Here is a 288358-nt window from a genome sequence, read left to right on the forward strand (position 1 = left end):
CCAGTAATTCTTCGGAACCCAGTTGGCAACATTGGATTTTCCACCAAGGATGTTTGCTTATTTTAATAGGCCAAGTATGAAAAGCAGATATTCATTCTGGAAACTGCAAACTGTTGACTCAATTGCAAACTGCAAACTCATTCTCTTTGAGGATAAGTGATTTCACATATTACTTTATTTGGGGGGTAATTAGAGTCCACATTAAGACAGCTTTTGAAAACACTTAAAATGCATGATTTACCTATGTGTTTTCTACAATAACTTATAATTTTAAAATTCTTGGAAAATATCCTATCATCCTTTTGATGATCCTTTGTGGAAGTTATATAATGCTACTCTTTAGCAATGCAGAAAAGCTACTTACTTTCAATAAATGCTAAGATTCACCAATTTTCTCCACTAGTCCTCCAGAAGTGGTAGGGGAAAACTCATTAATTTGATTATTTGAGAGTAGCTGATATGAAATAAAAATTAATATAAAACTCATTAATTTGATTATGTGAGAGTAGCTGATACGAAATAAAAATTAATTAATGGGCCGCCATGGTGCACTCGCCTGCAATCCCAGCACTTGGGAGGCCGAAACAGGAGGATCACAGGTTTCAGAACAGCCTCAGCAACATAGCTAGACTCAGCAACTTAGCAAGAGCTTGTTTCAAAATTAAAAAAAAAAAAAAGAAAATCTAAATTGAGCTGAGAGTGCAGCTCTGAGGTATAATGCCTCTGAATTCAATTCCCAGTACTACAAGGAAAAAAAAAATCATGATATTTACCAGTTAGCAAAATCTTTCCATTTGTCAACACTCCCACACCTTGACACACTATTAGAAGCTTAGCTTATACCTAAACTTTAAACCTTAATAATATTTGGCATGGGGGAGGGGTACATTTCAAGTCAAATAAAGGATGTATTTCCAAAGCTGCCCTTGCAAAGGTTAACCTGTGTATAGGCTACAGGGGGAAAGTGCAGTGCCCCTAAGAGCGATCCAAGACCCCCTTTCCGTTTTGTTTTTCCTAGTTAATCAACCACTGGGAGAGATAATTTTTAAACTTATTTTGCTGAAATGGTAATTTACTAACGTCTGGAAAAAAATTTCCCCCAGATTTGAGGTTTTTTTTTTTTTTTTTTTTTTTTTTTCTTGGCACGAGGGATAGAACCCAGAGACATTCTACCTCCAAGCTACACTCCCAGCCCGATTTTATTTCTTATTTGGAAACAGGGTCTCCCTATGTTGCTGAGAGCTCTGCTAAATTGCAGAGGCTGGCTTTGAACCTGTGGTCCTCCAGTCTCAACCTTTCTAGTACTGGATTTACACTCGTGTGTACGCCACCACACGGCTGGAGAATTTTTGACAAATTGGTTTCACATTCAAAAGGAAAGTTCTCTTCTACACAAAGGATAAAAGATCCCTGTCTACTTGGTACGTGCAGGGAGACCATCTGCAGAACACCAGACAGCTGAGAGCCCTGGGCGCCCGCCCCAAGCCGCGGTAGGTGGAGCTCGCAGCCTTCCAGGACACAGACTCCGGGCCTAACCTCTTTAACCCAACACCAAAGCTCGGGCTGCACCAGACAGCGTGAAGGTCAGAGTCCGCAGACTAATCTCTGCAGTGCACAGGCTCTGCGGAGCCTCCTATCCGAGGGAGTTTTAAATGTGGTTCAGGAAAGGGCATTTCTGAGCTTTTAGTCCAAGGACACCTTCCAACCCAAAGGTGAAGAAAAGCACTTCAAGAAGAAACAGCGCAGTTTCTTGGAGGCTGGCGGGGAACTAAGTAGGCAGGCAGTAACTGGCGGGGGGGCGGGGTAAGGCTAATAAAAGCAAAGTCTACAGTGGCCGGGAGACCCCACACACACTCAAAAGCAGTGGAGTCTAAAGGTGGGCTGTGCTCTAGAGCTGCTAAGAGAGGCGCCTCCGCGGGGAGCCCCTCGCACCCCGCTTTGCACAGCCTCCGGGTCCGCTGCGCGGCCGGGCCCCTCCCTCCCCCGTGGCCCCCGAGCCCGGGCTTCCCGGCGGCGGCTCCCCGCGCCTCCAGGCTGCGGCTCCGGGCGGCGCATCCCCGGGATCCGGCGCCTCCCGCCCCCTCCTCCCGCTCACTCCATCCAGCTGGGGAGGCGGGGAAGCAGCCGGAGCGCGACCGCGGCAGCCAGCCTGCAGCCGCCGCTCGAGGTGCCGTCCTAGGCCCTGGAGCCCCGCCCGGCCCTGGGCAAGAAGCCGGCGCCGCGCCCGGAGCCGCCAGGCTCGCCCTTGCCCCGCGCGGAGGGCGCCGAGGTGAGCGGGTTGGGAAAGACCAGACCCGAGGCGGCGGCGGCGGCGGCGGAGTTGAGGGCAAGCTGCAGTGAGCGCCGCGCGCGGCAACATCTCCTGGATCCCGCGCCCTCTGCGGGCTCCCGCGGGCTCTGGGTGTGCGGGCACCTGGAGGTGGGCAGTGGGAGGGGCGGGCCAGGGCGTGCGGTCCACCGATTTCGCCTCCTGCTGCTCTTGGTCTTCCCAGAGCTCCCAGGAAGTCCCGAGGCTGGGCCCACGAGAAAGGAGGCCAGGAGAGACCACGTCCCAGGTAGGATGTGCAGCAGAGGACAGACAGGTTACTCTGGTCTACCTGCCACCTGGGGTTGGTGCAGCGCATTTGATGCGTGATCAGGCAGCGCTGCTTTGCGACTCGGTGGTTCTAGTAGTCGTTTTATCACCCAGGAATGTAATCGTGGTGTGTTTAGGCCATTTTTGTGTTAGGAAGTAATTGATCTCTTTTTGAGTGCACTCAGTCTTTGGGTCTTGTGTTCAGACTCAGCCAAAACTTGTTGAAAATTATGCCCTAAAAATCTTGCTCTTAAAATAGAGCAGAGAGATAAAGAGAGTTTTTGTGGGGGCTTTCCATTTGCTTTCTCCCCCACCCGGTGGAGAAGAATTGGTGTCAGTTTTTACCTCTTGGGCAGATAGTTTTTTAGATGGAAAAAAACTTATTTCAGGCCATGTTTAATTATTGTTCATCACAGTAGGAGAAAAAGAATTCAGACTCCTTCTTTCACCCTACCCTCCTGACTTAGATGAGATTCTAGTCCTGCTAGCAGGACTGCCTGGAACATTTCTTGTTCTTTCCAAAATACCTCCCTATTATTCTCATCCCTCTTTCCCTTTATTTTGTTGTTTATTTTTTCTTCCTCTGATGCTATATGGCATGTTTGTTTCTGTTGATTCAAATCTTGGAGAGACACTATTTGAAGAAGAAAAATGCCCATGTTGGATATTTAGAAACAAGAGCAACCGCACAGGCTACCATTGCTATAGCTGCACTAGTCAGCCTCTTGGTGGGAGGGGGATGAGTGGGACAAGGTCAGAAAGATCCACTGAGCTCATGGTGGAGTATGGAAATTTCAAGCTTCATCCAAATCACTTTTTAGTGTACTGGTGCTATGGAAAATGTACTTGTGATAAATGAGCATAATTGTATTTTCATACCGAAAAACAGCACGAATGAAGGCAATTTTTTAAAGAAAATATAAGTGATGCAGAAAAGTGCGAAAGCAATGTATCAGGTTTTCAAGGCTAAGCCTGTAAGTGTGATAAAAGATACAGTCAGACAATCCGGAGATGCCTTTACTTTTCTGCTCAGCCAGTAACCATGACATTAAGGTAACCAAGATTTTGACATAACCATGACACTGACATATCAATTACTTTGTCTGGGCCACCTCTTATATTTCTATGGCTTTGACATTTTTGATGAAATCAGTAACAAAGAATGTTTATTACATGATTAGTTACTGTGTGCCAGACAGTGTAGAGGCAGTGGTGGACAAGACATTGTTGTGTCCTTGGGGAGCTTATTGTTTGGTGGGAGAGATAGTAAAATAATTACATAAATTAAATAATTGTAAAGGAAATTTAACAAGAGCTGGGAGGAAAGGGGAAGGGGAACTCTGCAGTGACACATTCTTCTAAAGAGACAGTTCAGCATATGCAAAGTTCTCCAGGTGGGAAAGTGGTCTTTTCTACTTTTGCAAGAGGATGCTGCTGTGGGGTAATAGGGAGTCAAGGTCATTCAGATAAGCTTAGAGAGGTGGGCAGCCACTAGCTCATTCAAGGCCTTTTAGGTTATGAGCAGGAAGGTGACTATGTTCTAAGTACAAGAAGCCATTAATTTTAAGGAAGGGAAATACATTTTATGATGATTTACATTTTATTTTATTTTATTTTATTTTATTTTTTGGTGGTACTGGGGTTCCTGGAAGCCCTTCTACCTCCGGGCTACACTCCCAGACCTATTTTATATTTTTGAAACAGGGTCTCTTACGCCAGCGCGGCTGGCCTCGAACCTGCGCGATCCTCCTGTTTCCGCCTCCCAAGCGCGGGGGGTTACAAGCGTGCGTGCGCCACCACGCCAGGCGCGATGATTTACATTTTAAAATGATCTTATCTGCTATGTGAAGAAGGGTTTGGAAAGGAATGTTTGCAAGCTGGTGTAGTTAGTTGCCCATACCTTCCCACCCACCATCAAGTTTAAGATCAGCCTGGAGCAACACAGCAGAATCTGTCTCAAAAGAGAAAAAAGAAAGAAAGAAAGAGAAATGATAATACATCTGGACTAGGCTGGTCGTGTCCGTGGAGAGGGATTTAAGAAATATTTTGAAAACCAGATGTTGGTGTGGGATTTTATGTCAAGAATTAAAAAAAAAAAAAAAAAAGGACTAGAGAATGACTCCTAGATTTCGAACTTGAGGGATTGGTTGGTGATGGAACTATTCACCGAGATGAGCAAATTTGGGGTGAATAGGCCAGGTCTAGATGGGGAAAGAGTTCAGTTTTGATTGAGAGGTCAGCTCCTACTTCTTGGAAGGCAAATTGGAGAGGTCCCCAGGGCAGAAATGGATAGACTGTTCTTTGGCAGGTGAAGTTGATGATCAGGAGTTTAAGGTGAAAATAATGAGCTCAGCTGCATGCTTTTTTCCTTAGCAACCTTCACCAACATGGGTACAGATAGCCAACCGAGATATGATGGAGAGTAAGAGCTGAGGATCTTTTTTGAGAGAGTGACTCATGATATACTGTGAAATCTAGGCAGGGTTTAAAGAGAAGCCAGGAGCAGAAGGATGGAGGAGTAAAGAAGGAATGTGAGGTCCATGGGTCAGATTTATTTTGCTGTCTTGGTTTATCCGTGTGGTTATTTCAGATTATTGGAAGGCTGGGGGCAGTGCTTGGAGAGATCAAGAAGTGAATGGCGGAAGCGAAGTAGGGCAAAGATTCATCACTGTGGATGAGTAAGTCAGGAAAGGAGAGGCCTGAGGTCAAATGGTTGGTGCTCTGGAATGATAACATCTAAGGAAGGCTGACAGCTGTTGGTGTACAAGGAATGACTGTGTGTGTGCTAGGGGCCAAGGTCTCTTGTGATGAGGACTAAGCTAGAGGTCGGTAAACAACAGCAGCGAGGCTGGGGGAGGGGATCCTGAGATGCCATGAGCCTCCAAGGAACAAGACATTTCCGCAGAGACAAAGAAGTAAAGTCCACATGTGAGCTTGCAAGGACTGGACCTACCTCATCCCCAGGGACCTGGAAGATTACATTTCCTGATAACCTATCCAAATCAGCAGGCTGTAAATGTCATCAAAATCTCAGAGGACAGCTCTCTCTGAGTTACTGTCATGAAATAATTAATGCCGTAGATGTGTCTATGTAAAACAAATTAGGCTCTATTTTTTAACATTAACATATAGCATAACATTTGTTCATCAAGAGGAATGTCAAGAAATCCTTCTAAACTGAAAACCTTGGGGGTGCATAGAGCTATCATTGAACGCTCCTCCCTTGATAATGCACTCTCAAGTAGTAAGTGCATACAGCAAGTCAAACACCCATGCAAGAAAACTGTGACCTTGAAATTTCAAGGAGCCTCTGTGCTACTTAAAATACTTTTAGCTCCAGTTTCTGAACTCGAAATGTTAAACATAAGGTGGCAATATGCCATAATTATGCAGCTTCAAGAATCAGAAGCAAAGGAATCTTAATGTTAAAATAGGAATCAAGTAAAACCTTTGTTTTCTATTTAACAAAGGAAACAGACTAAGAGAAAATAAAGGTGATTTCAGAAATTTCCACCTGTCCTTTTGCCTGGACACCACAAAAACAAAACTTTCTATAAACAACATAGTGATATCAATGATTTAATTTAGATTTCCTGTAAATCACATCAAATGAAAAGGTAGAAAGATTCTAGAATTTTGCTTTTCAAAGTGTAGCACATGGACCAGCACCAGGGACATCACTTGGGAACTTGGGAAACCACAGATCCCAGCCTCGGCCCAGACGTGGACAACCTCTGAGGGTGCGTTTTCACAAGCTCTCCCCACCCAACCGGCAGTGGTCATATTTGCATTAAGATTTGAGAAGACCTGGCCTAGAGCAAATCAGGCCATTTGAAAGGTGTGGGCTGTTCAGGTCAGAGGACCTGTGATGCCTGCAGAACTGAGGAGCCCCTCGCAGGAGAGAGAAGAGAGATACTGTGGGTAGAACATTCTGAATTTTGAATGTTATGAAACAACAGGAACAAAGTGTGCTATGTGGTGGGATGACACATTTTAGGGAATTGGATTGCCTTTTCCAGAAAGCGAAGAGAAGAAATTGTAAAATATGGAGTGGATCTTCTGATGCTGTTTCTGCTGAGCAGAAAAGGGGGAAAGGACCACATGCATATTCCTTGCCTTCCTGTATTCAAGGGCACCTGCTAGGTTCTCACTAGCATTATGTTCCCTTATTATAAATAGTAATGTAAAAATGGACTTGAGTGAAAGAGTCAAAAGGCCGGATCTGCTGTCTCCAAAAAACAAAATCAGATTTAGGTTGAATTCTGAGTCTTTTGTTTTCGGTCTTTGGAGCCATGTTCATCACATCTGTTGACCTTTTAAAAAATCCTGACGTCCAGGCTGAACCCCAGGCTGATTAAACAAGAATCAGGATGGACGGACAATCACTGTTTTTAATCTCTAGCTCATTGCAGGGTGCAGCTAAGGTGGAGAACTGTTGCTTTGGTTGCTCATGGGAGACTGTGAGCAGAGGCAGCTCTGAATTACTGTTCTGCCTTTCAATTACTACTGTAGCACCAAGTCCAGGCAATGAAAGATGGGGTTTTCAGAACATGGAGATTTTTTAAAAGAGGAAATTACTCTTGGCCCATTTACTTAAGATTGGAGTTGCTGGACATGGTAGTGCATGCTTGTAATCCCAACATTTGGGAGGCTGAGACGGGAGGATCATGGTTTGTGGACAGCCTCAACTACAACTTAGTGAGACCCTTTGCAACTCAGTGAGACCTGTTTCAAAAAATAAAGAATAAAAAATAGGGCTGAGGTATAGCTTTGAGGTAGAATGCCCCTGGGTGTCATTCCCAGTACTGCAAAAGAAAAAAAGAAAAAAGAAACGTTGTAGTAATACCAGTTAACTATAGATGGAAATAGTTGTATAACCTTGTAAACTTACTGAGAATCATGAATTTGTATACTTATAATGGATATATTTTATTTGTAAATGATACCTCAATAAAGTTTTTTTAAGTTGCTGTATAAGTTTCAACATTTATAATTCTATCACCTTAATCAGATAGCCAGGAAGAGTCAAATGTTTTGTGGTCGCTGGAGTATCAGGACCTAGCTGAATGCCTGGATGGGCCTTAATAAGATGTTGGACAGGTGAATGGATGTGAATCGATGGGTAGGTAGATGGACGGATGAGTATTATTATAATCTTTAGTGGTGGACTGATACCTAATTGGATGTCAGTCACTAAAGATACGTACAGTCGATGGCACTCAGAGGGTAGGTACTTTTGCCATTTGTAACCAAAAATGTATGTAGCCTCTTATGCAGTAAGGTATTGAAGTTAGGGACATGGACCTGCAGAGAGGCAAGGATACTAAATGGTTTATTTGCAAATGAATTATTGCATTAAAGAAAATCTCATATACGCTAGCCATAAACATGGGTATCCTTACCTCAACATACTATCTATAAGAGATTATCAGATGGGGAAGTTACTTTAGTTATCCTGAGACATGTTATGCTCGGGTTCATTTTAACATACTTCATAGCCATGGGAATTGCAGTGTTGTGAAAGCCCATATGAACACAGGACACAGGGTTCTGCCCGAAGCAGCAGGTTATTATACTTGTGGGTTGGAGGGATGTATATAGCATTCTTTTCTGCCCCACACATAAGAGAAAAAAATGGATGAAGAGGCACTGGGGGATGCTCTTTTAATTTGTTAAAGAGGATCTAAAATTTTATGAACTGAATCCCTGGGGGGAATTTTCTAACTAAATTTCTAGACTAACCTAGATTCAACCAGAAAGCTTTTATTGTTGTTGTTGAAAATCTTCCTAACATGAATTGGACTGCTTTCCTGCCCTGGTAATTGCTAGGTAATAAGTACAAAATTTAGTTTTGGTGATTTAAGACCTAGAAATGTCATAAAATCACACCCGTAAAAAGGTATATTGAACACGTATTAAACCTAAGAATACTTGGGAAATCATTTATTGTTTTGAATTCATCTGTTAAACTTCCAGTTGAGGATCCTGGGAAGTTTGGAGTTAGTCATATTTAGCTATGTTATTATAATTTCTGAAAATTATTTAGTTTTTCCTATAAAATGTGAACATGAAGCACTAGATCTGAATTTGAACTATTAATAAGTCATTTGCAACTGCAATAGTTTATAAAGGATTTCAAAAAGAACAAACCTATGCAATTTTAATAAAGTTACTATTTCACTCATAATTTTTGGAAAGTGAGTTTTAGTTAAGGGAAAGAGTTCAATAATATGACTGAACTCAGTAACACACACACCTATAATTCTAGTCCTTGGGAGGCTGAGACGAAGATTACAGGTTCAAGGCCAGCCTCAGCAATTTAGCAAGACGGTGCTTCAAAATAAAAAAATAAAAAGGTCTGGGGGTGTAGATCAGAGGTAGAACACTCCTAGGTTTAATCTCTAGTACCAAACAATACAAATAATCTGAGTTAAGTGGATTTCAGTATTAAAACAAACAGCAGATAGTGGTTGGACTGAGTTACATCAGGATAGTTGTTCTGAAACTTCAACATATATGCAAATCATGTAGAGAGCTTGTTAAAATACAGATTGCTGGGTTCCACTCCCAGGGTTTCTGATTGAGGAAGTTTGGGCTGAGAAATGAGAATTCATATTTCTAATAAGCTCCCAGGACTGGGGACCTTTCTGGGATAACCACATAACCACTGTATTTGGAAATCACTCGTGTGTGTGTGTGTGTGTGTGTGTGTGTGTGTGTGTGTGTGTGTGTGTGTGACTAGGGATTAAACTCAGGGATGTTCTACCTCTGAGCTACATACCCAGCTCTATTTTATTTTTATTTTGAAACAGGATCTCATCTCCCTAGGTTGATGAAAGTCTCACTGTTTGCTGAGGGAGTCCTCAAACCTGCAATCCTCCTGTCTCAGCCTACCAAGTAGTGAGATTACAAGTGTGAGCCACCATTCCTGTCAAGAAATCACATTCTTATTTCAATTAGAATTATAGTTTAGGCCGGGCGTGGTGGCGCACGCTTATAATCCCCGCGCTTGGGAGGCGGAGACAGGAGGATCGCGCAGGTTCGAAGCCAGCCGCGCGCACTGGTTTAGGAGACCCTGTTTCCAAATAAAAAAAGTATAAAAAATAGGTCTGGGGGTGTAGCCCGGAGGTAGAAGGGCTTCCAGGAACCCCAGTACCACCAAAAAAATAAATAAATAAATAAAATAAAATAAAAAATTATAGCATTGCCTTGAGAACTAACAAAAATAAAAACCTCAAACAAAACCACTCATGCTCCCTTCCACAGACTTGTTATTGTCTGAGATAAACAATTGATCACCGCTTATTTAAATACCAAGAAAATTTAGGCATTATCATAATGTGACCCAAAGGTCGCGGTAGTAAAAATCACCATCTAGTTATAGAAGACTTGACTGTGCAATTGATGTTTCATCTCCAGAATGATCCCGCCCCTACTCTCTGTGTATTATTGAGCAGATAAATGCAGTTGTAGGGGCTCACTCCAGGGTGCCTGCCTTTTCCCCTAGAGGTTTTCTCTCCAGCAGGCGGAAGGAGCATTTACACAGATAGCATCTTACGTCTATGAAAATAGCAGCCCTCAGACCTACAAAATAAAAAAAGGAGGGGGAAGGCAATGTATAGAATTGACAACTCAGACAACTACTAGAACCATCCTTTTATGAAAAAGACATTTGGACCCCAATAAGTAGTAAAAACACGCTCTCAAAATAACAGACAATTCTTGAATACATTTTATGAAAAAAATCCTTACTCTCTCCCTATATTTTTAAATTGCTATTTGGAAATCAGCATGCTAGCACTGAAAATAAGGTCACAAGAAGCCAAATTTACTTGTAGGTTTACCTCTAATTTTAAGTGCACTCATATGAAATTGAGGCATGGAAGCTTTGTCTGAATTAGAGTTTGTAAACACAATTTTATTACTTTTACATACACACAACAAACAAGAAAGAATGGCTTGAAAAGAACAAACACCATGTAATATTCTCTTCTCTAATTTTCTAGAGTACACTCTGATCATACATGGTGGTTTTAAATGATGTGCTTAGAAGAGGTTTTTTTTAATTATGCTTTTTATTACAAGTCCCTTCCTAAGAAAATGTAAATTTCTTGAGTGTGAGCACTGTGTCTTCTTTTGCCCTTTATCTCTTATGTACGAAGCACACCGTGTCCTGGATAAATTCATGCTGGCCTGCAGCATGTTAGATCTGCCTTGAGATTATAGTTGCATCATTCTTTGTCAAGGGAAATATATAAACATATAAACCTTCTTCACATGTTGACTTTTTTTTTGTGTGTGTGTGTGTGTGTGATACTGGGGTTCCTGGAAACCCTTATACCTCTGGGCTACACTCCCAGACCTATTTTTTATATTTTTATTTGGAAACAGGGTCTCTTAAGCCAGCACGGCTGGCTTCGAACCTGTGCGATCCTCCTGTCTCCGCCTCCCAAGCGCGGGGATTACAAGCGTGTGCCACCATGCCCGGCGACATGTTATTTTTTATAACCTTATTTTTCACAGATAATCCAAAGGTTACCTTCAGCTCAGTCATTAACTAAATGATCCAAAACATTCAGCAAGCCAGGCACAGTGGCACACACTTATAATCCCAGCACTTGGGAAACCGAGACAGGAGGATCCCACAGGTTCGAAGCCAGCCTCAGCTCTTAGTGAGGCTCTTAGCAACTTAGTGAGACCCTATTTCCAAATAAAGTATAAAATTGGTCTGGGAGTATAGCCCAGTAGAAAAGCCCCTAGGTTCCACCCCTAGTACCCCCCCTACACACACACATTCAGCAAATTATAAATTAATAAGACTTAATAAATTAATAAATTAATGAGTTGCTCTTAGGTCTGAGTAAGGGTGAGTCCAACAGGATATGAACATATTGCTTAGCCCTTCCTTCTGTCCTCCCCTTTGAAAGCAGAGTACACCTTAGTGGTATCTGCAGAGTCCCCAGAAGATCTGTGGGTTGCAATGTGGGGCTCTTCAAAAGTTATACAGCAACGAATTATGTTTTGTTTTATTGTATCAATAAATTTTGAACCGCAAATTAGAATTATTTCAAACACATTTTACCTGTTTTGTAGTTAGCATTTCTAAGCTTATAGCTTTGGATTTATCTGAAACTGGCCCACAATTCGTGTTTTATTAAAGCTAGTATTGTTTTCAGAAATCATAGTCATGGCTGACATTTGGAGATGCTACAGTTTCAAAATTCTCCACATAATGTGTGTGCTGTCATTTTAGAATGAGCATAGGTTAGAAGACTTGTTATTTGAATCCTCACTGCGTCACCACACATGGCATTCTCTTAGACACATTGCTAAAGCTCTCTAGCCTCTGTTTCCCCATCTTTAAGGTAATCATAATATATATTCTACAGCCATCTTGGAGTTAAATAAAATACTATTGTATATTTAAAAACTATAAACTGAAATATTTCACACAAACATACGGTATTAAATGCTGCCAGAAATAAACAGTTCATCTCTCAGAGCCATTAAAGATTTTGTTTGTTTTTTCTCTCTTGAATGCATGCACACTTTTACATTCCCTTAAAACTATAATAAAAGAGTCTCATTTATTAGACCAATTTCTGTTCCTAGCCACAGCCATAGTATTAAAGGGTCCAGTTAAAACTTGCCATTAGGAATTCAATATGAACAAAGTCCAAACATGTTAGACCAGGCTCACCCACTAATATGTATAAAATATGTGGTTTAATGAGGGGCCCAAAGGTGATGTTTTAGGTTCTAATCTTTTTTACCCACTCACATTCTGAAGGGGATTTTGTACTTGCTTTGTAAAAATAATCAGATAGATAATATTATTTTGTTTGGTTTTACCATGAAAACAAATTGATCATCATAATCTTTAGATTGAAATATTTTATAAGTCTTACATCTTGGGATATGCTATTATATACATCTAGAAGAACTCAGGACTAAGGTATAGGGAACTTAGATTTCTATGTATGTATGTAGTAACCCTTCTCATCCTTTAGCAAATAGACATGACTAAAGGCAGGTAAGTTGATCATTTTGCCTATAATTTCCAGGTGAAAGGAACATTATTTTCATAACTTTTGGTTCCTTTATCTGCTTCTGATTCCCAAGATACTTCCCTACTTCCCTAGTGCCTCTGATCATGAGACCTTCTTCATGGTAAAGCAGATAATGACCACCCTTCTGTCTTGAAAGATGTGAAAGGAAATATAGAACAGATTTTAAAGTAGTGTTTTCTCCTTTCCCAGGATCTAAGTCAGACATTAAGATTACTAAGTAAGGCTGAGAGGCAACAAAATGGTAAAAGAAGCAACAATAAAAAACACCCTTTCTTAAGTTCCTTACATCCATTCAACACATGTATTAGTTGCCTGTGTTCTAATCTCGGCTCCCCTACTTCTGTCTCTGTCTCTGTCTTTCTCTCTGTCTCTCATACTGGGGATGGAACCCAAGGGCATTCTACCTCCTGAGCTCCGCCCCTATTTTTTAGTCTTATTTTGAAACAGGGTATTACCCAGTTGCAAAGGGCCTCGCTAAGTAGCTGAGGCTGACCTCAAACAGCGATACTCCTTTCTCATTGTCTCAAAATGCTGAGATTACAAGTGTATACCACCATGCCTTGCTCCCTACTTTCTCTCTTAATGACCCTGGACAAATGGAGTATCTTCTGCATGTCTCAGTTTCCTCATGGGCAAAATGGGCTTGACAAAGGCACCTGCCCTACAGGGTGGTTGTGTAGATTCAGTCGATGTAAAGCACAAACCAGAGCTGAAATAGAGAGCTATATAAATTTTAAGTGATACTACTACTAGTAGTATACTTCTAAAGTTCAATTTACTGATGTATTTGGACTTACTGTATCTGACCTATTTTTAGGATAAAAAGTTGAATTGTCCTAACTCTGATAATTCCAAATTTCATTTAGTAATCCCCCCTTCCAAAAAAACCTCCATGTTTTATGAAACATTCCACCTGTGCCAGTAAAATCCATTAAATCCTCTGAAGTAATCTATATCTGTGCCAGCTTGAGAGAAATTGTGCAGCAGAGATGGAATAGAATATTGCTTTCCTTCAAACACAACAGGGACATCGATTCACAGCAATCTGATTGGTATTCTTGGACAAGTTATTACAAATATGGTCATTTAGGGTGTTATTCACTTAAATAAAAATAACAATCTTTACAGCAAGAATAACTGCATCATAGCCTTTGCAACCAATGAGTAAAAAAAGAAAAAGAGTTCATAAGTAATTTAAGACCATAAGCATATTAATATTTCTTTTTCATAGATAAGCAATTTTTCTTAATGATGCGTTAGAGAATATAGATAGTATAAAGGATAGAAGCCAATGATATTTAATTGATCTTTTATTATACTTTGGTGCATATTTTTCTTCAAGTAGTGTCATGTCAAGGGCTTCCTTTGCTTTCAGTGCTAGGAATCAAACCCAGGGCCTTATGTATGCTAGGCAAGTTCTCTACCATTGAGCTATATCACCAGTTCCAGGATTTGCTTGTTCATTGGCTGATTTATCTTGCTCTTATTCAATGATATAACTACCAGCTACTTGGGTCTAAAAGGCAGCTTATACTCTCTACCCTGCATGATTGGAGGCAGTTTTGGTTTAAAGGTTGTTTGTTTGTTTTATGGTTTTTCTGTCTTCTGCTGTCTTGTGAGCTGTCACTTGGTGTCAGGTCTATTTCTCCATTTCTAGAAGCATTTCTTATTTGCTCTCTGATCTGCTGAGAACCTGGGTAATCATGCTTGCTAGAAATGTTTTCTTGTGTTTGTCTTGGGTACTGAGTATGGAATACAGGGATATTTTAACTCTAAGCTACCCCCACAGTCCTTTTTATTTTTAGTTGTTTTGAAACACGGCCTGGCTGGGTTGCTGAGGGTCTTGCTAAATTACTGAGATTGGTTTCAAGCCTGCAGTCTTCCTGCCTCAGCCTCCCACACTACATGGTGTGGGCCACCATAACTGGCAAGAACTGTTTTTGTTTTTGTTTTTTTGGTGGTACTGGGGATGAAACCCAGGGGCTTTTCTACCTCTGGGCTATACTCCCAGACCTATTTTATATTTTATTTGGAAACAGGGTCTCACTAAGTTGCCAAGAGCCTCACTAAGTAGCTGAGGCTGGCTTTGAACGTGTGTGATCCTCCTGTCTCAGCCTCCCAAGCGCGAGGATTACAAGCATGCACCACCACGCCTGGCTAAAAACTGTGTTTTTAAAACTGTGTTCTGAGTGAACACTTCATTCTCTTTCCCGTTGTGTTCCAGTGCCTTGCTGTGCAAAGAAGGGTAGGTAGACTCAGCAGCACTGGCATCGCCTCTGTTAGAAATGCAGACGACTACTGAATTAGAGTCTAAAATTTAACAAGATCCCCCTGGTGATTTTGTGCACATTAAAACCCAAGAAGCCCCACTTTAGCAAATCGCCCGTGTTGTGGCAGTTAATTTTCCTATTTAGAGATTCTTTCTTAGCATATAAATTGTGTCTTGCTGTATTCTAGGTTACATAGCATGCCAAAATATTTTACTTCTAGAAATGCAAAACATTATTAGAATGTCTGGAAGTGTTCTAAGTTTGGTCATAGGTAACTGGTAACTGGTAACTGGTAACTGGTATATATTTTATTTCCTCTCTCCTAGGACATTCCTGGTGACCTTGGAAGAGTCCATACCATGGAATCCATCTCTATGATGGGAAGCCCCAAGAGCCTTAGTGAAACATTTTTACCCAATGGCATAAATGGCATCAAAGACGCAAGGAAAGTCACTGTGGGTGTAATTGGAAGTGGGGATTTTGCCAAATCCCTGACCATTCGGCTTATTAGATGCGGTTATCATGTGGTCATTGGAAGCAGAAATCCCAAGTTCGCATCTGAATTTTTCCCTCACGTGGTAGATGTCACCCATCATGAAGATGCTCTAACGAAAACAAATATAATATTTGTTGCTATACATCGGGAACATTACACCTCCCTATGGGACCTGAGACATCTGCTTGTGGGTAAAATCCTGATTGATGTGAGCAATAACATGAGGATAAACCAGTACCCAGAGTCCAATGCTGAGTATCTGGCTTCGTTATTCCCGGATTCCTTGATAGTCAAAGGATTTAACGTTATCTCCGCTTGGGCACTTCAGTTAGGACCTAAAGATGCCAGCCGTCAGGTATGTAATTTTAACTTTCATTTTTTACCTAACTGGTATTTTGTAGTTAAGCAGGTACGAGATGTTTAAAAACCAAAATCTGATTATTATTTTGAAAACTCTGTATAAGCACCAGAAGATTAATGTTTTGACCTTGTCAAGGGGACACTTCTATTTCCAAAATGATATGGAAGCTGAGAAAATAGCTCAGTAGTGGCCTTTTCTGTCATGACCAATTAATTAAAGGAAAGGCGAGGTTGGCTGTTGAATAATGTGGCACCATGTGTTGAGTTTTTCCTGGCTTCCTCAAAAACAGAAACGATAGCAAATAGGTCTTTTTCTTTCTTTCCTTCTCTCCTTCCCTCCTTCTTCCTTTTCCCATTTGTCCTTCCTTGCAGCTATTTGGTAACACAGTATTCCATCTGTGAATGAAATCCTATTTAATATGATCCTTAAAAACAATGTTTCGCAAGAACCTTTTTATTTTACAAAGTTTCTTCATAGGATATAAAACAGTAGGTTTGTTTTAAGCATAGATCTTAACACGTATGGGAGAGGTAGAGGTAGACTGTACTTCTTTGGTTTACTTACATACAAGTCTTGGCTAGTTCTTCATCGAGTTCAACTTGAGGATAAAGAAAATGGCAATTTTGTCATTTTCTCTGGAATGAGAGCTTCTATAAGTAAACACATAAAATTGTGTATTTTTAAAAGTCTTTAAAAGTTTTGTTTATGCATTAAAATTAAACATGATAGGCCGGGCGCGGTGGCGCACACTTGTAATCCCCGTGCTTGGGAGGCGGAGACAGGAGGGTTGCGCTGGTTCAGAGCCAGCTGCGCTGGCTTAAGAGACCCTGTTTCCAAATAAAAAAATATAAAAAATAGGTCTGGGAGTGTAGCCTGGAGGTAGAAGGGCTTCCAGGAACCCCAGTACCACCAAAAAAAAAAAAAAATTAAACATGATAATAAAATAATTTTAGTCCCTAAAGATAGGTGACTAGATGCCTTAAAAAATAAAGTATTATATCATTACATGCTGTGTATCATGGGCATGATAATCATTTCCTTTCAAATCTTTATTTTAAAGACTAGTAAAATAATATATATTTTCCTAAAGGTTATTTCTTTTTCTCTTTCGTAATGCTGGGGGTCAAACCAGCAAGGCTAGTGCTTTACCACTGAGATAAATGCCCAGCCTCTCAAAGCTATTTCTGAATCCTTTTACCCTCCCTCTGCTCATATCCACCAGAGTTTTGCAATGGACATAGACCAGTCAAATTAGAGTCAGAGCTGAGTGTGGTGGCACAATCCTGTAATCCTAGTACTTGACAGGCTGAGACAAGAATATTGCGTGTTGAAGGCCAACCTCAGCAATTTAGTGAGGCTCTCAGCAACTTAGCAAGACTGTTCTAAAATAAAAGTAGTGCTTAGAGAGTAGCTCAGAGGTAGATTGCTCCTGGGGTTCAATCCCCAGTACCACACACACACACACCACACACACACACACACACACACACACACACACACACTCCTGAATTTAATCTTTTACTGATACTTGTGATAATTTTAAATTTTAATGGGAATAATATAGAACAGTGATTAAATTCAAAATGAACTACAGGAATAGTTTAATCTGTAATTTTGAGTGCTCATAACAGTGTTCATAATCTTATTTTGAATGTTTTATTTAATACATTTAGACTTATAATATTTAATCACTTAGACTTTTTTCAGACAAATAAACAAGTTTACTTCAACATTGTCACAACTGTAATAAATTAATTTATAATGCTTTGCCTTATTTCTTAAGTATAAAAGGATCGCCATTTTAGAAGTTCATTAATATTGATATAATAGTATAAGGGGTGTGTGTGTGTGTGTGTGTGTGTGTGTGTGTGTGTGTTATACTCAGATGGAATTCAGGGGCATTTAACCTCTGATCTATACCCCTAAACCTATTTTGTTATTTTATTTTGAAACAGGGTCTCATAAGTTGAGAAAGGCTTCACTAAATTGCTGAGGCTGGCTGGGAACCTGTGATCCTCCTGTCTCAACCTCCCAAGTACTGGAATTAGAAGCGTGTGCCACCATGCCTGACTGGGATTTGTTATTCATTTGGCTAATGTTAGTAAATTTATAATCCAAAGACCTCTATGTTGTCACCATTATGTAAATAGGCTTAGCACACAAATAATTCAGTGTGGTCTCTTTCGGACCCCTTACACATCTTTAGGGATATATTAAAAAATATGTTTTTTTCTAAATATTACCGGAGACTTTATGCATTACTGGAGACTTTATACCAGTATTTTTCTGGCCCTAAGTGAGATGGCCTACCCATTTGTAATAGTAGTAATAGTTTACTCCAGCAATGAACTTGGCAGTCCACAAATATTTGTTGATTTTCAACTCTATCTCAGTATTAACAAGTTTTTGGCAGTATGAATGCCCATCCTGCACCTATAACCTTGCAACTCCTATAGTGATAATAGTCTTAAAATATGTCTGTTGCTTTTCTATTTAAATTAAGCCTTATAATACATTTTTTACTTGCTAGGAATATCACCACTACTTAAAGATGAAAAAAATTCCATATACTTTATCCGTGAAATAATACACCTAAAATTATTCATGGTTTTTTGGACATACTTGGTGAATTGGTTTCTAAATCTAAAGATATACTTTATAAATAGTACAGCATTATGACATAGGAGATTTTAGTTGAAAACATCACCATCCACGATCCGTGCCCATCCTCACTCTTACTGAATATCTCTATAAAGGGTAGTGCTTACAGTCACTCTACTAGGCAGAATCACTACAGTCCTAGAACTAAATATTTTCTAAGAAAACAGGAAGTGCCAGCCCCACCCTGTTCCCTGTGGGAGCTAAAGAGCTGGGGGTGGGGAGAATCGCCAATAGCTAAAACCACCTAGAGGGGACACCTTACCTTGCTGCTGCCGCCCTAGAAAAGGACACTTTTCTTTCCACCTGCCTCCTTCCCCTTGAAAACTCCCCTCTGAAGATTCCAGGCTGCAGCTAGATTTTCTTGCATTTTAATTTCATGTCATCATGGGTGACAAGGGCTTTTTTGTTTTTATGATGCTATTTTAAATCTATTAATACTAGGTTAATAAATTAATGAATGCTTCAGCTCCTTAACTTTAATCCCTTGTGCCACTCGAGGCTTTTACAAGAGACACATCACCAGTAAGCACAGCATGTGATCATTGCCTTTTGTATAAACAACAATAGGAATGATGAGTCTATTTGTTTTTCCTGCAGGTTTATATATGCAGCAACAATATCCAAGCTCGACAACAAGTTATTGAACTGGCCCGGCAGTTGAATTTCATTCCTGTTGACTTGGGAACATTATCATCAGCCAGAGAGATTGAAAATTTACCCCTGCGACTCTTTACTCTCTGGAGAGGCCCGGTGGTGGTAGCCATAAGCTTGGCCATATTTTTCTTTATTTATTCCTTTGTCAGAGATGTGGTGCATCCGTATGCAAAAAACCAGCAGAGTGACTTTTATAAGATTCCTATCGAAATTGTGAACAAAACCTTGCCTATAGTGGCCATTACGTTATTGTCTCTGGTATACCTAGCAGGTCTCCTGGCAGCTGCTTATCAGCTTTATTATGGTACCAAGTATAGGAGATTTCCACCGTGGCTGGAGACCTGGTTACAGTGTAGGAAGCAGCTGGGATTATTAAGCTTCTTCTTCACTGTTGTCCACGTGGCCTACAGCCTCTGCTTACCAATGAGAAGGTCAGAAAGATACTTGTTTCTCAACATGGCCTATCAGCAGGTACTGACCATGCTTTTTATTTGACTTAAGTAAGATACTTCATCAATATGAATTATAAGATGTAAGATTTAAAGTAGTGTAAAATTTTATATACCTCATAATGGAAATTTTCCGTTCACCTATGCAAAGAAGGGGAATAATTGTTCTTTAAACAGTCTGTGTGCATGAGAATTATGTAGCTAATTTAAAATCATTTATCATAAAAACGGTTTCCATCTCCTTTTTTTGCAGAAAACAAATAAAAAACTTGTTTGGGGACTTTTTTTAAGTTTATGATTGCAGTGACTTTTGTTTGTTTGTTTTTGTTGTTTGTTTGTGGTACTGAGGATTGAGTCCACAGGCATTCTACCTTGGAGCTATACCCCCAGCCCAATTTTATTTCTTTTTGGAAACAGAGTCTCACTAGGTTGATGAGAGTTTCACTACTTGCTGAGGCTGTTCTCAAATCTGCAATCCTCCTGTCTCAGTCTCCCAAGTATTAGGATTACAAGCATGCACCACCACACCTGGCTGCAGTGACTGTTTTTACCATCAAACAATAACATTGTCAATGTTGTGATAACATAGTTATTTTAATTTTTTTTTTTTTTTGCGGTACTGGGGTTCCTGGAAACCCTTCTACTTCCAGGCTACACTCCCAGACATATATATATATATATATATATATATATATATATATATATATATATAATTTTTTTTTTTTTTTAAATTTGGAAACAGGGTCTCTTAAGCCAGCAAGGCTGGCTTCGAACCTGAATGATCCTCCTGTCTCCGCCTCCCAAGAGCGGGAATTACAAGCGTGTGCCACCACGCCCGGCCTATTTTAATGTTTTATAATTACCCATGGTCCACAAAATGAGGCACATCAGTAAAAATATACAATAAAATAGAACCAGTGAAAATATAAAACCAAAATAAGATATCAAGATGAAAAAAGAGAATACACCATTGCTAGTAGTGTTTACACAACTTCTATTTTTACTTTGAGATTTCTGATACAGTACACAAGGACACACTGTTATAAGGCTTTTGTTACTAAAGAAAAATAAATAAATACTCATTCTTTCATGGAAGGGGATTGCTATTGAGGTAGAGTGTGGTTTATCTTATTAGTTCCCATTCCCCAAATATAAAATAAGGGCTTTACTAAAGCTGTTTGGTATAGAATTTATCAGTGAAAGCCAAGGACATTGCACCAAAACAAAATGTAAAAGTATTTGCACTTTATAAGAATGCAAGGTATCCTATTCCAAGTGCACAGTATCTAGTACTTATGCTTGTTTCAACAGTAAAACCTAAATTTTTAAAAATATTAATAGATTGTTGTCCTTTAATCCACACATTCTCTGAAAATACCACTTCTTTTAGCTGACGACTAAGGCTTCGTTATCTACTCATCCAGCTCCCTCACCTCCCTCCAGCTGTTGGCTCAGAGCTCACCTCAATGAAGCCTGCATTGCACAATTTTTTTTTTAAGTTCTCCCACCCGCTTCCAACCCAACCACAGTACTCACAGGTCCTCTCAAATACCCTGTTCAACATCTTTTTTCAGTAGCACTTACCATTCCCTCACCCACTTTACATTTTCCTTGTTTATTATATTTACTGTTCTCTACCTCCTTCTTTGAGAACATAAATTCATAGGAAGAGGGATCTCTTTCCTTGTTGTTTACTGATATATGTCCAACACCCAGAATTGGGCCTGGACATAGTAGCACTCAAAGAGCATATTTGTGGAACAAATGAATGAACTGGGAGGGCAGGTAGGTATAGGTGTTGGTCTCCGGGCATGCTCTTACTCTGTACTGATGTCCAGACTTCAGATGAGAAGACAGTAGGAGGAGCTCTGTGGGCTCTTTTAGAATGTTGGTATGGTTGCTTTATACCAGCATTCTTAGATGTCTAAGAATGTAGCTTCGTGTCTAAGAAGCAGCTTTTTTCCCCTCTTTTTTTAATTGCAACTTGTTAACTGAAACTGGACAAAGATAGTGTTAAGTAAGAATAAATTTTCCATAAATAGATACTTAAAACTTCAGCTGATCTTTCCACCCTTGATTTATGCTTTAATTACATTGTTTGTGAATGAACAAACATAATTCTAAAAGTAGTTGTTTCTATGCAGATTACCATAAATTTAATTACGTCTAACTTGATTATATATCAATGTAAGGGAAACATGTTTGGGAAAATACTCCATATAAATGAGCTATTTGGAGTTTGGAAAGTATATTAGTAAAATAGTCTCATTGAATAAATATTTCAGCCCCATGGAACTATATCCTTAGGAAATCCCAGTTTCCTAGGAAAAAGAATGTAAGAGGAGAGATCAACACAGATATGTTATACATGTGGGTGGAAATACAGAGTAGTTTAGAAGTTCCCTGCTTGGATTCTATGTTAAACTAAGGCCAGCGTGTTTCCAAAATATTCTACTAACTTTAAACTAACTTGTGAGAACTTCAGAACTAATCCTAACTGCCAGTACTTCTTTTCTGTTGCCTGGGAACCAACCACTCAGCATTTCCTGGTCTTGGAGTCCTGAGCCCCAGTAACAGTGATGCACAAGACGATGGCATAGGTTTGCCCTCCTCCCCTCTCCTAGCACAAATGCAAGGAAGGAGAGAATCTTAGAATTGTTTTTGTTTAACATCTCCTTCCCTTTTCCTTGTTACTGGAATGATATCAAACAGTAATAGGTGCTCTACTGTAAAGGTTTGTTAAATACAACTTAAATATGTCTATATATGACCCTATTCTTTTTATGCCAAGAGTGAACTATGTACTGAATCAGTTAATGTTGTACCAAATAAAAGGAATTCACACTGTTTTCTTGTTAGGTTCATGCAAATATTGAAAACTCTTGGAATGAGGAAGAGGTCTGGAGAATTGAAATGTATATCTCCTTTGGCATAATGAGCCTCGGCTTACTTTCCCTCCTTGCGGTCACCTCCATCCCTTCAGTGAGCAATGCTTTAAATTGGAGGGAATTCAGCTTTATTCAGGTAGGTGAGGTTTCATTTGGTGAGGGACTGGACAGCATATAATTTCATTGAGTAAAATTGAATTTCACCTATGTACCTTATAAAAAAGAGTGCCTTTGGGTCCATATTTACGCATCTAGCTCAGAAAACACACATATTGCTGGAGGCCAGCTTAGGACCATTCAGGGTTAGTAAATGAAAGACGGGTACTAGAATTCTGATAGCACTATCCACCACGTTAAGGATAAAGGTTATTTTAACAAGAAAGAAAGAAAGTAAAGTGGAGAAGGAGTGAACTGGGGTCAAATTTAGTGCTGGAAGTCAATTTATTATTAGCCAAATGAATGAAAAATTATTTTATATTTTGAGTCATCATGATCTTTCCAGAAAAAAAAAATCTTATTAGTTTGAATTTAAATGAGGAGAAGAAAAGTCTTAATATTTTATTTTATTTTTTGGTGGTACTGGGGTTCCTGGAAGGCCTTCTACCTCCGGGCTACACTCCCAGACCTATTTTTATACTTTTTATTTGGAAACAGGGTCTCTTAAACCAGCACAGCTGGCTTCGAACCCGTGTGATCCTCCTGTCTCCGCCTCCCTAGCGCGGGGATTACAAGCGTGCGCCACCACGCCTGGCGAAAGTCTGAATATTTTAAAGAAATGTGTGAATATACAAATGCACACACACACACACACTGTTGTGTGTCTGATGAGGATTATGACAAGCAATGAGCCTTGTGCATCTTCTTAAGATTATGCATTTAATATATCAGTTGTAGCCCGGCGCTTGAAAGGCAGAGAAAGGAGGATCGCTCAGGTTTGAAGCTAGCCTCTCTGGCTTAAGAGACCCTGTTTCCAAATAAAAATATAAAAATAGGTCTGGGAGTGTAGCCCGGAGGTAGAAGGGTTTCCAGGAACCCCAGTATCATACACACACACACACACACACACACACACACACACAAATATATATATTGTCAGTTTCTGTAAAGGGATTTCAAAACATCATTATGCTATGTAAGAAGTTAAATATTTACCCTCTCCAGTAATATTTACATTAAGTTTGCATATTTTTAAAACATGTACCTCAAATTTAAAATATTCATATATGATCACAAAATTTGTATTTGTTGTGATCGAATAGTTTATAGACCAATATGTGGATTACTGGTATCATTTAGTGGTACAAGTGTTTTTGTTACTCTGCATATTTTGAGCTTTTTTTTTTTAAAAAAAAAACATGTAAAAATCTTATTCAAATTAAGGACATAAACCTTGTCTAAATTAATATTTTTGTGTGTGTGGTACTGAGGACAGAACCTAGGGGCATTCTACTTCCAAGCTACACCCCAGCCCTACTTTTTATTCTTTACTTTGAAACAGGGTCTCACTGAACTGCAAAGGGCCTCACTAAGTAGCTGAGGCTGTCCGCAAACCACAATCCTTCTGTCTTAGCTTCCCAAATGCTAGGATTACAAGCTTGCACTACCACACATGGCTGGACTGCTAGTTTTTAAAAGAACTATTTGACCATTAAACTGCATGCATGAATAGCTCAATAAAACTGCAACCAAACTAAATGAGTAAATAAAGTGGAGGGGGCTGGAGATAGAGCTCAGTAGTAGAGCACTTGCCTAGTATGCAGGGAGCCCTGAGTTCAATCCCCAATGCCACAAAAAAATAGTTTATTAAATGCTGGGATCAGAAGCATGTGTCACCATGCCTGGCCAAGTCTTAATTTTTTTCTTTTTGAAGAAAAGAGAATGTGAATGCTTTTCCCAACTGCTAATCACACCTGAAAAGAATTAGAAGTTTCTCTGATAAAAGTTTGCCTCTCCCTGCCAGACAGGTGCATATTATCATTTTGAATTTAGACGAGTAACTGCAAACATTTTGGCTGCTAGTCAATTAAAATGTTCCTAGTGAAGTCAGATGTTGTCATTATACTGTTTAATATTACTTTTATGCAACACAGACCATTAATCAGGCAGTACTAAACTTAATAATTTAGGATTCTGAAGAGTGCTGACCTTTTAAAATTTAACCTGTAAACTGCCTAAATGAAGTGTTTCTAATAATTGCGTTAATTGTGACCAGTAAAGTCACATATTTGTATTTCTATTTATATTGCATACTAATACTGTAAGAATTTTTATATTTTTCTATTAACTAATATGTTTATGGGTATTATATATGTATGTTCATGCATATATTCCAGCATTTAATGTTATAATATATGTGTTCATATATATATATATCTATAGGTACACACTTATTCTATATACAACTTGTAGGAATGTGAATAACCTTTATTAAGAAGAGTTTAGCAGTGTATATTACTCTCCTAAAGAAAATCTAGATGTTTTGAACAATAATCATATTAAGAGAAATCAGTCCTAAGGAAATAAACCTAAACATAGACAAGGGCCTTAAAGTAACATTATTTATAGTTGAAGAAAGAAAGTTAGAGTAAATAAGCAACAAAAAGGAATGATTAAATAAACTATGTACATCATCCAATAAAATATTATACAATATTAATGTCTTATTTTCATTTTTAATTGCATGAAATCATTCTTGATATAAAGAAATTAAATGGACTTCAGAAGTAATTTATGCAATATGTCTCCACTTGTATAAAATAAGGTTTGCATGTAAAGAATAAGAAAACACATATGAATATATTAAATATATGAAAATTGCAAAAGATATTTAATTAAGTAGAGGGCAATGAGTAGGTCAAGAACTTAAGACCGTAGTTTTATTAAAATATAAACATGGGCCAGGCATGGTGGCTTATGCTTGTAAACGCCACGCTTGGGAGGCTGAGACAGGAGGATGACACAGGTTCAAAGCCAGCCTCAGCTACTGAATGAGGCTCTTAACAACTTAGTGAGACCCTTTTTCCAAATAAAATATAAAATAGGTTTGGGAGTACAGCCCGGAGGTAGAAAGCCCCTGGGTTCCACCCCCAGTACCACACACACACACACACACAAAAAAAAATAATAATAATAAAAAATATAAACATGGTATCTTTGGATAGGTCAGTTTATGAGTTTGAGTAATTTATTTCGTATCGTTTCTTTTTCTTCTTCCTCTGCCTCAAGTCTACACTTGGATATGTTGCGCTGCTCATAAGTACTTTCCATGTTTTAATTTATGGATGGAAACGAGCTTTTGAAGAAGAGTACTACAGGTTTTATACACCACCAAACTTTGTTCTTGCTCTTGTTTTGCCCTCAATTGTAATTCTGGGTAAGACCATTTTACTTATTCCCTGTATAAGCCGAAAGCTAAAACGAATTAAAAAGGGCTGGGAAAAGAGCCAATTTCTAGAAGAAGGCATTGGAGGAACAATTCCTCATCTTTCTCCGGAGAGAGTCACAGTAATGTGATGATGGATGGTGCTCACGGATGCCATCTAGGCTCTGCTTGTCCCCTGGTTATTATGACTTCCTCTGTGCTCAGTTGTAAGTGTGCTGTCAGATCACTACAGTTTGAAACACACTAATAGAGACTTCAAGTAAACCAGTGATAGGATTTTCTTCAAATTAGTTTTCACAAATGTCTTATTTTTGCCACTATGAATTTTTGTAGTCAACATATTGTTGCAATTTAGGTGTGTTCTGTTATGTTTTGCACAACCTCTAACACCATTGTTATTATAACTGTATTTCATAGTCAGGCAAAAATGTTTATAGTTATAATGTTAAAACCATTTGGAAACCAACAGAGTCTGAATTTTTTACTATAAATCAGTGGATAGTTTTTTTTTCCCTAAAGCTTGAGTAAGGTTTCAATTCTTATCCAAATTAAAAAATAGAAATATGTAATAATACACTATTAAGCAAGGGCAATTATAAAGCCGGGTGTGGTGGCACACTCTTGGCAGGCTAAGACAGAAGGACCACAGGCTTGAGGCCAGCTTTAGCTATTTAGTGAGGCCCTCTGCAACTTAGTGAGACCCTGTTTCCAAATAAAGGATAAAATATAGGGCTGGGGATGTAACTTGGAGGTAGGATGCCCTTGGTTCAATCCCAGTACCACACATAAAAAAAGAAAAGAAAAGGCAATTACATTAGCATATAGGTAAGTAATTAATTGTATGAAATAGTGTGTTTATGTGAACAAACACAAATTAAAAAGACAAGCCTGAAATTATATTAAAAAAGAATTGGAGACATGAAATACATACCAATAATACACAACTCATGATTTTATCATATCATAGAGCAGTTTCATTTTCATATTAGTATGTTGATCAGGGAAAGGACTCAGTAAGACTTGTCCTCCTAAACTGATACCTCTAATATGGTACCAATCTCGGGAACTGTCTTACTATTCTTAGAGCAAAACTCAAGTAGTTATCTGCCAGCTGATCTTGTTGTTGCACCTTAGCCGGTCACCACCATATGCTATGGGATGTTACTAATAATGGGGGATTCTGATGTGCCGGCCATAGTTTTAGGCACTTTACCCTAAATGTACTGTCCTATTTAATACTAAACCCCATGAGAGAGGAGCTAATTATTTTCATTTTGCATAAAAGGAACTGAAGGATGGAAAAGTGTTTGCCTGATGTCACTGAGTGAGCACTTGAGTCCAGCAGACATATTCTAGAAGCCATAATTTTAACCCCAAGACTATACAGCCCTTTTCCACCCCCATGCATTAGGCTCATGATACCCGTCTAAGATTGCTTCCTCTTTTGTATAAAGGCACTGGCTTTTCTTTAGAGTAGGTTGTGTGCATCAAAAGCTATATGAAAATATCCCAATTGTAAATTTACTGCTGCTTTTGGAGCCATCCATAGTTGCTTCTCCTGGTCTGGCCTGGAACAGGATCCTGGAGACCAGTGCAGTCCATACATTCCCCCCTTGGGCAAAGGACTCAAGCAGAGAAAGAAACAGAGTAGTGTTAATGAAGTGCTGAGATCCTGCAGGTCTTAAAAAAAAAAAAAGAAGATCCCTGTAAATCTGGACCTCTTCTCTTCCTGAGAAACCTTCCTGCCTGCACAACCATTCATTAAGGAGTAATTTATAAGCAAGAAGGATATTAAGATAAGTGGTTAATTATAAATCTACTCTAGAGACATATAATCATAGATTATTCATAAAATTGCTCAGTGCTGACACTCCACATGGAAATTGCATTTTGTTCAAACTTTAGAATGTTCTACATTTCCCCCCATTTTTCTCTGTCCTTATTAAAATAGAAAGTTGCACACAAGATGAAATTACATATGTTCCTCTTCCTGAAATTATATTATTGCTAAATTTACCCAATGACTTGAATCCAGCTGACAAAAATAAAAAGACTTTTATTTTGTTATTTTGTGGAGTCTACTTTTCCTATCAATAGCTTCTTTTCGACCCCTTCATTGTCAGTCTGGGAAACCATTTCTGGTTCCCTTCTTGGTGAATCTTAATATCTTGTGCTTTCTAATGAGAAAGTACAAGATTTAACATTTTCTTCATATTAACCACATTTCTCCCCTCTTGAGAATCACTTGTTAGTTCTTAATAGGAATTGAGTTGGGTGATGACATTTAAGAATAAATACCTAACCCTGCTATTATCATGGACTGTGAAAACATGTATTTTTAAAGCTTTCCTTGTTCCTTGCATTTTTACTCTCTTAAGACCATGCTTTATCCATTTAACTTGAAAATACAATGATATATTTCCAAAATCTAGATGACTAATTAAAGTATATTGCTGTGGTTGTATATATATACATATATATATATATATATATATATATATATATATACACACACACACACACATATATATATACATATATATATATATATATACATCAGTAAAATTACCACTATTACAGATAATTTGGACCTTTGAAAACATAAAAAATGTTTATGAAAACACATAAAAGCTGGCAAATGTTATTAAAATGGCAATATTTCCTTTCTAGTGCTACAAAATAGAAACATTTTGAAATTTTAGAATAAGTATTTTTATAATCCTAAATCTTTAAAAGCCTTTCTAAAGGTACAAATCTATTTACTTTTAATTGCTTTATTTTACTAATGATTATTTTTATTTTTGTTACTATTCACAATTGTTGTTAATTTTTTGAGTCATGTTTCTGGCCTGAGAAGTAGGGCTAAATTTTGCTATTGCCAGATGTGAGAAAGTGGTGGTGGACACTTTAGAAGAGTGGAGATTTGTTTCCTGGTTTGTTTAGAGAAGTGCCCCTGAGAGAATGATAAGAATGTAGAAAACATCCCCAGTCTTAATCCTATGCAATGAAAGTCACTTAATTTTTTCCTGTGAGGAAAATAACCATGAGCTGTATCATGCTACTTAGCTTTTGTGTACAGATTTCATATATCTCCTTTATTCAGAATATTTAATATTGCATTTAGATATAAATATATTCATGCTAACATTTATTTTTCAAAGCACATGAAATTTAGCCCAGATTACCTACACGTGAGATTTTTATTTACATTTAAAATATTTAGAAATATGAATAAATTATATTTATAGATATTTATCAGAGAATTATTTTGTGCTACATTTAGGATGGACAATGAGCTTTAGTGTTAAACTATTTAATTACTTTCTTCTAAATCTGCATAACGTTGAGTTGACTTAAGAATTTTACTTTCAAAATTAATTTGATGTTAATAACTTAAGGTATATTCTTACCTAACATTATAGTCAAATTATAAAACTTATTTGTGTGAAAGGGCTTCAAGAATGTATCACATCCAATTTTTGTATTATTTACCTCTTATATAGTATAAAACCTTTTTAATTGCCTTTTGCCATTAAACCATTTCATAATAAACTCTGTGCAGAAACTTATTTCCCCAGAAGTTTATTTATGAAGCTTAAGATTTTATAGGTGGTAGTATTTAAATAAGTACCACAAATGTAATTCATAAATATGTTTTAGAAATACTGCAAACACTAAGCTGTGTCAGTCTGTAAAATCCCCATTTTGAAATAAGTATTTAAACAGACTATAATGTTGTGTTGAAATTATTTTGTAAGTTTGTGACTTAAAGCAGTGCTGCTCATATTATAACACACCTAAGTCTAGTGTTAAGGTTTTTATTTGTGATGTGATGTGTTTCATGAAAACGAGATGTTCAACTCTCCATTGTACATAGTAAAACAGATTCTGGCATATATTCAGTATATTGTAATTAACTCTAAATGAAACTGTAGTCATTTTTGTGGAAACACAATTTGTTATTGCCCTTAAAGAGTGAATTTTACAGGAATAAACAAGTTCTTCAGCTTTTTGTAGTGTGGGAAAATAATAAAGTGCTTAATTTTCAGAGATTCTGTCCATATGATACTAAAAAATGGTTATTTTCAACCTCGTATATATACAGTTTTTCCCTGAATTTTAAATTCACTGAATTTTCATTGCACATTCAGCCATAACTAAGGCAAATGGTACGGATTCTCCCAGTACCTACATGGGCTAAATTAACTCACAAAAGTACGATTTCCGAATCGCCAACTCCAAGGAAGTATTCTCTGAGAGCTTTTCTTTAAAAGTCATTGGGTGATATGTGCATGTATGCCTCCACCATCTTGTACCCCATTAAGATGTATGACTACAATGCACCAATAAAAATTTTTAAAAATTCAAAAAGAGAAAGTCTTTCATAGCTTCGCACATGTCCAGCATGAACAGAGACTAGAAATTGTCTACCCATGTCTTTTTACCAGGCTTTTATTACAGCTGGTGCCCATCGTGGTCCTCAACCACCCTAGCAGCTAGCTTTTTATGTGACTGAGTGCTGACCAGTGAGATGAAGTCCTCTCCATTGAAAGTAGCAAATGTTCTTTACCATCCCTCCCTCTTTCTGCTGGGGTTGTGACTACAACAGGAGCCTGGGTGCTGTCCCTAGCAGGTCAAGGCTACACTCAAAGGAAGACATTAGAGATTACTAGACCAACTATGACAACTTCACTTTCACGGCTTTTTCCTGCATTTAAGCCATTATAAATTTGGGATCTTTGTTACATGAAGTCAAAAGGAATCCTTTCTGGCCTTCAGTCGTTTGTCATGATGCTGTTTAATACTTGTTGAGTAAGGTATACCGCAATAATTCTTACTTTAAAAGCCTTGAAAGGATAATTTTTTGATTCATATTGCAATTGATTTTCTGTTGTTAACTAATTATACTCATTTTTTTTGGCCTTGATTTTCATGAAGTGTTTTGTATGTGCTTGGAAAATACTGTTTTCTTTGTAACTGCACAATTCACATTTGCTAAAATTCTGTAAACTCCAGGATATTGTTATCAAATTACATGCCATGTTTTTATATCATTCTTATAGATCTGCCTTATAAACATTTAAATAAAAAGTACTATTTAGTGTTTTAATCTCTTTTTTGAAATATTATATATGAATGGATTTTTATCTTAATAATAATTTCAGTATTTGATGGAGGCTATCTAATACTTTTCTGTTCTTTTTAGGAACATCTAGAGAGCAATCCATGTGATAGTTTTGTGTTTTTAGAAAAACTTCCATACTTAATGAGGTGGTATTCTTTCTTTTCATGCTTTTATTGGTATGCTGTAATTGTATATCATAGTGAGATTCAGAGTGATACAAATGTACACACATATCACTTGGTGTGTTTCTCTTCACACCCCGCTCCCCTTCCTCTCTCCTCACCCCCATGCATGTTAGTGAGATTGGCAATGATTCCTTCTTCTAGGAACATAACATTATTTAAACTGTTTTCTTCCTCAGTCCTCCTTTTCTCCCTGCCCACCTCATTCCCTGGTCCCCTTCCACTATTCTACTGGTCTTTCTTCTCATTTGTTTAAAGTCCCTTCTGTTTCCTATTTTCTCTCTAGCTTCTACATATTGGGGGAGTGACAACCCTTTACTTTCTGAGACTGGCTGATCTCGCTGTATTCTTTGTTCCATACATTTTTTTTTTCAATTGGCATTATTTTGTTCTTGTTCATGGCTGAGTAAAATTCTGTTGTGTGGACTTTTTGCATTTTCCCCAAAGAATTAAAGTTAAATTACTATTGTGATAAAATTCACAATGGCAAAACGACGAGACCAACCTAGGTGTCCATCAACAGATAAAAAGATAAAAAATGTGGGAATATTCTTGAAATTATTTCATTGAACACCTCAGGGGAGTACTTGGGACTGAACGAGGCGCAGTCTACTTTCAAGCTACATCTCCAACTCTTTTAAAATGTGAAACAGGGCCTAGCTAAGTTGTCGGTCTTGCTAAGTTGCTGAGGCTGGCCTAGAACCTACTAAATCTGGCAAATCTACTTGAGGAGTGACTTGGCCCAAAGAGAAGTAGCACAAGATGAGCCTTCCTTTCTGCCAGATAGGCCATTCCAAGGTACGATCCATAAGACCTTCATGAACATATCCTAAAAGACCTGCCAAATAATTGCACTTGTTCCTAAGCTATGAGTATATCTGTAGCACCTATATACCTGTGCTCTTCTCTACTACCTCACTTCTATTTTCTTCTTCCCAGAGACGGCATTCCCCAATAAAGTCAGCACATGAGTAGAGCTTGTATGTTTATGGCAGGCTCAGGGAACCTAGACTAGCACAGGTGGATTCTTTACAGAATGAATATATAGGTCTGTGCACAGTTATCGCGTCCCTAAGGCTCTGACCAGCAGAGCCTAGGGAAGAAACAAACGAATGCCGACTCTGTTGATGAAGCTACTTCCTCTTTTAATGCTCCTTCTCAATAATAATAATGCTGCTGCTGCTGCCGCCAATGCGCACAGCAGGCAAATATATATCAGTCTCATAACCCCTCCCTCATCACTCCAACCCCAAGCTTCCCACAGCTAGGGCATGCGCATTTCTAACCCTCTCATAGGCGGGCTGGTGGTAGCACGAGGCGCTGCGTCACTGATCATCCATAGGGCGCCTGATAGGGCACACTGCGCAGGCTCAGGGCACTGCCAGCCTCGTGAGCCTCGTGACTTGGCTGCAAGCCTAAGCGCCATCTTGAGTCCACGCTGGCAACAAGCCTGGGTGCCATCTCGGTCCAGCCGAGTGGGCCCCAACACACAGTTGGTGACACAGAATATCCATTGCTCATTAGGCAAGTGTTTTTAGTTGGGCCCAGTAAAGAACATCTGACTCTCCAGGGTAGTTGAAGTTTAAGGACCCTAATCAGTTTTAGCTTGTTGCTGTAACACAGAAGTCAGCTGATGTCTCCTAGACAAACTCTGTTTTAAGTGGAAATCTTCCCATGATCTCTCCTGTTAATCTTTATTTACCTTGAGATGCCAGGATGATCACCCACAGATAAGCAACATCTGGTTGTCAGCCAGATGTTAAACATCTTTGTTTAAACTGCCAGTCTTACAGGATTCTACTGTATGGTTTCAATCTCTTTTTCAATGGTATACTTTGGACTGTTGAACACCCAGCAATTTAACATGTGAACAATGACACACTCTTTGCTCTTTTCCTGAGTGATAGAAACCTCATACTTACTGGACTGGCCTCTAGGTACAAGACCTTGAGGGCATCTCTAAACATTCCAATGAAGATGAAGAACAAAAAGCTGGGCACTGAGACAGGAGGATGGAAGGTTTGTGGCCAGTCTTAGCAATTTAGGCCCTTCACAATTTAGTGAGACCCTGTTACAAAATAAAATATAAAACAGGGCTGGGGGTGTAGCCTAGGTAGAATGCCCATGGGTTCAATCCCTAGTACTACAAAAACAAAAACAATGTGGAGGCCTAGGCAAGGGAGTTTGAAAATAACAAGTGTAAGCCAAGCATGGTGGCATACACCAGTTAACCCCATACATGGGAGGCTGAGACTGGAGAATTGCCAGTTCAAGGTCAGCCTTTGCAATTTAGAGAGACCTTCGGCAATTTAGTGATTTCCTGTTTCAAAATAAAAATATAAAGAGTCAGATGTAGTGGCTCATGCTCGTAATCCCAGCATTTGGGAGGCTGAGACTGGAGGATCGCAGTTTGCAGACAGCCTCAGCTACTTAGTGAGGCCCTCTGCAACTCAGTGAGACCTTGTCTCAAAATAAAGAATAAAAAATAGGGCAGGAGGTGTAGCTCGGAGGTCAAATGCCCCTGGGTTCCATCTCCAGACCTGCAAATAAATAAATAAATTAAAATAAATTAAAATATAAAAAAGTCTAGGGCTGTAGTTTGGAAGTAGAATAATACCCATCGGTTCAGTCTCTAGTACTCTCCCCCCCCCCCAAAAAAAAGGGGAAGAGTCGTCAACAATTTGAAATACGAAGTCTGCTTACAGACTTCAACAAGTGTTGGTGATCTCAGAGCAGTTCCAAGGACTGAAAGAAAGTAGAGGGGTAGATTGTGGGTATAGGGACTGGAAGTTCTCAGTACTCCTTCAAAGAACCCTGTTTTCTTTGGGTGTGATTCACATCATGTGCTTTCAGGTCCAACCTAGTATTTTCATTTAATTTTGGGGTCAGAAATAGCATCCAGTGTTTGAGCTGGAACCTTACTTAGAAAACATTGATCGACTTGTTCATTCTAAACATGAGGAGATCCCCAGAGAAATGAAGTGGCATTTATTTTCATTGAGTTTGTTGTGGGTACATTCTATGGAAGATTTTTTTTAAAAAAGATTAAATCTTGAAGACATTCTGGAAATTAAAAGAATGGATTAATCTGGGCGTGATGGGTAAAGCGCACTTGTAATCCCAGTACTTGGGAAGCTGAGACAAGAGAATCGTAGCCAGCCTCAGCAACTTCACTAGGCTCCCTGCAACTTAGTGAGACCTTGTTTCAAAATAAAAAATAAAATAGGGCTAGAATATAGCTCATAGAATGCCCCTGGGTTCAATCCCCAGTAAAACACACACACACACACACACACACACACACACACACACACACACACAGAGTCCAAAGTTGTTTTTTTTTTTTTAAGTTTTCAAAGCCTTTGTATTTGAGATTATACTGATGATTATCATGAGAAGGTTCCCCTTCAGTCTCACCCTTCAGGCTCCAATAGATAACAGTAGTAAAGATAATGATAATCTTGAGTATACTGGCTGTTTATTGCCTCAACTCCACAAAACAATTCTATTTTACAGATGAAAACGGTGGGGACTACAAAGGGTTAACTTACTCTAGAGTCAGTAAGAAATGTAGGTGAGACTGGTTGCATTTTATGGGGTAAGGAAAACCTTCTGTTTTCAACATCATCCATCCATCCTATTACTCGTAATGCATCTGGTTCCCAGCTCCCACCCCTCCACCCACACGCGCTTGTTTCAAGCCAGGCTCAGCGCGACTGACACGCTGGGCGCTGGGTGCCACTTCCCGCACCTGTCACACACCCCATCCTACCCCAGCACTGAGGCACCGATTAGGCTTTGGAGTAGTTTGGGTCTCCGGCTCTCCGTAGAAGCCACGCCTCCGCCCTCTGGCACCGCCCTGACCCCGCCCCTAGCAACGCGTGGCTTGTCTTAACAACCGGCGAGTTAAGGAGCTCCTAGCTCTCCGGTGGGCGACCGCGGCGCTATGCCCGGTGTAGCGCCGCGACCCAGGCCACGGCCGGCCTCCGGGGGCCTTGGGTGACGACCGCAGTTCTCAGGCTGCCTCCTCAAAGCCGTACCGGGGCCCCTTTGGGCTCCGCAGCTGCGGCCGGAGCGTGGGACCGGAGGACCCTCAGCCCCTAGACCTAGAGCGCCGCTCTCAGCCATGCTCACAGCGGAGGCTGCGGCGACCGCCCAGGACCCCGGAGGCAAGAACAAGTCCAGCAGTCCTCGCCAGATCCCGGTGATTGGGGTAGTGGCTGAAGATGAGGAGTCGCAGGTATGAGCAGGTCTGGAGGTGGAGAGGAGGGACGGGGCCCCGGGACTGCAAGCGCAGAAAAGAAGACCCTGGGGGAGAGAGGGAGAGCCCGAGGGACTGAGGTTCCAGCCTCAGGGGAGCCGGTGGCTGTCGTCAACCCACCTTGTCTGGGGACTTCTGCCGTCTTGTTCTTCTGGAGCATCCCAATAAACAGGGGAGGTTTTGCTGCTCTTTGAAAAAATGTGGCCACTAAGTACCTAAGAGGAAATGGACCATTCTTAAGATTGGACTTCAGAGGTAATACTTACACTGGGGATTTATCTGTAGATCCCTGTTATCAAGTGATATTCTTGATATAAATTATCTTATGCTTAATTTTGCTGCTACGAAAACCTGCACTCGGTGGGGAGGAAAATGCTGTTGAAATTAGAAACGAAGCGTTATTTTTATAAGAAATTAGAATGCGGTTGTTATAGGGTGGGTTGGATAGAATTTAGGGAGCAAATTGATTTTTTTGTTGTTGTTTATACTTTTATTGGTGCGTTGTAATTAGAAATACAATGAGGTATACAGTGATAGGAATATACTTGCACACAACATTTGGGTGTGTTTTTCTCCAGACCCCACCTCGCGCAGTTCTCTTCCTTGTACATGTCATAGAGATTGGAATTTCATATATGAAAATATATGAACATAGCATTATTTTTTTTTTGCGGGTCTGGGAATGGAACCCAGGGGTATTTGACCTCCGAGCTACACCCCCTGCCCTATTTTTTTATTCTTTATTTTGAAACCGGGTCTCACTGAGTTGCGAAGGACCTCACTAAGTAGCTGAGGCTGTCCGCGAACCGCGATCCTCCAGGTCTCAGCCTCCCGAATGCTGGGATTACAAGCGTGTGCCACCACGCCCGGCCTTAAGCTCTTCATATATTCTAGATATTAGTTCTCTATTAGAAGAGTAGCTGACAAAAAAAATGTCGCATTCAGGAGACTCTCTTTAAACTCTTGATGATTTCCTTTGCTTCACAAAATTTTAATTTAATGTCATACATACCATTTATTAATTCTCATTTTAATTTCCTGAACTTTGGGGATCTTCTTGAGGAAGTTTCTACCAGTGTCTCTATGTTGGAGTGTTTATATGTCCTCTTCTAGTAATTGCAAAGTTTCTGATCTAATTTCTAGATCTTTGATTAATCTTGAGTTGACAGCTTATACAGGCTGTCAACTCAAGATTAATCAAGCTTATACAGGCTGAGATGTTGGGGTTTAATTCTTCTACAAATGGGTAACCAGTTGAAAGAACTTCTTTTAGTGTGCTTGTATTTGGTTTGGGGTTTGTTCTTGTTGTGAATACAAAATTAATTCTCTCAAATCGCATTGAGAAATTTCTCTTTGGATCCCTGCTTAGGTCTACACTTATAGCTGGAGTGTTTAGAAACCCCATGTTTTGTGTTTCATACTTAGATTCCATTATACCCCCTCCCACAGAAAAACCGTGGTTGTGGAGAAAACCATGAATCCAAGGGAGGAGTCCATCCCTACCTCACTCTAGTAGCGTGGGGCCACTATGGGAATTCCTGTTGTGGCTTCACAAGTCTCAGGCTACGTCAGGAACCCTGTCTCCTGAGTTCACATCCTACAGCCTTGGAGGGTTTCTTGGGGGTGGCTAGTTGACTGGGGACCTCTTCTGTGGGAATAGGGTTGAGCTCTCTGAGGACAGTCAGACATTTACACAGTAGCCTGCAGAGCAACAACACTTTTGTGTGAGGAGATGTCAGGGGAATTTTACTAATGGGTTTAATGGAAGTATTCCAATCCAGGTGTGGAGAAGAACTTTGATCAAGGAAAGCTCTCCACTCCCAAGGCTGCAAGGAAGCTCAACACTACTGCTATACTCCTAGGTTCCAAGAAAAACCAAGAAGCAGGTGAATTGTTAACTGTTAATTCTCATTCTTCCTTTATTTGGTGTAAGAAAAATTGGGCAAGGTTATAGGATGCAGGCAAGCATAGGTTAAAAAAAGAATGGATACTCTTAACAGGCCATTGCCGGAGTACTCCGTAACACACAAAGTACAACAATAACAACAACAACAACAACAAAAGTATACCTGTGTAATTTTTCCTTTTCTTTTTCCTTTGTTTTTTTTTTTCTTCTTTTCTTTCATTACTACAATCTACTTCCATGGCCTAGGGTTCCTTTTCAAGAAGAAATCACTCTGCATCAATTCATCTTCCTGCCTCTACTTCTAGGAATATTAATATTTTTAAAATAATGAGTAAAAGAGTTGTTTTCATCTAAAGAATTGAAATAGAATAGAAATTTATTAAAGGTGGGAGAAGTCTTAGTGATCACTCAGCCTTCTTGATACATTGTTTGTAGTTGCCCTTCCTTCCTTCCTTCCTTCCTTTCCTTTTTTGGAGTACTGGGGATAGAACCCAGGGCCATTCTACCTTCGATCTATACCCCCAACCCTATTTTTTATTCTTTATTTTGAAACAGGGTGTCACTGGGTCGCAGATGGCCTCACTAAGCATGTAGTTGCTTTTTATAAATGAGGACTCTAAGACCATAACTGAGAGTTAGTTTCTTTACTCAGAGCAGTGTCCACTGTCCCTAAAACATAGTTAGCATAGCTTTTCGTATTTTCTCCCTCTCCCTCTCACTCTCTCTGTTCTACTGATGGGACCCAGAGCCTCCTGCATGCTAGGCAAGCACTCTTACTGAGCTAGACCCCCAATTCTAAATAACCTTTGACTTCTGCCTTAGGCCAGTGGAGGAAAGAATTTTGGGATTCTAAGTGTTTCTAATCCTTTCAAACCATCCCACCTTTGTAATCTTGTCCTCTACCTGTGCTTGAGACACAATTTTCAGTGGCTAAAAGTGGGGTGAAGTCTACTTCAGTTTTCTAAGCCAACTCCATCACCTACTAGTTGACCAAAGGCAAGTATCCTAAATCAGTAGAGATAAGAATGGAGGTAATAATGTACTGATGTCTGTTGTAAACATTAAATGAAATACTGCACATAGAAAACAAATACCCTGTTATTTTACCCTGTGTGCTAAAATATACAATTCTGTATATGATTGTCGTCATTCTTCTTTATCTGGGGAGCTAGATAGAGCTCCTAAAATTATTTTTACCCTTAAAGTTAATGAATTCTCTGGAATTCTATAATGGCAGTTAAAGATTTCTGAAAAGAGAGGTGCCACTTTGGCTACCTGCCCTTTTGATAGCTTGTTGTATTATTTTCCTGAATATAGGCCAGAATTTAAACCATTTCATTACTCTTAATTTTATTGTTAAAGGAATAGACTTGAGTGTTGTTACTTGAAAATGGATAAATATGCAGGTTACCTTGTACATGTTCATGTGTGCCTCACGTCTACCTTAAGTAATATTAAAATGTTTTAGATTTTTCAACCTTTGTAGCAGGCAATAGCTACTATAAATGCTATCTGAGCCATCACAAATGGTATTTGCATAATATTTTATTTTTCTAACTTTATATACCTTGAAACGTTTATAGATGTAATTATGGAAAATACATATATATGTTATGAGTTTGAAACTGATAGTAAGTAGGAAAAACAATAGGATTATGGTGTGTGTGTGTGTGTGTGTGTGTGTGTGTGTGTTTGTGTGTGTGTGTGTACATACATGTGCATGGCACTGGGACTTGAACCCAGGGGCATTCTACCTCCGAGCTAAACTTCCAGCCCTATTTTATGTTTTTTTTTTTTTTATAGTACTAGGATGGAACTCAGGGACATTTTACCTCTGAGCTACACTCCCAGCCCTATTTTGTTTTTAGGCTTTTTATTTTTGCAACAGGGTCTCACTGAGTTGCGAAGGGCTTCGCTAAGTAGCTGAGGCTGTCCATGAACTGTGATCCTCTGGTCTCTGCCTCCCAAATTCTGGGATTACAAGTGTGTGCCACCACGCCTGGCCTTATGTTTAATTTTGAAACAGGGTCGCACTAGGTTGATAAAAGTCTCACTACTTGCTGAGGCTGTCCTGGAACCTGCAATCTTCCTGTTTTCGCCTCCCAAGTTCTGGGATTACAGGCATGGGCCACCACACTAGGCTAGGAATCTAGGATTTTGTGTTGTATTTGTGGTTGACAGGAGTCAGTAACAGGGGATTGAACTAAAGGCCTTGTGCATGCTAGGAAGGTGTTCTACCACCAAGCTAAATTTCCAACCTTTTCTTAAAAATTATTTCATTTTGAGACAGGGTCTAAGTTGCCCAGGCTGGCCTCAAACTTGAAATCATCTTGTATCAGCTTCCTAAATAGCTTGAATTATGGTTGTGTGTTGAATTTTATTATTTTGTTCTACACTGTGATTTTCACAGAAAGATATTCTACTTAACACTACAAATTTTCTCTTCATAAAAATTTTGATAATGCTTGCTGTAATAGATCCTAATATAAAAAATTTGATAGTACTTATTATAATAGATCCTATCATATTTTTTTAGGTTTCAAAACAAAAAGATGGTACAAGAATTTTGGCAATCACTTTTTAATTGTTTACTTGGAGCAAATTACTTACTTTTTCTTAGTCTGTGTTTCTTTATCTGTAAAAGATTTTTAGGAATTCCTCAGTCATAATATTATTGTAGAAATTAAAGTTTAAAGTATTTGTAAGACATTTCACATAGAGCTCAGTACACATATTAAAGCACCTCATAAATGATAAGTATTTTAGCTATTATTGATGACTAATCATGACAGATTTTATTATTTATTTATTAAGTTCAAATGATACTTTCAGTGTATATGAAACTTTATGAGGTTTACTACTAGAGAGAATCCAACAGAAATAGAGTTCTTGAGACTGTTTTTCAAGGACAAGTCCCATTGTCTATATGGCTTTGACTTTCTACTGGAAGGTAGGGGTAATAGAGATGAAAGGTAGGGTGCTCCTCTCTTGGAAGGATGATAGGAGTGGCCCTGAAGTTTGCCTTCATCATATAATGCAATAAAAAGTATCAACCAACTGATTACTCCTTATCCATTTTCTACTTATTTGAATATTGTAACCTCCCCCCCCCTTTTGAAAGAATTACAAAGCCCTTTAGAACAATGCATATGGGGCACATGGAGATCATAAAATGTGAATCGGGATTCTGCAGGTCTGGGTGTTCCCTCAGGCTCTGCTTCTCTAACAGGTTTGCAGGTGATGGGTGTGTTGCGGGTTGGAGGACCTGTTTCCCACTTTGAAAAGCTATGCTTAGTGTAGGATGGATACATCATACAGGATGGTATGAACTGTTCTACAGAGTTTGACAATTCCTGAAAAGCTGGAGGAGATAGTTTCATGTAGTTTTAAAGCATAAAACAATAAACAACTAAACAAAATTCCAACACTAGGTCAGATAAGGTTGTAAAAAAATATAAGACAGCCAGGAGTGGTGGCGCATGCTTGTAATCCCCGTGCTTGGGAGGCCAAGACAGGAAGATTGCACAGATTGGAAGCCAGCCTCGCTGGCTTAAGAGACCCTGTTTCCAAATAAAAATATAAAAATAGGTATGGGAGTGTAGCCCGGAAGTAGAAGGGTTTCCAGGAACTCCAGTACCAACAAAAAATTAATAATAATAATAATAATAATAGCCACCAAATAAGGCTTTAAAAGAATGACTTCCTCTCCTCTCTTGTCACCACAGTGCCTCAGTCGATCCTGGATTATTCTCATGTCCTTCTAGATAGCCCTTTGGTTCATGTCTCTGCCCCATCCAGTTTCTTTAAACACAACTCCATCACTTTACCGTCCTCCTTCCTTCCTCTGAACCCCATCCCCTACTCTGTTTCAGGATTCTGTGGCTTAACTAGTTTAATGAAATTACCTTGACTGAATTACATAACTTCTCTAGAGCTATTCCCTTTTCCATAAAACCAGCCTATTATAGGCAAGTGTTCCCCAAACCTGGATGACAGCCACAGTCTGCTGAGGAGCCTTTGGGAAAGAACTAGGCATAGCTGGACCCCACTGCAATTTAGTCAGTCGTAATCACCAGTGTGGAGCCTGGGCCTCTTTAATGTGCTCCTGTAAGTGATTTTTTTAGCCCTAGAATCACTGAACTACATGATGTTTGAGGTCTCTGCCAACCTTAAATTGCCTCTGTTCCACTTCTGTGCCCTATTTTCCAAGTTTTCTAACATTGGATCTAGACTTCATCCGTACTATAAGTTTACTTAATGCTACTCCATGAGGATCGAAATCTTACTCTTACGCTTTCTATAGAATTTCTCAGGGTAGCACCAGCACAATAACTGGTCCCTAGGAAGTGATACTAAATATTTATTAAATGAATATCAATATCCTCTTTTCTGAATTTCACTAAATCTTACCCTGCCTTTAAGTCCTGTTTAAGGGTTGGGTTTGGAATGTCTCCAAAAGGCTCATGTGTTAAAAGCATGTTCACAATGCAAGAATATTTAGAGGAGAAATAATTGAATATGAGCTCTAATCTCATTAGTGAATAAATCCACTGAAGGCTTAATAATTTGAATTGATTATTGGGTGGTAATTTAGGCAGTTGTGGGGCTGGAGAAGGTGGGTTGCTGGAGGTGCAGTCGTGGGGACTATATCTGTCTCTGGTCGCTTCCTCTCTGACTTTCTTCTGGGCACCATGATCTGAGAGCAGCTCTTCTTCACACATGCCCTACTGGGCATTTTCTGCCTCAGAGCCAGCTGACTATGGGCCGAAACCTCTGAAACAAAGAGCCACAGTAAACCTTTCCTCCTGTCCTATAAGTTATGCATTTCCAGTATTTTGATCACAACAAAAAAGCTGACTAAAACACTCTTGATGGGAACTATTCCTCCAATAGGAAGAGCTTTCCATTTATTGTCAGCCTCTTAGATTTCTTCATAGATGGGTATAGTTCTAGCTTGGAATCACAGAACCTTGTGCCTACTTATTTCTTATTTTATATTGGTCATCATTTCATTTGTATAAATTGTGTTTCACTAGAATACGTGTTCTTTGAGAATAATAAATATATCTTCATAATTTTATGTCCTTCCCAGAACTCCTTTACTCTGTGCTCAGAATAGAAGTTTAAGTCGTAGCTTACAGGGTCTTCTGCAGCTACCCTGTCCACTTGGCTTCCCCTCAAGCCCGCCACATGGCCCAGCCTAAGGGCCTTTGCTTTTGCTATACCCACTGCCTGGCAGTTCTCCTTTTGATTGCCACAGCTTGTTCCTTTACCTCTCTCAAGACGTTGCTGAAATATTAGCCTCTACATGAGTTCTTTACTGACTAGTGGGTGTAAAATTATACTCCTCAAGCCTGCCAACATTCCCGTTTATTTTCTCCAGAGTCTTATCATATTGTACAATAACATCCAACTTATTGACTTTGTCTCCCCACAAACTACATTGATTCTTTACAAAAGCAGGAGATTTTGTGGTTTTCACTGCTGTTATCACTAGCACCTAGAACACTGTCTGACATAGTGTAGGTATTCAGAAAATATTTGTAGAACTAGGTGAGGTGGCACATGCCTGTAATCCCAGCTTTCCAGTGTTTTTAATCCATTCACTGTTGTCTGTACCAGTTGACAAAACCTTATCAGAGCTCAAAGTTACAGACTGTTCTACCTCCAGGCTGGTCTCCACACTGAAGACAAAATGATCTTTATATTTTTACCTTCTTCTAATTAAATCTGTAGAAATAAATAAAGACCATCCTAAAAGGAACAGAAACTGTTTGTTCAAAACTTGCTACAGGGACAGGGTCATCCACCATCACTTGCAGACTCTAAGGCAGGGAAGCTTTATAGGGTGTGTGTGTGGTGTGTGTGTGTGTGTGTGTGTGTGTGTGTGTGTGTGTGTGTGTTGGGGGGCAGGTGGGGGGGCAGGTAGGGGGTTGGTCTTGCTCTGATTGAAGGTTGCTGTCAGAGGGAAACTGAAGGTGGACTAGTTAGAAGGGGACCATCTTATGTGACTGACTTAGGAAGCATAATTATTATATGTCTTATGTTGGCTTTTTATGCCAACACTAGTGTTTCTTTATGCGGCCTATATTTGGCTTTCTCTGGTTGGTCTTGATTTAGAAGCATGGGGTACAAACTATGAGGAAGCTGGCAGTCACTGACCAGATCTTGACTTTTCTGGGCCAGTTGCTGTAGAGGCTGTAGCCTTGCTTCCCAGCCTAGTTGCTGCAGAGATTGTGGGCCAGAGTTCTTTTGTCATATATAGTGTGGCTGTTGTCCTTTTATGTAGTCAGTCTCTCAAATGATCCAGTGGCTTATGATCTTTAGTATTACATAGAAAACCTTCTGTAAAATTCTGTGTACTGATGACTAATCTGAGGTCAGGGTAATGTGTTTCCCATACCTAGGGCAGTTCCTCAAAGGGAACCTGATACTAAGTATTCGTGAAAGCAGGAAGAGGCTAAGGAAGATAGGGTGGCAGGAAGAAATCTTTAAAAATATGCCATGCGATGCCGGGCGTGGTGGCGCACATTTGTAATCCCTGCCATGCGATGCAGGGCGTGGTGGTGCACACTTGTAATCCCAGCACTTGGGAAGTGGAGACAAGAGGATCGCACAGGTTCGAAGCCAGCCTCGCTGGCTTAAGAGATCCTATTTCCAAATAAAAATATAAAATAGGCCTGGGAATGTAGCCCAGAAGTAGAAGGGTTTCCAGGAACCCCAGTACCACCAAAAAATAAAATAAATAAATGCCAGCAGGTAGGACAGAGCAACATGAAGTGATAACGCAAGGTAAATCCAAAAGGAGTCTATGCTCTTATCTTGACTACTACCTGTTTCTTCCTATTTTATTTATTTATTTGCAGTACTGGGGTTGGAACCCAGGGGCATTCTATTTCTGAGCTATACCCCCAGCCTTATTTTTTTATTCTTTATTTTAAAGCAGGTTCTCACTGAGTTGCATAGGGCCTCTCTAAGTAGCTGAGGCTGTCCACCAACCAAGATCCTCCTGTCTCAGCCTCCCAAATGCTGGGATTACGAGCATGTGCCACTATGCCCAGCTCTATTTTATTTTTATTAGTGCATTGCAATTATATATGATAGTAACATTGATATATGCACATAATATGATTTGGTCTGTTTCCTTCTCCATACCTCCCTTTTTCTTTCCATTCTCTCTTCCCCAATCCCTTCCCTGTTTGGTTTTTTTTTTGTATTTTTTTTTATAAAAAGTTATACTTAGTCAAGCATGGTGGCGCACGCTTGTAATCCCAGCATTCGGCAGGCTGAGATCTGAGGATCACGGTTGGGGACAGCCTCAGCTACTTAGTGAGGCCCTCTGCAACTCAGTGAGACCTGGTTTCAAAATAAAGAATAAAAAAATTAGGGCAGGGGGTGTAGCTTGGAGGCCAAATGCCCCTGGGTTCTATCCCCAGACCCACACACACAAAAAAAGTTATGTGTGCTTATTAGGAAAAATCAGATAATATATACATATATTAAAAATAAAATATGCATTGCCTTTTTTTTTTGGCGATACTGGGATTGGATCCCAGGGGCCTGCTACCTCCGGGCTATACTACCAGACCTATTTTATGTTTTATTTGGAACAGGGTCTCTTAAGCCAGCAGAGGCTGGCTTCGAACCTTCATGATACTCCTGTTTCAGCCTCCCAAGCATGGGGATTACAAGTATGCACCACCATGCCAGGTTGCATTACCTTTTTATTTCAATATTTTGTGTAACTTTTAAAGCAAATATAGAAAATCATATGCCACTCTATATACATATATATATACATACATACATGTATGCATACATACGTACTCTGAGAACACAGAAGGAAAAGCAAAGAGACAGAGAAGGTAGTGACAGATGGTACTGTTGACTCTCCAAATCTTAAAAGACAAAATTTGAGCTGGGCCTGGTGGTGCACATTTGGGAGGCTGAGAAGGAAGATCGAAGGTTCGAGGCCAGCCTCAGCTACTTAGTAAGGCCCTCTGCAACTTAGTGTGACCCTGTTTCAAAATAAAGAATGAAAATAAGCCTGGGGGTATAACTCAGAGGTAGAATGCCCCTGGGCTCAATCCCCAGTACCACAAAAAATAAAATAAAAATTCCATAGTAATAATTTAAATCTTAATGGTAATTAAAATGCCAAGTATAGATAAGTACTTAATAAAGCCTTTTGTTTTTATTTGTTAAACCATTTTCAGTAAATAACCTTATTCAGATATTTACTCTTCATATTTAAAGTCATGTTTAGTTGAAAGAAATTTCTTGAGATGAGACTATAGGAATAGGTAATTGTGAAAGGCAAGGAAATTCTAAACTTGAGATTCCATGTAATATTGACTATGTAGAAACATGGAAATGTATGCTTTATAGATTTAAAAATAAAAATGTGATTTAACAGTGAGTGAAATTACATATTTATGAATGCAAAGAACTCAGAAAACATAAAAAGATAAATATATCTGTTTTGATAACTGGAGTAAGAAGGGATTTTCTTTGTTGTCGTTACATCATCTCTTTGGTCATTTTAAAGTAGAAGTAGGCATGGAAGAGGGTGGAGGGGCTGGCATAGCTTAACTCCTACAATGGGATTAAGCAATATTGATATAACATTTGAATTAAAAAGAAAATGCCACTCAAAAAAAGCATTAATCTTCCAAATGAACATGGCTAAAAGCACACTTAAGATTTATATCATAAGTACTTAAGTTTGTATAAGATTGAAACAGGAACGGCCATGAAAGTCAGCACCCATAAGGTTAAGGAGTAAAATCTCTGAGGCAGGGGAGGAGACAGTCAGGGAATACCACAAGGACAAAGAGCAGGTGCACTCCTGGGCTTTAACTCGCAGCTTGTTAGCTATTAGAATCTCGGTGTGTGCCGGGCGTGGTGGCGCACGCTTGTAATCCCTGCACTTGGGAGGCGGAGACAGGAGGATGGCGCTGGTTCGGAGCCAACCTCGCTGGCTTAAGAGACTCTGTTTCCACATAAAAATGTTAAAAAATAGGTCTGGGAGTGTAGCCCGTGGGAGTGTATACCAGAGGTAGAAGGGCTTCCAGGAACCCCAGTACCACCAAAAAAAAAAAAAAAAGAATCTCGGTGTGTGCCTTACCTGTTCCTTCAGCCAGTCTTACCAGCTTCTGAGACCCAGGAGCATTGTTATGGCTCAGATGGTCTTGTCATGACTCCGGAGGACAGACAATAATAAAGGATAAAAACTGTTGAGGAGCCACCAAAACAGCAAATTCCCAGGGCCTGTATCTCATTACTTGGCCATGATTTGTGTTTCTTCCACTCCCTACCTATGGTTCGTAGCAACACATCCTTATCCCAAGACAGAGATGTTTATACAGGATACAACATCCAATAAGAAAGATGACCAGCTAACTACTCCATCTCAGAGTTAAAAAGTACCAGGAAAACAAAAACACACCTCTGAAATGTACCTAGAACCAACTGACATTCCTAAATTCTAGCCCACCCTATCACCCTTTCATTTGGCTAAAACTAGTGGTCTCCTTTGTCCTGGAAGCCAACCTGACACCCTGTTGATCAGTGCTGTGTCTCCCTTTTACTTTTAAAAGGCAAAAGACAAAAAGTCCTAATAGTCTTATAGTCTTCATAGTTGTGCCCCTCTTCACTTGGTTGATGAATCTCTCACTATTTGCCAAGGCTGTTCTTGAGACTGCAAACTTATTGTCTCAGCCTCCCAAGTACTGGGATTACAGGTGTGGTCTGCTACGCCCAGCTCAGATTTGAGTTTTACTCTTCTGTCCACAGAGGACAATGTTGAAGGATGCAAGTGTGGAAGCAGGGAGAATAGCAGTTAGTCTAAACAATTGAGTGAAAATGAGAACTCAATAAATAACTGAAATAGGCTCAGGAAATATTTAAGCCATAAAATCTGCAGAACTTCAAGGTTCTTTCTTACTTTCTAATGTGGATGGCTGGAAGATGAGAGTACCAACACAGAGGGGAGTACCTAGTTGAGGGAGGTGATCTCCTGCTTAGTGTAATGCGGATGCATGCATGGTGTGATTTAATTTTCCACAGAGGGTAGAGGCTATTATGCCACATGCTCTCTTGGACCTTTTAGGGCTAATTAAACACATTAAGATCATAAGATAATATTAGGATACTGGAGGGTTTTTTAACTTCATAATTTATTAATTTTAATAAGGTAGCAAGAGGAGAATGAAAAACAGATGAGACCCTAAAAAAAAGCACTCATTCTTCCCTTGCTATCTTATTGTCATCAATATTTATAAGTTACCAAGAGAAAATATCAGATAAAATTGTATGCTTGATATAGAATACTAAGAGCTGTATGTTTTTTAGGGTGTTTTCAAGCCTATGGACCTTAACCATATCATCAAACTCCTTGAAGAGAACGTTAAAGTAAGTAAGCTTTGAGAGAAAGCACTCTGCTACATCACTTACAAACTTATTTCCCAGGACAGTAACATATATAATCCCAAATAGAAGTTTCATTTATCTCCTTTTGTTGGAAACATTTCAGACAGTATATGTTTGAAGACTATTTAAATGTAATATGAATAAATTGAACCAGGTAAGGTGACAGAAACTGAATAAATTTGCTTTTATGGGATAGAGAAACTCAAGGTTGCTGTTAACAGACGGATTCATCAGAATAGAGAACGGATCATCTAGCTTTTGTTCTTTACTTCTTATGGAGCAGGGTTGGAGGAAGAAAGTGGCATAAAGAAGGGTATCACAATGTATCAATAAAATATTTTTTGTTACGAAATTAGGGTAAATATACACACTCATACATATGCATAGATAATATATTTCTAGAAAATCTTATCTAGAATGTAATGGAAGTAAAATTATTTCAGACACCAGACTCAAAATCAAGAGTTTAGGTATGGGGAAAAAGTATAATAAATGTGTTTGCACACAAAGTCCCACACACTCCTGATTTTTACCAAGAATTAACTATTTAAAAGCCAACAAACGCCACAGAGGAGAAATCCCAGTATTGTGCCTCCTGGGACTTGACCCAGTGAGGGAGTGGTGGTGGCAGAGATATCACACCATAGGAGAACTTGCAACCTGGCACCCCCCATAGTTTAAAGCAGCCTCTATCGACTCCCTGGGTCGGAGACTCTGTGATACAACCCAGTAAAGGAGTAGTGGGGTCTGAGATAATACAGACTCGAGATCCAGAGCACCTTAAGTGAAGCCATAGTGACCCAAGGGAAGAACCCAGAGAAAGCACAAACCTCCGAAATCATGGGAAAGAGGAATAACACTGGAGTAATGAATGTGCACAACCCCACAACATCAGAACCTGATAAAACAGAAAATCAGAGATTTCTAGAAGATCAAATCAGGAAAATAACTGTAGAAATAATAGAGGTGCTTCGAAAAGAACTCAGAGAGAGCCAAAAAGAGATAAAGGATGCAATTAATGAAGTAAAGGCCTCAATTCAAAGCACGAACAACCGATTAGACCACATGGAGAACAGAATCTCGCTCTTAGAAGATGAGCAATCCAAAAATGAATGCATAGTTTCTAATCTAGAAAAAGATATCCAACAGCAGGAATCTGACATTGAAGAAATATGGGCCCATTTTAAGAGAGCTAACCTAAGAATAATTGGAATAGAGGAGGGAAAAGAAAGTGATACCAAAGGGATCAACAATCTCTTCAAGGAAGTAATAGCAGAAAATTTTCCAAATATAGAGCAAGAGGTTGATACACAGATCCAGGAAACTTATAGAACTCCCTTTAGACAGGATCGGAGAAGAGGATCCCCACGCCACATAATTGTCAAAATGACCAATGTGGAAGGCAAGCAGAGAATCTTAAAGGCAACAAAAACAAAGGGCCAACTGACATTCAGAGGCAAACCAATTAGAATCACTCCAGATTTCCCAAACCAAGTCATGAGAGCCAGAAGGGCTTGGAGTAACATATTCCAAACTCTGAAAGAAAACAACTTCCAGCCAAAAATTTCCTACCCAGAAAAACTTTCTATCAAATTAGATGGAAAAATAAGAAGCTTCCATGACAAACAGAAACTGAAGGAATTTATGTCTTCAAAACCAGCACTAGAGAAAATACTCAAAGAGATTAACTACAAAGAAGAAATAGGTAACACTCATCAGAACCAGAGAAACAAGAGTTTCCATCCAACAGACAACTAAGATTGGTTATCTGTGGAGATTCATTATTTATGTTAGTCTTTTACCTATCTCTAAATTGTATTGTTTGCCTTTATTGTTGTTAATTTTTAGGATTTCTAGTTGGAATATTAATATACCTTCAAATATAGCATCTGGAAATATTTTATCCAATTCTATTAGTAACTTTTAACTCTGTTTACATTGTCTTTGGATATACAATATTTTCTTTTATTTTTTAGGGAGTTTGTATATTCTTCTGTTGCCTGTGCCATTGAAATCATATCCAAGAAATCACTGCCAATTTCAATGTTGTGAGGTTTTATGACCCAGATTTTCTCCTAAAAGTTTATAGTCTTAAGATTTATATTTAGGTCTTTTATCTATTTTGAGTTAATACTTGTATGTGGGATTAGGTAAGGGTCCAATTTTATTCTTTTCCATGTAATTATTATTTTTCAACAATATTTAGTTAAAAGATTATTATTTCCACCACCAAATGTTCGTGGAAACCTTGTCAAAAATAACTTGACAATATAGGGAAGAAGTTAGCTCTAGGCTTGTATTTAACTCCAATGGTCTATATATCTGCCTTTAGAACAGTACTAACACTGTTTCAATTATTGTAGCTTTATATGGTTTGAAATCAGAAAATATATATCTGCTAGCTTTGTTCTTTTTCAAGATCGTTTTGGGTATCTAGAATCCATATTCCATATTAGGATAGATTTTTTTTCTGAAAAATAAATATATAAATATATGATAGTTTCACCTAAAAAAACAGAAAAAAATATGCTCTGGTAAGAAAGAAAGCAAAAAGAAATATTGAAATGTTATCTTTAAATCATCAAACGCTTGGTATCAGACAAATGAAACTGTTATGTGAGATTATCATTTTTAATTTTGGATAAATTGCTATAATACTAGATGTCAACCACTAAGCCAAGCATGGGAAGGAGGGATGGGGAGAGAATGGGGTGGGGATCGGGTGGGGGCTGACTGGGCGAGGTGTGCATGTATGTCTACAAAAGTTTGTATCCCACTATGATGTATGAATACAGTGCACCAATAAAATAAAATTAAAAAAAAAAAATAAATAAATAAATAAATAAATAAAAGCCAACAAACACTGTAAAATTATATGTGGCCTTTTCCAAAGAAGATTGCACATCATAAGATGTAGAAAATGGGTTGACCATGGCATAGCCATCAAAACAAAACAATGTCCTATTGATTAGTAAATACAAAAATATCTTGTTTTAGCATTTTTTGTTGTTTTTTGTTTCGTTTTGTTTTGTTTTGCTTGTTTTTGTTTTTGGTGGTACTGGGTTCCTGGAAACCCTTCTACCTCCGGGCTACACTCCCAGACATATATATATATATATGTGTGTGTGTGTGTGTGTGTGTGTGTGTGTGTGTGTGTGTGTTTTAAACAGGGTCTCTTAAGCCACCGAGGCTGGCTTCAAACCTGCATGATCCTCCTGTCTCTGCCTCCCAAGCGCAGGGATTACAAGCGTGCACCATCATGCCCGGCTCTGTTTTAGCATTTTTTAGTGTCTAATTTTTACATGGAAGAAAAAATAATGACCAAGATTAATTCATCTTTTGTTGACAAAAACTTTTGTGAAAAGTTATCTTAAAATTGTGATTGTATCTACATTTCTTTAACAAAGAAAAACCAAGTATGGAGAGCATAGAGATTAGCTGTTAAATAAGTCTGGGGAGGGGGCAGTATAGACAATGCCACAGCTTTTTACAAACAGTTTAAGATTAAAATGGCCAGAGTTCTAACCTTGAAAACACATTATTAAGTTTCTTGTTTTGTTTGATTTGGTTTACATAGTACACTGGGCTGTTTTTTTGTTTTTTTGTTTTTGGTGGTACTGGGGTTTCTGGAAACCCTTCTACCTCCGGGCTACACTCCCAGACCTCTTTTATATTTTTATTTGGAAACAGGGTCTCTTAAACCAGAATGGCTGGCTTTGAACCTGCACGATCCTCCTGTCTCTGCCTCCCAAGCGCAGGGATTACAAGCATGTGCCACCACATCCGCCTACACTGGGCATATTTTAAAGGTTAAAAATATAATTTCTGGAGTCAGTTTGCAAAATTTGACTCCTGACATCACCACGTTTTAGCTGTATGTGTTTGGATAAATAAAGTACTTAAGTTTGTGTTTTCTTCTCTGAAAAATAGTGATATCCTGGTAATATACATGTTTTCAAGTTTTAATGAAGTGATGTATATGTGTGTATAAAAATATATATACATATATATGCATATATACATACATACACAGAGAAGCACACACATACATACAGTGCTGTATCTATGTGGTTCATGATAGAAAAAAATATTCAACATACTTCAGCTTTTGTTAGTATTATTTCTAGAAATAACTATGACTTTTATTTTAACCTAATTTTAATTTCCAATTTCCTAGTCATACGTAAATGTTAATTTATTTTTACCATCAGTGTGTCAGGAAACATAATATTTAAGAATTGCTTGATTGTGTGTGTGTGTGTGTGTGTGTGTGTGTGTGTGTGTGGTACTATCACTGGAACCCAGGGGTATTCAATCTTTGAGCTACACCACCAGCCCTATTTTTTATTCTTTATTTTTGTTTTTTTGGTTTTTTTTATTTATTTTTTATTGGTGCACTGTATTCATACATCATAGTGGGATACAAACTTTTGTAGACATATATGCACACATCGCCCAGTCAGCCCCCACCCAATCCCCACCCCATTCTCTCCCCATCTCTCCTTCCCATGCTTGGCTTAGTGGTTGACATGTAGTATTATAGCAATTTATCCAAAATTAAAAATGATAATCTCACATAACAGTTTCATTTGTCTGATACCAAGCTTTTGATAACTAAAAGATAACATTTCAATATTTCTTTTTGCTTTCTTTCTTACCAGAGAATATTTTTTTCTATTTTTTTTAGGTGAAACTATCATATATTTATATATTTATTTTTCAGAAAAAAAAATCTATCCTAATATGGAATATGGACTCTAGATACCCAAAACGATCTTGTAAAAGAACAAAGCTAGAAGATATATATTTTCTGATTTCAAACCATATAAAGCTACAATAATTGAAACAGTGTAGTACTGTTCTAAAGGCAGATATATAAACCATTGGAGTTAAATAAAAGCCTAGAGCTAAATTCTTCCCTATATTGTCAAGTTATTTTTGACAAGGTTTCCACGAACATTTGGTGGTGGAAATAATAATCTTTTAACTAAATATTGTTGAAAAATAGTAATTACATGGAAAAGAATAAAATTGGACCCTTACCTATTAACTCAAAATAGATAAAAGACCTAAATATAAATCTTAAGACTATAAACTTTTAGAAGAAAATCTGGGGCATAAAACCTCACAACATTGAAATTGGCAGTGATTTCTTGGATATGATTTCTATGGCACAGGCCACAGAAGAGTATAGAAACTCCCTAAAAAATAAAAAAAGAATATTGTATATCCAAAGACAATGTAAACAGAGTTAAAATTTACTAATAGAATGGGATAAAACATTTCCAAATGCTATATCTGAAGGTATATTAATATTCCAACTAGACATCTTAAAAATTAACAACAATAAAGGCAAACAATACAATTTAGAGATAGGTAAAAGACTAACATAAATAATGAATCTCCACAGATAACCAATCTTAGTTGTCTGTTGGATGGAAAATCTTATTTCTCTGGTTCTGATGTGTGTTACCTATTTCTTCTTTGTAGTTAATCTCTTTGAGTATTTTCTCTAGTGCTGGTTTTGAAGACATAAATTCCTTCAGTTTCTGTTTGTCATGGAAGCTTCTTATTTTTCCATCTAATTTGATAGAAAGTTTTTCTGGGTAGGAAATTTTTGGCTGGAAGTTGTTTTCTTTCAGAGTTTGGAATATGTTACTCCAAGCCCTTCTGGCTCTCATGACTTGGTTTGGGAAGTCTGGAGTGATTCTAATTGGTTTGCCTCTGAATGTCAGTTGGCCCTTTGTTTTTGTTGCCTTTAAGATTCTCTGCTTGGCTTCCACATTGGTCATTTTGACAATTATGTGGCGTGGGGATCCTCTTCTCCAATCCTGTCTAAAAGGAGTTCTATAAGTTTCCTGGACCTGTGTATCAACCTCTTGCTCTATGTTTGGAAATTTTTCTGCTATTATTTCCTTGAAGAGATTATTGATCCCTTTGGTTTCACTTTCTTTTCCCTCCTCTATTCCAATTATTCTTAGGTTAGCTCTCTTAAAATGGGCCCATATTTCTTCAATATCAGATTCCTGCTGTTGGATATTTTTTTCTAGATTAGAAACTATGCGTTCATTTTTGGATTGCTCATCTTCTAAGAGCGAGATTCTATTCTCCATGTGGTCTAATCGGTTGTTTGTGCTTTGAATTGAGGCCTTTACTTCATTAATTGCATCCTTTATCTCTTTTTGGCTCTCTCTGAGTTCTTTTCGAAGCACCTCTATTATTTCTACAGTTATTTTCCTGATTTGATCTTCTAGAAATCTCTGATTTTCTGTTTTATTGGGTTCTGATGTTGTGGGGTTGTGGGCATTCATTGCTCCAGTATTATTCCTCTTTCCCATGATTTCCGATGTTTGTGCCTTCTCTGGGTTCTTCCCTTGGGTCACTATGACTTCCCTTAAGGTGTTCTGGATCTCGAGTCAGTAGTATCTCAGACCCCACTACTCCTTTACTGGGTTTTATCACAGAGTCTCCGACCCAGAGAGTCGATAGAGGCTGCTTTAGACTGTGGGGGGTGCCAGGTTGCACGTTCTCCTATGGTGTGATATCTCTGCCACCGCCCCTCTCCCACTGGGTCAAGTACTGGGATTTCTCCTCTGTGGCCCGCAATTTGACTCACTGTTCTTGAGTACACAGATGTAGCTGTACTAGACTTGGTGAATTCGCTGCTGCTGCCGCCAGTGGCAATATGGCGCCGCTGCTACGCCCTCGGCCGTGAGGCTGGCATATTTTTTCTTGGTTTTGAGTTCCACTCTGAGTCCCTGCAGCATGTGCTGAGCTAAGCCACTGGGAGCTTTAGATGCTTCCTGCACCAAAAGATCCCGCCTGGCTGTTCCGCAGCGGCTCACCTCGGCTTGCTGTAGCCTTCTGGTGAATTCGCCGCTGCCGCCGGCAGTATGGCACTGCTGCCGCGTCCTCGGGCGTGAGGTCGGTGTATCTTCTCTGTGGCTCTGAGCTCTGTTCTCAGTCTGCTTTCTCTCTGGAGCCTGCTAATTTTTTTTGTTTCACTGGTGATGGTGTTTTCTGGCTATGAAAGGCGCTGATTTTGTGGTAATGGAGATTGGTTGTTAGCGGGGCTCTTAAGCCCCGCTTTTCTCGGTCGCCATCTTCCCGGAAGTCCTCTTATTCTTTATTTTTGAAAGAGGATCTCACTAAGTTGTGGAGGACCTCACTAAGTGGCCACGAACCGCAATCTTCCTGTCTCAGCCTCCCAAATGCTGGGATTACAAGCATGCACTACCACATCCAGCATTGCTTAATAATTTTAATGTGTCTACTTTCTATTTATATTAAAGAAATTTTAAAAATCCCAACTGATCTAATAGCATAAAAGAACTAAGACTGAACATTTGTCCTAGGATGATTTAGAAGAGAAGCAACTGAAATCTGTCAAGAAGCTGATGCAGTGTTATCAGAATGGATTTGTATCCTTTACATATGTTTGTGTGTTTATTTCTTTTATTTTGAAGCAAAGACGTTCTACTCAAAATTATATTTCCTTCCTATTGCTGCAGTAGCAAGTTATTAAAAATCTAGTGGCTTAAAACAATATAGAAGTATTATCACATGGCTCTGGAGGTCAGAAATCTAGAATCAGTCTTATTTGGCCAACATCAAGATTCTAGGGAGACTCCATTCCTTGGCTTCCACCTTCCAGGTCTCCCTGTGTATCCTGACTCGTGATCTTCCTCCTAGTGTCCTTGCCCTCACCTTTGCTTTGCTTGTTATATCTCCTCCTCATCTCAAGTGCTATAAAAAAAAAAAACAGGATAATAAGGAAATTAATGCTAAATGTATTTCTTAACCAAAACATCAAAGCCATTAAGGGACCTAGCACAGATATTTAAAATTCTGAACCTATGTGCAAGAAAAATTAAAAGCAGTCCCCATTTTATAGAACCTGCTTATGATATCTTGAAATTATGTGGGTAAGTTGTTTTCTTTATTTTGTACTAGCATAATGTATTTTGTTATGTTTTAGTTTGTATCACAGAGATATTAGACATGTGGTGTAGCAGAGTGATACAGAACTCAAAAAACTTGAGTTGCTCACCTGATGCTAGCAGTTGGCATTTCAAATGTCAATCTTATTGTAGTCTGAGATTGTTATCCACAACATATTAAACTGTAGTTATATAAGATATTTTTGTAATTAGTTTTTCTTAAATGATTTATAGATAAGTCTCAAAGTTTCAGTCTAGTTTTTCTCCTTCCCTCTATAGAAAAATTGGCTCTCAAAGAAACACTAGGTTCCATGTCATATTTTATTTGATTTTTCAGTTTTGAATGGAGAATGTCACCAATTCTCTTTGGTGTATGTTTTAAGTATAATATTAAAATATCTTCTCTACCGTTGTTTCTGCAACCAGTTATGGAAACTACATATACAATGCGTCTTTGCTGCCACATAGTGGCTAACCGAGACATACATTAAAATAGCTATTTTTAGTTGTTCAATATAATATAGTAAGGAACTCCTAAAAATAAACCTTTCTGATAATTGTCCCTTCTAAACCTTTCTACAACTTAGCTTTTTAAATAGCTTGTTTCTTTCAATATACAAATAATAAGTACATGGTAGATTCTAACTCTCACTTATGATTTAGCAGGAACAATATTTAAAAATTTTTAAACACCTGCATTTAATTGTTTCACTATCTCAGTAAAAAATAAAAAATAATTTATTGAATGCCTGCACCATTGCTTTTTAATAGGGTCCATGGAAAAGAGAGAAATAGATGCTTGTGCTGGTGCTTTCAAGAAACTAATTGAAGTTTTTGTTTTCTTAATGAGATTATATTATGTACAACACTTTCAAATTTCAAGGCTGTGCAAGTCCTAGAACACCAGGTACATAGGATTACTCTCAACATCAGTGCTCCTTTAGGACTCTGCCCAGAGTTGGTTCTCTGTGAAAGCTTGGGACTGAATGTTTCTTTACATATTATGAAAGATCTTTTGAACTGTACTCTTTACTTTTCCTCATTTAGAAATTAGTCATTGTATTAATTTCTTCTATTTACTAATTTCTGCTTATGTCCTACATTTTTCTACACCTCATCCTTCTCTTTTCAAGACATTTTTGAGTTATACAAACATTGAAAATAAATGAAATCGAGCCTTTCAGATTTTACCTCGCCTATGTTTTTCTCATTACATCAAAAATATATGGTCTTTTTTATAATGCTGTCGGATGAACACCCTTCTGGTGCTTTATTATATAGTATGTCTTCTTTAGCAGAAAATGAAAGAAGTTGGAAAATAAGGACCACTAGTTTTAAAGTTCTTTGTTTTTGAGATCCAACCATCATCTCTATAACAAGTAATAAGTTATTTGTCTCAAATGACATGACAATTCTAGTTATAGAAATGAACCTCTCTGGAATTTATGAAATTGTTTTTTCCATTGCTTACCCTAAAGTCTTTAAATTCAAATGTAAATATATATTTTACATTCACATATGATAGTTCTCAATGCCATTTTCAGCCACTTGGTTTTTATTTCTTGAAAAACATGAATCAAACTCCTGAATATAGGATATATTATAATTTTGGGGGCATTCTACCTCCAAGTTACACCCCTGTATGTTTTAGTTTTTATCTTAAAGCAGAGTCTTGCTAGTTGTTGAAACTGGCCTTAAAACTGCTATTCTCTTGTCTTGGTCTGTGCCACCATATCTGGCCTATGTTATGCTTTAAACAGCATAGGAAGTTCAAATTTTGAATTTTTTTTTTTGTGTGTGTGGTACTAGGAATGGAACCCAGGGGATTTTCTGCCTCTGGGCTATACTCCCAGACCTATTTTACATTTTATTTGGAAACAGGGTCTCACTAAGTTGCTGAAAGCCTCACTCAGTAGCTGAGGCTGGCTTTGAACCTGCACGATCCTCCTGTCTCAGCCTCCCAAGCACAGGGATTACAAGCGTGTGCCACCATGCCTGGCTCAAATTTTGAATTTATGAAATAGCTTATTTTTTTCTGAAATTTAGACTAATGACCTAATCTTGTATGATTTGTAAATACGTTGTTTTCTATATTCAAATAACTTTGTTTATAGTAGCTGTGAAGTACAGTTCTAATATAATTAATATTCATTCACCGGAATTTCTTAATGTCCCCAAAAAAGCATTCTGTTCTTTTGTGGATAGTACTTAATTCAGTTAAATAGAAAGGCACTGGCCTTTGCAGACAGAAAGCCCATTGATCTATTAACTAGAGTTTCAAAACTTCATCAAAAGCATTAAATAGTTTTTAAGTTACTCATGAGCCTAGGTCTATGGTTTATATTAGATTGTTTAAGGGTTTTTTAATGTTGGTAGAATTATAATTATAATTCAGTATTATCTTGCCCTCAGAGAGAAAGAGCTTTTTATTCACACTGTAATACAAAATGATGTTATTAGATCAAAACATTATATCTACCTCCCTTTGTTTCTTTTTCATTCTTTTTTTCTTGTGATACTAAGGATTGAACCAGGGGTGTTATACCCCTAGCCCTATTTTCTTTTATATTTTGAAATATAGAAGATCTCAGTAAATTGCAGAGGGCATGGCTAAATTGCTGAGTCTGGTGGAGAACCTGAGATCCTCATGTCTCAACTTCCCAAGTACTGAGATTATAGGTGTGTGACATCATGCCCACTCTCTTCATTATTTTATAAACCTAATTTTCTTTCTGGTAAGTTAGTTGGAAATACTTCCCTCCCCACCCCCATAGTTGTCAATTCACTAGGGCTAAAGAATGACTACCCTCATTTTATTCTTTAGAAAAAAATTTTCTCTACTTTAAAGGTGATGCTTCATTGAAAGATTTCATTAAACATTACTCTGACATTCTTTGTTCCTATTGAAGCTTGCCGTTTTTGAAAAAGAAAGTATCGGATGAAATAACTTATGCTGAAGATACTGCAAATTCAATTGCGCTTCTGGGTAAGTCCAGATTTTTTAAGCTAGAGGGATGTCATGTATTGCAGGCCCTCCTAACAAAGGGAAATGTCTGTGTTCACTAAGTTTCACTGGAAGTACTCCTTCCCTGTACATTTTTCTTCTTTTCTGGTTTGGAATTAAACATAGTGTGCTTGGTGATAACTCTGAGACTGTTTTCTGCTTAAGTGTTTTATGATACAAACATGATTCTATGTTCTTCAAGTACCAAGAGTGGCAGAGACTTCCTTGTACTTATTGACTTGATATTATTTAATCGATAAGATTTTTTTAAACTTTTTTTAAGGAGAAAGCACATGTTTCCTTTTTTCAGTCGTCATAAAAATAATTTTCACTTTGAACTCTTACTGAATTGCTAAGATAATTGAGCTCCTCATTTTCCCTAAATGATCTAAAGTTCTAAATAAATCTTAAAATGGTGGAACATTAAAAACTTTAACACCATGCACATAAAGATACAGAAAACCTATTTTAGTATCACAAAAGAGTAGACATTTATACTTGAGTTATTTTTTTTATTTTTTGAGGTACTGGGGATGGAACCCTGGGGCATTCTACCTCTGAGATACACCTCCAGCCCTATTTTTTATTCTTTATTATGACACAGGGTCTCACTGAGTTGCAAAGGGCCTAAGTAGCTGAGGCTGTCTTTGAACCACAGTGCTCCTGTCTCAGCTTCTCAAATGCTGGAATTTCAAGCCTGTGCCACCACACCTGGTTGTACTTGAGCGATTACATGATTTTCTAGAGAAAGAAAATTATTTCCTAGGAAATGACATCAGCTCTTTGAGTCAATTTCCAAGACATGACAACATGTTCCAAAACAAATTCTACCATAAAATTGTACATATTAATTTAGGTCTTTATTTGTAATGGAAAAATAAAAGATACACAGTTGATGCAGCAAAGTTTTTAAAAAGCATTTGCTGAATAGTTCTGTTCCAGCATCATACTCTATAACAGCTTCATACATTCAACTGCAATAAGTAAAAAACATTTTTATTTTTACCATGTTTGTTTTCATTTTGACATTTTAGCATAGCATTTTTATTTATAATTCTTTTTTGTCTACATAAGTTTCAAAGTCTTCAACTGTACTTATATGAGATAACTACTTAGAATTCACTTACTCTGTGGCATAAAAACTTGTTGTAGGGATTAAACATGAGGAGTTGAAGAAGACCTTTAGAAGTCAGGCTGAGGAATAATAGGAGATTTTTAAGTCTGTGAATCTCTGTCATCACTGGGAGTTTCACAGTGGGAAGCCAGCCAAAAAGAGGAGATGGTGGTATTAGATAAAAAAGTATAGACTTTGTTAGTAACATGTGTATGGGGGGAATTGAACATAAGAGTATTTTACCTCTGAGCTATTCCTCTCCAGTCCTATTTTATTTTTATTTTGAAACAAGATTGATGAGAGTTTCACCATTTTCCAAGGCTGTCCTTGAACCTGGTATCCTCCCATCTTAACCTCCCAAGTACTGGGATTTCAAGTGTGTGCACCACACCCTCGTAGTACACACTTTAGTAACATTATTTTCAAAATGTTCCTGTTGCCTCTATTATTTTAGAGAGGAAGAGCGAACAAGGAAGGGAAGGAGGAGGGAGAGAGAAGTAGAGGGAGAAGGAGAGGGGGAGAGAGAGAGAGAGAGAAAGAGTGTGTGTGTGTGTGTGTGTGTGTGTGTGTGTGTGTGTGTGTGTGTTTTACTGGTGATTGAACCCAGGGGCCTTTTTTATTTTTTATTTTGAAATAAAAAATTAAGCCTCACTGAGTTGCTGAGGCTGTTCTCAAACCTGTGGTCCTCGGCCTCCTAACTCCTGGGATTGTAGGCATGCGCCACGGTGCCTGGCTTGCCCCTGTTGTTTACAGTGATGCCTCCAAAAGTGACGGCAGAATAGCAGGAAGAGTACATGGCCCGTTTCTTACTGAGTGTCAGCCTACTCTTTGCTACATGATGGCCTGCTAGCCAATAGAACCCATGTCTGTTTCCTTTGAGGGCAGTATGAATTCTTAGCTTTTGGTGAACTTCCTTCACTGATTACTTCCTATAAGTACTGCTGTTCTATTGCCCCATCCCTACTTTTTAAATTTCTGGTAAGGTAAGATTAACTAAAATAATTGTATACAGTATGAAGTACTCAAAAAAGGCTAATCGTGACTGTTACTAATAACTTACAGCTTCTACTATGTGCTAGTAAGTTATATTACATTTTCTTCCAAATGATACAGCTTTCTGATTTAGGAGCAGCATTCTCCTAATGGATAAGGGAAGAAGTTGGTACTCAATGATGATGAATCAGGAAGCTGTGAGACATTATCTAAATTTACAAGAATTAAAAGGGTAGAGAAGCAAATGATTCTAATATTCCCCATAAATTTGCACATTTGGGTAGTTTTGTTGGAAAACTTTAGTTGTTCCTGTCATCTAAAGCTTTTTTTAAAAAAATAATGATTTTAACTGTCAACGAAGTGTCCAAAAAACAAAATTGAGGGAAAGTCCTGGCATTTTTAAAGTGGTTTCTTTTGCAGAGTCTCCTAAAGCAAGTGTGTGGGTGTCCCCCACCCCTCCTTTTGCTTCTCACCCTTTGACCTCTTCCTCTAGGGGCAACACAGCAAGTCCAAGTTTCACAGAAATATCTTTTTCTTTTTCTTTTTCTTTTTTTTTTTTTTTTTTTGCAGTATTGGGGATGGAACCCAGTGTTATTCTACCTCCATGCTACACCCAGCCCTATTTTTTTCTTTATTTGGAAACAGGGTCTCACTGAGTAGCAAAGACCCTTACTAAGTAGCTGAGGCTGTCTGCAAACCGCGATCCTCCTGTTTCAGCTTCCCAAATGCCAGGATTACAAGCGTTGAGCCACCACGCCTGGCTTCACAGAAATACCTTATGATTCATTTACCCTTAGAGAACCCAGCCAAATCTGGTTTAATTCTAAAGATGATTCTACTGACTCCAGGCATTCTCAAGCATCCAGAGGACACAGGTCATTTCCAGCGTCACACAGATTTTCTGCAGAGTCCCTTAGGATCATATTTGTATGACTTAACAGAGTAAATACAATCTACCTTGAATAATTATAAAGGCTAAAGCCAGTTCAATAGTTGTTTAGATGTGCCTGAAAGGAAGCCCTCTCTATTCTCCAACCCTACCCAGATCATCTGAGCATAACCTGTTACCTGCAGGGCAGTGACTGTTGAGTAACCTTCCATTCTATCAGCAAATTGAGCAAAGCTCACCCGGAGCTGATTTGTTATATTACTAAAGTCAACAAATTGCTGACACTCTAGGAAGCAAAATGCTAACCTACATCTCGCCAAAGTAGAAGCTAACACAAGTAATGCTATATGCCAGAAACGGTTCTTAGCTCATTTTTTCATATTAATTCACTTAATCTTCACAACACAGGAATGTAATAACTTAAATGTAATACTATTAATACAGTACTTAAATGTAATAACTATGGTCATACTTAGATGAAAAAAAGAAGACACAAGTTTGCACAGTTAATAAGGAGCAGAGCCAGAATTTTTAATCATGTGTGTGTGTGTGTGTGCATGCGCATGCAAAATTATGTACCCTATCACTATATTTTGGTCAACAGACTACATATAAGATGATGGTTCCATAAAATTATAAGTAACTAAAAACTTCTATCCCTAGTGATGGTGTAACATCATAGCATAAATTATTACTCACACATTTGTGATCATACTGGATAAACAAACCTCTGGCACTTCTAGCTGTGTAAATATGTAGCACATACAATTGTATAAAGTACATACTTCTTGATAACAATAAATGACTGTTACTAGTTTATAGGTTTACAATATTTATCATTTACAGTATATTCTTTCTACTTATTTTTTTAAGTTAACGTAAGCCAGGCAAGGTGGCACATTCTGTAATCACAGTACTTGGGAGGCAGAGATGGGAGAATCGCAAGTTCAAGGCCAGCCTCAGCAATGTAGAGAGATTCTCAGCAATATAATGAGACTGTTTTGAAACAAAAAAATAAAAGACTGGAGTGTAGCTTGGAGGTATAATGCCTCTGGATTCAATCTTCAGTACAACACCAAAATAAAATTAAATTAAATTAAATTAAAAAATTAACGTATAGCTTGGCATGATGGTACACACCTATAATCTCAGTACTTGGGAGGTTGAGGCAGGAGGATTGTGAGTGTGAGGCCAGCCTCTGCAATGTAGAGGATTATCAAAAACCTAGTAAGATCCTGTTCTGAAAGAAAAAATTAAAAAAAGGTTGAGGGTGTAGCTTGAAGGTAGAAAGCCCTTGGGTTCAATCTTCAGTATTACAAACACACACAAAAGTTAACCACATCATAATAGTTTATGCCTGTAATCTCAGTACTTAGGAGGCGGAGACAAGAGGATCACAGGCTCAAGCCCAGCCTCAGCAGTTCAGCAAGATTTTCAGCAACTTAGTGAGATCCTGTTTCAAAATAAAAAAATAAAAAAGGGATGGGGGTGTAGCTAGGAAGTAAAATTCCCTGGGTTTCAATCTCTAATGCCAGAAAATAAACCCAATTCACTGTGTTATGCTGGCAGCAACCTTTGACAGCTCATATTTACCAGGTCGCTTGATTGCAACACTTTGCCTTGCACTCTGCGCAGCAGCAGAATTGTCCAGTGATACATACAGTCCCCAAAATGCACCCATGCTCACGGTAAAAGTGATACAGTCCCCAAAATGCACCCCGCGCGTGACTGTAAAAGTGTGTGTATACAATTCCAGAGCCCAGTTTGGATCTTTGGTGATTTTAATAATTTAAATAATATTAGCATTTTTACTTAAATTTATACAGAAACGTATAACAATATTATTACATCGCATTTGTTTATCCTGGCAGGTGACTTAATGGAAATTCCAAGTTCTGAATTGAGGATACAAATTTGTAAGTGTATTGTTGACTTTTATCATGCAGAACCACCAAAGAAGCATATTCCAGGTGAAATTTTCAGTGGTGTTTTAGTAATAATTTGTGTCTTTAAAATTGGATTTTTTTTCTCACTTCTCTCTGAACTTCAGAGATACATGTAGATTTACAAATGCCGTATGTTAGAAACAAAGTTCTTTTTTTTGTAGTCTTGACCTCTTCAGTCATCTTAAAAAATTGTGTGTGTGTATAGTTTTAATGAGGTTTTATTTTCATTATAAATATAAATATTTATAAATATTTACAAAAGTCATATCCAAATAAGGCAAAATATTACTATTAACATTGCTTATTAATGCTATTAAAACAATCATTATTTTTTCACATATTTTAAGTTAATCATAATATCTATCTACCCACTTAAATGTTACATCTTCTCATTATGTTTGAGGAGAGTTCTGTATGTAACAGTTAAAGGATCTTAACGGTAAAATGAACCACTAACACAGATAGTATCAAGTCAGAGGGCATATGCATGTGAGGATATAATGTTACTTAAGACATACTTACCTTCATAGGTTGTACAATTTATTATGCATCTAGGAAGGGAGAGAAGATATAAAGATTTTTAAATTATATATTCTTTAATATGAGTGAAAGTACGGGTGTGTGGTAGTTCAAAGAAGATGGTTAGTAAAAAATAGGAAGGCATCTAAACTAGAGAGTTAAGTAAGGAGATAATTGACTATCAAATTTGAAATATTAATGATATAGACAGGACCATTTGGTAGACCCAGAAATAAAGGTTTAGAATTCATCCACATAGAGATAAAAACTGAAGCCATTAAAATGGGTAAGTTTGCCAGGAGATAACGCAGCAAGGGACCAAGAATGACATCGTAGAGACTGTCCATCTTGAGGTCTGGGAAAAAATGACCCAAAGAAGTTGGCAGCGAAAGGTTCCGAAAGGAGGAAGAAAGTCTGAAGATTGGCATGCCCGAGTGCCAGTGAACAAACGCTCAGTGAAGAAGGGCGGCTTCGGCGTCAAGCCTACGAAAGCTTTGGCAATGGCAGATGGGAAGACAAAGTTAGTGTGCTATCTGAAAAGTCGTAGTTAGTCTTGAGAAGTCTGATGACATAAAGTGGTCATGACAGACCCCATATTAAAGAATGAGAAGATTGTGAGAGGCAGTTTATGTGTACACACTTTTAAGTTCAAATAGTGAAGAGAGAAAAGATAGAGAACAGCTCACCTGGTAGAAAAGCCAAAGACTGTTTGGGTTTTGTTGTTTTTCAGCTTGGTGGAAATAAAGTTTGTTTAAGGAGAGAAGCTAGAAACTAGCAAGTGGGAAGTGAGAAGGCAAAACTTCCACAGTAAGCATAAGAAGATGGAATTAGAGCACAGGCTTAGAATTAGTATCAGCCTTAGCAAAATGCAGATACCTTGAAGAAAAGAAATACAATGGTGTCTCAATTAAGACAGAGGAGTGTTGAGGTGCAGAGATGTGGGGTTAACCTTAATTTGACCAAGATCTGGAAACTGAAAGTTGTAGACAGTACTCTAACTGTCACAGTTGGTTTCAAGTGCTGGGTGTGGCTGAACATCTAGGACCACAGCTAGAAAGTCTCCAGTAGAGCAGTTAAAAGAGACATAGCTATGGAGATAGGAGTCAACTCCATGAGCATTAATTGTATTATATATTTCTATAGATATACAAATTTAACAAAAATGCACAGTGAATATAAAGTATATTTGGGGACATCCACATGACAGGCTGTTAGGCAAATAAAAATCATGATTTTGGAAAACATTTTACATCTTAGGAAGAAGCTTCCAGTAAACATTTTAGTGGACTACACTAGGATATAAAATTCTATATACAGTATGATGTTAAAAGTATATGAGTACATTAGCTGATTGTGATGATACATGCCTATAATCCCTAGTAGTTGGGAGGCTGAGACAGGAGGATCACTGAGGTTTGAGGACAGCCTCGGTAACCTAGAGAGACCATGTATCAAAACAAAAAACGGGGCTAAGGGTGTCACTCAAAAGTAGAATACCCCTGGGTTCAATCCCAGTACCACATACACGCAAAAAAAATTATATACATACATTAAAAATCAGCATTAAATATTTCAAATTGTTAATGCTATTATATTTTAAATGAGGAAACTGTAGGCAACTTTTGTTTTCCCTTTTGAACTTTTAAAATGCTTGTTAAAATTTTTACAGAGAATAACTAAGAGCATACCATAGAGAACTCACACAGGAATGGGCAGGTCATGGCCGGAGATCAAATTCAGAAAACCAGGGCAAATTGATGGATATCTCAGTACTATGGCAAAGTTAAGGAATCTAGTTGATGTCTCTTTGACATCATCAAAATCATGATATCAGGGAATTAGATAAGATTGATACGAGAAAAACAGCCTCATCTCAGGTGAGCAGGTGCCCTCTGGTCTTTATTTAATCCCCTAATTAAATGTAATTAGGCAAGCACCTGTGCAATGCCGAAGTGCTTCTTACAGGAGTGTTTCTCACAGGACCTATGACAGGAGGAAATCCTTGTGAGACATCAGCAAAAATCCAGCTTCACTAAAATACCATTACATTCACAAGGGTTTACAGAACAGTATTAACATTTTCTCCTCTTTATTGCTGACACCATGTAATGGTTATCCCTTGAAAGCACCAAAGTCATGCATTGTCACAAATAATAGAAACATTCAATGTTTATAATCATGCCATTTTCCTTTATAGAAAGTTATATCTACTGGAAAATAAAAATTGTTTTTTAAGAATTTAACATATGCTTCTAAAGTTTGTGGTCTTACTTCAAATGCAACATCAGGGAGCAACCCAGTCTGAAAGTAGCCCCCTACAAACAAAATGTTTTTGGAACACAACCATGCCTATTTAGTTTGAATTGTTCGTGGCTGTCTTCTTGCTATAATATTACTCTATAACATACTAGACTTAGTTCGTTGAGACATAAACCTTATAACTTGCAAAGCCCAAAATGTGCACTATCTGTCCCTTTACAGAAAAAGTACGCCCATCCTTATGTTATACAATTTTTAAATACTACAGGGATGTTTAAAAAAGTTTATTGTTGCTGACAGTGTTGAATGATACATTATGCATTCCTTTGTTATAATGATCATATGTACAATAACCATACATATTTACCAACCGTGTTAGGTTACCAGCAAGCTAGCTCATCATACAAGATTAAAATGGCTGAGGTTGGAGGATTGGCAAAAACCATGGTCCAGTCAATGATCTTGCTGGAAAATCAACTTGTTGAGAAACTTTGGGTACTTAAAGTTCTGCAGCATCTCTCAACTTCTGGTTTGTATAGTTTGCTAAATTGGAACACTTCACTGTCAACTACTTTTGTTTCCATCCAACAGTGTCAAGACTGTACAACATAAATCTTTCAAGTATTTTTTGAATTTTATTTTCAGAAGTGAACTGTACTTTAATGGTGAAGGCACAAGCAGCCAGTGGAATCTGTGCTCATCTCAATGACCCGGATCCCTCAGGGCAGCTACTGTTTCGCTCATCAGAAATACTTTGGAACTTACTGGAAAAGTCTTCAAAAGAGGAAATCATACAGCAGCTTAGTAACTTGGAATGTTTGCTGTAAGTATAGATGACTAGATAGGAATGGTTTTAACTGTAAATCTGTAGCCAATCATATGACTGACATCTTTGCTTGAATCTGTATTCAGTTAAGTTTTTGTAATGACTGTGTTTCTGGACATTGTTGGTGTGCCACTGTATAAATTAATCTTAATAATAAAAAGCCATTATTTTCTTTGTGGAAGGTCTTAACGGTAGCTTATTAAGGCTAACTCATACCTTAGCATAGGCATAAAATAAAACAGAACATTCAAAACTATTTCATTTATTCTGTAAATCCTTTATTGAGGGCTTAATATTTTCCAGATACTACAAGAAATAATTAGCAATAAAATGTGAGTAAGCCTTCAGGGTGCTTATTCATTTATTCAACAAATGATTATATCTGCTTGGTGCAAGTGTTAGCACTAGGCAATAAAAATACACCTGGAAACAATATATACATGGTGTCTAGTTTTGTAGAATTCACATTATTCTTAAAGAGAAGGTCAAATAAATTAAAAATAAGCAACTAAAAGAGTGTGAAATGTTACATAAGATCTAGATGTAGTGATACATACCTGTAATCCCAGTACTTGGGAAGCTAAGACAGGAGATCTCAGGTTTGTGAGGCCAGCCTCAGCAACTTAGGGAGGCCCGGTTTCAAAATTTTAAAAATGAAAAGGGCTGGGATGTCGTTCAGAGGTAGGACACCACTGAGTTTGATCCCCAATACAAAAAAACAAAAATAAATTATGAAAGAAGATATCACAAGATGCTACATATTTTCCAAAATAATTCATTTTTGTCTGCAAGTGACCAAAATCCCCATTCAGTCATATTAAGTAATATAGAATTTTTTTTTCTGAAGTTCTGGGGATGAAACCCAGGGACATTCTACCTCCAAACTACACCCCCAGCCCTGTTTTTTATTCTTAATTTTGAAACAGGGTCTCACTGAGTTGCAAAGGGCCTCACTAAGTAGCTGAGGCTGTCTGTGAACCATGGTCCTCCTGTTTCAGACTCCCAAATGCTGGGATTACAAGCATGTACCACCATGCCCAGCTGTAATATAGAATATACATGGCTCATGTAACTACAAAATGAAGGAGCAGATTTATTCAAGGCTTGGCAAATATCAGGACTGGATCCCTCTTTATCTCCCTGTACTATCTCCCACTGTATTGGTTTCATCCCCAGGCTCCACATGATGAGACCTACAAAGTGAAGGCTCATATCATCTCAAACCCAAATCAAGCAGAAGGGAAGGCTCACTACCTTGAATGCTCAACGGAAAGCTTCAGATTGAGTCCTTGTTGGCACTGGATGGCCTAAAGTTGGCCAGTGCCCCTTACAGAGTGAATTACCAGTACCAGAGAGAAGAAATGCTCTGACTGGCTAAAGGCAGCTGAAGGCAGCTTCTCAAGGCCAAAAGTTGGGAATGAGTGAATGCCTAAAAAAATACATAAATAAAGATACTATTGTTATAAAAAGTACAAGTGAGTCCCAAGAGTTGAAACAACAAATGTCTATTGGACAGAGAAGCTGACCCAGTCTTGAAGAGTTAATAAGTACTTCCTAATAAGCCATTATCTGATATCAGGATGATAAATAGGAATTGACAGTTCAGAAAAGTGTGCATGCAGAGAGCACACTTTCCCCTATATAGGGGAAACGAGTGAAAACAGACTTTAGGAAAATCAAAAAAGCTGAAAGAAATTTCATATGGTGAGAGCAGAAAGAACAGGTAAGAGATAAGGCTAATAATGTTAGCAGAGGCTATAACACTAGATGCCTGATGCGCTTTGTTAAAAAGGATAGGAGTTTATCCTAAGAGAAGCCTTTAAATAATTTTAAAAAGACTTTCAATGGTTTTAACGTGGTATGATTGAATCCTTTGATACTTTGATACTCTATATAGATTGGATTAGTGGGTTCTTATCTGGTACACAGTGAAGTAGAAGCAGATTGGGAAGTGTGACAAGGATTCTAATTTTTTTTTTAATGAATAGTATAATATAAAAAGGGAGAGATAGACAGTTGAGTAGAATTTCCACATAAATACCTATCTTAGTTTAGGCCACTGTAACAGGGATGGCATATAAATAACAGTAATTTATTTCTCACTCTCATGGAAACTAGGTGTCTGAGATCAGGGTGCCAGCATGGTTCAGTTCTGGGGAAGGGGTGCTTCTAGACTGTGGAGTACTGACTTCTCATCTCCTCAAACGGAAGAAAAACAGAGAGAGCTCTGTGAAGTCCGCTCACGGCCCACTGACCTCGCAGAGGCCCCCGCTCCTACTGCTGTCTCACTGGGGTTAGGATTTTGTCATGAAATTGGAGGGACACAAATGTTTAGATTATAACAATGTTGTTTTTAAAATAAGTTTTTGTTTTCCAGGGCTTTGAAGGAAGTATTTAAAAATCTGTTTATGAGCGGCTTCAGTCATTACGATCGCCAACTTAGAAATGATATATTAGTAATCACTACCATTATAGCTCAAAACCCTGGAGCACCAATGATTGTAAGTTTTAATTGTGAAAGTAATGGGCATTGACATAAAAACATTCTAAATTATGTGTTTGTGGTAATGCCAAGTTATATTGTGTCATGATGATCAACATTATATTTTCACTCTGGATCCTTTGCAAACCTTTGAAATGTTGAGATCCTCCTCCTGTTTTATCATTCTTACCTGGTACACAGTGAAGTAGAGGCAGATTGGGAAGTGTGATAAGGATTTTTATCATTTACACACATATTTACCACTTATGAATCTTTTTTTTTCTTTCCTGTCCTGACAATATGCTCCTATCTGGCATCATTTCTCTCTTACTGGAAAAACTTTCCTTACCATTTGTTATGGTACAAGTAGATTGTACCATAAGAAATGACATCAACAGAGTCTTTTAGTTTTTTTTTATTTCCTTTTTTGTTGTTGTTTTGTTTTGTTTTTAAACAGGGTGTCACTAAGCTGCCGAGACTGGCCTTGACCCTTCAATTCTCCTGTCTTAGCCTCCCAAGTACTAGCATTATAGATATGTGCCACCATGACCCGCTTTCTTAGTCTTCTTTTATCTGACAATATCTTTAGTGGATGGAGGTATAGCTTAGTAGTAGGGCACTTGCCTAACATGCAGGAGGTCCTGGATTCAAGCCTCAACACCAAAATAAATAAATAATATGTATGTGTGTATGTAATTTATCCTTCAGTACTTTATTTTTTTATTTTTTGTAGTACTGGGGGTGGAACACAGAGGCTTTCTACCTCCGGGCTATACTCCCAGACCTATTCTATAGTTTATTTGGAAACAGGGTCTCACTAAGTTGCTGAGAGCCTCACTAAGTAGCTGAGGCTGGCTTCGAACCTGCGCGATCCTCCTGTCTCAGCCTCCCAAGTGCGGGGATTACAAGCGTGCGCCACCACGCCCGGCTCTTTCAGTACTTTAAATAGAATTGTTCCACTCTCTTCTGGCCTCCATTGTTTCTGATGAGAAGTATTTGTTTCATCAAATTGCTATTTCCTGATGTATAATATATTATTTTTTTCTTCTGGCTGTTTTTAAGATTTTTGCTCTAGTTTTCTGCAGTTTCACTATGATGTGTCGGGGTGTTATCTCCATTGTATTTATCCTGTTCGGGATTTATAGAATATCCTGGATATGTAAATTTAAGTCTTTAACCAAGTTTGGATGATTTTTGGTGATTATTTCTTCAAGTGTTTCTTTAGCCCATTCTCTTAAATTTAGTCTGGGATTCCAATTATTTGTATGTTTGACTTTTTTATATTTTCCCTGCAAGTTTGTAAGGCTCTCTTTACTTTTTCAATCATTTTTCTCTCTCATTCTTTAGATTGGATAATTTTATTAATCTGTATATTTAAATTCACTGACTCCTTTTCTTCTTTTATCTCCATTCTGCTGCAAATTCTATCCAGGATATTTTTATTTCAAATGTTACACTTTTCAGTTTTAAAATTCCTCTGTATTTCCTTTTTTTATAGTTTGTATTCCTCTGCAAGAGTTCCTATACTTTCATTCATTATGAGCATCCTTGCTGTGGATTCTGATGGACTTCTCAGAAAAGTATTTTTTTCTTTTTATCATGAATAGGCATTTAACTAGTCTAGACTCCTCCCTGTGGTGGACGAAGTTCAAATCCCAATTTAATTCTTCTGCCCATTGAGTCTTTGTACTTATGTGATTTGAAGATTTCTCTCTCTCTGGCTCTTTCCTTTATGGGGTTTACCCTTGGCTCTCCAGCATCACCTCTGATTTGATTCTTCAGGCCACTAAGACCACAGTGAATTCTTCTCTGAGTTGTAGAATCCCCACAAGGTGTAGAAGAGGGCCTGCTCTCAGGATAAAAGCCAATTAGAAGGGGGGCTGGGGGGGAATTCACAAAGCCCCTTTCCCTCTTTCCATGTTCTAACTTCATCTTATGTCTGCTTACTCTTGCCCACAGGTAGTCTTTTTTAAATTATTATTATTTTGTTCAAAGTTTAATTGTTGACTGCAGGAGGTTTTTCTTATAGGAATCAATCAGCCATTGCAGAAGCTGAGCCTCCACATTTTTTGTAATGTAAAAAAAAAAAAAAAAACCATTGAGCCAGGCATGGTTGTAATCCCCATGCTTGGGAGGCTGAGACAGGAGGATCGCACAGGTTCAAAGCCAGCCTTAGCTCCTTAGTGAGGCTTCTAGCAACTTAGTGAGACCCTGTTTGCAAATGAAATAGAAAATAGGTCTGGGAGTATATCCCAGAGGTAGAAAGCCTCTGGGTTCCACCCCTAGTACCACCAAAACACACACACACACACACACACACACACACACACACACACACACACAACCATTGAGCCAGGCATGGTGGTGCATGCTTGTAATCCCAGCATTTGGGAGGCTGAGACAGGAGGATCACAGTTTGAGGACAGCCTCAGCTATTTAGTGAGACCCCTTTGCAACTCAGTGAGACCCTGTTTCAAAATAAAAAATAAGGCGCACGCTTGTAATCCCCACGCTTGGGAGGCAGAGACAGGAGGATCGCGCTGGTTCAAAGCCAGCTTTGCTGGCTTAAGAGACCCTGTTTCCAAATAAAAATATATAAAAATAGGTCTGGGAGTGTATAACCTGCAGGTGGAAGGGTTTCCAGGAACTTCAGTACCACCAAAAAAATAAAAAATAAAATAAAATAAAGAATAAGAAAAATAGGACTGGGGGTATAACTCGGAGGTAGAATGCCCCTGGATTCCATCCCCAGTACCACAAAACAATAACAACAACAAAACCATTGATTGGTTGAGTCTTAGAATAGATTTCAATATTCACACATCAGCCATGTACTTTCTTAATTGTACTTCAAGGAACTGGCTGTGGAAGCTTCAGTCCCCTATCAGTGGACATCAAGTGCTCCCAGTGTTAGAGTCATGGAATTCATACTGTACAGATGAGAAAGCAGTCCTACATAGCCTTCTAGTTAGTGCTGCATTGTATAGGTAGACTTGCTTTTTTATTTGGAAGGCACTGGTCAGTCAGTGCTTTCTCATTACTTCTGGTGCAAACATCCAGATATTATGAACATGAATCACAGGAATAGCATCCTCACATTTTAAAGAATTCTTATGATTCACGCATGGTAGCAAATGCCTGTAATCCAAGGACTTGGGAGGCTGAGACAGGAGAATCACAGGTTCAAATCCCGCCTCAGCAACTTATCAAGACCTTGTTTCCAAATTTAAAAAAAAAAAAAATAATAATAATAATAATAATAATAATAATAATAATAATGCTGGTAGTATAGCTCGGAAGTAGCACCACCACTACTGCCACCACAACCAAAAAGAAGCCATATGGATCTTAAAGTAGTAGAAATATAAAGCTGTAAGGTCAAAGGTCCAGGATTTGCTACATAAGCTTTCTCTAATAGACAACATCCCTTGGGAAGCTGCTGTCAGGAGTGAGTTCTCTCATGCTCAGGTGTTTGCAATTCTGTTCAGTCTTTAGGAACTTTTATGTTAACTACAACTATTTTGTTAAGCCTCAATCAAACATTTGATATAATGAGAGTGGTTGGGATAGGGGCAGAGGTTAAGAAGAAAAACTATAGAAAATAACTGGATTATCTTTTCTTAATTATCTTTTACTTTATTATCTTTTTAATCTTAATTATTATTTACTTAATTATCTTTTACTTACTCAGTACTTACAAATTTAAATAAATTATAGTAGTAGGATTTGTTAAAGGCAAATAATAGGTAAATATGGGCATCTGTATCTTAACTTCCATCCTAATTCCTCTTTCTTCTTGTTTTGTGTATTAGGAATGTGGCTTTACCAGGGATTTGATACTATTTGCAACCTTTAATGAAGGTAAAAATCATAAAATAATAACCTTATAATTTTCTTGATGAGCTTTTTATACTATTTTAGCTTTCATTTTACTCTTTTTTTCTTCTTACAGTTAAAAGTCAAAATCCTCTGGTAAAAGGTCTTAAGCTTTCTAATTCCTCTGAAGATTTTGAGTTGAAGAAATTGCTATTCAATATAATTGTCATCTTGTGTAAAGATTTACCTACTGTACAGGTAAAGATTAATCATGTAGGAAAATGAATAAAAATCATCTCACTTTATAGTATAATAGTTTTAAAATCATGACTACAGATCTTTCATCCACTTATATCTTTATCATAAACAGCAGAATCAAACTCTTACTGGCCTGAATTCTAGGGTGTTTTTTGTTTGTTTTTGTTTTGTGTGTATGTGTCTGTGTGTGTCTGTGTGTGTTACTGGGAATGAACTCAAGGGTATTGTACCTCTGAGCTATACCCCCAGCCCTATTTTTTGCTTATTTTTATTTTAAAAAAGGATATCACTAGGTTTCTAGATTCTCAGTACTTGCTGAGGCTGTCCTTAAACCTGCAGTCCTCCAGTTTCAGCTTCCCAAGGACTGGGATTATAGGCATTGCAGCACCATGTCTGACTTCTGAATTTTAGTTTTTAAATATTTTCTTTCGTTATCTGTGAAGTACCTAAACTTAAATCTTATAAACCAAAAAAAAAAAAAAGCTAGAAAATCATATAAACCAAAAAAAAAAAAAATGCTAGAAGCTAAGAGATATACTAATATATTTAGAACTCATGAATAAGAGAACACAAAATGAAAGAAATTCATACAGTCCCATCCAGTCTAGTAGTCTATCTCTGACCAAATAACAAGGGTAGATTGATACTGAAGGAAATCATTAACCTCTGCGATCCCAGTCTCAAACCTTGGTTATCTCCATCTGCTTTCATCCTCCCAGACTAAACATTTAACTTTTGTTACCATTTACGAATTTATCTCAACATTTTATTTTGTTTGTAATAACACGATACAATTTGAAAAGCACTGAAATTGAATTTTCCTTGAAGCTTATCACCTACTACTTTGTGGCTTTGGCAAAATCACCTAGACCTCCTGGAATTGTTTTACGTCTGTAAAAGAAAGAGCATAATCCTTCTCACAGGGCTCTTGTGAGGTTGAAACAAAAGCTTTATAAATTAAAATGATAGAAAAACACATTACTGACAGTTTAATTCATTTAGTTTCCCTTTTAATCTTAAAACACTTTTCACCTTTTCTCTTTTCATGGAAAAAGAAGTAGGAATTTGAATGCATGTTTAATTTAATATAGTGGTTAAGGCTTTAGTCAGGTGGAATTTCAGACTTTAGTCAGGTGGAATCCCAGCTATCTGGGATTTAGGGAAACTAAATAATTACATTATTGGGTGGGCTATTTGGTTTATCTAAATTCCAGGTAGCTAAACTTAAGCATGGAGATAACACCTACCCCAAGGAATTACTAAGAGGATTTACAGGAACCTCAGCATTTTATTGGTAATACTATATATATATATATATATATATAATCTCAGAAAAAGAAATTTTATAGTTTCAACTTAATTATTTGTCTTGATATATATACATGTATAGAACCTAAATATATTTTTGAAATGTCAAATAGGAAATCATTTAATAAAATATGGTTTATTGTTAGAGGCTTATATAACTTAACATGATAGATATAAGACAATACAATTGACACTACAACTTATAAACCAGTTTTAGTTGATCAAACACCATTTTACAGACAACAGAATCATAGAGCATAATGGTTATGGTGAGCACTTTGTGAGCAATAAAATCAGCTGTTTTTTGTTATATTTTTGTGGCCCACTAATAGTGGTGTTAATGAATATGTACAGTATCATTTGCAGTTCACAAAATATTTCAAAAACATTATTCACTTAATTCTGACAGTAATGCTAGAACTAATAGTTGTTCTTGTTTTCTCAACTGTAAAACTTGAACTCTGCATATGTAAACTAGAAAATAGACAAGTTAAGAGAATTTAGAATAGTTCATAATTGTTATTTTGAAAAAGTTTTGATAGAATGCCAAAATAATATAAAATTAAGTAAAATTGAGTATCATGTTTTATACTCTTGTAAAATGTAAATATGTATGTCAAAATGTTACAGTAGCTAAGCATTTTTTTTTAATTAAAAGTTTAGATTCAGGCCAGGCATAGTGATAAGGCCTGTAATCCCAGCACTTGGGAGGCTGAGACAGGAGGATCACAGGTTCAAGAACAGCCTCAGCAAGTAGTGAGACTCTAATCAATCTAGCAAGACCCCATTTCAAAATAAAAATTTTAAAATGGGACTATGGATGTAGCTTAGAAGTAGAAATGCCCCTGGCTTGAATCTCCAGTACCACAAAAAAAGTTAAAAATAAAATGTTAGAGTCAATAAAATCTTAAAATCCTAGACATGTAATTAAGCATGGTTTCTCACTGACTGACGTTCATTTGGTAGGATGTTTGTATTAGTTCTGTTGTGTGTTTAAATATTAGACATAGCTATTATTTCAGACAAAATTGTTTTTTATGTACACAACTAAGCCTGAGATGTTTTCTTTGAGGGCTGGGAGTGTAGCTCACTGTTAGCGCACTTGCCTAAGGCCCCAGGTCTCTTCCTCAGCACTACAAAAACAAACAAAACAAGCAACAAAAAATGTTTACTTTGAAAAAAAGAGGTGAGGAAAGATGTGCCAGCAGCTTATTTGCCCCAGTTTTTCTACTTGTATGGTTTTATAACCATGAGCTGAAGTCCAAATATGAGGAGCATAGACAAAAAATCAATACATACTTGAATTGTCAGCTAAAAAGTTCCAGCCTCAGAGAAGATCATCCTGACTGCTATGTTACTCTTGTTTGGTTTTGTCTTTTTAGTTTTTCTGTGTTTCTGACATAGATGTGATATTCCAAAAGAAAATATTTTGGAATGACCATCAATAAGATATCAAATATGAATTCTTTTATCTACTCTTCTTAGATTATTGATATTTTAACTACACTCTAACAAAGCATCTTTTCTCCTTTCTCTCAGCTATTAATTGAAGGCCGAGTTATTTTGGCTTTGTTTACCTATTTAAAAAAGCCCGAGAAACACAAAATAATTGAATGGTCCGCAGCACAGCATGAAGAATTACAGCTGCATGCAGTTGCCACTCTGTCGTCCGTGGCTCCCCTACTAATAGAAGAGTACATGTCATGCCAGGGAAATGCTCGCGTCCTGGCATTTCTGGAATGGTGTGAGAGTGAAGGTGGGTGGCCTTTCAAGAGTCCTGTCAAGATTTAAATCTACACATCCAGTTAAACTCTCAATACATTCATAGAAAAAAATTAAGGTGAAGAGAAATAAAATCATACATAAAATTTAACTAAAATTTTTGTATTTATTAGGCTTATCTAAAAACTGTGTATAGGAAGGAAACAATTCGGACAATATTTTAATGTTTTCTTCTAACAAATATTTATTGACTGTCTACTAGATACCACATACTATTTTAGCTGCTAAAACATATTTATGATCAAAATAAATTCTTTACCTTCATTTAATTTAAAAGATATTTTTTCTTTTTCTTTTATTTTTATTTTTTATTTTTTGGTGGTGGTACTGGGGTTCCTGGAAGCCCTTCTTCTACCTCCGGGCTACACTCCCAGACCTATTTTATATTTTTGAAACAGGGTCTCTTACGCCAGCACAGCTGGCTTCGAACCTGCGCAATCCTCCTGTTTCCGCCTCCCAAGCACGGGGATTACAAGCGTGCGCCACCACGCCCAGCTATTTTTTTTTCTTTTTAAAAATAATTTGTTATTTTTCTTTTTTTAATTTTTATTTTTATGTGGATCAAATTGAAAATGGTATACATTCAGACAGTGCTTTGTGCTCCTCCCCTGCTTCACTCCCCCCTTAACAAATGAATATCCAGGTTGACTATGCTACATTCATACTTTTACACATACTCGAATGTAGCTCCTCTATTAATCAACCTCAGCCTTCTTCCTCTCCTACCCTTCCTTTCTGGCTTTGCTGAGGTTTCCCCTCAATTATCTGGAGGCCCTCTGGTGTCACCAATAATCCCTAGTTTGGGCATATTAGAGAAAACATATGTCCCTTTTCTTTCATTGGTTGTGGTGTACCACATATTTCTTGATATGGTTTTGAATACGTATAGCTAGTATTTTGTTTAGAATTTTTGCATCTACATTCATCAAGGATATTGGTCTGTAATTTTCTTTTCTTGAGGTATCTTTATTTGGTTTTGGTATTAATGTGATATTGGCCTCATAGAAGGAATTTGGGAAAATTCCATCTTTTTCAATTTCCTAAAACAAGTTGTGAAGTATTGGGATTAGTTCTTTACTGAAGGTTTTGTAGAATTCAGCTAGAAACCCATCAGGGTCTGGCCTTTTCTTTGATGGCAGAATTTTTATTGCTGTTTCAATTTCTTTGCTTGCTATTGGTTGGTTTAAGCTTGCTATGTCCTCTTGGTTCAGTTTAGGTAGGTTATATGTGCTTAGAAATCTATCGATTTCTTCCATGTTTTCCAATCTATTGGAGTATAAATTTTCAAAATAGTTTCTGATAATCCTTTTAATTTCTCCACTGTGTGTGCTGATTGTCTCCTTTTTCATCTCTGATTTTAATGATTTGAGTTGATTCTCTATTTCTTTTGGTTAGGTTGGGCAGGGATTTTTCAATCTTATTAATCTTTTCAAAGAACCATCTTTCTGTTTTGTTGATTCTTTGAATTGTTTTTTATTCTCTATTTCATTTATTTCTGCTCTAATTTTAATTATTTCCTGCCTTCTGCTGGCTTTGGGATTAGACTGTTGCAGTTTTTCTAGGTCCTTGAGATGCATCGTTAGGTTGTTTACTTGGCGACTGTTCTTCTTATGTGGACACTCAATGCTATAAACTTAATAGCACCTTCAAAGTGTCCCATAGATTTTGGTAAATTGTGTCTCTATTTTCATTTAATTCCAGAAATTTCTTTATTTCTCCCCTTATTTCTGATCTTACCCACTTATCATTCAGTAGTATATCATTCAATCTCCATGTGTTTAAATAGTTTCTTTTAGTCTTCCTGTTGCTGATTTCTCCTTTCATTTCATTGTGATCTGAAAAATGCAGGGAAATACATTACATCTTTTGAACTTGCTGATGATGCTTGCTTTGTGGCACAGGATGTGATCTATTTTGGAGAAGGTGCCATGGGCTGTGGAATATGTATGCTGTTTCTGATTGAAATATTCTGTATTTGTCTATTAGGTCCATTTGGTTTATAGTTTTCTTTAGTTCCTTAGTTTCTTTACTCATCTTTTGCTTTGAAGATCGATCTAGTGGAACGAGAGGTATGTTGAAGTTCCCCAATATTATTTTATTTGGGTCTATTTGAGATCTGATGTACTGAAAGGTTTGTTTTACAAAAGTGGGTGAACCCACATTTGGGGCATAAACATTTACTTTCATTATATCTTCTTGATGGATTGTTCCTTTTTATAAAAGTGCCCTGCTTTGTCTCTTCTGATGTGTTTTAGCTTAAAATCTCTTTTGTTGTATATTAGCATTGCTACCCCAGCCCATCTTTGGTCTCCATTAGCATGATATATCTTCTTCCATCCTTTCACTTTCAATCTATGAGTGTCGTTGGCTGTAAGGTGAGTTTCTTACAAGCAGCATGTATTTGGATGAGTTGAATTCTTTGATGTTCAGGGTTATTATTGAAATATGAATTTTGTTTCCTGTCATTTTGTGTTCTATCTTCTGTTTGGTATAATGTTATTTCTTCTTTACTTAGTTGCCCTGCTGATCATCTTCATATCTTCTCTGGTTCTGAAATTTGCTTCTGTTTTTTTCTTTATGGTTTATTTCTTTTAAGTATTTTCTCTAGTGTTGGCTTTGTATTCATGAATTTTTTGAGATTTTGCTTATCTTGAAACGTTTCTGTTTCTTTATCAATTTTAAATTACAATCTTGCTGGATATAGCAGTTTTGGTTGGAAGTTTTTATCTTCCAGGGTCTGAATTACATCATACCTGTCTCTCCTAGCATTCATGACTTGGGTTGTAAAGTCTGGGGTGATTTTTATTGTTTTGCTCCTATATGTCACCCATTCTTTTGTTCTTATTGCTTTTAAGATTCTTTCCTTAGACTCTATGTTGGTCATTTTGATTATTACAGGGTGCGGAGAGGTTCTTCTGTGATCTTAACAATGTTCTCTATGTCTCCTGAACATGTATGTCCAAGTCTCTTTCCATGTTTGGAAAACTCTCTGAAATTATTTCTCTCAAGAGATTACAAATACCCTTAGTCTGTACCTCTATCCCTTCTTCAATACCTTTCATCCGTAGGTTAGGATGTTTCATGTTGTCCCATGTTTGTTGAATGCTTAAGTTTTGTTGCTATAATGACTTCTGTATGCTGCTGACTGTGATTTGGGCTTTGAATATACTGTCTTCTAAGAGTGATACTCTATTTTCCATTTCATCTTATCTTCCAGGAAAGCCTCAGCAAGTAGTGAGACTCTCATCAACCTATTGAGACCCTGTTTCAAACTAAACATAAAACAGGGCTGGAAGTAGCTTGAAGTAGAATGCCCCTGGGCTCAATCCCCAGGAACACACACACACACACACACACACACACACACACACACACACACTTGAAAATACTCAACCCTGTTGGTAATCAGAGAAATATGAATTAAGTTAAAAATTAACTACCCCAGATCTGGGGGAAAATCAAACTTATACACTGAATTTATACCTCAACTTTGGGAAACAATTTAGCTCTGTGTGTGTTACTGGGGACTGAATACAGGGGTGTTCTGTCACTGAGCTACACCCCAGCCCTTTTTTATTTTTTTATTTTGTACAGGTTCTTACTAAGTTAGTGCAGTGTTGGCCTCGAACTTACGATCCTTCTGTCTCAATCTTCCAAGTAGTCACATTACAGTATGTGTCACTGTTCCTGGCATACATTAGCAATTTTTCCAAAATACAGTATACCTTCTATGATTCTGGTGTCACCCAGAGAAGCCCTTCTCAGTGGAAAGAAGAGGACATGAACCAGAATGTTCATTGTGGTTGTTTGTACTAGTGAATGAGTGAACTGTACTTAATTCATTTTTAAAATGAATACTGAAAACAATTAAAATGGATCATCCAGATCTAGTTATGACCATGTGAATAATAATATTGAGTAACAGAAGAAAGTTGCAAAACAATGAGATATATTTGAGTAAAATTTTAAAGTACATATTTTAAGATTAGAAGGAAAAGGGAAAGGATAGTACTTTTCTAAAAAGAATGAAAGTAAATATGAAAAAAAATTTAACATCTGTTTATACTTGCAGATATGTTATATTATTTTGCTCATTTGAAATGTTTTGTGTTTTAATTTTCTTGATATAAATTAAATTGCCAACTTTTCTCCTCAGATTCATTCTTTAGCCATGGCAACAGTTTTCATGGTGCAGGTGGCCGTGGCAACAAGTTTGCCCAGATGCGTTATAGTTTAAGACTCCTGAGAGCCATGGTCTACCTTGAAGATGAGACGATAAATATTGATCTATGTGAAAAGAAGGCAATTCAGCAGCTAATAAGTAAGATATAACATGAGAGTTTACTTAAGAAATTAGATGATTTTTAACACTAGAGGTTTTGTTTGAATATTTTTCTACAAATTTGTCTTTCTGGCTGAGAAACTCCTGGGTATTTTCTTGATTATTGCTCATATTATTCCTATAAACTAGTTTTTCTTTTTAGTGAAATATCATAATTCTTAATCCTTTAAACATTTTTTTTTGTCAATTCAGAGACCATTTCATTTTTAGGATTATCTTTTTTTTTAAATGGACTACTGTTCTATTTCATTCTTTCAGTAATAAGATTATCACTTATGCCAAGCCTTTTGGAACCATTTTAAAGGAGGATAAAATTACATTTTCCAATTCATTTGGCCTGCCAGAACACTGGTATATTGTATTTGCAGAAAGATATATAGGAGTTTCTTTTCTGAAATGAAATATCAGAATATCCTTGATTTTTCAACTTATAGTTGATTATACTAAGTCAGCTTGTCACTGAAATCATGTATATGTGAGTCTACTATAAAATTCAGACCTAAACAAAAGCAGTTTTGTCTGTTGTCACTTAAAATTAGTTCTCAAGCCCTTGCCTTTCTTGACTTTGAAAAGTTTATCAGTCATTCATATTCAATGATTGTTCATGTAAGTTATATGCAGTGGACTCTCCATATCCTTGGGTTCTGCATCCATGGATTTAACCAACTATAGATTAAAAATATTTGAAAAAAAAATTATGTCTGTACTGAGCATGAACAGAACCTTTTTCTTGTTATCCCTCCCTAAACAATATGGTTTAACAACTATTTATATAGCATTTACATTATATTGGGTATTACAAGTAGTTGATTATTTCAACTATACAATAAGATATGCATAAGTTATATGCACTATTACACCATTTTATACATGGATTTTGGTATGCAAGAGGTTTCTGAAACCACTCAAAATACAAAGGGACAGCCATCATCTGCTTGTGTTAATTTTCTTTTACTGTGACGAATATCTGAGATAAATAAATTTATAAGGAGTAAAAGTTTAGTATGGCTCATAGTTTCAGAGGCTTCAGTCCATGGTCACTTGGTCTGTTGCTTTCAGGCCTGTGGCAGAACATTGCATCATGGGAGAAGTTAACAGAGGAAGCTTCTCACCTCATGAAGGCCAGGAAGTGAAAGATAAGAAATAGGAAGAAGCCTGTATCCCCTTAGGTTAGGTTGCTGGACCTTCCCCCCAGCAACCTAACTTTCTTCCATTACGCACCACCTTCCAAAGGGACCATTGACCAGGATCAAGTCTTCAACACATGGACCTTTAGGGGTATTCAGGATCCAAACCATAGCATTGCTGGATGTCAACTAATTACAAATGCTTCTACTCATTAAAGTAGCTTCTTATCCATCATACATGGAGAGGGATGAAGCCCTGCAATCATAATGCTAGTAAGGAAAAAAGAAGTATATCAAAAAAGGAGCTAAGCACCCACAGTTACCTTCTTGCCAAATTTCTTTAAATGATCAAATCTGGAAGTACATCTTCTTACACCCAAGTACATTATACTGTATAAAATTCTGTATTAAGGCCCCACCCTAACTGGAAATATAACCTTCCTGGAGTAAGGAATGGATTAGTGAAGAGAAAACAAAAATCAAGAGTTTTTCTGCCTTTAATTGGAAAGAAGTTTATTTCTATCATGTGAGTTATAGTAATATGCTTAAAATAGTCATTACATTGTAATGACTAAATTGCATTGTAATTTTTATCAAAGCCACTTTCTGTATAGATACAGAGATTAAAAACAGGTATGTATAGATCAGGACACTGAGGTTCCTGCCCCTGATAAGAAGAAAAGAAAATAAGTATATGATAATATACTTAATAGGAGCCTATGAGGGCAAAGATTGTTTCAAGAGAAAAGTGATTAGTCTTTCAAACAAAGAGATAGCAAGATAGCATGAGCAGAGATAATGATGCTGAAGTGTGTGTGTGATGATGTGTTCCGAGACAGTTTAAGTGGAGGTATGGTTTTATGAAGACAAATGTGATGAGATAAGGTTAATTGTATAGTCAAGACCCAAACTGGAAAGAGTTTTGAGTGGTAAACAACAGAGTCTGAACTTCTTCCTTTGTGGGGAGACCTTAGAGGTTTAGATCATTGAAGCCATGTGTACAATGCTACATTGTAGGAAGAAAAATCTTGACAAAATAGAATGATTTAGAATTGAAATAAGGAAAGGGCAGAAAGTTAAAGGGTACTTAAGTATGAAGAAAGTAATTTAGTATTAACGAACTCTGTTACAGATTAATGGACTCTGTTACAGTCTCTGAGAAGACTTACAGGCCTGCACTCAGATAGAAAGGAAACTAAAATTATCTAGAAAAGGGAAGCAGACCTGTGGCCAGCCGGTGACAAGATTTCTTAAAGATGCTCCTGATGAAGGAACATAGGCCCCTCTCTCCATGGCATATCCGTTCACTGGCTCTCCAGCAGGTGCAGCTGTCCTCAGTAGGGTCTGATCCCCCATCTGTAATTCTTCCTCACAGGACCAAGAATACTTTCTTAGGGACAGCTATGGAGATAGGATGTAATTTCTTTGGAAAAAATAGCACTGTAATGTCTTGCTAAGTACAGTGACCCCTTTAACAGAGAGGGGAAAATGACTTTTAATCAATATTTAAAGCATAAAGCATATTCCTTTTTGAGGGAAAAATTTGTTATGAACATCATTTCAAGCCAGGCATGATGTCTCATTCTTGTAATCCCAGTACTTGGGAGGCTGAGACAGGAGGATTTGGGTTTGCGGCCAGCCTCAGCTACTTAGGCCTTTGCAACTTAGTGAGACCCTGTTTCAAAATAAAGAATAAAAAGAGAGCTGGGGGTATAGCTCAGAGGTAGAATGCCCCTGGGTTCCATCCTCAGTACTGCAAGCAAAAAAAAAAAGAATAAAAAATCAGGCTGGGGGTGTAGCTCAGAGGTAGAATGCCTCTAGGTTCAGTCCCCAGCAACACACACACACACACACACACACACACACACACACACACACACACACATCTTTTCATTGCAACTGCCCATTGCAGTTTTGATTAGATAGAAAAGATTTTTAAAAAGACGTAGATTTCTGTTACCTAAAGTTGTTGAAGACACCTCCAGATAGACATGAGGAGATAATGCAGAAAGAAAGAATAGAAATGGAAAATATACTTAGGTCTTTCACATTTGTTAGAAATGAGAAGAAGAGATGAGATGAACTATAATCAGACCTTTGGGGCATGTATTTACAAAGGTATTAATTTCTTCCTAATTAAATAATATATATATGTATATGTTTAATTGGAATTTATTGGGCAAAGTATCAAGTTGTTAGGGTATCCTTTAATGATATTAATTCAATACTAGAATTTTTCTCTATATTATTTCAAGACATTTTATGTTTGCAGGGGTACCAGTTGATTATATGGAGAACTAAAAGTGTCTATTTACCATACTCTGTCCACAATTTCTGTTACTATGCAGTGAAAATAGTCCCCCCACAATAGTTTCTCTAGCTGAAGAAGCTTGTTGCCAGGGATTTCCAAGCAGTAACAGATCAAAATGGAAATACAGTATCTATTAACATTATATTCTTTAATTTTTTCATACCAGGAATCTTTAAAAATATTATAAGCAACTCTAATGAAAAGGAAGAGGCCATTGTTTTAGAAATCCAGTCTGATATATTACTTATCTTATCTGGTCTTTGTGAGCATCATATTCAAAGAAAGGTATGTATACCTATAAATTCAAATTTATTCAGATCTTCAAATCACCTAGCATTATGAATTTTTAAAAGTGTTTATTAGCTGGACATAGTGGCACATGCTTATAATCCTAGTATTGGGGAGACTGAAACAGGAGGATCTCAGGTTTGAGGCCAGCCTCAGCAATTTAGCCAGGCCCTCAGCTACTAAATGAGAAGCTGTTTCAAAATAAAAAATAATATAGGGCTGAGGGTCCAGCTCAGAGGTAGAATGCCCCTGGGTTCAATCCCCAGTACAAAGGAAAGGAAGGAAAAGGATAGGAAGAGAGGGAGAAAGAAAAAGGAGGAAGTGAGGGAAGAAGGAAGGAAGGAAGAAAAAGAGGGAGGAAGGAAGGGAGGAAGGAAAGAAACTGCCAAACACCTGCCCCAAGAAGACTGTACTGTTACAAATGTGTGGGGTTTTAGTTGAGTTCATACCTAAAACTGAAAGTAAGAATAAGAGCTTACTTCCCTTTGTTCTTTCTTAGCTCCATGGTAAACTCTGAGTCTCAGAAATTGGTAATTTAAGTAAAAGAAAGATGAAAATAAAAACATAAAAATAAAACATTATTAATGTTTAGGTAGTTAGATTTTTAGGGTAGGGTAACAGAAATAGTGAATGTAGGTTTCACACCATGCCATGATGCAACTTCTTTTATATTCTACTACTCCGTGCTGTTTTCTTCTGGAAAAATAATCATAATCTTGTTTACTATGAACCAGAAAGAACAACAAGGCAATGACAAAAGTAATTGTCAAGGGAAAAATATGAAATGTTAATAATTTCATGTAAATTATTAAAGGTTTAATGACCATTTATATACTTATTCTCCCGAGAGCATTATAAAATCTTTAATAGTAACTATTACTATTATTTGTCTGACATTCACTTTAACATGGAAGAAAATAAGGTGGTAAGTTTTATTGTTTTTATTTTTTAAAAAGAATGAAAGAAATATAAGCCAGGCATGATAGCACACACTTGTAATCCCAGCATTTGGAAGGCTGAGACAGGAGGATCGTGATTCACGGACAGCCTCAGCTACTTAGTGAGGACCTTTGCAACTCAGTGGGACTCTGTTTCAAAATATAGAGTGGTATCTTTCCAAAAGCGTTGAAATCAGAGAACTACAGTAACATGCATACCCATGTTCATAGAAGCACAATTCGTAATAGCCAAAATATGGAACCACCCTTGGTCTCCATCAACAGATGAATGGATTGCAAAATTATGGGAAATATACACAGTGGAATTCTACTCAGCTATAAAGAAGAACAAAATCATGTCATTCACAAGAAGATGGAAAGACCTGGAGAACATTGTTAAGTAAGATTAGTCAAGCACAGAAAGAAAAGGGACAAATGTTTTCTCTAATATGTCCAAACTAGGGAGTATTAGAAATACGAGTGGGACTCCAGATAATGGAGGCAAAACCTCAGCAAAGCTAGAAAGGAAGGGTAGGAGAGGAAGAAGGCTGAGGTTGATTAATGGAGGAGCTACATTTGAATATGTGTAAAACTATGAGTGTAGCATGGTCAACCTGGACACTCATTGTTGGAGGGAAAGGGGAAGTGGGGCGTGGGAGAGGGTAGCAAGCACAGTCTGAATGTATGCCATTTTCAATATGATCCACATTAAAAAAAATTTAAAAATTCATTAAAAAAAAACCAAGAGTTAAAAATAGGGCTAAGGGTGTAGCTCAGAGGTAGAGTAGAATGCCCTGGGTTCTACCCGCAGTTCCTCAAAAAAGAAAGAAAGAAAAACAAAAATTGTAAAGAGACATTAAGTTGGCATGTTGACTGATGGCCTCTCTTAAAATAATTACTTTTAAAATAATTTATCTTAAATTCCTGATGTGTGTGTGTGTGTGTGTGTGTGTGAGAGAGAGAGAGAGAGACAGACAGACAGACAGACAGACAGACAGACAGACAGACAAGGGATGGAATCCAGTGACATTCTACCTCCAAGTTATACCCTCAGCCCTATTTTTTATTCTTTATTTTGAAACAGGGTCTCACTGAGTTTCAAAGATCCTCACTAAGTAGCTGAGGCTGTCCAGGAACTCAGATCCTCCTGTCTCAGCCTCCCAAATGCTGGGATTACAAGTGTGCACCACCATGCCCGGCTCACGATTTTTAAAAATTATATTAAAATTATTTTTCCTAAGAGTTTGATAACAATATATTTCTGGTATGAAAATTGTTTTGGGTGACTGGATGAAGTGGGGAGGAATGGATTACATATTTATTTCAAGAAGTAAGTTTAAACAAATCTCTTAAACAGGAGATTTTTGGAACTGAAGGAGTAGATATAATTCTTCATGTAATGAAAACTGACCCCAAGAAGATACAGAGTGGCTTGGGCTATAATGTACTTCTATTTAGCACATTGGACAGCATTTGGTAAGTATCACTGTAACCAGACTAGGTAGAATCACAGAAAGAGAAAATTAACTCTACAGTATACGCACCAATTTTCTTCCCTCAAAACCACACTGGTGAGATAACTTTATGTCTTTTATTTTAGGTTACTCCAAAAATGACACTCACCAGTGTCAAGTAATCTTGCCCATCACTCAAATAGTAAAGTTCTATCTAAATTCAAATCCTTGCTTTTGTGATTTAAGTCCATTCCACATTGGCCTAGTCTAGAAAAACACAAGTATCCACTGTTACTCATACAGCAGTGTCCTTATATTTCAGTTCTGTCGTGGGGCTCCCTTCTCTGTTTTCATGGTCACTTGTGTGTCCCTCTGGAATGCCATACTACTTTAATATTTATGTCACTTAGTCTGAGTATCTGGTAGAGTAAGTCTTCCAACTTTTTTCTTCTCTACCAATATTGTCTTGTTTTTATTTTTAACTCTTTGCTCTTAGATATTGTCAAAGTTGTCCAGAGAAGCAACCGATAGGAGTTATATAGAAATAGAGGTTTATTCTAAGGAATTTGCTCACAGAAGTGTGAAGGCTGAAAGTCCCATGTTAGGAAAAAAAAAGTCATCAAGCTGGAGATCCAGGAGAGCTGATGGTGTAGTTCCTAGCTCTAAGGACCAAGAGAGCCATTGTTCCAAGTTTAGTTCCTAGCTCCGAGGACCACGAGAGCCATTGGTCCAAGTTTTAGTCTGAAAACTTGATATGCTTGAGACTCAAGAAGAGCTAGTTTTTTAGTTCGAGTCTGAAAGTTTCCATTTCAGCTCTGCAGCCAGGCAGAGGAGTTGCCATTTACTCAGCCTGTTTGTTCTGCTCAGCATTTCAACTCTTTGGGTAAAGTTCATAGACATTAGGAGGGACATGTGCTTTATTTGGTCTGTAATTTACTTTCTCATCCACATATACTAACTTTCTAAATGTCTGGCCACCCTAGAAGTGGTAAAACCTAGGACCACTAGTACTGGACCACCTGAACTGGAGAGGCTAAGTTCTTGGCATTTGGGGCACCAAGTTTGCCCGTGTCCCAACCCCAGTGCCCCTAAAGCCATCATAAAACAAGCAGTAGAATGCTCAAGAGGGAGCCATATTGAGGAACGAGACATGGGGAGGTGGTCCCAGCCAGTTTGCAGTGCTGGGAAGAACATAGTTTATTCTCTGTTACTACTAACTACCACTACCACCAGCAATAGCTTGTTCTGCCCATAGCCCTACTGGCACAAATAGTAAAAGTACCCCTGGGCCAGACATGGTGGCGCACGCTTATAATCCCAGCACTTGGGAGGCCGAGACAGATGGATCCCACAGGTTTGAAGCCAGCCTCAGCTACTTAGTGAGGCTCTCAGCAACTTAATGAGACCCTGTTTCCAAATAAAACATAAAATAGATCTGGAAGAGGTAGAAAGCCTCTGGGTTCTATCCCCAGTACCACACACACAAAAAGAAAGTAGCCCTGGAAGCAGCATCAGCCCCTCACTCCTTGTGATCTGTACAGACTTAAGCAGCAAACTCTTTAGCAAATAATTTCAACTGCAAAAAAGATGTAATCAGGAATTGCCAAATGAAATATACCAACACTGTGAAAGACAATAAATAGATAAACCCTGAAAAAATAGTTATTAGAGCAACTGAAGGAGATATGTATGAATCATTAATATCATGAAATCAAAGGAGAATGTTGTACTTACAGGAAATAAATAGGCAGTTTGAATAATTTATTGGTATAGATTAAAATAGTTGAAATTAAACTACTGGTAAAATTTCTTCAAAGTTCTATTTTAAAACATAAAACAACTACTTGTTTTAAAGGAATGCTTTGATAGAAAGTTTGATCGATTAAATTTAATATTAAATGTTTATCAAATGAGTATATATTTTTAAATTTTTAAGGTGCTGTGTTTTGGGGTGTTATTCCTCAGAAGATTGCTTTCTTGAAAAGGAAGGCATTTTTCTTCTTTTGGATATATTGGCAGTAAGTATGATTGTAATTGTAAAACAAGAAATATGTCTTTATTAACCTTTTCCAAACCAAGTGTCACAGAGCACTATTTTGTGAATAAATGTGTCCCTTAATTATGTTCACGTGTATTGTTTTAAACAAAATTCCTCTTGGAGATTCATCAAGCACTAGCATATTAAGGGTTCTGAAAATTCCTCCAGTCAAGAAATCAGTTTACTCAGGTTACTGTTCCCAAATACAGGTAAGCAGAGAATTTGTTTTTCTTTTATTTTCCTTATACACTATTGGCCTGCTAAAAATCAATTTTTGAAGAGCAAGACTGTATGAAATCTTATACTCCATTTATCAAAAGCTTCTAACTTTACCCACAGTATTAAGATAGACCTGAGTTTTGGGGGGCTTTATATAGGGTGTGGGTGGGGGAAGGGATGCTGGAGATCAAATGCAGGGCGTTGCCCTCACAAGGCAACCGCTGTGTATAGTTTGTGTGTAATGGGAAGAAGTCTGGTGAGTCAGACAAGCAGCATTTGGCAGGATGAGCAGGAGGGAGCAAGCCAGGCCTTCTAGCAGTCGCCACATAGCAGCTGTGAAGAATATAAACCTCAGTTCTAGCCTCAGTGCTATGTGGGGTTGGTAGTCAGAATGATATGGAAGTGATGAAAATTATAATTTTTGTCTCAATGAAAATTTGAAAAACATTTTCATGGAGAGTTCTAGCCATAGCTACTGTCTATGATTATCACCATTCTTAGTTTTATTAACAAAATAATAAACCAACTTCACTTTAATAAACATGATAAAAATTAATTATGTCTCTTCACATCTCTGAAAGAAAACTGATTAATAGCTCTTTTTATAATGACCTCATCTATAAAACAGGGTTAACAACAGTATTTACCTCATCACACTGTTGGACGGGTTAAATGATGATACTGTGTGTGAGTGTGTGTGTGTGAGTGTGTGTGTGTGTGTGTGTGTGTGTATTATGTGCATGCTTGTGCTGATGAGTCTAAACATAAATACATCAAATATATTATGTCTAAACATAAATACATCAATTATAATAGTGCCTGACACATGTTAATGCTTTGTAGTTGCTACTAATGAATATTCTTACTAGTGTTTGATGTGGGTTGAACCAGTAAGGTTCATTACAAATTGATATTTTTTCAGTTTTATATCAGCTTCAACCTTTGATACTTGCTCTTACTCCTAAAAGTGAAGTAGAGGAATAAAATAAAAACGTGATTGAGAGTTCTGCTTGATAGAATTCTGCTAAGATATTTATTTAGTGTGCAATATTAATTGCTAATGATGGTTGAGTATTATTGAGAGCTTACTAGTGCCACAAGTCTTACATAGCTCATAATAACACCCTTTAGATAGTATTATCTGTTAGAAGCAGAAACTGCCATTCAAACAAAAGGCTGCATGTTTCCTTTGCTTTGTTCTATTAGCAGGATACGATGAAAGTTAACAAGAATATTCCACATAGAAAAATTACTGCAGAGAGGTCATTGTTAGGGGTAAAATTTTCTAATCAAAATTTTGGTTTATTATAAAATAAATAAAATAGGGCTGGGATGTAGCTCAGTGGCAAAACGCTTGCCTGGCAAGTACACCGCCCTGGGTTTGATCCCCAGTCCAAAAAGACAAAAAGAAAGACCCCCTTTCAAATAAATAAGTCCGTGCGTGGTGGCACATGCTTGTAATCCCAGCATTCAGGAGGCAGAGACAGGAGGATCGTGATTTGCGGACAGCCTCAGCTACTTAGGCCCTTCACAGCTCAGTGAGACCCTGTTTCAAAATAAGGAATGAAAAATAGGGTTGGGGGTGTAGCTCAGATGTAGAATGCCCCTGGGTTCCATCCCCAGTACTGCAATAAATAAATAAATGAATAAATAAAATATACTTGATGACAAGGGAGGTTTTTGTAAATGCTTGTATACTACTTATGGATACTGATTTACTAAACTGCAAAACCATGTCTCATGTTTATTTTTTATATTTGACTTTAACACCAGTTATTCTCTTGATAACAAGTAAATTGTAACTAATATGAATCTTTTCAAACCTTAAAAAAACAAATAAACTAGAAAGATCAGGTAATTGCAGTGAACCATGTTGTGGCTGAACTAGTTCCTCTTAAAATTAACATTTTAGCCGGGCGTGGTGGCGCACGCTTGTAATCCCCGCGCTTGGGAGGCAGAGACAGGAGGATCGCGCAGGTTCAAAGCCAGCCGCGCGCGCTGGCTTAGGAGACCCTGTTTCCAAATAAAAAAGTATAAAAAATAGGTCTGGGAGTGTAGCCCGGAGGTAGAAGGGCTTCCAGGAACCCCAGTACCACCAAAAAAAAAAAAAAAAAAAAAAAAAATTAACATTTTCACTTGTATATCAAATTTCCCTTCCCAACTCAACCAAATGCATCCATTTTTGGCCATGACATAATGACTACTTCACAGTTATACTGAATCTCTTCTTCTTCTTCTTCTTCTTCTTCTTCTTCTTCTTCTTCTTCTTCTTCTTCTTCCTCCTCCTCCTCCTCCTCCTCCTCCTCCTCCTCCTCCTCCTCTTCTTCTCCTCCTCCTCCTTCTCCTTCTCCTCTTCCTCCTCCTCCTCCTCCCCTCCCTCCCTTTCTTTCCTTCTTTCTTTTCTTTTCTTTCTTTCTTTCTTTTTCTGCAGTACTGGGAATGGAACCCAGGGGCATTCTACCTCCAGACTATACCCCCAGCCTTATTTTTTATTCTTTTTTATTCTTTATTTTGAAACAGGGTTTCACTAAGTTGTGAAGGGCCTTACTAAGTAGCTGAGGTTTGCCATAAGCCTATGATCCTCCTGTCTCAGCCTCCCAAGTACTAGGATTACAAGCGTGCACCACCATGCCCAGCCTTTTTAATTTCTAATATGTGAAAGTATTTAACAGAGTATTGAATATTGTATCTATCAACATTCTTGTAGCTATAATCTAAAGATGAGCCACATAATTTAGAAGAAAGATTTTCTTATGGTTTTGGGTTCAGATCATGTGAGGCTGAGGACTTTGAATCTCAGGGCAAGGCGGTGGGGGGGGTGTGAAAAGAGAGCACATGGTATGCACTTTACATCAGGAAGCAAGAGAAATAACAGGAATGGGGAGGGACCTTTCTGTAATCCCCAAAGCCACACACCCCCAGGGACCACCTCCAACCACACCCAAGAGGTACCCCCCAGGGAAGTCCATTACAATGGATTTATCCACTTCTGGGATTACAACCCTTACGATGCATTATATCAACCCTGAATATTAACAAATGAGCTCTTTGGGGGACATTTTATATCTAACTGTAACAACTGTAGAAGGAACTTACTGACATTACAAGTGTTTTTCTCTATTTTTAACTAAGTCAATCATTCTTAATATTTGTTGCAACTTTTTTTCTTTTCTCTTTCCTTGCTGAAGCTGAACCAAAAAAAGTTCTGCAATCTAATACTTGGAATAATGGTTGAATTTTGTGATAATCCCAAAACTGCAGCTCATGTCAATGCCTGGAGAGGGAAGAAAGATCAGACAGCTGCTAGTCTCTTAATTAAATTATGGCGAAAGGAAGAAAAAGAACTGGGAGTGAAACGTGATAAACATGGCAAGATTGTTGGTAAGTGTATTTTTATTTATTTATTTATTTATTTATTTATTTATTTATTTATTGTGTGTATGTGTGTGTGTGTGGGGGGGGGGGGATGGAACCTAGGGGCTGCCGGAGCCAGCCGGCAAAAGTACGGGTTCCGAAGAGAGGCGTGAGGATGAAATAATATAACTCTTAAGAATTAAATTCCAAATATGATTTATTCCTAAGCATGGAAGGATCGCCAGTCAACTCCCGGGTTGACATCTCTACTGGGTCGACATCTCTACTGGCCGATACTGGGGCTTCTTCTCTAGTGGTATTTATAGTTTTTTGCTTTAGGTTACCCTGGAGGGAAAATTCCAATGGCCGGGCAGGTCAAACAATACCCTGATGCAACACAAACCTAGTCTTAGCTGAGACAGAACAATATCATCATTAGCATTAGTAACCTTGAAGCTTTCAAGGCCCCAAACCTTGTGGACTCTGGGCATGGTCAGTCAGAAGTATGTTTTTAGTAAAGATAAGGGGAAAACCTTAATGGCTCGCCACAAGGGGCATTCTACCTCCAAGCTATACCCCCCAGACTAAATTTTTATTCTGTATTTTGAAATAGGGTCTCACTGAGTTGCAAAGGGCCTCGCTAAGTAGTTGAGGCTGTCCTTAAACCATGATCCTTCTCTCTCAGCCTTTGGTAATTGTATTTATAATTGTTAGTAGAAGAATATTTTTAAAAGAGATCATTAAAGGTATTAAGAGAATATATGAACTTTTGCTCCATTTTCTAAAGTTCTTTTCAAAATAGTTGAAGAGCCGGGCGTGGTGGTGCACGCTTGTAATCCCCGTGCTTGAGAGGCAGAGACAGGAGGATTGTGCAGTTTTGAAGCCAGCCACACTGGCTTAAGAGACCCTGTTTCCAAATAAAAATATAAAATAGGTCTGGGAGTGTAGCACGGAGGTAGAAGGGCTTTCAGGAACCCCAGCACCACCAAAAAAAAAAAAAAAAGAAAGAAAAAGAAGAAGAAGAAGAGGAGGAGGGGGAGGGGCGAAGGGAGGAGGGGGGAAGAAGGGAAGATCTTGCTTTTATGAATTCTGGTGGTGCATGCTTGTAATACCAGTATTTGAAAGGCAGAGACAGGAGGATGGCAGGTTTGTGGCCAGCCTCAGCTACTTAGTGAGGTCCTCCACAACTCAGACTTTGTTTCAAAATAAAGAATAAAAAATAGGGCTGGTGATGTAGCTCAGAGGTATAATGCCCCAGGTTTCAATACCCAGTACCACAAAAATAAATAGATAAATAAATTCTGAATCATTGGAAGAAAAGTAAGTAAATTTGTATCAGGGTCATATTTTTATAGAGTTTTTTGTGTGTATGTGGTTTGAACCCATGGGCATTCTACCTTAGAGCTATAATCCCAGCCCTATTTTCTATTCTTTATTTTGAGACAATGTCTCACTAAATTGCTAAGGGCCTCACTAAGTAGCTGAAGCTAGCTGTGAACCTATGATCCTCCTGTCTCAGTCTCCCAAGTACTGGGACTACAAGCCTGTGCTTATACAATATTTTTAAAAAATAGTATTTGAGCCGGGCATGGTGGTGCACGCTTGTAATCCCAGCACTTGGGAGGCTGAGACAGAAGGATCGCACAGGTTTAAAGCAAGCCTCAGCTATTTAGTGAGGGTCTTAGCAACTTAGTGAGACGCTGTTTCCAAATAAATTATAAAATCGGGCTTGGGGTGTAGCCCAGAGGTAGAATGCCTCTGGGTTCCATTCCCAGTACTGCAAATAGGTAGAATTTTGCTATATTCTTTAACTCAAAAATTAACAATACTTTCTAAAGTTTGAGTTCCCTGCTTTTACAAATAGGTTCACTAATGTTTTGTTTGCCAAAAAATTGGGGATATAAATAGAGTGCGTGAAAACAGTTTTATAGTATTTTGTACAGTTAAATTTATAAAATTTACTTTTTAAGCATAGGAAAATTGTTTTACCAATAAATCAAATGTTTATAAATTTGATTGCTATAATAAGGTTTATAGTATCAGAATTTACAGTTCACTTATATATTCTGTAATGCTACATCACAACTTTTTTTTTTTTTAATTAATTTATTTTTTAAATTGGTGCATTGTAGTCATATATCAATCACATTGGAGTACAAGACTTGAGAGGATATACAAGCACACATCATCCAATTAGCCCTCCTCCAGCCCCCATCCCATTCCCTCCCCCTCCCTCCATCCCACACTTCTTTGGTAATTTACTTTGATACATTTGTTTATGTACCTCCTGCGTTTTAAAGAGGCTCCGTCCTCCAGTATTACGTACCCTCTGATTGGTCACATTAGTTGCTTCACTATAGGGCCCTTTCTATAGCTCAACCTCTTCCTGTTGCCCTTTTCCTCCTAGTTATTGCAGATTAAGAGAAGAGTCTGATTTATATTTTCTGCGATATTTCTCTGTGCATGCTGTGTTGCAAGTACCAATCCCACTCTTGATGGTCCCAGTAGTGGCCTGGCTACTCAGTGGACTGATCCAGATCTCGCTGGCTCAAGCAGCGGCCTTGCCTCATGGGAGGCCCCAGTTCTGGTCTCGCTGGCCCCTGAACCGGTCTAACCCCTAAGCTGGCTTTGGTCCCGACCTTGGAGGCCGCAGGAGTGAACTTGCCTCACGCCAGACTCCGATGCTGGCCATTGGCCCCTGCACCGGTCTAACCCCTTGGCAGGATTCCAATCCCGGCCTCGGAGGCCCCAGCACCGGCCTAGCCTCATGGCAGGCTCCAATGCCGGCCTCGTTGGCCCCAGCACCAGCCTAACCCCTCGGCAGGCTCCGATCCCGGCCTCGGAGGCCCCCGCACTGGTCCTGCCTCAAGGCAGGCTCCGATGCCGGCCTCGCTGGCCCCAGCACCGGCCTAACCCCTCGGCAGGCTCTTATCCTGGCCTCAGAGCCCCAGTACCGGCCTTGCCTCACGACAGGCTCCGATGCCAGCCTCGCTGGCCCCAGCACCGGCCTAACCCCTTGGCAGGCTCCGATCACGGATTTGGAGGCCCCAGTACCGGCCTTGCCTCAAGGAAGGCTCCGATGCCGGCCTCGCTGGCCCCAGCACCGGCCTAACCCCTCGGCATGTTCCGATCCCGGCCTCAGAGGCCCCAGCACTGGTCATGCCTCAAGGCAGGCTCCGATGCCGGCCTCGTTGGCCCCAGCACCGGCCTAACCCCTCGGCAGGCTCTTATCCTGGCCTCGGAGGCCCCGGTACTGGCCTTGCCTCACGGCAGGCTCCGATGCCGGCCTCGCTGGCCCCAGCACCGGCCTAACCCCTCGGCATGCTCCGATCCCGGCCTCGGAGGGCCCAGCACTGGTCATGCCTCAAGGCAGGCTCCGATGCCGGTCTCGTTGGCCCCAGCACCGGCCTAACCCCTCGGCAGGCTCTTATCCTGGCCTCAGAGGCCCCAGTACCGGCCTTGCCTCACGGCAGGCTCCGTTGCCGGCCTCACTGGCCCCAGCAGCGGCCTAACCCCTCGGCAGGCTCTTATCCTGGCCTCAGAGGCCCCAGTACCGGCCTTGCCTCACGGCAGGCTCCGATGCCGGCCTCGCTGGCCCCAGCACCGGCCTAACCCCTCGGCAGGCTCTTATCCTGGCCTCGAGGCCCCAGTACCGGCCTTGCCTCATGGCAGGCTCCGATGCCGGCCTCGCTGGCCCCAGCACCGGCCTAACCCCTCGGCAGGCTCTTATCCTGGCCTCAGAGGCCCCAGTACCGGCCTTGCCTCACGGCAGGCTCCGTTGCCGGCCTCACTGGCCCCAGCAGCGGCCTAACCCCTCAGCAGGCTCCGATCCCGGCCTCAGAGGCCCCAGTAGCGGCCGTGCCTCAAGGCAGGCTCCGATGCCGGCCTCACTGGCCCCAGCACCGGCCTAACCCCTTGACAGGATCCGATCCCGGATTTGGAGGCCCCAGCACTGGTCATGCATCAAGGCAGGCTCCGATGCCGGCCTCGCTGGCCCCAGCACCGGCCTAACCCCTCAGCAGGCTCTTATCCTGGCCTCGGAGGCCCCAGTACCGGCCTTGCCTCAGGCAGGCTCCGATGCCGGCCTCGCTGGCCCCAGCACTGGCCTAACCCCTCGGCAGGCTCTTGTCCTGGCCTCGGAGGCCCCCGTACCGGCCTTGCCTCACGGCAGGCTCCGATGCCGGCCTCGCTGGCCCCAGCACCGGCCTAAGCCCTCGGCAGGCTCCGATCCTGACCTCGGAGGCCCCAGCACTGGTCATGCCTCACGGCAGGCTCCGATGCCGGCCTCGCTGGCCCCAGCACCGGCCTAACCCCTCGGCAGGCTCTTATCCTGGCCTCGGAGGCCCCAGTACCGGCCTTGCCTCAGGCAGGCTCCGATGCCGGCCTCGCTGGCCCCAGCACCGGCCTAACCCCTCGGCAGGCTCTTATCCTGGCCTCGGAGGCCCCAGTACCGGCCTTGCCTCATGGCAGGCTCCGATGCCGGCCTCACTGGCCCCAGCAGCGGCCTAACCCCTCAGCAGGCTCCGATCCCGGCCTCAGAGGCCCCAGTACCGGCCTTGCCTCAGGCAGGCTCCGATGCCGGCCTCGCTGGCCCCAGCACCGGCCTAACCCCTCGGCAGGCTCTTATCCTGGCCTCGGAGGCCCCAGTACCGGCCTTGCCTCATGGCAGGCTCCGATGCCGGCCTCACTGGCCCCAGCAGCGGCCTAACCCCTCAGCAGGCTCTTATCCTGGCCTCGGAGGCCCCCGTACCGGCCTTGCCTCAGGCAGGCTCCGATGCCGGCCTCGCTGGCCCCAGCACCGGCCTAACCCCTCGGCAGGCTCTTGTCCTGGCCTCGGAGGCCCCCGTACCAGCCTTGCCTCATGGCAGGCTCCGATGCCGGCCTCGCTGGCCCCAGCACCGGCCTAACCCCTCGGCAGGCTCCGATCCTGGCCTCGAAGGCCGCAGCACTGGTCATGCCTCACGGCAGGCTCCGATGCCGGCCTTGCTGGCCCCAGCACCGGCCTAACCCCTCGGCAGGCTCTTATCCTGGCCTCGAGGCCCCAGTACCGGCCTTGCCTCAAGGCAGGCTCCGATGCAGGCCTCGCTGGCCCCAGCACCGGCCTAACCCCTCGGCAGGCTCTTATCCTGGCCTCGGAGGCCCCAGTACCGGCCTTGCCTCAGGCAGGCTCCGATGCCGGCCTCGCTGGCCCCAGCACTGGCCTAACCCCTCGGCAGGCTCTTATTCTGGCCTCGGAGGCCCCAGTACCGGACTTGCCTCACGGCAGGCTCCGATGCTGGCCTCACTGGCCCCAGCACTAGCCTAAGCCCTCGGCAGGCTCCGATCCCGGCCTCGGAGGCCCCAGCACTGGTCATGACTCAAGGCAGGCTCCGATGCCGGCCTCGCCAGCCCCAGCACCGGCCTAACCCCTAGGCAGGCTCTTATCCTGGCCTCGGAGGCCCAAGTACCGGCCTTGCCTCATGGCAGGCTCTGATGCCGGCCTCGCTGGCCCCAGCACCGGCCTAACCCCTCAGCAGGCTCCGGTCCCGTCCTCGGGGGCCCCAACACTGGCCTTGCCTCACGGCAGGCTCCGATGCCAGCCTCGCTGACCCCAGCACCGGCCTAACCCCTCAGCAAGTTCCGGACCCGACCTCGGAGGCCCTAGCACAAGCCTTGTATCATGGCAGGCTCCAATGCCGGCCTCGCTGGCCCCAGCATCGGTCTAACCCCTCTGCAGGTTCCAATCCTGGCCGCGGAGGCCTCAGTAGTGGCCTTGCCTCACAGCAAGCTCCGATGTCGGCCACTGGCCCCGGCGCCCGCCTGACCCCTCAGCAGGTTCCGATCACTGTCTCTGTGTTTATTATTTCAAAGGTTCCAGTTGTAATGTATCAGATCTCTGCCTCCCCCGAATATTGACCACTGGCATTGCCACTGCCTCCACCGTTTCAAATCCTTCCCAGGCTCTTTTTCCACTCTGAATGTTGTCCAGTGTTCCTAAGCATGCGTGATGGTAGCATTCGACATTTGGTGTAATTTCTCCAAAAAAATAAAGTTGGTAAGATCCGGTTTCTGCTTCTCCTGAATACAAGTCTCCACCACCATCGCAGAGAACTCTTTCAACACCGCATTTCTCCTTGGTCTCCGCTAAACTCTCTCCTTATATGTGATGTCTGAGATTCTTACCAATATAGAGAAATAGCAGTCCTCTTTCACGGCGAATTTTTCCATAAGTTCCAGTGCATTTAGATAAGTTTTGTCTGCATCTCCAGTGTCCTGGCATCCATAACGGCTTTCTTACCACCTCTCCGATATTTTTCTTTATCTTTTTCTGTTCTGGGCCCGGTTTCTCCAGGGGTCTGGCGTGCTACTCGCAGTTCGGCCCGGGGCACAGAGTCCCGCGACCCGGGCCCCAGCTGGCGTGCCCCACGCGCGACCCCTGCCCAGAACCCAGCGTCTTACTGGGTCCGGTTTCTCCAGGGGTCTGGCGTGCTACGCGCAGTTTGGCCGGGGCCCAGAGTCCCGCGACCTGGGCCCCAGCTGGCGTGCCCTGTGCTCGGCCCCCGCCCAGAACCCAGCGTCTTACTGGGCCTGGTTTCTCCAGGGGTCTGGCGTGCTACTCGCAGTTCGGCCTGGGGCCCAGAGTCCCGCAACCCGGGCCCCATCTGGCGTGCCCAGCCCGCGACCCCCGCCCAGATCCCAGCGTCTTACTGGGCCTGGTTTCTCCAGGGGTCAACATCACAACTTCTAAAACTACGGTTCTAAGGTTAATTATAAATTTACCAAAACTGTTAGAATTGTTTATTTTATTTTATTTTATTTTGTGGAACTAGGGATTGAACCCAGGGGCATTCTACCTCTGAACTACAGAATTGTTTATTTTTAAATGAAAATATTTCCAAATCTGATAATTTATATCTTTAGTTTACTTTTGTTATTTGAGTTTTTATCTATAACATCATAAAAGTTTTCCTACTTGTAGCATAGTATGTAGAAATCAAAGCAAAAGAATTTACATCATTGTTAATCTGACATTAGTTTCTGTATTTCAAAGTTGTATAAACTATTTACAAAAAATTTTCACTTTTTACATGTTATGAAATTTTAATACTTTACATAAATAATAAAAAAATAAAGCTTTAACTTTTGCCTCAAAGCAGGGAAGAAACTGTTGATTATGATTTCAAAACAGTAACTGTGCATAAGGCACTATTTGACTATTGCATTATTTTTATATATTTTATGTTATATAGACTAACATCTCATTTGCAATGTTTTTATATATTTTGTTAGCTAGACTAGTATCTCAAAATTAAATATTTATTTACTATGGTTTTAAACTGTTTCTTTATATGTTCATGATCTCCAATGATTAGATACAAAGAAGCCTCTATTTACTAGTTTTCAAGGAGAGCAAAAAGTCATGCCACTGCCTGCTAACTGCCCATCAATTGCAGTTATGGATGTTGCTGAGAACATCAGAGCAAAAATTTACGCTGTGTTAGGCAAACTAGGTAAGAAGCTGCTCCACAAATTCACAAGAGCGTCTCTGTTATGCTAAGTGTATGCTAAATGTGCAGTGATTTTGTTTTAGAAACCATTTTTCAAATGTGAGTGAAAGTTCTTTTATTTCAGATATATGGGTGATCCATTCTTACCTCAGTGACCAGGCGGCAGTGCTGACCAAATAATTCAGAATTTCTGCAGGAGGGACCCCAGCATCAGTATTTTTAAAAGTTTTCTGGGCAGTTCCACTGTGCAGTCAGGATTGAGGGCAGTTGGTTTAGATGACTAGGCTAAAACATTAGCATTCTGAATCACCAGAGTTTAAGTCTTTGCTGCCTATTAAGGAAAAGTCTTTGTTTGCTCTTCAACTTTGGTAAGTTAGATATCAGTGATCATAAACAGAAAGAATGGTTTCTCTGCTTATGACTGGGTATGGATGACCTGGCAGAGATTTTTTTATAGGAGGAGCTGATACATGAACACCTGTTTCAGAAATGCACCTGAAATAAAAAGTAACTTGGCGTTTGTGTTTATGATAGATATATGGATCTTGTAGCCACTTGATCTGTTAAAGTAATTCTCTTTTTTTAAACTTTTGTTTAGATTTTGAAAATTTACCTGGTTTATCTGCTGAAGATTTTGTCACCCTTTGTATCATACATAGATATCTAGATTTCAAAGTAAGTATTGTTTTAATAACTTTGTTATTAAAAGCGTTAAGGCAAAAACAAATTAACAAGTAAACTTATTCATAGCTGGAAGCAGTTATTCACAACATGCTGTATTGTTTTTATTTCCTACTTTGCATTAGATACTGTTGAGAAACATACCATTAATTAACTGGGTATTTTTCATGGGATAAAATTTCATCCAACTATTATAAAAGAAGGTGGATATTACTGACATGGACTTATTCAGAAGCCTAACAGAATTTTTTTTTTTTTTTTTTTTTTTTTTTTTTTGCGTTTCTGGGGATGGAACCCAGGGTCATTTGACCTCCGAGCTATACCCCCTGCCCTATTTTTTATTACTCATTTTGAAACAGGGTCTCACTGAGTTGCAGAGGCCTCACTAAGTAGCTGAGGCTGTCCACGAACCGCGATCCTCCGGTCTCAGCCTCCCGAATGCTGGGATTACAAGCGTGCGCCACCACGCCCTGCTCTAACAGAATTTTTAAAACACAATTTTTACTTTTTAGAGAGCATTAGGATAGAGAAGTTATTACTAAACTCACTTAATTCTATGTACAAAGGTACATAGTAGGTACATAGTTAATACATACCTAATCTAATATGTGCAAAGGTACTTATTCGATACATAGTTCTTTTCAATTTTTTTTTTCCAGTACCAGGCTCTGGAACCCAGGGGCATTCTACCTCCCAGCTCCACCCCCAGCCCTATTTATTTATTTATTTATTTATTTATTCTTTTTGTACCAGGAATGGAACCCAGGGGCTTTCTACCTCTGGGCTATACTCCCAGACCTATTTTATATTTTATTTGGAAACAGAGTCTCACTAAGTTGCTGATAGCCTCGCTCAGTAGCTGAGGCTGGCTTCGAACTTGTGCAATCCTCCTGTCTCAGCCTCCCAAATGCTGGGATTACAAGTGTGCGCCACCACTCCCAGATCTTCAAATTTTAAATATTCCCAAGCACTTTGATTTCCAAACAATATAAGATGGTGTGATATAGCATGAATTTTAAAGCTTGAGATTCAATTATAATTTTTCTTAGCTAGAAAGTAAGGGGCAGGGCCCTAACTCTCAGAGTAACTATGTTTCCAGGAATTCCTTCGTTCATTCTTCTGTAAGTTCAACTTAACTGAGCCTTCAGGACAGGGCTTCAGGGAGGAAAGCAGCAGTAGTTCAGATAGATGAAAATAAATCATAGGTTTCTGCAGCTGTGAAAACAGAGTAACTCTAAACCATAGGTTTGTGGAGCTTCATCTTGGAACACATTGAATTATTGAAAAACATTTAGTAAATTACTTCTGAATACTCAAATGTAACCGTTGACCTAAATCATTCCCAAAGCATTAACTCATTCTCAAGAAGTAAGTTAGGAAAAGCTGACATGATAGCCTAACAGGAGTGACCACCCACATAAATAATTGCCTACAGTTGTTATTTATTTTTGGTTAACTTAATTTTATTATAACAGATAGGAGAAATATGGAATGAAATATATGAAGAAATAAAATTGGAAAAGTTAAGACCAGTTACTTCAGATAAGAAAATTTTGGAAGCTATTACAACAGCATCAGAAAATATTGGAAAGATGGTTGCTTCTCTGCAAAGTGAGATGATTGAAAGCCAAGCACGGCAAGATGCTCAAAATGAACAAAAAGTCTACACAAAGGTAAGCCACAAATACTGCTGAGGTGCGATTGAGACAATAATTGCAGTGTGCAAACTAGATGGAGTTATACGGAAGATACTTGTGAATTTTTCAGCCTTAAATTATTTCTTCTAATAGTTATTTTTATATTTTTGTGCAATTTTAAAAGATACCATGGAGTTAAGAATTTGAGATTCTATTACCATTTTTAATGTTGGTTTACAGAAATATAATTTGATTTCTATATACTTACTTATTTTTTGTGGTACTATGGATTGAACCCGGGGGCATTCTTCCTCTGAGATACACCCCCAGCCTTATTTTTTTATTCCTTATTTTGAAACAGGGTCTCACTAAGCTGCAGAGGCCCTCACTAAGTAGCTAAGGCTGGCTGGCCACAAACCTGTGATCCTCCTGTCTCAGCCTCCCACATACTGGGATTACAATAGTGCACCACCATGCTTGGCTTTATAGTCTTACACTTTTAAAAGGTATAGAGATACCTGAGACTTCCATTTTCTGAAATGCCAAAAAAGATTCCAAAAGTTGTGGTGTATTGAGATGTATACATTTATTCTGTCAGTTTATCTGTAACTCTATGTGTAACTTCATAGAGAGATAAAAGAACTCTATTCTTTATTCTATGATAGGCCCTTACTGGTATGCCCACTACAGGCTTATCAACCAGTCACCTTCATGGTTTCCACAGTGCAAAGCACTTATTAATGAGTATTCATGCTAATACCCAGAAGAAAATGACTAACTTATAAGGAAAAAGACATTTTTTTCTCACTTGGCACAGGTGGGAAACTGAACATAGAATGTGGCATGTGTTTTTAGGCAAATAGGATAAGTGGCTATTTAAATTGTCCACAAACACAAAGATGATATAGATTCCCCACTTCTGCTTTGTGATCTTTTATGACTACTTTTAAATGTTTAAAACTCTGTAAGGTGATTTCCTAAGTGTTTCCTATTGCCTGGTCTTTTCACACAGATTATCAGCTTAGTAGGAACTCTTTGTACATCCACGTATGAATTCTACCCCATCCTATAAATATAAATGCTTGAAAGTTTTGCTTGCTAAGATTTTTTATTACACGAATGCTACCACTTATCTGCTCTGAAGTGGGGCAGCAGAATTTGAATTGATACTACTTCCTTATCATTAGTTCTTTTGAATAACATAATATTTGCTGTTTTAACTATTATTGAGTTGTGGATTATTATTGATTTAGTATCATAGCTCTGATCCCACTATTTCAGCAGTTGTTTAATTAAACATTCTTAAGTTGATAACTTAAGCTTAATGGTATAATATACATCAACCAGGAGCACGTGTCCTCTGATGATATGTTGAATGGATAGCCTGTTGAAAACCCTAGACTTTGCAGCTAGTAGTTACTTCTCTAGACTCCAACACCACAACAGACTCAGCTCTTCCTCACAAAATTGCTTATCTTATTGCAGTCATAAGTTAAAAGTAGTTTAATCACTATAATTTACTTAAACTAATTATCAGTACCCAGCAGGAATCTCTTTATTTTCTCCTATGAATTTGCTATTAAATTGTGTATTTAGTTTGCTCTGAATTATAATCTATCTTCACAAATGGTAATCATGTAAAATAATCTTGCTGAGAATGATTATTGCTTTTAAAACAATTTTGCATCACCTTTCATGGAAAGCAGGTTCAAGTCTTAACCACGCAGTGAGTGAAGGATATTGTTTTCATTTTAAAGACTTTCTTTTTTCAGTTACCTTCTAGGAATATGCTAATCCTCTTATTAATGGGCCTTAAAAATTTACGTTAACAGGTGGGCATGGTGGCTCATGCTTGAAATCCCAGTATATGGGAGGCTGAGAAAGGAGGAGTGTAGGTTTGCGGCCAGCCTCAGCTACTTAGTGAGGCCCTTTGCAACTTTGTGAGACCCTGTTTCAAAATAAAATAAAATAGGGCTGGGAATGTAGCTCGCTGGTAGGATGCCCCTGGGTTCAATCTGCAATATATATATATATATATATATATATATATATATATATATATATATATATACACATAACCATAGCAAGGAGTAGGTGCTTTCTTCAAAAGAGGGGTTTTCAAGCCTTTTGGTATTCTTTCATAGAAGATAAAATGCTTCTCTTTCTTATTTTAGATACAAGCCACACACAAGCAAAGAGAACTGGCTAATAAATCATGGGAAAATTTCTTGGCTAGAACATCAAATGCTAAAACACTAAAGGTAAGATTTTTTCAAATAAACAACAAATAGCCAAGTCTTCAGAACATATTTTTCAGAAATGAGCATTCATTTTTTTCTGGTTACCTTTATACAGGTCCTCATATGCAATTTAGGTTGACAACTGAAACCACCTTTTCACAGTTATAGGAGGTGCTAATTTGAGTTTTATTTGGTTAAGCAGGAGGAAGCCTAGTAAAGAAAGATGATAGCCAGGAATGAACAGGATAAATGTCTCTGCTTTCTATTCAGAACCTTCTTATTCATTTTTTTTTCCTAAAAAGTATAATGAAGAATAGAAAAAGCAATTATTCTGTATTACCCTGTACCTCAAGAGCTTTTGCCCCTCTGTTTTTACAGAAAGAAATATTATTGCACCTTAAATGGTAATTTGAGATAAATATTCCTTTGGAAAAATGTAATAAGCTGCTTCAGCTAGAAGCTAGAAACCAATCTGCAAAGTTTATAAAGCTAGTTGTTCATCTGAAATTTGTGAAGTGTACTATGGATATCCAAAATATCTTCACATTTTCCATTAATGCCTTCAGTATGCTTTTATCTGATACTATAGTTCTTTCTATAGATCTGAAATTGGCAAATGTTAAAACTAGTTCATTAAAATAGAGGAGCCATATTAAGATAGAAAAACCTAAGTTAAAAACAAGCTTACTCAAGGTACTGAGTAAAATCTCTTTCAATGAAAGTTCTTTCCAACTTTGAAAAATATCCTCATAACTGCCTATACTTTGAAACAACGGTTAAGGAGAAGAAGCCCCTTTTAAAGTTATACAAACATAAAAAAGGCTGTATGCAACAAATCTAAAGCCAACATCATATTTAATAGGGAAAAACTGAAAGCTTCTTCTCTCAAATCAGAAACAAGATGAGAATATTCACTCTCATCACTCAAAATTTTACCCAGAGAAATTAGGCAAGAGAAGAAAATAAAAGGTATACAAATAGGAAAGGAAGAAAGCAAGTAATTTATCATGGTTGGCAGATGATATCATCCTATACTTAGAAGATTCAGAAAGTTTCACCAGAAAACTTACAGAGCTAATATATTCAGCTAAGTAGCAGGATACAAAATCAACATACAAAAATCATTAGCATTCCTATACACCAGTAATTAATCGATTGAAAAAGAAATCAGAAAAACATCTCCATTCATAGTAGTCACCAAAAAGTAAAATACTTAGAAATAAATCTAACTAAGGAAATGAAGGATCTCTATAATGAAAATTGTAGAACAATAAAGAAGAAATTAAAATCACTAGAAGATAGAAGAAATCTCATATTTATGGATAGGCAGAAATAATATTGTTAAAATGACCAAAAGCAAATTATATATTCAATACAAATTCTATCAAAATGCCAATGACATTCTTCACAGAACTAGGGGAAAAAAACAGTCCAAAAATTTATATGGAGTACTTGGGAGGCTGAGGCAGGAGGATAGCAGGTATGAGGCCAGCTTGTGCTAACTTAGCCAAACCCCATTTCCAAATAAAAAGGGTAAAGGTGTAAATCAAAGATAGAATAGTCCTGAGTTTAATCCCTAATACCAAAAAATAAAAAACAAAAATTTCTGTGTAACAACAAAAGACCCAGAATAGCCAAACCGATTCTGAATAATAAGAACTATGGTGGAGACACCATTACACCTAATTTTATTTTTATTTTATTTATTTATTTATTTATTTATTTATTTATTTATTTATTTATTTATTGGTGGTACTGGGGTTCCTGGAAGCCCTTCTACTTCCGGGCTACACTCCCAGACCTATTTTATACTTTTGAAACAGGGTCTCTTATGCCAGCGCAGCTGGCTTCGAACCTGCGCGATCCTCCTGTCTCCGCCTCCCAAGCGCGGGGATTATAAGCGTGCACCACCACGCCCGGCCATAGCACCTAATTTTAAATTGTACTGTAGAGGCATAAAAACAGACACATAGACCAATGGAATGGAATAGGAGACACAAAGACAACATATGCAATCATCTGATCCTTGACAAGGCACCAAAAATATATGTTGGTGAAAAGACACTTTTAAATAAATGGTGCTGGGAAAACTGAATATCCATATGTAGAAGAATGGAACTGTACTCAACCTGCACTAAAGTTAACTCAGAATGGATCAAAAACCTAGAAACTAGATCAAGAACTTTGCAACTGCTAAAGGAAAATCCTGGGTCAGCACTCCAACGTATAAGTACAGACAGATTTCCTCAATAGGACCTTTAAAGCTCAGGACATAATTATATTAAAAATGGGATGTCAAGTTACAAAGCTTCTATACACCAAAGGAAACAGGAGTTCAAAGAGAAATTACAAAAGAGAAGAAAACATTTGCCAGGTATTCGTCTGATAAAGGATTAACATTCAGTTTATGTCAATAACTCAAAAATCTTACCACTAAAACAAGAAATAATCCAGTCAGTTAATGAGCAAATAACTAAGCAGATGCTTCCAAACAAACAAATACAAATGGACAGTAAATAGAAATGTCTAACATATTTAGCAATCAAAGGAATATAAATCAAAACTGCACTGAGATTTTCTCTTATTCCAATTAGAATGGCAGTCATCAAGAATACAAATAATAAAATAATAAATGCTGGCAAGGATGTGGGGGGGGAACACTTAAATACTATTATACTGTGTGCATGTACATCACTGTCACCATGAACTAGATTAAGATGTGAAACTATAATGCACCAATAAAGTTATTTAAAATAAGTATTATAAACTGGGTGTGGTGGCACATGCCCATAATCTCATTACTTGGGAAGCTGGTACAGAAGGATCACAGGTTAAAGGACAGCCTCAGCAAGTAATGAGACTCCCAGCAACCTAGTGAGATGCTGTTTCAAAACAAAAAATAAAATTAGTGCCCAGCATGGTGGCGCACACTTACAATCCCAGCATTTGAGAGGCGGAGACCAGAGGATCATGGTCCGCGGTCAGCCTCAGCTACTTAGCGAGGTCCCTCACAAATCAGTGAGACCCTGTTTCACAAGTGAAAAGACTATAAACTGGGCGTGGTGGCACATGCTTGTAATCCCAGCATTTGGGAGGCTGAGACAGGAGGATTGCACAGGTTTGAAGCCAGCCTCAGCTACTCAGTGAGGCTCTCAGCAACCTAGTGAGACCCTGTTTCCAAATAAAGTCCAAAATAGGTCTGGGAGGATAGCCCAGAAGTAGAAAAGACCCTGAGTTTCACACCCAGTGCCACACACACACAAAAAAAAATTTAAATGACTAAAAAATAGGGCTGGGGGTATAGCTCAGAGGTACAGTGCCCCTGGGTTCTATCCTCAGTACCGCAAAAAATATATAAATAAATAAATAAATAAATAAATAAATAAATAATAAGTAAATAAATAAAATTGGACTGGGGGATGTAGCTCGGAGTAGAATGCCCCCGGGTTCAATCCCCAGTACCACAAAAAGAAGGGGTTATAAAAATTAGTACAACCACTATGGAGATCGATGTGGAGGTTTCTCAAAAGACGAGGAATGGGATCATCATATGGCCCAGCTATACCACGCCTCAGTACTTTCCAAAAGAATTAAAGTCAGAGCACTATAGTGATATAGCAGCACAATTCACAACAGCTAAATTATGAAACCAGCCTCAGTGTCCATCAACAAGTGAATGAATGAATAAAATGTGGTATACATACAGTGGAGTCTTACTCAGCCCAAACAAGCAAAATTATGTCATTTGCAAGAAAATGAGTGAAACTGAGGAATGCTAACTGAGATCAGCCACACTCAGAAAAATCAAATGTGTTTTCTCTCAAATGTGCAAAATAGGAAAAAAGAAAGAAAGAAAGATGGCCAAATGAAAATTAATGGGGGGGGGCGCTAGAGTACAAGAAGAGGATCAGGGGAGGGAGGGGAGGGAGGAAAGGAGAAGTATGAGAGAGGAAACACACCAAATACTGTTATATCCACATATGAATGTATCTCTATGAACCTCACCATCATATACAATTACAGTATAACAATAAAAGAAGCCCCTTTCCTATAGATCATTTAACTATCTCTCATTTCACCTGTTCAGTGCCTAAAATATTAAGCTTGAATGTAACTTCAGTGAATTATATAATTTATATTATTCTTAACATTTGAAATTACAATATACTGAATTATATCAATTTATGCAACATAATTTGGAACATGAATATTCTGATATAAATTTAGCAGCTTATTAGATTATGTGCTAAAAACCAAATCTGATTTCTTCAAGACCTGTGTTACTTTTTAATTATATATAGCCCGCAACCCTAGAAATAACTGTAATTTTTTAAGTGTCTAGTATATTCTTTATTTCACAAGGGATCTAATTTATATTGGTCTTCTTAGTCTAAATGAGTAAATGCAGATTCCAGGGCAGCCTAATAAAAAACTAAGTATGATTAAATGTATCATTATATGGACAAGAGTTAACATTTTAATATCAGTTACTCTTATTTTCTTTCCAATTTAAAAATCTTCAGAAAGCAAAAAGGCTTCAGGAAAAGGCTATAGAATCATCTAAATACAAGGAGCGACCACAAAATGCAATATTTCATCATACAGTAATTAAAGGCCTTAACACAACGGTAAGATGATTTTTTCTTATACCTCTCTTTCTTCCCCTCCTCTCCCTTCCTCTCTGTTGCGCCCCCTTCTTCCCTTCCTTTTCCCTCTCTCCTTCCCTCCCTCCTTTCCTTCTCTCCATTTTTTTTTTTGTTTTGAAGCAGGGTCTCATGGGTTGCTGAGGATCTTTGGAGACAGGCCCTAAACCCGTGATCCTCCTGTCTCAGCCTCCCAAGGCATTCACCACCATGCCCAGCTCCACTTCTTTTTCTTAATAGATGCATAAGTTTAGGTCTCTAAAAGGGTTATGTCTATGGGATTTTTACCTCATATATTTTTTTCTTGTTCAAATTTCACATTAATTCCAAAATACATCCACCCTCACTCAGTGTTGGTTCAGAATAAACCAGCCCTCCAGGTTTCTAGGAAGTTGCTACCAACACTAATCAGTGTATATCTCTAGGTGTCTCTGACAGGAACTGTTCAGTGTCTCTTTTGCCTGGCAAACATATCCATGCTACATGCCAGGGTTCCTGCTGGCCTCTGCTAGACATAATTAGTTCCCAGTTACAAAGCTGATAAGCCACAGCAGTAGAATTCAAACCTACTTTTTCTGGCTCCAAAGCCCTTATCACTCCATTATGGCATGGTATCTCCTAATTATTTATATTTTCACTTTGTGTCTTTTCCAAAAAATGTGGAAGGATGAGTGGAATTTTGTCTTACCAAAAGACTTATAAACTGACTCTTAGACATTTACCTTTTACTTTTTTAGGTGCCTTCCGGTCCAGTAGTAACAGTAGAAAGCACTCCTGCCCGGTTAGTGGGAGGACCTCTGGCTGAGACAGATATTGCCCTTAAAAAGCTGCCTATTCGAGGAGGATCCTTGCAAAGGGTGAAAGTTCGTAAAACTGTCGATGAACCAAAAAAGAGTATTCCTAGCTAACATACTCTAGAAATTTTATGAAATACAATCTGCTTAATACTTTTTTAGCCAAATATAACTTTATATTTAAATGTAAAGCAAATATTTTAGAATAAATATTTTAGCAAATACTATGAAAAATGACATATAACTTATTTTTATAGAAAACACCAATACAATAATATCAGAAAAGGTGTCATCAATTTCTTTGTAAAGACTGAAAATTCTTTTAACTGAAATTGTAAGCATAGGATACCTGTTAGGACTCCTTTGGTTGCATGTGAACAATTCCAAATAGTTCAGCCTAAAACAAAACAGAACCATAGAGGCTCTAAATCTGTCAGATCTAGGACTTAATTTTTGGTTGGCTCTAGAGACTAAAACTATATTAGTGGGACCTTCTTCCTCCAGCAGCTCTTGGCTTACATTCACTCAGGTTCATGTCCAGGGAGGTAGAGTTATTTGCCTATTTCCACAACTGCCTCTGCATCTTGAGACTCTTTACTGGCCACACGTTCACTCCTGAGCATTTCACCATGACTTTGGCCAGATATGAGTACTGCCTATTCCTGGAGCCAGAAGCAGATGAATATTTGCCAAAACATATGGATGGATTAAGGAATCAAGATACTGTTATCAGAAGTATGTATGAATACTGGGCAGCAACAAATATGTTGATCAAAGTAAAATAAGTCTTATCTGCTTTATAAAAGCAAATAAAATGTTAATTGTGAACTCAACAGTAAAATCAAATGCAGATGGTTTTAATCCTCATGTATAAATATGCCAAGCAAAGTCTAGCTATACTTCTCTTTTATAATGGGGAAGGAAAAGATAAGAGTTGGGGGTTTGGTTTTCTTCCTGTGGTGGAGTCATCTTGTCAAAGACTGAAAGATGTCATACTGCTGGGTGTAAACATGTCCATGTCCCTGGTTGTCGTTATGAGATTTCCATCTCTTGTCTGACCAGAATTTAGTCAGGGTGTAGAAATAAAATTGATCTGTCTTGGCTGAGTATCATTTGTTGTACATAATACCTCCTGATATCTCCAGATTGACTAGGACTGAGTGTCATCACTATAACCTGTGGGCCATTCCACTGCCACATAGCTCTTACCCATTAGGAATGGGGGAAGTGAAAGAGAATGGGTTATTATCTAGCCATTGTTTAACAGCTGAAGAAATGTAGACTGATGCAGAGCAGGTGATGATGCTTAATGCAGACACTTGCGCTTGGTACACAGATTTCACCCATGCTTGTATTTCACAATTCCAGCCACTACACAGTGAGCGACTGAATCACGCATCCATCAGACAGTGTCACAAACTGTATTTTGCTTCTTGTTGCTCATCATGTTCTATACACTCTACTCTTGAGCCCTAGGGCATATGCTATCTTATACCTCATCCTGCTGAGCTTAAGAGAGGGACAGTATATTTTTTCCAAGAGTCAGTTAAGAAAATCACAAGCTGAAACTTTCATTAATCATCTAAATAAGGAAGAAAAAATGATGAAGTTTGGTGACCACAGATATAAATGGTTTCAAAACACTTAGTAATAAGCTTGATGTGGTGAGTTAGTCTTGTAATCCCAGCACTTGGGAGGCGGAGACAGGATTGCAGGTTCAAAACCAGCCTCAGCAACCTAGTGAAACTCTGTTTCCAAATAGTAAAATAGATCTGGAGGTGTAGCCTGGAGGTAGAAAACCCCTGGGTTCCATCTTCAGTACCACACACAAAAAACAACAACAACAAAACACCAATGAGATTTTTACCATGAGAGAGCTCATTCCATGGTTAAACTCTGTTCCTTCTTGTATGTGATGAAAACCAGTGAGCAACCAGGTAAATAACTTTCACTCATTTGGCCCTTAGTCTGCCTTCTGGAGCAAATGAGTACATTTTATATAACAGGAAATCACTGACATTTGTCCACCCAAAGTCTTTTCAGACCTCATATACAGTTTCTTCAATCATTTTTCTGATTAAATTCTGTTAATACAGTTTCCAAATACTATGAATATGGCCAACTCCATCCAAAGTACTACAGTTTGCTAATATTTCTCTAAACTATAACCCACCAAACTGAACAAATATTTCCAGGTGTAGCAGGACACACTAGAGTATAAGGATCCCAGCCCCTCTCATTTTTACACAGTTGCTCCAAGTATATAAAAATTACGTTAGTTTCACTACCAGATATGTTTTATTATTGTTTGTACTTAACTGATAGTCAAACAAAATGTCGAAGATGTTTTCTGACATCCGGAACTTGCCTGGCTGCTATCAGGTCAAAAGTCAACAGGTAGATCCACCATCCAGATTTTGCTTTTTAATATCATTTTTCAATAAAAGGAACTAGGAATCCTTAGAGAAATGACTGATTCTAAGGCAGGAGCAGAAATAGAAAAGATGAATCTCTCATAAAACTCTCCAGTGGCCAAACTGGAATAATATGAGCAACAAAACAATATGTTACCTTGTAATACAGAGTATAAAAAAATGTCCCTAAATCCATACTGATGATAGGAGTGGCTGGGGAAAAGGAAAGAATTTTTTTGAACTCTAGATAAATTATGTTGCTATAGATTATCTACTTGACAAGTTACTCTAGTGATCATCAATTATTGCCTGTTGTATCCCTTATGAAGAAATATTTTGGAGCCGGGCATGGTGGTACTTGCCTGCAATCCCAGTACTTGGGAGGCTGAGACAGGAGGATCTCAGGTATGAGGCCAGCCTCAGCAATCTAACAAGGCCCTGTTTCAAAACAAAAAATAAACTAGGGCTGGGGTTCTATCTCAGAGATAAGATTTTCCTGGGTTTAATCCTCAGTACCACAAAGGAAAAAAAAAAAAGAAAAGGATAGAAAAATTTGGGAATCCATATTAGATATTTGCTACCTTTTGTTTCTTCCATAGCTTTAAGCTCTCTGGAAAATAACTGGTTAAGAATTGATCTAAATAAACTCAGCAGAAACCCAAAGGTGTGGAAATAATTGAGTCTTCACTGTAGTACAATTACAGAAATGGGTGGAGTTTTTTCTTAAGATCTTTTGACAACTTATACAGTCACATGATTTCCAATAGGGCAAAAGAGAAACAGGTGGGATCCCCACTCAACACCTCTTTAGCCACTTTTTTAAACTTACATTTTGGTACTATAAAACTGCTTTTAAATTATTTCACTCTATCCCCAACTTTGTTCCACTGCAACGACAGTATCACAAATAGTGTCTCAGTTGATCATCAGTTTCCTCAGGCTCGGAAGTTTGGGTGAATAAAAGAAGTATAAACAGAGTAATCTTTTCTATATACAGATGAGATGATTTGTTCCAGAAACTGGAAAGAATTTTAACATGATATAGCTGATCACCAGCACAAAGGTTTGAGGTGTAGTCTAAAAACAGAATGCCCATTTAAGTAAATGTCCTTATTTTTTATTAACAATCCAGTGGTGGCAGCATATAAATTATATTAGAACAAGTAAACAATTTGTAAATTAAGTTTGCTTGGATGGCTAAATACTAAATTTTATTGATTAAAGCTAAAATGTTTATCACTGGGATAAATAAAAATTTTTTGACAACTACGAGTGATTAATAATAACCAGTTAAACACTTTTTAGGCAAAAGTTTTATTGTTTTGCTTTACGGCACTGAACTTCTGAGCTTTAATTTCTCACTGTTAATAAATAAAAGACATAAAACTATTTTCGAAGGAAAGCCATGGCATGCCCTCTCTGGATACCACTTCAGCCTCTCTCAGCAGAAAATGAATTTTAAACATCTTGTTGGGTATTTTGTCATTTTCATGAAAGCATTATTCCTACCCTCCAGCCAGGTGATTTTCAGATCTTAGGGATCTATTGTTAATTGGCAAAATAAAATATTTTCAACCTGAGAATTGATTGCACACATAATCTCATATTATTTGGCGCCCATTTGTTATAAAAAAAAAAACTTAGTTATATAACATCATACTTGTAGCTTTCAGCTACAGTGTCCATTTTTTTTAACATTCAAGATTGTAACCTGGGGTTCATATACCCTCCTGAAGGGTGTGTGTGTGTGTGTGTGTGTGTGTGTGTGTATACCCCTAGTATAGCTGCATAAGAATTTTTTATTTATTGGTACTTGGGATTAGATAGAGGGGCATTGTACCTCTGAGCTTCACTCCCAGCCCTATTTTATTTTTAATTTTGAAACAGGATCTTGCTAAGTTACCATGCACTGGCCTTGAGCCTGAGATCTTCTTGTCTCAGCCTTCCAAGTACAGGGATTACAGGCATGCAACACCACACCTGGAGAAAATTGCTTATGTCCAGTTGAGTTTTGGATGTGCCTATTACATCACCTTGTATAGAAAAGAGATCTGTCATTATAAGGATATTTGAAAACAGTACTCTATACCATAGTAGCCATTATGAAAACATGTAGGTCAGAACCTGTAAGTTCTTAGTCCTGGGAAAGGTTTTGATTTTTCCTGTAAGCGTGTGAATCTTAAAATTTCTCATGAGTCCCAGTTCACTTTGAAAAGTAGGAAACTTGAACCAATTTTACAGGTACCCTTTATCAAAGTTACTGGCTTTTATGACATTCAATCAAAAGTATTAACCTAAATTATAACTGCATTTCATTAACTTGTCATTTCTCATCATTCCAATTTTCTCATCTACTTGTTATCTCATTGGCATATTTCTTTAAAGCTTCATATCCTTTTTGGAATAAGATATAAGAAATAAGTAGAAAACAAAACAATGACGGAGCTAACATCTAGACAAAAGTTCTATTAAACTGCACTTTACTAAAACCCCAGTACCACCACCAAAAAAAAAAAAAAAAAAAAAAAGCCACAGTACATTAGATCAGGATTAAATATTATTTTAGGACAATTTTGGCATTGGTTTGGCACAGTTTTAAAATCAACATTAAGGCATAAGATACCCTATGAAACTGGTTACAATATTACTCTATTGACTATTAAAATATGTCACATTTGCATTTTATTGATATTTACTTTAAAACAGACACTTTACAAAGATGTTTATAAACAAAAAAATTATTGACAAAGTACCTGGAAGATAGAAATGATAACTCAGTATCAATAAATACTGTGTGTTTATCGGTTTTCCTTGAAGTTGCTGACTCTCAGACCTTCTTTCAACATTAAGGAATTAGAAATGATAATTTTTATTACTACAGGAAATATTTGACCTCATAAATACTGAAATAATTAAGCTTTCATTTGGTAGCATCTTGCTTTGAGGTATTTTCGGCATTTTCCCATTTAAATGTAAAAGTCACATTTTATAAAAATCCAGACCCATAAGATTAGGGGGAAGAAATTAGTATTTATTGTATAATGATTCATAATATTTAATTCTTTTATACAACTCTTGAAAAAATAATTTTGAAAGACTAAAATGTCTGTTTAAAAATTCTTCAATAAATGTATTCATAATAATACAGTGTTAAATGAACATATTATGAGATAATCATGGGAAAACAAATAATTTTAATGATTTACCAAAATGTATTATATTCCAAGATCATTTAGTACCAAGTTTCTGTACATCCCAGTTCTCATGATTTCTAAAGAATATAAAATGAAAAATAAGGACTGACAGGAAGAAAATTAAATATGAAAAATTTTTCTAGCTTGTTTGATACACTTGAAAAAAACAAGAGGATTAAATATTGAATTTTTAATAAAACTAAATTGCTACTGTCTTAAGTACACATTTAAATTACCTCCTGTTATTTTTGGTGGAAAATTATACTTGGAAGGCATCACCTGTCTTCTGCCCATCCCATGAGACCTTGAAAGCAAGCAGTCTATGTACATATCCCAGAAATCCTGGGCTATGCTTAAGAAGACATTATAATGTCCAGGCCGCTGGGATTTTTGCAAGAACAACATGAAATTCCAGAAAGAATCCACGTTGTGCTCTATCTTGAGTTCCTTGAGATCTATCAGCGTCAAAGAGCAAGTATTCCAACACTGGAGATCAATGTCTTCTGTGATCCCCGGGCTGATGCTGGCTAGCACTCCTTTCTGAAACTGGAAATCAGCATGAACCAGATTGATGAGGATAACGCAGCCCAGTGGGAGGTAGAACCATCTTCTTGTGGCAGAACCCATATCCTATACAGAGACAAAAATAAGGGACATTTTCAACTTAAAGGAAAATTACTCCGCGATCGATTTAAACTTAGAAAAGCATAAGTACATAGGTATTTAGTTTTGGTGAAGCCAAATATTGTATGTTTATCGGGTTTCCTTGAAGTTGCTGACTCTCAGACCTCCTTTCAAGAGGACATTCCAATTCCAATACAATTTCCAACATTTTAATAAACAGTCTTTAGAAATCGCTGGACTCCAACACATAAAGATGTGGCAGGTTCATTTTCCCACAGACCTTTACAGCTGGAAGAAAACTTAGAGCACACTCCAATCTTCTATCTACACAGAATAGAAAAACTCTCAGTGATGTGGCTCAGCAAATTCTCAGGTCTCCTGTCTCCCTGGTCCAAGACTCCAATTACAACATATTTAAACCAAGTACAAAATGTAGCCCATTCTGTGTGCAAAAAAGAATTTTGTTTTTAATTGAATTTTTACAAATCTCCTAACCAAAATAGTATTGGATCTCTCAAGCATGGTTTTAGATTTCAGAGTTAATATTGCTTCCATTTCTCATTGAAAAAATGTTAAGTACTCATGTCTGGTGGATCTCTGGCTTCGGTTTGGTTATTCGGTAGCTGGATAGAGATTACCATTAGTGCATGAAGGGACACAAAAACCAGAGAGGATGTTAGCTTATATGAGATGGTACAGAGCCACTCACGTTCAGCAGAATCTTGACATTTTCTAATGTTTCTCAAGTTTCCCCTGCCAGCTGATTGCAGGGTAAATCGACTTAAGCACAGAGGTGGAAGACAGGGACTGAATTGGCAATGCACTGCTACAGAGTTACTATTGCAGGCTGGCTTCAGAGATGCCCCTGGGCTTGATACAACCTTGACTCCGGCGAGGGGCCGGTGCAGAACACCACACCTGTGCACGTCTTCCACCACCTCCTCCGGAAAGTTAGGCTACAGAGAGAAATCAAATGTACAAATAGAACCAGGTCGTTTTACCTGTCGAAAAGTAAGCAGACTTTTCAAACCGAGAGGACAGTTTGTAAGATACGACTTCTAAAGAGAGGCGGGTGGGGCTGGCGGATTTTCTTCCGTCTCAATGTCAGGTCGGCCGCCTGAGCAGGACCCCGGCCCCGCTGGCCCCCGCGCCCGGGCTGCGGAAGAGCGAACCTGGGGATGGAGAGCCGCTGGGCGGCGGCGGCGGCGGCGCGGGGCGCTCGAGGAGCTCGGGCTGCGGGGCCCAACCGCGCGGCTTTTCTAGGGCCAGAGTGATGGGCGGCGGTGGGCGGCCCCCAGCCCGCCCTCAGACGCCGCGCCGCCTCCCGGACCGTCGCTCGCGCTCTTTCTTTCGTCCGTCCTTCCTTCCTTCCTTCCTTTTCTCTTTTTCCTTTTCTTTTTCTTTCTTCCTTTCTTCCTCTTGTTTTCTCTTTTCCTTCTTTTCTTTTTTTCTTTTTCTCGTTTTCTATTCCTTTTCTTTCTTCTCTTCCTCCTTTTTTCTTTTCTATATCTTTTCATTCTCTTCTGTTCTTTCTCTTTCCTTTCCTTCCTCACTTTCCTTCCTTCCTTCTTTTCTTCTCTCCTTTCTTCCTTCCTTCCTCTTTCACTGAGAATACTTATCTGGACAGTAGCCAGTCAACATACCAAAGCAGTTTTCTCCTTCTATTTACCCAGCCGCCACTTTGTTCTAACCAGAGAAAAAAATTTCTGAGGTTGAGGACCTATTAAAATCCTAAACCTTCAGGACGGTTTCTAATCTCAAGGCACCATTTAAATTACTAATACAGTGCCAGGCGTGGTGGTGCACGCTTGTAATTCCCGAGTTTGGGAAGCAGAGACAGGCCCAGGTTCGAAGCCAGCAAGGCGGCTTAAGAGACCCTGTTTCCAAGTTAAAATATAAAATAGGTCTGGGAGTGTGGCCCGGAGGTAGAAGGACCCCACTACCACCAATAAATAAATAAATAAATAAATAAATAAATAAATAAATAAATAATATGGTGCACACTTGTAACCCCAGTACTTGGGAGGCTGTTACAGAAGGGTAGTAGTTTCGAGGACAGCTTCAGCAAATAGTGAACTTACTGAGGCCTTGTTTCAAAATAAAGGATAAAAAATAGGGCCAGGGGCATAGCTCAGAGGTAGTATGCCCCGGGGTTCAATCCCCAGTACTGCAAAATAAATTAATAAATAGGTTGCTAACACTAACACATACACTTCGATTCTAGCTAAAATACACAGGTTAAACTGGGTGTGGCGGCGCACACCTAGTAATCCCAGCATTTGGGAGGCTGAGACAGGAAGATCGTGGGTCACGGCCAACCACAGCTTAGTAAGGCCCTTTGCAACTCAGTGAGACCCTGTTCCAAAACAAAGAATAAAAAATAGGGCTGGGAGTGTAGCTCAAAGGTAGAATGCCCCTGGATTCCATCCCCAGTATCGCAAAAAAAAGAATTAAAAAATAAAATACACACTTTAACTCTGGGAAGAAAGTTTTCTCTATCCTTCAATAGAAGGAAGACTTTGGACAAACACCTTAAATATCTTATCTGCACATTGTTCAGCAATTCCAACCTCGATTTATCATTCGGATTATCTTTGTCTTTAAGTCTGTCCCTAAATCTGAACCCCAATAGCAATGATCAAGTGGGGCTAGAAGGGAAGCAACCCAAAACCAGTTGCTTTAGTCTCTTTCCCTTAAGCAGCTCCTCCTCTTCACAGGTTCTTGAGCTGGGATGCTGAGACTCCAGGTGAGATGAATGCCTAACTCAACAGCCCAACCTCATTCACTGTCTCCCCTAACACAGACTTCTCCCAGCACCTACCACTACTACTCACATCTCTACCCTGTTCTCACCATATTAGTGGAGGTGAGATGGTTGAGATTAGTCCTGCCATGGCAGTACCATTCTGGGACCCTTCCATGCCCAGGATCAGCTCCTCAACAAAACAAAACTGTGACAAAGAACAAATTCATTTACTCAGATTGAGCAAGATGCATACAAATCTATCCCACACCACTTTTTTTTCTAAAGTTCCACTTGTATCAGTTTGCATTTAATCATAGACTCTGAAAGCAGAGAAACTGAAATTTACTTAACTTAATATCCCACCTAAAATATCCACCCTTCCTAGGAAGTCTCCCATCCACTACATCTGTTGTTCAATTTACCTTGACCTTGAATACACACACACACACACACACACACACACACACACACACACACACACACTTCACACTTTAAGGAAGCAAGTCCTTCCATCTTTGAATTGACATTGGCCATTCAACAGTTTCTTCTAAAATGAATCAGTTTCATTTCTCTGTTGAATAATAACCACAGAGTTCCTATAAAGGTCTTTTTGTGGAAGCATGTGTTATTTCATAAATCATGTATCTGTATACAAGTGCTGCAAAGCCTTTATAGAAAGTTGAAAAATATAGAAAAATGTGAACATGCAGGAATCGTTGGTGAATTTCTTTCCAGACTTTCTCCCCCAATATTTTAGTCCCTTTGTGTTGCTACAAAAAATACCTAAGAGAGGGTAATTTATAAAGAACAACTTTTATCTCTTAAAGTTCTAGAGGCTGGAAAGTCCAAGACCGGGATATAGACTTCTTCACATGGTGAAAGACAAATGGGTAAAAAAAAAAAAAAAAAAAAAAAAAAAGAAAAGAAAAGCTATGTGAAGCTTCCTTTCTAAGGGGTTAATCCCATTCTCAAGGGAGGAGAACTCATGACCTAATGATCTCTTAAATTACCACTTAATACTATTATATGAGATTAAGTTGAATTGGGGGGGATTTTGTGGTACTGGAGGTAGAACCCAGAGGCTTTCTACCTCCAGACTATGCTCCCAGACCTATTTTAAATTTTATTTGTAAACAGGGTTTCACTAAGTTGCTGAGAGCCTCGCTAAGTAGCTGAGGGGTGGCTTCAAACCTGGGCGATCCTCCTGTCTTGGCCTCCCAAGTACTGGGATTACAAGCATGCGCCACCACGCCCGGCTAAGATTAAGTTGAATTTTGGAGGAACAGACACATTCCATGGCACCAGTGCTGGTTAAAATAAAATTAAAGGGCTAGGGCTATAGCTCACTGATAGGGCCCTTACTTACTAAGCACAAGCAGGAGGCCCTGGGTTCAATCCCAAGTACAACAAACACCCACAACAACAAAAAACAAAAATCCACACACAACTAATATACCATAATTGTAATTTTATATACTGTTTTGAATTAATATTTTCTCATGTCATTAAGATACATTTGTAAGAATATGAGATGACAAAACAACTACTGAATACCCAATTGTGTATTATTATTGTCTCACACACACACACACATGCAATATCCTGAATACTTTCCATAAATCAATAAGAAAAATAGCCTAATAGAAAACACTTAGCATAGAACAAATTAGCAATTCACAAAAGAGTAATCCCTAATATCCTATAAATGAAAGATGATTTCAAGGAAATGATATATTTCCTTAATTAAAACTTAGCAAATAATAGCCGGGCGTGGTGACGCAGGCTTGTAATCCTCGCGCTTGGGAGGCGGAGACAGGAGGATCACACGGGTTCCAAGCCAGACTCGCTAGCTTAAGAGACCCTATTTCCAAATAAAAATATAAAAAATGGGTCTGGGAGTGTAACCCAGAGGTATAAGGGTGTCCAGGAACCCCAGTACCACCACAAAAAGAAACTTAGTAAATATTAAAATATTCAGTAATATTTAGTGTTATCAAATTGTTTAGCAAATGAACCCATCAGATAATTTTTTTTTTTTTTTTTTTTTGCGGGTCTGGAGATAGAACCCAGAGGCATTTGACCTCTGAGCTACAACCCCTGCCCAATTTTTTTATTCTTTATTTTGAAACCAGGTCTCACTGAGTTGTAGAGGGCCTCACTAAGTAGCTGAGGCTGTCTGCGAACCACGATACTCCAGTCTCAGCCTCCCGAATGCTGGGATTACAAGCGTGCGCCACCACGCCCGGCATCAGATAATTTTGAAAAGACCATGAGTTGGTGTAAGAAACAAAGAAAACTGAAAAATTGCCATGGAAGAAAACTGGCATAATTGCTTTAATCTTTGTATAACCCAGAAATTCCCCTCTTGGACTCTAGTCTCAAGTCATTGACAAAAAATATCCTTATGTGACTGAATTTCTGAATGGCCAACCCTGCATTACAAATAGAACCCAGATAGGCCGGGCGTGGTGGCGCACGTTTATAATCCCTGCGCTTGGGAGGCAGAGACAGGAGGATTGCGCAGGTTCAAAGCCAGCACGCACGCTGGCTTAGGAGACCCTGTTTCTAAATAAAAATATAAAATAGGTCTGGGAGTGTAGCCCGGAGGTAGAAGGGCTTCCAGGAACCCCACCCAGTACCACAAAAAAAAAAAAAAAATAGAACCCAGATAAATGATAACAAACATAGCTTTTAAATCATTGTTCTTTAATCAAAGTGAAATCTTCTTGGAAAGAGGAAGGTAGAGAAGGAAGAAAATTCAAAGAGTTAGAGTCAGGAGGAGAAAGAGAAGGGGAATGTGATATTGTTAAATACTTATGGTTAAAATAAGTGAGATACAGATATAAAATTTGATTTTATAAAGTTAAATATATATAGTAAAATTTGTTGGCAATTTGTCAGAAATAGAGAACAAGACTATTGAATTCTTAGAGTATACAAAATTGAATAAAAAAAACAGACTAACAAAACAATGAAGGGGACATGAAGAAAAAATAAAGCATGCTAGAACGCACACTTAAGATGGAAGAATCAAGTCAACAATCACAATAAAGTTGTCTGAATTTGTAAATAAAGAGGGAAGGAAGTAATATTAAATCCTGCTGTGTGCTGTTACAAAATATATGCAAAAAACTTAGGACAAGGAAACTTGAAAAGAATGAAAATAAATGTACCTTGCAAATGCTAACTGTTTTCTAAACTGGCATAGCTTTACTAATCAAAAAAGCATGAAAAAGGAGAAAGAATGCCGGTCGTGGTGGTGCACGCTTGTAATCCCTGCGCTTGGGAGGCTGAGACAGGAGGATTGCACAGGTTCAAAGCCAGCCTCAGCTACTTAGGCTCTCAGCAACTTAGTGAGACCCTGTTTCCAAATAAAATATAAAATATGTCTGGGAGTATAGCCTGGAGGTAGAAAGCCTCTGGGTTCCACCCCAGTACCACCAAAAAAAAAAAAAAAAAAAAAAAAAGAGAGAAAGATTACTACATAATGAGATTCAATTGAGGAAGAAGATACAAATATTCTAAATTTAGATACCGCTAATAATGCACATTATCACAAAATAAATACAGCAAAAATCTACAGAAGTAGAGGGAAATTTTGACAAATTCCTAATAGGAAATTAAGAAAATGAAATTTTCGGTCAAGAAAATAATTACTAAAAGTAATTCCTAAAAGTAAATTTCTAATGGAGGAAACAGTTCAAACAATCCTATTTACATTTGTGAAGCTATCAGTACCAATTTCGATATTATGAACAGGAAGGGGGAGGAGCAGGGTGGGGCCCAGAGAGAAATCACCAGGTGCTACATGCAGGTGTGTTTTTATCACATTAAACCTCAACATGATGTATGCTTGAAATGTACCAATAAGCATATATTTATTTTTTAAAAACTGATAAGTAGCCACTGAGATAGCTTTATAGCTATGCATGGTGGTAATTGCAGTACTTAGAAGGCTGATTCAGGAGTATCTCAAGTTAGAGGCCAGCCTGAACAACTTAACAAGACTTTATTTCAAAATTAAAAAAATAAAATAGGGTGAGGGTGTAGTTCAGAGGTAGAATGCCTTTGAATTCAATCTTCATTACAAAAAAAATAGAAAATAAAAATAAAAAGATGGGTTTACTCTTGTATAAAGGGCTATAAATATAAGTGATATGAGCAACCAAATGAACAGTAGAAAAAGAGTAAAGAATAAAGAATCCTAAAAGTTTAGAGATTTTATTAAAAAAAACACATTAATGAAATAGGTAAAAAAAAAAAAAGAGAGAGATAATTCTTTGGATAAAATAAATCAACCTCTGGTAAGCCACATTGAAAAAAAAATTTTTTTAAGTTCAAATAAACAGAAGTAGGAAACAGCATATACCAAAAAATACAAAAACAGCTAAAGATACATGAATACTAACAACCATGATATATTATAAATTTAAGAACTTAATACATTTCTAGAAAAAAAAAAAAAGACTATAAACCTCATGTAAACAACTGGGTGAGGCACATCCCTGTAATTCAGCTACTTTGGACAGGAGCAGGAGGATCACATGTTCAAGGCCAGCCTGAGCAACTTAGTGAGACCCTGTCTCAAAATAAATGTTTTTAACAAGGGCTGTGGAGCCGGGCTTGGTGGTGCACACTTGTAATCCCTGCGCTTGGGAGGCAGAGACAGGAGGATCACGCAGGTTCGAAGCCAGCCACGCTGGCTTAAGAGACCCTGTTTAAAAAAAAAATTTTTATATATATATTATATATATTTATTATTTATATTTATTATATAATATATATATATATATAATTGGTCTGGGAGTGTAGCCCGGAGGTAGAAGGGTTTCCAAGAACCCTAGTACCACCAAAAAAATAAAAATTTAAAAATAAATAAATAAAAAGGGCTGTGGATATAGCTCAGTGGTGCAGTGCTGAGCCTGAGGGGTTTAAAACACACACACACACACACACACACACACACACACACACACACACACACACACGGAAATAAAAAACCTGAATAATAAATGATATTGAAAGACCTTAGATAGTTTAAAATCTTCCAATAAAAAATTAAGTCTATATAATTTTACAGGCAACTTTCAAGGATCAAATACTTTCCAAAAACTGGAGCAGAGGGAAACCCCTAGGCTCGTTTTCTGGTACCAAAATGAAACATGGACAGCTTGAAAAAGAGTTAAGTTACAAGGGCATCTTACTACTTACTTTAGATGACAAAATTCTAAACAAAATATTGGTAAACATAGTTCAGCAGAATGTACAAATCATACATCACTATCAAGCTGGGATTATCCTAGGGATGTGAGAGTAGTTCAAATTTTGAAATCAGTGGCTATGTTCAACACAATAAACAAAAGGAAAAAGCGAACCACTTGGTAAAATCCAAAGACAATTTAGTTACCAAGTACTGTGTGTATGTATGTCTGTACCCCTTTGAACCTCACTATGATGTAGAATTACAAAGCACTAATAATAGCATTTTTTTTAACTTAGCAAATGAAGAATACAAGGGAATTTTCTTACTCTAGAAATGTTTTCCACCAAAACCCTATAGTGAACATCGTTCTTAAAGTAAAACAATAAAATCATTTGCTTTTAAATTTGGAGCAATACAAGGATGCCCATTATGTCTATTAACTTTCAAAATAGTGCTTGAATAGAAAAGTTGATTTTAAGATATATAAGTATTGGAAAGGAAGAATTGGGGTTGCCCAGCTTAGCAGAGGGGCAGCAAAGCTATTTGCTTAGCAGGCGCTTGGAATTTAAGTCAAGTGCCTTGGTCTGAATCCTTCCTTTCAGTTTCAAATGACATTTTGTGATTTTGATCAAGTGACTTAATTTCTTTGTGGTTTAACTTCCTTATGTGTAAGGTGGGGATGAAAAATGAATTGGCTTCAAAGGGTTGTTGTGATACTTATGTAAATATTTGTAAAGTGTTCAGAACAGTGCCTAGGACATAGTATACATGTTATATAAGTGTTTGTTTAAATAATAATAATAATAATAATAATAATAATAATAATAATAATAAATAAAATAATGCTAATTGCCTGCATTATATCTGCAAGCAAATTCTTTAAATAAATAAAAGAAGTATGTAAAGTGACTGGATATAATATCAATCCATAAAAACCACTGCTGATGATATAGGCTCTAATCTGAAAATAGGAGAAAAGTGATGTCCCACACAGGCAGGCAGAGTGATCAAATTCTCCTTTCCTCTGCCTTTTACGTTATTTTCAGGCCCTGAAAGGATTAGATGATGCCCACTCAACAGACTGGAAGATGAAGAAGGCAATCCACTTTTTTCAGTCTAGCGATTCGATGCTAATCTCATGTAAAATCTGACTCATGGATGCAACCAGAAATATTGTTTAACCAAATATCTGAGCAACACATGGCACAGTCAAATTGACACACATCAACCATCATGTGAAACAATAGGACTTTTGCACAGTGCTAGGAAGAATGTAAATTAATCCAATTAGTTTAGGACACTAATTGGCACTATCTTGTAAATCTAAACAAGCAGGTGACTTGCAGTAAGTCTTTTTACTTCTAAAAATATATCATAAAGAAATTCTTGTAAATGGCTGCCAAGAAATATAGAATGGAGTGTTCATTGTAGAACTGTTCATAAAAGCAAAAACATGGAAACAATCAAAATGATCATTAATAGAACAGACAAATTATATTCAACATAATGAGATGTTATTCAGCAGTGAAAGTGAATGGATTACAGCCATCTGCATTGTGGATGAAAATGTAAATCATAGAATATTCCCTTTCTTTGCAAGGTTCAAAGACAAGCAAAATTAAATCATATATTTATTACAAATATTTTTGTGTAATAAAGCAATTCAAATGTAAGTAAGTATTAAGCACAAAATTCAGAAGAGTGATTAGGTTTAGCCATATAAGGAAACAAGATCTGGAAAGAATACATAGGTATCATATATATAGATAGTGATTTTGCTAGTTTGATGGTATTTTTGTTGATGTTATTTGGTTCTGGGGATTGAACCCAAGAGCATTCTACCTTTGAGCTACCCCCCAGTACCAGTCCAGTACCAGCCCAGTACCACCAAAAAAAAAAAAAAACTAAATAATATAAAATAGTACTGAGGGTGTAGCTCGGAGGTAGAATGCCTCAATCCCAGTATCAAGGTAGAACCTTTCTACCTCCAGGCTACACTGCCAGGCCTATTTTATATATTTTTTGGAAACAGGGTCTCCTAAGCCAGCGTGGCTGGCTTCGAACCTGCGTGATCCTCCTGTCTCCACCTCCCAAGCGCGGGATTACAAGCGTGCGCCACCATGCCTGGCTATAACTGGTTATTAATAGAAACAAATGTACTACTTCATTCACCCAGTCCTGTGTGTGTGTGTGTGTGTGTGTGTGTGTGTGTGTGTGTGTGTGTGTTACTAGGATTAAATTCAGGGGCATTCTACCTCCGACTACACCCCAGATCTTTTTATTTTTTATTTTGAAAGAGGGTCTTGCTAGGTTCCTGAAAGTCTTGCTAAGTTGCTCCAGCTCGTTGAACCTACTATGCTCCTTCTCAGCCTCCCAAGTTCTAGGATTATAAGCATGCACCATTACTCCTGGATTCATCTAATATGTTATGTCAAAAACAAGCCATCTAAGCAAGTGTGTTTTCATAGCTATTATTTCTTTTCATTAAAATTATCTTCACCAGCAGCAATATATTCATCATCCCGTCACTATCTTCCTGTCTCCAGTTTATTACCCTTGCCCCCAGATTCCATCTCCAAATTACAGAATCTCTCTCTCTCTCTCTCTCTCTCTCTCTCTCTCTCTCTCTCTCTCTCTCTCTCTCTCTCTCTCTTCTCTCCCCCCCCATAATCGTAAGCCTTAACCGAACTCCAAAGTCGCTTTCACATAATTCAGCTTTACTGATATTATTAGGTGTCCATGTTCACGACATTTCTTGGCATCCATTTGCGAATTACTACAACATGTCTTTTCTTTCCATGAGAACATGCAATGTTCTCTGCCAGTTTAGAGGATGAATACCCTTATTTTTACATTTTCTAGTGATCGGCATAAAGTACAAAGGGCACCCAATAACTATTTTTTGTTGATTTCTATTTCATATCTGTGCTATTTTCTCCTCTTAGAAACCTTTTCAACTTTCCATCAAGTACTTTCAGAACCTATATAGATTTTCTGGCTTATTAAGGCCAGTAGCCTATTTATTTGTTCCTATGTTTCCTATCTTCCAAACACTTAGCTGCAGTTTTGTCCCAGTCGTGCTTAGACTTTCTCCTTTACACAGTATCCTCCTCCGGGAAATGCTGCTATCATTACTCCCCATAAAACCGAGAAGAGCACTCTACACACAGCAAGGACACGCTCACTGAATAATGCTGCTGAATACCTACAAAAGAATAATTTTTCAATTCTTTGACTTTCTGACTCATTATAATGAAAGACATTAATTTTAAATAGCTACAATTCCAATTGCTTCTAGTAAGCCTTAATAACAGTGTATTTGTCAAAGTGTGATTCAATGACCTTGGGGGGACAGAGAGCAGGAAATGAAGCTGAAACAAATAAGTGCCCTGCAGAGGAAACAAGCACTCCTTGACTGCTGACTAATTGAAAGAAGAGAAGGCATTATTTTTTTAGGAACACAGTAGAAGAAGATGAATAACATATTGTCTCTGAAACAAGATAAAAGAAAAAGTTCACAAGGAAAGTTAAAGAAAAGATCACTAGTCCTTACCCCGTCCACAAACAATCAGTAGAAAAAAATTTGTTATCGCTTAAGAACAGAAAGTAAAATGTTATCTTAGGACTTAAAAAAAAAGTGAAACATTGAAGGCATATACACATGGTATAATTTCTAGATTCTCATTTCCCTTTTTGCCTTTTTTTGTGATTGCTCTTAAGAATCATAATATATATCCTAAGGAGGGGTTAGACTTGGGAAATACTTTGGAAATTTGGCTGACAGGACTCACAGATACGTTGCACTTGAAAAGCCAGAAAAGTGGAGTCAAAGTTTACTGAGATTTGGGGCTGGATCAGTTTTTAGTTGGGGATGGCCAGAGAAATGAAACAATGAGTAAGATAAAGATGACTGCAGAAGGAATAATGCAGTAGGAGTGGTAAATGGGAGGAGAATCAAGTTTTTCTTGAACATGTTATTGAAACTACCATAAGGAAGGAAATTGTGGGACACATGGTTGAATTGACACAGTACAAAACTACCAAGTCAAGATGTTAACCAAACATATCAACCTACCATGAGAAAAAAGACAATGGCTCACCCCAAACCCAACTGTGTGGCCCTAATACATAAGACATGGGATGATGTTGGATGTGTTTTAAGAACAGAAGTGACAGGACAAAATAACTCAATGAACGACTCCACTTGAACTTCTCAGATATTATGCCTAGTGCTAACATAGCAATTTCTCTGAATTTGGGCTATTGTTGTTTTTTTATAATTAAATTGAATTTTTAAAAAGCAGTTGTTTTTGTTTTGGCTGTGTGCAGGTTAAGTACATGCCCTACCACTGAGCTATACCCTAATTTAATTTATTTTTTGTTTCTATTTTTAAATTGACATATAAGAGCTGGGCGTGGTGGCACACACTTGTAATCCCAGCACTTGGGAGGCTGAGACAGGAGGATCACACAGGTTCGAAGCCAACCTCAGTTACTTAGTGAGACTCTCAGCAACTTAGTGAGACCCTGTTTCCAAATAAAATACAAAATAGGTCTGGGAGTATAGCCCTGAGGTAGAAAAGCCCCTGGGTTCCACTTCCAGTGCCACACACAAAAAAATAAATTGACATATAATATTTGTACTTATTCACTGGGCACAGTTCATAATTCACTATATGTATACAATGTTAATTCAATCATATAAGGGTATTTAGCCTTACCATCTTTTCAAATATTACTGTTTCTTAACATGTTGGAGAACTTTAAACTTTGCTCTAGTTATTTTGAAATGTATAATTAATTTTTCTAGGCTACAGTTATTACATTGTGGTGTATTAATAAAGAACTACTTACCTTAATTAGTATCCATTATCTACTTTGTCAGTATACCTACTGACCCCTCCTAGCCTGTAGAGACCTCTATTCTATTCTCTACATCTATACAATCAGTTTTTAACATCCACAAATGAGTGAGACCAGGTAGTATTCATCTTTCTGTGCCCAGTTTATTTCTCTTAAAGAATGTCCTCCAGTTCCACCCATGTCTGGGATCTTTTTTTTGATAAATGCTGGGCTGGATGGGTCACAGCTTTGATTTAGTGGTAATTCCTGTGTAACTGTATAAGATAAAATAGATCAAGATCACTCAATTATAGATATTAGATATGTCTTAACTAATTCTAATGCTGCTATAGCCTTTATGTCTAGTCTTACAGTAATGTTTTATGAGTGATCTTTGTTTCCTTTCCTGTTGTAATACTTCAATATCTTAGAAGGAAATAATGTAAAATTGATGTAGCTACTGATTTTCCTCCCCTCAAAACTATAATTTCCACACATTATAGCTCTCAACTTCTTTTAAGAAAAAGAGTGTTCTTCAGCTAACATGACACCATTTTTTCTTTGACAAAAAGAAGAAACTACCTTACATCCATGAGAGATTGTTCTGTCAGGAGTCTGACAGCAAAATTGACATTCCTAACATTTCTTTTGAAAGATGTTATTATTAGTGAACATATATAATCATTCTTGTCATAGAAACAACTTATATAGTAAGTAAAAAAAGGTCCAAATTTAAATTAATGACACATAAGACAGTTTTTCTCATAGTCCAAGATTAACCCTTGCAGGTTTACTTAAAGGATTATTATTTCCTTTACAAATTACAAAAGAGGATAAAAATAAGTAGGACATAACATCCCCAAATACAAATAGGTCATTATAATATAAAACTGTAAAGAAAAAAAATTTACCGTAATCTCTTTCCAGCCCCTCCCCATACTAAATTATGATTAAATAAGAAAAGCAAAATGATGAGTTTCTGATCTCTCTGAAGCAGGAAAAAGTAGAAAGTAGTGTATTTTGTTTTAGTAAAATTCAATTCTGGTTTCAAATCTCATATTTCCCAGAAAGGAAATGCTTATTGAATGAAACTTGCCAGCTGGCACATCAAGATGAAATAGATACTTCAAATTAAGGAAGGTGCCAAACCCAAACTCTGATTTTTAAAGGAAATGATCACAAAATTCATGGACCTCTCAGGTCATTTACTCCCAATAGAAAGAAACTAGGGAGTACTTGAATTTTCTTCATACTTTTTTTATTTTTAGAAAACTTATTTATTTTAAAAATTACCTTCCCAACAAACCATAAGACTTGGATGTTATTTTATGGAGTTTTCATTGAAAATATAATACAGTGTAAATGGAGTTTCAAAGTTAGACATAGAATTGATCAAAATCTATGGACAAGAAGGGCGTGGTGACACACACTTGTAATCCCTGCACTTGGGAGGCAGAGACAGGAAGATTGCGCTCATTCAAAGCCAGCCTTGGTGGCTTAAGAGACCCTGTTTCTAAATAAAAATATAAAAAATAGGTGTTTGGGAGTGTAGCCCGGAGGTAGAAGGGTTTCAGTACCACACACACAAAAAAAATCTAAGGACAATATTATGAAAGGACAGTACTAAAAATGGATAAGAAAAAATGTGTTTAGCAAGGCTAATATAAAGGATGCATAATCATGTCCTTGAACTAAGATACTTAACTAAAAGCATAGGTTTTATGCAGGTGTCAAATTCTCACCTGGAAAAGGATAGTTTCCTACATCATATCCAAATTTACCTTAAATAACCAAAGCCCAAGGCAACAGCTGTTTAAAATAACCTGGCAGTCAAATAACTACATAATTTAGTACATTAAAATAAAACTTGAGCTGAGCGTGGTGGCGCACACTTGTAATCCCTGCGCTTGGGAGGCTGAGACAGGAGGATCGCACAGGTTCAAAGCCAGCCTCAGCCACTTAGTGAGGCTCTCAGCAACTTAGTAAGACCCTGTTTCCAAATAAAGTATAAAAATGGGTCTGGGAGTATAGTCTGAAGGTAGAAAAGCCCCTGGGTTCCACCCCTAGTACCACAAATAAGTAAATAAAACTTGGACAATGACAGTTGAATACTGGGGAACAGAACACAATTTGGAGGTTATTAAAACAAGGTTGAACAATGCAAAACATGCTTTTCCATTTAAAAGTTCAAAACATATTCTCTCCCCAGTACCGCCAAAAAAAAAAAACTTTTGTTTAAAAATATAGGATAAGGAAATCTTGAAATCAATATTAAAAAGTGTCCCTTGAATCATCTGACAGAAATGAAATGATCAAATTGCTTTTTCATGGTACAGTTTTCTTCAATGCACTTTCCTTCAGTGGCAAACTGCATCCGTAAGTTGGGTCCCCTTCTCAGTCACCACCCCTGATCCCTGAACACAGTGATGATAGCACCCTGAGGTCCGACCTTGACAGAAAGAGCCTTGGATTTAGAGTTCTGCTTTAGCCTTTGTACCTGAATCCTACAAAGAATAGATAAAGCAATGGGCTCTTTACAGTCTCTTGTCCTCTGGAGGACAAATGGACTAACAACTCTCTCCCTAAAGGCAAGCTGTGGTGGTGGAAGATGTTAAGTGCCTAAGTAAATGAAGATGCTGCTCTGAAACGTGGAGACCAATTGCGATTCAGGATCAATAAGAGTGCAAGAGCTTTCTTAAGTGAGTTGACTAGGAAATGCATGCATCCATCCATGCAAATGTAGGAAATGGCCCCAAAAGAACTGGAAACATGCATATAACAACTGGATAGATCCCTTACCAGTAATTTATAAAAATATATAGTCAATATTGTAGGAGTTCCTTCTATAGTCAATACTATGGAAGTCCTTCCAATTACTCATTATTTCAATGCTAAAAAGCATTAATTACTTTCAGACATTCCAGACAAAGATCACTTATAACAAAAAGTCAGTGTTTTTTAAGACAAGATAATGTCCATTTTAAAAGTAGATTATTTTCTTTTAAGTTAACAGGATGTTTTCTATATTAAACTTAACTTCTAGTCTGTCACAACTGGATTTAAGATCCTTATGTAATGTGCATATATACAGAAACAAATAAACGTCTTTAAACATTATCTGCACAGAAATAAAAGTTAACTGTCCTAAACATCATGGAATGGTTCTGGTTAGTACAAATCTTTTGCAAACTAAAAATATTCTGTGCATCAATTCTACCTAAAAGAAGCAGGAAGAGAATGGTCCAACCACAAGAGTTTAAGTGGAAGTGTCTTCTGAAAGCCTAGAAGCCTAGCTGCTCCCAGCATCCTCAAATGCATAACTGCTGAAGCTACCAAGCCGTATCTTCCTCTGAAACTAGAACCACATTTCAATTCACTTTCTATTCTGATGACCATTAGATCTGCTAAGAGAGTCTGGCTACTGCTGCTTTTTGTTACGGTTTTGGGGAGAGTATCGTCATGGAGAAACTATTCCCAGGGACCCCTGTTAGGGTCCCGGACACACTTTTCCTCAAACCACATCCAAACCCAAAACAACGAAAAACAGAAATAAAACCGCGGGTTCTTGTCCTAAGCTAAGAATAAATATGCATAGCTTGGACAGTTGCTGAAGATTTAAAGAAGTTTATTAGAAAGATAGAAATACAGAGGATAGGTACAGCTCCATACCAGACATGGAAGGGTGACTCGAATGAATACATCAAAGGGATCACACGTGGACTGGACTTTTTATACTCATGACCTCCATCTTGTTTAAGTAATTCTTCTGAAGTAGTGAATGTCCCTGTTAGGTACCTCCCCTTACCCTGTAAGGTACCTCTCCCAGCCAGGTGTGGCAAGGTGTCTCCTTTCATGAAGGGCAAGGTCAAACCCTGCTGCATCCTCCCTAGATTATCATGTAGATTTGCCTTTAGATAGAGAAAGGCCTAGTTCCCCTCTCCTAAGATCTGTCTTTAGATAAAGGCCTAGTTCTCCTCTCCTATTGACTTGTTAATTACTTTTAGCTGTGTTAATTTACATTGGAATAATTGCCTGCTTTTAGGCAGAAACCAAATTCTTGCACAGATTTGCCCCTCACCCAATTTTTGAAATATATTAATAAGCATAGCTTTCTCAGATCTTCCTAGGCCATTCCCAATACTGGTACACTTTTCTTCTTTTCCAAGGAGACTCGTCACTCTGCCCAGACCCAGAGGAGTTTCCCACAGCACTTTCCATTACTTCTGGTTTGCAGTCCAGCTTTGCCTATGATTTGGGTGCTCTAGAAGTTTCTATTTTTGGTCTTGAAGCTGTTTCTGCTGTTCTTGCACTTTGGTGCAAAGCTCTGAAATTTCCCACCTGAGTACACTCACACCCACACCATTGGTTTTAACCTGCTGCTGGAGTTTGGTAACTTCTTGTCTTGAAGGGTTTTGCTTGGAGAGGAGCTGCACAGTTGTTAGTGCTGTAGATGGTCCTGGAACTGGAGGAGAGCCATGAGTCTTCCAGACACATCTGATCCTGGTAATTTCCTCTTTAGAACTGGAACAATCTTCTCATCAAAGTATCCCATTGCCATGGAGAAAATATTCCTTAACTCTTGTACTTCATGAGCTCGCTGAGGGCCTTTGTTAAAATTGATATATCTCAACACAAGATAAATCTCATCAATCACCTTTCCTGGGATGAAGCAACAGAAATTGGAATCCACATACTTTATAAAAGTCATATAAGATAGTGATAGCCTTGTTTCCATAGCAGCAAAGATGTCTTGGTTTCTCCTATCTGGCTCTCTGCTTGGAAGTTGTGCTTTAACTTGTTTCTGACATAGATTGTGGTACCACTTTGTTACGGATTGGCAGAATATGGTTTGGGGAAACTGTTCCCCAGGAACCCCTGCGAGGGTCCCGGACACACTTTTCCCCAACCCATAACAAAACCCAAAACGACCAAAAACAGAGAAAAAAAAAAAAAAAAACGTGGGTTCTTGTCCTAAGCTAAGAATAAGTATGCATAGCTTAGACAGTTGCTGAAGATTTAAAGAAGTTTAATAAAAAGATAGAAATACAGAAAATAGAAATACAGCCCCATGCCAAAATGGCATGGGGGGTGACTCGAAATGAATACACCAAAGGGATTACACGTGGACCCAACTTCTTATACCCATGACCTCCATCTTGTTTATGTAATTCTGACGTAGTGAATGTCCCTGTAAGGTACCTCCCCTTAACCCTGTAAGGTACCTCCCGTGGCAAGGTGTCTTTTCATGAAGGGCAAGCTCAAACCCTGCTCCATCCTCCCTAGATCATCACGTAGATCTGTCTTTAGATAAAGGCCTAGTTCTCCTCTCTTAAGATCTGTCTTTAGATAGAGGAAGCCCTAGCTCTCCTCTATTGACTTGTTAATTACTTTGAGCTAGGTTAATTTACATTGGAATAGCTGCTTGTTTTAGGCAGAAATCAAGTCCTTTCTTTACCCATGTCTGCCGCCATTTTTACACAACTATTTTGAAATATATCAGTTATTTTCTTTTGAAATATATTAATAATCAGAGCTTTCCCAAATCTTCCTAGGCCGTTCCCAATACTGGTACACACTCCACTTTTGGAAATCCCTAATTCAACATTCTCTGGCAGATCAAAACCATTCTTTCACAAACCAGGCAGAGCTGGCTAATTTCTTTGTAGGCCATAAAGCTGGGGATGTTCTGGATGGGTATGATGCACATGACCTCCAGTATGTTGTTTTGAGGCAGTTGGTCTGAAGCCAGCACCAGCACTGGAGGTGCCTGGAACCCTGGCTGCCAGTGAAACGGGGGTTTCCTGAGAAGAAACCTGGTGTTTCATCAAAGATGAAACAGAGTTTCTGGAGAAGAAACTCAGTGTTTCCTTACAGGGTTCTTGTCTATGGTGAAGGGTCCAAGAATCGCCCACCAACCCAAATAACGAAGGACTCACAAGAGATGTAAAATGCAAGCAAGGTTTATTGTGCTGCAGCTCTGTCCCGGCTAGCCAGGGTTCAAGACCAAGACACTAAATGGTCGAGGTTCGACCCCTCCCCACTCCACGCTCTGAATTTTATAACCCTATGAGGGAGTGGTTACACACGAGGGAGTGGTTACACATGTCAGAGCCCGCCAAAAGTTTGAGCCTGCCAACCTTAGAATACAACCAATCAGATACAAGGACAAACAAGTACAACCAATAATTTTAAAACATGCATCCAAAGATGGCGACCGAGAAAAGTGGGACTTAAGAGCCCCACTAAAAACCAATCTCCATTACCACAAAATCAGCGCCTTTCATAGCCAGAAAACACCATCACCAGAGAAACAAAAAAATCACCAGGCTCCAGAGAGAAAGTGGACTGAGAACAGAGCTCAGAGCCACAGAGGAGATACACCGGCCTCACGCCCGAGGACGCGGCAGCAGCGCCATATTGCCGGCAGCAGCGGTGAATTCACCGGATGGCTACAGCAAGCCGAGGTGAGCCGCTGCGGAACAGCCAGGCGGGATCTTTCGGTGCAGGGAGCATCTAAAGCTCCCAGTGGCTGAGCTCAGCACACGGTGCAGGGACTCAAAGTGGAACTCAAAACCAGAGAAGAAAAAATACGCCAGCCTCACGGCTGAGGGCGTAGCAGTGGCGCCATATTGCCACCGGCAGCAGCAGCAGCGAATTCACCGAGTCCAGTACAGCTACATCTGTGTACTCAAGAACAGTGAGTCAAATTGCGGGCCAAAGAGGAGAAATCCCAGTACTGTACTCCCTGGGACTTGACCCAGTGGGAGAGGGGCGGTGGCAGAGATATCACACCATAGGAGAACGTGCAACCTGGCACCCCCCATAGTCTAAAGAAGCCTCTATCGACTCCCTGGGTCGGAGACTCTGTGATACAACCCAGTAAAGGAGTAGTGGGGTCTGAGATATTACAGACTAGAGATCCAAGCACCTTAAGCGAAGTCATAGTGACCCAAGGGAAGAACCCAGAGAAGGCACGAACTTCCAAAATCATGGGAAAGAGGAATAATACTAGAGCAGTGAATGCCCACAACCCCACAACATCAGAACCCGATAAAACAGAAAATCAGAGATTTCTAGAAGATCAAATCAGGAAAATAACTGTAGAAATAATAGAGGTGCTTCGAAAAGAATTCAGAGAGAGCCAAAAAGAGATAAAGGATGCAATTAATGAAGTAAAGGTCTCAATTCAAAGCACAAACAACCGATTAGAACACATGGAGAACAGAATCTCACTCTTAGAAGATGAGCAATCCAAAAATGAACACAAAGTTTCTAATCTAGAAAAAAATATCCAACAGCAGGAATCTGATATTGAAGAAATATGGGCGCATCTTAAGAGAGCTAACCTAAGAATAATTGGAATAGAGGAGGGAAAAGAAAGTAAAACCAAAGGGATTAACAATCTCTTCAAGGAAGTAATAGCAGAAAATTTTCCAAACATAGAGCAAGAGGTTGATACACAGCTCCAGGAAACTTATAGAACTCCCTTTAGACAGGATTGGAGAAGAGGATCCCCACGCCACATAATTGTCAAAATGACCAATTTGGAAGCCAAGCAGAGAATCTTAAAGGCAACAAAAACAAAGGGCCAAGTGACATTCAGAGGCAAACCAATTAGAATCACTCCAGACTTCCCAAACCAAGTCATGAGAGCCAGAAGGGCTTGAAGTAATATACTCCAAACTCTGAAAGAAAACAACTTCCAGCCAAAAATTTCCTACCCAGAAAAACTTTCTATCAAATTAGATGGAAAAATAAGAAGCTTCCATGACAAACAGAAACTGAAGGTGTTTATGTCTTCAAAACCAGCGCTAGAGAAAATACTCAAAGAGATGAACTACAAAGAAGAAATAGGTAACACACACCAGAACCAGAGAAACAAGATTTTCCATCCAACAGACAACTAAGATTGGTTATCTGTGGAGATTCATTATTTATGTTAGTCTTTTACCTATCTCTAAATTGTATTGTTTGCCTTTATTGTTGTTAATTTTTAGGATGTCTAGTTGGAATATTAATATACCTTCAGATATAGCATTTGGAATTATTTTATCTCATTCTATTAGTAAATTTTAACTCTGTTTATATTGTCTTTGGATATACAATATTTTTTTTATTTTTTAGGGAGTTTGTATACTCTTCTGTTGCCTGTGCCATTGAAATCATATCCAAGAAATCACTGCCAATTTCAATATTGTGAGGTTTTATGACCCAGATTTTCTTCTAAAAGTTTATAGTCTTAAGATTTATATTTAGGTCTTTTATCTATTTTGAGTTAATATTTGTATATGGGATTAGGTAAGGGTCCAATTTTATTCTTTTCCATGTAAGTATTATTTTTCAACAATATTTAGTTAAAAGATTAATATTTCCACCACCAAATGTTCGTGGAAACCTTGTCAAAAATAACTTGACAATATAGGGAAGAATTTAACTCTAGGCTTTTATTTAACTCCCATGGTTTATATATCTGCCTTTAGAACAGTACTACACTGTTTCAATTATTGTAGCTTTATATGGTTTGAAATCAAAAAATATATATCTTCTAGCTTTGTTCTTTTACAAGATCATTTTGGGTATCTAGAGTCCATATTCCATATTAGGATAGATTTTTTTTTCTGAAAAATAAATATACAAATATATGATATGATAGTTTCACCTAAAAAAATAGAAAAAAAATATTCTCTGGTAAGAAAGAAAGCAAAAAGAAATATTGAAATGTTATCTTTAATTCATCAAAAGCTTGGTGTCAGACAAATGAAACTGTTATGTGAAATTATCATTTTTAATTTTGGATAAATTGCTATAATACTAGATGTCAACCACTAAGCCAAGCATGGGAAGGAGGGATGGGGAGAGAATGGGGTGGGGATCGGGTGGGGGCTTACTGGGCGATGTGTGCATGTATGTCTACAAAAGTTTGTATCCCACTATGATGTATGAATACAGTGCACCAATTTAAAAAAAAAAAACATGCATCCACACAGAGCCTGCTAAGGACTGCTTATCTCCCTTATGGTATGTGTTCGTTCCCTAGGGCTGCCTTTCCCACCCACCTGGCTTATCTCTGCACTGAAGAATCTGCCTGGAGAGCAGATTAGCCTGGCCTTGTTTGCTGATCTAGCTCAGAGATATGGGGATGGGGTCCCATTTACAAAGGCTTTGACCTTGTGGGTCTCCTACCCTCGTCCTTGAATCCTGCAACCTGGGCAGCTGGCCTTATGGATCTTCATTCTATTTCTAATCCTACCTTACTTCTATATCTTAACTCTATATTTTAATACCTTATTTCTAATCCTAATATGGAAGAAGACTTCTCTAGTTAACTTCTTATACTGGGGGGAAAGCGCTTCTTCCAGCCTGCTTTCCAGCACCCCTACAATGGTGAGCGAACAATGATACCCGCAGACCTCAGGAAGGGAAGGGAAAGGTTTATTGGAAGCAGCAGGGAATAAGGAAAATGGCTGAACACCCCAAAGGGGCTGCCGGGTCTCTGATGTCCAGCTGGTGCCTTCAGGACATTACTTGGGAGTAGCCCAAGCCTAAGCCTTCAATTACAGGTGGCTTTCTTCCAGAGTCCACACAATCTGCCAGAAAGGAATCGGAAAAGTGGCAGAACACCATTCGGGCTGTCGGGTCTCTGATGTCCAGTCACTACCCGAGTGTCGCCCTAGCCAAATGCCGTCAGTTGCAAACTACTTTCTCCCAGAGTCCACGCGATCTGCCAGAAAAGAGGAGCAGGTCACCCCTAGGAGCCCTGGTCAGCCTTGATGTCCAGCAGAGGCCTTTAGGTCACTACTCCAGAATAGCTCGAGCCACGTGCCCTCAGTTGCACTCTGCCTTCTCTCAGGGCTAACACGACCTGCAAGAGAGAGAACAGCTCTCCAAAAGGGGAGGGGGTCCCGAGAAGGAAAAACCCCAATTTGCTGGCTGACTAGGGCCTTTGCCCGATGTTTGCGAGTCCTTTTTGGTTAGGTTGTCTTTGGGAATTCTGGGAAGCAGCTCTCAGGATTTGCATAAGGTATTTGCAAGTCCTTGAAGAATCTCCTTTCAGGAGTGCCAGACTTGCTCCTGGGTTTGTTGATTAGTAAACCAATGGCTTTGTGAAGCTCTGGTTCTTCTTATCTCACCAGGGCTAAGTCGGAGGCAGGAGGATTTGCCACTGAGCAAAGCCAGCCCCAGAAAATAAGTTTCCATCACCTTGGCCACTGCATCCTTCCTCTGCCATCTGTTCTGCTGCCAATGCCGCCATCTCAGGATTTTAGTTCCTTCCCCTACTGTCCATCATGCTCTTTAAGATGTTCAGGAATCTCCAATTAGCCTACTGAGAAAGCTTACAATCTTACCCTTTCAGTAGACAGTCCAGAGAAATCAAGAGGTAAGGAAATCGACTCGCCTACTACTTTGGTGGTGAAAGAAGAGAGTTTCACTATTTTAAGATTGTCCTACTTTTCCAAATTTGCCCAGGTAAAGTACATAGGAGAGTTTCCCAGGGCCTAGAGGTGGGTGGGGTGTGATGTAGAATGGAGCTACTGAAAGGAGCTACTGAAAGGAATCAAAGGTCCCATTCACAAGGATGGAATCTAGGTGAGTGCTAGATGTCTTTCTACAGATAGTAAGGGTAGAGAGTCTAAATCTACCACCCAAATCTTGACTGTCTACCAGGTGACCAGCGTTGACAGGCCTCTTGCCCAGGATGAGACTCTTCCAGGTACCAACAAAATGTACTCTCCATGAGAGCTAAATATCTGTCAGTCCTGGGAAGTCAAATCTAACTCATCGAAGGCAAATTCAAGTAAGAATGTTCTTATCTTTTCTCCTCCGACCTCACCATGCTCCAAATTTGGATTGTTCTAATGCCAAAGTTAGTAAACTGGCACCTATAATCAGTAGTAACAGCAAGGGGGAAAGACGCAACTTTAAATTAAATTCAGTTTTGATTATTATGTAAGAACCAACACTTCAATTTGGGAATCTAGACAGTGTTTGGAGTATCTTGAAATGTCTTAAGGACTGCTTACTCTCTAAAAGCAAGCAAAAAAAAAAAAAAAAAAAAAAAAACCTTTAGAATTTTAGAATTCAAATTCAATGCTGGGAAAAAAATCTTCCCTCACTGAAAAGATTTAAGGAGGTACTTAGAGACAAATATTTTTCTTAATTCAGTCTTACACTTAGGGTTTGTAAAAGTAAAACGAAAATTACCCAGACATACACCTTATACAAACTTCATTTTTCTTTTCTTTTCTTTTTCTTTCTTTCTTTCTTTCTTTTTTTTTTTTTTTTTTTTTTTGATGGTACTGGGGCTGGAACCCTTCTACCTCCAGGCTATATTCCCAGTTTGGAAACAGGGTCTCTTAAACCAGCGCGGCTGGCTTTGGAACCTACACAATCAATCCTACTGTCTCCGCCTCCCAAGCGCAGGGATTACAAGCATGCACCACCACGCCCAGCCTAACTTCATTTTTCTATCAGACTTACCAGAGTAGTGAACAATCTGTTCTTTATCCTCTTCTATATAGGATCTTATCTTTTTTGTTGTTCAATTACTACCACCTCGTTTAGGGTCATTAAAATTTTTCTAAGCATTTTATTAGGTAAGGACCTGGAAGCTGATGTTTAGGTATAATTCCAAAACTTTATGGGTTTCCCCCCTCAAATTTCTTTCATGCTAAGGTTTAAGCTGAATTTTTCTTTTAAGAATAAGATACAATTTATATAAAACTAAAAGTTCTAGCCTGGTCTGGTGGCATACCCTTATATAGTTAACTTATTAACTATATAATCAGTGCAATGTACACAAATATTATTCCATATCAGAGTGGTGGCTTACTGTATATGCATAAGGTAATAGCCAACATACTCTTACATTATTATTATTATTATTATTATTATTATTATTATTATTATTATTTGGTGGTACTGTGGTTCCTGGAAACCCTTCTACCTTGGGCTATACTCCCAGACCTATTTTATATTTTTTATTTGGAAACAGGTCTCTTAAGCCAGCGAGGCTGGCTTCGAACCAGCGTGATCCTCCTGTCTCAGCCTCCCAAGCTCGGGGATTACAAGCGTGTGCCACCATGCCCAGCTATAATACCTTTTTAGAGAAGAATATTCATGCTGATTAAATTATTGTGTGGTATTAATTTATGATGTGGTATTAATAAACCAGTGCATTCAGAGTGAAACAATATTTCACAGGATTCAATTTTGCCATTAATTATGAATGTAAGTATCAGAAAGATTAAAATTTGCTTCTTTCTGCAATGAATGCAACTATTCTGCTTAGTTATTATTGCTTAATTATTCCAGTAGTCATGGCAATGTTCCAGCACATATCTGAGTGTGGGGAACAAATCAGGAATCCAGAAATTTTTGAACAAAGTAATGAATTAAACTTGAGCCTGGTTTGGGAGGCTGAGACAGGAGGATCACGGCTTGAGGACAGCATCAGCTACTTAGTGAGGACTCCCGCAACTCAGTGAGACCCCGTTTCAAAATAAAGAATAAAAATAGGGCTGGGGGTGTAGCTCAGAGGTAGAATGCCCCTGGGTACCATCCCAGTACCGCAAAAACAAACAAACAAACAAACAAACAAACAAACAATAAACCAACAACCCCCCCCAAAAAAAACTTTAAATTCTTTAAATTCCTTGGAAGAAAGGTGTTAGGATGTGTATGTGTGCTGCTATCACTCTGAACTTCATTATGACGTGAGATTACAATGCACCAACAAACATATACTTAAAAAGCAGCAATAAGCTAAAATCACCTTTATTTTTTTTCTTCACAGAGATCTTTTTGGGAAAATAGTTACATGTTCTGAGGTCCTCAGGGGTGTGTGTGTGTGTGTGTGTGTGTGTGTGTGTGTGTGGTACTGGGGGTAAAACTCAGGGGCTTTCTACCTCTGGGCCATACTCCCAGATCTATTTTATATTTTATTTGGAAACAGGGTCTCACTAAGTAGCTGAGGCTGGCGTCGAACCTGTGTAATCCTCCTGTCTCAGCCTCCCAAGAGCTGGATTACAAGCATGAGCCACCACGCCTGGCATTGAGGGCCTCAGTTTGACAATACTTCATTTTAATTTAGAAAGATCTTAGGTGGTATACATCCCTATTTTTCAAATCCAGTTATCATCTTTATAACTTGGGAGTATTTAAATGATTTCACCTTACATTGTAATACTGAGATTTAGAACAGTTCTCAGGGTGACAAAATTTTAAATAGCAGGACACAAAGTAAGAAAAGTTATTGGGGGGGGGTTAAAGCTAATAAGTAAGAATAATTTGATGCTGCACATCAAGTGAGTCACATGCTGCAGGAGTTAGCAATTCATTTTCTTCCTTTTAACTAAATTGATGATTAACAAATAAAAATTCAGTTTCAACTGAGCTCAAGGGCTGAGCCAGAAAGACCTCGTGAGGTCCTCTGTGATAAATATAATTCAAAGCATGATAGACAAAAGGTAGGAATCTAATTAAGAACAGGTGTGAAAACAACACAAAATCAAAGGAAATAATGCACAAAGGAAAAGTTAGACAAATTTAGTCTGTAAACAGAATTAAGCAATACAGCATCATAAAATATTAGATTTGTGAATCATATTTGTCCATTTTATGTTTAAATGAATATCTACACTAAAGTGGCAGTTGGGTTAAATGCAATGGTATGTCCAGTATTAGGTTTTTTTTTTTTTTTTTTTTCTTTTTTTGCCAGTCTTGTGTTTATTGCCGCCACTCAGGCCTTGACCTTGTACTTGCGCATGGGGGGTACAGCCGCGCCTTCCTCTGCTGCTTCTTGGTGTAGGGGTGCTGGAAAGCAGGCTGGAAGAAGCGCCCCCCCCCCCCAGCATGAGAAGTTAACTAGAGAAGTCTTCTCCCATATTAGGATTAGAAATAAGATATTAGAATATAGAGTTAAGATATAGAAGCAAAGTAGGATTGGAAACAGAATGAAGATCCGTAAGCCCAGCTGCCCAGGTTGCAGGATTCAAGGACAAGGGTAGGAGACCCACCAGGTCAAAGCCTCTAATCTCCAGCTTGCCGGCCAAGGTCTTTGTCCTCCCCGCACTGCCCCCACAGCTGCAAGCAACATGGGCCCCCGATCCCCATATCTCTGAGCCAGATCAGCACTCCCCCCTCCGGCCTGGGTAATAAGGCCATGCTAATCTGCTCTCCAGGGAGATTTCTCAGCGCACAGATAAGCCTGGCCCAGCCAAGGTGGGTGGGAAAGGCAGCCCTAGGGAAGGAGCACATACCATAAGGGAGATAAGCAGTCTTTAGCAGGCTCTAATGTGTGTGGATGCATGTTTTAAAATTATTGGTTGTACTTGTTTGTCCTTGTATATGATTGGTTGTACTCTAAGGTTGGCAGGCTCGGACTTTTGGCGGGCCCTGACGTGTGTGTAACCACTCCCTCCTGGGGCTATAAATTTAGATCTTGGAGTGAGCTCTGGGTCGGAACCTCGACCATTTAGTGTCTTGGTCTCAACCCCTGGCTTGCTGGGACAGAGCTGCAGCACAATAAACCTCGCTTGCATTTTACATCTCTTGTGAGTCCTTCGTTATTTGGGTTGGTGGGTGATTCTCAGACCCTTCATTGGTCTTCAGGCTCTCCTCGTGCTTGTTGACCCTTTGGCGCATGGCTCGCGTCTTCTTGGGCCGCAGGTCCAGGGGCTTGTCTTGCCCTTGTAGAATTTCCTGAGGTTTTCTTTCTGAGTCTGGTTAGTGACAGTGAGAACAGGGGCGATTGATTTGCGGACAACTCAGATCTTGGAGAGTTTGGACTCTGCGCTGGCGACGCAGCTGGGAAAGCTCCACCTTCAGGTCGTCCAGCAGTTCCAGAAGCTCTTCCTTCTTCTTGCCTCGGAGGCCCCCACCCTTAATCTTGGCCAAGTTGTGGAAGGCCTATGTTGCTGAGGCTGGCTGTGAGCCTGTGATCCTCCTTTGTAACTGGGATTACAGGTGTGCGCACGGATTTTTAAAATCCCATCTTGCTGCTAGGCTTGGTGGCACCCGACTTGAAACCCAGTTAGTACTTGGGTTTACTAGAGTGCGCCACCAAACCCGCCTCAATGTCTTTAAAGCCTCCCACTCCTTTAACTACAGGGTCGTTTCTATGCACAAGGCACAGGCAACCCGCTCTCAGAGGTTCAGAGTGGCGGTGTTCCTACTCAGTCCTCAAGGCCTCGGCACCAAGGTTTCTTCTAGAGGCCTGGCCGGCGCTGGAGAAGTAGATCCAGGCGCCCTCTCCTGGGGCCGCGTCCACTGCCCGGGGTTCGGAGCTCCGAGCAGTAGCGGAAGACCAGAGGGTGTGACCAGAGGGTGTGTGCTGCGCTCCACGGGCCCCCAGTATTAGGTTCTTGAATGGGGAAAGGTCATAGGAGAAAGTAAGTGAGAGAAAATGAAGTTTATGGTTTAGTTAATAATATTATACTAATATTGATTTATTCATTATGAGAAATGGTTACATAAGGGTATATGGGAATTTGGGGGCTATCTTTGTGACTTTCCTGTACATTAGAATTTTCAGTTCTCTGCTATTTTTACAGTAAATGTTTTGTTTAAATTTCTTACAGGCTAACTTCATTTGTGCAATTGAACTAACATTTCAGTATACACATGTTAAAAATGCAAAGTAAGGTATTTAATTTTTTATTGGACCAATCGCCTTATATTGAAATATTTTAAAAATAAAATTGTGAATTATGCCAGTGGCTCGTTTGGGACTCTGATTAAAATGCAAGCCTCTTTAGTGCCATACTTTTAATGCTTTGTCCATATTTTAATCTTCAAGGAAACCACGAGGAGGCATTGTCTCCTCTTAAAGGCTGTATCAGTCTATTTATCCAATAATGACTTCTGCATCGGGTCTGGATAATGTCCTGGGTCATTTTGCTTCTTGTTAATTTTAGCAGCACATTTTAAAAGTGAATATTTCCAGATATATTTATTTTGCTATCTGGTAAGCCGAACTATAATAAAAAACTGCATAAAAATAGAGCTGAGGGTGTAGCTCGAAGGTAGAAGCCCCTGGGTTCCATCCCCAGTACTGAAAAAAAAAAAAAAAAAAATATATATATATATATATATATATATATACACTCAGCCAAATATTATTCTGACATAATAAAAAGACCTAATAAAGACAATTCAAATGGTAGCAAGTAATAACAAGATTTAACTAAAAATATCTAACAGTAACAATGTAATGTTAATTCCATTAACAATCTAATGTTTGTCTAATGTAGGCAAACTGATGTTTGAGTTAATATTAACCATTAAAGTAATCCACAGAGGGAAAATACATGTGTTACAAGTGAAGTGTCAGTTTCACTGATGGTAAAGAGAGAGGTCTAGTAACAGGAAAGGAATCAAGGTAAAGGTTAGTTTTCACTTCTTAGTTTTCCAAATCATCACTGTCTTTATTGAGACATTGAAGAGTCTGTCACATTGGGTGTGAAAAGGATTTTGGAAGACTTGATGGTTTAAAAAAGAATTATAAAACTAGCAGTGTCAGTAAGGCCCATTTAGTACGTCTGTGTACATTTTTCACCGTATGAAAAGAGGAGGTGAATGGGCCTGATATTCAACTCTGATTCTCCTTTCCTGGCTGAGGACAGGTCATGCCTAATTTTCACAAAGACAAGCTTCAAGTGATAGTCGATCAACTTTGGCTGCTTTACTACAAGAAGCTACTCTTTGATAAACAGTTGAAGACAAAAGTTTTCCCCCAATGCACACTGAACACTTCTCACAAATCTCAGTTCTTTTTGAGGTACTAGGGGTTGAACCCAGAGGCATTTTACCTCCCAGCAATACCCCCAGTACTTTTTTTGTTTTGAAAGCTTGTTTGTTTTGAGAAGGTGTCTGCTAGGTTCCTGGAAGTCTCGCTAAAATGCTGAGACTGTCGTAGGTCTCAGTCTCCTAAGTAGTGGGATTACAGGGTGGGCTCCCAAAGCACAATTCAGTAACTCTTCTGTGCAACACGTTTTTTTTTTTTTTTTTTTTTTTTGCGGGTCTGGGGATGGAACCCAGGGGCATTTGACCTCCAAGCTACAGCCCTGTCTTGTTTTTTATTCTTTATTTTGAAACCGGGTCTCACTGAGTTGCAGAGGGCCTCACTAAGTAGCTGAGGCTGTCCATGAACCGAGATTCTCCGGTCTCAGCCTCCCGAATGCTGGGATTACAAGCGTGCACCGCCACGCCCGGCTGTGCCACACATTTTAAATTCGTTGTGTCGCCGGGCGTGGTGGCGCACGTTTGTAATCCCTGCGCTTGGGAGGCTGAGACAGGAGGATCGCACAGGTTCGAAACCAGCCTCCGCTACTTAGTGAGACTCTCAGCAACTTAGTGAGACCCTGTTTCCAAATAAAATATAAAATGGGTGTGGGAGTATAGCCCGGAGGTAGAAAGCCTCTGGGTTCCACCCCCAGTACCACCAAAAAAGAAAAAAAAAAAAAAACTAAGAAGACTAAAAAATAGGGTTAGGAGTGTAGCTCAGAGGTAGAATGCCCCCTTGGTTCCACCCCCAGTACTGCAAAAATAAACAAACAAATAAATAAATATAAAAAAATTCCTTGTGTCCTGATGCTACCCCTTTGACTGGAGATTACTTAGATCGCCATTAAGTAGGCGCTTTAGGGGGCTTTATTTCCCAGTTGAGTTTCCGTATCTTTTATGCGTTTGTTTTTATATCTGTAGGAATTTTTTCCCCACTCCCAGAGTGAAGATTCTTATGGTTTCCTGAATTACGATAATGAATCGCCCAAGGCAGCCCAGTCTCTAGTTCTATTCTATTCAAAATGTTAGTTCCTGATGCACCTATTCTGCAGCCTACTGTATCGTGGCGGAGTACTGCTGGACCCTAGCTCAGTGCTTTTCTTCCGAAGATGAGCCCTAGTTTTATGGCTTCACCAGGCTGGGACCGAGGGACGCACAGAGCGCACGCGCCTCTCCTCGCAGGCGCGCAGCGTACTACGCATGCGCCAGTCGGCCGGCGCGACTGGAGGAAAAATATCACGACGGCGACGGCTGGTGACGTAAGAGACGCGCCGTCCTGAAGTTTCTGCCGCTTCCGCGGGAGGGAATCCTGGCCCATCGCAGTCATGGTGCATTGCTCTTGCGCGTTGTTCAGAAAGGTCCGTGCCCCGTGTCCTTCAGCCTGATGCCCTCAGCCCCCCTGAGGGTCCCGTGTCCTCCTCGCTGCCCTCCCAGTCGTTTTCTTCCTAGGGGCCCCTTCTCTGCTTAGCTTTATCAGCGTTTGCCTGTAGGGCTGGGAAGTGTCAACAGCCTGCTTAGAAGTTGTTTGGGGACAGGTTTGATATTTTGAGGGGCATTGTGTGCACGTAGGAAGAGGAAACAGAGCCGGCGTGGTGGTTCACGCTTGTAATTCCAGCATTTGGGAGGCTGAGACAGGAGGTTCTCGGTTCGCGGACAGCCTCAGCTACTTAGTGGTCCTTTGCAACTCAGTGAGACCCTGTTTGAAAATAAAGAAAAAAAGTGGGAGGACTGCGAGTGTAGCTCGGAGGTAGAAAGCTCCTGGGTTCCATCCCCAGTACCGGAGGGAGGGGGTGGGGAAGAAGAAAAAAGAAAAAAAGGAAGAGGAAACAGGATACTTGCCTGCTTTTTAGACACCAAGTATGGTTTAGGTGTATAGGATTGTCTTTACTTTTGCTTTTCTCAAATATTGTATTTTTCTCTTTAGTGCACTATTTTTAAGATCCTTCCTGGTTATACTTTATCAGGAAACAAAAGTGCGTAATTCGTGTACCTTGCAGAAAATTTAAGCCAGGTTTTGTGTAGTTTCGGTCTTAGAATTATTTCCATTAAAAATTCAGAAACAGAAAGTCAGAGTGGCCTTAGTCATATTTTTTAATACCTGCTTGCTTATATTTCTGCCACCTCCTTTTTACTACCAGCCACTGTATGATAGATTCCTCTTAAGTGAGGCTACTAAACTTGAAAAACTGATGTATCTTGAGTAGTAAAAAGAAAAAAAAAGGCACAAATTGAAGGGAACTTTATAAACCCTCCTCAGGAGTTTACTAGAATTGTCGCAGTTTCAACTTTGTGTATATGTGGTACTGAGGATTGAACTCAGGGCATTATACCTTCTAGTTACACCCCTAGCCTTATTTATTTATTTATTTTTTAAACAGGGTCTCACTAGGTTGCTGGCCTCAACCTGTGATCCTCCTGTCTCAGCCTTCCAACTATTACTGATGTGCACCATCACACCCAGCTAACTCTTTCACTTTTTAAAAATTCCCAAATATAGTTGATATTCAGAACTATCCTAAATGACCAAAACTGTGAAGGTTATTAATTTAAGGAATTCCTCCATAAGGTTTTTAATTGGAAGTAAATACACAGATATAGTGAGGTAAACAGGTAATAAAATGTAAGATTTCAAAAAGTATAATAATAGAGCTAAATCAAGTTCTTGACAGAGCCAGCAAAGTCAAGGTCAGAGTTGATTAGAGGAATTAAGAAATCTGGTCTTCCAATGTTCCATATTTTGGTTTTATTATTTGAGAGTACACTGAAAATAGGACATCCAGGTGGGTTGATGATAGAAAAGAACAAATGGCATTCTAAACAGGAAAAGCATCAGCAGAATGCTTGGGGACATGGCAGTACATCATGTAGAAAGAGCAGAGGGGGAGAAGTGAATGGTAGGGTTGAGCAAATGAAAATGATATTGGGAGGTAGGGTGTGGGCTTTAAATGTAGTACCGTGGATTTTAGACTTTATAAAGTCCAAAATCCCACGGATGGTTTTGAGTAGGGGAGAAACAGATCAGATCCATTTAAAAAAAAAAAAAAAAACAGCTCTCGGCAACAAGATGAAGGATGCATTAAGGAGGTAGTGACAGGACACTGAAAGGCCATTTAGAATTTAATGTATTGATCAAGGTTCTAGGGCAGTGGTACTGGAAGGAGAGTTAGCAGGGCTTCTGGGAAAGACGTGTATGGTCTGAAAAATATCCATTTGTGTGGTTTCAACAAATAGGTAAACTGATTCTATTATTTGAGGAAACATTAGAGGAAGAGATTTTGGAGTAAGGCAAGTTTAGGTTTATGTTAACATTTTGTCTCTTTTTGGTTTATTTTACCATTCTGGGGATCTAACCTGGGGCTTCATACTTCATCCACTCTACTGCTGAGCTCAACTTTTTTTTTTTTTTTTTGGGTGCTGGAGATTGACCCCAGGGACATTCTACCTCTGAGCTACAACCCTAGCCCCTTTTATTTTTTATTTTGAAACAGAGTCTCACCAAGTTGCTGAGGGCCTTGCTGAATTGCTGAAGCTGGCTTCTAACTGGTAATCCTCCTATCTTAGCCTTCCAGGTAGTGGGACTATAGGTGTGTGCCACCATACCCAACACATTTGTCTGTCTGTCTGTCTGTCTGTCTGTCTGTCTCTCTCTTTTTTTTTTTTTATGGTACTGGGGATTGAGCCCCAGGGCTTTCTCCCTCCAAGCTATACCCTTGTCTTATTTTTAATATTTTATTTTGAAACAGGGTCTCACTTAGTTGGGGGGGGGGCTCACTAAGTAGCTGAGGCTGGCCGAGAAACTACAATCCTCCTTTCTTAGTCTCCCAAGTACTGGGATTACCAGTGTGTGCCACCACGTCCAGCACATATTTTATTTTTGAGGTGACTGTTATATATTCAACTGATAACCTCCAAGTTACATATTTGAGAAGTTTATTTAAAATAGGAATTAAATACAGCTCCAGGTTCCAGTTGCTTTACATCTAAGTGGAGATGTCCAGTAGATTGAACGTAGAAAATATCTCACCTAGGTGATAGTTATTGGCAGTGAAAATTTAGAATGAAAACAGGACCAAGGTCAGAGACCCTGAGGATAGGTGGAACAATAATTGGTAATTTAAAAAGAGGGTACTAAGAGAAAAATGGTAAAGGGAGGTAAGATTGAAGGTGAGCAAAAAATAAACTATAGAATTGGCATTCAGAAAGCCATTAACTCTTTAAAAAGAAACTTTAGTGGAACAAAACTAGAAAGAAAAGAGTTCCAAGTCGATAGATACATTTGTTATACAGATATTCTCTCTCTCTTTTGAAGTATGGAAATTTCATCGATAACCTTAGACTCTTCACCAAGGGAGGAAGTGGTGGAATGGGTTATCCTCGTTTAGGCGGAGAAGGTGGAAAAGGTGGCGACGTCTGGGTGGTAGCCCACAGAAAAATGACTTTAAAACAGTTAAAGAACAGATATCCCCAGAAACGGTTTGTGGCCGGAGAAGGAGCAAACAGTAGGTAAGCACTGGCCAAATGTTAATTTTATAAAATCAAGCCTTTCTGGAAGAAAAGGAAGTTACCTGATAAAAATTAGTTGTTAAATTGAAGTAAAATATCTTCTGTATTTGTAACTGAGCAAGAGTCTAAAATATCAAAATTTATAAAAACTGCTACTAAATATTTTGGAGTTTTAAAACTTTTAATCTATTATTTTCCCAGTGGCTTTTTTTTTTTTTGTATTTCCTTTTTAGAGACGGAAAATTATCTGAATCCTTATTATTTTCTTCCAAAGTTATAGTGGATGACCTTTATCCTTTCTTAATTTTAATCATGCTACTCTCCCCACCACTATTAACAGTTCACCCAGAGATAACCATTATTAACATTTTCTTGACTTTTCTAAGACTTTACTGTGTGTGCTTACACAGATAAAATGTGTATGACGGTGTGTAATAATGTACCAGAAAAAAGGAAAAATAAGCGCTCAGTATTTTACAACTTCTTCCTAATTTTTTTTTCATGTCATAAGATTATTCAGAATGTTGCAAAATACAGATAATACAGAATTGGAATTAGTTTATTTAAAATTGTTTTCTATTTGGGTTGTGTTGATTTTTGTTTTGATTTTTATTACTGTTGCCATAATATAACATTCTCATATAGATACTTATTCCGTAGCTGTTCAGTTTTTCATTTTGTTAAATTCCTAGAAATGGCATTATTCTGAAATTTGTACCAATTCATTAATTCATAGCAGTTTGATATAGCTAATTAAGTACTCTCATTTGAGATCATTTTAAACAGCTTTATTCAGTTGATTTTCAAATTTTTTCCCCAAGTTTACTTGTATTGTAGCAGTGATGTTTTTATTTCATATGTGTAATATCTTAGTTTATTATGGTTAAAATGACTTTTGGTGGTTAGCTTAGTAATGTAAATTATTACTTATTTTATGATACTAAAGATAGAGTAGTAAAAATGCAATAAATAGTGATAATTTTATTTTACTTTAATATTTGACCAATTCACATCTGCATTAGCCAGAAGAGTTGATTGCTCTTCCTCTTTGTAAACCATTGTATTTAGTTGAAGCAAAACCATTTTACTTAGTGGTTTTTAATTTTAATTTTTTATAGGGTTAGTGCACTGAAAGGCTCCAAAGGAAAAGATTGTGAAATCCCTGTACCTGTGGGTATTTCAGTAACTGACGAAAATGGTAAAATTATAGGTGAGTGAATTGTAGCTTTTAAGATTGGGAAAAGTGTGCGCAATTTCCAAAATTGGTTAAGGGCTTGGGGAATAGCTTCTCTTGAGTTTTGGAAGATTTTTTTTAACATTAATAGTTTTCACTGCTAATTTATAAAAGAACCTTTTAAAATGTATGTAAAGTTGTTCAAAATTTAATGCTAGAGTTAAGATTATTTTCAAGATATGAGAGTACTTGTTTTTAAAACATGTAACTGGTCTTTGTTCAGTAGCTTACAAAAGTATTTTTCTAGGGTCAGACATCATCATTATTATTCATATTAATATTTTAATAGTGCTGTGGATTGAACCCTAAGCAAGCATTCTACCACTAAGCTACATCCCTACTCCTATAGGATCAGATTTTTTAAAAGAAATTTGGTCTTGTGATTTAATCCTTTAGGTTTATAAATTGGAATTTTTTGGTATGTACTTCTGAAAGAAAAATAAAATTTTATTGATTTCACTTATTAATCTTTGTTGTAATTTCTCTTACTCTTTTAAAGGAGAACTCAATAAAGAGGAAGACAGAATTTTGGTAGCTGAAGGTGGCATTGGTGGTAAATTGCTTACAAATTTCTTGCCGTTGAAAGGCCAGGCACGAATAATTCATCTCGACTTAAAACTTATAGCTGATGTAGGCCTAGTAGGGTAAGTACCATTCATAATACTTTCAGAGAGATAGTTCATGAATAGGAAATTCATATAAATAGTAATTTGGGTCTTGAGTTATTTCTAGTTTGTGTAATTTGTGTGCTGTGAATATATTTTAAGAATGTGTTGCTAAATACACAGTTGAGCCTTGAACAATGCAGGAGTTGGGTATCAACTCCTAACGCCAGTCCCCTTGCAGTTAAAACTCTGCATATGCCAGGTGTGGTGGTGCACGCTTGTAATCCCCGCGCTTGGGAGGCTGAGACAGGAGGATCGCACGGGTTCAAAGCCAGCCTCAGCTACTTAGTGAGGCTTTCAGCAACTTAGTGAGACCCTGTTTCCAAATAAAATATAAGAAAGGTCTGGGAGTATAGCCCGGAGGTAGAAAGCCTCTGGGTTCCACCCCCAGTACCACCAATAAATAAATAAATAAATAAAACTCTGCATATAATTTTTGACCCCTCCAAAACCTAACTACTAATATAGCCTGCTTGTTGAAAAATATAAACAGTCAACACATGTTTTATATATGTATTATATGGTGAAAAATTAGTGTGAACTTGGCCAGGCGTGGTGGTGCACGCTTGTAATCCCCGCGCTTGGGAGGCGGAGACAGGAGGATCGCGCAGCTTCAAAGCCAGCTGTGAGCGCTGGCTTAGGAGACCCTGTTTCTAAATAAAAATATAAAATAGGCCTGGGAGTGTAGCCCGGATGTAGAAGGGCTTCCAGGAACCACAGTACCACCAAAAAAAAAAATTAGTGTGAACTTGGAGATGTCACTTTTTACTTTTATATACAATTTAATGGAAAAACAAATTTCTCATGGGGAGATGATTAGCATCTTATGACTGTGTGTGTGTGTGTGTGTGTGTGTGTGTGTGTGTGTGTGTGTGTGTGTGTGTTTTGCTGGGGATTGAACCCAGGGCCATTTTACTACTGAATACACCTCCAGCCCTATTTTACTCTTTTATTTTGAAGCAGGGTCTCACTAGGTTGTGAAGGGCTTTGCTAATTTGCTAAAGTTGGCTGCAATCCTTCTATCTCAGCCTCCTAAGTACTGGGACCATGCTTACTGGGACATGCCACCATGCTCAGCATCACATGGCATTTTAAGCCATACTTGACATCACTGCAAAAGCAACAGGAAGTGGCTGTGAAATTATTTTAATAATACATAGTTAATATAGTGTTATATAGTAATACATAGTATAGTTAATTTTATGCAGTTATGATTTAATGTTGCATTTTTATGTTTTTCTACATTTCTCTCAGATTACAAATGGTGTCCTATACCCGTCCACAAATATGTGCGTGCATTTTGATAAGTTTTAACTTTTTATAATAGATTTTTATGTATTTTATACTAGTAAATAATAAAATAGACTGTTGACATGTATCTTATGTTGTCATGAAACATCTTTTTCTTGATTTTTTTCCCCACCTGTCTAGGGCTATGCATTTCATCTGCAAATTGTTTTCAGATTTTCAAAATTTTCCAAAATAAAGTAATCTGCATATAAATGGACCTCCTCGTTCAAACTCAGCAGTAGGTCCGCTGTAGTAATTTTCAAATTGTAGACATAGAGTTTCTTAGTAGCTATTCATTTGTGAAAGGAAGATCAGAGAAATAGAAATTCAAGCCACACTTTTAGAAGTACCCAGAAAGAAATAAAGAAGGGAAAAAATAATTGATATATTCCTGAGAGTATTAATAGAGAAACTAAGGTATCATTAACCAAATAGGTTAAGATGGGTAAAATTGCAGTCCTCAGACATACACACTTTTGGACATTGTACTAGGACTTGCTGTCACTATTTCTGTACTCTTCATGCTTCTGCTTGGGATCTATCTATTCTCAGTACTACATAACTCACAATATTGTTCTCTTTTATCAGTCTCGTTCTTTTATTAAACAATGTTATTTAGCTGGGCATGGTAGCGCACACTTGTAATCCCAGTACTTGGGAGGCTGAGACAGGAAGATCCTGCAGGTTCGAAGCCAGCCTCAGCTACTTACTGAGGCTTTCAGCAACTTAGTGAGACCTTGTTTCCAAATAAAGTATAGGTCTGGGAGTTTATCCCAGAGGTAGAAAGCCCCTGGGTTCCATTCCAGTACCACCAAAGAAAAAAAGAAACAATGTTATGTAACTGTAGTTTGCAGTGCTGGAACCTACTAATAGGAGATAAATAGCAAAGTAGAGAGTAGGTAAAGGAAGGGTAAACTGATTTGCTTTTCTCCTCTCATTTTCTCTGTCTTTCTCTCCCCTAGGCTCCCTACTACAGAATTATATTTACTCAGATGGAAGGCTCAGAAAACGATAGGGGAAAATGCTTTATTGCTACTCTCTTCCAGATTCTTCCTTGTTTTCTCAAAGTTATTTTTTTTTTAAGCTCTTCCCTTATTCCTCTATGGTCATCTCACTGTTTCTTTATCATACTCCATATTTCTTCTCCTGCCTGACCAGCACTAGGTCTTAACCACCATTGGCCTAGAGGTCCCAGAGGCCTCATTCCCGATAAAGTTCAAACAGGAAAGATGTGATTCTTGTTTGCCATTCACATTTTTTAAAAATAAAGCACAGTTAAGAGAATTAGGCATCGTTCCTGTAATCCTCTATAATCTCTTAGAACTTTGTTGTGTAATACGATTTTTTTTGGACAAGACTAGGAATCTAGCCATTCCCAATCTGATTTGGCAGAACTGTTTTAAATTCCGAAGAAATACCTTTCCAGACTGAGTGTGCAAGGCTGAGTAGCGAGGTGGGGGGTTTAGGTTAGATTTATTTTGGATTAAAATCTCAAATCCTCCAGAGCCTGGCTGGCTGGTCTTAGATAAGATATATATATATATATATATATATATTTCCTAACCCTCTGTTTTCTCATGGAGATGGTTCTTAAAAGTTTGGGAGCCAGGCATGGTGGCGCACGCTTGTAATCCCAGCATTCTGGAGGCTGAGACTGGAGGATCGCAGTTTGCAGACAGCCTTAGCTACTTGGTGAGGCCCTCTGCAAGTCAGTGAGACCTGGTTTCAAAATAAAGAATGAAAAATAGGGCAGGGGGTATAGCTTGAAGGTCAGATGTCCCTGGGTTCCATCCCCAGACCTGCAAAAAAAAAAAAAAAAGTTTGGGAAGTTAGATAATGCATGTATAACAGAACATAGACTTTGCATTTATGTAAGCCCAGTGAGTCATAGCTGCGATCATCATCATGATTCTTTTGCCATTTTATTGGAAACTTCTTGTAGTCAAATATTGAGCTTTGCAGAATTAGTTTGAAATTATAGTCAGTATTTAAAGCATCAAGAGTCATAAGCAGAATGTTTAGCTTAGGTAGTCAAATATTGTGCTTTGCAGAATTAGTTTGAAATTATAGTCAGTATTTAAAGCATCAAGAGTCATAAGCAGAATGTTTAGCTTAGGTAATCTAATGTTTTTTAGTCAACTGCTATTCTTGAAGATACTACCACCGAGTCTTTTAGCTGGTTTCAGGAGTGACTTGAACCTTAGAAGAAAGTTATTGCATAATTAATACATTGTACTGCTGTTGTCAAATCTGATCTTTGTATAGGTTGGATTTCAGTTTTTAAAATTTTCATTAAGCACTTCTCCAAAAAAAGAAAAAATTTTAAGTGTCTGTTTTTCTGACGTAAGAAACCTTCTATTCATATGCTGATTTCCTTGAAATAGTTACTTGCATTTTTTTGGCTTAACCATTACTGTGAAAATATGAGAGTATTGGATAAAAATAAGCAAAGCTTGCTAGTGATAATCATGGACAAGAATGGGTGCAATTGGCTTTTTTTTTTTTTTTGGTGGTACTGGGGTTCCTGGAAACCCTTCTACCTCCGGGCTACACTCCCAGCCCTATTTTTATACTTTTTATATTTTTTATTTTGGAAACAGGGTCTCTTAAGCCAGCGGGATGGCTTTGAACCTGCATATTCCTCCTGTCTCCACCTCCCAAGTGTGGGGATTACAATCGTGTGCCACCACGCTAAATTGCTGAAGGTCTACACTGGCCTCAATCCTCCTGTCTCAGCCTCCCAAGCACTAGGATTACAGGTGTGCTCCACTATGCCAAGCCAGCAATTGGCTTTTTAATATATTACAAGAGCCTGAATGAAACAGGATATGGGAAAATAATGTGTACTCCAGGGGAAAGGAATCATTAAGAAATCTCACTTAATTCATTCCAGAAAGATATTTTATGAGGAAAACTTTTGGTGGTACTGGGGGTGGAACCCAGAGGCTTTCTACCTCTGGGCTATACTCCCAGACCTTTTTTTTTTTTTTCTATTTTATTTGGAAACGGGGTCTCACTAAGTTGCTGAAAGCCTCACTAAGTAGCTGAGGCTGGCTTCGAACCTGTCTCAGCCTCCCAAGTGCAGGGATTACAAGCTTGCGCCACCACCACCTGGCTTATGAGGAAAACTTTTGAAAGAGCTACATTTTGGAGCTCATAAATTTTTGTAGAATTCCAAAGTAATACTGCACCATTATTCTCAATGAAAGTTTGGTAGAGTTTTGAAAGAAGACCTTCACATTTGAATAAAAGCCAAAGACATGTACCACATTTGTCTTATTGCTGTATTTCTGATGCTTAGTGGGCTGCCTGATAGAAAGCAGTGTTCAATAAACATTTGTTGGATAAGTTTAATGAAATATGTGAGTGAGATTTAGGAAAGAATCCTTTTAGTATTAAAAATATTATTAAATAATATTAATCATGAACGTAATCTATGTATATTTTAAACAGTATCTACTGATCTAGAAATTTATCAAAAAATATTAAAGATAAGTGTAAAGGTTTAAGAGTAGTCACTACATTGTTTTTAGAAAAATCAGGCCAATAATATGCACTTATTTTCAGAAAGATAAAAACAAATTGTATATTAATTCTACCACTTAGAAATGACTTTAAATAGTGTATGTCAGCTATAAGCTGGGCTTGTTGGAGCACACCTATAATCTCAGGACTTAGGAGGCTGAGACAGGAGGATCATAGGTTTGTGGTCAGCCTGAAGAACTTAAGGAGGCCCTTTATAACTTAGTCAAACCCTATTTCAAAGTAAATAAAGTAGGGTTCGAGATGTAGCTCAGAGGTAGAATGCCCCTGGGTTCTGTCTCCAGTACTCCCCCCACACATAAAATAGTGTTATGCCACTGGTATAGATTTTTTGCAGTGTAACTTATAATTGCAAAAAGTTGGAGATAGTCTTAAGTGTCTATCAATAAGAAATTAGCTACAGGAGTTAAAGGTGTTCATCTTATATTTTTCAGCCTAACAAAGTTTTTTATTATTTAAATGAAGTGGGGTTTTTTTTGTTTTGTTTTTGTGATTTTTGTTTTTTGTGGTGCTGGGGATTGAACCCAGAGACATTCTAACTTCCAGCTACACCCCAGCTGGATTTTATTTTTTATTTGGAAATAGGGTCTTGCTAAGTTGATGGGAGTCTTACTACTTTTGTACCAGTCCTCAAACCTGTGATCCTACTGTTCCAGCCTCCTAAGTACCAGGATCACAGGCTAAGTGAAGCTTTTCATAACTATCAATTTATAGAAAATTCAGGGCAGAGGAGCATGTTAAATGATATTACGTAGATCCCAGTAGAAAATGCTAGACTGTAAGAAGAGACTAAAGGACAAATAACCCAGTTTCTTTAAAAATCAATTGCAAAGGGAGGCTGGGCAGCATTTGGGAAGTGGAGACTGAAGGATCGCAGATCGTGGACAGCCTGAGCTACTTAGCGAGGCCCTTAGCAAGAGACCCTGTTTCAAGAAATAAAAAGACTAAAAAATAGGGCTGTGAGTATAGCTTGGAGGTACAGCATCCCTGAATTCCATCCCCAGTACCGCAAAAAAGCAATTAATTAATTGCAAAGGAGAAACAAGATGGAGAAAAACAACATTAGCTAGTTGTAATACTTGGACCATATTTTGGTCTCTATTAAAGTAAACCAAATTCTAGAAATTATATTAACAGTGTATTAATATTTGTTGAAGCTAGATGATGGCTACATGGGATTCATTACTTGTGTCTACTGTTGTGTATGTTTGAAAAATGTTCACAAATGTTTATTTTAATCATTTTGTCAGCATTTGGCTAGAGAGAGTGGGTTGCAGACTTTGGGTCCCCCTATGATCTCCAAGGTTTTAAAAAAACATAACAATTTTTTAAATTCTTTTAATTCTGGAACATCTTCATTGTCAAACATAAATTTGTTTTTACTTTTCTTTTAAATTTATATATACTTTGTTTTCGATTTATTTTTTTTTCAGTACCAGAGATTGAACCCAGGGGCATTCTACCTCCTAGCTATACCTCCAGCCCTATGTTTTATTCTTTTTATTTTGAAACAGGGTCTCACTAAGTTGTAGAGGGCCTCACTAAGCATCTGACACTGGCTGCAAACTGTAATCCTCCTGTCTCAGTTTCTCAGTACTGGGATTACAAGTGTGCACCACCACACCTGGCAGTTTTCAAGTTTTTAAAGATTATAGTCTCTCTCTTTTTATAGTGCTGTGTATTGAACCAGTGGCCTAGTATATGCTAAGTATGTGCTCTACCATTGAGTTACACTCCAAGCTCCTGTATTCTATTTTTTTATTCTTTTGGCCTTGGGGTTAGAACTCAGGGACATTCTACCTCTGACCTATACCCCCAGCCTTGTTTTGTTTTGTTTCCGGTACTGGGGATGGAACCTAGGGGCATTCTACCTCAGAGCTACACCCCAACCCTATTTTTATATTCTTTATTTTGAAACAGGGTCTCACTGAGTTGCAAAGCGCCTCACTAAGTAGCTGATGCTGTCTGTGAACCACGATCCTCCTGTCTCAGCCTCCCAAATGCTGGGATTACAAGTGTGTGCCATCATGGCCCAGCTTTATTTTTTATTTTGAAACAGGGTCTCACTGAATTACTGAGGCTGGCCACAAACCGTGATCCTCCTTCTCAGCCTCCCAAGTACTGGTATTACAACATGCACCACCATTGCCGGCTTATATTCTGCCTTTAATCCCAGAAATATTTAGCTTTAGTTCTGGAATTATTGAGAATTCAGAGATAAGTATTATTTATACTGATATTTATTGTATAGTTATATTTACTCATTTCAGATTCCCAAATGCTGGAAAATCCTCTTTGCTAAGTCAAGTTTCTCATGCTAAACCTGAAATTGCAGATTATGCATGTAAGTATAATTAATTGTATATTTTAATATATGGGGGCAATTTTTTTTTTTTTTTTTTTTTTTTGGTGGTACTGGGGATTGAACCCTGGGGCATTCTACCTCCATGCTACACCCCAGGCCTATATTTTATTCTTTATTTTGAAGCAGGGTCTCACTACATTGCATAGGGCCTCACTAAATAGCTGAGGCTAGCCCTGAACCTATGATCTTTAGGCTAGCCCTGAACCTATGATCTTTCTGTCTTTCTTAGCCTCTCAAATACTGGGATTACAAGCATGCACCACCACTCCCAGCTTGGAAGTAAAACTTTTAAAGATTAATTTTTCTCAGAATAGTAATAAAATGACAACTCCGAGAATAGCCTTTGTTTGAACATTTTTGTAAATTAGAGCACATGGATATCTTACTAATCTTTGAAACCCATTGACCTCAGTAAAGTTTTTTAACTTGTTAGATACTTCATTGCATTTACTTCTCTGTTGCACATTTATTTATTATTATTCTAAGCCACTATGGTTTATCAAGGGCTATGATAAATACTAGGAAGGCAGAAGTGAATACTTTCATTTAGCAAATATTTGTTTCTAGAAACCACATTAGATGAGGGGTTACAAACACTGGTAAGCAGAACCAGTGAATGTTCTGACATTAATTACACTTATGGACTAGTGTGGAGAGGCCTGTTACTAATAGATAAAAGTATTCGCTGAAAGGGTATAGGTGACTGCTCTAAGTCTCCTTGAGGAAGGGTGATGCATGGGCTGAGAGATGAGGAATAATTAATAGGTTAATTAGTGACAGGGAGTGGAGGTAAAAAATTGTTAAATCAGAGGAAACCGCCTGTATACAAAGGCTCATAACAGCAGGGAAATATGTATAGAGAACATGAAGTAAGGGAAAGAGGCCAAAATGAGGCTGGAAATACAGGGAGACCATATCATATAGACCGTGTAGGCCATACTTCATCTTATCAAATATCTTCTGAGCTGTTGGAAGCCTTTAAACAGTGGATAAAATAATTAGATTTGCTTTTCTAAAAGTTTTCTCTGCTCATAGTATAGAAATTGTCATGTTATGTTTCCAAATAATATATAAAATATGTCTGGGAGTATAACCCAGAGGTAGAAAAGCCCCTGGGTTCCACCCCCAGTACCACAAAAATAGTAAAATAAAATACAAATAAAATGAAATTAGAATCTGAAGTAGAGTTAACTTAAAAGAAGTTGCTATAAATTACATGGTCCATATATATAATAATATACAGAATTCTCAAGGAGAGGAGGGGGAAAAAGTCATAGGAAAGAGGCTAATGTAGGATTGGCGAGTCTTAAGAATAACTAAATGAGAAAGGACTGGAAAAATTTCACCCCTGGACTCTGATAAAAATCTGAATTTGGAAACCCTTCCTCCTAACCATCCTTACCATGCTCTGAAAATACATAAAGTTCAACTGAAGGACTTTGAGGCCTGATAAATTAGATGAGGCTTGTTGCTATGCAGGTTATAAAAATCTGTATTTGTTCTTTTTTAAGTACATTATGAAGGACAAAGATAAATGTAGCTTCCATTTGAACAAATTAGAAAAAAATATTTGAAGTAAACCATTCACAGTAAAGGAATTTCTTCTTCCACATGATGCCAAGACACTTTTGAGAGAACTAGTCTTTATTTCCAGCCTTAATTTTTTGTTTTTATTCCCTTTAGTTACAACATTAAAGCCTGAACTTGGAGTAATTATGTACAAGGATTTGAAACAGGTAAGTATTTTTAAAGTAAAACATTTGATTAGAAATGAAAGTCCTTTTTTTGGTACTAGGACTTTTTAATATTTGCTGGTTTCTGTGGGTTTTTTGGGGAAAAGTAACAATATTTTGTTTTATAATAAAAATAGTCAAATTTATTCTACTCAGCAATATCATAGTAAAATATTGTGTAAGAATTTATTCTAAATTTAATGTCCAGTTTATTCTTAGAATAAAATGTCTTCATTGTGTCTATCTTACTCTCTGTTTCTTCTCATTAAGCCTGTATTTTACTACTCTAGTGGAATATTGATCTTTCTTTCCTAAAAACACTTTCTAAAGTTCATGAAAGTGATTTTATTTGAATTTTCTGGGATTCTTGGGGGGAATAGTGTTAGTGGAGTTTTAGTCTCCTGTTATTAAAATTTATTTTTCCTAGATAAGAACTATAAATCTTATTTATATCCACTCACAAGCCTGCACACAGATTCTTATAGCAGCATTTTTTATAAATGCAACCACGCATGCCTTTAGTAGGGGAATAAAGGACAAATAAACTGTTATATCTAGAAAGTGGAACATTCAGCTGGGTTTGGTGGTATACCTATAATCTTAGTACTTGGGAAGCTGAGACAGGAGGATCATAGATTGAAGACCAGCCTCAGTAACTTAGTGAGACTCTCAGCAACCTAGTGAGGCCCTGCTTCAAATTTTTAAAAAATTTAAAAAGGGCTGGAGGTGTACCTCAACGGTAGTATGCCTTTGAGTTCAGCCTCCCATACCAAAAAATAAAAAGAGAAAAGAAAGTGGAATAGACTGCAACTATATGACATTCTGGAGAAAGCAAAGTAGTTGCCAGGCTAAAGAAGGAAAGTGGGAGGAAGAGTCACAGCACAGGAGAAGGAGACGGAGGTGGGGAACACTGGTGATTGGCCACAGGGGCTTTCTGCCTCGCTCTTACACTCCCAGCCCTATTTTATTTTTATTTGGAAACAGAGTCTTGCTAGATTGATTAGAGTATCACTACTTGCTGAGTTTGTCCTTGAACCTGCAATTCTCCTGTCTCAGCCTCCCAAGTACTGGAATTACAGGCATGTGCCACCATACCTAGCAAGCACAGAGAATGTTTAGGTCATTGAAACTATTCCATATGATACCAGCAAGATGAATATATATTTGGCAAAATGCACAAAATGTATACTAACAAGTATGGACCCTAACATCAAGTATGGACTATGAGTGATAATGATGTATCAGTGTAGGTTCATGCAATTCTCTGACAGTTCAAAAGACATAAAAGATTTATATTCAGCCAGGCATAGTGGTGCACACTTGTAATCCCTGCACTTGGGAGGTAGAGACAGGAGGATCGCTCAGGTTTGAAGCCAGCCTCGCTGGCTTAAGAGACCCTGTTTCCAAAGAAAAATATAAAAAATAGGTGTCTGGGAGTGTAGCCCAGAGTTGGAAGGGTTTCCAGGAACCCCAGTACCATCAAAAAAAAAAAAAAAAAGATTTTAATTTATTTTCTATAGTATATCGGTAAAAAAAAAAACTTCAACTATTATATAGGGTATTAAATGGTAAGTATAATTTAAATACTATATAGCATGATATGATTATAGAGAACAATATTTAGAGGAAAAAGAACATTTATACCTAATGTTTATACCTAATTTTAAGAGAAATTTTCAGGATGTGAGACCTCGTGTCCACATATCTTTATCATATAGCCACAAGTTCCAGGAAGGCTCTGAATTCTTACTGACATTGATCAGTGGATGCAGAACACTGCTTCTTATCTCTCACTACACATCAAAATCATCTGGGGGCCTAAGAACATCAATGATAAATGATGCCTGGACCCCAGAGATTTGAAACTAGTATTTTTGGGGTAGAGCCTGGCCAATCTGTTCTTTTTAAATGTTGCTTAAGTGATTATGATCAACAGTGAGGTTTGAAAAGCACAGAGTGAAATGACACTAATAATTCTTATCCTCTCCAAAAGGAGCTATATTCTCTCACTTTATAAAAATAGTCAATAATTCTGCTGGTATAATAGAAACAGAAAAGGAGCGATGCTGCCACTTGCAAATTGAATTTAAAACTTAAATTATAGATTTATGCCATTAGTAAATGTTAAACCCCTAAATCCTTGGATTGATATATTAATAAGTTAAAATATGACTCTAATATCTGTTAAAAAGGGATTTTGATTCTTAACACTTTTTTTGCTATAAATGTATCTTGACTTTTCAGAGATGTAGTGGGAATGATAAGTATGAACTATTTTTATGATGTTTGAAATGTCATGAAAATTTTGAGATATAATCAAACTGTGTTTTCATTTATTATATTTTTCTTTAAATCATTAACTTGGTATTAGGTATCAGTAGCTGATCTCCCGGGTTTGATAGAAGGAGCACATATGAACAAAGGAATGGGCCACAAGTTCCTGAAGCATATAGAAAGAACTAGACAACTACTTTTCGTTGTGAGTAATATGCATACCATTGTGACATTCAGATGAATGGACTTAGTTTCCCTAGAAATGTTTTATAAGTAAGATTTAAGATAAAGCGTAGAGCCGGGTGTGGTAGCGCATACTTGTAATCCCAGCATTCGGGAGGCTGAGACCGGAGGATCGCGGTTCGCAGACAGCCTCAACTACTACTTAGTGAGGCCCTCTGCAACTTAGCGAGACCCTGTTTCAAAATAAAGAATAAAAAATAGGGCAGGGAGTGTGGCTCGGAGGTCGAATGCCCCTGGGTTCCATCCCCAGACCCACCAAAAAAAAAAAAAAATGTAGTCATGTGCTTCATAACCTTGTTTTGTTTGTGATGGACTTCATGTATTTTGTGGTTCCATAAGATTATGTCACCTAATGATATCACAGCATTCTTTGTTTTGGGATGTACACCCTATGATATTCACACAGTGATGAAATCACTTAATGATGGATCTCTCAGATTGTATCCCCATAGTGAAGCAGTGCATGTCTCTACTGTAATATTTCACTCACTGAGAGTGTTCAGTGGAAAAACACGTATGGTGGGAAATCTTTGCTTATAATAGGGGGATATCAATGTCATTGCTACTATATCAGATGTAAGTTTGGCCATACTTGTCAAGATTTAATTCCTTAAGGTTTCTGCCATACAAATATATCACATAGCATATCTTCCATGCTTCATTGGTGGTGCTTAAATTATATATGAGATTATCTATGTTGGTATAAATTGTCTTATATATCCTAGTTTCTGAATTATGACTATCATTTTATCAGAATACACTTACTTTGACATCTCAATTTCTGTTATTTATTTTGAATTACTAAATTACCAGTGTAAATAGAGAAATTACTTTTAACTTGAGACAGTAAAGCTTTTCAAAACTTAGAAATGTGTAACCATTCTTATGTTAAAGGCTATCTCACCTCTCTCTTTTTTAGGTTGATATTTCTGGATTTAAGCTTTCTTCTCATACTCAATACAGAACTGCCTTTGAAACCATAATGCTGCTTACAAAAGTAAGTTTTCTGTTTTACTGTACTGTATCCAGTCTACATGTAACAAAATGATTGGGATAAGTACATACTCCCAACTCTTTCTTTTCTTTTCTTTTCTTTTTTATTTATTTATTTATTTATTTTTTGAGGTGCTGGAGATCAAACCCAGGGCCTTGCACATGGTAGGCAAGTGCTCTGCCACTGAGCTTTATCTCCAGCCCATATTCTACCTTTTTAAAGATTTTATATCAATTAGAGAATTATTCAGACTTGCTATTTCCACTTCTTAAATATCCACCTCCTCAAACTATTGCAGCAGATAAAACCCTTTTGGGCTTTCATATCTAATACATACTTGCCAAATTTTATCTTGCATGACCTTGGACTATTTCTCAATTTGTCTTAGGCTCTTTTTCTCTTCAACCTTTCAACCTATTTTTTTCTTTTGATGCTAGGAATTGAACTTAGAGCTCTTTTCCCTTCCTATAGCTGGGAATTGAACCCAGGGGCTTGTAGATTGTAGGCCAGTGTTCTACCATGAGCTATGTTCTCAGCTCTGAACCAAGGGCATCTTGAATCCAAGGCAAACACTCACCACTGATGTGCATCCCTAGCCCTCCATTCATCCTTTAAGTAACATTTTTCAGATTTCTATCCTAACCGTTGTGAATCTTAACCAATCTCATTGCTTCGGTAACAGTTAAAGTACTGGTGACTACCAAGTCTATGTCTGATACCCACATTTGGCTATGCTTTAGACAAGGTACCCATTAGACATTGCTGATTAGATGTCCTATTAGGTGTTCAAAACTTAATGTGTATAAAATTGTACTTTGTTAATGTAAGCCAGAAATCTAGGTAGTGTTCGCAATTCTGTCTTCTTTCCACATACATCAAGCTCTGTCAATATTACGTTCTAAATTTCTCTGGAAGCCATCCATGTGTCTTCAACCACACTAATTTTAATCATCAGCCCCTCTCACTGGATTATTTAAGTACATAAATATATTGCATAATATTTAAATTAGGTTAAATATATTGGGTTCCTCAAACATTTACTATTTCTTAATGGTGAAAACTTTTTTTTTTTTTTTTTTTTTTTTTTTGGGTGGTATTGGGGTTCCTGGAAACCCTTCTACCTCCGGGCTACACTACCAGACCAATTTTATAGTTTTATTTGGAAACAGGGTCTCTTAAGCCAGCGAGGCTGGCTTCAAACCAGCGTGATCCTCCTGTTTCTGCCTCCCAAGCGCGGGGATTACAAGTGTGCGCCACTATGCCCGGCTTAATGGTGAAAACTTTAAAAATCTTTCCTTCTACCTTTTTTAAATGTGCCATGCATTACTGTTACATATGTAGTCACCCTAGTGTATAGCACACCAGAACTTCTTGCTTCTTTTTTACTAGCTTAATACCTATTGATCAACCCTCCCCACGACCCTGTCCTCACCAGCTGGTGGTAACTACCATTCTATTCTCAACTTGTATGGAATCAACCTTTTTAGATTCCACATATGAGGGAGATCGTGTGCTTGTCTTCCTGTGCCTGGCGTATTTCACTGAACATAATGATCTCTCATTCCATCCATGTTGCTGCAAGTGATAGGATTTTATTGTTTTTTTCTGACTGAATAGTATTCCATTATATAAATGTACCATATTTTCTTTATTCATCAGTTGATGGACATTAAGGTTCTTTTTATTTCTTGGCTATTATGAATAGTGCTGCAATCAACATGAGAATACATATGTCTCTTTAACATATTGATCTCACCTTTCTTGCCTATAAACCCAATAGTGGAATTGCTAGGTCATATAGTAATTCTATTTTTAATTTTTTGAGCAACCTTCATACTATTTTCCATAATTGCTGCACTAATTTAAATTCCTACCAACAGTGTGCAAGGTTCTTTTTTCTGTATATCCTTGATAGCATTGGTTATCTTTTGTTTTCTTGATAACAGCCATTCTGAAAGATTTAGTTGACATCTTATTGTGGTTTTAATTTTCATTTCCCTGATGATTAGTGATGTTGAGCACTTTTTCATATAACTGTTGATCATTTGTGTGTCTTTGTCTGAGGAATCTCTCTTTAGATCTATTACCTGTTTTGTTTTTTGGTTTTTTGGTTTTTATTGGTGGTACTGGAACCCAGAGGCTTTCTACCTCGGAGCTATACTCCCAGACCTATTTTATATTTTATTTAGAAACAGGGTATCACTAAGTTGCTGAGAGCCTCACTCAGTAGCTGAGGCTGGCTTTGAACCTGTGCCATCCTTCTGTCTCAGCCTCCGAAGCCCAGGGATTACAAGCATGTGCCACCACGCCCAGCTTATTACCTATTTTTAATCGGGGCAGTGCTACCCAAAGCAATCTATAGATTCCATACAATCCCTATCAAAATTCCAATGGCTTTTTTCACAGAAGTAGAAAATCCTAAAATTCATAAGGAACCACAAGAGATCCTGAATAATCGAAGCCATCTTGAACAAAAAGAATAAAGGCAGAGGCTTTATATTACCAGCTTTTAAGACCTACTACAGAGCCATATGAGTAAAAAAGGATGGTGATGGCATAAAAAACAGCAGACACACAGACCAGTGAAACAGAGGAGAAAGCCCAGAAGTAAATCCACTATTTATACTCAGCTGAGTTTTGACAGAGATGCCACAATAGAGAAAGGAGAGTCTTATAAATGTATGGGAAAATTCAACCCTTTATTCCATCCCATATAAAAATGTTAAAATTGGCTTAAAGACTTAAAAAGTAAATTTTTTTTGATGCTACAGATTGCACCAAAGACCCTCACGCATTCTAAGCATGTGCTCTACCCTGAACTACTCTTCCAGCAAATGTAAGACTCAAATCTGTAATACCATTAGAAGGAAATATAAGGACAAGGCTTCTTGACATAAACTGAGCAATGATTTTGGGGGATTTATTTTGGATTATTTTTGTCCCAGAAACGTTTTCTGAATTCCTTTGTTAGTTTTATGGTTGTATTTATTGCATTTCAGTGATGTGAATGAGCTCTAGATTTACCAGGTAATTAAAGAAAAGAAGTTGCAAGAAAGTTAATTTATATAGATAGTGTTATAAAATTATTTGGTTTTTCTGTTGATTTAAAGGAGCTGGAGTTATACAAAGAGGAACTTCAGACAAAACCAGCACTCCTGGCAGTTAATAAAATGGATTTGCCAGATGCCCAAGATAAATTTCATGAACTAATGGATCAACTCCAGAATCCTAAAGGCAAGTCTGCTCGTTGACTTAATTCCAACTTAATGAGTCCTAACTGTGTGCAGAGAATGTTAAGTGTTAAAATTGGTGGAAAAGAAAAATGTTGATATGTTTAAAGAAAAAAGCATCCCATATGAAATTTGAATAATATTGTAACAGTCATTATCAAATTCAAAGGTTCTAAGAGTTTATTAAAGAGAGGGGAGATAAAAAGGAATTTTAAATGATAATTTTTTGGTTCATTGCTGAACAGATTAAATCTCTAGCATAGTTTTGACTTAGTTTTCAAAGACAGTGGAAGTCACCTTAGCTCTATGTTCTTTGTTTCAGATTTTCTGCATTTATTTGAAAAATCCATGATTCCAGAGAGGACTATGGAGTTTGAACATATCGTTCCCATTTCTGCCATTACTGGAGAAGGAATTGAAGAATTAAAGCACTGTATCAGGAAATCACTAGATGAATGTGCTGACCGGGAAAATGAAGCACATCATAAAAAACAGTTGCTTAATTTACGGATTTCCAGTACATCTTACAGTAATCCACCATCAAAGCATGCTGTCACTCATTTCAGAAAGGAAGTACTTTAAACCTAGTAAGACTAGTATTGATGGAATACTGTTGTGTTCTAAGAAGGAAGAAAAGCATGTCATTTGATATGATAGAGTTTGAACCTGAACTTATTAAGAGGAATAAACCAGCACAAACATCACCTGATCTCTCTTACACGAGGATTCAACAGATTTGCATTCATAGAATCAGAATAAAGTGATTGCTATGAGGGAATGGGAGATGGAGGTGAAGGAGACATTGGTCAAATGATGAAAAGTTTCAGTGAGTATGAATAAATTCTAGACATCTGTTGTACAGCCTGGTGTCTGTAGATACTAAAATGTATCATATTTTGAAAGCTGTTGAGAAAGTAGGTTTTAAGTGTTCTCACCACAAAATATAAATATATGAGGAAATGCATGCATTTGTTAGTTTGAACCATTCCACAATGTATATGTATTTCAAACATCCTGTTGTACTTAATAAATATATATGTATATATAATTTTTATGTGTCAATTAAAAAATACTGTTGAAATTATATTAATTTGGAAGTTGTTTCACCTTTTTTTCCAGTATTACTAACCTGATATATTTGTAATTCAAGAATTTATATCTTTTGGCCGGACGTGATGGCACATGCTTGTAATCCCAGTACTTGGGAGGATGAGACAGGAGGATCACAGGTTGGCAGGGAGCCTTAGCTACTTCGTGATGCCCTCTGCAACTTAGTGAGACCCTGTTTCAAAATAAAGAATAAAAAGGCTGGCAGGGAGTGTATCTTTGAGGTAGAATGCCCCAGGGTTCAATCCCCAGTACCACACACACACAAAAGGATTATATCTTTTTTTTTTTTTTTTTTTTTTTGGTTGTACTGGGGTTCCTAAAAACTCTTCTATCTCTGGGCTACACTCCCAGACCTATTTTATATTTTTATTTGGAAACAGGGTCTCTTACTCCAGTGAGGCTGGCTTCGAGCCTGTGCAATCCTCCTGTCTAGGTCTCCCAAGCACGGGGATTATAAGCGTGCACCACCACGCCTGGTGGATTGTATCTTTTGAAGTTATTTTGTAGTTAAGTCTATTAACAGTAAAAATTAACAGAGCTAAAAATTACAGTTTACAAGTTTATGGCCAATCTATCTTAATAACATTCTCTGATATTCTTTTTCTTATGTTTTTATTGAAATCTTTATAAAATTATATAGAAAGATTCCCTAGATTATTATTAGAATGGGCAACTAGGTTTGCTTGTTTGTTCTTGGATCAATCATATACCTGATTGCACTAAAAACATAATAGTTCTCTTTTGTAGAAAATCTCAAAACCCTAAATTTAAACATATGTTCAGTGAAAATAAAGATCTCTGACTGCTAATATTTAATAGTAACCATTAGATCAATGTTGAGCTTTTAGGAATTTTTCTTTAAAATATAATGAGTTTATTTATTTATTTATTTATTTATTTATTTATTTATTTATTTTGGTGGTACTGGGGTTCCTAGAAGCCCTTCTACCTCCAGGCTACACTCCCAGACCTATTTTTATATTTTAATTTGGAAACAGGGTCTCCTAAGCCAGCGCGTGCAGCTGTCTTCGAACCTGGGCTGGGGCTGTAGTTCGGAGGTAGAATGCCTCTGGATTCAATCCCTAGTACTGTAAAAAAATTAAAATTCAAGCAGTGTAAAAGCATATAAAGCAAGAAACATTTCCCTTTTTCTATATGAGGCCACTAAGTCCTTTCCAGAGAAAGGCACTGTTAATAGTTTATGTTCTTACAGAAATTTTTATGTATATAATTTTTACTCAAGTGAATTCATATACATTTTTCTATCTTATTTTTTTAACAAAGTAACGACAAGTTAATGAGCTTTAAAAACTCTAATGCTTTTTAATTATTAGAAATTATTTTGGAATTTAGTGCTTTAGTAAAGACTATATGGCTATTCATCCTTTTGTAAAGTATAAAACAAGGATACTATTTGGAACTTAACCTACTTAATCCATAGCAGAAATGGTAGGGAATCAGAATGGCCTGCTATCATTTAACAACAGAGGAGTAAGAGTAGGGAAAAGCATTTGGAATTTATACTGATCATAGTGACTATAGTTCATGTTGGGTATACCATACATTTGTAACTTCATTGTCTTTTCTATTTTTAGCTCTATATTTCCAAAATATAAATGAATATCAATTTGAAGACAGTTTCATGAGGTGAATTTCGAAGATTCTGACACCATAATCCTATTTTGTGCTGTGGCAAAGGATAGTAGATGCTGAGGATTAAGAGCAGTTTTTTTTCTCAGAGCTACCCAGGTACCACTCAATGATTAACTGAAGCATTTCACTATTATTTATGTGACTCGCTGAAATGTCCCTTGTATTAGTATTTTCTAGTTACTGGAAGTATATTTTAACCTTTTCTAATATTTGTGTTTTGCTTTTGTTTTTTGTGGTACTGGGAATGGAACCCAGGGGTATTCTACTCCTGAGCTATACCCCAGCCCTATTTTGTCACTTTATTTTGAAACAGGATCTCACTAAATTGCAGAGTAACCTATGGTTTTTATTCTTTTTTTTAAGATTTAAAGAAGTTTATTAAAAGATAGAAATACAGAAAATAGAAATACAGCCCCATGCCAAAATGGCATGAGGGGGTGACTCGAAATGAATACACCAAAGGGCTTACACGTGGACTCGGCCTTTTATACCCATGACCTCCATCTTGTTTGCATGACTCTGATGTAGTGAATGTCCCTGTAAGGTACCTCCCCAAAAAAGGTGTGGCGAGATGTCTACTTTCATGAAGGTCGACCCCTCCTACCATCTTAGCTTATCCAATCATGTAGATCTGTCTTTAGATAAAGGCCTAGTTCTCCTCAACTAAGATCTGTCTTTAGATAGAGAAAGGCCTAGTTCTCCTCTCCTATGGACTTGATCATCACCTTTAGCTAGGTTAATTTACATTGGAATAGTTGCCTGCTTTTAGGCAGAAACCAAGTCCTTGCACAGATTTGCCTCTCACCCAATTTTTGAAATATATTAATAATCATAGCTTTCTCAAATCTTCCTAGGCCATTCCCAATACTAGTACATTTCCCCCTTTGTCTAGTAACTTCCTGACACCTGTCAGGCCAAAGGTAGATACAGAAAATACATTTTGACATTTACAATTGTACGAACATTTAACATGAGCTCAATTCCCATTAATTTCCCCCCCATTTCTATCGCATGAATGTACCCCTTAGCAAAGGAATAAGGACGTCACGTCAGTCATAAACTGCTTCGAGCTGTACAGGGGCGAAGTTGGGGGGCCCCAGCTTTAGGGTAACATTCATGCATGTAGTTGGCATGAGGGAATCAGATGGGTCTGTGCTGTGTACATCTATGATGATCCAAAGGGCCTCAATAGATGTATGTCAGGTTCCGTCTGTCAGAAAGCTTTGACCCTTTTGGGGTGTAGTGGTACTAGGACCACTGACGAGATGCCCTGGAAGTCATTTTCAGAGATGCCGTGATGCAAAGGCTGCTCCATAGCTGTTTTAAAGCTCAACAGCTCACCAGCTGGAGCTAAAACTGCTGCTACCCACCAACCCATAGGCCAAAAAGTCCCATGAAAAAATACAGAGCCATGTGCCCCATGTTGCCCCAAGATGTTGGGCGCCAAAAATGTTACAGATTGGGAGAATATGGTTTGAGGAAACTGTTCCCCGGGAACCCCTGCGAGGGTCCCGGACACACTTTCCCCCAACCCATAACAAAAGCCAAAACGACCCCAAACAGAAGAAAATTACCGCGGGTTCTTGTCCTAAGCTAAGAATAAATAATGCATACCTTAGACAGTTGCTGAAGATTTAAAGAAGTTTATTAAAAGATAGAAATACAGAAAATAGAAATACAGCTCCATGCCAAAATGGCATGAGGGGGTGACTTGAAATGAATACACCCTGGTTTTTATTCTAAACAAAGGGAGAAAAATTCAGATTCATTTTTTATTTCATAAAAATTATTTCAGGTATAGGGATATTGCTAAGTGTTAGAGTGCTTGCCTAGCATGTATGAAGCCCTGGGTTTGACCCCCACTACTACAAAATGAAGTTAAGATTTATTTGGAAGTAAATATTTTTGTTGTTGCATGGTGGGGAGAGGGGGAGGGAGTACTGGAGATTGAACCCCGGGACATTCTACCACCAAGCTATACCTCTAGCCCTTCTTAAAAAAATACTTGAATTATTAGTGGGGTTTTTTTGTGTGTGTGTGGTACTGGGAGTGGAACCCAGAGACTTTCTACCTCCTGGCTGTACTCCCAGACCTTTTTTTATATTTTATTTGGAAACAGGATCTCACTAAGTTGCTGAAAGCCTCACTAAGTAGCTGAGACTGGCTTCGAACCTATGCGATCCTCCTGTCAGCCTCCCAAGCGCGGGGATTACAAGTGTGCGCCACCACGCCTGGCTGTTTTTTTTGTTTGTTTTTTTTTTAACAGGATGATAGGCTGAGAGTCTCATTACATTGCTGAGGCTGTTCTTGAATCTGTGATCCTTCTTTCTCAGTCTCCCAAGTACTGGGATTACAGATGTGTGCCACTTTCCTAGCAAAAAATTTAATTTTGAAACAGGGTCTCACTAGGTTGCTGAAAATCTCACTAAGTAACTTCGGCTGGTTTTGAACCTGTAATTTTCCTGTCTCATTTTCCCACGGACTAGAATTACAGGCATGTACCACCATACCCAACTGTGGAACATTACCTCAGTTGTATTTTTTGTCTTTTTTTTTTTTTGAGGTACTGGGAATGGAACCTAGGGATTCTACCTCTGAGTTATACCCCCAATCCTATTTTTTATTCTTTATTTTGAAACAGGGTCTCACTGAGTTGCAAAGGGCCTCACTAAGTAGCTGAGGCTGTCCTCGAACTGCGATCCTCCTGTCTCAGCTTCCCAAATGTTGGGATTACAAGCATGCACCACCATGCTTGACATTTTTTTCTTTAAACAAAACTTTGCATTTTTACCTTTCTAAATGCATTTTTTTCAAAATAATAGACTGTTTGGAATACTTAATCATTATGTAATGGAATAACCAGACTCTCAATATATTATGTCCATTAAACTTGGTCCCAGTACTTCTTGAAGAGCTTGTTTTATCAGATTTGTTTACTGTCATTAAATTTAAGTTAATACCAATAGCCACTCTCAAACCATGTTTTGAAGTGTGATGTTGGATCTGTACTGTGAAGGTTTCACCTCTGAGTAAACAATTCTAGAATATCTGTTACATTGTATTTTTGTGAGATAGTCATGTTGCTTAAGGATAGGGATACTATCTGAGAGATGCATCCTTAAGTGATTTTGTAGTGCCAACTTCACAAAATATACTCACACAAACTAAGATGGCTACAGTGTCGCTAAGGGATATAGTCTTATCATATGTTCCACATTATATAGGTAGGTAGTCAGTCCTTGATTGAAATATCATAGGGCTCATTACTATAACATTTATCATAGCAGGATGAAAATGGTAAACTATCAGTTATGTAACCAGGGGGAAGTCTGCTTTTTTAATGGGATAAACTAGGTCAAGGATATTTTATTTTAGGTTTTGTCTAATTACTTGCCCTATAGTTACGTATTTCCTTTGTACTCAGTGCTTATTTGCTTTGCAAAGATGGAGTACAGAGATTACATTGAAGTAGTTAATGAAAGCTACAGAATTTTCTCACCAAAAAATGTATATAAACACATGAAGTATTTTCTAAGCAGTTTCACAGGGTTTGCAATGTTCAGATTAAACACCCAGTTAGGTTAATTCTACTTGACAATTTGTAATACAAAAGTACATTTAAAAATAATGTTTCAACCAGGTGTGGTGGTGCACGCTTGTAATCCCTGTGCTTCGGAGGCGGAGACAGGAGGATCACGCAGGTTCGAAGCCAGCCGCGCTGGCTTAAGAGACCCTGTTTCCAAATAAAAATAGAAAAATAGGTCTGGGAGTGTAGCCCAGAGGTAGAAGTGTTTCCAGGAACCCCAGTACCACCAAAATAAATAAATAAATAAATAAATAAATAAATAAATAAATAAGTTTCAAAGCAGTAACAAATAAATTTACAAACTATAACTTAAAAAATAAAATTAGCAGCTGGGGTAATAGTGCACACCTGTCCTAGCAACTTAGCAAGACCCTGCTTCAAAATAAAAAATAGAAAGGGTTGGGGTGTAGCTTGGAGGTAGAATGTCTCCAGGTTCCATCCCAAGTATCCTGCTCCCCAAAATTAGCAGTAATATAAATACACAAAATGACATCTTATTGCAAAAATATGGCAACATTTTAAGGACCAAATAGTGAATTGAATTTAATATGTATTTTTAAACTTTTTAAAAGAGTATTTCCAGTTTAGTTTAAATTTTTCTCTCCTTACAGAATAAATAAGTGGAACAAACCCAGAAATTTTATTTGAGCACATGGACTCTGCCAATAATCATAGTATCTAACATAATGTTACCATGGGTACTGTGCTGAATACATTGCATATGTTAACTCATTTTAACACTGTATTTCCTCTCAGTCATTTTATTTGAGTAGTGGATTAATGAGGTTTTTTTTTTTTTAAAAAACTGGAGTGCCTAAAATATTCTATAGATTTTTAAAAGCTATTTAGTAAAAATATATAGCCTTTGTTTCACAAAACTTTATAAGTTGGGAATTAAGCCAATGAGCTAAACATAGTTGACATAAAATTTTGACAGAAAACATGCTATAATTTTTACTGCAAAGTTAATAGTGAAAATTATATATTCATCATTTTTCTTGAAGAGATATTTCATATCTTATTTTCTTGGCAAGTAGAGGGTAAATATTAGGGAAATAGTGGGTGTTACTAGCCAGCTGAAATCAAGTAGGTAATAGGAATGAGAAAAGGAAAGAACAGTTTGAATGTATAAAGTTGCAGTATGTTCCTGTGTATAACTCAGGAGCAGCAGGTGGAGTCATTGCCTTAATTGACTATGGCAAGAATGGAGAAGCTAGGGGCAATTTTAACTACCATTTCTGACCATAACCAATACCTAATTTTAGGCAATTCTAATTAAAATTTTTTCACCATATGGTAATTGCTTAATTAATAGTTGTTGGACACTTTAGAGGAAGTAAAGACCTTTGTGTATATCATTAAAATGTTTATAATGGAAATTAAATTCTTTGGGATACCCAGATACCAAGCTATGCGAAGCATAGTTACTATCTGAATCATGTCCTTTGAAATACTTGGAATTTGAAGGACAGGATATGCAGTTTATATTATAACTAATTTTGAAACAATGTATGACAAAGTACTTTCTTCCTGTTTATTTTGTAAACTAAAGTTGAAAGCAAAGGACAAAAGCTTCCTTTGTTCATGGCTTATATTTCAGTATATTTTTCCAGAATTGCCATATTTCCGACCAATGTCTCCATATTTTACGGGTTATCAAACATTTTTATTTGTATTATTTCTATAAAACAGGCTTTAAGAAAACTCTAGCGTAATTTTCTTATATTAAGATAATAATTATAAAGCAAAAATATACCTTCATTCTTATTTGTATATTGTTTGCTACAAATGGAGGGAGATGAATATTTTAAATCAAGGTCAGATACTGAGTAAAAGCTTACAACTTTGGGCCAATTTGAAGCATGATTAAATTACAGTAAATAAAAGCCCCGGGTCAACTAAAGTTAACCTGTCTGCTTAACAACGGAGCCTCAGTTTCAAAAACAAATCTTTCCAGGAAGTGGTACAATTTGGGGTCAAGACAATGGTAAGAACAATATAATAAGCATACATAGATTTTCCTATAAAAGTATTTATCAGAAAAACTGCCTCAAAGAACGACACAGGTTATGTTGCAAATTTTGTAGCATATTCATTCAAAAATTAAACATACAAGTTTCTCCTTTAAAAACTGGGAGGGTTAGCAATGGTGAGCTCTGTATGACGGCAAAAACAACTACAAAAAAAAAAAACACCTGAAGCCAGGCGTGGTGGCGCACGCTTGTAATCCCAGCATTCGGGAGGCTGAGACCAGAGGATTGCCGTTCACAGCCAGCCTCATCTACTTAGAGAGGCCCTCTGCAACTCAGTGAGACCCAGTTTCAAAATAAAGAATAAAAAATAGGGCAGGGGGTGTAGCTTGGAGGTTGATTGCCCCTGGGTTCCATCCCCAGACCCGCAAAAACAAAACAAAACAAACAAACAAAAAAAACACCTGAAAACAATTATGGGAAAAATCAATTATCCTACTTAGAGGCAAAATTTTTTTTATAGTCTCTTTCATTTCTTACTCTTTCACTTTGTCACTAGTAACTTCTTTAAAGAACATTAGAAACAAATATGCTATCATGCCATCTATTTGGTGGCACACTACAAATTCCTAACAATTTTTGAAAACAGACGCATTGGTGTATAAGAGCAACAAAGCCAGATTTTTTTTCTTTTGTTCTATTCCATTATTCCCTTCTGGTTTCTTTTTAATAAAGACAGGGGTTTCAACATGTCTCCCAGGCTGGCTTTGAACCAATGTGTTCAAATGGTCCTCCTGTGTCAAATTCCTGAGTAGCTGAGAGTATTGCCCAGCTACCTAACCAGGTTTTTGTTGTTGGTGGTGGTGTTTTTGTTTTTTGTTTGCACTGCTGGGGATCAGACCCAGGGCCAGGTATATGCTAAGCAAATCCTCTACTCTCAGTAGATAACACTAAGGTGCATCTACAGCCCTACCTAACAGTTTTATGGTGATATCTCATTGTTTAATTTACTCAGAAGTTTCTTACCTTGCTTTATTAATATTCTAGAGCTACCATAACAAAACACCACAAATTTGGGTGGCTTAAACAACAAAACTTTATTGAAATGAAATAGCTTTACAGCCCAGGAGTCTAGAAGTCTGAGATCAGGGTGTCAGCAGGCTGAGTGCTTCTTTACTACCCGTTGTTGACAACATTTGACATTTCTTTGGTTGTAGGTGCATCACTCCAGTCTCTGCTTTGATCTTCACATGGTATTCTCCCTGTGTGGTGGTTGTCTCAAAATGTCCTCCTTTTATAAGGACAACAGTCATTAGTTAGGATCTACCTAATGGACCTCTTTAAACAACCTCCAAATCAAGTTACATTCTAAAGTGTTGGGGGTTAGGATTTTAAAATATGAATCTGCTGGGGGAGAGCAACAGTTCAACCTGTAACACTTTACTGTTTTCTCTGTGGATTTTCCAAGTAATATGATTTGTTTCTCAATTCATAGATAGTGGTTATTTTTACTTGGAAATCTCCTCTAAAAATAGTGATGTTGAGCATTTTTTCATACATTTATTGGCCATTTGAATTTCTTCTTTTGTGAAATGTCTATTTAGTTCGCTTGCCCATTTTGTTATTGGATGCTTTGTTTTCTTAGTGTTGAGTTTCTTGAGTTCTCTGTATATTCTAGATATTAGTCCTCTATCGGAGGTGAAGGTGGCAAAAATCTTCTCCCATTCTGTTGGCTCTCGGTTGAGGTTCTTGACAGTTTCCTTTGCTGAACAGAAGCTCTTCAGTTTCATGCAATCCCATGTATTGATTTGCCTTTTAATTTGTTGTGCCTTTGGGGTCTTGTTTAGAAAGTGTTTATCTGTGTCTGTGTTGCAGTGTTGGACCTATGCCCTCTTCAAGGAGCTTCAAGGTCTCTGATCTAATTTCCAAGTCTTTGATCCATCTTGAATTGACTCTTGTGCAGGGTGAGAAAGTGGGATTTATTTCCAATTTTCTGCATATGGTTAACCAGTTTTGCCAACACCATTTGTTGAACAGGCTATCTTTTTTCCAGTGTATGTTTTTGGCTCCTCTGTCAAAAATCTATTGGCTGAAAGTGTGTGGACTTGTTTCTGGGTCTTCTATTCTGCTCCATTGGTCTATGTATCTGCTTTTGTGCCAGTACCATGCTGTTTTATTACAATGGCTTTGTAGTATAGTTTAAAGTCAGGTATTGTGATTCCTCTTGCATGGTTTTTGTTGCTGAGAACTACTTTGGCTATTCTGGGCTTTTAGTTATTCCAAATAAATTTAAGGACTGATTTTTACTTATGTTTAATTAAAGTGGTTGCATCTGCCTTGATGTGAAGCGAAGAGGGCTTGAACAGGATTATGGCAGTTTTTGTAGTGATTAAGGGGCAAGTAGGTATCTCAAGAAAAATCAACAGAAGGTTGCTAATTTAAATAAAAGTATGAAGAAAAGAGGTAGAAAAGAAAATAGGAAAGTGAAACCACTGACAGATTACAGAAGGATGGAGGCATAAGGTGTTCAGTTATTAATTTGTATTTGGAAAATGCTTACATTGAAGGAATAGCACTGAGCCATGTGAGTTGATAATCAGAAAGCTTGGGTCAAAAATGTGGGATTTGAGGAGGTAGAAAATAAGCTGCCTTTCAATGGTTGCTTCTGGGGAAAGAAAGAGGACAAAGCCTTTTGATAATTAATTGCCTTGGAGAGTGGAGAGGTTCAAGTAAAAACATCGAGTTGAGAGGGAACTAGATAAACTAGAAATAAAAATGATGGCATTTCCAAATCCAAGAAAAGGGAGTTTAGGAGAAAAGGCAGTCAAAATTTCACAATGTGGACCTAAAGATGGGAGAGAATTAGGACCAAAAAAGAGGTCTTTGTTTTCAGCCAAGAGAAGGTTATGTGAGTTTATTGTGTTAGGCAGATTAATGGTCTAACAATGACCACATCCTCATCTGTGGATCTGCAAATATACCACATTACACTGCAAGGGGAATTAAGGTTAGGGATGGCGTTAAAATTGCTAATCCTATGATACTAGGAACATCATTCTAGGTTATCTGTGTGGGACTTAGTAATCAAAGAGTTCTTAGAAGATGGAATAGCATCAGTGTGATGTGAAAAGGACTTTATCAGCTATTACTGGTTTTGAAGAGTGTTAGATGAATTAAGTTTCTATTTCAGAAACCCCCACATGAGCTAAATGTCCATCTGCTGAGAGGCCCTGGTCTGATCAATAAGCCACCCCCCTCCTCCAGCCTGACCTGGTCAGTTACCAGGAGGACTTGCCCTCTCCTGGCTCACCTTGGCCAATCAGTGAAAAGGACATTCCTTGCTGACCCCAGCCCAATCACCTGGCCACACGACCCTTCTGTGGGACTCCAGCCAATTAGTTCAAAAGGCATCTCTCCTAGCCTATTAGCTCCAACACGTGACCTGAGCCGGTTTATAATGCGGACCCGCCGTGCTCTCTTCTGTTCTTCTCTCTCTCCCTCTTTCTTCCTCTCCCCCTCTCTTCCTTTGCTCATCTTTCTTTCTCTCTCTCTCTCTGTCTCTTTATCTCTTTCTTTGTTTCTTCCTTTCGTGCAGCCCCTCCAATAAATGTCTTGGCTACAAGGTGGTCTCTAGTGTGGTCAGACTTTGTCCTTTCAAAGAGAAGGGGGCTTCAGGCCATGAAATGCAGGTGTCTTCAGGAAGCTGGAAGAAAATATATTCTCTCCTAGAACCTCCAAACACATACACATGCGCATGCACACAAACACACTCAAACACACACACACACATACACATACACCCATCACAATACTAATAGTCCTGCTGATGTCTTGATTTTATCCTTGTGAGACCTGTATCAGAGAAGGTGAGACCTTCTGTGCCAGTACTGAATTTATCACGTTTTTATAAAAGCCTCTGAGTTTATGGTAATTTGTTACAGCAGCAATAGGAAAATAATACAGTGACCAAATGGGAATCTCTGAGGAATCTTGGTGGTAAATGGTATACTACAGTCAATTTTATGGAACATTTAACTTACTCCTAAAGAATTTCTTGTGACAAATATTGGTTTATAATTACTGATCTAAAGTGTTACATAAGCCGGGCATGGTGGCGCACGCTTGTAATCCCCGCACTTGGAGGCGGAGACAGGAGGATTGCACAGGTTCAAAGTCAGCTGTGCTGACTTAAGAGACCCTGTTTCCAAAAAATCAACAACAAAAAAAGTATAAAATAGGTCTGGGAGTGTAGCCTGGAGGTAGAAGGGCTTCTTCCAGGAACCACAGTACCAATATATATATATATATATGAATAAAGTGTTATTTAAAGTACTTTTCAGAAATATATTCCAATAATATAATCATTGAATCCCACTGGGCATTTAAGTATTGTATTCTATCTTTGCTATACTAAGGCAGGTGAACCATTAAACACCAACTTGACCAGTGAGTTTAGCAGTAAGGTTGTCTTCCCCTCCTTTTTGTGCTATTTTTTTATTATAATCAACTATATGTACATTCTAACTGAAGTCAGCTAACCAGATAGCATTCACCAATGATCAGGAAATAGATTATGAAATGATTTTGTATGCACTTATTTTATTCAATTCAGTTTTATAGATGAGAGAATTAAAGTTCAAAGCAGTAATTATCTATGTCACAATGCCATCATCCATCTGCTGTTGCCCAAGTTAGCCTGGATTCCGGCCGGGGCCTATCTGTGCCCAGAGATGCTTTCAATACTCAATGCTATTTCTCTTTCTCATTATTACATTTCCTCGTCTGGCTTTGGAATTGGATTGCTTCTAGCCTTAGATAACCTCATTCATTTTCTGAAGCAATATAGCAAATGAGAAAGGAGTAGCAGTAGACAGATAATAGTATTTCCTCCTTTTTTTCTATGTGTAACAGGTAGTTACATTGTTACCAAAGCAATGGCAAAAAGGAAAAGGCTAATATTCTTCATTATGTGTCAAACACTTGTAAACTTCTCTATGCATTTTCTAGGAGGATTAAACTAATTTAGTCCTCATGGCATTCTGATTTAGACATACTGTTACTACAGATGAGACCCTTGGGCACAAAAGGTTAGCTAATTTGCTAATCATAGAGGGGCAGAGTGAAATAGGGATGGCTGCAATTTGTGTGTGTTTGTGCTTGTGTGTGTAAACTATGATACTCCCTCCATTTTGAAAAGTTTTGAAACTAGAGGATTTGAAATAGTGCAATGAACACCTACATACTTAGTCTTTTTAGGTTTGACAGTTGTCATCTATCGCCACATTTTCTTTATTTCCATTTGTGTGCTCCTGTGTGCCATCATTTGGAAGTAAATCAGATCAGTGCTGTTCAGGAATCCTTTGGTCTAATTCAACAGTACAGGACTTCATAATTAAGAGAAATCAACAAAGAGAATAGTGTGAGAAAGTAATTTTGTTACTCTGAATACCTAAGTACTGGCTCTACATTCTCTTAATTTTCAAGACAATGTAGAATGTGGGTAATATTATCCTCATTTTTACAGATAACCTCAGGTAATGAGCGATAACCTACCCAGGGCCTCCTGACCAGAGGCTCAGGGCCTCCTGACCAGAGGTTCCTCCAAATCCCAAGCTGCATGGATCAAAGTTTTAACTATTTGACACTTTGTGTCTAGATAAATACTTTGCGGGAGGATTCGAGAGTCTACTTCAATGAGCAAGTCGTTTGTTTTGTTTTTTCTTGAATACACAAAAACGATTTTCAATTTCGTTTCGTTTTGCGTATGAGTTTGTGTTTTAAAGCCTTAACCCAAATCTGGAAGAAACCAGGAGCAGGAGGCGGGGGGGGGGGGGGGGGGGGAGGGAAAGCGGCGCGCTGCATTCTGGGAGCTGAAGTCTGGGCCTCCCGGCGCGGTGCACCATGGGAGCTGTAGTCCTCCTCCCTGAGCTCCCGGCTCCGAAGCGAGGGTCTGCGCTCCCAGAAGTCTCCGGGGCGACTGCTTCGCTGGGAACGCACTTCCGGGGACGCGGAGAGGGAGACGCTCCAAGAGGATCCTTGGAGTGGGCGACTAAGATGCTCTGGTTGTGAGGAACAGGTAGGTGTGGTCGAAAATGTCCCAATTTCTGAGTATTTGGCATAAGTAGTTGGGGATTTTGGGTAAAAATAGTTAAGGGGAGCCTGGGGAGTTGGACGATGGTGGCCGCTTCTGTGGACGTGAAAGATTGAGCGAGGGGGTACGGGGTAGAGCTCGAGCGGTGGCGGTGCAGGGAGGAGAGCTGGAAGGTCGGGAGTGGGGCTGGGGAGGCGCAGGGCGGCGAGCGGGGCTGGCGGGGGCGTGCGGAGCCGCGAGTGGCTATTTTTGAATAAGCAGCTGAGGCTGGTTGTGTAATGCTGACCTGCTCGCGGTTCCTACCCACTCTGCGCAGGGATGTGCTGCTGAGCCGCGGTGTCTCTGGCGGTCTTTTTCCATTGGCTCCAGCCGGGAGGTTTACTCACCCCCACCCTGTCGCTTTCTGCCAGCTCTGGGCGACCTAAGGACACCATTCTGAGGGAGGGAAGAGGAGGCGGGTTGCCTAGGGAGCTTGGTTTGCTTTTCCCCCAACCAGGGTTTTGGAGGGAGCCAGGCAGCAGTTAATTCAAGCTTGGTGAACTGCTTAAAATGATTGCTCTGGAATTCTCTTGTGCATTATTTATTGTAAAACGATTTCCTCTGATTTTGGACTAAGCAATTATACTCATTAATAAATCCAAGAATCATACAAGGGTGTGTGCGTGTGCATATATGGGGTAGGGAGAGACTTGTTTGGAATCTCTGTGCAGACAACTTTCCACATAATGACCGAAAAGGACTACTGATAAATATTTGCAAGTTTTTACTTGTATTCTGTCTGTTTGACATAAATTGTATTTGAAGTGGATGTTGCTGATTTTTAGAGATATGGAAACAAAATGGTAGGTTGAACCACTGGTGGAAATATAAACTAAAAATAGAACATTCAAGTTGAAAATTTTAGGATGCAATGCAGTGTAGATCAGCCTTACCTAGTGTTATTATCACTATTCATTTAGAAAGTATTTAAAACAATGTATTTCTTTTACTACAACTGTATAGTGTTTCCTAGCCTTGTTTATTCTTTCCCTGTAGTCATGAAAAGTGTGTAAAAATTCATTAAATATTGCTTATATATTTCCAAGATACTAAAGTGATTTTTATCATGAAGGCTCCTATTTTCCCAAATAACAAAATAAGAGATTTTTTTTTCTTTCGTATGTTACACATAGCAATGCATGAATTTAAGAATATAGGCTGCCTTGTTTCTTTGCTTTATAGTGGTACTGAGGTTGAACCCAGGCCCTTGAACATGCTAGGCAGGTGCTACCACTGAAATAGGAACCCCAGCTCTCAACTGCCTTTTGAGAAAACTTACTGCCTTTTTTAAAAAATAACATTTCACTGGTTTTAGATGATTGCTGTATTTTTAAAATTCAATGAGTTCAAATTGAGTTTTGAGAGAAGTACTATATTAATTTGTGAGCATTTTCACATTTCTGTAGGTCATCCTCTACTGTATGTTCAGATGTACATGCATTTCTTTTAAGTTGACTGAAGCTCTTTCAGAACATCCGGTACCTCAAGGGGTAAGTACATCCTTTGATTATATCTCATTTCCCTTTCTCCTGCTTCTCAGTCAATAATTGTGCTTTTTTTTCCCTTTATGTTCTTCAACAAAATAAAGGTGTAGGTCAGACCTCCTGTGAGTGCAATTGAATTTCAGTTTTTAAGAAAATTCAAATTATAGATCAAAAGGACTACCAGTGTTACCATAAAGAATGAATTTAGCTTTTATGAGACATTGTGTTCTTCTATAGGTGTTCCTTGCAATTGTCCCTGAAAAAAATTGTAATGGATTTTGTGACTCCTTCAAGCTTTTAGCCACTAGTCTTGCTCCAGCCTTCTTTGAACTTTATTCAAAACCACAAGAAATAGATCTTGAAAATATTTTTACCTAAAATGATAGCTTTGATAACATTTAATGTGTACCAGATTTTATTCATCTACTCTGAAAATCACTATGGAACAGGTTAGTCAAAAGACTAATTTGAAGTGGTTGGTCTGAAACAGAATCTGTATTTGACTTGGTCAATAACTACAAAGAGAATATTTCTTATTGTTACATGACTATAAATCTTTGGTTGTTTGTGGCGAATCCAGAAGAAAAGCATGTTCCTATTTGAAGAAATTACCTATTTTTTAAAACTTTTTATTGGTGCATTATATTCATACATCATATTGGGATAAAAAAAACTTGTGTGGACATACATGTACACATCACCCATTTAGCCCCTACCCAAAGGAAATTACCTATTAATGATCATTGCACACTTACATTTCTAACTATATTATTAACAAAGGGCTTTTGCTATTCATCATCTCACAACTATTCTATGGGACATTTTACTTATTAGAAATTTGAAGTTCGGAGAACATAGCTGATTTGCTCTGTTTATAAATGGTAGGCTATGGCTGGTATTGAGGTCTTTTGTCTCCTAAATAACAATACCAACCTGTCTTCCAGATAGACGCAATTAGTCCACACATCTGTATGTATGACCCAGCTCAAAGCTCTCATCCAGCTAATGTTTAGGAGTGCTTATCAGATTTGCTAAAGTGTTTTCTTAGCCTTAAACATTTTTCACAGCCCCTTATTAGGAGTTTTCATGACACACAATGTGTTTTTCCCCATTGTTATTTTAATATGTAAATATAAATATAAATTATATAGCTTTGATAAATAAACGTTAATTTGATATATTAACTACTCTTTTTTGTGGAACTGGGGAATGAATCTAGGGTCATTCTATACCTCCGAGTTACACCCCAGCCCTATTTTTTACTCTTTATTTTGAAACAGGGTCTCACTAAGTTGCAGAGGGTCTCACTAAGTAGCTTAGGCTGTCTGCAAACCTGTGATCCTGCTGTTTCAGCCTCCGAAGTACTGGGATTACAAGCGTGTGTCACTATGCCTAGCTTTAACTACTCTTAATGAAGAGAGGTATCCAGTGTTTAACATATCTCACTGAGAACAGAAGAAGGAACACATACATAACTGATTGCCTTCCTAACCACTGTTGAAGTTAGCCAGTACTACCAAACTTTGGTATGGGATTTCTAGAAGCATAGTCTATATGTAAGTAGTTGAAATAGTCTCATATTTCTGGAGCATCGGTTACTGGAGGAAGAAAATGAGCTTTATTTTTAAATTTTTATTTTTCTTTTTTTTTTAAAAAAGATAGAGCAGAAAGCAGGAGCACAGTCTAGAAACAGCTTTGATGCTACAGAGCACAGGATGGAGTGAATTGTCCCAAATTAATTGAATGGAACTGACACTGACGTAAATTTATAACTTTCTTTGTATCTTGACCAGACTTGTATGGATTTTCTGTTTGTTCATTCATTCATTCAACAAGCCAAAGAGTGCCTTCTGTGTGCCAGTGTTGAATAGAGTGAACAAAACAGAGCAATCTCTCATGAAATTCATAATCTGGTAGGAAAGAAAATATTTAAATAGGAATTGAAAGCATGATTACTGCTACCAAAGAAAAAGCACAAAGGCACTACCACAACCTACAACCATGGGTAAAGATAGGGAAGAAGGGAAAAGCTTAGTTCAGGCCTCTTTGGACACAAGCAAGATGAATAGTATTGACTAAGCAAAGAATAATGTAGGATTAAGAAAGTTCTGTAGTGTATAAGGAGAGAGCGGTACATAAATAGAATGAAAATTCAGATGGGAATAGGATGGTAAGCTATGCGGAGGATTTTAAACTTAAGAGACTTTATTCAGCAGGAAATAGGAAAAATGGCTGACATAACCAGATTTATAATTGAAAACAATTATTCTAGGGTCAGAATTAATTCTCAGCACAGAAGTATAGGTCATTTTATCTTACCAAGTATGAACAGATCCTGATCTGAAAGTCAGCATTATCTTTCAGTTTTTTTGTTTTTGTTTTTAGTACTGGGGGTGGACCCCAGGGCATTCTACCTGAAGCTACATCTCCAGCTCTTTTTTCATTCTTTATTTTGAAACAGGGTCTCACTGAGTTGCAAAGGGCCTCACTAATTAGCTGAGGCTGGCTGCAAACCATGATTCTCCTGTCTCAGCCTCCCAAATACTGGAATTACAAGCATGTACCACCATGCTCAGCTATCTTTCAGTTTTAAAATGCTAAATGTATTCCTTCTTCAGCTATTATATAAAATATTTCTCTAGTGGGATATGTGACTTACTATCATGATAGGTAAGTGGAATTAATAGGGCATAAAAAGTAAAGCAACCAAAGGACGTTATAAGGAGGTAGACATTAATTCCAAATCAAGGTTGAAATCTAACTTAAGAATTGAGGTTAGTAAGCTGGGCATGGTGGCGCATGCTTATAATCTCAGCATTTGGGAGGCTGAGACAGGAGGATCATAGTTCGAGGACAGCTCAGCTACTTAGTGAGGCCCTTTGTAACTCAATGAGACCCTGTTTCATAATAAAGAATAAAAAGTAGGGCTGGGGGTGTAACTTGTAGGTAGAATGCCCCTGGGTTCCATCCCCAGTACCAATGCCATGTTATGTTTGTTGACTGTATATAAAAACTTTCAATCTCGAGTTCTGAGGTAAGAATGCTGCATCAGAAGCAAGTACAGAGGACTGATATGACATTTGCATTGATTTGTTATAGGATATAAACTCATTTAATGGTAGTATAAACACTGGCCTGCCTGTGTTCATTAATGTTGTTTGATAGTCTATAGGGTAAGAATTATAGAAACTTATTAATAAAACTATCCAGTTTCTCATTGCCTTTAGATTATAGGAATCAGTGGTACAGGGAAGATTGTTTAAAGATATTTCAATTACATTCTCTAACTCCAGAAACAAGAAAGATCTGTGATTGGATTAGGACTTCAAGTGAATTATCTGAAGGAATCTTGAATCTTTGAAAGAAAGAGAAGCTTTTTATTAGGTCTCCACAACATTGATCCAACCCTTATTCTCCTTCATTGCTTATGTTTCTCTAACCCTAGATGGTAAACTTTTATGAACATAACCATATTAATTTACTTTGTCTAATACCTGACAGTAATCACTTAATATGTAGTAATCATATAGCTGATTCACCATCATCAAGTTTGCCTGAAATAAGCTGGGCGTGGTGGCGTACGCTTCTAATTCCAGCATTCGGTAGGCTGAAACCTGAGGATCACGGTTCTTGGACAGCCTCAGCTACTTAGTGATGCCCTCTGCAACTTAGTGAGACCCTGTTTCAAAATAAAGAATAAAAATAGGGCAGGGGGTAGCTCAGAGGTTGAATGTCTCTGGATTCCATCCCCAGACCCGCCCCCCCAAAAATGTTTTCCTAAAATAGCACATTCTTTTTGACTATTAAACCATTGGAAGCAGGGTCCAGATCTCCCTGGTTTCAGTCCTTCCGGAGCTTAAAAGAGTGTTTTGTATATGCAAAATACTCAGCATAACATAAATTCTTGTTAGGTGAATAATTGCTTAGTCATAGCAATTTTCTTGTCTAGTTCTGCATTAGCAGTGAGCCATCTTTATGAGTTACTATGGTCTTAGTTTGGGGCACACTGCTCATTTATTCAAATAATCCTAGAATGACTTCTATGCCAGGCACTGTACAAGTTGCTCACAGTATGTGAGGGAGATGGGTGAATGAGCAAAAAGCAGGATGCTGAATTCTGGAGTGTGGTTTTATTAGTGTCCTTTCCTTATGTAAACATTCTCAAATCTGCACTAGAGTTCCATTGCCAGAACAAGGTTTTTGGTTGCTAAAATTAATCAAAAGAGTTTTTTTCCCCCAGTTTGCATGAAGAAACATGAATTAGAATTGTATTTAGTCTTTTCATCCATAAAATGTTCTTAAACAACTGTTACTTATGATACTGACAGAAGGCAACATAATAAGTAGTAAACTAATATCAGTGGAAAAACTTAGAACTAATTGTGTTTAATTTGAGGACTTTTAATTTGAGGTCATATGTGCTTAAACTCTGCTTTGTTACTGTACACTTGCATATATGTGTATATTTATAATTTGAATATATATGTGTACACCTAGGCATATAATTTTTGCTGGTAAAATTATTCCTAATTCATATCGCTGGACTAGAAATGCAAATAATGTTGTTTTTTTCTTGTGGTACTGAGGATTGAACCCAGGGGCATTCTACCTCTGAGCTATATTCCCCAGCCCTATTTTATTTTTTATTTTAAAGCAGGGTCTCACTAAGTTGCAGAGGGCCTCACTAAGTAGCTGAGGCTGGGCATGAACCTGGGATCCTTCTCTCTCAGCATCATCCCAAGTACTGAAATTAAAAGTGTATACCACCATACCCAGCTAATAATGTTTTTTAAAATAACACTGTAGTTGTGCACAGTGGCTAATGCTTGTCATCTCAGTACTTGGGAAGCTGAGACAGGAGGATCTTATATTTGAGGCCAGTCTCAGCAACTGAATGAAATCTTGGCAACTTAGACCCTGTTTCAAAATAAAAAATAAGGGCTGGGCGTGTAGCTCAGATGTAGAATGCCCTAGGTTTGGTCCCCAGTACTGATAAAAAACAAAACAAACATTGTGCCCTATCACTGGAACACATAATCATGTTCTAATTCATTTTCTTAGCAATTTGGTGATAATCCTGATTTCCAGGGAATGCTACTCCGCCATTTCAGTAGGTAATATTAGATTCCGCAAAATACAATAGACACTTTTAAATACAACTATACAATATCCAGAAATAAAAATGATTCTCAACATTGCCCTTTAATCGTGGTCTGAGTCAAAAAGAAGTAAATGTACTACTTTATTCATGTGGTTTGTTCTATTGTCTCATGGCCAAAAATATATTTGAGTAATGCTTTGAGATTGAGTTTCAAACCCTTGGCAAAATTGAAGCTGAATAAGATACTGGCTCATAGTTTATCATACACAGGAAAAGAACAGTCTTTTTTAATTTGGGATGAAAGACTTGAAAACAATTTTTTTTCATAACAGCGGTAATAAATAGAGATAGGTTGCCAATTATTCAGAAGTTTTGTATTCATCTTACCTGAATAATACTAGTCTATAGTAACTACAAGTGCTATATAGTTCCCTGAAAATCACTTGACCATCTTGAATCAGCTAGGAAGTAGATAGGCAGATATTTTTAGGGACTTTTGTATTCATCTTTCATTTAACTAAATTCATTGGAGATGAGTCCACTTATTTTTAATAATATAATCTCATTTAGAAATGAGATGTTGTTTTTTTCTTATTTTGCATTTATTCAACAAATTTCTTTGACCTCCTCTGGTGTGCCAAGCTCTGAGCTGGTTACTGAATGTTAAGTAGTTAGCCTCAAATAACACATTGATCCTGATGTGTTTAAAGTACTTGATGCATTATGTTAACTTATTAGAGCCACGGAACAACCCCATGAGGTAGCGTCGTTTCCATATTATTGGTGATGGATCTGAGGCATAGGAAAGTTCTGCAATTGATGAGATGGGGATGCTCTCTGAGCAGTACAATTCAGTCAGCTCTCAGCCACTGCCATCATGCAGTGCTTCTTTCTCTACCTTTGCCTTTTATGAGTTGCCTTCATCCCTCTTCAGTGCTAGTCTTGTTTTATACTTGCATGAGCATTTGAGGCCGAGTCTGTAGTATCTGTAGCTGATAGTAATGAGTATTCTGATCCTGACTAAATATTTGAGTGCCTTATACCTAAAATTGGTTGATGTATGTGTGTTAAATGAATGATTATTGAAAACCAAGAAAATTTTAGGCATGATGTTAAGAGAATTAGACAGTATTTTGATTGCTCCTCTAAGTAACTGAATAAAAATATGGATGGCTAAAGATTTTAATTGCTATTAGACACAGTCGGTGATAATTAAGCATATGTGAGGTCACACACACACACACACACACACACACACACACACACACACATTTATAGTATCAGAGAGGGGAAACAGGGTTTTCCTTCTTGCATCGACATTTTTTCATTAGATGTGTTGCTAGTTGGTACCACTTTCTCTGCTGTGCTCTCCTATCACCTCATGCTTTGTCCTCTTGTGTGTCACCCCAGTCTGATTGACAGTACTACACAAGCCTGCCTGCCATGGGCTGTCGGGATGTTCACGCAGCCACAGTCCTCTCCTTCCTGTGTGGAATCGCTTCAGTGGCGGGCCTCTTTGCAGGGACTCTGCTTCCCAACTGGAGAAAATTACGACTGATCACATTCAACAGAAACGAGAAGAACCTTACTGTTTACACAGGCTTGTGGGTGAAATGTGTCCGGTACGACGGAAGCAGTGACTGCCTGACGTACGACACTACTTGGTACTCATCGGTTGACCAGCTGGACCTGCGGGTTCTCCAGTTTGCCCTGCCCCTCAGCATCCTGATCGCAATGGGTGCCTTACTGCTCTGCCTAATTGGAATGTGCAACACAGCCTTCAGGTCCTCAGTGCCTAACATCAAACTGGCTAAGTGTCTGGTTAATAGTGCTGGCTGCCATCTGGTGGCTGGGCTGCTGTTTTTTCTGTCAGGTACTGTGAGCCTTTCTCCATCCATCTGGGTCTTCTTTTATAACACCCATCTGAACAAAAAGTTTGAGCCTGTCTTTGCATTTGACTACGCAGTGTATGTCACAATTGCTAGTGCTGGCGGTCTGTTTATGACTTCCCTTCTACTGTTTATTTGGTATTGTGCATGCAAATCTTTGCCATCTCCCTTCTGGCAGCCACTATACTCCCACCCTCCTGGTATGCACACTTACTCACAGCCCTATTCAGCACGTTCCCGCCTCTCCGCCATCGAGATCGACATTCCAGTAGTTTCACACACTCCCTAATGAGGATACAGTGAACTGTTATAAAAAACTTCTTGTAGCCTCACATTATCCTGTGTAAAGAGCCTATCTACATTTTCCTTTGTTTCTGACCAGCCAGTGAAGCCAAATTTGTATGTCTTGGTAGAATGAAGTGCTGCTAGTTTTTATGAGGAGTAAGTTACATTATAATAAGTGAACATTCTTTTTATCTCCCTTATACTGAAAGGATTTTTAACTTGTTGATACCTGATTATTTATGTGGAAAGGACCTTTGTTGCAACAGAGGTATTTAAAGCAACATGGTAAAGAATGATGGCTAAAGAGAAACTGTTGTATACAGTCTTTATGAATATTTCAGATTGTGTATTTTCCTTTTTCTATATTTCCTTAAACTAGAGAAAGAAAGGCAATTTCAAATATCAGAAATTTAATTCAGATAAGAATAATATTTTAACAGTAGTTAGTCTTATCAGCTTAAGGCTGTAACTTTTCTCTTGAGGCTAATTATTTTAAATAGGCTTCAGTATGTTAAAGATTACTTTCTTTTGTGAGTTCCTTATCTTCTACCTCATGCCAGTGTTTAAAAGTAAAATGCATAAGTGATGTCAGAGTATTACTAACATTTTAAATAATATTTAACGTAATTTTTAAAGGTAATTATTCCAGAAGTTATTGGAGTTAAAATATGCCATGAGACAGACAGCTAGGTGCTTCCTTTGAGGCAGAAAAACCTTTTTTCCATATACCATTTATCAAGTGATACTCATGACCATGTATAATCTCTTAGAGGCTAAGCGCAATTAAAAGGTTGTTCAAACCTAATGGTTTTGTTCTCTTTTAGATAATAAAGGGGACAAGGGTCTATTCTTCAGTAACAGCATAAGAGATTTACACTGATGACTGCCATTTGAATACTGGGAGAAGTGTAACCATATTCACCCTTGATTCAGTTTCTGCCCCCATCGTTTATCATTTCCTTGAGAATAGATTCCTGCCTAACACTTTAGAAGTAGGTGCTTTAGAGGATACATGAAAAGAATGTCTGGTCCAATCCAAGAAGAAATTTTAATTTCATAGAGATTAAACCATTATCTGACAGGGAACAGTCTGATTTCATGGGCAGTTGATCTTCTCAATTATAGATGGGTGTATATATATATATATATATATATATATATATATATATATATATATATATATATATATATATATATCCCAATCAGAGATGTGACTTTCCTGACAGACTAATTGTAAAATGCCAGCAATATCCTGGACCCTAGAAATTCACCTAGTAAAATCCAGTGTATCCTAAGGTTATCTACCTTAGCCTACATGCTGTAGTAACATCAGATTCCTCAGAATGGACAAAAGTGGTAGAGAAATAAGTTGTATCCTTTCTACCACTGAGAGTATGATGATGTATTAAGGAAGGACAAGGTTTTAAAATCTCCAATGCAGTTTCAGTGAGATGAAACTGCTAACACTTAGAAATTCAGGGATATTGGGTCTTTAATGAATTTGAGCTGCTTATTTAATTGGTGTAATTCATCATATAGTAGCATTATATATTAAGGATTTTGTTTTATTAACTGCTACAAATTTTACAAACAGTTCTATGGTAAACAGATTATTATATCTCTTTTGCAAATGTGAATATGATTCTGGTATTTCTATATATACATGTAAAATTCCAGCACTTTCTAAAAATTTCAGCACTACTTTATGTAAATAGCAAATCCAGCTTATTGTTTTTAAATGCCATCAGTAGAAAGCATGCAAGGCTGTTTTTTATCTTTTTTTTGTGTGTGGTACTGGGGATGGAACCCAGGGCCTTTCTACCTCCATGCTACACTCCCAGACCTATTTTATATTTTATTTGGAAACTGGATCTCACTAAGTTGCTGAGAACCTAACTAAATAGCTGGGGCTGGCTTCAAACCTTTGATCCTCCTGTCTCAACCTCCCACGTACTGGGATTACAAGCGTGTGCCACCATGCCCAGCTTAAGGCAATGGTTTTTAAATCATACCTTATTTTAATTTTAATTCTTTAAATTTTTCTCAGAAGTAGCTGTGTTTTGACCATTCCAAGACAATGGCAGATGGAATTTTGAAATTTATGCTAATTTTTCCTGTGCTAACCAATTTTAGTCTCTTATCTCAAGGAACTTTTGTTCAGAAGCATCAAGAATTATACCATCTCTTTGTCTTTGTATACACAATGTTAAAGACTCAGCCATTAAGATACTTGATAGTTTTTAATTCATGGAATTGTGACTATAAACATTAAGCTTTCCTGCAAGTCTTTTGGATTCATAATCTATAGCTGAAAATTAGTATTTATTATGGGTTCACTTGGCAAAAGAAACAGCTGTTTCCTTATTGTCTTTTTCTTTTTAGTATTTCAGATTTGCTATCAGTAGCTATTTTTTAAAGCCATCAAAAGAAAGCAAGTATTTGCAGTTCTTTTTAGTCATTCTTGAGCACTCATCAGGCTACCATTGAGATGGGGAATAATTTTGTTGTTAAAATTCTATTAATATTAAAGACCTTTTATAGAAGCCAGCTTGGGAAAACAACCTTGAATGTGGCATGGTACACTAGATTGGTTAATCTAGCCATGGGAAGATAAAAAAAAGAACATAAGTTTACTTGTATATATAGGCTATAATGGATAGTATGTTTGTTGTAAACTACAAGGTAAAACCTCAATAAAAGTGTACTATATTCTTGATGTTTATTAAAAGATGTATTTTTACAAGTTTCTGTTTCTCTTCTTCAGTGGGGTGTGTGTGTGTGTGTGGTGCTAGGGATGAAATCCAAGGGCTTTCTACCTCCGGGCTACACTCCCAGGCCTTTTTTTATATTTTATTTGGAAACAGGGTCTAAGTTGCTGAGAGGCTCACTAAGTAGCTGAGGCTGGCTTTGAACCCACACGATCCTTCTGTCTCAGCCTCCCAAGTACTGGGATTACAAGCATGTGCCACCACGCCCTGCTCTGTTCTTCAGTGTTTTAAGGTGAAATAGTTTGAGAAATGTTTCTCAAGGGTATGTAAATTGGAGAAAACACAGTTTCATTTAAAGTTCTATGTAGTAAAACACAGTTTCATTTAAAGTTCTATGTAGTAGAAACTGGAAAGGCTTTGGGAACATGGAATTTTAATCCAGAAGCATCAAGACGTTTTAAGAGTGGTCCTGGAAGTTCACCAGGGACAGTGAACAGTCCACAAAAATTACCTAATAAATTCACTTCCACAATTTACTTCATCAATGGGCTCTTCTAATGGTCTGTGATCCTGGAGATTGGGAATTCTCAAATCTCTCAAAGCTAAGTAGGGGACTTTTCCTTATTCTTTAAAGCTTGAGGTTATGAGAAGTGATACCCAAGTTACTTCAACATTTTTTTTTTTTTTTTGGTGGTACTGGGGTTCCTGGAAGCCCTTCTACCTCCGGGTTACACTCCCAGACCCATTTTTACATTTTTATTTGGAAACAGGGTCTCCTAAGCCAGCACACGCGGCTGGCTTAGAACCTGCGCGATCCTCCTGTCTCTGCCTCCCAAGCGCGGGGATTACAAGCGTGTGCCACCACGCCCGGCAACTTCAACATTTTTTAAACCTGTGACAAGTTTTTAGCTTGAGATTATAGCCATCTGGAGACATTTCTCACATGTGTTCCTCGCTGAAAGCCACAGCTCTATGATAGTATATTAAATGACATAGACATAGGCCACACAGGAAATCAAGCCATTTCAAGCCAGCTAATTACACTAAAGTATAACAGTCCAGTCTGCCCCTTAGTTCTGCTGGTTCACTGTGGATGCCTACATGCAAGTTATAAGAGACTTATCAACCAGAACAGAAGTGCATATTGCTTGTAGCCATTATTTTTAAATTTTTATTTTATATTTTATTGCATTGTCATCATACATCTTAATGGGGTACAAGATAGAGGCATACATGCACACACCACACATTTAGCCCTTCCTTATTTCTCTCCTCATGCTTAGCTTAGTGATATGTTTGTGAATGTACATCATGTACATTAGGGAATTTCCCTCTGCTTGTAACCATAATCTAAGACCAACTTTTAAAAATGCACTCGGCACAGAACTTGGAAAAAAGACTCGTTCTAGTGCTGGGGCAGGAGGAGTACAAGATGAGTTCAGCACTTCTTGTTCTGCCAGAAAGTGAGGAAATCCTCAAAGAATCATGCAAGCTACACGGCAGCCAGCTTGAAAGCTCTCCTACCAGCCAATTCTGGAAAATCTTGAGCATAAGATAAGAGTAATGAATTATAACGCATTAAAAAATAACCCATGGGATCATACTGATGCAACTAAAGGGAATGAAAGCTAGCTAAAATAAAAGCAATAAGTATAGAAAAATGGTAGAACGAACATTGATAGAATTAAAACTAACTGGTGAAAGTGAGAAATAGAGTCATCTCAAAATACAAAGTGGTTTAATTTCGGAGGAAAAAAATAACATTGTAATGGATCTACTTGTTAAACAAACTTAAGCAAGTCTGACATCACCAGTAACATCATATACCTGATAGGATTCTCTGAGACGCACACCACTGCTTTTGTGGTATATTCACTGACTGCATAGTCTGAATCTGGAACATACACAGGTCACTGATTCTATTTTTTGCTTCTTTATACTGATCTCATACCTCTTCATTTTATAAAGACTTATAATCTTATTTCTAATTTTTTTAATAAAATGACTCGGGAAGGATTTTGAAGAATTTGTATCCGGTCTTTAGTCTGAAAAACACAAAAGGAAAAGTCCTGAAGAAGAGATGTAATCAGTCAAAGAATCATAGGATTGGATGGGATTTTAATTAGCTGTTGTGTTTTCATTAGCAATATCTCAAATCCTAAATCATGCTGATACGTTAGCCCAAGGGGCTCTCCCTGAGCACTCTGGAGGAGCCTTTCCAGAAGAGGATCATTCTCACTGGGTGTCTCCCAGTGAGGTGTCTTCCTGGGTGAGGCCAGGAAGGTTCTGTGTCAGTGCCTTAAGCATGCCAGAACCCTTTAAACTCCACTGCCACACCATGGGACTTGGGAAAAAGCACCTTTATTGCTTGCCTAATATTTATATTCAGATCTGCCATTCACAGGGATTTGGTTTGTTTTGTACTTTGCATGGAAATATGCTAACATTTCTGACTGTCCTATAAAGAAAATTATTCAGCAATTTTGGGGGAAAGAAAGTGAATTTTTAAAATGAAATCCCATGCAACTGGATCTGTGAACAGGAGTCTAGTAGTTATGATTTTGTTGTAATTCATGGTCACCAAAATCCTTTTTAGGAAGATGGAACAGACTTTTTTTTCTAAGATTTGCTTTATTTTTCTAAAGCCCTTATGAAGAGAACAGGTGTGTGTGTGTGTGTGTGTGTGTGTGTGTGTGTGTGTGTGTGTGTGTGATAGGGATTTGTTTTGTACCTATAACCTTTAAGTCACATACTATCATTTTGCAAAATCCAATTGGTAACCAAAGTTAGCCTTTCTCAATGGGAGTTGAGACTACAACGGTTATGAATACCAAGAACAGGATCATCAGGGGCTACCTTCATGGCTAGCTACCACATTTATGATGCCACTCTTTCCATAATACTTGAAATTACTTGAATAAGAAACATGTCCGATTTAGTCACAGAAAAGGGATATTCCCCATTATGTAGTATTGAATGTGAATTCTGTTTTACACTTCAGTCTTGTGATAATTTGTTAATGTCAATAATTACTAAGAGTCTGGGGCATAGTGAAAATATTCTTTTACTCAACATCTGTCCTTCCCTGTGCTGCACCTGGAAGTTTGCCTTTCCTAGCCCTGTATTCTTTGATGTACTCCTGTTTGCACTGCTGCACAAGACCTTCCATTTGGAATTAAAGCAAGAGCTTATACTCTTCTACAGGAATAGCTGCTGAATAATGTTAAGCATGGGAGAGACTAGTCATGGTTACATTTACTAGGATCACTCTGTTGCCTGTGTACAGGGTTGATTCATGAGAGGAAAGGAAACAGAGCAATCTGTAGGGAGACCTATGAAGTAGCTATGTCTGATAGTCCCTACACTGTAAAGTCTTATAATTTTCAACATTTCTTATGATTTCTAATTTTCTCACCAACTAACCTGAAAGTCAGCAAATTAATCTCACTAGATTATTGATATACTGGTAAAATGTTTAACAACCAGCTGTCAAAGAAAAGCCCTAACTTGTAGTCAATTTTGTATCAATTGTACCAACTTCTGGGACTTAAGTATTTCTGCTATGGCTAATTTCAAGCTACCAACATGATGTCAACCACCATGTGATGTGTTGGGAAGAGATGCACACAGCTGGCACTCCACTGCTACCTCTTAATGCAGAAACAGTAGAGAAGCAGATTAGCAGGGTAGGAGCACAAAGGACCAGTTCAGTCAAAGCCCACTTCCACGTGGCCAGCACGGGTGAAGACGCATTCCCAGGCAGCTGCTTACCCCAAAGGAAGGCTGCTAGGCCTTGCAGCAACCTTCTGGACCTTCCCAATCACAAGGTCTTCTGAGAATGCAAGCAAGAAAAGGAGTATGTGAGCCGGGTGTTGTGGCGCACGCTTGTAATCTCTGCACTTGAGAGGCTGGGACAGGAGGATTGTACAGGTTTGAAGGCAGCCTCATCTACTTAGCCTCTAAGCAACTAGTGAGACCCTGTTTCCAAATAAAATATAAAATAGGTCTGGGAGTATAGCCTGGAGGTAGAAAGCCCCTGGGTTCCACCTCAGGAACATACACACACACACAAAAAGGAGTATGTGAAGAGAAGCAAAATGCACTTAAAAATTTAAGTGACTAGGAACAAAGGAGCAAAGTAACTCAAGTAGAAGAAAATAATAAAGAGCAGAAATAGAATACAATAAAAATGAACAATGCCAAGAGCTGTTAGAAAAGATTAACAAACTTGATAAGTCTCTTAGTTAGTTGATTAAGAAAAAGTGAAAATAGCTGGGCATGGTAGCGCACACTTGTAATTCCAGTACTTGAGAGGTTGAGACAGGAGGATCCAGGTTCATGGCTGCCTCAGCTACTTAATGAGGCCCTCTGCAACTTAGTGAGATCCTGTTTCAAAATAAAGAATAAAAAATCAGGCTGAGGATGTAGCTTGGAGGTAGAAGCTCCTGGATTCAACCCCCAGCACCACAAAAAAGAAAGTGAAAGCACAAATATTTCAGGAATGAAACAGGCATTTTTCTGCTTTTGCTACAGATATATTTTGAATTTTACTGGTACATTGCAACTGTACATCATAGGTTCAATGTGATACATATATGCACATAGTTCTTGGTGTATCTTTCACTTAGAATTTCTTTGACACATTTGTTTTATAGGTGTGTATTTTTTTAATGTTTTGAAATTTTCTATTTTTTGTGTTAATATAAAATTTAATTTGCAGCAGATTTAATTCTGCTGCAAAAGTGGTGGTGTGTGACTTAAAGGTTATAGACCATAAACATTGCAGTTTCAGCTTTGTTCTCTTTTCTATCAAGCACTCTCGGGGAGGAACTCAGGCCCCCTGACAACAACCAGCACCAATTCTACAGTCACATAAGAGACACAGCCATCTTGAAATAAATTTTGTCCAACCCCAGGGAAGGTTTAGATTACTACAGCCCTATCCCCAAACACTTAATTACAACCTGATAGAGAAATCCAATCTTGAGGAATAGTTGTTTCTATATTTTGAGTTTCTTTGTTTCATATCAGAAAAGATCTATTCCATATATGGTCCAGTTATTTCTGACAAGGTTTCCAAGGACATTTGGTAAAGGAAATAATAATCTTTTCACTAAATGTTGTTGAAAAATAATAATTACATGAAAGAATAAAATTGGACCCTTACCTAACACCATATATAAATACTAACTCAAAGTAGATAAAAGACCTAAATGTAAATCTTAAGACTATAAACTTTTAGAAGAAAACCTGGGTCATAAAACTTCACGACATTGAAATTGGCAGTGATTTCTTGGATATGATTCCAAAGGCACAGGCAACAAAAGAATAAACAAACAAACCTCATAAAAATAGAAAAATATTGTACATCCAAAGGCAATGTAAACAGAATGAAAAGTTACTGATAGAATGGGATAAAATATTTCCAAATGCTATATCTGAAGGTATATTAATATTCCAAATATAAATCCTAAAAATTAGCAACAATAAAAGCAAACAATACAACTTAGAAATAGGTAAAAGACTAAAATAGATAATGAATCTCTATTATTTTCTTCACCAAATATTCTTGGAAACCTTGTCAAAAATAACTGGACCATATATGGAAGAATTTATTTCTAGGCTTTTTATTTTACTCCACTGGTTTATATATCTGCCTTTATAGCAGTACTACACTGTTTCGATTATTGCAGTTTTATAAGGTTTGAAATCAGAAAATGTACTTCTAGCTGTGTTCTTTTTCAAGATTGTTTTGGGTATTTAGAGTTCATATTTCATGTTAGGATAAATTTTTCCTGAAAAAAAATAAATGTTTGATAGTTCACCTTATAAAAAAAGAAAAAAAAATATCCTCTGGTAAGGAAGAAAACAAGAAAGAAATATTGAAATGTTATCTCTAAATGATTAAAAGTTTGATATCAGACAAATGAAAAAAAAAAGATCTCTTGCATGGTCCCATATTATCTTGGAAAGTCCTAAATATTTATTGCTAAAATGTGGTGAAAGAACCTAATGTGAGGGTGGGGGGAGATCTGAGCTTAGGCTAGGAGCAGAGTTCTAATATGGGGCAGGTATAACTGGCAGCTTTTGTTATCTAAACAAACAGCACTGATCAGACGAGTTCAGAATAGAAGTTAAATACAGTTCTAGCTGAATTAATCTGATATGTGTAGTGATTATGTTGGTATATGGTCATCAGGAACAAGTTAACCATTCTTATTTTAAAGTATATCTTTTTCATTTATCTAACCAATTGTTTTTGGGGTCAGCTTTTTGGGAGAAAGTCCAGTATAGTTTGCCAGGTGGAAGAGGAAATAGATGATTCTAAGACTCACTGAGTTGACAGATTTCCCGGTCGTAAAACAAAGAGCAAGATAAAAGCCTGCAGTAGTGATTGTGAGGAAAGAGTTGGGAAAAGGAAGCTGAACTGTACTTCATTGTGTATCTTAGTACAGTGCATTTAATCTGATTATTTTTCTAGCACTTAGCCAAATCTGATGGTTTTAGACTCCCAGAGGGAACACTGAGCTCCTTGGTTGGGGAATAAGAGATTGATGAAAGCAAATCTGACCCAGGTCGAGAAATGGCTCTTTCTCCTAAGCTTTTCAGGCACTTCTTTCTCTACTTAGCCTGTATAACTTGTCAGACATTAATGCTGAAAAAGCCACACATGCTAAAGTGAAGTAAGGAAAGACTTAAATTTTCTAACAGGTGAAACCCTTGTGCCAGTCTTGAGCTCGCTTTGAAAGAGAGAATGGAATAGTAACTAAGGAAGTCCTATATATTTCTGCTCGAATGAAATTCTGTGCCTTTAAAAGTGATACTTAGAAGCCCGGTGTGGTGGCGTACGCTTGTAATTCCCGCACTTGGGAGGCTGAGACAGGAGGATCGTGCAGGTTCAAAGCCAGACTCAGCTACTTAGTTAGTGAGGCTCTCAGCAACTTAGCGAGACCCTGTTTCCAAATGAAAAATAAATATAGGTCTGGGAGTATAGCCCAGAGGTAGAAAAGCCACTGGGTTCTACCTCCAGTGCCACACACACACACAAAAAAAAGTGATACATAGAGCCCAGTGGGGTGGTGTACACCTGTAATCCTACTACTTGGGAAGCTGAGACAGGAAGATTGCAGGTACAAGGCAAGTGTGCAGAAACTTAGCCAGAACCTGTTTCAGAATAAAAAATAAAAAGGGCCAGGGGTATTGCACAGTGGTAGAACACCCTAGGTTCCATCCCCACTACCACACAAACAAAAACAGTGATACACAGAAAGAAAGATGAACATAAATTCAGTTTATTTATTTATTTTTGCGGTACTGGGGATGGAACCCAGGGGCATTGTAGCTCTGAGCTACACCCTCAGTCCTGTTTTATACTTTATTTGGAACCAGGGTCTCACTAAGTTGCTGAGAGTCTAAGCATCTGAGGCTGGCTTCAAACCTGTGTGATCCTCCTGTCTCAGCCTCCCAAGCACTGGGATTACAAGCGTGTGTCAGCACGCCTGGGTTTAGTCTTTTTAGTTTTTGAAACAGGGTCTCACTGAGTTGCGAAGGGCCTCGCTAAGGAGCTGGGGGTGTTCTCGAACTGCGATCCTCTGGTCTCTGCTTCTTGAAAGCTGGGATTACAAGCGTTCACCACCATGCGGGCCTCAAATTCAGTTTATTTAAAGAACCAAAGTATGTGTGTGTTAATGAAATAAAGTAATGAAAACTTATAAAGATGTTTCAAAGAAGAAAATGGTAAGAAGAACATTGCCTTGCCCTTGCTTTTTCATTTAAAAGCTTTGGTATTATTAGTCACATATCAAGTGACTGGCAGCCTTTCTATGTTTATGTATTTGTTTTTGCTTCCACAGATGTCTCTAAAATCTTTGTTAGAAGCAAAGGCACTCAGACGGCCAAGAGAAATACCAATGCTTCCACAGTGGCATAGACACGAATCTTACCAAGCACAATAGAAGCACCCCCGCTCCGTCCCCCAGCTCACAGGGGATCTGACTTTTAAAGGCACTGTGACAAGAGGGCAGAGCCAGCTGCATAAGCGTGAGGCTTGTGCAGTCAGAAAAGACCTTGCTCTAATGGTCTGTGCTTGCTGTTTTAAAATTCTCAATGTTTGAACATGAGACCCTGCATTTTCCTTTTGTGCTGTGCCCCACAAATAATGTGGAGTGTTCTCATATGAGAATACTCTGAGAAACTTTAAGGCCAACTTTGGAGGCAGGCAGCCTTAGATTCTGTCCAACATGCCTCCTTATTTACTATGCAATAGGAAATTTCCCTATTCCCCGGACCACAGATTTCCATCTGCAATAGGGACAGTATCATCTTTCTCCTAGGGGTATTACCGTGAGCATAGACATTGTTGTGAAGGAATGCAGACAAAACACCTAGTACAGTATACCTGGCTTTACTACGATTATTATTCAGAAAAGCCATTTCTGTATATTGGAACCCAATTGATGTTAGTGCTGGTCATAAAAACAGGTATTCTTACTAAAATAGATTTCTGGTTTACATTTTATAAGGAGTTATGGACTTAACATTGTCACGACTACAACTTTTGTCAGGATCTTAGTGGCTTCTTATTACTGTAGTTGCAGTCATAGTAGACTAAGAAAACTACCAGTTCTTTTAGTTGTTGGCTACTTCTTGTAAGGTAATTTATGTTTTTCATGACTTCATGCCAGAAATAAGGAAGTTAGGGAGCTTCCCTGATTTATAAAGGAGGTATTAAGGTAAATAGAATATGAAATTAAATATATATGTATGATGTCCTTTCTGGTAACCTGGGACAGAGGGTTTTTTCATTGTTCCCATTATCAAAGCATCAGGTCCCCTCTCTTTTTAAACCTGACCAACACATAAGAGATTTGTTTTACGTGTGTTTCTGTTCAAAGATACCTATCAAATGTACAGTGTGGATTTGTTGACACTGAACCCTTGGCCAACAACATTATAACTCATGACTAAAAGACACTTTTCTACACGTTTTTTCCAATAAAATCACATTATAGTATTCTGCTTGAGAAAACTAGACAGCACTTTCAAACTATATTTGGAGGCCATTTTAAATAGTAAAATCACAAAAAGAAGGTATAATATCATAAAAATGTCACCAAACATACCACAGAAAGTACACTGTTTTCAGTATAAAAGTTGAAATAAAAAGGCAGAGTATTGCCTCTGAGACCTCAACTCGGAACATGCATGTCAAGCCATTCCTATTGTTTGCAGCTCTGCATATGTCTGAGAGTGGCCATTAAAACAGAGGGAATATTGGTTCTGAGATTGAAAACACACTCTAGTGAGTAAGAAAATTCACAAATACAGATTCTACAAAAGTATACAGAAGATAAGAGGTAATATAAAAGAACATGAACCCAGAGTGTTGGTTTAAAAGAAGCACCTATAAGTGATAGTGGGCTTTTTTATCTCTCATCTTGTTTTCAAGAAGGATATGGGAAATTGGGAGAACTAAAATGTAGTTCTGTGTCTTTGTCTTATTGGCTGAGTGACTTTAGGCCAGTGTCTGAAACTCTCCATTTCTGTTTTTCAGTTTCCACATCTGTAATTGAGACCAGTGATACTCATTTTCTATGTCAACGTTGTTGTAAGGTGCAGTGGATTTTTAAGTTCTCACTCACCTAGTTTTGGGATGGGATCAAGGAAGGTGAAGCAGATGTCATATTGTGCATCAGAATCTTCCTTTGTAGATGGTTTGTTTCTCCCAGATAAAACATGCCAAACTTATGCTAATATTTGGATATGAATAATTAATGTGTATTCATTCAAAATACATTCTGAATATAATCATAAGCATTTTCTGGTTAAACTGGCTTTCTTAAGTAAGACAAAGTGAATCAGTAGTTTTTGATATTGGGGATTAAACTCAGGGACATTCTACCTCTGAGCTATATTCCTCCCCCCCTTTTTAAAGTAGAGTCTTTCTAATTGCTGAGACTGGCCCCAAACATGTCATCCTCCTGTCTCAGCCTCCCAGGTACTAAGATTACAGGTATGCACCACCACCCCCTGCTTCTGAGTCAATAGTTTTAAAACCTACTACCCCCACTTCTTCAAGGCTTTAAAGAGAAAATGGGATACTTCTGCTGCAACAGCGTAGGGGAGAGGCCCAATGAAAAGTGAGCTCTGCTGTGATGGGTAGAGTTGGGGAAGGTGGAGAAGACACTATAAAAAGACCCAGCCCTCAGCCAGCCTGGAGCCTCTATATTATTCTTCTATCCTGTTAAGCTAATGATGCTGCTCTGACCTTTTAGTTGTAAGACAGGAAATATGACCAGGCACAGTGGCACACAACTATAATCTCAGTTTTTGGGAGGCTGAGACAGGAAGATCACAGGTTCAAGGACAGCCTCAGCAACTTAGCAAGATCTGTTTCAAAATATAAAATAAATTAGTGCTGGAGTATAGCTTGGAGTTAGAATGCCCCCTAGGTTTAATCTCCAGTACCAAACAAACAAATAAAAACCCCAAACAAACAAAAGACAGACAAGAAATATAGAACATGCACATTTGAGCCATGATCCTAGAGAAATGATTTATATTCCATCAGTTACTAGCCATATGAACACCAAGGAGACATGTTCCAGGGCAGTGAGTGCTCTACTGTGCAGCCAGGGGCAGTGGGAGAGGAGTGGGCTTTGATATCTTTTGAATACAAATTTGTCTACAAATATTTCTTTCGAAATGCCTATATTTAAAGAATATATAATTTATTGAATTTGTAGGTTGACTAGAGAAAACTGATAATAGGCTGTTAATATGTTTTATATTTTATTTATTTTGTAGTACTGGATAATTGGAATTACCCAAACCTAATTACCCTAACCTAACTCAGAGGTTAATCCTACCTCTGAGTTGCACCCCCAGCCCTATTATTTTTGGAACAAAGTCTCACTAAGTTTCTGAGGGCCCTTTTAAGTTTGTGAGGGTCTCTCTAAGTTGCTGAGGACCTTGCTAAATTGTTGAGGCTGGCCACAAACCTATGACCTCCTGTTTCATCCTCCCAAGTATGGAGATTATAGGTATGTACCACCATGCCTAGCTTATTTATGTGTTTTATATTTGACTTCAGGAGAAAGTAAAATAAAATATTGTATGAAAGCATAATATGAACATTGCAGAATGGTATACAGGTATTAGAAATTGACTGGTAGCTGTAAGCTGAACGTCACTTTGTTAAAGTCATTCCATTTACATGAAAGATGTCTAAGAAGCGTCTGGGTTGGGTTTTCAGGTTTGGTGTCCCACATCTTGTTTTGCCAAGATGAGGTCGTCTCAACCCTGTTCATCATTATAATTTTATTTTGTACTTGGAATAAAGCTAAATAATTGAGTGGTATTTCTAAAAGTTAGCACCAAACATAATTCATTTGTTTAATCTGTATCTCCTGCTTCTTTCCTTGAAGTGGAAATTCTTGTTTTATGGCCAAACATTTGTTTAGCAATAAGTCTATATGCAGCTATCATATTTGGAACTTCTTAATCAGAAGCTGAATGTGGATTTGGTTTAAATATTTGCTTTAATGATTAGTTTATAGATAATAAATGGTATCTGTTTCTAATATATCTATGATTTTAAATATTAATCAGCATGTAGCGTACAGCTCCAATTCTAAGTAAGTATTAGGAAATATAATGTGACAATATGGACTTTGATAAGCTGAATGGTATCTAAGGTCTTAGGTTTTCTGATGTATTCACAATTTTCAGTTTTGGGTTTTTTTTTTTGGTGGTACTGGGGTTCCTGGAAACCTTTTACCTCCGGGCTACACTCCCAGTACCCATTTTTATACTATTTTATTTGTAAACAGGGTCTCTTAAGCCAATACGGCAGGCTTCGAACCTGTGCGATCCTCCTGTCTCTGCCTACCAAGCGTGGGGATTACGAGGGTGCGCCACCACGCCCGGACACAATTTTCAGTTTTAAGATCACACCACGTTATATAATATTTTGTTTCAAGGACAATGGAATGGACAACCAGGTCCCAGGCTAAAAGTCACCTCTTTTGAATGTGCCACCACCCTGCCCCATTACTTTCTCTAGACATCTGCCTCATGTTTATTCAACATGGGTGGTTTGTTACTGCTTAAAATGCAGTAAATCTTTAATACTATTCAGCAACAGTACATGAAGAGCCACTCCATCCAAAGGTATTTTATGGGTTAATATGCCACTCTTAAAGATTAGAAGCTCTTAAGCTCCCCCAAATGAATTTTCAATGGTAGAATTTTGGTGGTGAGCATGTTATGAGATTCTTGGATGCTTTAGTTTCTCTTGGAAACCCCTAAATCACACCATTTGAGCCTACCAAACTTTAGCAATTTTAGGCTAGCCCTTGTAAAATCTCACTGTCATTATGAAAAAAAGTTTTATTTATTTATTTTATTTTTTTTGCAGATCTGGGAATAGAACCCAGGGGCATTCTACCTCCAAGCTACACCACCTGCCCTGTTTTGTTTATTCTTTCTTTCTTTATTTTTTTTAAATGACCCTCATCTAAAGGCCATATTTTTATTTATCTATCTATTGATCGATTTATTTATTTATTTAGGTGGTACTGGGGGTGGACCCAGAGGCTTTCTACCTCCAGGCTATACTCCCAGGCCTTTTTTATATTTTGTTTGGAAACAACTAAGTTGCTGAAAGCCTCACTAAGTAGCTGAGGCTGGCTTCTCACCGGTGCGATCCTCCTGTCTCAGCCTCCCAAGCACGGGGATTACAAACGTGCGCCACCACGCCCGGCTTTTATTCTTTATTTTGAAACAGGGTCTCACTAAGTTGTGGAGGGCCTCACTAAGTAGCTGAGACTGTCCGAGAACCGCGATCCTCTGGTCTCAGCCTCCCGAATGCTGGGATTACAAGCGTGTGCCACCACACTCAGCTTAAAAAATTTTTTTAAATATAATTTGAAGTTGGGCATGGTGGCGCACACTTGTAATCCTTGTGCTTGGGAATCAGAGACAGGAGGATCACAGTGAGGCTGGTTTAAGAGACCCTGTTTCCAAATAAAAGTATAAAATAGGTCTGGGAGTGTAGCCCGGAGGTAGAAGGGTTTCCAGGAACCCCAGTACCACCAAAAAATAAATAAATAAGCCGGGTGTAGTGGCGCACGCTTGTAATCCTCACGCTTAGGAGGCTGAGACAGGAGGATCGTGCAGGTTCAAAGCCAGCCTCAGCTGGCTTGAGACCCTGTTTCCAAATAAAAAAATAAAAATAGGTCTGGGAGTGTAGCTTAGAGGTAGAAGGCCCCTGGGTTCCATTCCCAGTACCACTAAAATAAATAAATAAATAAATAAATAAATTTATTTTGAAGAATATATTGAGAAATTTTCATTTTGCAAAATGGTATATTTGTTATAAGCCTTATTACATTATTTTTTTACTAATGTATAATTTGTATTTTTTGTGTGTGTCTGTACAAAATTTTTTATTTGTGCATTGTAATCATACATCATCATGAGGTACAGAATGGTAAAGGCATGCATGTACACATTACACATTTAACCTTTCTTCAATCTCACCCCATCAATCCCACCCCATTCTCTCTTCCCTCCCTCCTTCTCAAGTTCGGCTTAGCGACTGACTTTGATATGTTTATGAGTATATATCATGTGCATTAGGATGCTTCCCTCTTTCCTCCTCCTATATCCCTCAGTTAGGTGTCCTTCTTTACTCATCTAAGGTTTCTCCTTCTTTGTCTAGAGTTCTTCTCATGTCCCATTTTCACCCTAGTTTTTACCTATTAGGGAGAACATCCAACTGTTCAACATTTTGTGACTGACTAATCTCACTTAGCATAATGTTCTCCAGTTCCATCCATTTCCCTGTAAATGACATAATTTTGTTCTTCTTTATGGCTGAATAAAATTCCATTGTGTACATATCCCATTCATCTATTGGAGCATCTTGGCTGGTTCCATAGTTTGACAATTGTGAATTGTACAGCTATAAACATAGATATGAATGCATTAGTCTGGTTGTTTGGTTTCCATTCTTTTGGATATTACCCAGAAGTGGGATAGCTGGGTTATGCAGTAGGTTCATTCCCATTCTTCTGAGGATCCTCCATACAGTTTTCCAAAATGGTTGCATTATTTTGAAATCCAACCAACAATGTATTAGAGTTCCCACTTCTATACATCCTTGCCAGCATATGTTGTTGTTTGTATTTTTAATCATTAGATTTTGATTGGGGTTAGGTGAAATCTTAGGATAGTTTTGATTTGCATCTCTCTAATTGATAATGATGTTGAATTTTTTTTTTTTTTTTTTTTTTTTTTTTTTTTTGGTGGTACTGGGGATGGAACCCTTCTGCCTCCGGGCTATACTCCCAGACCTATTTTTTATATTTTATTTGGAAACAAGGTCTCTTAAGCCAGTGAAGCTGGCTTCGAACCTGCATGATCCTCCTGTCTCCACCTCCCAAGCTTTGGGATTACAAGTGTGCACCACCACGCCCGGCTGATGTTGAATATTTTTATACAGTCATTTGCCATTTGTATTTTTTCTTTCATGAAGTGTCTATTTAGTTCACTTGCCCATTATTTTATTGGGTTATTTATTTTCTTAGTGTTGAATTTCTTAAGTTCTCTGTTTATTCTAGATATTAGTCTTTTATCAGAGGAGTAGTTGGCAAAAAAGTTTTCTCCTATTCTGTCAGTTCTCTGTTGAGGTTCCTGATAGTTTCCTTTCCTGCACAGAAGCTCTTCAGTTTAATGCAACCCCATGTATTGATCCTCCTTTTCCTTCCTTCTTTCTTTCTTTCTTTCTTTCTTTCTTTCTTTCTTTCTTTCTTTCTTTCTTTCTTTCTGTGGTTCTGGGGATGGAACCCAGGAGCCTTCTACTTCTGGGCTACACTCCCAGACCTATTTTATATTTTATTTGGAAACAGGGTCTCACTAAGTTGCTGAGAGCCTCACTATGTTGCTGAGGCTGGCTTTGAACCTGTGCAATCCTCCTGTCTCAGCCTCCTGAGTACTGGGATTATAAATATGTGCCTCCATGCCCGGTTTGATCCTTCTTTTTATTTCTTCTGCCTTTGGGGTATTGTTGAGGAATTTTTTACCTGTGCCTGTGTGTTGAAGTGTTGGACCTATGCCCTCTTCAAGGAGCTGTAAGGTCTCTGTCTAATTTTCAGATCTTTGATTCATCTTGAATTGACTGTTGTGCAGGGTGAGAAAGCGGGGTTTATTTCCATTTTTCTACATGTGGTTAACCAAGTTTGCCAACACCATTTGTTGAAGAAGTTATTTTTTTCCCCAATGTTGTGGGGGTTTTTTTTGCCACTTTTCCACAAACCAAATGGTTGTAAGGGTGCAGATTTGTTTCTGAGTCTTCTGTTCTGTTCCATTGGTCTATGTGTGTGTTTTTGCCAGTATCATGCTATTTTTTATTACTGTGGCTTTGTAGTATAGTTTGAAGTCAGATATTGTGATATTTCCTGCATAGTTCTTATTGCTGAAAACTACTTTAGCTATTCTTGGTATTTTGTTGTTCCAAATTAACTTAAGGACTGATTTTTCTATGTCTGTGAGGAATGTCCTTGGTAATTTAATGGGTATTGCTTTGAATTTGTAGATTACTTTGGGAAGAATAGCAATTTTTTTTTTTTACTGGAGATGGAACCCAGGAACATTCTACCCCTCTCTGTCTGTGAAGGCACTGAGTGCCACTGGTGCATCTTCTGCTGCAAGCCTGGGTCTCTGAGCGCTCCACAAGGTGTGTCCTTTAGTCTTTCTCTGTGTATGCAATGGCAGGTATCACTGGGGCTGGATCCAGTGTAAGTTGGGGTCTCCACATTTTCTGTAAATCCTGATATTGCCTCTCTCCCCACCTTCATAGGTTGCAGGTGCTGCTAGGACCAGACTCAGTTTATTTATAGGAGTCCACATTCTCCACAGATAGCGATGGGTTGGTCTGATTCTCCCTGGTCATCATGACTATATACCTCTGCTAGATTGGCCCTAGAGACTGGAGTCTTTTTTGTTTACCTCTGCTGTGTTTGACAGAAGACTCCACCCTCACCTTCACGAGGGTGAACCACAAGATCTCAAACCCAACAATTAGATCATTTCTTACGTGAGCCATCATGATTTCCACGAGGTCAGTTAGTTCCCTTAAGGTATTGTTGAGCACCACCCTGGATTTCTGGAGGAGGAGGTGGGCCTGGCCACCGCTATTACTCGTTCACAGTAGGATCTCTGGAGTGTGGATCAAGGTGCCAGCCCTTACAGTTCCATTGAGCTCCAATTGCTTACTTCATATCAAGTCGTTGGAATTTTTGCTGGGGGTCTCTGCACGCTGCAGTGTCATCAGTACTAGCATGGTTAGGCAAGATGGCACTGGCACAGCCCCTGTGGACACAGCCATTACCCTGGGGAGGCACACAGGGTTTTTTGCTGCCTCTCTTCTGTCTTCCGGCTTTGTTTCCACTGCCTTTCAATTTTTTATTGCTTTCTTCAGTTTTTGCAGCCTTTTATCTTTTGTCATGAAGCTGTTCTCACAGTGACAGAGATGGAGTGTCAGCACTACTGAGATGGGCTGCTTTCCTCATTTGCTATCATTCCGGAAGTCCTTGAAAATGGTATGATATGGCCAACTATCCGTGTTTTAGAGTTGCACTGAGTGGCATGTATAAGCACCACTTAAAAATTTAAAGTGAAGGACTATATATCTAAAGTTCAATTTCCAAGTTCAGTTGCTGTACCTGTCTGTATCTTCATTTTTGTGAAACTATCCTGACATCTAGTGGTTAAGACAAGTAATTCCAAGAAATGATTTCATATGCTGTTTTTTTTTAATGAAATTCATTTAAATTTGAGAATTTGCTATTCAAATATTATCTAAATAAATATTAATATGCATATATTTTATGTACTTAATTATATGGGATAAACACCAAGAAGTAGAATTCCAGAAGAAAAGGAAATGTGTACTTAAAATGTTGATATACCAATTCACCCTCCAAAATGGTTACTTCAATTTATTCTTTTACTGTGATTAAGAATAGTTTTTAATGCCGGGCGTGGTGGCGCACGCTTGTAATCCCCGCGCTTGGGAGGCAGAGACAGGAGGATCGTGCAGGTTCGAAGCCAGTCACGCGCACTGGTTTAGGAGACCCTGTTTCCAAATAAAAATGTAAAAATAGGTCTGGGAGTGTAGCCCGGAGGTAGAAGGGCTTCCAGGAACCCCAGTACCACCAACAAAAAAAAGAATAGTTTTTCACATCAATTCAACAATGAGTATTATCAAATATAATTGTTTGTTTATCACTTTTAGTAAATAAGGTTGTTCATTGGTTTCTACTCTTTCTTCTTTCTTTCTTTCTTTCTTTCTTTCTTTCTTTCTTTCTTTCTTTCTTTCTTTCTTTCTTTCCTTTGCCTGGCTACTTGTGTTTATTAGTAAAATTCCAACTCATATCTATATCCCATCTTTTAAGATTTACAGATTCATAAATATTTTTTACTTGAAAAAGTTTTTGCTATTGAAGGAATTAGTAATTTGTGTTTAAATATCTTTAATAGTTTGTCATTCATAGTTTATATTTGATTTCCTGGGATGGAACCAACTTGGTCGTGGTGTACAATTCTCTTGATATGGTTTTGAATGTACATAGCTAGTATTTTGCTTAGAATTTTTGCATCTATGTTCATCAAATATATTAGTCTTTAATTTTCTTTTCTTGAAATATTTTTATTTGGTTTTGTTATCAATGTGATATTGGCCTCATAAGAGGAGTTTGGAAGAATTCCATTGTTTTGATTTTCTAGAATAAGTTGTGGAGTATTGGGTTTAGTTCTTCTCTGGAAGTTTTGTAGAAATCAGCTGGAAATCCATCTGAACCTGGGCTTTTCTTTGATGACAGAATTTTCATTGCTATTTTTATTTCTTTGCTTGCTATAGGTTGATTTAGGCTTTCTATGTCCTCTTGGCTCAATTTAGTTAGGTTATACGTGCTTAGAAATTTGTTGATTTATTTTTTCCAGTCTATTGGAGTACAAATTTTCAAAGTATTTATGTTTTTAAGCCACATTACCAGTCTGTCTTTTTTTTTTTTTTTTTTTTTTTTTTTTTTTTTTGGTGGTACTGGGGTTCCTGGAAGCCCTTCTACCTCTGGGCTACACTCCCAGACCTGTTTTATACTTTTTTTTTTTTTTTTTTTTGAAAGAGGGTCATTTAAGCCAGCACAGCTGGCTTTGAACCTGCGCGATCCTCCTGTCTCCGCCTCCCAAGCGCGGGGATTACAAGCATGTGCCACTACACCTGGCATCAGTCTGTGTCTTTTAATTGGTGAGTTAAGTCCTTTGACATTTTGTGTTATTGAGATATGATTTTTGTTCACTGTCATTTTGTGTTCTATATTCTGTTTAATGTAGTGTTATTATTAGTTTTTTTGCTTAGTTGCTCTGTTGTTCGAATTCATCTCTTCTTGATTCTAAAATTTGCTTCTCTTTTCTTCTTTATATTTTATTTATTTGAGTATTTTCTCTAGTGCTGGTTTAGTATTCATGAATTTTTTAAGATTCTTTTTATCCTGAAATTTTTATTTCTCCATCAATTTTAAATAATAATCTTGCTGGATATAGCAGTTTTGTTTTTAAGTTGTTTTCATTCAGGTACTGGATTACATCATACCACTCTCTCCTTGCATTCATGATTTGGGTTGTGACGTCTGGAGTGATTTTTATTCTTTTGCCCCTGATTGTCACCCATTCTTTTGTTCTCACTGCTTTTAAAATTCTTTGCTTAGCCTCTGTGTTGGTCGTTTTGATTATTATATGGCGTGGGGAGGTCCTTTGATCTTGTCTTAACAGTGTTTTTTTTTTCTTTTAACAATTTTTTTATTGAACATAAATAGTATACATTTAAACTATATTTGGTGCCCTCTCCCTCCCGCCCCCGTTTTCTCTTCCCCCCTCCCACCAATAGTTTTTATGTCTCCTATACATGGATGTCCAAGTCTCTTTCCATGTTTGGAAAATTCTCTGAAATTATTTCTCTGAAGATATTACGGATAACCTTGGTTTGTGCTTCTATTCCTTCTTCAGTGCCTTTTATCCATTAGCTAGGATGTTTCATATTGTCCCATAGTTGTTTAATGTTTAGTTTCTGTTGTTGTAATATCTTCTGTATACTGTTGACTGTGCTTTCGGTTTAGAATGAACTGTCTTCTAAAAGTGATTTTGCATTTTCCATTTTACCTAATCTTCCAGAATTTCTTTCTATTGCTGTCTTCATAGTCCAACATATCTATAACAAACTATCTCAGTTCCATAAAACTTGTGGAACTTTTTTCTCCATAAGGAAAATATAGTGTTATTTATTTAAACAGTGTCAACTTTGGACATGTAGGTTATCAGCTGTTTTGTGCACTATTGCATCTGCTGTCTAAGTTCCTGATGAAGTTTCCCCCAAACAACAAAGCCACTCCCACATTCAGACTAATTCATTCTCAGATTATCCAATTGTATTTAAATAAGAAAATAATAAGGAAAATTTTTGTTTTACTTCTCACAATTATAGCAGCACTTAGAGACATCTTATTATAACAAATAAAATTGTAGAGAATATTGAAGAGGATAATAACGATATTACCATCTAGCTACAACACATCTTAACACTTTGCCATATATTTGCTTTAAGGTTTTCTTAAGTAATAAAGTCCCTGTGAGTGTTTCTCCAATCACACTCTTTTCTTCCACTACCCAAAGGTAACTAGCAATCTGAATTTTGTATATTAATCCATAAATATTTATATGGTACTTTTACACCAACCATTTTAAAATATAAGATTTTTGTATTTCTATCATATTTACCATTGATATAAGACATATCAAATCTGTCTACCATTCTATAATTTGTTTTTTATATTCAATATTGTTTTTAGATTTATATTGATATTTAAATTTATATTTATGCCTTTATCTTTTGTGATATTGTGAATGGGATCTTTGTCTAAAGTACATTATCTAATTGGCTATATAATTTAATGACATAGACCTGAGGAACTTTTTAAACTCATTAGTTTGTAATCATTTGTAGTTTCATTGAACTTTCTACATAGGCAATCATCTGAAAATAAGAATAAGCAAACATTTTCAAAATGACTATCTTTCTCAGTGTGACCTGCTACTTTGCAGAATAAAGAGTTATAGGATATGATTTATAAATTAAAATAATTTTAGAGTATCTACAAACATGTTCTAATGCAGAGATTCAGGACTCTCCTATTCCACATTCTAAATGTTTTACAAGATACAAAGCGGTAACTTTTTTGGTTCTGGAATCTAAAGATTTTATTTCCCAGTGATTTCTTGCTGTGACTTCAGACGGAGTACTGTAAAGCCAAAGGACTAGAAACAAAAGCAAATGGTTGACTTTTTTTTTTTTTTCCAAGAAAAGCATACCTTAAGAATACTGGTAATTTTATATCAGTGAAATTTATGGAGAACTGGACTTTAGATTTAGGAAGGTTTAATCAGATTTATACATAAATAAATTGAATCAATGGTTTGCTTTGTTTGTCAATAACACAAGCTGGAGAAAAGCTGCAAATTCAACATCATCTGTTCCTATTGAGAAGAAAAGTAAAGAGCACAAAATGAAACAAAGGTCAAATACCCATTATTATCTTTGTGACATTTATTCTGACCAGCTATCAGCACTAGGCAGAAAGACTAGTAATCTTATAAAGCAAAAAGTCTCCTAGGAACACATCATCTGGTTTCCAAGTGGATTGGAAGCTAGAGTTTTAACAGTATGTCCTTTCTCATTTTTTTTAAATAAGTTTTTATTGGTGCATTGTAGTCATACATCTTAATGGGATAAAAAACTTGTTGAGATATACATGCACACATCACCCAATCAGCTCCTACCAAATCCCGAACCCTTCCCTCCCCCTTCCTCCTTCCCATGCTTGGTTTCCTGATTAACTTTGATATGTTTGGTTGTTTTTTTCTTCCATATATGGTCAATTTATTTTTGACAAGGTTTCCAAGAACATTTGGTGAAGGAAATAATAATATTTTTACTAAATATTGTTGAAAAATAATAACTATATGAAAAAGAATAAAATTGGGCCCTTACCTAACACCATATACAAATATTAACTCAAAATAGATAAAAGATCTAAATGTAAATCTTAATACTATAAGCTTTTAGAAGAAAACCTGGGTCATAAAACTTCACAACATTGAAATTGGCAGTGATTTCTTGGATATGATTCCAAAGGCACAGGCAACAAAAGAATAAACAAACCTCACAAAAATAGAAAAATATTGTACATCCAAAGACAATGTAAAAAGAATGAAAAGTTACTGATAGAATGGGATAAAATATTTCCAAATGCTATATCTGAAGGTATATTAATATTCCAAATATAAATCCTAATAATTAGCAACAATAAAAGCAAAAAATACAACTTAGAAATAGGTAAAAGACTAAAATAGATAATGAATCTCTATTATTTCCCTCACCAAATGTTCTCGGAAACCTTGTCAAAAATAACTGGACCGTATAGAGAAGAATTTATTTCTAGGCTTTTTATTTTACTCCACTGGTTTATATATCTACCTTTATAGCAGTACTACACTGTTGTATTAAAATGGAAAGCATTTAGCACAGTGTCTGACACATAATAAGTTACTAATAATTTTACATTTTTCATTGAAAAAAATAATACAGATTTGACTTCCGGGAAGATGGCGACCGAGAAAAGCGGGGCTTAAGAGCCCCGCTAACAACAAATCTCCATTACCACAAAATCAGCGCCTTTCATAGCCAGAAAACACCATCACCAGTGAAACAAAAAATCACCACGCCCCAGAGAGAAAGTGGACTGAGAACAGAGCCACAGAGGAGATACACCGGCCTCATGCCCGAGGACGCGGCAGCAGTGCCATACTGCCGGCGGCACCATCAAATTCATGGGACGGCTACAGCAAGCCGAGGTGAGCCACTGCAGAACAGCCAGGAGGGATTTCTCCGCGCAGAGAGCATCTAAAGCTCCCAGTGGCCGAGCTCAGCACACGCTGCAGGGATTCAGAATGGAAATCAAAACCAAGAAGAAAAACGCCAGCCCCATAGCCAAGGGCGTAGCAGTGGCGCCATATTGCCACCGGCGGCAGCAGCAGAGAATTCAGCGAGGCCAGTACAGCTCCATCTGCGTACTCAAGAACAGTGAGTCAAATTGCGGGCCACAGAGGAGAAATCCCAGTACTGTACTCCCTGGGACTTGACCCAGTGTGGGAGGGGCGGTGGCAGAGATATCACACCATAGGAGAACGTGCAACCGGGCACCCCCCACAGTCTAAAGCAGCCTCTATCGACTCTCTGGGTCGGAGACAATGTGATAAAACCCAGTAAAGGAGTAGTGGGGTCCGAGATACTACTGACTCGAGATCCAGAACACCTTAAGTGAAGTCATAGTGACCCAAGGGAAGAACCCAGAGAAGGCACAAACATCCGAAATCATGGGAAAGAGGAATAATACTGGAGCAATTAATGCCCACAACCCCACAACATCAGAACCTGAAAAAACTGATAATCAGAGATTTCTAGAAGATCAAATCAGGAAAATAACTGTAGAAATAATAGAGGTGCTTCGAAAAGAAGTCAGAGAGAGCCAAAAAGAGATAAAGGATGCAATTAATGAAGTAAAGGCCTCAATTCAAAGCACAAACAACCGATTAGAACACATGGAGAACAGAATCTCGCTCTTAGAAGATGAGCAATCCAAAAATGAACGCATAGTTTCTAATCTAGAAAAAAATATCCGACAGCAGGAATCTGATATTGAAGAAATATGGGCCCATTTTAAGAGAGCTAACCTAAGAATAATTGGAATAGAGGAGGGAAAAGAAAGTGAAACCAAAGGGATCAACAATCTCTTCAAGGAAGTAATAGCAGAAAATTTTCCAGACATAGAGCAAGAGGTTGATACACAGGTCCAGGAAACTTATAGAACTCCCTTTAGACAGGATCGGAGAAGAGGATCCCCACGCCACATAATTGTCAAAATGACCAATGTGGAAGCCAAGCAGAGAATCTTAAAGGCAACAAAAGCAAAGGGCCAAGTGACATTCAGAGGCAAACCAATTAAAATCACTCCAGACTTCCCAAACCAAGTTATGAGAGCCAGAAGGACTTGGAGTAACATATTCCCAATTCTGAAAGAAAACAACTTCCAGCCAAAAATTTCCTACCCAGCAAAACTTTCTATCAAATTAGATGGAGAAATAAGAAGCTTCCATGACAAACAGAAACTGAAGGAATTTATGTCTTCAAAACCAGCACTAGAGAAAATACTCAAAGAGATTAACTACAAAGAAGAAATAGGTAACACACTCCAGAACTAGAGAAACAAGATTTTCCATCCAACAGACAACTAAGATTGGCTATCTGTGGAGATCCATTATTTATGTTAGTCTTTTACCTATCTCTAAAGGGTATTGTTTGCCTTTATTGTTGTTAATTTTTAGGATTTCTAGTTGGAATATTAATATACCTTCAGATATAGCAATTGGAAATATTTTATCCCATTCTATTAGTAACTGTTAACTCTGTTTACATTGTCTTTGGATATACAATATGTTTTTTTATTTTTTAGGGAGTTTGTATACTCTTCTGTTGCCTGTGCCATTGAAATCATAACCAAGAAATCACTGCCAATTTCAGTGTTGTGAGGTTTTATGACCCAGATTTTCTCCTAAAAGTTTATAGTCTTAAGATTTATATTTAGGTCTATTATCTATTTTGAGTTAATATTTGTATATGGGATTAGGTAAGGGTCCAATTTTATTCTTTTCCATGTAATTATTATTTTTTAACAATAGTTAAAAGATTAATATTTCCACCACCAAATGTTTGTGGAAATCTTGTCAAAAATAACTTGACAATATAGGGAAGAATTTAGCTCTAGGCTTGTATTTAACTCCAATGGTTTATATATCTGCCTTTAGAATAGTACTACACTGTTTCAATTATTGTAGCTTTATATGGTTTGAAATCAGAAAATATATATCTTCTAGCTTTGTTCTTTTTCAAGATCGTTTTGGGTACCTAGAGTCCATATTCCATATTAGGATAGATTTTTTTCTGAAAAATAAATATATAAATATATGATAGTTTCACCTAAAAAATAGAAAAAAAATATTCTCTGGTAAGAAAGAAAGCAAAAAGAAATATTGAAATGTTATCTTTAAGTCATCAAAAGCTTGGTATCTGACAAATGAAACTGTTATGTGAGATTATCATTTTTAATTTTAGATAAATTGCCATAATACTAGATGTCAACTACTAAGCCAAGCATGGGAGGGAGGGATAGGGAGAGAATGGGGTGGGGATTGGGTGGGGGCTGACTGGGAAAAGTGTGCTTGTATGTCTACAAAAGTATGTATCCTACTATGATGTATGAATACAGTGCACCAATAAAAAAAAATAATAATACAGATTTGTGGTATATGACACAATGTTGTGAAATATGGATACGTTATGGAATGGTTTGATTGAGCTCTTACAAAACATTTTTTTTTTTTTTTGGTGAGAACACTTAAGCCTACTGTCAGTGGTTTTCAAAATACATTATTTACTCTATTCATTATGTTGTACAATAGATCTCTTGTCTGTCCAACATTTCTCCTCATCCTCAACCTTTGGTAACTGTCATTCTACTCTTCTTCTATGAGCTCAACACTTTTAGATTCCACATAGAAGTGAAGTTATGTCTTTCTGTGCATGGCTTGTTTCACTTAACATAATGTCCTCCAGGTTTATCTTTGTGGTCAGAAATGGCAGAATTTCCTTTTTGAAAATTAAGGATGAATAGTATTTCATTGTTTGTATATGTAGCATATTTTCATTATCCATTCTTCAATTAATTAATTTAATAGGTTGATTGATTATTAGGTAGATTCCATATCTTGGCTGTTATGAATAATTCTGTAATAAAAGTAAAAGCATAAGTATTTCTTCAACATACTGATCTCATATTCCTTGGATATGTCCCAAGGAATATGTAGAAAGTGGAACTGCTGACATATCATAATACTATATTTAATTTGGGGGGGAGAACTTCCATACTGTTTTTCATAATAGCATATTAATGTGCATTTCCACCAATAGTGTGCCAGGGGTCCCTTTTCTTCATTGTCTTACAAACACTTATTTTTTCTACTGTTCATAAATGCCATCTAAAATTTGTGAGATGGTACCTTATTTCAGGTTTAATTTGCATTTCTGTTATAATTAGTGATGATGAGCTTTTTCATACACTTGATAGTCATTTACACATGTTCTTTGGAGAAATGTCTGTTCAGGTCCTCAAGCCATTTTTAATTGGATTATTTTATTTTCTCTGTGCTGACTTGTTTGAGTTTAATATGCTCCCTTATCAAATAAATTATTTACAAATATTTTAACCCATCTAAGAGTTTGCATTTTCACCCAGACAGTTGTTTGCTTTGCTGTACATAAAACTTTTTAGTTTGATACAATCTCATTTGTTAATTTTTGCTTTTGTTGTTATATCCAAAATATCATTGCCTAGACCAATGTCTTGGAGAATTCCCCCTATGTTTTCTTATAGTAGTTTTACAGTTTCAGGTCTTGCATTTAGGTCTTTAATCCATTTTGAGTTGATTTTTGTGTATGATGTGAGATGAATGTTTATCTTGTTTTTTCTTAAGTATAAGATAAAGGTTTAACATCAATCTTCTACATATGATATCCATTTTTCCTAGCACCATTTATTGAAGAAATTGTCTTTTTCCCCACTGTGTGTTACATGTAAATTTGTCAAAAGCCAGTTGACTGATGCATAGATTTTTCTGAGCTGTTTCATTGGTCTATGTGTCTCTTTTCATACCAGTACCTTGCTGTTTTGATTACTCTGGCTTTATAATATATGTTGAGGTCAGGCAATATGATGCCTCCAGTTTTATTCCTTTTTATTATTTTGTATTGATTTTGTCTATGTTTTATTGGCGAGGATTAATTAAACAGAATGGTGAGTTTTACTGTGCATATTGGTACATGCATATCACATAATGTGATAAATTTAATTTCTCAATATCCTTCCTTAACCTCCTATATCCTCCTTCCCTCTGATCCTCCTCTTCTACTCCACTTGTCTCCCTTCTTCTTCCAGGATATCTCCCCCCTCCTTTTCCTACTAGTTTCTATTTATGAGAGAAAACATACAGTCTTTGATTTTCTGAATTTGGCTGTTCTCAGTGTGATGCTCACCAGTTCTATCCATTTTTCTCCAAATAACATAATTTTGTTCTTCCTTATGATTGAATAATACTTCATTATTTACATAGGCCACACTTTCTTTAACCATTCATCTCTTGACAGACACCTAGAGTGTTTTCATAACTTTGGCTTCTGTGAATTGTTCCAGCTTTACTCTTGTGTTAAATGCTGCTTTGGCTATTAAAGATGCTTTGGCTATTTAGGGTCTTTTATGGTTCTGTATCAATGTTAGGTTTGTTTTCTCTGGTTTTGTGGAAATGTTACTGAAATTTCAAAAGGAATTTATTGAATCAGTTGATAGCTTTTGGTAGTATGACGTTTATTTATTATTTATTTATTCATTTATTTATTTTTTTGGTGGTATTGGGGGTGGAATCCAGAGGCTTTCTACCTCCGGGCTATCCTCCCAGACCTATTTTATATTTTATTTGTAAACAGGGTCTCACCAAGTTGCTAAGAGCCTAACTAAGTAACTGAGGCTGGCTTCAAACCTGTGCGATCCTCCTGTCTCAGCCTCCCAAGCTCTGGGATTACAAGTGTGTGCGACCACACTCGGCATAGTGTGAACATTTAAATAATACTAATTCATGAATATGAGATATCTTTCAATTTATTTGAGTCTTCTTCAATTTCTTCATCAATGCTTATAGCTTTTAGTATGCAGGTCTTTCACAGTCTTGCTTACTTCATTATTAAGTGTTTTAGTAGCTCTTTTGAATATTTTTTCTTTAAAAATTTTTTTTTGTGTGTGTGTGGGTCTGGGGATGGAACCCAGGGCCATTTGACCTCTGAGCTACACCTCCTGCCCTATTTTTTACTCTTTATTTTGAAACCGGGTCTCACTGAGTTGCATCTTAATGGGATGCATGATGGTGGAGACATACATGTACACATCACCCATTTAGCCCTTTCCCAGTTCCTACTCCATTTCTTCCTGAATATTTTTAAAATGTTTTTTCAGGTAGTTCATTGTTAGTGTATAGATGCAGTAAAGCAGTTCTAAGAGGAAATTTTATAGCCACAAATTCCTACATTAAAAATATTTCAAATAAAGTCAGGCATGGTGGTGCATGCTTATAATCCCAGTACTTGGGAGGCTGAGACAGGAGGATCATATTTTTGGCATGCTATGTTTTGGAATGTTGCATGTTCATTTTCATTTGTCTTAAATTATTCTGGGGGGCACTGGGAATTGAACCTAGAGGCATTCTGACTCCAAGCTATCCCCCTATCCCAATTTTTTTTTAAATTTGAAAACAGGGTCTCACTAGGTTTCTGAGAGCCCTGCTACATTGTCGAGCCTGGCTTTGAACCTGCTGTCTTCCTGTCTCAGTCTCCCAAGTATTGGGATTACAAGCATGTACCATCACACCTAGCTGTCTTTAAATATTTTAAACTTATCTTTGAACCATTGATTGTTCAGAAGCATGTTGTTTAATTTTCATGAATTTGTGGATTTTCCAAAATTCTTCCCATTATTGATTTCTAGTTTCATACTATTGTGGCTAGAAAAGTTACCTGATATGATTCAGTCTTCTTAAACTTTTTAAGACGTTTTTGTGGCTTAAGTTATGATCTATCATGGAAAATGTCCTCTGTGTGCTTGATGTGTATTCTGCTAAAGTTGAATGGAATGTTCTGTATATATATGCTAGGTCCATTGGATATAAGATATGGTTTAAGTCTTATGTTTCCTCATTGGAAACGTAATCATCTGGATAATCTGTCCATTGCTAAAAGTAACTTATTGAAGTCTTACTATAATTATATCATTGTTTAACTCTCCGTTCAAATTTATTAATATTTACTTGATATGTTTAGGTGTGCCTATGTTTGGTGCATTGATATTGATAACTGTTATATTTTCTTGATGGATTGACTTCCTTATGGTTATAGAATGACCTTATTTGTCTTATTTTATAATTTTTTTACTTAAAGTCTATTATATATTAAGTATAGCTACCCTCCTTTCTTTTGGTTTCCATTTACTTGGAATATCTTTTTCTATTCTTTCACCCTTTTTTATGTTCCTTTAAATGTGAAATGAATATCTTATACTAATGACATAGTTTGGTCTTGTTCTTTTAAAATCCATTCAGTAACTCTGTGTCTTTTTATTGGAGAATTAATTCATTTGCTTTCAAGGCAGTTATTAATATGTAAGGACTTACCACTGCCATTATGTTTTCTGGTTGTCTTGTGGATCCTTTATTCCTTTCTTTCTTACTCTCTTGCTATATTTTTGATTAGGTAATTTTCTCTAGTGACATGCTTTGATTACTTTTTGTCCTTTATGTTTCTACAGTCAGTTTTTGCTTTGTATTTACCATGAGACTCACATAAAACATTTTTGGTTTTAACATGCTATTTTAAGCTGGTAATGACTTGCATAACATACAGAAACTCTACACTTTAACTCTCCCCTCCTCAACATTTTATTTTGATGTCACAAGATACATCTTCTTTACTCAATTATTGTGTGTGTGTGTGTACATATATATATATATATATATATATATATATATATATATATATTTTTTTTTTTTTTTTTTTTTTTTTTTGGTGGTACTGGGGTTCCTGGAAACGCTCCTACCTCCAGGCTACACTCCCAGACCTATTTTACATTTTTATTTGGAAACAGGGTCTCTTAAATCAGCAAGACTGGCTTCGAACCAGCAGGATCCTCCTGTCTCCACCTCCCAAGTGGGATGATTACAAGTGTGTGCCACCATGCCTGGCTTATTTGAGTTATTTTTAATAGTTTTGGCTGTTAACCTTCATCTCTTATAAAGGCATGAATAATTGTTCAAATTGATGTTTCTTTGGGAAGATACACCCTGGAGTGTCCTATTCTACTATCTTGCTGATGTCCTACACTCATTCTGATTATTATTATTCTTAGTTCAGTTACAGTATTGTTTTCTTCATCTAAATCATATACTAAGCTAAGCTTTATATTTGGTTTTTCTTTTAAGGAAGAGTTGAACTATCCCTCTCTTTTAAAATTTCTGCATGTTCTTGCCAAATTACATCAGTGTGAACTCCAATGTATGCATGCAAATATGCGCATGCATGCATTTGATGACAGGATGTGAGGCTAAGAGGAGTTCCTAACATTTACATTAAATATCTAACACTTTGCTGGTGATATTTATTGTTTATAATAGTCTAAAGCTAAAGAGATTATCTCTGAAAATATTTTTGAAGCTAGATGAAAATATATATATATATATATATATATATATATATATATATATATATATTGGTGGTACTGGGGTTCCTGGAAACCTTTCTAGCTCCAGGCTACACTCCCAGTCCTATTTTTAAAAATATTTTTTTTAATTTGGAAAAATGGTCTCTTAAGCCAGTGAGGCTGGCTTTGAACCTGCTCGATCCTCCTGTCTCTGCCTCCAAGCACGAGGATTGCAAGCGTGCACCACTACAACCAGCTTAGATGAAAAAATTTCTAGCAGAATTACAGTTTTTCTTAAAGAGGGATCATTTAGCTGGGCGTGGTGGCACATGCTTGTAATCCCCACGCTTGGGAGGCTGAGACAGGAGGATCGCATAGGTTCGAAGCCAGCCTCAACTACTTAGTGAGGCTTTCAACAACTTAGTGAGACACCGTTTCCAAATACAATAAAAAAAAAAGGTCTGGGAGTATAGCCCGGAGGTAGAAAGCCTCTGGGTTCCACCCCCAGTACCCCCTCCCCCCAAAAAAGAGGGGTCATTCAACCATCCTGAGGAATTTGAGTCTCGTTTAAATCTGAAGGATAGATTTGGATTTAATTTAAAATTCTCTGCCAAAGATATGACCTTCAAACTTTTTTCCATAAAATGTCTTGTAGAACTTGCAAAACAAATTCAACTCACATGAGAATGTAAATCAAGTAAGGATATAAAATCACATATGCTACCCACTGACTCCAAATAAGTTTGACAGTGAGTTTAGGTTACCATAAACTTCAAGACACACGAGAAGACCTTTCATTTCAAGGTCTGAGATGATTAAAGATTAAAATTGCTCTTTAATAATTAAACATGCCATTTGTATAGGGCAGAGTGTGACCTTTCACCCAGGGTCTTTTAGGCTATTCTAGAATTTCTGCAGTTGGCACATATGGTATCAGAAATCCATTGCTATTCTTCCTTTGAAATATTAGAGGAGTAGACTTAGAGCAGCTGTTTTTGTACTGCCAGATTTCATTGAAATGTGGGTTTTAAAAGCCCTTGGCTTGTCATTTTGAGTTAGCATACCTTAATCACAAATCTCACCATAATATAATTCAACTGATGCCTGAAACTCAATATAGCAGAACATTTGCTGAACAATGCACTTAGCAACAATAACCAACCAGAATGTATGTTTTTCCTTGAAATTTCCTTTCATGTTATGTATTCCTTCAAAAATGTCTAGTAGGTTATAAATATTTTCTTTTCTATAACAAAATAGCAATAATTTCTACTATGCTGTCCCCTCTCTCCCTTTTTCTGAGAATATATAAGGGAATAAAATATTTGAGGAACTATCAGCTTTAGGATTTAGAGATTGATGGTAATACTAAAAGACAAAGAAAGAAAGAAAGAAAGAAAGAAAGAAAGAAAGAAAGAAAGAAAGAAAGAAAGAAAGAAACAAAGAAGGAAAAGGTGCAACCCTGTCACTAATCTAACTGTAGTAATTAGACAGCCTGTGATAAGTATCAAAAAACTTACACAGGTCAGTGATGGAACATTACAATGGTCAGAACAAAAGATTACCAATCACCATAAACATAATTTCTATGTTTTAGGGATAGAAGGACCCTGACTATAATACTTATTATTTAACCTTGAAGTTTTTTATGTGCTTGCCTTCATCAGGCTGTTTTTTAAAAGTTCGACTATTAGACTACATTTTAATGCTTTCAGTGTTTATTTTAGTGCTGCTTTTAGAGATAAACTTACCTCTTCCCTTCCACCCAGAGCCTTTGTGTAGATTTTTAAGGACAGATACAAAGTAAGCTAATCTTATTTTTAAAATACAGTGCAAATTTTGTTTTTAAAACAAAACTGTGGGGCATCTCTCTTAGAATCTTTTATCTGAATCTCTCACATAAACTTATAGCCAAGAGTCAAGAGAAATTATCTTGTTTGCTTTATTTATGCATTTATTGCACTCAGGGTTTGAAGTCAATAGATTAAAATCCAGACAGAACTTACTGGGCATTAATACATGACATAAAATAGATTATATTTGACCTTTATTCTTTTAGCAAGACTTTAAGTCATGGAGATAGATAATGCGTAAACACTCATAAACTTATTTAAAAATATTTATTTTTGAGTTCCTTCTGTCATGAGTGTATATTAACCACCATGAAAAAGACATTTAAGAACTCAATCTTGGATTAATATAGGGAGCCAGTATGTAAAATAAATATAATACAAAGTGATTTTATTCTATACATATAACAGAGAACAGTGTTTTATTTTGAAAGCGAAGCCAATTTATTTTACCTGTTCACTGGCTAACCCTCCAAATCCATTTTCCATTCTTCTCTACCCTGCCATACCCTTTACAGGTCATATTACCTGAGTTTCTTTGCCCCGCTGGCTTTGGGGGGATAGATAGCAGGAAAAAAAGAGAGGTCATTGTATTTATTTCCTCTATTCTCTTAGCCAGACTTATTTTCTCTACATTATGACTACAGTTCATACTGGGCAGCTCTTCTTCAGTTGTTCTGATTTCGGCCTCTCTGTTCCTTGCTTTGTCCCTTCGGTTCTGGAGCTGGCAATCTCTCCCTTTGTTGTTGGTTCCTGGTTGCTTCCCTGTCCATTGCTCCTGTTATTCCTGCCATATTCCTGCATTTCATTTCTTCATTCGGTTCAATTAACCTTCCTGCTGATGCCACTGATTGAAAAAGAGAGTAGCACAGAATGTCAAGAAAGATGACCAGCAAACCAGGCCATGTTTGTTGATACCAACAAATGGCATTGGCAGCCATGCTCAGCTATTTAAGGCATGAATTCTTTTCTTGAAGTTGTTGGATACTTCTCTCTCTTTTAAAATGGTTTATAAATGTTAACTCTATACCTAATGAAAAATCAATAACAGTGTTGAAGAACTATTTTAGTAGGGATACTAAATTAAGGGCTTCTATTAAGGCAAGAATAAATATTACTTGAAAATATGACAAGAGGGAAAAAAATAACATAGATTGCAGATGCACAAGGAATGAATGTTTTTGACAGGAACATTTCTGAAGGACAAAGAGTAACTTGAATGATGACAAGTGCTATGCCTAACTGTAATGGACTGAAGTATTTCCTCCACCAAATTCATATGTTGAAGCCCTAACCTTCAATATATATGGCTGCATTTGGAGATAGGATCTTTGCAGAGGGAGCTAAGGTTAAATGAGGTCAGAAATGTGGGGCTCTACTCCAAGAGGACTAGTGTCCTTCTGAGAGAGAGAGAGGGAGGGAGGGAGGGAAGAGAAGAGAAGAGAAGAGAAGAGAAGAGAAGAGAAGAGAAGAGAAGAGAAGATGCCATGTGAGGACACAGTGAGGAGATGGCTGTCTGCAGTTCGAGGAAAGAAGCCTCAGGAGAAACCAACATTGCCAGCACCTTCATCTTGGAAGTCTACCCTTCAGAACTGTGAGAAATAAATTTCTATTGTTGAAGTAAATTTTCTTATGGCAAATCTGGCAGAGTACACAAATCCACAAGAGACCAAGACTGAGGCAATGATAAAAGATGTTTGCATGTGTTTGCAAAGTTTGTATGTTTGCATGTTTCCATAGTTTTCCCAGAATATTCCAATCTGCATTTGTGTTAGTCTGAGTCCTGCAAGAATCATTTGCCATCCGGGCATCGTGGTGCACGCTTGTAATCCCAGCATTTGAGAGACTGAGACAAGAAGATCATGGTTCTCTGACAGCCTTAGCTACTTAGTGAGGCCCTTTGCAACTCAGTGAGACCCTGTTTCAAAATAAAGAATAAAAAATAGGGCTGGGAGTGTGGCTCAGAGGTAGAATGCCCCTGGGTTCCATCCTCAGTACCGCAAAAAAGAAATAAATGAAAAATAAATAAAAATCATGTGCCAAGATAGGATTAAAAGTTTAAGGTGTTTCTTGGGGAAAGGGTTGGAAAAGATAAGGGGAGGGAGCCAGTGAAGGAGAGGAGAACCTTCAGACAGTGATACAGGTTTGACATCTGGGAAAGAAAAGGAAGATTTGGTTGGTAGCGTTTCAGAATATAGAATACTTCTAAGAAAATTTCAAGCCAAAATATCCAATTGAAGTCACTCCACATTAGTATCCCTGCCATATTTAGTCTTGACTGCTAGTTATATTTTTTCAATACAAATAAAAATAAATTCATACTTAAGAAAAAAGATATTCATCTCCATACTACCTAAAACATACCACACCTTAGTTGGGAAACCCTGTTAGAACACAGAGGGTCACCAGTCTGGAGAGTTATTAAAGCTGCTAGTTTCTGGGCATGGACACTTACTGATAGCTACCCCATGGAGTGGGGAATGTTGGCCCATTCACACCTGAGAAAAGGCCACCAAAGAGGTGCAACAGCTTTACACGCTCTAGAGCAGTGGAGGTTATTATCCAGGCCTTTCTCCGAAGATATCAGCATAGCAGGAAAAGGAAGTGGGGTTTGGAGACAAAGATTCCTCCATCCAGTTCAGTGGACGAGCTGTGTGTGGTATTCACAATCTGGGAAACGTAGCCCAGGGCTGATGAGATTATATTCCTGACGTTCCGCATTCTGGCTGGAACATTCGAGATTCTAAGATTCTGTTAATTATGCTGGGGTTCAGGGCTCTGAAGGGGCGGCCTCGGACCCGGGGCGGTGATGAGTTAGAGGCCCTGAGCAGGGCCGGCCAGTCCACCCGGCACCCAGCGGTCGCCACACCCCCCTGGCGGGGTCACCAGGCCCGAGAGCGATGTGCCGGCTGAGAGTGTGGGGCCAAATCTTTCTGCCAATTTTCCTCTCGCTCTGCCTCATCCAACTGCTTATCACTTTCTCAAGTAATAGGGTTCCCCACATCTACAGGCACAGGAGCCAGCAGAAAACAGATAATATTGAACAGGGTGAGTGACCTGAGCTCAGAGGTAGGCGCCACCACCTGCCTCTGTTGGTGGTGCCATCCTGACCCGCTGAAATGTCTATCTCACTTGGGGTTGGGAGGAGGACATTTTAAACGCTCTACACATTTTCAGGGGACGCCTGGTTAAATTGGACTCAATTAGCTTTATCCAGAATGTAAAAAGTGGAGTAAAACAGGTTTAAGTTTTTGGGAAACGGAGCCGGATGCGGTGGCGCACGCTTGTAATTCCAGTATTCGGAAGCTGAGACCAGATGATCGTGGTTTGTGGACAGCCCCAGGTACTTAATGAGGCACTTCGTAACTTAGTGAGACCCTATTTCAAAATAAAGAATAAAAAAATAGGACTGGGGGTGTAGCTCAGAGGTCGAATGCCCCAGTGTTCCACCCCCAGACCCGCAAAACAAATGGGGGGAAACGTGTTTTTCCCCTTTGGGCTTTTTGCGTGACCTGTAGCATATAAGCTTTATGCTGTGAATAAGCTTCTGGGTTTTGTTTGGATCAGACCCAGAGGTAGTGGTAGCTCCCTTTTCTTAGTGTTTTCAGGTCTCAACTAAGAAATCTTTTTTTTTTTTTTTTAATTGACCATTTCAAGTTTGGAGCCTTTCCTTCCCAACTGAAAAAAGTTTGAAATACTAATTATCATGCTGAGTTGAATTCATGAACCTGGAAACAAGATTTTTAATATGTCCTAAATTGGAACTGTATAGAAGAAGATAGAGTTTGAATTACTTGGAAAATGTCTTATAAAGCCAAGATTGCCATTTTAGAAAGACAGAATAATCACTGCTGCCTCATTTCCAGAGTATAAAAAATGTTAGCTATATGTAAACAAATTGGTATTCCTTATTAAAACCCAACCCATAGTTCTCAGCTTTGCAATGAAGTAAGAATCTCCTCTGAGAGGGAGAGGGCGGACAAAGGCTAAATCAAAGAACCTAGCTTGTTTTCTTTTATCTCATTTCCCCGTAGATTGCTCTCATTTCTTAACTTCTTTGTCACACCTATACATAGTCCAGGAGAAACTGTTCTAGTGCCATCCTAGTTCTTTCTCCTTATAAACAACACCTAGGAACATAAATCCAAGCATAGAAACAAATCCTTCCTTGGTTGCCTAGCAAAATGAGTCATTTTGGAATTATTCAAAAGATTTTATTAAAATACTGAAGGATAACATAAAGAAATTAAACAAAACAAAAAATCATAGATAACCTTAGTCACATCTCCAGACTGAAATTTCAGAATCTAGCTTGCCTCTGTCTGGGAAGCCCTTTCACCAGTCAGTCTCCAAGAGGGTTCAACCACCTCCTAGCCTCAGGCAGGTTCCCCTTTGTGCTTGTATTCAGTTTTTTTCATTTAACAAGGGTTTGGTTTCTTAGCCATCACACTGTTAACTTATAAATCCTGAAATGTGTTCTAGCCCTTCACTGAAGTCCTACTTGTGCTTTGAGTGACATGCAACAGAAAAGATTGTAAACTACCCACCAGCCCCTGAATTTAGCCAAGTCTTTACTCAGGGGAGGCTTAATTTGTTGTCAAAACTTGAATTTTCAGGTTGGAGTTTTTTGTTTTGTTTTGCTTTTCTTTTTAACCACTAGCAGAAGTGGGGGCCTTCGAGTGTTTGCTAAATTGTAATAGAACACTGAATTCTGATATTGAGAGGCCTACATCAAATTTTACCTCATCTGGGTGCCTTGTTTGACCTAGCTAATTCAAGTAAATAGTTGCTTTTATACTTATTTGTGCCTCTCTGATGTTATTTATTTCATTCTGAGGGAGAGATGAACTCAGAAATGAAAGGAGAGCAGTTCAGACTGCCTCAGCTCACCTTCCAGCTTTGCCTCTTATTGGGCTTATACTTACTGTGATGAGGTTTCCTTATCAGTAAAATGAGAATAGTATGTTCCCCAAATGTTTGCTGTGAAAACTGAATGAGTTAAAATATATTATGTACTCACAACACTGCCAGGTACATGGTAAAAAAATGCATATATATATGCATTTGAGCTATACCCTCAGCCCTTTTTAATTTTTGTTCTTTGGAAACAAAGTATTGCTAGGTTGTTTAAAGCCTTACTAGATTGTAGAGGCTGTCCTCAAACCTGTGATCTTCCTGTCTCAGACTCCCTAGTACTAGAATGACAGGCATGCACTACTACTCTCAGGTAAATAAAAGAGAATTCAAGTTGCAAAATCAGTAAGTAAAAGAATAAGTGATGTTTTTGACTTATAGTACTATATACCAAATGACATATTATGGACCTTTATAGACCTGACAGCATGGTTTTCAAATAAATATATCAAATGCAGATAGAAATAAAAAGAGCATTTGACAAATTCAAAGTCATATGGATTCACTTTACATGACTATATACAAATAAAATATGAGGGTAGCATAGAGAATATATATATATATATATATATATATATATATATAATCTTGTTATAATTTTTCTTTTAGCTTTCTGGAAAAATTCTGCAGATAATTTAATTTTTAAATTATAAATTTATTTTTATTGCAATGCCAATAAAAATAAAAGTTTTATTTTGATATATAGCATAATATATTTTGATGCCAGACATCTTTAGGCACTTGAAATTATGATATTTTATGGGAGAAGAGTAGAGGACCAAAGATGAAAACTTATGGAACAACATTTTGTATATTGGGAGAGAAAGAGGAACCAGTCAAGGAAACTCAAAAAGAATGTCCAGATATGTTACAAGAAAACTAGGAGAAAATGATGCTATAGAAGTCATGAAAAATATAATGAAGAGGAAGTAAGTCACCAGACAGAAAATAAACATACACACATCAGAACTTAAGGGTGAAGATTCTGATACTTGGAAATGCCTTAGAGATTACTAGTACCTCTTCCTTCAGGAATACAAAAGGAATAGAACCTACTAATTCATGTAGGATATACATGAGCTGTTTCTTCACTGGCTTTCCAATGAGGGCAAGAATGACTGTTATGGAGATTGCTAGTTAGTTATACAAACATGCAATCTAAACCTCTAGTATAGAACTGGATCAGGCCATTCACTGACATGATGTGTTGAGGAGGGAACGTTACCTCTGCAGTTTTTTTTTCCCCAAACCCCATAATCCCAGTCTAGTCATGTGGAACACATCAGACAAATATGAAGTAAGGGGTATCCTAAAAACTATCGGGTCAGTCAGTATGCCTCAAAACTGACAAGGTCATGAAAAACAAGGAAAGACTGAGAAACTGCAGTGTAATAAAGTGGATGGGATCTTGGAACAGGAACAGGACATTAATGTAAAAACTCTTCATATTTTAACAAAATTTGGAGTTCAGTAAAAAGTAATGCATTAATATTGGTTTCTTAGTTTTGATAAGATATAAGACTCAGAAACAAATACACACACTTACACCCAGTTTTTGACAAAGGGGCCAAAAACATACATTGGAAAAAGATAACCTGTTCAAGAAATGATGTTGGCAAAATTGGTTAACATATGCAGAAAAATGGAAATAAATCCCATTTTCTCACCCTGCACGAGTCAATTCAAGATGGATCAAAGACTTGGAAATCAGACCAGAGACCTTGAGGCTCCTTGAAGAGGGCATAGGTCCAACACTGCAGCACATAGGCACAGATACTATCTCAACAAGATCCAAAAGGCACAACAAACTAAAAGGCAAATCAATACGTGGGATTGTATGAAACTGAAGAGCTTCTGTATAGCAAAGGAAACTGTCAAGGACCTCAACCGAGAGCCAACAGAATGGGAGACTTTTTTTGTCAGCTACTACTCCAATAAGGCACTAATATCTAGAATATACAGAGAACTCAAGAAACTCAGCACTAAAAACAAATAACCCAATAAAAAAATGGGCAAGTGAACTAAATAGACACTTCAAAAAAGAAGAAATTCAAATGGCCAATAAATGCGTGAGAAAATGCCCAACATCACTAGCAATCAAAGACATGCAAACCAAAAGTGCCCTGAGATTTCACCCAACTCCAACTAGAATGCCAATCATTCAAAACACAAACAACAAATGCTGGTGAAGATGTGGAGAACTCTAAAACATTGCTGGTGGGATTGCAAATTAGTACAAGCACTTTGGAAAACAATATGGAGGATCCTCAGAAGAATGGGAACAAATCTACCATTTGATCCAGCAATACCACTTCTGGGTATCTACCCAAAAGAAAGGAAACCAAACTACCAAACTAATGCATGTGTATCTATGTTCATAGCTGCACAATTCACCATTGCCAAACTATGGAACCAGCCAAGATGTCCATCAACAGATGAATGGATTACAAAACTGTGGGATATGCACACAATGGAATTTTACTCAGCCATAATGAAAAACATTATTACATCATTTTCAGGGAAATGGATAGAACTGGAAGACATTGTGCTAAATGAGATCAGTCAGTCGCAAAAAAGAAGAAATCGGATACTTTCCCTAATATGCAAAAGCTAGGGAGAAAAGGTTAACAGGAGGAGCTCTAGATGAAGGAGATTTGATAGAGGAGCAAATAAGGCAACCTAACTGAGGGAATGGGAGGGGAGAAGAGGGAAACTCTCCAAAGAACATGATGTACTTAAACATGTCAGTCAATTACTAAGCCAAGCGTGGGAAAAAGGGATGGAGAGAGAACTGGATGGGGATTGGGTAAGGGCTAATTGAGTGATGTGTGCATGTGCATCCACCATCTTTTATCCCATTAAGATGTATGATTATAATGCACTAATTTAAAAAAATTTAAAAATGGGGAAATTGGATTAAGGGTATACAGGAATTCCCTGTATAGTCTTTTAAACATTTCTGTAAATTTTGCTTGTGGGAAGCAAGCAGCTTTGGAGAATGTTAACCAGTCACACCATTTGTTTTCTTGCTCCTGCCGCCTGTAATGAGCCTGCAGCCAGCTGTCCCTGACATAGTTTAACTGGTGGAATCTTTCCAGTTCACCTTGCCTTTTCTTCCCATGGGAGACTTCAAAGATACTTTTGGGTAAAATAAAGTAACATTCTATAGGACTTAATTTGAAGCTTGAATTATAAGTTTTTCCCCTACCCAGCCAAATTAGATCTGCATACAAACAATTTGAATTAAATAGAAAAGTCTGAATTTTCCCACAGCCTATGAATTTTCTCTCTCAAACAATAGGCAGAGTAACTTTATTGTTACTATATCAAATAATAAATAGGACGTTTATTACAGACCCCCCTTTTTGAAAACATGATATTGGAATAATATGTCATAAAATGTTTTTTTTCCAAATTCAAACTTTTTATTCTAGAACTTTCAAATAGGAGTTTTTACTGTTTATTTGTGTTTTTTTTTTTTTTACAAGACGAATGAAAATCTTCACTTGGAGGAAGTCTTTAAAGCTTTGTGGCAAAAGAGGATGGGACTTTACTCTTTTTAATATTTAAAGGGACTAATTAGTAATGGGAATATCTTGGCAAAATCATACTGAATAGCAAAGAAGTTAGTAAAAAAAACAGTTTTTAAAGGTTGATCTTTTAAATAGACAATGGGGTTGCCAATTTGTTTTTTCATATTGCTTTTTTGAAGTTGTTTTTCAGAACTTGGATAGGCATTATGGGATGATGCCATTTCATGTTTTTCCAAGTAATGGGAGGAAGTAAGAGTTAAGACTTAAATAGTGCTGGCGAGGAAAATATCTAGCTATATGAAAACAATAAATTAAAATGTTTGAGTATAGATGAATATGGCTTGAAACAGGAATGACTAAATGAAATGCATCTTTTTTATAAAATTGGGCAATAACTAGGCTTTGGATTTACATTTTTTACTTAATTTTTTCTTGTAGCATGTGCTCAAAAGGAAAGTTGTCGTTTGTGTACAGCAGATAAGAAAGTAAGTAAACTTTTTTTTTAAAGAGGAAATTGTTTTAGAAATGTTATAAACTCACACATTTATATTTGTCATCTAAAAGATATGTTAAACTTTGTTTTACAAAAATTTTTATAACGATTAAAATAACAGCTATTGAGATCTATCTATCTATTTCAAATCATTCTTTGAGGATCTGGAAATAAACTGTGGAAATAATTTAGTCAGACATGTTCTTCCTTCTAGAAAATTATATCGCAAAAAAACCAATTCTTTGCTTGAAAAACAAAATCTCACTGAAATTTCAGAAGCATTTTTTATAAGAAAAGATATGCCTTTTTAGAAGCAGTGAAATTTTCCTTGCCACTTCTAATCCCTAAAGACTAGAGAGAGTGACACTGTATTTCTTAATCATAAGGTTGTTGAAATTCCTTTATCTGATGATTAAATGTCTGACAATTATTCTTCACTTTAGATTTGGAAGAAAGCAGGAATGCCAGAAGTAAAGAGAGCAATATCATTACTTTATGCCACAGAGTTTTGCAGCAATCCTTACAAAACTGTTCTAGTCTAACCTCTGTTGGAGAACTGACAACACCAAAGACAGAGCCAGTCACTAATTAAAAAAGGGCGCATTCTGGAAATTGGTATCTGTCACAGGGATCTACACATGCCACCCTCTGCTTCTTATCTTCCTCCAGGTCACTCATCTACTTTAATGAGGACTTGGATCCTGGCTCAGGGAATTCTCCATCCAGTTCCTACCGTGGCCTTCCATGCCCTCCACAGCTAGCGATGGTGAGACGCATTGTCTCATTGTGTCCTCACTTCCTGAACGCTATGCGTGAGGACTTCACTTCCATGGCACACTCTGAACTCTGCTCAATTTAACTGGGTTCTTATATTCTCATTTCCTGAAACTGTACCTACTCTGTGGTCTCAACAAGACTCTCCTCCATTCATTTAGTACCCTCATTCTTAGGTGACGGATTCTTCCCCTAATGAACTTCCTCCCTGTAATTTCACATGGCTGCTCACCTGAATGAAATATTCACCCACTTTTTTGCTGCTGTTAAATACTTTACAGTGGACATTTTAAAACATATAAAAATAGAAAAAAACAGAGTAGGACACCTAGCTTGGATAAATTTCATATATATATATATATATATATATATATATATATATATAGAGAGAGAGAGAGAGAGAGAGAGAGAGAGAGAGATTGCCATTTATAGAGACAGAGAGAAAGAGAAAACTGCATAATGAAACTTTATATGTCCAATAACCATCTTGGCCAACCTTGTTTTATGTATGCTTTTCCTTCCAAAGTGTATTATTTCTAAGTAAATAATAATATGGATACCATATTATTTTATTTATATTTTTCTCTATATATTTGTCCCTGATAAATACTTTAAAATATTATAAGCTCATGATCACACCGAGAAATAAGTAATTTTTCTGTGATACTGGGAATTGATCTCAGGGACATTCTACCTTTGAGCTACACCCCCAGCCCTATTTTATTTTTTATTTTGAAACAGGGTCTCAACATGTTGCAGAGGGCCTTCCTAAGTTGCTGAGGCTGGCCACAAACCTGTGATCCTCCTTTCTCGCCTAACAGTAACTTATTTATTATTATTACTGCTATTATTATTATTATTATTATTATTAATTTAGTGGCAACTGGTGCACTGTAATCATACATCTTGTTGAAGTTCAGGGTGATAGAAGCATACATGCAGACAGCACTCACTGAGCCCTCTTCCAGTTCCCACCCACCCTATGCCCTTCCCCTTCCCCTTCTCCTCCCCGTTCTCAGCACACAGATTGGCTTTGATAGGTCTGTATATGTACATCATGACCATTGCTGTGCTTCCCTCTTCCCCCTCCCATCTCCTTCATTAAGTCTCCTTTTTCACTCAACTAAGATTTTTCCTCCTTTGTCTGGAATCCCTCCTGTTTCCCAACTTCTCTCTAGCATTAGCTTCCTCATATGAGGGAGAATATCTGACTGTTCTCCTTTTATAACTGACTAATCTCACTTAGCATAATGTTCTCCAGTTCCATCCATTTTCCTGAAAATGATATAATTTTATTCTTCTTTATGCTTGAGTAAAATTTCACTGTGTATATACCACAGTTTTGTAATCCATTCATCTCTTGATGGACATCTTGGCTGGCTCCACAATTTGACAATTGTGGATTGTGCAGCTATAAACACAGATATGCATGCATTACTCTGGTAGTTTGGTTTCCTTTCTTTTGGAAGATACCCAGAAATAGTATTTCTGGGTCGTGCTATAGGTTCTTTCCTATTCTTCTGAGGATCCTACACCACACTGTTTTTCAGAGCAGTTGTATTAATTTGCAATCCCACCAACAGTTTATAACACTTCCTATATCTCCACATCTTCATTAGCATTTGTTATTGTTTGTGTTTTTAATGATTGTCATTCTAACTGGGGTTAGGTGAAATCTAAGGGTATTTTTTTTTTTTTTTGGTGGTACTGGGGATGGAACCCTTCTACCTCCGAGCTACACTCCCAGACCCAATATATGGTGTGTGTGTGTGTGTGTGTGTATATATACACACCATATATATTTATATATATACTATATATATATATTTATATATATATATATATATATATATATTTTTTTTTTTAATTTGGAAACGGGTCTCTTAAGCCAGTGAGTCTGGCTTCGAACCTGCGCGATCCTCCTGTGTCCACCTCTCAAGCACAAGGATTACAAGTGTACGCCACCACGCCTGGCTAAAGGTAGTTTTGATTTGCATCTCTCTGATTGCTAATGATATTGAACATTTTTTCATACATTTGTATTTATTCTTTTGTGAACCATCTATTTAGTCCAATTGCCCACTTTTTGATTGGGTTATTTGTTTCTCTGATGGTAAGTTCCTTGAGTTCTATTTATTTTAGATATTAATCCTTTATCAGAGGAGTAGCTGGCAAAAATCTTCTCCCATTCTGTTGGCTCTCTCTTGAGGGTCTTGATAATTTCTTTTGCTGCACAGAAGCTCTTCAGTTTAATGCAATCCCTTGTATTACTACTCATTTTAATTTCTTGTGCCTTTGGAGTCTTACTGAGGAAAGTTTTAGTTGTGCCCATATGTTGAAGTATTGGTCCTATGCCCTCTTCAGTAACTGCAAGGTCTCTGGTCTGATTTCCAGGTCTTTGATCCATCTTGAACTGACTCTTGGGCAGAGTGAGAAAGTGGGGTTTATTTTCATTTTTCTATATATGTTTAACCAATTTTGCCAACATCATTTATTGAAGAATCTATCTTTTTTCCAGTGGATGTGTTTGGCCCCTTTTCCCAAAATCAATTAACTGTGTGTGGATTTGTTTCCAAGTGTTATATTCTGTTCTATCAGTTTATGTGTCTGTCTGCTTTTATGACAATATTATTCTGTTTTATTACTATGGCTCTGTAGTATATTTTGAAGTAAGATATTGTGATGCATACTACATGGTTCTTATTGCTGAGAACTATTTTAGATATTCTGGGGTTTTTGTTGTTACAAATTAATTTAAGAACTGATTTTTCCATATCTGTGATGAAATGATCTTGGTTTTTTTTGTTGTTGTTCTTCTTCATCTTTTGTGGTACTGGGGATGGAACCCAGGGGCATTCTACCTCTGAGCTACATCCCCAGCCCTATTTTTCATTCCTTATTTTGAAACAGGGTCTCACTGAGTTGCAAAGGGCCTTACTAAGAAGCTGAGGCTGTCTGCAAACTGCAATCCTCTTTTCTCAGCCTCCCAAATGCTAGGATTATAAGTGTATGCTACCACGCCCGGCCTTGATCTTGGTAATTTATGTTGCATCCCTAAGGCTCCGTCCTGCAGAGCCCTGGGAAAGAACACACAAACGCCGAGTCTGTTGATGGTGCTTCCTCTTTAATGCTTCCCCTTCAATGCGCACAGCAGGCAAATATATATCAGTCTCATAACCCCTCCCTTATCACGCCACAAACCCCAAGCTTCCCACAGCTAGGGCATGCACATTTCTAACCCTCTCATAGGAGGGCTGGTGGTAGCACGAGGCGCTGCATCACTGATCATCCGTAGGCACGTAATATGACACACTGCGCATGCTCAAGGAGATGTCAATCTTATGAGTCTTATGACTTGGCAGCAAGCCTAGGCGCCATCTTGAGTCAACGCTGGCAACAAGCCTAAGCGCCATCTTGGTCCAGCCCAGTGGGCCCCGACATCTCCCCCTTTATGTTTTATTAAAATTAAGGCTTGGGACCGTGCCTGTCTTAGGTTGTCGAACCTCAAGGATCATTCTTACCTGTCATCGGGAAAGCAATAGCATGATTACTCCCCTGTCTTAGGTTGATATGATCCCAGGGACGATCGTACCCGTCTTTGACTACCGATCCAGCATATTGAGCCAAACCTGAGGAGATGAGCCAGCTTCAAGGGCAGCCAGAGCTTGCACCAGCATGTGCTGTTGTTGCAGTTTGTTGTTGAATACGCCTGATATATCCAACCAGGACACAGCATATTACCACCAGCAAAAAATGCCCAGAATGCCATGCCACCCCAATCTCTTAAGAAGCCCACTGTCCCCTGTATCAGGTCCATCCATTGTTGTACTGAGGCAATCTTCACATGGGTAGATTTGATCGCGACAATGGACGCTCGAGGTTCTGTCATAGTCTGTTCAAATTTATGGCTCCAATTTCCCAGAAGCATTCTGCCTATCTGTCAGGATAGATTGCCTGCACGGGAAAAATTCTGATACTACACAGAGGTTATGCATAATCCAGACAATTTTTGAATACATGGTACCATGCCATCTGTTCCAAGATGTCGACTTGTTCTTGTAATAGGTCCACTCTTTGATTTACTATCATTATGCCTGCTTTAAGCTGCCCATTTATTCAAGCTTGTTATGCTATGGCAGTAGCTGTACTTGAGGATATCGTATTTACAGCAGCAGCCATATTAATTGATGTTGCTAAGGCCGCAGCAGCAGTTGCTGCTGTAGCCACGGAGGCCATAATTATTAACAGTGTTAAGAAAATTTTCGATGGTGGCTGCTTTCACTTTCACTCCTCCCTTAAAAAGAATCTTACAGAGAGCCTCTTTGACTTTCATAGTAGTAACCTTAGACCCCATGATAAGTCTTCCTTCATCGCAATCCGTGAGCTTTCTACTTCATCGCTAAATCCTGCGAACCTACACAGCGCTGTCCTTCGTCGCTTACCTGCGAACTTACCCCACGGCGTTCCTGGGTTTCGGCACCACTTGTCACGTCCCTAAGGCTCCGTCCTGCAGAGCCCTGGGAAAGAACACACAAACGCCGAGTCTGTTGATGATGCTTCCTCTTTAATGCTTCCCCTTCAATGCGCACAGCAGTCTCATAACCCCTCCCTCATCACTCCACCAACCCCAAGCTTCCCACAGCTAGGGCATGCACATTTCTAACCCTCTCATAGGCAGGCTGGTGGTAGCATGAGGCACTGCATCACTGATCATCCGTAGGCACATAATATGACACACTGCGTATGCTCAAGGAGACGTCAATCTTGTGAGTCTTATGACTTGGCAGTAAGCCTAGGCACCATCTTGAGTCAATGCTGGCAACAAGCCTAGGCGCCATCTCGGTCCAGCCGAGTGGGCCCCGACAAATTTATTTGTTTATTTATTTGTTTGTTTGTTTATTGAGGTACTAGGAATGGAACCCAGGGACATTCTACCTCCAAGCTACACCCTCAGCCCTATTTTTTTAGTCTTTTTAAAAAATTTTTGAAACAGGGTCTCACTAAGTTGCAGAAGGCCACACCAAGTAGCTGAGGCTATTCACAAACCACGATTCTCAGGTCTCTGCATCCTGAATGCTGGAATTATAAGCATGCACCACCACACCCGGCTTAATCTTGGTATTTTAATGGATATTATATTGAATCTGTAGATTACTTTTGGAATAATGGCCATTTTATGATATTTATTCTGCCTATCCAAGAGCATGAAAGGTCTTTCTGCCTTGTAAACTCTTCTTCAATTTCTTTTTTCAACATTTCATAATTTTCCTTGTAGAGGGCTTTTATCTCTTTGTTTAGGTTTATTCCTAAGTATTTATTTTTTGAGGGGGTATTGTGAATGAAATTATTTTCTGTATTTTTCAAGTAGATTTGTGGTTGGCATTTAGAAAATCTAATGATTTTTAAAAGATTGATTTTTTATTTAGACATGTGTGTGTGATTTAGACGTGTGTGTATGTGTGTGTGTGTGTGTGTGTGTGTGTGTGTGTGTGCGTGTGTACGGGTGGGTGGGTGGGTGGGTGTGGTATTTGGAGTGGAACTTAGGTTTTTTCTACCTTTGGTCTATACTCCCACATCTATTTTATTCTTTATTTGGTAATAACAGAGTCTCACTAAATTGCTGAGAGCCTCACTAAGTAGCTGAGGCTGGTTTTGAACCTGTGCAATCCTCCTGTCTCAGCCTCCTAAGCACTGGGATTACAAGTGTGCGCCAACACACTCAGCTATATTTAGACACTGTACTGAATTTGTTGATCAGTTCCGAAAGCCTTTTGGTTGAGTTCATTGGGTTTTCCAAGGATAGTATCATGTCATCTGCAAATAAAGATAGTTTCAGTTCTTCTTTTCCTATATGAACTCTTTTGATTTCCTTCTCTTGCCTAATTGCTCAGGCTAGAATCTCAAGTACTATATTGAAAAGGAGTGTTGATTGTGGACATGCTTGTCTTGTTTCTGGGTTTAAATGGAACCCTTGTAGTTTTTCTTCATTCAATATGTTAACTGTAAGCCTATTGTATATTGCTTTTATGATTTTGAGTTATGTTCCTTCAAATCCCATTCCCTGAAGTGTTTTTAGCTTAAATGAGTGTTGGATTAACTTCTAAATATCATCAAGTGCCCAGGAAATAATCAATTTGTCTCATTTTATATTTTGGTTTGTTTAAACCATTCATATACCAAAATTTGCTGACATATATCTTAGGTATCTTTTTAATCTACATATTCTTTTCTCTTTTTACTGAAAATTATATTTTTTAGAAACTGATTTATCTCGTTGGGTTTCCTTTAGCCTGGATCTTGCTGGTCACGTTTCCATTTTTTTTTCCCCTTATTTTTATACTTGGGATTGAACCCAGGACCTTGCACAAGCTAGGTAAGTGCTTTGACACTGAACTACATCTCAAGCCCTTTTTATTATATTTTGAGAAAAGTTCTAAGTTCAGGTTGGTTTTGAACTTGTAATCCTCCTGTCTCAGCTTCCTAAGTAACTAGGATTATTCCTGTGTCATCCTACCCAGCCCTTCTGTTCTTGTAACATGGTAATTAGCTGTGAAGGACTGATCAGATTTAGCATAATTTGGGGAACAGAAACATTTCATGCTGAAGACTTTGACTAGAAGGGAAATACAGAGTGTTGTCTAGCATTTGGTGATGTTAGCAGACAATGATTATCCTTGCCTGGATCCATTATATCCTTGGGTTTTCGAAAACCACCACTACCTTAACATTCTTGCTCTCTTATTTTTAACTGGGCTGAATTTACATTCTCCAACTCCAACTAGTCCATCAGGCTATCTGTTCACTTGGTATACATTGCTATTCAAGCATATTGCACCAAAGTCTGCAGTAGTACAATGACAATCACAATTTCTGGGTACACTGGAACCTAAATACTACCCATAACTTGCATCTAGTTGGCAACACTTCCTAAAATTTTCCACAACAACAATTAGACCTTTAAAGTAACCATCCCTAAGTTTCCAACATTATCTCATACCCTAGAAATCTTCATAGATCTCTCTAATTTTATAGCTAAAAACACAGACTCTATGTATAAACTACAGTACCCAAATTGATAAAATTGCTGTCATTTTTACTCAACCTTGCCCTTCCCTGCCCTGCCTTTTAGAGAAAGATAAATACCTCCCCCCTGTTTCCCTATACTGTCTTTTGAATTTAAACAGTATAGTTTTGAATTGCAGCTCATGTGATATAAATAGTTTTTATTTTCATCTTCCCTCTGTTCCCAGTTCCCTGAGGACAAGGTCTGTTTCTTATGCATCACTGCATCTCTAACACTTCACGCATTTCCTAGCACAAGGCAAGAATTCAATAACTATGGAATTAGCTTGAGCTATTAGAAGGAGGTTAAATTACATTCAATATACTTTAAAATGAAAAAAAAGGTAGAGAATTTTATCTTAGAACATTTCCAAACATAAGCTATTACAGCAATTCCTGGGATATGTGTGTATTTGAGTGTAATTTAAAAAGTATTAGCAGCATTTTAAAGAAATGAACTAACAAATTATTCTACATGGTCAACATAAAGTGTCATCCTTTGGGAAAAGATTCCCTGTCCTTTCAGAAATTGTAAGGACACAGGCTTTCACTGACAGTTCCTGCTACTTCCCATGCTGAGAGAGAGGGAGAGGGAGAGGAAGAAAAAGAGGGAGAGGGAGAGAGAGATAAAGAGAAACACAGAAAGAGAGACACAGAGACAGAGAGAGATCATGCATGCCAGGATTTTTAGATGGTAATTCATGAAGCAGTCAAGAATATTTGAGTTCATTTTTTTTTTTTTTTTTTTCGGAACAAGGGCATTGTGACTCTGAGCTACACCCCCAGCCCAAATTTTTATTCTTTATTTTGAAACAGGGTCTCATTTAATTGCAAAGGGCCTTATTAGTAGCTAAAGCTGTCTGAGAACCGTGATCCTCCTGTCTCAGCCTCCCAAATTCTGGGATTAGAAGCATGTACCACCATACCCAGCTTCTTAATTTTTCTTAAAATTTAATAGTATAGAGCCAATCTTTCTAGAATTAAAGAATATTCTTACCAAAACCAAAACAATTCATTTACAACCCTACTCCCAGAGCACATTAGTCACATACATAGCATATAAAAAACATCTTCATTGATACATTCTTTTCCATTAGAAATAAAACTTCAAAAACCATGACAACTAATATAGGTCAAGCATTGCTTTTTCTGGACTTTCATAGCTATTTGAAGTTGTTATGCACTCCTGTTGAGTCCTTGAATGATAGTTATCAATGGTGAGGTTGACAAGTAATTTTTATTTTTGGCTAATTAGAATTATAAAGTTGAGTTTTGTAACTGACTAAAAATAAATCAGAGCAGGTTCTAGTTTCTCTCCATAATTAAATTTTCTCCCTCATTGTATCCTAATATGGATTCTTGGTCAAGACAGAAAGGAGTGAATTACAACAAGCCTCAAGGGACTTGCAAATCTCTCATAACCTACCTTTATCTAATAAAAAGTTCACAGGAAGTGACCATTCCTCACATGCTTAAAAGTGCATTTACTTTTTTGAAAGACTGTGTGTGTGTGTGTGTGTGTGTGTGTGTGTGTGTGTGTGTGTGTGTTTTAAGGGGGGAAGATGGACAGTGTTTTGGGTCCAAGTCTAGATAAATCTGTGAATATATGAGTATCACTGTCAAAAGTTGAGGGGGAGAGCTAGGGGAAAGGGAGAGAGAGAAAGAGAAAATTTTGTATGGCCACTGTTTTCAACACCTTAATTTTTTTTTTTTTTTTTTTTTTGGCATGCTTCTCCTTCTGATGTTTGATTTTCCTAAAGCAGTTTAACGTAGTTTGTCAGGTTCAAGTTCCCTTATTTTTCTTCAGAACCAATTCAATATCTTTTCTGTTACTCTTTTTCCTCTTAAGAAATCTGTTTTCATTTCCAAAGCAAATCTCTTAAACTTTGTCTCTATGCATGCATCATACTAAAAAAAATACACGCACATTCATAAATACAGAATTTTTCTCATTTCCTTGTTCCCTCTAGGACAAATCCAGTCTGTTTCTCTACATTACTTTCTCTTTTTTGAGTTGAGACAAAATGGAAAAGAAAAACAAAACCATCTTTTTCTTTCTTTTTTTGGGGGGGTGCTGGTGATTGAACCTAGGAGTGGTTCTACCTCTGAGCTACACGCCCAGCTCTATTTTATTTTACTTTATTTATTTTGAAACAGGTTCTCACTAAGTTGCTGAGGGCCTCACTATGTTGCCAAGGTTAACCTTGAACCTGCCATCCTATTATCTCAGCCTCCTAAGTACTAGGATTACAGGTGTGAATCACTGCACCCAGCTCTTTTTGTTTCTTGCTAGTAGCAAAAGTACTTATTTTACCACTGTTTGTCACACAGTGTGATTTAATCTTTAGTCAACCCATTGACAGGTTACAAAAGACTCTCCATAACTAAATGCAGTGGCTTTTCAAGTTAGTGGCTCATTCTTCTGGAAACTTTAACCTTCCGTGGTGATCTTCACTTTGTACAATGCCTACATCCCCACCGTTTTTCTTACCAAGTCCTCCACAATATCCCTGTATGGGAGCATTTCTTAGTGGTGTACTCATTCCTGTGTACTCTCATCTACAGTTGTGGCTTCCATTACTTACATATAAAAAAAAAATCCCAAATTCATATCTTTAAGCCAAACAGCCCCCTCCTACTCATGCTTCATTGCTTGACATCTCTTGGATATTTAAATCATCTCAAGCTCAAAATATAACCGAATTTATCATTTTGTCTTCCCCCCAAAAGTTCATTTTCTTTATTTATATCTGGTACTGTTTTCCCAGATCCATAATTTTAGAAATCTTTAGCTCTCTTGTCTTCCTTAAAACATCCACTGTTCATTCTTTCCTTTCACTTGATTCAGTCCTAGGCTTCAAATACCCTACTTTTCTACCCCAGTCCCTGGAGCACTCCTGGTGCTTTATTCATGGTCTTAAATTAGCACTTTTGTCATTGTCACCTTTTAGTTCCAAATAATTCAGTTGAATTTCTATTGTTAAAACACAAAACCTAAACTCCCTAATCTGACATCCAGAACCCATCACAGTTCAAAGGAGATTTGTCTTACCAAATTATTCCACAAAAATACAATAAATGGGAGAATTTCAGTTTTGCTATGGTGGTCCATGGCAAGGTCCTTTCCTTTAGCCAAATCCTCTGTGTCTAAGTCCCTCCCTTTTCTGTACAGATTTTACCTCCTTCTCAAGAATGAGGCCAAGTTCTTTTCTTTGAAAGAAATAGTCATTCCAGCCAGAAGCGTGTACTTTCTCTTCTCAACTCCCATTAACTTTGGTATTGTTTCCAAATGCTTTGAAATTATAATACTCTTCCATTTAGAGGTGTATATTGTTGCTTGATAAAGTTTACATATTGTACATGCCAATTAAATTCACCCTCCGGAAAGCAAAACTAGTGTTTTGTATATCTGTGTAATCTCTACTGCATCTAACATCTGCCAATACATAATCTTATAAGTACATTTTTATTCTGCTCAGTGTCCATGACTTTAAAATCCTCCTTTGAACACTCATTTTTTATTTCTTTGTAAGTATATTCAGCCATTTTATACAATATTAACAAACCACTAAACATTACTACGAACCTTCTCCCTTTCTGCATTTTTCATTTTATTGATATTTTCTTATAGACAATTCAATGTCCATACAAGCTTATTAAAACAAGCTCCCACCCTAGAGTAAATGCCCCAATTTTTCCATGGAGCAGTAGTGACCATCATCCTAAAGCCTTTGATTGGCTTCTTATTTGTCATACTCCAAGAGGCTGAGGTTGGCAAGGCCTCGTATTTATATGGGCCATCTTCCTTAGCTACAAGAAGAGTCCATGTAATTTGTCCTAAATTATACATTACTAGTTTATGTTGAATATATTATATTTTTCCTCTGGGCAATGAATGTGAAGTTCTGGTCTTTGAATTCATTTTTGACCAAGCCAAGGTAGTTATGGTATCACAGCTTTTTGTGGTGAGTGGCAGAAACCCAGTGCAAAATAATTTAATACAAAGGGGAATTCATTGGCTCACAAAATTGGGCAGCCATGGCTTCATGCTCAATTGAGTCTCAAAGGATGTCATTCCCATTTCTTTCATCTCCCCTGTGTATTGACCTTATTTTCTCCTATAGTAAATGGACATTCTCTATACAGCTGAAGAAGAGGCTAGCTGCCAGTAATTCTCTCCCAATATCTGTATGTAACTCTAGAGAAGATTCTAATTGGCCCTATTTGGATCTTCTGTTCAGTCCTATACTAGTGACTGGGCCAGAGGGATGTGCCACTGTCTTGGGTCAAACGACCACTTCAGTAGTAGGAAATGGGCAGAGCAAAGCTGATTAAAAGGACTACAGAGAGTTGAGGAGAAGGGCCACAAAGGATAGGGGGTTGGTTACCAGAAGAAGAATGGAAACACAATATAGGCGAACATTTAAAAAAAATAAGCTATGTCAGCCTACTGTATTTCACCCTTTTGTTTTCAGGACATGCACATTCTATTTTCTCTATTATTGTATTTTAAAAGCTGTTCCTAGCAAAATAATACAACTAACTCTCAAATTGTACTTTACCCCAAATCACTGTCAGCTACCACCTCCAGCTCTAAGTCTAGAGTCTCAGAGAGACATGTGTCGCTTTTGATCATGTTTGAATATGGCTGCCCATGCTCCACACCTCTCGAGTCAGCAATTCAATCAATTAAGCCAAATGTGAAATACCCCCTATTCAGTAGGTAAAAGAAAGCAGGATAACAACACTGAAAACTCTCATTCAGAGAAGAAAATAGTGGTCAGTGGTTGAATAACATCATGACTCTACAATATGCTCTGTTGAATCTCTCTGGAGGAAAAGTAAGTTGCTTGGTTACTAGTCTAGCTGCCCCAGGGTTGGCTTACTGAGGAGTCACTATTTCAGTGTTCTTGGAGTATCCATCAGAGACTATAAGAAATAATGTCTCTTCTGGAAACTGTGCTGCTTTAGGAACTTACCTGTTGTAGACTTGGTTACTGTGGACTAGGAATCATCTTAGCACTTAAGTAACCATATACTTCTCTCTCCTACGTTCAGATTTATTCTGGCGATTTATCTTCCTTAAAATCTGCTAGATGGAATGGGTTTGATTCCTAGAAACTCTAAGAACTAATAACCAAGACCAGAAGTCTTGGTAGGCTATAGTCCTTGAATCTAGGCCTTATCTTTGCACTTGCAATTTAAAAAAAAAATGCAGGAAGAAAGGGTCCATTTAGCCTACGTGGCTTCAATCTTAGATTTGCCTTAGCCTTGATCATAGGGCTTGACGTGACTTTTGATCCTGACCACTTGAAACAAAAGCTAGCCAAACAAAAGCTTGAAACAAAAGGTGGCCCATAATATTCCTTCTGTTCTCAGGCCATGTCTAAGAAGTGGTAATGTACACTGAATAATTCATTACTTTTGAGGGTCTCAGGATGTACAGCAAGAGGTGACGGGGGGGTGGGGGTGGGGGTGAGACCAGTCTTAAGGCACTGATTACCAGTACAGAATCAGGCTGCTTAGGTTATAACCCAATTTCCCCTATTTACTAGGTATATGTCCGTGTTATATAAGTCATTTAATTGCTCTGTGCCTTACTGTCCTTATGTAAAGTGGAAGTAATCATATCTACCTCACATCCCATTATGAGGATGAATGAGTTAGTTTATATATAAAAGATGAAACAATACCTGTCACATGTCACATGGTGGGTCCTGTGTGGCAGGCATTTTGCCTCTGTCCCTATCTCATTACTCTTTCACTGTTCCCAAGTTCTAGTCTTACCTTCCACTATAGTATTCACCATTAGGCCTTTCTTTTGCTTACTTCCCTGGGCACACATGACTGATCTTATCACCAGTGAGCAGAAGGTGAGGCAGGGCTGGTTAACAACATCAGCAGGGCCACATGTCACGGAAAGATTCCCGGAGGACAGAGTGGATGCTGCAGACAAAGTGAATGGGAAAGAGCCCTGGAGACATGTATAAGGCTAATCTGTGGTCCTTCTTATGAGTTTGTGATACGGTGTCTTGGACTCAGTTCTCTAAATGTAGAGGTTGAATGATTTCTCATTAGTAAATTTTCATGAAAATATGAGAGATTTAAAGAAGATTAGGGACAAGAAAAGATGAGATCTCAGATAAAACCCACATTTGGCCGGGCGTGGTGGCACATGCTTATAATCCCCACGCTTGGGAGGCTGAGACAGGAGGATTTTACAGGTTCAAAGCCAGCCTCAGCTACTTAGTGAGGCTCTCAGAAACTTAGTGAGACCCTGTTTCTAAATAAAATATTTTTAAAAATAGGTCTGGGAGTATAGCCTCGAGGTAGAAAGCCTCTGGGTTCCACCTCCAGCACCATCAAAACAAAATGAACAAACAAAAACAAAACCCACATCTGGTCTGAATTATGGGCAGCCATTTAGCAAAAGTCACATTAAAGAGTTGTCCCTAATGTGAAGCAAGGATTCCCACTGTTTGGAACCTCATATCAATCAGCTAGTGGCCTAGAGGTTAGTCATCTCAAGGGCAAGGTGGTCCTCATCCACCAAAATCATTCAAGAGGAGGGAAATTTGTGGATCACTGGCAGCCAACACTCTGCAGCTGAGGTTTGCATACGTGAGCAGTCCACCAGTGACATCTACTACAAGTAATTAAAATGGATAATGAAGGTTATGGCTGTAGTTGATTGAATACTCATTGAACTAGTACTGAAACTTTCTGTGATCGTGGTCACTATGCAGAAACACTGCTTTTATTATTGTTTTTTCTTTCCAAATACAGTGTATTTGGTGCAGTGAAGATAAGATTTGCAAAAAATACTGTTTTCCGTATTATGGGTGTTCATTCAATAGTATATTTTGGGCAAACTGTAAAGGTGAGTTGTCCTTATTTAAACTTTTATGTACTTTATTTCAACTGACTTGCAAATGGTAGTGATTTGCTACACTTGAAGGATTTGAAATATTGTATTTGCTTTATTAAAACAGCAAATCCAGCGCTACTCATTAGTGTCCCCCTCATGCATGCTTATTGTTTCCAGCCAGTGTTAATTCAGATTGTCAGCCTTCATCCTGACTGATGAGTATCTCACCATACTACTTGTTATATAGTTTAAACTTTATTTCTAAAAATATCTGAGATTTGATATCCATAATCTAGTTAAGAGATGTTTATGTTCTTAAATTATTTTAGCAATGCTAGAGTTTTGTATAAGCTAATCCTGAATGATGATATACTGAGCCCAGGAGCACTATTAAAACATATTTTCTCTGCTAACGTAGTCTATATGGAGAATTTCTATTCAGAATGATGACTCCTAAGACTGAGCAAGTGTCAGTCATTGAAGAATCTTTAAATTACATCAATAAGGTCCAACTTTTGTTATGTTACATGGCGTTAACAAGGCAATAAAATATACCAGTATCTTTTGAGGCATTTTCCAAAAAAGTTTAAACAAAAGATTTTCCAGGAGAAAGCCTAACTATGACAACCCAATCTAAAGCAACCAGTTATCTGGATTTTTCTTAATTGAAATGAAAAGATATAATTTTACCCTCAAGTTTCTGTTTCCTTCAAGTACTATCAGATATATATAAATCATAGGTGTTTGTAGCTTATACTTATTTAGTATGTGTTTAGTCTGAACAGAAACTCAGGTCTCCTATTTCATGCTTTTCCCTTCTAGTTTTATTTGATAATATACCAGGCTAATAAGCTACATAGTACTGATGAAAACAAAAAGTTTACCAGAGTTAAAAGTCTGCTTTCCCAGCAAGTATGTGTGCCTCTTTAATAATAAATTGCTGACACCCAAACAAGCCACCCTGTGCTGTCTATGTGCAAATTCATACAAATAGAAATCTGAGGGATCTGTTATTTTATCTGTTGAGAAAGTACCAAAAATGAAATTAGAGTCAAAATAAGGGAAAAGAATCCAGTGGCCTAATACTTTACTAATATGGAGAGAAAGAATTCAAATGTCACCTTCTTTTATTATCTCAGATTATTTTAAATATTAGTGATTGTTGTGATAATGGTTTATGTTGAAATGTATGATGCATATTATTTTACAGTGTTTTAATAATGATTTGTGAATGTGTATTTAAAAATTAAACCATGGTAGTAGAAAGATAAGATTGTAAGAACTCACTGATCTTCCATTTAAAAATAATTTCTTTTATTATATTTCAGTTGACCTGTTTGGAATCATGATGCTGATAATCATTGCAATATTATTAACAGGATTTTTGTGGTATTGCTTGGCCTATCACTTTTACTTTAATGAGTATGTTTATTTTATCTTTAGTTAGGAATGGGATTTGGGATGATATCATTGAAGATAATTTTAAGCTAGGAAATGTTTTATGTTTTTTAAGTAAGAAAAAATAATATATCTACATGGTAAGAATAACATCAGAAAGTGCAGAAAATTATAAGTTGAAAAGAAAAAATAATTCCTTTTCTATTCCCAGTTTCACCTCTAATATTCCTTCCTAGAAGTAATCCTTTTAGTATGGTTCCATTTGTAATTCCTCTGTTGATTACTTCCATATATATCACTTAGATGATTTTGTTTTCTTTTCATGACTTATTAATGTTATATGTTATCCATTGACTCCCAGCATAAAATATGAAGATTTTATCTGACACTATCCATCTGTTTTTTTTTTGTTGTTGTTGTTATCTTGTTGCTAGTAGGTAAAATCATCTTATTTTTGGAATTTTTTCTTCTTTTTTTTTTTTTTTGGTGGTACTGGGGTTCCTGGAAGCCCTTCTATCTCCGGGCTACACTCCCAGACCTATTTTTACATTTTTATTTGGAAACAGGGTCTCCTAAGCCAGCGCGCGCGGCTAGCTTCGAACCCGCGCGATCCTCCTGTCTCTGCCTCCCAAGCGCAGGGATTACAAGCGTGCGCCACCACGCCCGGCTTATTTTTGGAATTTTAACTACCTTTTTTTTGTGTGTGGTACTGGGGATGGAACCCAGGGGCATTGTACCTCTGAGGTACACCTCCAGCCCTATTTTTTAGTCTTTTTTATTATTTATTTGTTTGTTTGTTTGTTTGTTTTTGGTGGTACTGGGGTTCCTGGAAGCCCTTCTACCTCCGGGCTACACTCCCAGACCTATTTTATATATATACTTTTATTTGGAAATAGGGTCTCTTAAGCCTGGCTTTGAACCAGCGCGATCCTCCTGTCTCCGCCTTCCAAGCGCGGGGATTACAAGCGTGCGCCACCACGTCTGGGTCTTTTTTATTTTTGATACAGAGTCTCACAGAGTTGCAAAGGGCCTCGCTAAGTAGCTGAGGCTGTCTGCGAACCACAATCCTCCGTTCTCCAGTCTCTGCCTCTTAAATGCTGGGATAACAAGCATGCGCCACCATGCCCAGCTTTAACTACCATTTTTTCATTGTAGTTATTAGACCTTAAGAGCAGTAATATTTTTTCTGTTAGTTATTCTTGACATTCAGGAATCCATTTAATTCTTGATTTCTATATCCCAGTGCTTCTCCCATTTTTAAGATAAGAAAATTTAGCCAGATGCAGTGACACACACCTATAGGCTGAGATAGGAGGATCACAGGTTCAAGGCCAGCCTCAGCAAGTAGTGAGACCATGATAAAAAATAATAATAATAATAGAGGGGGGATAGAGATTTGAGGTAGAATGGCCCTGGGTTCAATCTCCAGTAACACACACACACACACACACACACACACACACACACACACACAAAGAATGAAAATTTTATCCCCATTTTCCTATCCTTTCTTCTGTTTAGCCTTCCCTCTATCTCCCAAACTCTAAATTTTCTCTTTAATTTGACCTTGACAATTTTTTAATATGTATATCCCCTATTCCGTGGCTATAATTATCTTGACATGCTTACTCTAAAGTTTGAGTCTAAAATTTTTTAACTACTCAAGAGGATAAAACATAAAACAATTGCACAAATATTGTTCACTAAAGAATCAAAGTGGAAGTAAAAATCAATTATATGGCACTAACTTACTTTGATTGCAAGATAATTACCAAGTATCAAGATCAAATAGGTTCTCTTCTCTTACTCTCCATTTCTCAAAATCATGTTTACATTTCTGTTCCCTTCATGTGTTCATTGTGACTTTTCTATAGGTTTTGCATTGTCTAGAGTTTTTAACTATTTTCATTATTTGTCAAGTAGAAACACATATATATATATTTTTCTTTTTTGTGTGTGGTACTGTGGATGGAATCCAGGGGATGGATGGATGGATGGATATATATATATATATATATATATATATATATATATATGCACACACACACATATATACGTATATATGTATATATATATATATGTATATATATAATTTATTTATATCTATTTTTCCAATCTTATTTAATTTTTATGTGGATCATATTGAAAATGGCATATATTCACACAGTACTTAGTGTTCCCTCCTCCTCCCACGTCCCCTTTCCCCCTCTCCCAACAATGAATGTCCAGGTTGACCATGCTACATTGATAGTTTTACACATATTCAAATGTAGCTCCTCCATTAGTCAACCTCAGCCTTCATCCTCTCCTACCCTTCCTTTCTAGCTTTGCTGAGGTTTCCCCTCCATTATCTGGAGTTCCTCTGGTATCCCCAATACTCCCTAGTTCGGGCATATTAGAGAAAACATATATCCTTTCTCTTTCAGTGCTTGGCTGATCTCACTTAACATAATGTTCTCCAAGTCTTTTCATCTTCTTGCAAATGACATGATTTCTTTCTTTCTTTCTTTCTTTCTTTCTTTCTTTCTTTCTCTCTTTCTTTCTTTCTTTTGCGGGTCTGGGATGGAACCCAAGGTCATTCAACCTCTGAGCTACACCCCCTGCCCTATTTTTTATTCTTTATTTTGAAACAGGGTCTCACTGAGTTGCAGAGGGCCTCACTAAGTAGCTGAGGCTGTTCGCGAACCACGATCCTCCGGTCTCAGCCTCCTGAATGCTGGGATTATAAGGGTGCACCACTACGCCCAGCTTGTTCTTCTTTATTGATGAGTAGAATTCCATTGTGTGTATTCTCATACTTTTGCAATCCATTTATCTGTGGATGGAGACCTAGGTTGGTTCCATATTTTGGCTATTGTGAATTGTGTTGCTGTGAACATGGGTATGCATATGTTACTGTAGTTCTCTGATTTCAACCCCTTTGGGAAGATACCCAGGAGTGGGATAGCTGGATCATATGGTGGATCCATTCCCAGTTTTCTAAGGAATCTCCACACTCATCTCCATAATGGCTGAACTAGTTTGCACTCCAACCTACTGTGTAAAAGAGTTTCTCTTTCCCCATATCCTCACCAGCATTTGTTGTTATTTGATTTCTTTATGCTTGCCACTCTGATTGGGGTTAGATGGAATCTCAGCGTAGTTTTGATTTGCATCTCCCTGATGGCTAATGATGTTGAACATTTTTTCATGTATCTATTGGCTATTTGTATCTCTTCTTTTGTGAAGTGTCTATTCAATTCAGTTCCCCATTTCTTGATTGGGTTATATGTTTTGCTAGTGTAGAGTCTTTTGAGCTCTTTGTATATTCTGGATATTAGCTATTAGCCCTCTATCAGAATGGTGACTGGTAAATTGTGTGTGTGTGTGTGTGTGTGTGTGTGTGTGTGTGTGTGTGTGTGGTGCTGAGGATGGGACCCAGGGGCATTCTCCCTCTAAACTATACCCCAGCCCTGTTTTATTTTTATTTTGAAATAGGGTCTCATTAAGCCGGGCATGGTGGTGCACGCTTGTAATCCCAGAATTCGGGAGGCTGAGACCGGAGGATCATGGTTCGCAGGCAGCCTCAGCTACTTAGTGAGGCCCTCTGCAAATTCGTGAGACCCTTTTTCAAAATAAAGAATAAAAAATAGAGCAGGGGTTGTAGCTCAGAGGTCAAATGCCCCTGGGTTCCAGCTCCATACTTGCCAAAGAAAGAAAGAAAGAAAGAAAGAAAGAAAGAAAGAAAGAAAGAAAGAAAGAAAGAAAGATAGGAAGGAAGGAAGAGAGAAGAAAGAAATAGGGTCTCACTAAGTAGCTGAGGTTGACACTGAACCTGTGATCTTTCTGTCTTAGCCTCCCAAGTACTGGGATCACAAGCATGTGCCACCATGCATGCACATGTTTCTTTTGCCTCACCACGTTGGTCATTTATCTTTTTATGTTCTTCCTATAGACATTCTTCTGAAAGTCCTCTAATATCTTATTCAAATGCACAAAAATTCTCTTCATTACTTTATTTAACTAGGAGAAATTTTTGCATCTTTGTCTTCCTATTTTTAGGTCTTTTTTATGTTGTTGTTTTATCTTGCTTTGTTTTTCTTTCTTTCTTTTTTGCGGCACTGGAAATGGAACCCAGGGACATCCTACCTCTGAGCTACACTCCAGCCCTATTTTTTATTCTTTATTTTGAAACAGGGTCTCACTGAGTTGCAAAGGGCCTCACCAAGTAGCTGGGGCTGTCTGTGAACCGTGATCCTCCTGTCTCACCCTCCCGAATGCTGGGATTACAAGTGTGCACCACCATGCCCAGCTTTGTTTTTCTTTTCCTGGAGTATGTCCCCAGGTGATTTTTTCTTCCCCAAAAGTATTTTGCAAAAGGTTTGGAAAGCATTTCTGTAGTTTATACCTGCCTACATTCTCATTGTAATTCTCAAATTTCGGAGGCTGAGATGGGAGGATCATAGGTTTGGGGCCAGCCTCAGCTACTTCATGAGGTACTATACAACTTAGTGAGACTCTGTTTCAAAATAAAGAATAAAAATTGGGATGGGAGTGTAGCTTGGAGGTAGAATCCCCTGGGTTCAATTCTCAGCAACACACACAAAAAAGAATTTAATGTACTTCATAATTTAATTTCCCTGGTACATTCTAGAAGCATCAGTGTGCTGGGAATGTAGCTGAGTGGTAGAACACTTGTCTACCACATGAAAAACCCCAGGTTTGAAGCCCAGCAATGCAAAAAAAAAAAAAAATTCTTGCAGAAACATCAATATTTTTAAAAATGCCCTTAAATAATAAAGTATCAAAATATTAATTGCTACAGTGATCTAATAGCTTTATTATTCAACAGATATGATTATAAAATTAAATCACTTTATTATGTTGTAATATTAAGAGAATATAAATTTTTGCTTGTATACCTGGTGACCTCTTCTCATCTATTCTTTTATCAAAGATTTGTCTTTGTCATTAGGGATAAAAATGATAAAAAATTGAATTCTTACTTCATGAAGTATATATTCTACTAAGGAAACACAGACAAATGTATAAGAAATTGTTAATTTTATTGCCAATTTATTGACACTTTAATTCACTTGTTTTAATTGTGTTTGTCTTAATCAAATGCTTTAATTCTCTTGTAAATATAAAAAGAAGTCTATTTAATAAGCAATGCAAATGGATTATTACATAAATATAGTCTAATGACACAAAATAATTTCAACTATAACCTTAACTTTTCTGAAAACAAACCTAATTCCAAATTCACCATCATTTTGAACAGACAGCGAGTCTATTTTTATGGAGGAAGAAATGCAATTCCTGTTCAAAACTGGTATCCTACAGGCAAGTGTTTCCATTTATTTGATAGGATATTCTAGGCCTTTTTAGTAACTGGCTTCTAGAAATCATTTTCCTATTCTAGACATCAAAATTAAAGTATGTGTAGGAAACATGAAGACAAATTTTATTCTCATTTCTAAGATGGACTTTTTTAACCTCAGTAGCTACACTAGGATTGGTAAGACGACAGTATTGATAGAGAAGTGTTGAAATTTTTCTACCCAATCCAGTATGGTGGTGCATACCAATAATTCCAGTACCTAGGAGATTGAGACAGGAGATTCTCAGATTTAAGGCTAGCCTTAACAGTTTAGCAAGGCCCTCAGCAACTTAGCAGACTCTGTATCAAAACAAAAATTCAAATGGGGCTGGGGGTTTAGCTCAGAGATAAAATGTCCCTGGGCTCAATCCCTAGTATTACACACACACACACACACACACACACACACACACACACACACTTCAAATCAATTGAGGATTTATTTCCTTAGTTTGCCCAATTCCCACTTAAACTAGGCAACTCAACAAAACATGATCTTTGCCTTAATACATTTTTGCATGCTTTTCCCATATTAATTCACTTAATCTTACCTTGGGTGATCCAGTGTCTACTCTTATCAACTTGGTTGTTAAAACTTTCTCTTATTTACAAGGCTTGCCCTTTCCCAGGACTCAGCTCTTGCCCACTTTATGCTTATCACCCTCAGTTCCTGGGTAGCCCTATGTCTTGGTTAATATTCTCACTACTGTAATCCAAAAAAACTGACCACACAACTTAGAGGAAGGAAGATTGATTTGCTCACAGTTTTTGGAGATCTTGGGGTTCAGTCTATGTCAGGCAAGCAAGTAGATTCAAAGACCAAAACACAGTCCCTAAGGCCGCATCCTCAGAGACCCACCCTCTCCATCTACACCCATCCCCCCCCCGCCCCCGGTTTACCACAAAGTAAACCTATTGCAGTGTATTCATCCACTGATGCAGATAAAACCCTTGTGATTTAACTCTATCAGTCCTAAACATAACTCTATCAGTCCTTAATACATAAATTCTTCAAGTGACATTTGACATCTAACCAAAATAGCCTATTACCACTTTTCTGCCCAAACTTGGATCCTGGAACCCCAATGGAGATAGAAATATGTCCCCATGCCCTATTCATTTGACTAGTTGGACTCCAAAAATTTCAGATCAGAATAATATAATTGAGGAAAAGGGACAACCAGGTCCTTTATAATTATCATTAAAATTAACTTAGACAACCAGGCATGGTGGCTCACTTTTGGAATCCTAGTACTTGGGAGGCTGAGACAGGAGGATTTCAGGTGTCTGAACAGTCTCAGCTAATTAGTGAGACCCTCTTCAACTTAATGACATCCTTTTTTTTTTTTTTTTTTTTTTTTTGTGTGTGTGTGTGTGGTACTGGGGGTGGAACCCAGAGGCTTTCTACCTCCCGGCTATACTTCCAGACCTATTTTATATTTTATTTAGAAACAGGGTCTCACTAAGTTGCTGAGAGCCTCACTAAGAAGCTGGGGCTGGCTTTGAACCAGTGCGATCCTCCTGTCTCAGCCTCCCAAGTGTGGGGATTACAAGTGGGTGCCACCACGCCCGGCTGAAATCCTATTTTTTTAAAAAGAATAAAACATAAGGCTGATGGTGGAGATCATAGGTAGAATGCTCCTGGGTTCAATTTCCAGTATTACAAAAAAAACAACAACAAGAACTTGGGGGTCTCACAGATTATTGTGGGGCTTTGGACTGTAGCAGCATAATACTAAGGAATGCAGAAAAGCTTAGAAACCATATTTTACATTAGAACATTGAAATGCAAGTTAGCGTTAAAAAGCAAGGATGAAATATTATGCATATACACACTCCACTGCCAGCTCCTGGATCTTATTATGCAAAAGTTGTTTTGGTGTCAATTGAATTATGAGGTGTTTCAGAAAGCTATTTCGGGGAGGGGGGACCTAAAGTGCAGAGAAATTGTTACTTCTTCCTAAGGTTGAAATCAAACCAGAAGACTCCAAACAATGTGCTACATTTCAGTTTTTTGCCCTCCATTTTAAATTCCATGGAAATTTCCAGGAGAAACACTTTAAAAAGAGCATAAAGTTGCATATTTCTTCATTTTGGTAGAAACAGTCCAAAATGAGAATCATAAGGCACACTAGATTCATTATAGAGAATAAAATGTAATTAAATTCACAAGGCTGAATTATTTTCCATCCAAGAGAGGCCAAAGGGAATACCTGCTTTAATGATTTGAGTAAGGAAAGCAGAACCTTATCAAAAAATTTTTGATAAGATGGAAAAACAAAAGAAAGAGGTGTCTTAGAGATCAAGCGAGGAGGGTTTGGATATGGAGGGATATTTACTAGTATCTCTGGAGTTACAAATTGGGAGGTTATTGGTAACCTATTTTCATATTGCATACTCAAGAGATTTTATGTAAGACATAAATAAGACATAAAAGAAGCCAAATTCTGACTTGTGGAGTAGGAAAATATGGAGTCGATAAAATGTTAAATACACAATGTGTTAGCCATGATGCTCTTCATTCATGAAGGAAGTTAGTTTTCAGAAGTGATAGTAGCACTCCTCTTGGTTAACACTTTTTTTTTTCCTAGAAAATGAGTTCAGAATATTATTTTCTTGGATTAGAGATTTATTGAGCATCACAGATTTTCTGTTACTGAAGACAACTAGACAAATATTTAACTTTTATCAAATTCAGACCCAAATTAATACTATCTGAAGTCATTTGAGCTCTAAATATTAAAAATAATTAAAATTTAATATTGAGTAACATTAAAATCTCAGAATATAAATATTTTGGTTATTTATGAATATTTTGTGGTTAGTATTTTTTAAAATAAGTTATTTTAATTGCTATTGTTAGAAAGAATTTGAAAAAGTAAACTTATTTTCTCTTTTCATAGCATATACTGAATAGATAACCGAAAAGATAAATCTTCCAGCAAGAGAAGAAGAAAGTTCCCTTCAATGGCAAGATTTCTGAGGACATTGCATGAATTTTCTGCATGTGTTACTTCCATTCCTATGAAGCAGCTTTTCAGGAATATAATCAGAATTTTTAAGAAAAAAATGGAAATTAAATCTGTAAAAAGTAGACAAGTTTTCAATGCTTGAGCATTTAACAGAAGACAGGAGAAAAATGGAGTCTAGATAAAAGTTTGCTGACCTAAGTTATCTTTACAAAAAAACAATTCTTGGTTTGTTGATCTTTTCTATTGTTTTTGTAGTGCCTATTTACTTCCGTTCTGATCATTGCTATTTCTTGTTTTCTACTAATTTTGGGTTTAATTTTTCTTTATTTTAAAAAGTTTTTTGAGGTGTCACATAAAGCTGTTGATTTGGATTTTTTTTCAATGTGGTCATTTATTGCCATAGACTTCACTCTTAGAACTACTTTTGCTGCATCTTATACATTTTGTTTTGTTGTTTATCTCAAGATAGTATTTTATTTCCTTTTAATTTCTTTTTTGACTCATTGGTTGTTCAAGATTATGTTGACTTATTTCCCATGTATTTATGATATTTCCAACTTTCCACCTCTCATTGTTTGTACTTGAAAAGAATTTGCGTTCTGTTGCTGCTGAGTGGAATGTTCTGTGTATGTTTTTTAGATACATTTGTTCTAAAGTATAGTTCAAAATCAATGTTTTTTTATTTTCTGTATGAATGGTTCATACATTGTTGGAAGTAGGTTACTGAAGTTATTTACTACTGTTGTAGTATTACCTATCTCTCCCTTCAGATCTATTCATATTTGCTTTATATATTTAGTTGTGCCAATGTTGGATGAATTTATATTTTAAAATTTTTATATTTTCTCAAGCCAGGTGTGGTGGTGCACGCTTGTAATCCCAGCATTTGGGAGGCTGAGACCGGAGGATCGTGGTTCATGGACAGCCTCAGCTACTTAATGAGGCCCTCATCCACTCAGTGAGACCCTGTTTCAAAATAAAGAATAAAAAATTGGGCAGGGGGCGTAGCTCGGAGGTCAAATGACTCTGGGTTCCATCCCCAGACCTGCAAAAAAATTTCTTATATTTTCTCAATGAATTGAGCCCTTTGTCAAAATATAGTAGACATAAAATAACTGTAGGAAATCCATGCCTATCCATGCCTTGAATATAAATTAATTACATTCACCAATGAAAAGATATGGAACGATTAAATGGATTAAAAATAAGACCCAAATACATGCTTTCCACAAGAGAATCACTTCACCTTTAAGGACACACTTAAATTGAGAGTGAATGTATGAGAAAAGCTATGCATGTGAGTGGAAATCCAAAGTGAATCGGGCTAACTAATATCAAATAAAATAGAATTTTAGTCAAGAACTATAAAAAGAGACAAGATCACTGTATATGATAAAGGGGCCAACACGAATTATTTTGAAAGCCCACTTTTACACCAGGAATATGAGAGATAATTTTTCCCTGCATAAATTTTCTTTCGTATTTAAGTATATTTTTGTATATCTATTCATTGCTATTGGTCTTTCTGGCTATTCATTCCCTAATACCATAATTGTTTCATTGTGAAGTTTATGTAAATTATTTTAATAACTGTTCATGCAATTAAACTCCTCACTTCATGTTATTATTCTTTCCATTTTTCTTAATTTGAAATTCAAGTGGAATAATGAGTTGCTTATTCTTACTTATGCTCCTAATGGATATGTCACAAATTTAAATATTTGGCCTCTGAAAAAGGCATTCCTTCTAGAAATTTCAGAAGTACTGCATAAAAAGTAATTCATAAATTTATATGAGTGCCTTTTTTATTCCTGAAAGGGAGATTGGAGAGTTTACTCTGCATCCACTATAGTAGCTGACATTGATTTAGAGGAATAATTTCTCAGTACTTGGGATGCCGAGACAAAAGGAACGCAGACAAGTTCAAGGACAGATTCAGTAACCTAGTAATACTCTCCACAACCTAACAAGATCTTGTCTTTAAACAAAAAAATGAAATAAAATATGGGATGTAGCTTGAAGGTACAATAGCCCTGGGTTCAATTCTTAATAACACACACACACACACACACACACACACACACACACACACACACCATACTCTTCCTTTTAATTCTTTAGAATTTTATTTGGAGCCTAAGCAAATCTTGAACTTCCTTTCAGTTATATCTTTTTATTATTTTTGAATTTATTTTTCTTTGGAATGACCCAATGCAGAAACATGGCCACATGTGACCACTTTTATTTTATTTTATTATTTGTGTACTTAGGATGGAACCGAGGGGCCTTCTACCTCTTGGCTAGGCGTGAGCCACCACGCCTGGCTCATGTGACCACTTTTATAATCATGTTAAGTAAATTATGGGATAGTTTCCATTGTCATGTGACTGAGAAGGGAAAGATAATGTAAACAAAAGGTGTTATGTTTCTTGGAAAAAGATAATTTAGAAATTGTATGTTTTAGTGAAGTAGGGGGAAAATGGGTTAGAGAATAGAAGACAGTAGAAGATTGTGTCCGGAGAGTCATTTTGTAGGAAATGACTGACCAACTTTTTCATAAATGTCTAGCCGGGCGTGGTAGCGCACGCTTGTAATCCCCGTGCTTGGGAGGCTGAGACAGGAGGATCGCTCAGGTTGAAAGTCAGCCTCAGTTGGTTTACGAGACCCTGTTTCCAAATTTAAAAATATAAAATAGGTCTGGAGTGTAGCCCGGAGGTAGAAGGGGCCCCTGGGTTCCATCCCCATTACCACCAAAAAAAAAAAAAAAAAAAAAAAAAGTCTAGATAGTAAATATTTTAGGCATTCAGAGTCTTTTGAGCCCTGTCACAACTACTTTCCTATAGTCATGAAAAAAGCAGCCATACAGAATACATTAATATATTTACTTGTCTGTGTTTCAATAAAGCTTTATTTTTAGTCTTTTTTTTTTTTTTTTGAAACAGAGTCTTACTGAGTTTAAGGGCCTCACTAAGTAGCTGAGTCTGTCCGCGAACGGCCATTTTCCAGTCTCCGCTTCCCGAATGCTGTGATTACAAGCATGTGCCACCACATCCCGCAAGCTTTATTTATTTTTGTTGTTGTTGTTATTGTTGTTGTTTTGGTTGGGGGTTCCTGGAAGCCCTTCTACCTTAGGGTTACACTCCCAGACCTATTTTATACTTTTTATTTGGAAACAGGGTCTCTTAAGCCAGCGCTGGCGGCTTCGAACCTGCGCGATCCTCCTGTCCCTCCTCCTGTCTCTGCCTCCCAAGCGCGGAGATTACAAGCGTTCGCCACCACGCCTGGCCAAGCTTTATTTTTAAAAACATCTAGAGGGCAATATTTAATATGTGAGTCATGCTTTTTGGATCTCTAATTTAAAAGATAAAAAAAATCGCTAAATGGCTAGTGTTTGCTTAACTTACTACAAAACTAGAGAAAGCCAGAATAATCCTATTACTTTTATAACATTGTCGTGCATGCTATATTTAATTTCACAATTTACTACTTTCATACTTCACTTTAATATTCTTACTTCAGAAATACTCAGGCTTTTTAAAAGATAAGAAGCAACAATTTATCTAACTAACATATGGCACCCTGATAAATCCAAATGGATTTTGCCAAACACATCATAAGAACTAGTTAATCTCAGAATAAGAAATGTAACAGCTACCTAAAAGGAATAGATTAGACTTCTCAAATACACACGTGGCTGGGGAAGGGGGTCTTTCCAGTTAATTTGTGTGATTCTTGACAAATCTTTTACACACTATGCTTCATTATGTAGCTGTCCGATAAGAAAGAACACAAATTTATAGCTTTCCAAGAGCTGTGAATTCTGCATGATAGGTTTTATCTCATTTAAAAAGAGTAGCCAGTGTCTTTTGAGAATAAGACAGTATTTTCCACACTCGCCCTACTAATCAAATCCACAAACAGGAATTTTATTAGAGAAATATTATGTTGGACTGTAGGTAAGAAAAGATGATTTCTAATTATCATGATTGTCAAACTAACAGAAATTTACTTTAAATTTTTATTTAATATTATAATTTGAATGCCCAAATAAGGTAGAATTAGATAAACTTTTATGTCTCTTGGCTGTCTTTTGACAAACACATGCTGTTAAGTTTAATATAAAATGTGAGCATGTAAAGCCTAATGAGCAAACAGTGACTGAAATTCAGGAAGAAACAGCCTATTGTTTCCTTCTGATAGAGAGTACAGTTAAAAGGGTAGGGTGAGCAGTAGATCTAGACAATAACTTTCTTAACTTGATTTTGTAGGTTAGATGATTATAGCCAGAAATGCCAGCTTATTGGTTGGCTATAAGAAAATGCCTTTTTCTTAATTCACTCATCAGCTTTCTTTCTCATTTAAATGGTAATTACACATGTATAATGCATTGCAAATGTCTCTAGCTTTATTCATCTGGGAGCTCTATAAACTAGTACTTTTATGATGAGGGTTATTGTTTTGAGGTGTTTCTTTGGAATATTTTAGTTCCATTTTTGTTTTCTTTTTCACTTGTTCATTATTTTTCTTGAGCCAATAGAATTTTTACAATCAAATAGTGAGCATTGGGAAAAGTGATTAATGACATTTAAATTATGTGACTTTAAATAATATGTATAAGTATCTTTTGATTACCTTAGTAGTTGCTGAGTATATGTCAGTTTAATATTGACTGCTGTTTTTTAATAATGTTTTCAGTAAGCCCTCCCCCAGTGTTTTCCTTTTGAAAAGCATATATTATACTCATATGCAGGGGTGCCGTATGAAGCATGTGGGTAGGTATGGAAGTTTAGCCCATGTACTATCTATCATCAAGCTATGTTTTTGCACAGTGCTGCCACAGGCTGAGAAGGAAGTGCTGCCATTTTCTGTTTCACAAAAAAACAATATAAGAGTTTGGTTTCCTTATTTGTACAATATGGACAATACATATGTGCATAATGTCAGTGGAAATGCTTCTTTCATTAATTTTCCCTCTCCCTTACCTCACCCTCCCCTAGACACTCTCCATCGCCCCACTGGGATTTCTCCTCCATTATGTAAAGTCCCTCTTGTATCCTGATTGCTCTCTGCTTCCACATATGAGAGAAACATCTGACCCTTCCCTTTTTGTGATTGGCTAATCTCATTTAACATAATGTTCTCCAGGTCCATTCATTCTACCGTAAATAACATACTTTTTTTTTATTACAGAGTAGAATTTCATTGTGTGTATATCCCATAATTTTATAATTCATTCATATGTTGATGGACAGCTAGGTTGGTTTCATGACTTGGCTTCTGTGAGTTGTGCTACTATAAATATGGATACGTAAGCCGGACATGGTGGCGCATGTTTGTAATCCTTGCGGTTGGGAGGCTGAGACAGGAGGATCACACAAGTTCAAAGCCAGCCTCAGCAAAATATAAAAATAGGTCTGGGAGTGTAGCCCAGAGGAAGAAGGCCTCTGGGTTACATCCCCAGTACCACAATAAATAAATAAATAAATAAATAAATAAATAAATAAATAAATAATATGTATGTATCACTATAATATTCTGATTTCAGTCCCTTTGGAAAGATATCCAGAAATGATGAAGCTGGATCATATGGTCAATTCATTCTCAGTTTTCTGAGGAATCTCCACATTGGTCTCCATAGCACCTGCACTAATTTGCAATCCCACCAACAGTGTAGAAGAGTTCCTATTTCCCCACATCCTTGTGGATTGATTTAGTATTCTGCTACTTGACTGAATTTGTTCACCTCTAGGAGTCTTCTGTTGAGTTTTTTGGGTTTTCTAAGTATAGGAGCATGTCATTTGCAAATAGAAATACTTTCAGTTCTTCTTTTCCTATTTGTATTGCTTTGATTTCCTTTTCTTGACTTACCACTCTGGCTAAAGTTTCAAGTAGTGTATTGAAAAGGAGTGGTGATAGTGGGCATCCTTTTCTTGTTCCTGATTTTAGAGGCAACTCTTGGAGTTTTTCCCCATTCAATATGACGTTGACCTTGGCTTTATTGTATACTGTCTTTATGAGGATGAGATTAAGTTCCTTCTACCCCAGTTTTCTTCAATGTGTTTTTAACATGAATAAATTTTGTATTTTGTCACATTTTTTCAGCAACTATTGAGATGATCATGTGATTTTTGTCCTTTATTTTATTTAAGTGGTGAATTAAATATATTGGTTTGCATATTTTGAACCAGATATGCATCCCTGGAATGAAACCAACTTGGTTATAACGTACAATTTTATTGATAGGATTTTTTTTGTGGTACACACACACACATACACGTGCACACGATAATGTTTTTAGGTTGAATTTGTGACAATAGCAAGACATGCCAGTAGAAATTCCAACTAGGATTGTATTTCTGGAGCAGGATGTTTGGGCTGGAGATCTAAAAGAAGAAACAGTGCCCGGGAAGCCATGGGTGTGGATGAGAATGATCATGGAGAATGGAAAGAGAACAAAAGAAAGCTTAGAATGCTTGTTTCAAGATGCCTTTAGTGTATAGTGTGGAAACAGGTTGCTGTATCAAGAAGCTGCAGAAGAGATGCATGCAAGCAAGCCAGGATACACACAGTGCTGGGCCGGCTGGTCAGCAGCACTGAGTGCAAGGCACAGGCAGAAGTTGTTCACACACACAGTCTGTTTTGTAAAGTGCAGTAATGCTTTTAAACCATTACGTACTAAGAAGCACTTTGGCAAATAATAGGTCCCACAGTAGCTGAGAATAGATTGTAGCTTTCCAAAGTGCCTTGAATTGCAGGATACATTTTATGTACTGAAAGAAGGTCATACACAGTCAATGTTTTATCTTATGAGATAGCGGTTGCCTAGAGCATCATGTAGAAATGGAATCAGAATAGCACCCAGGCACAGTGGGAAACAGCACTGTGATCTGGGGACAATAGCTGCCTGCGTGGAGGAGGGGGGACACTGAGCCTAAATGGTCCTTCCCTCCACTGGGTGCTTTCGTGTGTGTGTGGGGGGGGGGTACTGGGGACTCAACCTCCAAGCTATACTCCCAGCCCTATTTTATTTTGAAACAGGTTCTCACTAACTTGCAGAGGACCTCACAAACTTAATTTCCTGAGGGGCAAGGGGCCAAGGCTCAGAGATAAGAAGGACGAAAGCTTCACAAAACCATCTGGTTACTAATCAACAAACCCAGGAGACATCACTGGAGCAAGTCTGACACTTTACTGAAAGGAGACTCTTCAAAGGATGTGCAAATTCTGAGCCGCTTCCCAGAATTCCCCGAATCCCAAACTCACCACAACCAACAGAGGACACGCAGACATCTATAAAACCTTAGACCAGTCACTAGGATGGTTTTCCCTCTTGGAGAACCCCTCCCCTTTGGGGAGCTTTTCTCTCTCACAGGTCGCGTTAGCTTTGAGAGAAGGCAGAGTACAATTGAGGGTACGTGGCTCGGGATACACTCGGGTAGTGACCTGAAGGCCTCTGCTGGACATCAAGGCCGACCAGGGACCCTAGGGGTGACCTGCACCTCTTTTCTGGACAATTGCGTGGACTCTGGAAGAAAGCAGCTTGCAACTGAAGGCATTCGGCTTGGGCTACTCTCAAGTATTGTCCTGAAGGCAGCTGCTGGACTCTAGAGTTCCAACAGCCCCTTTGGGAGTTCAGCCACTTTTCCCTATTCTCTTCTGCTTCCAATAAATCATTTACTCCCCTTCCTGCGGTCTGCGGGTGTCATTCTTTGCTCACCGTAGACAAGAACCTGGTAAGGAAACACCGAGTTTCTCCTCAAGAAACTCCGTTTCATCTTTGAGGAAACACTGGGTTTCTTCTCAAGAACCCCCCAATTTCATCTTGGGGGCTCAGAAGAAACCCCCTGTTTCACTCTGGCCTTCTTCATTTTGCCCACTGACATTTTCAGAGTTTGCTTGTGCCTCAGTCATTATTTTCACCACTGTTCCAATGAGCCTCACCATGTACCACCCAGAGGAAGAAAGCTTTGTTCATAGTTTCTTGGAGATTTGAGTTCCGTCCATGTGAGGTCAGGATCTAAAGATCAGAGGAAGGCAGTGGGAAGAGGAGAGAGGGTTCTTAAGGTTTCGCTCTCACATTGCAGAGGCAGAGAGAGAGAGGGAGGGAGGGAGGGAGGGAGGGAGAGAGAGAGAGAGAGAGAGAGAGAGAGAGAGAGAGAGAGAGAGAGAGAGAACAAAGGAATTCAAAACATAAGCACAGTCCCTAAGGCCACAAGGAACCTATATTCTCCAGCCACACCACACTGGCTAAGGTTTCCACCCAGATAGATCTATTACAATGGATGTATCTACAGATGACATTACAGCCCTCAGGACTTAATCACATCAACTCTGAACGTTAATGTAGGAGCTTTTAGGGGACATTCATAACCCCTCTCATTGTTAAGGTGAGACTGTTATGGGGGGCCCTGTTGGGCTCCCAAACTGTAACAGTGAGATGTAGCCGCGGGTTCTTGTTCTGAGCTATGGGTAGAAAACAATACCCGAACTCTTTTGCTGTAAGCTTAAGCGATTTTATTATTACAAAGATGGAAAGATAGAGCATAGCTTGGAGTAAAGCACACGCCATAAAGGGTGACATAGTGGGGTGACTTGGAAAGAAGTCACCGGAGGTTTTTGGATATAGAACAGTTTTATACCAAACCAATAGTACCCCACTAGATGGGGCAGGTCTTTTGGTGTGAGGATTCCTTCCTGTGGGCCTGCCCCGTCTCTGGTACAGACCCCAAGCCTTTTGTTCCACCCCAAAATGTTTATTAATTGATTATCAGAGTCTGGGATCTCTTTGAAAGCTTTTGGCATCTCTCCAAAGCTTGGGGAATTTTGCTTATCTTTAAAATGTAAAAGACTCTGGGCTTCCTCTATTTTCTTGCTAATCACCCTTGGTGCCTGGAATTCTTCAGGGTCTCTTCCCTGCCTTCCCTGTCTCCAAGCTCTGGCTTTCTAATACCCAAGTTATTTTCAAATACATTTTGAAGCCATTTCCCAATACTGGCACACTTATGAAAGTGTAAGATTGTCATGGTACCTGCCATCAGAACACGGAAAATCCAATAGCGGAAGGGTTAGTCAACAAAACTAGATCATTACTAGTAACTTAGACAGCCTACAGTGATTATCACCATAATTTTAAAACCCTGATTGATTTTCATTCCTTTTTTTCAGCTCCAGATAAGTTCCATAGTGAGATAGGAAAGGGTTGTCACAGTAGGGCTCAAGAAATGGGATAAGACATATTAACTCTACCATTGCTATTTCCTGGGCACGCTTAGTATAGTATTTCTTCCCCTCAACCTGTGGGTTCATTCTGTTTCCTTTTTGATAATGGCCTGTTGGGCCAGTTCTTGATATTCAGTAGTTAAAACTGTAACTTGCTTTTTGAAGCTCAATTTAACCGCTATCTTCACACAAACTTCTTGGTCTCCCTTAAGCTCTTGAATTTCCAACTCACTTTATTTTCCTCTCTCCTTGTACTCACAGCAAGGAGGAAATTGTGGGTTTCTGGTGTTTCTTTGTTTTGTTTATTGTTTTTGTTTTTTGAGTGCAGAATCCTAGCCTTGTCACTTAATTGTTTGTGGTATATTGGGAATACTATCAACCTTTCTATATCTGTTTCCTCACCTGTAAAATAGTTCTACATTCACACAGTTGTGGTGACAGCTGAGATAACATATGTAAGGCACTGATAACAGTAATTAGCACACCATAAACACTACAAGTAACAGCTGAGCTAGCAAAGCCTCACAGCACTGGGATTCAGCAGGTACACGCATTGACTTGAATAGTGATGATATATGTAAACAAACAATGGATGGTTCATTTTGCTCAGAGTGGGCTAGATCAAAGTGGGATGGAGTTGAATGAACAAGCATTTACTAAGTTTTTCCTCTGCTCCAGATATTGGGGTTACAATTTTAACAAAATAGGCAAAGATCTCTACCTTTAGGGAACATTTATTTCAATATAGATATATATTTTTAAAAAACGGAGCAAAGGGAAATAGCTGAAAATTGAGACCCTGCTAGAAGAAAAGAAAGGGCTGAAACTGAGGGATAAGTAGAAAAGCCTTCCCTTGAGGACTGGAGTTTATCAAAGAACAAAATACCCTAAGGAGTCAGCCAGGAGAAGAGTTGGGGGAAGGAGGAACTAGACTTGAGGTGGAGACAGCTCCTGTGTTAGAGAAGCTGGAGGCACGCACAGTGCTGTAGTTATGTAGAGATTTGTAGGTCACGCAAAGGATCTGGGGCTGTACAGAGATGGTGCAGTTCTCAGCTGGACTTGACTCATACACAATGTAGAGAAAGATTTATAAGTAGACATTTGAGATAGAAAAGCAAATAGGGCTGTGACCAAGTGTTGTGTTGGGAGAGTCATGAAATGGTGTGATGAGGCTGAGGAGATGCAGTGGGGAATATGGAAACTGCCTTCCACAGAACAGCTGCTGCCGAGCACAGATGGACTCTGATGGAACTTTTCTCATAGCAGAAGAAAAGTTAAACTGACCAGTTACCTTCTGAAAAGGTCAACCTTTTCTAGAAATATTTGTGCTGAATGACCTCTCCAACCTTAGTTCAGGGTGGGTAAATGCTCTCCTTCATGAACTTTCCATGAATTCCTTTTCATGTCGGCAGGAGGAAATAAGCCATTTATGTTCTTTTGGGTAATTGAAGAAGCTTTTCATCCCCAATTTAAGTTGATGTGTGTGTGTGTGTGTGTGTGTGTGTGTGTGTGTGTGTGTGACTAATTTGAGTTTATAATCGTCATTACCCATGTACAGCTTTTCAAAGGATGAGCCAAGAGTTGGAAGGATTATGTTTCTATAAAAATTGGTGGAATGTCTTAAACTTAAGCTTTGTAGTCTGAACATGAAACGTAAGAATTAACATTGTATTATATTTCCAGTAATGAGTGTCCTTTTTCTTTCAGACTTCCTTTGGGATTTTAATGATCCTTACAGCCTCTCTGAGAATGGTAGAACTTCCAAATTCATTTAAGTTAAATTTTTAAATTTTATCTAACATTTTTGTGGAGTATTTTATTACTTTTACATTATGACTTTACAGTAATTTGAGATCATATGGGTTGAAAAAACTGTTTAAATAATATTTTATGACTAAAAGGTTTTTTTGGTTTTTTGGGGTTATTTTGGTGGTGGTACTGGGGTTCCTGGAAGCCATTCTACCTCTGGGCTATACTCCCAGACCTATTTTTATATTTTTATTTGGAAACAGGGTCTCTTAAGCCAGTGGGACTGGCTTCGAACCTGGGGGATCCTCCTGTCTCCACCTCCCAAGTGTGGGGATTACAAGCGTGTGCCACCACTCCCGGCATGGCTAAAAGTTTTTTTAAAAAAACTCTTGAATAATCTTTCTAGCTAGTTGCACAATCCTTATACTCTTCCTTTTGAACATAAAGTGGTATAAATACAGAATGTCCAAACAGCTGACATATAAATTTATGTATGGCCTGAGGTTTGTAGGCCATACTATATGATTGTATCTGACATAATTTTCTCATCATTGTTACTAGACAACAAATATATACTCAAATTCTAATTTAGTTTATATTTATTATTACAAAAATGAATTCCACTATTTAAAATCTTCACTACAATAGTAAATTTTAGGTAATTATTGAGAGTATTAGAATCTGTTGATAAAATTTTAACCAAATCAAATGAATGATAATGTGTTTTTAAAATTGTAGAAATTTTTGAGCCAGGCGTGGTGGCACACACTTGTAATCCCCGTGCTTGGGAGGCGGAGACAGGAGGATAGCGCAGTTTTAAAGCAAGCCGTGCTGGCTTAAGAGACCCTGTTTCAAAATATAAAATTGGTCTGGGAGTGTAGCCCGGAGGTAGAAGGGCTTCCAGGAACCCCAGTACCACCAAACAAAAAAATAAATGAATAAAATTGTAGAAATTTTTGTTTTCCAAATAAAAAAGATGAAGGTTATTTACAATTTTGTAAAAACTTTAGAGGATTTTTAATAGAATAAAACTACGCCAGACTTGTTTCAGTACCAAATAGTTTCTTCATTAGAATTCAATAATGTTCAAATATTTATTAATATGTTTAGCAACTTTTTATTTTTATTTATTTATTTACTTATTTATTTATTTATTTATTTATTTATTTATTTATGGTGGTACTGGGGTTCCTGAAAACCCTTCTACTTCCAGGCTACACTCCCAGACCTATTTTTTATACTTTTTTATTTGGAAACAGGGTCTCTTAAGCCAGCACGGCTGGCTTCGAACCTGCGTGATCCTCCTGTCTCCAACTCCCAAGCGTGGGGATTATAAGTGTGTGCCACCACGCCCGGCAACAACTTTTTAAACTTTCACCTATTAAACAAAATTTGGAAATAGTCTCTATTATTTCTACTTGATGTAGTACTTTGATATTAATAATAACCAGGCATGATGGTATACTCTTATAATCCCAGTACTTGGGAGGTGGAGACAGGAGAATCACAGGTTCAAAGCTACCCTAAGCAATGTTGCAAGGCTCTCAGAAACCTAGTGAAACCCTGTTTTCAAATAAAGAAATAAACAAACAACAACAAAAAATGACTATAGCTTTAGCTAACTTAGGGATATACAGCATATAGTATAAAAATTGTGAAAAAATAATTCACTGTTATAATGGGGGTGATGAAAGCTTGATTCTTTAAATATTTAGAAGTTTTTCCCCAAGATATCAAAGCTAAAATTACTTGAGCTAGACAAAACTAAGTCATTTATGTTAAGGTGGCTATAACTCCATCAAGACAAATCTTGCATTGGATCAAAGATTGATTTCTACCTTGAGCCGTGTGTTAGTCAACTTTCTGTCACTGTGACAAAACACCTGAGAAGGTAGATTTTAAAAAGAGAAAAGGTTTATGGTAGCTCATGTTTTCAGACGTTTCAGTCCACAGCCACTTAGCTCCATGGTTTGGGGCCTGTAGCAAGGCAGAGCATTGTGGTAGGGAGCACATGGTGGAGCAAACCTACTCACCTCTGGATGGTCAGGAAGCAAAGAGAGAGGAAGGGGCTGGAGTCCCACTGTCCCCTCCCAGGGCACACCACTGTGGCCTAACTTCCTTCTACCAGACCCTGCCTCCCAAAGGCTCTACCACCTCCCAGTAACACACAGGCTTCAATACATGGTCCTTTTGGGGACAAGATCCAAGCTAGAGAAAAACAAGTAAATCCAGATGTCCTGTGCCTTATTCCCCATTAGAAGTTATCTAGCCAACTGAGACTGTTACTCTTCTGTCTATCAGTAGTATTACGGAGTTTGAACTCTTTTTTTTTTTTTTTTTTTTTTTGGGTGGTACTGGGGTTCCTGGAAACCCTTCTACCTCCGGGCTACTACACTCCCAGACCTATTTTATATTTTATTTGGAAGCAGGGTCTCTTAAGCCAGTGAGACTGGCTTTGAACCAGCATGATCCTCCTGTCTCCACCTCCCAAGCGGGGATTACAAACCTGCACCACCACGCCCGGTGGAGTTTGAACTCATTTTAGAGTGTGTGCTGAAACTCACTGTGAAAAAAATGATGCTTTAGTGCCCTTGATTTGCCTTTATGTATCTTTGGTGAAAATTATTTTTTAGTATCTGTCTTGGGGTTTATACCCGCCATATAAATCTAATCTTAATTCCTCAGCTGGAAACACAGAGCAGCATGAAGATACAGTTAACAGACAGGTGGAACTGAGAAATTCAAATTTTATTAAATCTACCACCGACCAACACTTTATTCTTATAATTCTAGGTAAAGGTGAGATGTTTTCATGTAAGAAAAACAATAGAGAAAATAACAAAAGAATGTATTTGTTTTGGCTATTTATAAAATTACTATAGCCAGGTTTAAATATATCATTTTTAATTAAAGGGATTCATATCTTAGAAGTGTGTTAATTTTTAGAATGTTAAAACATATGTCTATTTTTGTTAATTTTCTGCATACAACCATTTTCACATACCTTTCAAAAAATCATCAGTTGATGTTTTTGAGGGAGTTTAAAATTTTTTCTCCTTTCCCCATAACAGATTCCAATGTAGCATTTTTGTTCAAACAATTCAGATAGGTTGTATAATCTACTATAGAATGTCATGTCACTTTCAATAAATTATGAAAAAAATCATCCTTTAATTACAGAATCTGAATATGGCTTTGATTTATAATTATCTGAAAAGTAGTTCTATAAATGAACATCAAAGGAAATAAAAAATATTAAACCACATTAATAAATTTTATTTTGTTATATTTTAACCTAATTGATTTTAGAATCTATCATAATTCACTTAATGATCTTTTCAGTTTTTTAATGTTATTTTAAACAATCAGACTTAATTATCATAAGTCAAAAATGATAATAGTATATTGACAGGATTCGATTTTGAATTTGTTTAGTATTAAGTGAAATTACTAATAACCTTCTTCTCAGTGATCCGCTCAACATTTTCTTTCATTACTTATCAATGAATCTAAAAAGTAAAGTGCAACTTAGCAGAGTGCCTTCGAAGAATAACAATTTGAAGTTGGAATAAGTTGATAGTGTTATAATAAAGTCTGGTGATAGCTTTCCCAAGAGATGCATTATGCAAAAATGATGGAAGCCTGCCCATCATTGCACATGGAATGCTGACAGTCTTGACTTTAATAGGAAGGCATTTATCTTTTGCACCTGCTCCAGGATATGACTAGCTGTCATGTATTCCAACAAAAGAGAGAAAAAACTGTCTCTGTGATTTAAGAAATTTGCATTAGCATAAGAAAAAGCAAAATATTTTGAGCAGTCAAAATTTATTTTTCTTGATCTATTATGCCTGGTTTCTACAGTGAATAATTTTTGTTTAGCAGTGTTAATATTTTCCTATTGAGTTCATCAGTATGACTTCATCATTATAGGAGCTCTTTGAATTATTGAAGAGTACCTGTGTGCATGCTTTGGGAGTGAAAGGTTAGTGCATATATGATTCCAGAATTTTCAGTGGTATGTAACAGAATGAAACATCTAGATAAAATGTCAATGCAGTTTTTCGGAGTATATCACTAAGGCACAAAATTTAAAGTCTTTAAAGGTAAAACCTGTTCCTAAAATTTTACTAATTAAAGCAACATAAGTAATGGAATAAAATATATTTTGAAACTTATTATTAGAAAAAGAAAAGGCTCTTTCAAGTTTTTATTTTCTTGACATGTTAACTATGGAGCTGAAGCCATAGATGTGTCAAAAATATTGAAATGCAACTGCATTTTCACAACATTCTTATTTCTGATCATTACTATTTTGTGGATAAAAATTATGAAAGAAGCCTGCCAAATTTTTTAACCTTCATGTTTTCTCAGCAAGTGTTTCTTCCCATAACATTTTACATGCTAATTTTTCTTCTTCTGAAGTCTATAAATTTTACCTTTTCTTTTAAGAACATGCCAGAAATTTAAAAATTATACATACCCAAACACATGCATCCAGTGTGTATGCATGAGTGTGTGTGTGTGTGTGTGTGTGTGTGTGTGTGTGTGTGAAGTATATCTATAGTTTAATTGGCCCATCTTCTAACATTCTAAAATGAAGTACTGAAAGTAATTTTCTCTTTTGAAAGCATTCAGTATGGGGAATTATTCACTTATTTAAATGTTACTGACATTTAAAATGTCTTTAGAGCTCTTCCTTTGAAATGTCCTTAACAATGTGCAGAACATTAAAATATATAACTATTCAATGGCACAGGTCATCAGTTTTTAAGGATGGGTAAGAAATAAGGACAAAGATTTTGTTTTTGAAGTATATAGAGCCACGTATAATGAACAGGTAATTGGTTTTTTCAAATGATTCATTTTTGGTTGAAGTCAGGGAGAGGCTACACAGAACTTGTTATGTGTGTGGGAGAGGAAAACTGTAAAAGCAGGGAAGAAAAGAAGGAGCTCAAAATGACAAAGATACCAATTTGAAAAGAAAAATCTGAAATGGTTTCAGTTTTTGAAAAAAAGCACAGAGTTTTTCATGGTGACTGTTTTGAAAGAAGTGCATTCATTTGGAACTACTGGCAACTTATGAAGCACCTAGATTTTGTAAAATTTTATAAAACATATTTTTATTTATATTTCTTAACCCATTATATGTATTTGGAATTTTAAATAAACAGCATATAAATTAAGACTAAATCTGCTTAATGCTTCCTAAGGCTTTCCCATCTACCTAGCATCAGTCTGATCAAAAACTACACTTCCCACATTTGATCATTCTGTGCGATTATTATTAGAGGGATATCTCCTTAGCTTTGTTAAGTTCCTGAAAACTCTTGAGTTGCATAGATATTGCTGAACAAAGATGGCTCCAGGAAATATCAGCTTTGGACAGAAGGAGCAAAGTAATTTAGAAAAAAAGAAAAGGAACCTTCATTCAGAGAGAGAGAGAGAGAGAGAGAGAGAGAGAGAGAGAGAGAGAGAGAGGAAAAGAGAAGAGAAGAGAAGAGAAGAGAAGAGAAGAGAAGAGAAGAAGAGAGAAGATAGAAGAGAAAGGGAGAGAAGGAGAGACCATTGTAACCAGAACTCTGGGTGTTTTTCACAGTTGGAAACTGCAATCTGGTGAGGGATCAGGAATGACTAATGATGGGGAATGTGCCAGTATTGGGAAATGGCTTTGGTACTAATTTCAAAATGTACTAGAAAATACCATTGGTGCTGTGCAGGCACTCAGCAGGGAAGGGATGCAGCTGTTAAGCCTACAGAGTTTCCTGCACCAAAAGTAATTAGCAAGAACACAAAAGAGTTGTAGCCCAGGGCCTTCATATTTTATTTTATTTTATTTTATTTTTATTTTGTTTTATTTTTGGTGGCACTCGGGTTTCTGGAAGCCCTTCTACCTCTGGGCTACACTCCCAGATCCAGATCCATTTTTTTATATTTTTATTTGGAAACAGGGTCTCTAAACCAGCACGGCTGGCTTCGAACCTGCGCGATCCTCCTGTCTCCACCTCCCAAGCGCGGGGATTACAAGCGTGCGCCACAACGCCTGGTGTGGGCCTTCATATTTTAAAGACAGGTTGACATAAAAAATAACTTCTGGTAGATAGGCTAAAACTCTCCAAGAACTTGGGAAGATGATACAGGCCTTCCTCAGAGAAGGCAGATACCATGTGATCCCTGACTTTGTTAATCAAGTAACACATTTTGGTTTTAACAAAGATTTAGGCTTGCACTGGAGATGAGGGCAGACTCACTTGCAGGAAGAAGGCATTTAGTCAAAGATAGTGAGTTCTCATAATCATATCAAAAGGCTTACCCTGGAGTTAATGGGCGGGCCCACAACTAGTGGGCTCAGAAAGATTATTGGTTAGGCAAGATGGAAGAAAATAAATCTTTATAAAAACTGTTCTGTATCCAAAAACTTCAGTGTCTTATTTTCAAGGCACTCCACTATGTCACTCTGATGTAGTGCTTTATAATATTCTGTCCCTTCTTTTTATCTTTGTAATAAAAATTGCTTAAGCTTGCAGCATAGTTCTGTCTATTCTTTTCTAAAGTAGCTAAGAACAAGAATCCATGGCTCCATCTGACACTGTTACAACTAATTTAATACCAGCCACTGGCTGAGACTTTGTACTAAATACCCAAGCCTCTCCATGTCTGACTTCAAGAGATTGAACAGTACGCTTAGAATAGGAAATTAAGTATTAAACTTAGGAGATGCACTTTGAGTTCAGCTCTGGTACTAATTTATTGGTGATCCTGACAAGTAACTTCAAGAAAATAATGGTTTTCTCATTTTATAAATGAATTACTTGAGATAGACAAATATTAGTGCCTCTATTTTTTTTTTTTTCCAGTACTGGGGATGGAACCCAGGGGCATTATACCTCTGAGGTACATCCCCAGCCCTATTTTTTTATTCTTTTATTTTTGAAACAGAGTCTGTCTGAGTTGCAAAGGGCCTCAGTAAGTAGCTGAAGGTATCCACAAACCTCCTGTCTCAGCCTCCCAAATGCTGAGATTACAAGTGTGCACCACCACACTTGGCTAGTTCCTCTATTTTATAGATGAGTATTTTTAAAAATAATCCAGCCAAGGCAAAATAAATTGCCTGAGATCAAATGGTTTAAGAGGTGGATCTAGGACTTGAGGCACTCAGCATATTTTCTCATAGGAAGTTGCTGCTTAGTGAAATAATAGCGCAGAATTTTTCTTTAAAATTGCCTAAAAGCATTAAAAACAAAGTTATTGTGCTAGCAAAGGTCTCATAGAAATCAAAGTAAGCAGTTTTTGAGGAAAGTCCTTTTTCAACTGTATACCAGTCAACTAGAAAAATCCATGCATGGCTTTAAAGTTAAGAAGAAGCTCATTTTATTATACTTTTATTTAGTTCTAATCCTTCCAGTGATTTCTAGTTAAATGTTTTTGTCCACCACTGTGAAAATCCCAAATCACATAAAATTACTTTAAGGATGGTCTTCTAATCATCTAGAAATCAAATACTAAAACCTTAGGCAATCTGGTACCACTTTTGTACCAGTATTAGGAAATGCCCTAAAAAATGATTTGAAAAAGAAGTTTGGGTTATTAATATATATATTTCAAAAATTGGTTTATAAAAAGTGGAGTTCAGATCTGTAAAAAAGAAAAGCAGTTAGGGCCTGGTTACTGCCAGACACTCAAGTAGCTGTTATAATGCAAAGTACCCTCACTAAAAGTAATTAGCAAGTGGATAGAGGAGTTGAGACCTAGGGCTGTCACATTCTAAAAACAGGTTTGCATAATATGGGAGGAGGGCATTGACCTTTGTGAAAGGTGAGCAGATACCACGTGGCCCTTAACTTTGTGAATCATTCTGGTCTTAACAAAAGATACCTGGGCTTATACCTGTAGTTAGGTGAGAAGGTTTTTCTTGCCAGGCTAGAAATCCCCATAAGTATAACAAAAGAGGTCTTCACAGAGTTAAGGGGTGGACTTACACCTAGGTCATAGGATTATGTGGTAGAGCAAGATGGAGGACTTTGTATCTAAAAAAAGCTGTTTTGTATTTTGAACTGCAGTAACTTCTTTTCGGGCCACCCCCCTATAGCATCACGCAATAGTATAGGGCTATAACTGTCTTCTTTATTTCTATCTTTGTAATAATAAACACATTTAAGTTTTCAGCAAGAGTTCGGACTAATGTATATCTATCCTAAGTCTGGACAAGAACCCGCGTTTACGGGAACAGCTTTTGGGAGCCTAACAGAGGTCCCTGGAAACAGTTCCCCTAAACTGTACCAACTTTTACAAATGGTTTTGTGTCCAATGTGTAATCCTAACTACCAGCATTTGGGACTCTGCTGTGTATGAAACATAAGTTGTCCAGAATAATTGCAATAACATCCTATATAGCAATTTTATATGATGTCACTGGACATCGGGAATATGGATACAGATTCTGACTAATAGAAAAGATATTTTCAAACCCTCTTGCGTTTGCTGCTCTAGCCTTGAAAGGGTCCAAGAATTGCCCACCAACGCAAATATCGAAGGACTCACAAGAGATGTAAAAATGCAAGCGAGGTTTATTGTCCCGGCTAGCCAGGGGTCGAAACCAAGACACTATGGCCGAGGTTCGACCCCTCCCCACTCCACGCTCTGAATTTTATAACCCTAGGAGGGAGTGGTTACACATGAGGGAGTGGTTACACAAATCAGAGCCCGCCAACCTTAGAATACAACCAATCAGATACAAGGACAAACAAGTACAACCAATAATTTTAAAACATGCATCCACACACGTCAGAGCCTGCTCTGCCTTTCCCACCCACCTTGGCTGGGTCAGGCTTATCTCTGCACTGAAGAACAGATTATCTCTGCACTGGAGAGATTAGCCTGGCCTTGTTTGCTGATCTAGCTCAGAGATATGGGGATGGGGTCCCATTTACAAAGACCTTGGCCGCAAGCTGGAGATTAGAGGCTTTGACCTTGTGGGTCCCCTACCCTTGTCCTTGGATGGATCTTGATTTTATTTCCAATCCTACCCTACTTCTATCTTAACTATATTTTAATACCTTATTTCTAATCCTAATATGGGAGAAGACTTCTCTAGTTAACTTCTCATATAGGGGAGGAAAGCACTTCTTCCAGCCTGCTTTCCAGAACCCCTACAGCCTATAGACAGAGGTTATTTTATTTTAAAAGACAGTAACAACAGAAAAAAAAATCAGTATAACTTTTATAACCATCTGCAATTGCCAGTATAGTTTTTTTCCTTGAGAGGGGAGGAGAACAAAACACAATGTTTAATCAAGTGTCTCTATAATTTCTCCTTAAATATACCTGAGCTATTAGTAGTCTGTAATCTTACACATTTTGATTTGTTGCATTAAGGTAAAAATAAAGACTGGAAGTGTTTAGAAGAACCATTCATGGTGTTTTATAACATTGAGTCACATTAAATAAAATGTTATAATTACTATGTTCTACTATTTAATATATGCTTGTGTGTGTGTGTGTGTGTGTGTGTGTGTGTGTGGTACTGGGGGTGGAACCCAGGGGCTTTTCTACCTCCAGGCTATAACTCCCAGACCTATTTTATACTTTATTTGGAAACAGGGTCTCACTAAGTTGCTGAGAGCCTCACTGAGTAGCTGAGGCTGGCTTTGAACCTGTGCAATCCTCCTGTCTCAGCCTCCCAAGCGCGGGGATTACAAGCATGCGCCAACACGCCCAGGTAATAAATGCTTTTGGATGTTTAAAGATAAATATATTGTTGCCGGGTGTGGTGGCGCACGCTTGTAATCCCCGCGCTTGGGAGGCAGAGACAGGAGGATCGCGCAGGTTCGAAGCCAGCCGGGCGCGCTGGCTTAGGAGACCCTGTTTCCAAACAAAAATGTAAAAGTAGGTCTGGGAGTGTAGCCCGGAGGTAGAGGGGCTTCCAGGAACCCCAGTACCACCAAAAAAAAAAAAAAAAAAAAGATAAATATATTGTTGGATACAACAATGTCAAACATACTATTTTTCTAATTTTTATAAAATGTTGACTCTCGGCCAGATGGGGCCCGGGTCGCGGGACTGTGGGCCCCAGGCAGAACTGCGAGTAGCACGCCAGACCCCTGGAGAAACCAGGCCCAGTAAAACGCTGGGTTCTGGGCAGGGGTCGCGCGCGGCGCACAAAAGCCGGGGCCTGGGTCGCAGGACCCTGGGCCCCGGGCCGAACTGCGCGTAGCACGCCAGACCCCTGGAGAAACCAGGCCCAGTAAGAAGCTGGGTTCTGGGCGGGGGTCGCGGGCGGGGCACGCCAGATGGGGCCCGGGTCGCGGGACTCTGGGCCCCGGCCGAACTGCGCGTAGCACGCCAGAACCCTGGAGAAACCGGACCCAGTAAGATGCTGGGTTCTGGGCGGGGGTCGCGGGCTGGGCACGACAGATGGGGCCCGGGTCGCGGGACTCTGGGCCCCAGGCCGAACTGCTAGTAGCACGCCAGACCCCTGGAGAAATCAGGCCCAGTAAGACGCTGGGTTCTGGGCGGGGGTCGAGCACAGGGCACGCCAGCTGGGGCCCGGATCGCGGGACTCTGGGTCCCGGCCGAACTGCGAGTAGCACGCCAGACCCCTGGAGAAACCGGGCCCAGAACAGAAAAAGATAAAGAAAAATATCGGAGAGGTGGTAAGAAAGCCATTATGGATGCCAGGACACTGGAGATGCAGACAAAACTTATCTAAATGCACTGGAACTTATGGAAAAATTCGCCGTGAAAGAGGACTGCTATTTCTCTATATTGTTAAGAATCTCAGACATCACATATAAGGAGAGAGTTTAGCGAAGACCAAGGAGAAATGCGGTGTTGAAAGAGTTCTTCGCGATGGTGGTGGAGACTTGTATTCAGGAGAAGCAGAAACCGGATCTTACCAACTTTATTTTTTTGGAGAAATTACACCAAATGTCGAATGCTACCATCATGCATGCTTAGGAACACTGAACAACATTCAGAGTGGAAAAAGAGCCTGGGAAGGATTTGAAACGGTGGAGGCAGTGGCAATGCCAGTGGCCAATATTCGGGGGAGGCAGAGATCTGATACATTACAACTGGAACCTTTGAAATAATAAAGACACAGAGACAGTGATCGGAACCTGCTGAGGGGTTAGGTGGGCGCCGGGGCCAGTGGCCGACATCGGAGCTTGCTGTGAGGCAAGGCCACTACTGAGGCCTCCGTGGCCGGGATTGGAACCTGCAGAGGGGTTAGACCGATGCTGGGGCCAGCGAGGCCGGCATTGGAGCCTGCCATGATGCAAGGCTTGTGCTAGGGCCTCCGAGGTCGGGTCCGGAACTTGCTGAGGGGTTAGGCCGGTGCTGGGGTCAGCGAGGCCGGCATCGGAGCCTGCCGTGAGGCAAGGCCAGTGTTGGGGCCCCCGAGGACGGGACCGGAGCCTGCTGAGGGGTTAGGCCGGTGCTGGGGCCAGCGAGGCTGGCATCAGAGCCTGCCATGAGGCAAGGCCGGTACTTGGGCCTCCGAGGCCAGGATAAGAGCCTGCCGAGGGGTTAGGCCGGTGCTGGGGCTGGTGAGGCCGGCATCGGAGCCTGCCTTGAGTCATGACCAGTGCTGGGGCCTCCGAGGCCGGGATCGGAGCCTGCCGAGTGGTTAGGCCGGTGCTGGGGCCAGCGAGGCCGGCATCGGAGCCTGCCTTGAGGCAAGGCCGGTACTGGGGTCTCCGAGGCCAGGACAAGAGCCTGCCGAGGGGTTAGGCCGGTGCTGGGGCCAGCAAGGCCGGCATCGGAGCCTGCCGTGAGGCAAGGCCGGTACTGGGGCCTCCGAGGCCAGGATAAGAGCCTGCTGAGGGGTTAGGCCGGTGCTGGGGCCAGCGAGGCCGGCATCGGAGCCTGCCTTGATGCATGACCAGTGCTGGGGCCTCCAAATCCAGGATCGGAGCCTGCCAAGGGGTTAGGCCGGTGCTGGGGCCAACGAGGCCGGCAGCGGAGCCTGCCGTGAGGCATGACCAGTGCTGGGGCCTCCGAGGCCGGGATCGGAGCATGCCGAGGGGTTAGGCCGGTGCTGGGGCCAGCGAAGCCGGCATCGGAGCCTGCCTTGAGGCAAGGCAGGTACTGGGGCCTCGAGGCCAGGATAAGAGCCTGCCGAGGGGTTAGGCCGGTGCTAGGGCCAGCGAGGCTGGCAGCAGAGCCTGCCGTGAGGCATGACCAGTGCTGGGGTCTCCGAGGCCGGGATCGAAGCATCCCGAGGGGTTAGCCCGGTGCTGGGGCCAGCGAGGCCGGCATCGGAGCCTGCCTTGAGGCAAGGCTGGTACTGGGGCCTCTGAGGCCGGGATCGGAGCCTGCCGAGGGGTTAGGCCGCTGCTGGGGCCAGTGAGGCCGGCATCGGAGCCTGCCGTGAGGCAAGGCCGGTACTGGGGCCTCCGAGGCCAGGATAAGAGTCTGCCGAGGGGTTAGGCCGGTGCTGGGGCCAGCAAGGCCGGCATCGGAGCCTGCCTTGAGGCATGACCAGTGCTGGGGCCTCCGAGGCCGGGGTCGGAGCCTGCCGAGGGGTTAGGCCGGTGCTGGGGCCAGCGAGGCCGGCATCGGAGCCTGCCTTGAGGCAAGGCCGGTACTGGGGCCTCCGAGGCCAGGATAAGAGCCTGCCGAGGGGTTAGGCCGGTGCTGGGGCCAGCGAGGCCGGCATCGGAGCCTGCCTTGAGGCAAGGCCGGTACTGGGGCCTCTGAGGCCGGGATCGGAGCCTGCCGAGGGGTTAGGCCGCTGCTGGGGCCAGTGAGGCCGGCATCGGAGCCTGCTGTGAGGCAAGGCCGGTACTGGGGCCTCCGAGGCCAGGATAAGAGCCTGCCGAGGGGTTAGGCCGGTGCTGGGGCCAGCAAGGCCGGCATCGGAGCCTGCCTTGAGGCATGACCAGTGCTGGGGCCTCCGAGGCCGGGATCGGAGCCTGCCGAGGGGTTAGGCTGGTGCTGGGGCCAGCGAGGCCGGCATCGGAGCCTGCCTTGAGGCAAGGCTGGTACTGGGGCCTCTGCGGCCAGGATAAGAGCCTGTCAAGGGTTTAGGCCGGTGCTGGGGCCCGTGAGGCCGGCATCGGAGCCTACCGTGAGGCATTACCAGTGTTGGGGCCTCCGAGGCCGGGATTGGAATCCTGCCAAGGGGTTAGACTGGTGCAGGGGCCAAGGGCCAGCATCGGAGCCTGGCGTGAGGCAAGTTCACTCCTGCGGCCTCCAAGGTCGGGACCAAAGCCAGCTTAGGGGTTTGACCGGTTCAGGGGCCAGCGAGACCAGAACTGGGTCCTCCCATGAGGCAAGGCCGCTGCTTGAGCCAGCGAGGTCTGTATCAGTCCACTGAGTAGCCAGGCCACTACTGGGACCATCACGAGTGGGATTGGTACTTGCAACGCAGCATGCACAGAGAAATATCGCAGAAAATATAAATCAGACGCTTCTCTTAATCAGCAATAACTAGGAGGAAAAGGGCAACAGGAAGAGGTTGAGCTATAAAAAGGGCCCTATAGTGAAGCAACTAATGTGACCAATCAGAGGGTATGTAATACTGGAGGACGGAGCCTCTTTAAAACGCAGGAGGTACATAAACAAATGTATCAAAGTAAATCACCAAAGAAATGTGGGATGGAGGGAGGGGGAGGGAATGGGACGGGGGGCTGGAGGAGGGCTAATTGGATGATGTGTGCTTGTATATCCTCTCAAGTCTTGTACTCCAATGTGATTGATATATGACTACAATGCACCAATTTAAAAAATAAATTAATTAAAAAAATAGAAAAAAATAATAATAAATAAATAAATAAAATACAAAAAAAAATGTTGACTCTCAGATCCTAGTCAAGATGTAACTTGAGCTATATTTTTCCTTTGAAGAAAAAATAATTAGCTGGGCATGGTGGCTCATGCTTGTTATCCCAGCATTTGGGAGGCTGAGACAGAAGGATCGCAGTTCGCAGGCAGCCTCAGCTACTTTGTGAGTCCCTTTGCAACTCAGTGAGACTCTGTTTCAAAATAAAAAGAATAAAAAGTAGGGCTGGGGGTATAGCTTGGAGGTAGAATGTCTCAGGGTTCCATCCCCAGTAACGCAAAATAAATAATGAGTAAATAAATAATTGACATGTGTTAATTTCTTACCTTACATGGGCCCAAGAGCAAAATGTTATATAAATTCATGTTAACAAAGTATGGTCACAGTATTATAACCTTGTGAGAAGGGTTTTTTTTTCTTTCCCTAGTCTTTCTCTATTCATCTCCTTCATTCTCTTTTGTTTGTTCCAATTTTCCCAGTAATATTCCAATTTATGTCTACTATCTTAGTGTAATTACTGCTAGAGCCCCCTCAAGTAAATACATAAAATCATATTCTCTATCAGTAGTCATTAGGGAAATAGAAAATAAAACCAAGTAGAGATGCTCACTAGAATGGCTAACATTAAAACCATTGACCATACCAATTGCTGGCAAGGATGTGAAGAAACTAAAACTTTATATATTTCTACAAAGACTATAAAATGATTCAAACACTTTAGAAAATTATTTGATACTTTTTTTTAACAACTTAAACATAACTATGATACCATCTAGCAGTTTCACTCTTAGATATTTACTTATGAGAAATGAACACAAAGATCCATAGACTTTTACATGAATGCTCTTAATAGCATTATTTTTAATAACCTTGAACTGTAAACTTCACTGTCCATTGATGAGAGTGGATAGATAAATAGTAATATATCTATACAATGAAATACTGCTCAGAAATAAATAGGAACAAATGTTTTTCTTCTTCTTGTAGTACTGGGGATTGAACCTAGGGGTATTCTACCTCTAAGCTACACCCCTAGCCCTATTTTATTTTATTTTAAAACAGGGTCTCACCAAGTTGCTGAAACCTCACTAAGTTACTGAGACTGTTCTCGACCCCAAGATCCTCCTGTCTTAGCCTCCCAAGAACTGGGATTATAGATGTGTGCTGCCATGCATACAGAAAAAGCTATTTTTTTCAGACAACATGTAAAAATCTCTATGTAAAAGAAGTCAAATAAAAAGAATAATATATGATTATGTCTTAATAAATCTCTAAAAAATGCAAATTATAATAATAGAAACCAAATCAGTGTTTTCTTGAAGATAGGAAAGGAGGGATTCCAAAGAGACATGAGGAAACTTTTTGAGATAGAAGATATATTTATCACTTAACCATAGTAATCATTTCACAGGTATAAGTCAAAATCAATCAATCTGCAATTTAAAAATGCATTGTTTATTGTATGTCAATTATATCTCAAGCTGTTAAAAATAATAGTGCAAACTTTTTATCTCAGAAGTATCACAGGTTAGGCCAGACATGGTAGCTCACACTTCTAATCCCAGCATTCGGGAGGCCGAGACCAGAGGATCAGAGTTTGCAGACAGTCTCAGCTACTTAGCAAGGCCCTTCGCAACTCAGTGAGACCCAGTTTCAAAAAACAAAAAAAAAACAAAAAAAGGAGACTGAAAAATAGGGATGGGAGTGTAGGTCAGAGGTAGAATGCCCCTGGGTTCCATTCCCCAGTACTGCAAAAAGAAAAGAGAAGTATCACAGTTTGAAAGCTGGTAATAGTTTCTTGATCTGGAAGCTGGTTTAATAGGTTTTTAATCTGGGTGTTGATTTCATAGACTTATTTTGTGAATATTCACAATATGATCACTTTTCTACACGTCTATTATAGTTCAACAAATCTTCCCCGCCAAAATCAACAAACACTGCATAAAACAATTCCTGAAGGGCACTGGGTTCAATACCCAAAACTGAAATAAATACAAAAGAAAGGAAGTTCTTTGGTCCTAATCTAGTAACAGCCAGCCTTATGTAGAGGCAAAGGAAGAAGCAATGGTTTTCAGGTGTCCTGGGAAGTTCTCCAGTAGTCAGCACCTGTGTGTGTGTGAAATGGCCACAGGTGGCAGTTAACCATCCTCTGAGACAGGATTCTTCCCTGTCAAGAAGACAAAAAAAGCTGGGTATGGTGGCTCAGCACTCGGGAGGCTGAGATCAGTGGATCCTGGAGAGCCTCAGCTACTTAGTGAGGCCCTCCACAACTTAGTGAGACCCTGTTTCAAAATAAAGAATTAAAAATAGGGCAGGGGATGTAGGTTGGAGGTCAAATGCCCCTGGGTTCTATCCACAGACCTGCAAAAAAAAAAAAAAAAAAAAAAGACAAAAAAATTGACGAGTGCTCTCCAAATATTTCTCCAGGTTTGTATTTCTATGAACCAAAATCATATTATTCATTAGGAAATTTGCAAAATCTATTATATTATCTTCTATATTAATAAAATATTTGGTAGTTCCTATAATATGCAATGCTTTAATTTCTTGCAAAAATATTACAAGTTATATATCTTAAAAAACTTGCCACAGAAGTATAAACATCATTCTAGAAAGCCAAGACAAAGAAAAGCAAAGGCTAGAGACAGTGGAAGAAAAGCATGGAAGTAAAACCTGCAAGTCTTGGTTTCGGTCAGGTAGCATTCTAGTCCCCTTCTATATGATTGTGGTAAATTGACAATTTGTGCACATGCGTGTGTGTGTGTGTGTCTGTGTGTGTGGTACTGGGGGTAGAACCCAGAGGCTTTCTACCTCTGGGCTATACTCCCAGATCTATTTTATATTTTATTTGGAAACAGGGTCTCACTAACTTGCTGAGAGCCTCACTAAGTAGCTGAAGCTGGCTTCGAACCTGTGAGATCCTCCTGTCTCAGCCTCCCAAGTGCTGGGATTACAAGCGTGCGCCACCACGCCTGGCTCAACAGCTTTTGACTATTACTAAAAGCTACATGTAGATAAAGGGCTTAGGATATCATGAATTACGGTTGAATAAGCCTAAATATGATTTAGAAATCTTTAACAAAGTTAATAATATTAATAATATTCTTAATTTTTTTGTGTGTGTGGTACTGGGGACAGAACCCAGGGGCCTTCTACCTCCAGGCTACACCACTAGAGCTATTTTATATTTTATTTGGAAACAGGTTCTCACTAAGTTGCTGAGGCTAGCTCCAAATCTGCATGGTCCTCCTGTCTCAGCCTCCCCAAAATTGAGATTACAAGGGTGCACCACCACTCTCAGATAATATTCTAAATATTTTTGAAAAGAGTATAAACTCTCTTTTGGTCACAACGATTCTAACACAGCTAAAACCATGGTCAAGAGACTGGCCCTTCTCCAAAGAGTCTGGTATTTGGACTGTGTCAGAGGAAGCCTCCCTCCATCCCCAGTCCTCGGCCCATCTCCTCTGTAGACCTTTGTCTTTTCTATGGATGCTCTCCACTCAGGTTTCCAGTGAAATTTCAATTCCTTAGCATTTCTTCAAGCCTTTCAGAATTAAGTCATCATTCCAGACCTGACCCCTGGCCTGTTCTCTCAAATGTCTACTTCTGACAAGCCTGGAATCTCTGGCATGCCTCAGATGTCTGGATATTTCTTAGCAGTAGTGTTCTTTCTCTTCTCTCCCCTTTTTCCTCAAATGGCTTGTCCATGGATCCAGTGTCTGCCTCAGCCTTTCTGTGTGCAGCCCCACTTTCCTCACCTCACAGTGATGCCCATCTCTTTAGAACCAACCAGGTCCTTCCAGGCCAATCTATAAAACAAGGTGTTAAATATCCTAAAACTAAGTGCCAGACACAATTTTCTGGCATTGTGCCTGTACTCTTAGCTTAAAATACCATTCCTTCTTCTGACAACAGACCCAGCTCTAGCTGGGATCCACCCTGCCCCATTTTAGTCTAAGCAGAGTGGAAGAATATTTCTTCTTACACCCTGGGGAATGGAGCCTGGAATCCAGGGTACACTAGTCCCACAGTGATTGCTTTGGAGGTGGAAATGTGATTTTACTACATCAGAGAAAATGTCAGGACTTCTGTTGGAAGCCCTGAAATAGTTGCTCACTTTTCTTTGGTTAAATTTGAACTGGAAAGTCTATAACTAAAGTAGGTTTGGAAAAAATAAAAATATAATATAGGTTTGGCTGTTATATTTGCAGATTATAGGGCAAGAGAACAATTAAAGGCCTATTTTTTATTTTATTTATTTGTGTGTGTGTGTGTGTGTGTGTGTGTGTGTGTGTGTGTGTTGTGCTAGGGATTGGGCCCAAGGGCATTCTACCTCTGAGTTATATCCCCTGCCCTATTTTATTGTTTTATTTAGAAACAAGGTTTCGCTAGGTTGATCCAAGTCTCACCACTTGCTGAGGCTGTCCTTAAACCTACAATCCTCAGGTCTCAGCCTCCCAAGTACTGGGATTACAATCATGCTACACCATGCCTGGCTTGAAGGCCTGTGTTCTAAACATAAATTTATATGCCTAAATATGTGAAATCATAAATTCAGGCACAATGTTAAATAAAAATTGTTCTGTCCTATCTGAATAAATATGCTTTCATAATGAGCTAGAAGGTCAGATTCAAATTCTCAGACTCCACAGACCTCTGCTGTAGAAGACAGCTGGGAAAAAGAGAGTAACTCTTTGGTCCATCTCCTTTTCCTTCTT

General features: G+C 38.3%; 5 protein-coding genes and 1 pseudogene across 6 annotated transcripts; 4 read left to right on the forward strand and 2 right to left on the reverse strand.

Moving 5' to 3' along the window:
* Positions 1–15274: 15274 nt before the first annotated feature.
* STEAP2 (STEAP2 metalloreductase) lies at positions 15275–25937 on the forward strand (the record flags this gene model as incomplete). The annotated part of the gene is made up of 4 exons (XM_080701426.1): positions 15275–15766; positions 19031–19558; positions 22396–22560; positions 25650–25937. 4 exons carry the CDS (start codon positions 15275–15277, stop codon positions 25935–25937), a joined length of 1473 nt encoding a protein of 490 aa, XP_080557552.1.
* A 9302-nt stretch (positions 25938–35239) lies between these two features.
* CFAP69 (cilia and flagella associated protein 69) lies at positions 35240–110514 on the forward strand (the record flags this gene model as incomplete). The annotated part of the gene is made up of 23 exons (XM_080701194.1): positions 35240–35353; positions 47634–47693; positions 55067–55132; positions 55527–55636; positions 58561–58637; positions 63523–63621; positions 66755–66904; positions 67021–67198; positions 69579–69702; positions 73496–73544; positions 73636–73757; positions 76605–76821; positions 81004–81168; positions 84794–84912; positions 87211–87329; positions 89244–89325; positions 92753–92945; positions 100271–100408; positions 101004–101080; positions 102562–102759; positions 104898–104984; positions 109487–109591; positions 110344–110514. The coding sequence occupies 23 exons, from the start codon at positions 35240–35242 to the stop codon at positions 110512–110514; spliced, it is 2820 nt and encodes a 939-aa protein (XP_080557320.1).
* Positions 110515–116215: 5701 nt separating this feature from the next.
* FAM237B (family with sequence similarity 237 member B) lies at positions 116216–116635 on the reverse strand (the record flags this gene model as incomplete). The annotated part of the gene is made up of 1 exon (XM_080701195.1): positions 116216–116635. One exon carries the CDS (start codon positions 116633–116635, stop codon positions 116216–116218), a length of 420 nt encoding a protein of 139 aa, XP_080557321.1.
* An 11027-nt stretch (positions 116636–127662) lies between these two features.
* LOC308266797 (F-box only protein 28-like) lies at positions 127663–144066 on the reverse strand (annotated as a pseudogene). Its single transcript has 5 exons — positions 144017–144066; positions 134999–135236; positions 133565–134245; positions 131826–131927; positions 127663–127786 (listed from the first exon to the last, which is right to left on the reverse strand). The product of its transcript is annotated as an F-box only protein 28-like (transcript).
* Positions 144067–147530: 3464 nt separating this feature from the next.
* Positions 147531–168861, forward strand: GTPBP10 (GTP binding protein 10; the record flags this gene model as incomplete). Its single annotated transcript, XM_080701196.1, has 10 exons — positions 147531–147563; positions 150515–150708; positions 151827–151918; positions 152442–152586; positions 159711–159784; positions 161489–161541; positions 163910–164017; positions 164975–165052; positions 168160–168283; positions 168602–168861. The coding sequence occupies 10 exons, from the start codon at positions 147531–147533 to the stop codon at positions 168859–168861; spliced, it is 1161 nt and encodes a 386-aa protein (XP_080557322.1).
* Positions 168862–190756: 21895 nt separating this feature from the next.
* Positions 190757–191491, forward strand: CLDN12 (claudin 12; the record flags this gene model as incomplete). Its single annotated transcript, XM_080701197.1, has 1 exon — positions 190757–191491. The coding sequence occupies one exon, from the start codon at positions 190757–190759 to the stop codon at positions 191489–191491; it is 735 nt and encodes a 244-aa protein (XP_080557323.1).
* Positions 191492–288358: the final 96867 nt, after the last annotated feature.

Source organism: Muscardinus avellanarius (assembly GCF_963383645.1).
Source record: "Muscardinus avellanarius genome assembly, chromosome: 9".
NCBI classification, from domain to species: domain Eukaryota; kingdom Metazoa; phylum Chordata; class Mammalia; order Rodentia; family Gliridae; genus Muscardinus; species Muscardinus avellanarius.